General features: G+C 41.3%; 1 protein-coding gene across 1 annotated transcript; it reads left to right on the forward strand.

The window, feature by feature from the left end:
• The first annotated feature begins 9,788 nt into the window (after positions 1-9,788).
• On the forward strand, positions 9,789-159,370 carry LOC124974141 (nucleoporin Nup43-like). The gene is given in 3 exon segments (XM_047537638.1): positions 9,789-9,922; positions 158,344-158,491; positions 158,549-159,370. Coding segments are annotated over 3 exon segments (1,104 nt in total).
• Positions 159,371-288,358: the final 128,988 nt, after the last annotated feature.

A 288,358-nucleotide genomic window follows, 5' to 3' on the forward strand; every position in this document is an offset into this window, starting at 1 on the left:
ATCTCAGTGTAGTTTTGATTTGCATTTACCTAATTGGTAATAATGTTGGAAAATTTTTCATGTTTGTTGGCCATTTGTATTTCTTCTTTTAAGAAGTGTGTGAATAGTTCACATGTACATTTATTAATTAGGTTATTTGATTTTTGGAGAGATTTAATCTGTTGTTCCTTGTTACCATTCTCTTGTCCCTTCACAGCTGCAAAAGAAAGGGGATTGAGAAAAACAGTAGGTCAATCACCATTCTTTGCTTCAAGTGACAGAAAATCAACACCAACTCAAACTAACATAGGCATAGGGATGTGTGGGGGGCGGTTATTTTACAAGTAAAAACCCTGTGGAGAGTTTCAAATGCAGTCACAACTGTTTTCTGTGATCCACTCTTTTCATCTCAGTTCCCATTCCTTCTTCTGGCCTCCCCTGGAGCCTCAAGATGGCAGTAAGCTTTTCATTCTCATTTCTTAACAGTCATTTGTGGGCCTCTGGAACAGTATGGATGAGCTCAAGTCAACAGGGAAATTCTTCCTTGTTCAGAGGGCTTCCATGCTCTGACTTCTTAGGCCTGATCACCTGCCCTACTCATCCCACCTGGGGTGAAATGCAGAGGGAGGGAGTTTTCCAGAAAAATATGAGGGGTTACTTATGGAGGAAGAGAAAACAGATACTGGAGAGAGAAAACCCTCTAGACAGACACCCCTCTGATTTGCAGGGAAACAATTGTTTCCACCACAGAGATAGGAAGTCTCCATTTTGGTAGCTTATGGCAGTGTCCAAGAACCCAGGAACTGGGACATCACCTTTTCACAAATGAGGAGACCAGGGCCCAGAGGGACATAGACCTCCTGCCCAAAACCATTGGTCTTGAAAGTGGTATAGCCAGAATATGAAGTCAAATGCACTCTCCAAAGTGATGTTTGAATTAATCATGGCTTCCCAGTTATCCCTAGTCTCCCTTAGGTACAAGAAGATTATATAGGCCTAGAGGAGGAAGAGGGAAAACAGAAGGATGAAGACAACCTGTTAGCACCTCACAGAGACTATGCATCAGTCAGTTTATTACTGAGATTGGGAGAATTCCTACCACTTATATCTTGTAGATGTTTGCAGACATATTTATTTATATGTAACTTTTGCAATTTTGTAACTTTTATTTTCTTTGTTTATTTTTCTTAGTTGAGTTTGCCTGTTATACTTACAAAAACTTATTTAAAATCTCAACTGTTTATGACAATTACCAATCAAAATGAGTACTACTTGCCTCAAATAAAAATATTGTCCATCTGTGCACTTTCAAAATCACCCTGCATCTGAGGCAGGGTCTTCAGGCACAGGTTGAAGAATTAGAGCTACCAGATCATTCCAGAACACAAATGAACCCTGTGATTCTCTGCCAAAAGCAATTTTCCAAGCATGCCTTCCATCTCCCTTGCACTCTGAGAGCAAGGTGAGGAATGTACTAGCTCCTCTCAATGAGGAGTCCAGGATGTTCTACCCCAAATATGGCCTTATCACCAGTTTTATGGTTCTGGCCATTGCATCCTTAGTTTCTGACCTCATACACTTGCAGACATAATATTCAGCAGATGTGATACCTTCCAGCAGCTTTGTGCATGAAAGTTTAGTTATATCATCACTCCCAATTTACCTCTTTTATGATTATTACTGGTTAAGGGCTCTGGGAATTAGAAACTATGTTTTCATAGTGTCTGCTGGAAGCCAGACAGTACATGGCTTAGCACAATCACATTTTTACCTACTGTCCTTCTGTCAGCTCCTGCTCAAATGTCTACTAAAGACTAAACTCTATCGGAAGACAAAGAAATCAACAACTCCAAAATAAGGCCTTTGAGAGCATGAGAGAAAGTGGCTCATTTTACAGAGAAGGAAGTCAGTCCTGAGGACCCGTGTTTTACTATCTTGCACAATCACCAGGGACAGACTTGAATTGGATCAATATCCCCTGACTCCTGATACAAGTTTATCATCCATTCAACTGACAATATATCCAACCCAAATCACATTGAGCTTATAGCTCCAAGTGTAGAGAGTGTAAATCCTTCTCCCTAGAATAATCTAGTCTCTGTGGTATGCTTTGTTGTCAAAATAACATTCTCTCATCTGGGAGATGAACCATATGACTGGATAGACCCTAATGATCTTATAGAACTAGAAATAAGAGACTTGGGACACCTAAAAAAATGGAAAGAGCTCTACCTCATCCTGCTCTCATCCAGAAGACTCCAAGAATTCCCATCTTGTGCAATAGGAAGCTGAAAGCTGATGGTGTATATACATTAAATTTCATCTTTTCCAAAAGCAATATGGAGTCACTGTGTCTTACAGGAGATACACTGTGGCCTGAACCCTTTTCTCTCATAGGTGGCCTCTCTGTTCACTACTACTCAGCCTTGTTCCTCAAATGTGCTTTAATCTGTTCACCTCTGGCTCCTCTCCCAGGGCTGGTGAGAGATGGCCAGAAATGGGTCTTCTTCATACCTGCCAGATTCAGCACAACTACAACAGGAGAAGAGGTGAGTAGGCATGAGAGACACAACACAGGAGGCTGAAGAGACAGAGGTCCAAACAATTCAAGGGCACAGTTTGTGCCAAGGAAATAGGATTCCAAGGAAGACTGTCTTTATGAGATAATGGTGGGAAAGAAGAGAAATACTCCCCCAACCAAAAATCATTTCTCTACTCTCACTGTTTGGTTTTATTTTTTTGGGTAACAATTTTATATTTTACATAGTATATTTGTGATTGCTAAAAACTAGGAGGAACTCAAATATTAAATAGGAAAAATAAGACTGGGCCAACCATGGTACAACTGTTCTGCGACCTCTTATGCAGATTTAAGAATAATGGTTTAAAAATATGGATGATTTATTAACTCAAGTAATGCTCAAATGTAAAAAACAGTAAATTGTGTGTATGATAAGATGACTGTTGCACTATCTGTTGCTGTATATCTTGAGCACATTATCTGAAGCACATACAACTATAGTGGCACTATTTAGCTTGTGGGTCAGTGTGTAGAAATATAGAAAGATATTACCTGCTTACAGTCCCTGCTCCCTCTCAGAGCCTGTGGGACACCCAACTTGGCCTTGCATGCACTACAGATCTGTCATTGGAAACTCAGGCTAGGAAGTCATGCAGATGTGTCTAGCTGCCATGCGCCAGGGAAAGTGCCATGCAAAAGAATGGCACAAAATTTTGAAGAATCCAAGTCATATTGATGTTTCTTTCCCCTTAAATTTGACATTTGTATGGAACTAAATGTGTTAATGCTGCTTAGGCATTGAGCCCTGACTCTGGCCTCAGGGAGTTTACAACCCAGTGTGAATATTCACAAGTGAATCCTTTGTTGCTCCTCTAGCATTGTAATAAAATTCAAAGTCAGCAGACTGTGCTGCCAGTCATTACCACAGTTCTCTGTGTCTTCTTTTTCTGCTCTCCCCTTCTGCCCACATCCCCCATAGGACTACACCAGGGAGTTTCTTCATCAGCACTCTTTAAGGCTGATGTTGACCTGCTGCTTGTTAACACTAGGATAAAATTACAGTCCTGGTTTTCTTACTGTCATTGCTTCTTGTTGGGACTGCTACTTGAACTGGTCAGAAAATCCTAGGAGAGAGTGGGCCCTGTCTTCCATGGCCAAGAGTCTCTGCTAGCTTTCACACAACACCTGATCTGATGTATCTGATAGGCTTCATTAAAGGAACCTCAATAAGTCAATAGTGTACTGATGTCAAGTTGTGACTCCCAGAGGCACATGGTATGCCATGGCTGGGAGGATCTTGAGTTCATTTCTTACCAGTCTAATCTTGACTTCTCTAGGGAAGCGGTCTTTAGGAAAATGGCCTAGATTTTCTCACCAAAACCTGAAGAGTAGACCTGAATCCTTTTAGCCTACACTTCATCAGGGAAATTGTGACACCTGGCCCCACCATGTTACATTTTCTCTTCTGCTCCTGGCTCCCATCCTGCTTCTAATCCCACCGCATTTTTATACAACAGTGTACTGGGCATAAATGGAATCCTGGGGATGTGCCTTAAGTTTCCCAGTGAATCCTTTAAGAGAATCATTGTTCTCATCTCATAAGTGGATCACATTTTGTCACTAAATTAACTTGGATGCTCTTACTGAAAAGCAAAACTAAAAATTACTGATAAGGAACATAGAGTCACATTGATGTCATCATAGACTGATGATAAAATCTCTTTAGGTACATTACTGTATATCTGAATCTCTACCCCAGTGGAGGCTACCAAAATTGTCAGAGACTGAGAGGAAAGTAGATATTCTGGCTGCTGCACAGGGGAGCAGAGAACTACATCCACCATCCCCATTCATCAAAGTTTTAGAGATCCCTAGGAGCAGGGAGTCTCAAGGTCTCCCACATTTAACTATGGCAAAGAGAAGAAGGATGCATTCTAGTGGATCAGTGAGAGTCTTTATATATTTATTGGTACATCTATGGAGTTATTTACACAGTTATGAAAATCTGGAATTAGCTTTCCAAAGTTGTTGGGGGCTGTGCCATGTGGGCTGCGCCGGGATGGCGCCTGGCGGCCAGGCAGAGGTTGCTTTGATCACATCGGCAGTGAGGAGGTTAATTAACATAAGCATACTCAGGTGATTTATCATTGGATGTATTCAATTAAGTCCCTGCACACAACACGTGCACAGCTGTTCCCCAGTGCTCCTGCTCATGCCTGCTCATGCCTGCTCATTTTGACCTTTGCCATGAGAGGGCAGCTGGCTCCTCACCTGATCTCAACTGGTGTGGCCCCGCCCTTCACCTCCTGGAGGGAATATAAGTGGGCAGTAAGCGGAAGGCAAAGAGCAGCAGTAAGCAGCAGAAGCTAGCAGAGAGAAGAAACAGCAATAAGCAGAAGCAGCAGTAAGAAGAAGCAGTAGAACTCTAGGAAGAAACAGATCTCTGATAAGCGTAGCAAGCCTGTCTTTCTCTAAAACTTCCTTTAAGCAAAGTTTCTCTTCCTCTAAGCAAGTTTCTCTTCCTCTAAGCAAAGCCTATCTTTCTCTCAAAGTCTCTCTTCCTCTATAAATTAGTGAATATAGGAAAACTGGTTTATTTTCAGTCCACCTCCGATAAATACCCGCGCAATTGTTGCCGCAGGAGGCAACAGAAAGTCAAATTTTTTTTACATAAAGAGAGAGACCCTTGAGCCCCCTTTACAAGTGAATATTCTCTGTATCATGTGACTTTTAGCATCATAGAAATTTGGGGAGCAAGATAGCACAAAGAGTTCCTGTTTGAAACAAGTCAGTTCTGTTTGCATCAAGACAAGCAGGCTAGGGTGAATAGTTCAAGATGCTTTTTTTTCCCTTGAAAAGTACAGTGTTCAACTGCAATTAAGGATGCATGTGTGGGCAGAGCCTTTGTGGGTTTTGTAGAGGCAGTTGAGTGACCACTGACTGATATCCAGGTGACTGGCCTGGAACTTGGGTGGGAAATCAGATTGACCTGAGTTTGTGCAAGGCTGCCATCATGTAATCACTGGAGATATTTCTCATCAGTAGACTAGTGAACCCAGAAATACAACTTGGTTTTACACCATTCTGAGCTCTCTAACAGGTATATTCTGAAATGATTGTGATTTTCTACCTTCAGCCAGAATGCAGGATCAAGATTTAGATTAAACTCACTTGGAGGAAAATAAAGTTCTAATGTTGCCATTCAGATTCAAATCTTCTCCAGTGTACCTGCCGGACCTCCTATGAGCCTCCACAAAAGTGGGCAATAGTGCATTGACAAATTTCCAAGGGGCTGAAAGGTCATCTCTGTTTGTATAATTTTGTATTGTTAAGGAGATGACAAATCAGCACTCCAAAGGAAACTTTTGAGAGATTTTATTATGGAAAGAGGCCCAGGTAATTAAACTTTGAAGAAGGGATGGTTTATTAACACTAGAACCCAACAAAATGTAGAACTCTGGCAACAAGGCACCCACATTCTAGAGAAATTCCCTTGTGTAGTTCATGTTAAGGAAAATGTGCAAGATAGTAAAACTTGTTTTTGGATGTGTCCAAACATTCAAAAATTTAAGGCACATAAATGTCCAGAGAAGGAACATTTTTAGATATTGACTCAGCCCTCACACCATATCCATATGGCCACTTATCCCACAGGTGAAACAGAGAAGCTCAGAAAAGACAAATCCAGGCAAGTCCTCATCTGGAATCACATCTGAGAAGTCTTTTTACATTCCCCTTCTGTCTGTGTAGCAGGTAGGAATGGCAGGGGATCTGCAATGACAGGAACAGGAGAGTCCATGTAGATTCTGTGGCAGAAATTTCTTGTTTGTATTGCTGGACATGACTGGTAGTGTGGATATTTAAGTACTAGATACCAGCTTTTTCTGCTCAAATATTTATCCAAGGACTTTATGCTGTAATGTAGTGTCACCAAAGTATGGAGGCCTATGCTTATATTTATAAATAACTAATCTGGGTATAAAAATGTTCATTGGGGAGTGTCCCTGTGGAATTAGCTAGGACAGTCAGAGTTTATTATTGTCCTACTTGTAAGAAAATCCCTTCATAGTGTTTCATGCAGATATTCATAGGGTTACTTATAAAGTCTCCTTGAGGAAAGAGCAAGTGCACCAAAAATCCAACACTGATATCTCTGGTCTAAGGTTAGATGAGACTTCTGGATAATGTTCTCAACAGGTGGGTATTGGAGATTGTCAAGATAGATCCAGGACAAATACCCAAGTATGGGGATTCCCCAAATCCTTTTCCAGGAATTTACCACTTGAATGACCTATATTCCCATTTCCAAAGAAATATAGACTGTATTACTCTCTCTGGCAAATTAATAGTTGTAAATCTACATAAATGGAGAAATAGAAGAACATATTTTCCCATTATTTTCAATGTTTACTGAATATTTATTTTCTGTTGCTACTGTTTTTGTTTTAGCTACCTGCCCAGGAAACCCATTTACCTGTCATCTCCACTGTACATCTAATTCTTTTAGAAGATGTAAAAACTAACCTTTCCCAGTAAAGTATTAACACAATCAGGAGAAAAGTTTGCATAAATGAATGAGGTAAAAGTAGTACACAGGCTTTTCATGACTGTACCATACCATAAAACAAATATCTGTAGCCCCATCTGGTAAGGAATGTATCCTCAATGTCTTTATAATATTCCAGTAATAGATTTTATTTCTTGAAGTAGTTCAGTCTTTCAATGTTGGTGGATGTGATGTGATTCATTTGTAACTTCATTTACCCATGCTGCAGGGACAGTGTATGTGTCCTAGTGGGCTCCATCAATATCATTGAACTGTCATAAAAATGCCACAAATAGAGTTAAACAGAAATTTATTTGTGTTGATTCCAGAGTCTCTATATCATGGTGTTTCCTGCAATGGTTTCCTTTGAAACCCACTCTTTGATAAGTATATTGCCATCTTCTGACTCTGTTTGTGTGTCATTTTTTCTATGCTTCTCTGTCCTTATTGATGTTTTTATAAGACAATTAAACTTTACACCAATTAACTGGATTAACATTAATAAAGTACTTAGGGTCCATATATTTCAATGGAGTCACCAGGTATTTGGAATATCAACATATGAGATTTCAGCTGGTAATATAAACTAGTTGACTGTTGAAGACAGACTCCCAGAAAAGGGAATGCTGAGTGAAGGGATATGCACATGCAAAATTTTCCTAGCTACATGCAGATTGCTTCACATATGAGCTTCTGAAGTTTCATTGGCACAAGAAATCTCTGAACGTAGCAGCTTCTTCAGCCAGAATTCTCTGGGTTTTGGCATTTAAAGAGTTATTTTTCTTGTTAATCTCTTCTCCACAATCTAAGTATGGATAGTTCTTAACCATTTTCTGACATATCATTTTATTTCAAAAACTTATTACCTTTACATCATAGGCACTCATGTCATCTACATGCCCAAACACAATATGTCAGTGCTTTCTGTTGGAAATCCAGATTCCAATTATCTGATGTTCCATGGTACTGCCAATAATTATATGTTCCTCCTTGGCCTCCTTTTGCTCTATGCCCTCAATAAAAATATTACTGTTCCTTAACTCTATAACCCATGTTCCACTTTGGTTTGAAAACATAGGGCTTCATGATCTTTTACATCCCTCTAGGTCAACCTGTTCTATAATTAATAAACCCTGATTTAACTTCCCACATTATTGACATCAACCTATATTTTGATATGTAAATGGTTGTTCAGATAAATTCCATCTGGCATTTGCTCTTGATGTAAACTGAATCAGGATTCCCTGGGTTCTGGAATGGGAGCCCCAAGATGATACAGGTATATGAAAATGTTCTGTTATGCTATGTAATACACAGGACTAGATTTCGTTTACATATATCACAAATCCTGTTGATTTTAATAATTGTCACTTTCCAATAAGAAATATTTCAAGAGTCCTATAATTGGGTGGAATTTTTTTGACTTTGGAATCACACAGCTCATCCTGAGTCCCAGCCCGCCTGTTTATTAATTGTGAAAGTAGGTACACAGAAGGAAACAGATATTACAACTTGGTCATTATGTCTAACCCCAAATTGCCAAATAAGTTTGCATTTCATGTATGCAAACAATAGTCAGGGTCATGGAAAAGTTTTGACTATGTGTCCCTAAGAAACCCATGTTGTTTTTTCTGCTGTATGATATCTACAAAGTGAAAAGCATGTGGCCAGTATAAAGTGAGAAAGAATGATCTGCTTTTGGACACTTCCTGGTTAGAGCTTTCTCCTCCCAATCAGGGTATTGCTTCTTCTAAATTTAGGCCTGAAGTGAAATATTATTGGGGAAATCTATCCCTCAACACTAGCATATAAATAGATAGATCAGGCTCTTTAAGTCTCTGAGAACAGAGGACCCATAGCCCTCAAACCTGCAATGTGGCTACTGTGAAATGAGGAATGATGGAGAGAGTCAAACTTGAGGGTGTAGTTCCAAAAGCACATATACTTCATTGGTGTATTTTATAAATCACATGACAGTAATATTCTTGAAAGGCTGTGTTATGTTATTAATATCAATTTCACCTCTTTCTTTTTATGCTATCAATGTGAACACTATAAATATTTAAATTACCCCTGCACCTTAGGTGTTGTTTTCATTGAACAATGTTGCTTTAAGCTGTTGTTCCCATTCAAAGTTTAGTTGTCTCCTAACAAGTACAGAAAGCAGAAAAGCTAAATAACATTTTATAGTAATTGTCATATTATTTTCATTCTTGAATAATATACTGGCACATATAATCCATAAACTGAAATGACTTGTGCGTTATGTTAAATGGAAATGTTCTGCTGGTTGGACTAGATCCCAACTTTGGAAGGAAATATTGCCTTAATACAGCAGCAGTCTGAGGCTCTGGGGAGCAATTTCCAAACCTCAAAAGAAAAAAAAAAAATAAGCTGCAACCAAGAACCTGTCATTCTGCTCTTATTCATGCCTGGATTGAATATTATGCACTGTCACTCACAGAGAAGGCTCCTTGACTCCAGGGCAGGTCTGAGGCCTGGTTCAATCAGAAGCATTTAGATCTGTCCAATGCTGTGTGCTGCCAAGGAGGTCGGGGCGTACTTCTGTCACCTTCCCTGTTTCCCCTGAGTTTGCTGTATCAGGCATTTGGCTCTAGGCATTCACTTCTACTTTGTAGTCCCATGTTGCTCTTTTGTGCAGAGGCTGAAGATCCCTAAGGACAAGGACTGGCTTCTGAGTACCAGGAAATGGTGGGTGGGCAGTGGCATGATGAGTCCAGAATGGAGGCGGTTGGAATGGCGGGACTGACTATGCGGGAACTGGAGCTGGGAGACCAGGACTCTCCACAGTCTCTGGAGTCTGCAGGCCTGAGTCCTCCTGTGGGGCAGTGCACCCCAATGCTGGTGATTGACAGGTGGGTCCATTATTGTGATGAAATCTCCACATGCCATTTTCCTGCAGGAGGGCAGCTGTGATCTAAAGGGACCTTGCTTCTCCTGAGCTAGCTAATTTTTTGTTTTACTTATTTCTTTTTTTGTATGTGTTGCTAGAAGTTGAACCTTGAGATACTTTACTACTGAGATTTATCCCTAGTACTTTTATTTATTTATTTATTTATTTTGAGACACAGTCTAGTTTGGTTGGTGAGATTGGCCTTATTATGGTTTGATTTATCTAGACTTTTCTATTGCAATTAAGTGTATAATTTTTACATACATATGGATTCATTTGTGGATTTAGTTTATTATGATTCCTTGATGATCATTGAAATAGTATAGTTTCATAATATACATGAATATCAGGTAATGATAAGCACTCCTTTTGATCTTATAATTGAAAAATTTCTTGGCTAATATATATAATTTTGTGGATAAATTTCATAACTTTGATTTGGCTTCTTATTTTGTTAAAATTAAAGTATGTTGCTTTTATTATTGCATTATAGTTATACATAATATTTGGCTTCATTTTGACATAATCATACAAGCAAAGAATATAATTTGCTCCATGTCAGTACCCAGTAGTTCCACTTTCCCTCTTTAATTTTCCCCTCTCTTCCATTTATTGTTTTATAAATTACTGCTTTATAGATACACATAAAAGTAGAAATTACTATGATATATTCATTTAGATGCATCACAATTTTACTGGGAGATATTGTAGGTTAATTTTGGGGAAAATTGTCTTTGTAATTATTAGTTTTATCATCTGCACATGGGATGTGTGTTTTTTATGTGCTTCTGATGATATTTATTTTCTCATAACTTGTACATATTTTCTTTCTAAACATATATACATATGAACTATTACATGCATATTGTACATATATAAAATTTAATCATGGTGTTTTATATTTTATTAAACTGGATAAACTCTAGCTAAAAATATGACTGACTCCTAGTAATCATTTTCCCCACAGATTATTATTTATTTCTTGCAAGATGTAATTCTCTTTAACCATGCCCCTGGAATTGTATGGTTGGTGTTCAGGTGAGTAATGTTGTGTTCCTGCATATTATCATGGTCACAAATGCTTTAATTTCTGTTATTCTCTGTGACAGTGAGCATCATATATATTTAATAGCAAGAATTTCCATGAATAATAATAAACTCTTAAGTTTATGAATATTCACTTGTTTTGTATCATCATCAATTTTATTTAGCTGTGTCTATGAAGGATTTTTGTATTTCTCTAAATATTTTTAATATTTCTTTAGAGTTTTAATTTATGTGATTACTGAAATCTTAGATATAGATACCCCTTGTGTTAATTTGCAGTTCAAGGCATTTGCCTGCATTTCTTTTGTGGTTTCTGGCTTCAAAGATAAGAAAATATATCCAAAATGGCAGATAGATTATGATTTCAAGAAAAAATGTTTTGCTTTTAATTAAAAAAAATTATATTTTTATTCCCCTGGGTTTGTGTTGTAGTCATCTTGTGTGTTTTGTATTTGGAGGATTCTTCAAATAAAATTCTAGGGGTTATTTTTGGAAATTCTAACAGGAAATATAAATAAGAAAAATCTCACTTCCCTACTGCTGTAAAAAAATAAATATATTTACTCAAAATCATTGGTTAAGTAAATTCTTGAATGACACATTCACTAAAACATCCACTCCTCTTCCTTAAGGATTTTTTTTTTAATGTTTTTGACAGTGAATCATGCATTCACTTTTCTGAATTTTGGACATTAATACAAAATCATATTGAATAAGATATGGCAAATCTTAGAAATATGCAACATAATTTGTAGTTTTCTGAATGATGTGCGGTAGAGATAGCAACAAAAAATACATATTTTTAGAATAATTAACGTATTTTTTCTTCAAAATTTCTCATGTGTCTTTTAAATTTATTTTTTTTTTTTTCTGAGTCATACTCAGACTCTGGGACTGTGATGTGCTTTCTTGTACCCTGTAATCTGCAAGCACTTACCTCATAAGGAATCCTGGTTGATAGCTCAATTTTTAAAAGTTACTTAATGTAAAAGAGAAAAAGAATAGAAAACAAAAAACATTTGTTTTGATTCTGGGATGTCTTCTCTAGGTACTCTCTTCAAAATGGAGAAAAAATAATATTTCTTCAGACACATCCTCTGCATCAGGCACAAATCAGTCTTTGGGGAGCTTTGAAGGGATTTCTGCCTCTGGGTAGTTCTCTCTGTGTAGCTGAGTTGCCATTTAATATCCAGAAACCTGTGTTTTCTCATCCCTAAAATGGAAATAATTTTAGAGGACACAGATAAATCATGCTCGACATGGAGGCTAGTAATATGTGTATGTGCTCTAGCCACAGCTGACAAAACACCTGAAAAACGCTATGCAGTTACTGATTTTTTTGACCATTATCTGCCACTCACATAAATTTTCTTTCAAAAACTTGTAATAACCTTTTTACTGTAGGCACCAATGTCATCCACATTCCCAAAATGAAAGGTTGAATCTTTCTTATCTAAATTCCAAATTCCAGTTCTTGGTGCTTCAAGGTGGTACAACTAATTGCTTCCTTGTACTGCTATTACTTTGTGTCCCCAGTAAAAGAGTTGTCTACTCCATGCCTCTATTACCTGTGTTTAGCTATGTTTAGAAAATGACATAAAAACCAGTAATTTTTGCTGGTTTGTAAAGAAGGGATGATTACTTCTGGCTGGTGTCAATGCTTGTTATAAACTGAACCAGGATTTCCCCAGGTTTGAGAAAATGTGCCCCATTAACAAGCATGTATATAAAAAGGTTTTGTTTGTATGTAATATGTGTGCATATTATATATGTACACATAGGCTCAGGCCAGTCTCTTACCTACTTTTTTCTTTTTTCTTTCTTTTTACTTCTTAGTTGTAAATGGCCACAGTGCCTTTATTTTATTTATTTTAATGTGGTGCTGAGGATTGAACCTAGTGTCTCACACATGTGAGGGAAGCTCTCCACCCCTCAGCTACAACCTCAGACCTATATGAATGGTCATAGTCACAGAAAAAAAGGAAGTCATATATCAATGCATTTCCTAATGACATTGATAGGGACATCAAGTAGGCAGCTAGGGCAGAGTAGGGGAATATCTTCTGCAGCTTTTGGGTGTTAATGCAATCTTAGCTTCAGAGATGGAGGTTGGAGGTCTGCTAAGCTTAATGATATTTTTCGAGAACTTTATCCATTTGTTACTAGACTGCTAGGTCAGATAGAAAAGTTAAAGTAAATGGCTTCTTAAAGGGCCTAAAAGACCAAGCAAGGTAATGTTGGCTCTCAACCTACAATATTCTGTCTCTACAGTCTTGATGTTCTGAACAGCAAAGGTTAAGCAGGCTACAGGATCTTTAATATAGATGCAGATTCTTTAGAGAACTTCAGTTTACGTACATAAAAATTTTTAAAAAATATGACCCACACCTATAGTCCCAGCACTTGGGAGGCAAAGGTAGGAGTAGCTGAGGAGTTTAAGACCAATCTGGGCAACATAGCAAGTCACTTTCTCAAAATAAAAGACCAAAAACCAAAATGTATTTACTCTCTTCATTTTTATAAAAATTCATTTAAAAAATTCTTTTCTTTTGCTTTTCATAATTCTTTTTTCTATTTGTAGATGACACCATACTTTTATTTAATTAATTAATTAATTTCTATGCAGTGCTGAGAGTCAAACCCAGTGCCTCACATGTGCTAGGCAAGTGCTCTACCACTGAGTCACAACCCCAACCCTATTTCATTCTTCTAAAATTTTTATTTTATGGTACTAGGGAGTTTTTTATTTATTTTTATTAAATTTTTAAAGTTTTATACACTGCATTTTGATTCATTGTACACGAGTGGGGTACAACTTTTTATTTCTGTGGTGGTACACAATGTATATTCACATCATTCATGTAATCATACATATACATAGGGTAATACTGTCTGTTTCATTCTACTATCTTTCTATCACCACCCTCTCCCACTCCATTTTTCTCCAAAGTTACTTCATTCTTCTCTTCCCCCCCTCCTCATTTTATATCATCATTCACTTCTCAGAGAAAACATTTGACTGTTGGTTGTTTGAGTTTGGCCTATTTCACTTAGCATGATATTTTCCAACTTCATCCATTTACTAGCAAATGCCATACATTTATTCTTCTTTATGGCTGAGTAATATTCCATTGTGTATATATACCACAGTTTATTTATCCATTCATCAATTGAAGGGCATCTCAGTTGGTTCCAAAATCTACCTATTGTGAATTGAACAGCTATGAACATTGATTTGGCTGCATCACAAATGGGGTACAAATTTTTATTTCTGTGGTGGTACACAATGTATATTCACATCATTTATGTAATCATACATATACATAGGGTAATACTTAAAATGCTGATTTTAAGTCCTTTGGGTGTAAACCAAAGAGTGGGATAGCTGAGTCAAATGGTTGGTCCATTCCAAGTTTTCTGAGGAATCTCCATACTGCTTTCCAGATTGGCTGCACCAATTTGCAACTCCACCAACAATGTATGAGTGTGCCTTTTTCCTCACATCCATGCTGACATTTATTAATGCTTGTGTTCTTGATATTTTCCATTCTAATTGGAGTTTGATAAACTCTTTGGGTGGTTTTAAGTTGCATTTCTCTAATTACTAGGGATGATGAGCACTTTTTTATAGATTTGTTGATCACCTGTATATCTTCTTCTGTGAAGTGTCTTCCCAGTTCCTTAACCCATTTACTGTTTGGGTTCTTTGTATTTTTGATGTCAATTTTTAAGTTCTTTATAAACTTTGGAGATAAGTGCTCTATCGGAGGTGTGTATGAAAAAGATTTTCTCCCACTTTGTAGGCTTTCTTTTTACCTTTTATTTCCTTTGCTGTGAAAAAGCTTTTTAGTTGAAATCTATCCCATTTATTGATTATTGCTTTTATTTCTTGTGCTATGGGAGTCTTGTTAAGGAAGTCTGGTCCTAAGCCAATGTGATGAAGATTCAGGCCTACTTTTTCTTCTATTTGGTGAAGAATCTCAGGTCTAATTCCTAGATCCTTGATCCATTTTGAGTTGAGTTTTGTACAGGGTGAGAGATAGGGGTTTAATTTCATGTACCTGCTTTTCTTTTTAGGTGAGAAATACAATTCATTACCTGCATTTCTTCTCAGGTCCAAAAAACAGGAGAGACACTACCCTGAGTGAAAGCAAGGGGCTTTAAGCAGAAAGTTTTCAGAGGTAGGTTTTCTCCCTCCAAATGCTGGCCATGGTCCATTCCATTTCAGTTACCAGAAAGCAAGCAAAATATCTTAATAATTATATATATGCACACACACACCACACACACACACACACACACACACACACACACACACACACAGAAATCCTGCTTTTTTGAATAAGTGTCACTAACCAAATTCTAAAATAATAAGAAAAATTGTATAAGTTATGTGGTGTAGTGGAGGTGTTTGGACTTTTAAATTAGACACAATTTTTTTTTTATTGTACCTAGGGCCACTTAACCAATGAACCACATCCCCAGCACTTTATTTCATTTTATTTTGTGACAGGTTCTTGCTAAGATGCTGAGGCTGATTTTGAACTTGCAATTTGCCAAACTCAACTTTATGAGTTCCTGGGATTACATGTGTGTGCCACCATGCATGGCAATAAATTTCATCTTGATTCTAAGCCCACTTGCATTTTTATGGGCTTTCATCATAGGAAGAAAAATATCATGGACTGGAAATTATGTCTAAGGCCAAATTGCAAAATAAGGTGTTGTTCTTTAATCCTGAATCCTCACTGGCCTGTCAAGTGGGGCATATGTCAGAAGTAGACTCCAGATGTCCTGTCCTGTTTCTGCAGAATATCTTCAACCACTACCTGAAATCCTATCTGAGCACATATATGCCAGCATTCCAGCACATTCCCAGATTGTGTGGTGGATTGTGGAAAGGGATGATCATCAGAATCACAACTCCATGTATTGTTTTCTTGCATGAGGAACACTGTGGTCTGTAGCCTGTAGGGGTCTCAGATCTTTCTTCCTGAGCTTGTTTTTCATTTTTGGTGGGATGGTGGTACTGTGCTTTGAACCCAGAGGTCCTTTACCACTAAGCTACATCCCTGGTACTTTTTATTTTTTATATGAAACAGATGCCAAGTCTGGCCTTCAACTTGTGCCCTGTCTCATGAGTTACTAGGATTATAGGTGTGTGCCACCCTGTCTGAATCCTCCTGAGTGTTCTAAATGTATGGGAAGCAAAATGTGAAATCCAGAACCCTGTCTCCCAGCCTGTCTTTATATATATGTCAATGAAATCCTAAAATTCCAGCTCTTGTCTATATTCCCAATTACAACTTCTCCTCTTCCCTATTATATTTCAAATGTGCACAGTATTTTTGTTATTTATTTATTTTTATCAAGAACTGGATAGAACTTTGTAAAGGATTTGTTTTCTGGTTGAGTACAATGGTTCATGCCTATAATCTGAGAGACTCAGTTCACTAAGGCATGAAGATTGCAATTTCAAGGTCAACATCAGAAATTTAGGTTGAGCATAGGCAACTTAGAAAGACCTGTCTCAAAATTTTAAAACATGAGTTGGGTATGCAGCTCAGATTTAATATGCCCCTGTGACAAATATCCAGTACCATAGAAAAATGAAAAGCAAAGACTTTTGTTGTTTTTGTTAATTATGAGCATTTCACATGATAGAAATTAGAGAAAAATCACATGGTCATTGAAAAAATATGCGCTTGTACTCTCCTTTTGTCTCTCCAAGACCAGAAACCTTGTCTCAATGTCTTTGTGTTGAGAAGCTCCCTGGTTCTCCTTCCCCACTGTGGTATTTTCCTAATGCTGTGTTTCAGAACTGATACAAAGATCCCACAGCTGGCACTTCTAATGTCTCTTTGGTGTTTAGTGAATATCAAGTCTAGTGAATGTCAGTACTTCCACAGCTGGCACTTGTAATGTCTCTTCAGTGTTTAGTGAATATCAAGTCTAGTGAAGGTCAGTACTTGGGGTTTATCTTGTTAGAGAGCAGATTAAATTTAGGGACTTTAGTTTTTCGGGAAGGTAGTAAAGTGCCCTAAAGCAGGGAGAAATCTCCTGGTGTGCCTTTCATCCAAAAGTCACTTCAGTTGTTCCCTGACCTTGGCTACTGTGAATACTGCTACAATGAAGATGAGAATGCAACCATTTATTTAACACACTGATTTCAGATATTTTGAAAATGCACCCTGAATTATTATTGTGTTAATTTTTACAAAACTTTCAACTTTCAAGGCCTTTTACAAATGATCTCTACTGAAGTCATATTCTAGTACACTTTGGAAGTGTTTATTTCATCCATATTCATATAATTGAGGTACTAACTATTCTTCCATTTTTTTATAGTAACCATTCTAACAGCTGCACTCAGGCTGCAGAAGTTCCCATAGTTGAGTGCTGCTCTAAATTTATGATGAAAGTTTGTTAGAATCCAGGCTGCCTTATGCTCATTGAAAGGTGATGTGAATCTATTTTAGAAATAAACAGGAATCTGTATGTTTTGTCCTTTTTCTTCACCCCTGGTGGGGATTGCAGCCCATGGAAATTCTTACATACCAATGTGGAGCCACATCTTTGTGATATAGAGAGATATGCACATGTGCATTTGTCATTGCTCCCAAATCCTCGTAGATTAGCATCTCATCCATTGAAAGAAAAGGTTGGATTTTGGACAACTTCCTTACAGAAAGAATTAGTTAGTCCTGGAGTTATCACTGAGGTGAGCTGAGGAAGAGGGCTAATGGAGTACTTCACTACTACTTGGTCTGCAGTCATGGACTGTATTTCCCTTGTTAATCCTTTGGTGCTGGATAGATTGAAGCTCAACTGTTAGCAAGAGAATTTTGCAGATATCGCTGAAAAATATCTTTTAGGGAAAATTGGGACCCTTGAGATTTAACACCTCTTCTTCCCTGGTCCCATGGAATAAAGCCCATGAATCTTGCATTTTAGAAAAACACTCCTTTTCTCTGATACTTGATACTCATGTATATCTAGTCTCTTTCTCTGTGTGCACCAGTTAAATTAAAATTCAAATTACAGACAATTTAGAGTTAAATATGCTATATTTATGACTGAAACGGTCTTCCTCTACTCAGGGAGACAGTGAATCTAAGTATCCTGTTCCAGTTATATAAGAATCATTGCTCAAGGAATGCTAATGCCCTAGAATATCTCAACTTTTCCTACTTTTCTGATGGCATATTTCTTGTTTTATATACACCTAATCAATCTGTAAATTTAAGAGGTATTCAGAACAGGAGTATGTATTTATTTGGTGTATCCATGAGTGGATCAAGAGTTAGGAGGTTCATATTCTGCTATATTTTTATAATCATCCCTCTTAATATCTGCTTTCTGGTGGGTGGTGCTGGAGTATAATCCCAGTGTCACGCACATCCTACATATAATCCCATCCAGTGGTCTGTGGTTCCAGTTCTAATATCTACCTTTAAGCTGGGTTGTTATTCATTCACATTAATTTTCTTGACATGATTGGATTTATATAGGCCTTTTTATTGCACTTAATAAAAACAATATTTACATACATATGTATTTACCTATGTAATTTTCTCTATTGTAATTTCTTCATCTTTATATTACCACAATATTATAATTTTATAACATATAATATTGTCAGGTAATGATACCTGGTACTTTTGTTTTTATATTTCAGAGATTTCTTGGCTAATTATATATATGTATAATCATGCAGGAGAATTTTAGATGTTTCTGCTTTGTTCCCTTCTTTAATTTTGTTGAGATATTATTATGGATTGACAGGTAAAATAGTCATCCTTATAATGATAGTCTTATCATCTATACCTAGGGTGTGCAATTGGTTCTTTGATGTACTTGTGTGTATTTTTATTTTCTCAAATTCTGCACATTTTAAAATATGCTTACATATGAAATACCACATTCATGTGGCATCTTTATAAAATATGTTTTTTAATATTTGTCAAACTGGATATAAGATAAAATTTCCTGGTTTCTATAACCTTTATTTTCCACAGTTTATTTATTTATTTATTTTTTTACTTCCTAAAAGTACATCCCCTTTAATCATGCCCCTGGGCTTCAACTCTGGAGGAATATGGTTATGTCCTCATATGTCCAGGAGTTGTAATTTCAGTCTCTGTGTCTGATGGTGGTGTATCATGTATGTTTGATTTTTAAAAAAGTTTCTGCACATGGATGATAACAGCTTAAAATATATCTTCCCTTTATGAGAATGCCTTTATTCCACATGTTCATCCAATATTTAATTTTGTGTCTACAATGTGATTTTATTTTACATTACCTAATCTCTAAAGATGTTTAGTTTTTCATGATTATGGAACACTTAGATATCTCCTATTTAAAGTTACTTTTCAAGTCTTTTGCCTGCTTTTCTTTTGCAGTATGTATTTTTCTTTCTTTTTATAAGTGTTTGATTATATATAGAGCAATTAGGTCATTTGTCCTTGTACCATTTCTGGAATCACTTGATGAATAGAATTTTTGTTTTAATATTATATAGATTATAAATTTAAAAATATTATTTTGTGTAATTTTTAAATTTTAAAATTTTTTGTTGTTCATTTTCCCTTTTGTGATATTGGGAATTGAAACTTGTGTACTATTACTAAGCTATATCTTCTGCTCCTTTTTCAACTTTATTTTCAGACACACTTTGCTCAGTTTTTTGGGTTGGCCATAGACTTGTGATCCTCATGCCTCAGGCTCTAAAGTACTGGATATTTCAGATGTGCACCACCATATGCATCCTGTCTCACTCTTTCTTATGTCAACTATAGGATGCTTTATCTTATCTTTTATGTTTCACTATTACTTATTCATAATTCTTATATTTATATTTAGTATGTGAAAATGGGTTATGTGATATGAATGAAGGATACAAAACATTTTTATTATCAAGCAAGTACACCAATATCCTAGCATCTTTCTTTGGAAAGAATGCCATTTTTCCTCTTCTTTGCACTACAATATGTGATTTAAAACTGTCTAAATAGTAAGAGACTTATTAAGAGTTTTATCTTGAGATCCACAGTGTATTCATTTTATTATGAGTACTGCACTGATTGTTTTCAATTTGTAACATCAGTCTTTTGTGGCATCATGGTTTTTGTCAGTGGTAGACTTCATGTACAACAATGGAATGGACATATCAAATAGCCTCACCATGTAGTAGTCTGTACCATCAAGATTCTTGTCATTACACTCAGATTTTGGAAAATAGCATTATCAACTTTGAATAAATTTTCAAGAATATATTCACTTCAAGTGAGACATCATTATATATGTACATACATGTGCAATTACATAGTATATAATTGACATAGTTTTTGCTTGTTTAATTTTTTAATTTACCAGAGTTTTTAAAATTTAATTTTCTTTTTTTTTTTTTCTTTTTAGTACTGGCAATTGAACCCAGGACACTTAACCACTGAACCCCATCCCAAGTCTTGTTTTACATTTTAGCTACAGACAGGGTCTCACTGAGTTGCTAACTGACTCACTAAGTTGCTGAAGCTGGCTTTGAACTCTTGATTCTCCTGCTAAATCCTCCGGAGTCACGTGGATTACACATGTGCAACACCATATCTGGCTGATTTGCTTTTTAAAAGCACCATCATTGACAATAGTATTTCTTTCTGTATTATGCTTATTTTCAATATCTTCTATTTTACTCTTTTGCTTAGAATTCTTTTCTCTACTCTTGTTTTTATAAAATTGAGTTTTTCAGACTATTGAAATGGAGGATTCACTAATAAATTCCTAGTCATTTTATGATTTACTAATTTATGTCTGTATATTTCATTTTTTTATTGTATACAAATGGGATACATGTTGTTTCTCTATTTCTACATGGAGTATGGAGTCAAGGCATAACATTTGTGTAATCATAAATTTACATAGGGCAAAGATGTTTGATTCATAATTTTTTCCCTTCTCCCCCACCCTTCCCACCCCTCTTTTCCCTCTATACAGTCATTCTTTCCTCCATTCTTACTACCCTCCTTATCCCAAACCCTAAACCTAACCCTAATCCTAACACTAACCCCTCCCACCCCCCATTATATGTCCTCATCCACTTATCAGCGAGATCATTTGTCCTTTAGTTTTTTGAGATTGGCTTATCTCACTTAGCATGATATTCTCCAATTTCATCCATTTGCCTGCAAATGCCATAATTTTATCATTCTTCATTGTGGAGTAATATTCCATTGTACATATATGCCACAGTTTCTTTATCCATTCATCAACTGAAGGGCATCAAGGTTGGTTCCACAATCTGGCTATGGTGAATTGAGCAGCAATGAACATTGATGTGGCTGTATCTCTGTAGTATGCTGATTTTAAGTCCTTTGGGTATAGGCCAAGGAGTGGGATAGCTGGGTCAAATGGTGGTTCCATTCCTAGCTTTGTGAGGAATCTCCATACTGCTACCCAGAATGGCTGCACTAATTTGGAACCCCACCAGCAATGTATGACTGTACCTTTTCCCCCATATCTTCGCCAACACCTATTGTTGCTTGTGTTCTTGATAATCACCATTCTAATTGGGGTGAGATGAAATCTTAGGGTAGTTTTGATTTGCATTTCTCTTATTACTAGTGATGTTGAACATTTTTTCATATATGTGTTAATTTCTTGTACATCTTCTTCTCTGAAGTGTCTGTTCATTTCCTTAGCCCATTTGTTGATTGGATTATTTGTATTCTTCGTATAGAGTTTTTTGAGTTCTTTATGGATTCTGCAAATTAGTGCTCTATCTGAAGTATAAATGGCAAAGATATTATCCCATTCTGTAGGCTCTCTCTTCACATTACTGATAGTTTCCTTTGCAGAGAGAAAGCTTTTTAGTTTGAATCTATCCCAGTTATTGATTCTTGCTTTTATTTCTTGTGCTATGGGAGTCCTGTTAAAGAAGTTTGATCCTAAGCCAACAAGTTGAAGGTTTCGACCTACATTTTGTTCTATAAGATGCAGGGTCTCTGGTCTGATTCTGAGGTCCTTGATCCATTTTGAGTTGAGTTTTGTGCAGGGTGAGAGATAGGGGTTTAATTTCATTCTGTTGCATATGGTTTTCCAGTTTTCGCAGCACCATTTGTTGAAGAGGTATCTTTTCTCCATTGCATATTTTTGGACCCTTTGTCTAGTATGAGAAACTTGTATTTATTTGGGTTTGTGTCCATGTCCTCTATTCTGTACCATTGATCTACCTGTCTATTTTGTTACCAATACCATGTCGCTTTTGTTACCATTGCTTTGTAATAGAGTTGAAGATCTGTTATTGTGATACTCCCTGCTTCGCTCTTTCTACTGAAGATTGCTTTAGCTATTCTGGGTTTTATATTCTTCCGAATGAATTTCACAATTGTTTGCTCTATTTCTGCAAGGTACATCATTGGGATTTTAATTGGAATTGCATTGAATCAGTATAGCACTTTAGGTAGTATGGCCATTTTGACAATATTAATTCTGCCTATCCAAGAACATGGGAGATCTTTCCATCTTCTAAGGTTTTCTTCAATTTCTTTCTTTAGTGTTCTGTAGTTCTCATTGTAGAGGTCATTCACCTCTTTTGTGAGATTGATTCCCAAGTATTTTATTTTTTTCAATGCTATTGTGAATGGGGTAGTTTTCCTAATTTCTCTTTCTGAAGATTCATCACTTATGTATAAAAATGCATTGGATTTATGAGCATTGATCTTGAAACCTGCTACTTTACTGAATTCACTTATAAGTTCTAAAAGTTTTCTGTTGGAATTTCCAGGTTCTTCTAAATATATAATCATGTCATCAGCGAACAGGGATAGTTTGAGTTCTTCTTTACCTATTCGTATCCCTTTAATTTCTTTGGTTTGTCTAATTGCCTGGCTAGAGTCTCAAGGACGATGTTGAGTAGAAGTGGTGAAAGAGGGCATCCCTGCCTTGTTCCAGTTTTTAGGGGGAATGCTTTCAGTTTTTTACCATTTAGAATGATATTGGCCATGGGCTTAGTGTAGATGGCCTTTACAATGTGAAGGAATGTTCCCACTACCCCAATTTTTTCTAGTTTTTTCAGCATGAAGGGATTCTGTATTTTATCGAATGCTTTTTCTGCATCTATTGAAATAATCATGTTATTCCTAACTTTAAGTCTGTTGATATGGTGAATGACATTTATTGATTTCCGGAGGTTGAACCAACCTTGCATCCCTGGGATAAAACCCACTTGATCATGGTGCACTATCTTTTTAATATTTTTTGTTTGTGATTTGCTAAAATTTTTTTGAGAATTTTCACGTCGTTGTTCATTAAGGATATTGGTCTGAAATTTTTTTTCCTCGATGTGTCTCTATCTGGTTTGGGTATCATGGTGATATTGGCTTCATAGAACAAGTTTGGGAGGGTTCCCTCCTCTTCTATTTCATGGAATGCTTTGAGGAGTATTGGAATGAGCTCTTCTTTAAAGGTTTTGTAGAACTCAGCTGAGAACCCATCTGGTCCCAGACTTTTCTTTGTTGGTAGGCTTTTGATGACCTCTTCTATTTCATTGCTTGAAATTGATTTATTTAAATTGTGTATGTCCTCCTGGTTCAGTTTAGGTAATTCATATGTCTCTAGAAACTTGTTGATATCTTCGAGGTTTTCTGTTTTGTTGGAGTATAGATTTTCAAAATAGCTTCTAATTATGTTTTGTATTTCACCCATGTCTGTTGTGATATTTCCTTGTTCATTCCGAATTTTAGTAATTTGAGTTTTATCCCTCTTTCTCTTTGTTAGTGTGGCTAAGGGTTTATCAATTTTGTTTATTTTTTCAAAGAACCAACTATTTTGTTAATTTTTCTGATTGTTTCTTTTGTTTCAATTTCGTTGATTTCGGCTCTGATTTTAACTATTTCCTGTCTTCTACTACTTTTGGTGTTCGTCTGCTCTTCTTTTTCTAGGTCTTTGAGCTGTAGTGTTAAGTCATTTATTTGTTGATTTCTACTTCTTTTGTTGAATGCACCCCATGAAATAAATCTTCCTCTAAGTACTGCTTTCATAGTGTCCCAGAGATTTTGATATGATGTGCCTTTGTTCTCGTTTACTTCTAAGAACTTTTTTATTTCCCTCCTGATGTCTTCTGTTATCCATTCATCATATAATAGTGTATTATTTAATCTCCAGGTATTGGAGAAGTTTCTGTTTTTTATTCTGTCATTTATTTCTAATTTCAATCCATTATGATCTGATAGAGTATGAGGTAGTATCTCTATCTTCTTGTATTTGCTAACAATAGCTTTGTGGCATAAAATATGGTCTATTTTAGAGAAGGATCCATGTGCTGCTGAGAAGAAAGTGTATTTCTTCTTTGTTGGATGGTATATTCTATATATGTCCATTAAATCTAAATTGTTGATTGTGTTATTGAGATCTATCGTTTCTTTTTTTTTTTATTTGCAAACAATGTATCTGACAAGGGGTTAATATTCAGAATATATAAGGAACTCAAGGAACCATAGAAAGCCCCAAATAGTCTAAATAATCTTTTTTTTTATTGTAAACAAATGGGATACATGTTGTTTCTCTGTCTGTACATGGCGTAAAGGCATACCATTTGTGTAATCATAAATTTACATAGGGTAATGTTGTTTGATTCATTCTGCCATTTTTCCCTTCCCCCCTCCCCTCCCAACCCTTCCCTCCATCTATACAGTCCTTCCTTCCTCCATTCCTGCCCCCCTCCCTAAACCCAACTCCAACCCCAACACTAACCCTTCCCACCCCCCATTATGTGTCATCATCCACTTATTAGCGATATCATTCTTCCTTTGGTTTTTTGAGATTGGCTTATCTCACTTAGCATGATATTCTCCTATTTCATCCATTTGCCTGCAAATGCCATAATTTTATCATTCTTTATGGCTGAGTAATATTCCATTGTATATATATATACCACAGTTTCTTTATCCATTCATCAATTGAAGGACATCTAGGTTGGTTCCACAATCTGGCTATTGTGAACTGAGCAGCTATGAACATTGATGTGGCTGTATCTCTGTAATATGCTGATTTTAAGTCCTTTGGGTATAGGCCAAGGAGTGGGATAGCTGGCTCAAATGGTGGTTCCATTCCAAGTTTTCTAAGGAATCTCCACACTGCTTTCCAGAGTGGCTGCACTAATTTGCAGCCCCACCAGCAATGTAAGAGTGTACCTTTCTCCCCACATCCTCGCCAACACCTGTTGTTGCTTGTATTCTTGATAATCGCCATTCTAATTGGGGTGAGATACAATCTTAGGGTGGTTTTGATTTGCATTTCTCTTATTACTAGAGATGTTGAACATTTTTCCATATGTTTGTTGATTGCTTGTATATCTTCTTCTGTGAAGTGTCTATTCATTTCTTTAGCCCATTTGTCAATTGGATTATTTGTATTCTTGGTGTAGAGTTTTTTGAGTTCTTTATAGATTCTGGAGATTAGCGCTGTATCTGAAGTATGATTGGCAAAGATTTTCTCCCACTCTGTAGGCTCTTTCTTCGCATTGCTGATAGTTTCCTTTGCTGAGAGAAAGCTTTGTAGTTTGAATCTATCCCAGTTATTAATTCTTGCTTTTATTTCTTGTGCTATGGGAGTCCTGTTGAGGAAGTCTGGTCCTAAGCCGACATGTTGAAGCTCTTTATTCAATTTTTATTTGGAAGATCTATCCAGTGGTGAGAGAGGTGTGTTAAAATCGCCTAGTATTATTGTGTTGTGGTCTATTTGATTTCTGGAATTGAGAAGAATTTGTTTGATGTACATGGATGAGTCAATGTTTGGGGCATAGATATTTATGATTGTTATGTCTTGCTGATTTATGCTTCCCTTAAGCAGCATTTAATGTCCTTCTTTATCCCTTCTGAGTAGTTTTGGCTTGATGTCCACATTTTCTGAAATGAGGATGGATACTCCAGCTTTTTTGCTGTGTCCGTGTGCATGGTATATTTTTTCCATCCTTTCACCTTTCATCTATGGTTATCTCTTTCTATGAGATGAGTGTCTTGCAGGCAGCATATTGTTGGATTTTTCTTTTTAATCCAATCTGCCAATCTATGTCTTTTGATTGATGAATTCAGGCCATTAACATTCAGGGTTATTATTGGGATATGATTTTCATTCCCAGTCATTTGACTCATTTTTCTTTTGACATGATTTGGTTTGTCCTTTATTTGGCTATTCCTTTAGGCTAGTTCCTCTTGTTGCTGATTTGCATCGTTGTTTTTCATCTTTTCCTCATGGAATATTTTGCTGAGAATGTTCTGTAATGCCAGCTTTCTTTTTGTAAATTCCTTTAGCTTTTGTTTATCATTGAAGGATCTTATTTCGTCGTCAAATCTGAAAGTAAGTTTTGCTGGGTATAAGATTCTTGGTTGGCATCCGTTTTCTTTCAGGTCTTGGTAAATGTTGTTTCAGGCCCTTCTACCTTTTAGGGTCTGGTTTGAAAAATCTGCTGATATTCTTATTGGTTTCCCCCTGAATGTAATTTGATTCTTTTCTCTTGCATCCTTTAAAATTCTGTCTTTATTTTGTATGTTAGGTATTTTCATATTATTATGAAAATAATATGGTGTGGGTCTGTTGTAATTTTTTATATTTGGAGTCCTATAAGCCTCTTGTACTTGGTTTTCCATTTTGTTCTTCATATTTGGGAAATTTTCTGATATTATTTCATTGAATAGCTTGTTCATTCCTTTGGTTTGTTTCTCTAAGCCTTCCTCAATCCCAATAATTCTTAAATTTGGCCTTTTCATGATATCTCATAATTCTTGTAGATTCTGTTCATGATTTCTTACCATCTTTTCTGTGTGGCCAACTTTGTTTTCAAGATTAAATGCTTTTCTTCAGTGTCTGAGTTTCTGTCTTCCAGGTGTTCTATTTTATTGGTTATGCTTTCTATGGAGTTTTTAACTAGGTTTATTGTTTCCTTCATTTCAAGGATTTCTGTTTGTTTGTTTTTTTTCAGTATCTCTAATTCTTTATTGAAATGATCTCTTGCTTCCCATATTTGCTCTTTTAACTGTTGATTGGTGCGATCATTTAATGCCTGCATTTGCTCTTTCGTCTCCTTGTTTGCTTCTCTGATTGTTTTAATTATGTACATTCTGAACTCCCTTTCTGACATGTCTTCTGCTGTGCTGTCATTGGGTTTTATTGATATAGTGTCTAGGTTTGTTTGGGACATTTTATTCCCTTGTTTTCTCGTATTGGTCAGATGTCAGTGGGACTCTGAGATTTTGCAGATTTCCTCTATTGGCTTATAGTGTCCCTGTAGATTTCCAGTGTATCACCTCCCAGCCTTCAGTAGCCTGAAGTCTTGGAGAAACTTGATAATGCAGTGCTTCCGAAGAAAGCTGCCCCTAGCCCGCTACTGGTTCCAGGGCTTAGAGCTGGCTCTGTGCGGAAAGGCTCTCATTGGGGGGCCTGCACCACGCAGCTGGCTGTGTGAGAGGAGCCCACCGCCAGAGTGTGCAAGGCTACCTGGGGAAGACTCTAGCTGCCCTGCCCTGCTCTGATAAGCCACCCCTATCCATGCCTGCCACCCAGGCCAAGCTTCACCCATTGGGGGAGACTCACCCCGTGGCTGTATTTTAGTCTGAGTCTCTCAATGCCTCCCTTTCTTGAATCCTGGGTTCTGGAGTGACTGGAGATGAAGTCACCCTCTAGTCCACCATCTTGGATCGCCCTGTGGAAAGAGCCTGCGGCCGGAGGGGGCAGGATCACCTGGAGAAGTCTCTGGCTGCCCTGCCCTGATCCCAGAGGCTGCCTGGGGGTCGGAGCTCTCTGTTGACTCAGGGACTTGTGGTTGGCTCTGTGTAGAAAGGTTCTCACTGGGCGGTCTGCTCCGATAAGCTAGCCTTGAAAGGCGCCTCCAACCGGAGGGGGCCGGGCTGCTTGGGAAAGTCCCTGGCTGCCCTGTCCTGGTCCCTGAAGCCACTTGCGGGCCGGAGCTCGCCGACTGGCTCTGGGATTTGGAGCTGGTTCTGTTCAGAAAGGCTCTCACTGGGGGGCCTGCTCCGAGAAGCTGGAGAAGCTGGCCATGTGGGAGGGACCCACCACCGGAGTGCATAGTGCTGCCTGGGGAAGACTCTAGCTGCCCTGCCCTACTCTGATAAGCCACCTCTATCCAGGCCTGCTGCCCAGGCCGAGCTTTACCCAGTGGGGGAGACTCACCTGTGGCTCTATTTAGTCCGAGTCTCTCAATGCCTCCCCTTCTTGAATCCTGGGTTCTGAAGCAACTGGAGATGCAGTCAACCTCTAGTCCGCCATCTTGGATCATCCCCTGTTTATTTCATTTTTAACATAAGTTTTAGATGCATCCCACATTTTTACAGTCTTATAGAGGTTTAATTAGCATATATTAACCTGTATATCTTAATTGTATACTTTTATCTTTTAGCTATGTACATATCCATGAAAGTACCACAATCAACAAAATTGTCATGTTCATTGTTAAAATGTTCCCAGAGATTATATTCCATTTCTGTATCATCTATCAAAATGTATAAATGCATTCTACTGTCATGTACAACTAATTAGAACAAATAAAATAAAAATAAATTAAAAATAGAATGTTCCCAAATGTCCTCTTGAATCCCTTCATTCACTCTTCCTCACCGCCATTTGATTTTATTGAGCATAGCAAGAACAGGCAAATATTGAAATTATAGAGGTCCTTGAGTTACCACAAAGTAAACATATCATGTACTATTGCTTACACCAAGAAACAGAACATTAATGATGCTCTGATGATCCATTTGTGCCCTCTTCCTCTTAATAGCCCTTCATAATCCCCAATGGTAAGTCCTCTTTTTCTTTTCTATATACCGATATTTATCCTTTAAAAAAAAAGCAAAAAATAAAACAGAGGCATTACTCCCTCTTCACTTATTAATGCAAAAAGTGGAGGAGAAAGTGGAAGCTGTGAGCTTGTTTCCAACCCTGACCCCACCCCAACCTCCTGCTCTCTATAGGAGAAGTTGTTTGGTAAATGTAGAGATAAAGAAGGAAAGGGCTGGAGCAGATTGCAATGTTGGGGACTGCTAAGAGAGGCTACCAGAGTTATAAGTGGTATGAGGGAGCAAGAGACCAAAGAAGGGGAGAAGTGCAACTGTTGACTAGTGAAGCTCAAATGGAGCAGGCCAGATGGTGTAACAATGGCAGAGTGAGTGGAGAGTGTTGCATCTAGACAGGTGAAAATGAGAAGGCTGGAGTTAATCGTGGCATTTCTTGTGCAGGTAAAATGTCCACAACCTAGTTTTTTTACACTCTCACTTTCCAGGGGACATCCTATTCCAAACCCATTGGAAGCGTTCTCCTGCTTTCACCCCAATTTCTGATTTATGCCAATTGGGATTCACTTTATCTTCTTTCTCTTGTTCCTTCTTGTCTTCTGCATATCGTTTATTTCCCTTTTCATCCTGAACAGGTTCTTTTCCTCCTCAACCCCCTTCTTGGCCTCCTTTACCACTTCTTTATTTTGATCTTTCCATTTTGCTTTATCCTTCACTTTCTTCTTATCCTTCAGGTCCTTGCTGGTAAATAGACAACTGTATTATTCTTTCCTCTGAGGTGGTGCTGGAGTTCTGTTTGAACTTACATGAAAACTGGATTTCATCATCCAGATTGAAGGGCCCTAACCTGCACAGTGCAGTGGCAGCTGGAGAAAACTTTCCCCATGGTAAAGGCTGCAAGGTTGGAGGCCAGGTAGAGCATTCTCATAGAATCATTTTTCCTCTTCCATTCTGTCTAGGGGTAGAATTAATGGTTCGTAGTGTATGCCTGAGTAGATAGCACCACACCATTTTCCAAAGTGGCTTTACTTTTTTATCTTGCCACAGCAGGCCTAACAATTCCAATCACTTAATATTTCTGTGACCATTAGACTTTTTGTATGTGTGTGATTGCTTTTTTCTTTCCTGATGAGTATAGTGTTTTAGCTTGAATTTTAGCTTCCTTAAATAGTATTGCTTTATACTCATATTCATATATTTTTTGTCATTTTAATATTTCCTCCTTTAAGACATCTTCTGAAATTTCTCATCTCTGCTGTACTCTGTTGAGATATATCTTTCCCCAAAGAAATGGTTGAGAGTGGGTTTCTCAGCCTTTTGTGGTATGTCACAAGTGGCAAACACACCCCAAAGGAAGGAGAAACCTCCTTTCACTCTATGGTCAAGCTGAGAACTTCAAGGACTGTACCTTGATTCTCATCCCTATATAGTCTTATCACCTTTTATGTGTCAAACAAGTGTACGGCAGTGAGTGTCATGAAGCTATTTTAACTTCTCAAAGGCAGTTTGGAATTCTGGTGTACAAGTCAAATATTTTATTTGTTCCTTTTAAGGCCTCATACAGAAGTTTACATATTAATCCAAAATTAAGGACCAGTATCTGACTCTGTTAGTTAGATTTTTTATGGCTGTGACCAAAATTATGTACAAGAGCAATTTCAGAGACGGAAAATTTTATTATGGAGCTCACTGTTTCAGAAGTCTCAGTCCAGAGATGTTTGATTCCATTCCTTAGACTGAGATGAGACAAAACACCATGGTAAGAGAGTGTGGTGGAGAAAAGCATCTGGGAAGATGGTGCCAGGGACTCTTCTCCTCTTTCCATACTCTCCTTGTCTAAAGTTAGGATTCCATCCCTATCAGAGGCTTAATGCACTAAATAGGCAAGACTCTCATAACCTAATCATTTAATATTTGAACCTTCTTACCTTGTCTCATGCATGAGATTTTGGGGGACAACTAATATCTAAATCATAACACTGACATTTACAGGAACCCATGTAACTGTCTCTGGTTTCTGATTTCTATAAGGCTTAAGATAGACTTATAGAAGTCAGGATAAGACTTCTTTAAATCTGACATCAAAATTCAGGTCCATTGGGTAATCTGTAATCCCAGATAAGTGACTTCTTTACAAAACTCAACCATTTTAGTGTACATTTTATATCTACATCAGGCAAGGTGTTTCACTGAAGCAATATAGTATCTAAAAATGTGGTTCATAGTTGGACTTGGCTATAAGCAAATCATCCTCGCATTGTGAAAGAATTTCTTGATACAGTCATGAACCTCAGCTAGCAATTTTGATAGACTTCTACTAAAAAAAATTCCAAAAAATATTGCTGTGTAAGAAAACACAGTAGTACTGGATTGTTACTCATCTCTTAAAATTGGTACTTTTAACCAGCCATTGTTACCTGGCATTACTATTACTAAAAGATATGGATTTGGTATTATTGGATGATTATCTGAAACTGTTACTTTAAACTCACAGATCTTGCACAAATTAGTATGCATCAGTGGGTTTCTTTTTTAAGAGTATTTAAACAGAAAGATTTGGGTTATTTCAGGGTGTTTGGCAAATACAACCAAATCTATCTTTTAAGAATTTGATCACAAGAGACTTTATCCCTATTAATACTTCACTCTTAAGGGGTTATTGTTTCTTCTTGGGTGATTGCCACCTCCTTAAACAAAATATTGTTTGAGATAATATTGATCATCCTTCTCATGATCCCTTTGGCCATTATAGACTTATTTATTTATTTATTTTGACCATGAATAGTACCTACAGATACATATCCTTGGCACTTTTTATTCTTCTTTCTTATTTTGAGTCAGGGTCTTACTAAGTTGCTTAAGGCTTTGCTATGTTGCCTAGGGTGGCATTGAAATTACAATCCTCTTGCCTCCTCCTCCCAAACAACTGGAGTTAGCGGTATGTGCCACTGTGCCTGACTCTGTCATTTTTTTAAAAAACATCTCTATCACAAATTGATTTACGTTTTAAAAAATTGAATACTTTTATTTTTTCATACATAAAAACTATTTTTAATGTATAAAAAGTTTATATTATTATATATGTACACATAAAATACAAGTATCACTTGATTCAAATGATTTGCTGTGTTCTTAACATATTTGCATTGCTCTTCTCATTTATTATAATTGCCCTGCTCTGATAATTGTTTTAATATTCAAACTTTTTTTTGATCTTAATGTTTCTTTAAATCTGTATTCCAGATCAAATAAACTTTGGTAAAAATGGAGCTCTACTATTTAATGGACACTTAATAAAATATTTTAAAATGAATATTATTACTGCTATCACATTTTTGGTTTAATGACTTAAGATATGAAAAACTCATAGAGTGATATGTACACATTTTAAATAATCAAAAAAGATTATTTTCAAGCCAGGCAAAATGGTGTATTAGAGTGAGGCAGCATGTCTCCTAGGTCAGTTACTCAGAACTCAAATAGTGGAAATAGTATTTTTTTCTGAGTCTCCAAGGGAAAACTCCTGAGAATGGAGGCTCAATGTGCTGTTGCTGAAACAGAGATTGTTCAATTCATTAAATTGATCTAAAAAAAGTTACCCCAAGTTTACCAATCATCAGTGGAGAGCTCAACTAGGAGTCATCCTGATAGTACACTACAGCTGGACAAATGAGTAGTGGAAACGCAGATCTGAGAGATGATGGCTAAGTCTGCACAAACCTCTCTGAGCCTAGCAAAGACTTAACTGAGCTTCACAAACCCAGGGAAAATTAAAAAAAAGAAAACAAGAGCATTTTTGCCTTGGGAAATGCCAGTTGGAGAGGCTAGGGAGAACCCAACTCTCTCCAATTCTGTGAGACCTGTGGCTCAAAGGAGCTCATAAGACCAGCTACAATGGATCAGAAATTTGATAGGGTAAATTTCAGGACACTTAGCTCTCTGATTGCCTGCCTGACTGGTCCTTGGCACTTCCAAGATCAGAGCAACCACATTTTCCTTGCATCTACCTAGTTTGACACATGCTGAGTCACTGACACACCCCCATTGTAGGGTCCTCCCTATTCCTGGTACTACCAAATTTTTGATATAAAAATGGTCCTGGCCTTCTCTACCTGACTGGACCCTGGAATCACAATCTGTCTGGACCCATGGATCCTGAAAAACAGTCTACCAACCCCTTCAACCTCACACCCTGCCACTGCTTGATCTACTAGGCCTGCACTTTCACTACTTGACTCAGAGTCCAGCCTGCCAGGCTGCAATATCTCTGCCAGGTCAACCTGACCCAGGCACCCACATTACTATCTGGCTCACAGGCTGTCCCAACCAGCCCACCATTTCACCACCTGCCCTGCCCTGTCCATCACAGATTGATATTTGCCAGGCTTTAGAAGAATATTGATTCAACAATGCCAGCAACTCACCACAAAATAAAGCATCAAGAACCTGAATAAAACTAAGTCCCTGCAACCAGGAATTCCACCTATGGGAACTTCTCTCACAGAACCCAATGGGGAATATACACCGGTAATGGTTGGACAGCCCCTCCCATTCCACCCCTTACCAATCTCACAAGAAGGGAAGTTTAGAAATCTTTGAACCAAGCTGGCAACTTCTTGAGCAACACACTAAAAAGGAAGGACTGAACAGCCCACACCCATATGCCCACACTCAGTTCACACCACAAGAAGAAACAAAATCAGTTGGGGACAGACAGCAAACACGTATGTTCACTATTTGTCCAACATAGTCAAAACAACTCCACAATTTCTTAACTTTTCATCCAGATTGTTCATATTTTTTTTGGTTATGTTTTGTTTTGATTTGGTGTTTCATTTTATTTGAATTTGTACTGATTGTTTCAAGAACACCTATACATATTAAGATTTGTTTCTCTTTCCTAATTACTAGCCCTTTGGTTGAAGATATTTATTTTTCTTGGGAACTTTTTTGAGAGTCAAGGTTTTTGATTAGCATAGTTTTATTTTGTTTTGTATTATTTTTTCCACCACTGTATTCTCTATTTCTATCTCTTCCCCTCCCTTTTCTATTGTGACAACCAAAGTCTATCCTCACTCTTCCTTTTTATTCTTTCTTCTATTTTTCACCCTCTTTTTCATTAACAACACATCCTGTTACCATACATCTGTCCTATTTACCCTTTAAAATTGCAAACACTTTCTACCTTTCTATCTCTTCTTTTCTTATACTGAATTCTATCCTTAACATCTCTTAATGCCACTTGATATATAATGTCTTCCCCTACCACCAATGACAGAGCAGTAATTAATATAGGAGAAGTCATAGACAACGCCTATTGTTTGACTTTGTGACAGATGTAATTTATGATTACTTACTTTTTTACTGATGGAAATTGCTGATATTTCTATTTCTGCATATTATGCCAAGTAACACTGTAGATGTCAAAATAGGAACTAAGTACCTAATCTATCGCTATATATTTTTTGCATAGATTTTTGTGTATTATTGGTCTCTGTCCCCAAATTCGGAGGTGTTTACAACTGAAGGGGACCCTATAAACTCATAAGTTAGAAACTCTACTTCTTCTGATCCATCCAGATACATGGGTGGACACACAAACAATTTGAGAAATGAATGGAACAAACCATACCAAACAACATAGATTGCCTCAACAACAGACTCCATTGACATAACAATAGAGGAAATGTCAAAGATAAAATTTTGAAAGTTCATTGTTCAACTGATCTATAAGGTAAAAGGTGACAAAATAAATGAAAGCAGAGAGAAAATACAAGAAGTGGAAGGTAACTTCAATAAGGAGATATATATCCTGAAGAAGAATCAATTGGAAATTCTCAAAATGAAGGTATTAATAAACCAAATTAAAAATCCAATGAAAATCCTCATTAACAGACTAGACCACATGGAAGATAGATTTTTCAGGACTTCAAGACAAAGGATATAATCATAAAAATAAAAAGATGACTACAGATAAAAGATGTTAAAAGACTATGAACAGAAATTTTAAGATAAAGGTTCTGAAATATAGACTAAGTAATGCACAATCTTAACAATGAAATAACATCATAATGTTTTCCAAATCCTAAAAACAAAATGGAAAATTAAATACAGAAAGCATACAGGACTCCAGATATACAAAATTACCAGAGAATCATTTAAAGAAACACCAATTTCAAAATGCCCAATATACAGAAAAAAAGAAAATTAAAAGCATAAAGAGAAAAAGATTGGTGACATTTTGAGGAAAAAACAATGCAAACCTCAGCTGATTTTTTAACTCAGACCCTAAAAGGTGGGAGGTTTTAGAATAATATATACCAAACTCTAAAGAAAATGGATGCCACCCAAATATATTATAAAAGCAAAATTAAAGTTTTGATTTGAAGATGAAATAAAACTTTCTATGATAAACAAAGGTTAAAAGAATTCACAACTTATAACTGACACTACAAAATATAGTCAAAAATATTTCAGGAATACATGTTATTTCAGAAATAACAAAAAGCAGCAAAGGCAGAAGCAACACTAGAAGAATATTCAAAGTAGAATTAGTTCAAGTTAAAAACTAGAAACAAACCAAAATGACAGGAAATAAAAACACTGAATGTAAGTTGTATCAAATCATCAAAAAGACATAGACTTACTTGAAAAAGAAGACCCAATTATATGCTGTCTTCAAAAGACTTACACATAGAAAAGACATACATAGACTGAAGTTGAGATTTGGGGAAAATATATTATTCATGTTGTCTTCAAAATCATTCAGGGGTTTCTATTCTTGTATCAGATAAATTGAACTTCAAAGTAAAGTTAATCAGAAGAGACCTATAAAGAAGGCCATTTTTTCTGCTTAAGGGAATCATACAAGAAGTAATAGTAGTAATAGCATAAATAGCATTTATATTTATGCCCTAAAAGGAGCAGCTATGTATACTAAGCAAACTCTCCTCAACATCAAGAATCAAATAGGCCAAAACACTTTAATACTGGGTAACCTTAACATACCCCTGTCAATGTTACATAGATAATTCAAACAAAAAGTAAATAAAGATTCATTTATTTTAATAGATGGAATGTTCCTATTTATGACAAACCCAAGGCCAACATTATTCTAAATAGAGAAACAAATCATTCCCACTAAAAGCAGGAAGAAGACAAGGATGCTCTCATTTAACAATTTTATTCAACATACTACTTAAAATCCTGACTAAAGCAATTAATCAAAAGATAGAATTTAAAGTTATATGAGTAGGAAAAAAGAGCTCAAAGTATTTCTTTTTGCTGACAACATGACTCTATATGTGGAAGTCCCAAAAATTCAACTGGTACTATTCTAGAACTCATGAAGATATTCAGAAAATTAGTGGGATACAAAATTAATACCCATAACTCAATTGAATTTCTATACATTAATAATGAATCAGCTAAAATAGAAATTAGGAAAACTATCCTAGTCACAATAGCCTCCAAAAGAAACTACTTAGGAATCAATCTAATTAAAGAAGTGAAGTATCTCTAAAATGAAAACCAGTGAACAGAGCTATAGTTTAAAAAATTATATATCTTGGCAACAAAATAGACACAAAAGCAAATGGAACAGAATAGAAGACAGAGAGATAAACTCCATATAAAAATACTTACCTCCTATTAGACCAAGGTGTTAAAAGTGCACACTGGAGAAAAGATAGCCTTTTCAACAAACTATGCTGAGAAAACTGGAAATCCATATGTAATAGAATGAAAGTTAATCCTTATTTCTCATCCTGCACAACAGTCAACACTAAGTAGATTAAAGACCTAGAAATTTTACCAGAAACACAGCATCTACTAGAAGAGCAGTGAAACCCAGATCTCCAACACATTTGTACAGAAACTGATTTCCTGAACAAGACTCTAAAATTAAAAAATAATAATAATAAAATAGATGGGATCAAACTAAATACTTTCCCAGCAAAAGAAGCATGAAAACAGAACCTACAGAATGGGAGAAGAAGTTTGCTACCTGAATATGTTGTCAATTTCTAGGATATACAAAGAATTCAGAAAATTTAACACACACACACACACACACACACACACACACACACCACCAAAACAAAAAAGGGGCAAAGGAACTGAACAGACTCTTCTCAGAGAATAAATAGAAATGATCAACAAATATTTGGAAAATGTTCAACATTTCTAGATATTAAAGAAATACAAATTAAAACTGCCCTGAGATTCCATCTCAGTCCAGTCAATATGACAAGTATCAACAATATAAGTAATTCATGTCGTAAAGATGTGGGGAAAACAGAATGCTCACACATTACTGGTGGGACTGCAGATTGTTGCAACCCCTCTGAAAAGCAATGTGGATATTCTTCAAGGGATGAATCCACCATTTAATCCAGTGAAGCCACCCTTCAATATTGACCCAAAGGACATTAAAATCAGCATACTGCAGTGACACACCACATTAATATTTATAACAGCATAATTTAAAATAGCTAACTTATGAAACCAACCTAGGTACTCTTCAATAAATGTATGGATAAAGAAATTGGAACATATATACACAATGCATTGTTATTCAACTATAAAAAAGAATGACTCCATGACATTTGCAGTAAATGGATGGATTTGAAGAATATTATACTAAGTAAATTAAACCAATTCCTGAATCAATAGGTTGAATTTGTTGCTGATATGTGAAATCTAAACCACATAAAGTGAGGGAGGATAAGAAAAGTTCATAAGATTAGACAATGGTGAAAAAGAGAAGGAAGGGATAGGAATAGGAAACAGCAGAATAAGTCTAACATTATTTTCCTATGTATACATGTAAAAATACATGAGTTCCACCATCATGCCCACCCATAAGACAATTGTCATTCTAATTAGAATTAGTATATCCAATGCTTGTATAAGTTAATAAAAATGGATTCTACTGTCATGTAGAACTGAAAAGAACCAATAAAATTAAATAAAAATGACAACTGTTTGAAGAGCTTGATGGTTATCCTCTTATAAATGTGATATAATGTATACATGAATCAAAGTTTTATTGCATAAATATAATTTTTATTTTATATATTAAAATAAGTTTAAATTTGAGAAACAAAGCACAAACAGATTATCCAAATGATATTGTTCTCATACATATCATAAAATATTTGAACTCATTTTCACTAGTAAATATTTCCTTTAAGTGGTCAACCTCATTACCTTTTAAGTTTTTCTAATCCCACTTATCCTGGAATAAGTAGAGAAATTCCTACATTTTCAGAAAACAGCTTGATTCCAGGACTACTGAATCAGATTCTTCATTTCAGTAAATCTCTGATTCATGGTTATGCAAAAATATCTGAGAATTTCCTTTATTAATTACCATAACTTTCTCATGTGAGAGATATGTACAATTTAGGTCATGATATATAAAATTACAAAATCTATATTCTTGTATTGATGCCTGAGTTTTATATTTCATTTCATAAAAGTGGAATTATTAGACTCTTTTTGGATTTATGTCTTTTTCTTCAGAGGCATATAATAGTATCACTGTATAAAATATATTAATAAGTAATTAAAGTCATCACATGAGAGTCTACTAACTCTCATTATAACTTCTGTTAAATTAAAACTCTGTGAATGATCAAGTAGTCAATATAATATTTTTTTACCTATTCTTATTTCAGGAACTGTTAACTTTCAGGGATGTGACCATTGATTTCACTGAAGAAGAGTGGGAATGCCTTCAGCCAGTTCAACAACACTTATATAGAGATGTGATGTTAGAGAAATACAGAAACTTGATCTTCCTGGGTAAGCATAACTTTCCTTCACAATTTTTAATTAGTTATGATTAATTTCTTTCCTTGCAGAATATCTTCTGGGAACTTCTTTATAAGAATGTGTTTCTTATAGAGAGGCATTTTATGGTACAGATAAAATGTTAATGACATTTATTTTAATCTTTAATCTCTTCCTTTCTTGGTAGGTTATATATCCTTAACTTTAGAAAAGTGGTACTGAGACTAATTCAGTGATATAAAATATTGTGGCCTGACAAAGCAGAAGACACATTTGAGAGGCCCAAAAGTCAAGGAGGAAGTCAAACTTCAAAATGTTGATGGAGAAGTTACCTAGCAGAAAAGATTTTTCAGAAGCTTAGGTTTATTTCTTCTTTTACCATTGAACATGTACTGTCCTATGTTATCATGTTTTCAAATTCTTAAAATCCTCTGCTTGTCTCCAGAGATGTCTGAATTCATTTAAATTAACCACCAAAACTCCCTTTTGCTGCTGAGTGGCATCTAAAATGTATTGAGCTACATTTCCAACCACTTTCTATTTATACTTGCAGAGAGGTTGTCATAAAGTTATTGAGGATGACCTTGAAAATATAATCTTCCTGCCTCAGAATGACACTAGTAATTTTGGAACATATGCATGCCTTTTATCAATATATTCATGAATTTTTTCTTATTTATAGGATAAAGACCAAAGCATTTTAAAGGTAGTTTTCAAATATTTTATAATTCTTTTTTATTTTTATGTGTTGTTTGAAATTTTGTGATCAAAACCACAAAATGATACTTGCTCTCCTCACCATATCATGTATACTGTTCAACAATGTTAATTCAAATGATCATCTAATTTATCTGTAGAATGTTCACATCTCAAAAATCAATAAATCAATTCCCAAGTAAACAAGTGCTCATTTCTGTCCTCTTCTATCACTGATGTCATTCTCATTTCTTTTCAGAAAGATTTTTTGCTTGTTTTTTTTTTTTTTTGATGTCATATATGTAGAGTTCTGCCATATTTTTCTTTGTGGTAGTGACATATTTCAGTTATCATAATGTACTGAAGATTTATCCTGATTAGAGATTTTGCAAAAATGTATTACTTTTTTAACTTGAAAAATATTCTGTAGTTTCTATATTCCAAATTGCTCCATTCACTAATTTCAAGGGATATTTGTTTTGCTTTCCTACGGTAGATCTCTTGAATAATACTGTAACAAACATTGGTCTTCAAATGTCTGTCTCTGCAAAAAATAACATTGGGAGTTTGAGAGAGATTTACATGGAGTCTCCAGACGTCTTGTGGAGTACCAAGGTCTTTTAATTTAATCTTTCAATTGTGGAAAAAGATCATGTTCAAGACTGTTCAATCAATTGCCACATATGTGTGAATTTTGACCATTCTTTCCATTTTTTCATTTATAATTTTATTCTCTTATGATCACAAAATAATTTTAATATTTACATTCTTATTAACCTTTGGTTTGTTCCTTTCCTGTTGGTTGATCCACTTTAATATTTCATATGCTATTGAGAACAATTATTATATAAGTTAAATTTGTTTAAATTGTTTTCAATGTATTCTGGTTTTTTTTTTGATTACCATTTTGTTTGACTTCCTTTACAACAAGTATGGATTGGTGTCTCCTAGTAGTAAAGAGTTGCTTTCTATTTCTTTATTTCATTCAATCAGTCTTAACTATTTATATCTTGGCGGTATGATGTGAGTTGAAACTATAACTTTTCTTATTGCAGTATTCTAGGTAAAGCTCTTTTTTCATATAATATTCTACTTTGCCTCTTTTCAGTTTTTTTAATTTAAAATGTATTTTATCTCATGTAACTTCTTGCTTTAAACTCTTTTCTATATCATAATTGGGCAACCCCAGCTTTTTTTTTTTTTTGGTTAACTTTTTTATGGACACTTTTCTATTCTTTTGCTTGCATTCTACATGTTTTTTTAGATATAGAGTTCCCAGTAGATTGCATATATTTGTATTCATTTTAGATTTATTATTTTTCTTTTTAAAATTTTTTATTTATTCTTTTTAGATATACATGACAGTAGTATATATTTAGACATATATACATGCATGGAGTATAACTTCCTATGTTTGGGGTTGTATGCAATGTGGAGTTACACTGCTTGTGTATTCATATATGAGCATAGAAAATTATGTCTAATTAATTTTATTGCCTTTCTTATACCCATATTCACTTCCTTCCCTTAATTTCACTTTTTCTAATCCAATAAAATTTTATTCTACACTCCCCTGCTTTATTGTGTGTTAGCCTCCACATATCAGAGAGAACATTCAGACTTATGAAATGATATTTTACTACCTCTACATTTAACATTCACCAGGCACTTGTAAACATCTAGACACACTAGATGATTCAATTAAAAACTCAATTTTTTCATTATGCACATTCAGTCTTGAGGAAACTGCACACATTTCACAAGAGTTCTAATTTTAAAATGTCTTCAAAATATGAGCATTATGGTCCTTCACCAACCAAGTGTGATATAATGCTCTAATTTTAAGAAGAAAATTCTTTCTAGGAATTTTTAAAAAACATACAAAAATTGTTTACTAATTCTACTTTTGTCATACACTGGCAACTTATTTAACATCTAGAAAAGCTAAATGTAGATTATGACTCATTTGTCCTTTATATACACCATGTAGAGAGCAAAGTAAAACAAAACCCATAGACACAGGAACAATGGTTACTTTTGCCTCATTGTAAGCACTCTGGCATGGTGCTCTACAGAATCAGCATACAATACTTATTACTCAACAGGAATTTTGTCTATTGTGCTCCACAAAACATTTCATAGAAATTTTTTTTTAAAAGTAATTTACAAAATGTGTTATATTTTACCACTTCTACGTTTACTATTAGCATTTCTAAAAAGTTGACATTTCTAGAAAATATATACTTAGCATTGTCAGATATATATACAGGAATGAGGAGTAAAATTCACATACCAAGCAATGGTTATAATATAAAAGATGTCTTTTATACATAAACAATCTGGCCCAGGATCCTCCCTTCTTATGCTCAGTCTTTCTCATGTCCTCTAACCCCCTGAATAAACTTGGACAATGTCACTCCTAGAGCTGATCTAGCAATTTCATTTCAAAGTCACTTTAAGAAGACATTTCTGACTGTTTAAAACAAATGGGTATTTATATAACTTTATATTCTAACTGTAACATATATCAGCAACCACTTTTACAGATGTAGCAGAAGTTTTACAGGGTTGGGGGGCAAGTTGGGAGCAGAGTTTAAGGAGTTCTTTAGAAAACTACAGTTACAGGAACTACTTGCTCCTATGCTGACCACATCTGTCTCAGTTAATGTTTTACTGGCAAATTAGCCTGACAAACAAAACAGGAGACTTGTTGTCCCCACAGATCAAGGACCAGGACCACCCTACTTAGCTTACAAGATTGGGGGACATTTGTGGTATCCATCTAGAGGGAAACAAGCAAATAAGTATAAGGACCCACCTCCCACAGATCCATCTCTTCCCTATACAGGAGTGTACAATGAAAATAGTGAATGAATAATTAATATTAATGGCAAATGGACAAATGTCCAATGTTTGCCCTTCCTTCAAAGGTTTGGTCTCCAAGGGCCACCCTGGAAATGTAGGACTAAAGAACAAAGAAACAGCATACACAAACATCTAGAAAAATATTATATTAAGATCAAGTGTCCTCATTGCATATTAACTGGTTATGAGTCATTTTTGCTGGCTTAGGTTTCCCATATGTATTACAATAGGTAGAGGATAAATCAATGACATAAAGAATAATAGGATAAAATTAGGTATTCACACTGATTGGCAATAAAATAACCTAACTTAATCTTAACTGAGCTTGTTTAGGTAGTAGAGTAGACCTTTAACGTTAAATAAAAACAATAATATGAGCTAAAGATTAAGTGCATGCTTTGCTTAGCAGTTCGGTAAATTTAACTTAAAATAAAAGACATCAAAGGGTAAATAAAGGCTAGTTGGATGAAAACAGAAACATATCTTTCACTGGAATAAGCTTATGTGAATAACTTTAAGTAAATATAGAAAGTTGACCTTAATGTACCCACTGTGTCTCAGACACCTGCTGGAAAGTGTGGTCAATGGCAAATTTTGTGGTATTTTCTCTATAACTTGTATCTTGTTTAACCCTGCTTTACTTAATACTATAAAAGAAGAGCTGAAATCAATATGAGCAGCACTTGCTTCAAGTTGCTCCAGGGATTGGTGACTTCCTCTGTGCCAACTCCATCCATCCTTCAGGGAACCTGTGAGTTGCTGGTGCTGTCTCCTGTCACCACCTGTCATGCTCGACAGCTTCCCTCATCTTCTGGGATGGATAAGACATTTGTTTGCCTTCTCAGGACAAGGTGTCCTCAAATGGAGCCTATACAGAGTGAACACAGAGGGCCCTAGTCTGTGCTGATTGGCCAAACTTCCTGTCATCCATTGGCCCCCTGCTGGACTCAGCACTTTTGGTTGGCCATCATTATTATATGGTGGGGGCCACGATGCCCCCACCACACATTGGTACCATTTTCTCAGTGCAAGTTTTGGATAGGGTGGACAAGATTAGGCCAGGAGATTGATACCAAAGGATTCCTGCATTTGAGGTCAGAAAGATCAATGTCACTATGAGGTCATGCAGGCAGAGCTTCCAAACATTCACAGCCTAGGCCAACCAGTGGGTACAGTGGAAATTTTGGGGGTCTGCAGGGCAGATTTTGACCTTTCCCTGCAGTCTTGGGCTGGAGGATCAGAGAATGTACCTAGGAGCAGGTCATGCTCCATTTCTTGCCTCTGTCTGCCAGAACTGAATGGCAATTTCTTCTTTTATGTTTAATTTTATTAGTAAAGTTGTTTTGATTTGTCTTATAATAATGTATTAATAATCAAATACAACTACTCCTACTTTGTAAGTTGTTTTCTATATTATAGTTTTTTCCATAATTTGCTTAATGGTATAATATATATGATCCATTGCTATTCATAGTGGCATGCTTTGATTTCTCTCACACTTCCTTTCATATATTTTTATTCTCTCTTCCCTTTATATGTTCTATAGGTTTATAATTTTTCAAAGGATCTCACTAAGTTGGTAAGACTGGCTTTGAACTGATAGTCCTCCTTACACAATATCCCCCATGTTGCTAGGATTATAGATTTGCACATCATTTCTGCCTCTCTCAGACAATTTTTTGTAAGGACATCTTCACATACAGAATTTGTGCTTATTTACATTAACAAATTTTCCCTGAATTTAGCTCACCAAAATTTCCTTGGAATGATTATTTAGCATTCTTTGGGTAATTCATAACTCTCATTTATCTAATGTTTGATCACTAATATTTTTGTTTGTTACTTTAATTAAGACCTGATTTCATTTATCTTTATGTTCTGTACCATTTTTAATTGATTTGTCCATTTAAAAAGTTAACAGTAGATTATAGAGTCATTTGGGAAAACAGTATGGAAGATTTTAAATACATAAAAAAGTAGTCAAGTACAGTTTGAAGCTACATGCTTGAAATCTCAGCTAATTTGGAGGCAATGCAAAAGAATTTCAAATTTGAGGAAAGTCACAGAAACTTAGAAACATATGTCTCAAACAATTTTAAAATGGCTTGTGTTGTAGTTCAGTGGTACGGCACCTTGGGTTTAATCCCAAGCACCACATATTAAAAAAAAAAAAAAAAAAAAAAAGAAAGAAAAAGTAGAATGACCTCATGATCCAGAAATGCCAGTACAAAATATGTATCCATAGGAGATTAAATCAGCATGTTGAAGATATAAATCAGTATTGTGTTCAGAGCAAGCATGGTTCTCAATATTCAAGTTATAGAATAAACCAATGTGCCCATTAATGATCGAATGAGTAAAAATATGGTACTTAAATGCTATTACTATTTAGGTATAAAATAAAATATACTGTCATTTAAAGTGATATGGGTTTAATATGCAGAACTTTGCATTATGTGAAATTCAGCAGTCAGTTGCAAGAGCATCTGATTCACATGTGAAAGTTAGATATTCAGAGTTGTGGTCACCAGGTATTGTGTTTTGTGGAGTGCTGGCATATTGTTATTCAGAGTACAAATTTTAATTTCAATGGGCAAAATGTGGTCAAGAGTTTTGTTGTTCCACATGGTGACTGCTATGTAATATGTTTTTGATAAATACTAGTAGAAAAAGTGCAACATTTGTAAGCACAAAACTGATAATTATACAAAATAATGCTCATGTTATTAACATTACATTTGTCATTTCACCATGTATAAATACATTAAAATACAGTAATATAATTAGTAAATTCACAAAGTTGAATTTGTCAATGAAACAAATAAACAAATAACACAAACATTAAAAAAGCAATTTATTAGCCTTGATTTCCATGTGTTGGCTTAATCCATGTAATATTGGCATAGGTTCTGCAAGGGTTTTATTGCCACTCAAACTTGTTTGGATTCATTCTATACTTATGTGTATATTTTTTTCACAAAAATTTTGTTCATATTTGTTATTAAGATTCCTACCCTTTTTAAACTTCTTGCATATCCATTGTATTAGCATTCAAAACCCACATGTTAGTTCCAGATCTCTGTGTCTTGGGAAACAGAAACCAGTTTTCACACAATCTTCAAAAAGCCAGAAATGTTTATGTATGTTTAATATTTCCTTTATTCTACTGAGAGTGAAGGTAGTTTGTAGATTTTTTTCCTAATTCCACAATGCTGCATTAGGGAGAAGGAAATACTGTGGTTGATAAAAGTAACATATATTCTTTTCCTCTACTAAATTTCTCTCCCTAGTAATGTACTTATCTTGGATACTTTGCTCTCTACAATAATTTTGGAAATTTTTACAACATAATTGTGTCTACATTTTTATATAAGTTTCTGTAGTAATGATGGCCTTGAATTTACTAATCTACCACATGGATGAGGTCCTGAGATTGTTAACATTGCTATAATTTCCTATTCTATGCATGGAAAATATATTTATCCCAGTCTACCAAGTAATATTTTTTTATTTTCATTCATTTCAGCAATGACTTCTCATAATACCTAAGAATTTTCACCACATCAGGGCATAAGACATATATTTCAAAATGTGATTAATGGAAAACATGGAAATGGTGACCTTGGTTATTTACAACATAGGACAATATGAAAACGTTAAGTGAGAGTGAATATCACAAATCATATTATCAAAAATCAGGCCTTTTTCACCAATAGAGAATTTATACTGGAGAGAAGGCCTACAAAAGTAGCATATGACAAAATTTTAATGAAAAAAATTACACCTTATTTGCCATCAGAGAATTCATACTGGAAAGAAGCCATACCAATGTAAAGCTTTCAGTGCAAACTCAGGCCTTATTTGCCATCAGAGAATTCATACTGGAAAGAAGACAGATTATTTTTGAATTACCAAATTTCACACCTGTGAAATCATTTCTCATGAAGGCTTATGCTTTGCTGTAATCAGAATGACCAAAGCCTAGCTAGGTCTATTGACTTGAGTATTTGCTTCAAAGATCATGCCTAGTATCCAGTAGTCTTCTTCAGTCTGTAAGTCCCACCTCTGTACTAGGCTCTAAAGATCAATAAAAAGGCATCACTCTTTAGGGCTTGTGGTCTAGTGAGTGGGCTATAGCTGCCTCAGAGCAGTTCATGTACTCTTTTATTAAAAAAAAAAAAACACTTTATTGAGGTGTAATCTATACACCATGAAATTCATTTGTGAAGTGTCCAGTTTCAGTTTAGGGCATTAACACATCTGCAGTTTGTGCACCTACACCACTGTCAATCAGAAATTTTCCTTTACTCTGAAAGAAAACCATGTGCACATTTGTGTTCATTCCCATTTATAACTCTTTTCTACCTCCAGAAATCATGAAGCTTTGTCTTAATAATTTGTCCATTCTTAACATTTAATACAGAAGTAATATACAGTGCATGGCATTTTGACAACATTCATGATCTTAAGTCAGTTCTCTTTTTCTTTCCTCTTGTCTTTTGCTGAGCATCATTATACTTCAGAGTCATTTTATTGGTCCATTTTCTGGCCTGAGTTATTTGGAGTAATGAAAGAACACTCTTTCCTTCAACAGGCATTTGTCAGATGCCTCCTTTTTGTCACATTCCACTGGTTTCTATCCTCATAACAGGATCAGAGAAGCCCTGTCCAAGGATAAAACATTTAAACCAAAAATTGAAAGAGGACCCAGTGACAAAAAGAGATGGGCTAAATATTGGGCACAGCATTTGGAGCTAAGGTCAGCAGAAATCTGGTGAGCTCCAAGGCCTGAAAGAAAGCCAGAGTGGTTGCACTGCTAATAGGAGGGTGGTACATGTGAGATGAGCAGAGTCATAGTCACCTAGGGCTTTTTTGTGGGAAACATGTTTGGATTTTTCCAGGTGCAGTGCTATGATCTAATTAGGTTTAAAAAGATCTGGCTGCTCTTTGACTAATGGAAAGCAAGGGTCAAATTGGAACAGAATACTTGATAAGCTTCTGCAAATGCTCTGTCCATTGGCAATGGAAGCCTTGGTTAAGACAGGGCTGAAGAAATGAAGTAGAGTGGACAAATAAAAACAATGTCAAGAGGAGAATGTCAGGTCTTGAAGATGGCTTGAGTTTAAAGTGGAGTCAGGGCCTGATTTGAGCTTTTTGGTAATTTTTTTTTTATAGTTAAGAAAGCAGGATACCAATGACTTTGAAACACATAGAAAACCCTAGGCAGAAAATTGGACATTTGCATACACACAGGTCTGGAGCTTACAGGAAAGCTGGAACTGGATAAGCAGAAGTGGGATTCATCAGTGTGGAGGGAGTATTTGAAACCATGTTAGTGGACAAGCTCTTCCAGGGGAAGATTCTAGTGAGAAGAGATGCAAGCTCCAATAATCTACAATATTTATAGAAAAACAGAGATAAGATGCCACAAGAGTGCAACTGGGGAGAAGGAATCAGGGGAGCCTGGTGGCATGCAGCGACCAGGAAGCAGACTTTTCAGCCAATTTTAGCTTGTTGAGGAGACTTGAGTCAAAAGGAAGTGAATTCAGTATAAAATAAATAAATAAGAGATCAGCAAAGCAGAGGCAGAGTTTGGGAGGCATGAGAAAGAAAAGTGAGAAGAGAGCAGCATCCTGGGGAGGCTAGCTTTAGCACATTCATCATCTTTGGGTAAAACTGAACATAACAGATTTATCTCCAGAGCCTGGTTGGGAAAATGTCCAGTTTTACCCTCAATAAAGTTATAAATTGGAAAGCTCCCTGGGGAAATATATGTTGTGGAAAGATTAGAAAGATTAAGATCAGTCAACCGTTGAAACACTGGTTCATATTTCACCCAGAATTAATTTTCTTCATGTTTTAATGCTTGGTTTTAGTGCTCACTGATGGTTTTGCACTGTTTTACCTTGGAAGGTTATAAATGAGGAGGCATCCTTAGAACTTCCTTAGCTTTTGAGAGCATGGATCTTTCTTTCTTCAGTCTAGACTTGTTCATTATTATCTGAGAGATAACTTATCCTCTGGTGATATAGGCAATATGTATATTTTTATAGTTGAGGTTTACAACTTACTGCATGAACCCTTTTTGAGAATGGCCTATGCTGAGTTATTTTTGTATTTAGAAAATCACCTTTATGAAGGCTGTGCTCATGCTCAAGTTCTTTTTAACACCTATCTTTCATTCTATAAAATCACTGAGCAACCATTATTGCTTAATTTAGTCATTTAAATTATAATTTCTCTGTGCTTTGTAGAATTGGACATTCTATCTGAAAATCTAGCATGCTAAGTACTTTGAATAATTAAGTCATTCTCAATACTTTTGTTATCTTTTTCTTAATTTTAAAATGGACAAATAAATGATTTGAAACTGCTGTATATGGGTTAAACTTACTGAGTTAATTTTCAGATAAATTTAATAATTTTATGTGTATAAATAAATGTGAAACAATACTCATGTTAATTAAATTTGAAGAGAAAGAAAGCATTGGCAACCTGCCTTTGCCTTCTCTCTGATCCTTTCTTGTGAGCAGACTGTCTAGTTATTTAGTGCTTGATCTTCATCCATCACACTTTTTATGAATTTGAATAAATTGTAAACACCCCAAGTATAATTTGATTCTTTCGATAAAATAAATAATTGTGGTAAAACAATACTGATTTTTAGTGTATTTTTTTTTCTTTTGCATGCTGGGGATTTGAACCCTGGGCCTTGTGCTTGTGAGGCAAGCACTCTACCAACTCCTCATGAAGAAGGTCATGAAATTTTTAAATAGCATCTAGTGATTAAATTTAACAAAAATACTATTTCTGAATTGTTCATGGAAAATGTCCCTGATTTTGCACAATTTTGTTATCTCACTATTCTTCTTAATATCTTTAGGATTATAAAACTAGCAAATATTGCAAAGAGGCAATGATCACAAAGGTAATTAAGAAAGGAAATCAGACTCTCTGAGTTCAAATTCTGGTTCTCACACATCACAGCATGTAGCATTGGGAACACTACTCAGCCTCTCAGAAGGAAGTCTTCTTCCATCCTTCTGAGGACATAAACCATACCTTTGTCCAGGGTCTCCAGACTGTTTATACTACATGCTTGTTTTCAGATTGTTGCAGTATCACATGATTGTGATCAGATAATCCTATTTACTTAATAATGGCCCCAAATATATGGAATAGTGATGCAAAAAAGGCACCAGGGCATAAAACATGAAGAATGGATTAACTTCAGTACTCTGTGGCAACACTGCACCTACCTCAGAAAAATCACTGTGGGGGGATTTGGTAGAGTTCATGTTTTCAGAAATACATTGAGGGTCTTGGAACATATTGCCTGGGGATCAGGGGGAGAGGCTTCTATATTATTACTTTTTTGAGTGTTTCCAACAAAGGTAGGGACTGTGGTGGAATTATTCTGTTGTTAGTTCAAGCAACTCTAAGAAAGCAAAATTACATTTTGTATATTTGAATACCCTCATGCCATCTGGAGGTGTAAAAATTATTGCCTTAATCCTTTTGTGAACAAGAGTTCAAATTTTAATAACAGTATGTAGCAAGAAACTGATGAATTAGTACTGAAATTAATTTTGTGAGATAAGTTGTAATTTATGCAGGTTTTAAAGGTAGTATCTGAGCCAGACAGGGTGGCACACACCTGAAATTCCAGTGGCTCAGGAGGCTGAGGCAGGAGGATCACAAGTTCATATAAAATTCCTGGTATGTTTCTTGCTATGGAACTGGGAGTGAGAAGCACACCTCCCTGCTTCCTTTCCTTGCCTTACACAGTAACCTTGAAAGTAAAATCTATTTTTGTGGATAAGTCTCCTAGATGTTGTTTGTCCATTTCAAGGCCCTGTTTTAGGAGACATAGAAAGTACTGGTGATCTAGACCATCTTTCTTGTGATTTTGAGAAAGAATGGTGGTGATAATGACTGATGAAGGAAGGGTCCCACCCTCACAGTATGGGTCAGAGAAGGAGTTACACAGCAGCAACAACAAATGTTTTGCCCTCTGTATCCTCCCCAAGTGTCTCTTACTAACATATTATAGCTATATAATCTACCTGTAAGTGTGTCTGCACATATGCCCATGTATTCATCAGATAACTACTATACACATTTCATTTTACTTTTGACTTTGATAGTTACATGTGATAGTTTTAATTTGATAATTAAATAGATTATGTGGTTCCCATATTTTGAAACTTATAAGATTGGTAAAATTCTTTGACTCTTGTCTATGTCTCAAGTAAAACAATACTGATTTTTAGTGTATTTTTTTTCTTTTGCGTGCTGGGGATTTGAACCCTGGGCCTTGTGCTTGTGAGGCAAGCACTCTACCAACTGAGCTATATTCCCAGCCCATAGTGTATGTTTTATAAAGAAAACAAATGATCTCACATCAGAGGAAAAAATCCACATTTTTGTATCCAAGTGGGTTAGTTTCAGGTGGAGAATAAGAGCTGAAATTTGTATCATACATATTTTTCTCCCTTTTAACATATTTGACTAAAGAAAAAGTTTAAAAAATAAGATTTATGATTGGGATCTATCTCCTTGGTCTCATGATTTTGACTGGCCAATGAGCATTCGGGTTTAAAGATCAACTCCTTATTTTGCAATTTGGCTTTAGACCTAATTGCCAGTTCTTGATATTTTTCCTTCCTACAATGAAAGTCACTAAATAAACAAGTGGGCTTGTAATCAAGATAAACTTTTTTGCCAGGCATGGTGGCACACAACTCTAATCCCAGCAGTTTGTGAAGCTGAGGTAGATGGATTGCAAGTGAAAAGCCAGCCTCAGCAACTTAGCAAAAACCTGTTACTAAATAAAATATAAAAAAGTGATAAAGATGTGTCTTAGTCATTAAGTGCCCTGGTTCAACCTCCAGTACAAAAAAAATGTGTCTAATTGAAAAGTCCAAATACCTCTACTACACCACGTAACTCATACAACTTTTCTTATTGTTTTAGAACTTGGTTAGTGGCACTTATTCAAAAAACAGAATTTCTATGAGTGTGTGTGTGTGTGCATATATATATAATTATCAATATATTTTGCTTGCTTTCTGGTATCTGAAATGGAATAGACCATGACCAGAATTTGGAGGAAGAAAACCTACCTCTGGAAGCTTTCTGTTTAATGCTCCCTGTTTCACTCAAGGTAGTGTCTCTCCTGTTCTTTGGACTTGAGAAGAAATACAAGTAAGGAATTGTATCCTTGCCTAAAAGAAAAGCAGGTAAGAGGCTTGCCTGAACCTATGTGTATACATAAAATATGCATATATATTACATATGAACAAAACCTTTTATATACCTGGTTGTTTATGGGGTTCCATTTCTAGAATCTGGGAAAATCCTGGTTCAGTTTATAACAAGGAATGACACCAGACAGAAGTAATCTCAACTCTCCTTTATAAACCAGCATAAAATACAGGTTTTTAGGTCATTTTCTAAACATAGTTCAACATGGGTGATAGAGGCATGGAACAGACAACTCTTATTGGGGACACAGAGTAAAAGCACTCTAAGAAACACAATTAGTTTTACCACCTTTAACCACCAGAGAATTTGAATTTGGAATTTAGACAAGGAAGATTCAACATTTTATGTTGGGAATGTGGATGGCATTCATGTCTACAGTGAATAGGTCATTATAAGCTTTTGAAATAAAATTCATGTGAGTGGCAGATAATGGTTAAACAATCAGTATCTACACAGTGTTTTCCCGGTGCTTTGTCAGCTGTGGCCACAGCACATACACATATTACTAGCTTCCATGATGAGCACAATTCATCTGTGTCCTCTAAAATTATTCCCATTTTAGAGATGAGAAAACACAAGTTTCTGGATATTAAATGGCAACACTCAGCTGCACAGAAAGAACTACCCAGAGGCAGAACTATATGAAATCCCTTCAAAGCTCCTCAAAGGTTGATTTGCTCCTGATATAGAGGAACTGTCTGGAGAAATATTATTTTCTCTCCATTTTGACTGGAGTACCTAGGGAAGACATCCCAGAAGCAAAACAAATGTATTTTTTTCCCCATTTTTCATGTTAAGTAACTCCAGCAACTGAGCTATCAACCTAGATTTCTTCAAGTTAATGCTAGGAGATTACAGGGTGAAGAAAAGTACATCACAGACACAGAGTCTGAATATGACCCAGAAAAGAAATAAATCTAAAATGCTCATGAGAAATTTTGAAGAAAAAATATTTAATTATTTCTAAAAATATATGTCCTTTGGTTGCTATCTCTACTGTATATCATTTAGAAAATGATAAATTATGATGCATATATCTAGGATTGGATTTGCCAAATCTTATCCTATATGATATTGTTTCCAAAATCCAGAAAAGAGAATGCATGATTCACTGTCAAAAACATTATAAAAAATATTTAAGGAAGAAGAGTAGATGTTTTGGTGCATGTGTCATTCAAGAATTTACTTAACAAAGATTTTTATTGAGAAAAATATATTCATTTTTCTCAATTCAAAGAAAAGTGAGATTTTCCTTATTTATATTTCCTGTTAGAATTTCCTAAGATAACACCTAGAATTTTATTTGAAATAACCTCCAAATACAAAACATACAAGATACCTACAATACAAACTCAACTGTATAAAAATATGTTTTTTATTAATTAGAAGCAAAACCTTTTTTTTTTTGAAATCCAACTTTATCTGTCTTTTTGAATACATTTTCTTATCTTTCAAGACAGAAACCACAAAAGAAATGCAGGCAAATGCCTTGAGCTGCCAATTAATACAGGGAATATCTATATATAAGTGTTCAATAATCATAAATATTTCAAAATCTAAAGAAATATTAGAAATATTTAGAGAAATAAAAAGTAAAATTCCACCATAGACAAACAATATAAAGCAAATGAATATTCATAAACTCAGAAGGAGTTTATTATCATTTGTGGAAACTCTTGCAATTGAAGATATATGATGCTCACTGTCCCAGAGACTTATACAAATTACAGCATATGTGACCATGATAACATGTAAGAACACAATAGTACTCATCCAAACACCAACCATACAAACCCAGAGGCATGGTTCAAGTGAGTATGCATCTTGAAAGAATAAAAAATAATCTATAGGAAAAATGATTACTAGGAGCCAGTCACATCTTTAGCTATATTATGTCCAGTTTAAGAAATATACAATACCATGTTTAAGTTTTATATATGTGCAATGTTCATGTTTTATTTCACATGTAAATATGTTTAGAAAGAAAAAAAGTTTAACTTATGAGAAAATAAATATTGGAAGCACATAACACACTCACTTACACATCACATGTGCAGATGATAAAACTCATCATTACAAAGAAGACAATTTTCTCCTAAATTAACCTACAATATATCTCAGTAAAATTGCTATGTACCTATATAAATATATCAGAGTAAATTCTACTTTTATGTATCTAAAAAGCAATAACTTATAAAACTAAAAATAAAAGGAAAAGAGGAAATGGTAGGAGGAGAAGGAAAGAAGAACTACTGGGTAATAAAATGGAGCAAACCATATTCTGTGTTTCTATGATTATGTCAAAATGAACCCAAATATTATGTATAAGTAAAATGCAATTATAAAACATTCACATGCTTTACTTTTAATGAAATAAGAACCCAAATTATAAAGTTCTAAAATTCATTCACAAAATTACATATAATTTTAGTCAAGAAATTTTTCAATTTTAAGAGCAAAAGGAGTACTTATCATTACCTGACATTCATGCAATATTGTGAAACTATACTACTATAATAATCATCAAGGAATCACAATATAAACTAAATCCACATGTAGGAAATATTATACACCTAATTGCAAAAGAAAAGTCTAGATAAATCAAACCATAACAAGTCAAATCTCACCAATTAACCGAGACCCTGTCTCAAAATAAAAAATAAAAAGTACTAAGGATATATCTCAGTAATAAAGTACCCCGAAGTTCAACTTCTAGTGACAAAATAAAAATAAAAGTAAAGAAGAAAGTAAAATTGAAAATTAACTATCTCAGGAGGAAGCAAGGTTTCTATAGACCACAGTTGCTCTCCTGCAGGAAAATGGCATGTGGAGATTTGATCATGATAATGGGCCCACCTGTTAATCACCAGCATCTGTGAAGATACTGGGCCACAGGCACACACCTGCCAGAGAGTATTTGAGGTAGGGGTCGAGGATGCCCTGAGAGGATAAGAAAGGCAGTAAGTGGTCTCTGCCACTGATGTGCTCCCCATCTGGATGGTCAGCAGGACTGAGGGTACACCACCCCACAGGAGGGCTCAGGCCTGCAGAGTCCAGAGACTGCACAGAGTCCCAGTTTGCTAGCTCCTGTTCCTGCATCAGCCAGTCCCACCATTTCAACAGCCTCCCTCCCAGGACTCATCATGCCACTGCCCACTCACCATTTCCAGGGTCTCAGGAGTCATTACTTGTCACCAGAGATCTTCAACCCCTGCACAGTGGAGCAACCTGGGCCTCCAAAGCAGGAGAGTGAAGCCTAGAGCCAAATGACAGATATGGTGGACTCAGCAGAAACAGAGAAGCCAGCGGAAACCCGTCCCCAACTCCCTGGCAGTTCACAGCATTGGACAGATCTAAGTCCTCCTGATTGGATGGGAATTCAGACTGTGCCTCTTAAGTCTGAGACCAGGGAGCCTTCTGTGTGATGGACAGTGGATAATATCCAATCCAGACATAAATAAGGCGAGAACGACAGGTGATTGTTTGAAGCTTAATTTTATTTTTTCTTTGTGGTCTGGGACTTGCACCACTGAGTCTCAGGCTGCTGCAATTTTAAGGCAATATTTCCTTCTAGAAGTGAGATCTAGTCCTACCAGTAGAACATTTGCATTTAACCTGCTGTAAAATGTCATTCTCTTTATATACACTAGTAGATTATTCATGAATAAAAATAATATAATGGCAATTACTGTAAAACGTTATTTAACTTTTCTGCTCTCTGTTCTTGTTAGGAGACAGACTAAACTATGAATGGGAAACAACCATATAAAGCATTAATATCCAATGAAAACAACACCTAAGGCACAAGAGTATTTTAAATATTTCTAGTATTCACACTGATAGCATAAATAGAATTGAAATTGATATTAATAACGTAACAGCCTTTTGAGAATATTACCTTTATGTGACTTATAAAATACTACCAATGAAGTACATGTGCTTTTGGAACTACACCCTCAATTTTGACTCTCTCCATCATACCTCAGTTTACAGTAGCCACATTCCAGATTTAAGGGCTATGAGTTCCCTGATATTAGTGACTTAAAGGGCCTGGTCTATTTCTTTACATGCTAGTGTTGAGGGATAGAATTCCCTAATAATATTTCTCCTCAGTCCCAAAATTATATGAAATAATATGCTGAGTGAAAGCAGAAATCTCCAACCAGAAAGTGTCCAAAAGTAGATTATTCTGTCTCACTTCATACTGGCCACAAGTTTTTCACATTGCAGATATCATACAGCAGAAAAAAGAAGGGATTTCAGGTCAGTCACTGTACACAGGAACTAGAGTCCTTCAATTTCAGCAAACTCCTCAGGACAAAAGGTGCTCAGTTTGAATGGCTTTGGAATGCTCTGCAATTCCTCTGTCCTTGAGGCTTGGAGACATTTTCTTATTTTAATAAACTTTGGTACTAGTGGACTCCAAGAAGCAAGCAAGTTATATGATCTGCACATGTGCAAAGCTAACTGTACTATGTAACCTTGGTAACTTGATATGACCCTGGAATAGATAATAAACTAGACTGGCTTTTCCACAGAAACCACTTCTTGCTCTTCACCATCCTGTGAGCTTGCCTCTTTATTAGCACTTTCCTTAATCCTTACAGCAGAACCTCAATTAACATTTACAGCTGGGGTGCTGAACAAGGATCATTCTGGATGTGCTGATGGGAGAAGGGGATAGCTTACTGCCTGAAACAGGCTTTGATGTGCATCACTCATTGGCTGGTACTGATCCCACTGGTAAGTTATGGGGAATTCACTGTCTGACACTCAATGTCATCATTGGGCTAAACTTTATTTTCTTTGTAATGCTAAACATACTGTAAATAATGCTGATCTTGCTGTTTTGCTATCTGAAATAGATTTTTACTGTTCATGGAATCACAGGAGTGGGTCCTTGAGACCCAAAAAATTGGGAATATATAGGTAAAATATTGCACGAGGAGCCAAGGGCTCCTGTACCTGTGTTACATGTTTGGTATTTTTGTCAAGATCCTATCTCAAAAATATCCTTGACAGAGCTACAAGCTTCTCCAGTAGTCTGTAATACTGAAGATTTTTCTCAGCCATCTCCTTGCATTTCTACATTTCTCCCTCCTTCTTTTTCTCCCCCAGTCCAGTCTCATTTATCTGAATGTCTCAGGCAGGCAACTGCAGAGGGAGAAACTCACATTTTGGCTGTGTGTCCCATTAGATTAAATAATGCTAATCAGAATGTGAACAATTGCCTTTTGCTGTGTTTAAAAAAATTAAAAAGATGGTGTTGGAGAGTGGAAAATATAGTAATTTTCACTCTTAATATGATAGTGGTGAGGCTCTCTTCACGGGGCGATCCAAGATGGCGGCCTAGAGGGAGACTGCACCCCCAGTCGCTCCAGAACCCTGGAGTTAAGAAGGGGAGGCATTGAGAGACTCGGACTGAAATAGAGCCACAGGTGAGTCTGCCCACTGGGTAAAGCTCGGCCCGGGTGGCAGGCCCAGATAGAGATGGCTTATCGGAGCCGGGCAGGGCAGCTAGAGTCATTCACAGGCAGCCCTGCGCACTCCGGCGGTGGGCCCCGCCCACACAGCCAGCTTCTCCAGGTTCTCGGAACGGAACTGGCCCGCTAGTGAGAGCCTTTCTGACCAGAACAAGCTCCAAGTCCCAGAGCCACTGCAGCGCAGCGTACTCCAGCAACGAACCAGCGGAGAGCCGCGATCAGCAAGCAGCCTCTGGGATTAGGGCAGGGTAGCCAGAGACCTCTTCAGGCGGCTCTGCCCACTCTGGCTGCAGGCTCTCTTCACGGGGCGATCCAAGATGGCGGCCTAGAGGGAGACTGCACCCCTAGTCACTCCAGAACCCAGGAGTTAAGAAGGGGAGGCATTGAGACACTCGGACTGAAATAGAGCCACAGGTGAGTCTGCCCACTGGGTAAAGCTCGGCCTGGGTGGCAGGCCCAGATAGAGGTGGCTTATTGGAGCCGGGCAGGGCAGCTAGAGTCTTCCCAAGGTAGCCTTCCACACTCCGGCAGTGGGCTCCTCCCACACAGCCAGCTGCATGGCGCAGGCCCACAGTGAGAGCATTTCCGCACAGAGCCAGTTCCAAACCGTGGAACCAGTAGGGGGCTAGGGGCAGTTTTCTTCAGATGAGCTGCTTTATCAGATTCCTCCAAGACATCAGGCTACTGAAGGCTGGGAGGTGATACACTGGAAATCGACCGGGACACTATAAGCCAGTAGCGGAAAACTGCAATATCTCAGGGTCCCACTGACAGCTGACCAATATGAGAAAACAAGGGAAGAAAATGTCCCAAACAAACCTAGATACTACATCAATAAAACCCAATGACAGCACAGCAGAAGAAATGTCAGAAAGGGAGTTCAGAATGTACGTAATTAAAACGATCAGGGAAGCTAATGAGGAGATGAAAGAGCAAATGCAGGCATTGAAGGAGGAGATGAAAGAGCAAATGCAGGCATTAAATGATCACACCAATCAACAGTTAAAAGAGCAAATACGGGAAGCAAGAGATCATTTCAATAAAGAGTTAGAGATACTGAAAAAAAAACTGAAATACTTGAAATGAAGGAAACAATAAACCAAGTTAAAAACTCCATAGAAAGCATAACCAATAGGATAGAACACCTGGAAGACAGAACCTCAGACATTGAAGACAAATTATTTAATCTTGAGAGCAAAGTTGGCCAAACAGAAAAGATGGTAAGAAATCATGAACAGAATCTACAAGAATTATGGGATATCATGAAAAGGCCAAATTTAAGAATTATTGGGATTGAGGAAGGCTTAGAGACACAAACCAAAGGAATGAACAATCTATTCAATGAAATAATAACAGAAAATTTCCCAAATCTGAAGAATGAAATAGAAAACCAAGTACAAGAGGCTTATAGAACTCCAAACATACAAAATTACAACAGACCCACACCAAGGCACATTATTATGAAAATACCTAACATACAAAATAAAGACAGAATTTTAAAGGCTGCAAGAGAAAAGAATCAAATTACATTCAGAGGGAAGCCAATAAGAATATCAGCAGATTTTTCAATCCAGACCCTAAAAGCTAGAAGGGCCTAGAACAACATATACCAAGCCCTGAAAGAAAACAGATGCCAACCAAGAATCTTATACACAGCAAAACTTACCTTCAAATTTGATGATGAAATAAGATCCTTCCATGATAAACAAAAGCTAAAGGAATTTACAAAAAGAAAGCCAGCATTACAGAACATTCTCAGCAAAATATTCCATGAGGAAGAGATGAAAAACAATGATGCAAATCAGCAACAGGAGGCGCTAGCCTAAAGGAATAGCCAAATAAAGGAGAAACCAAATCATGTCAAAAACAAATATGAGTCAATTGACTGGGAATACAAATCATATCACAATAATAACCCTGAATGTTAATGGCCTGAATTCATCAATCAAAAGACACAGACTGGCAGATTGGATTAAAAAGAAAAATCCAACAACATGCTGCCTGCAAGAGACTCACCTCATAGAAAGAGACACACATAGACTAAAGGTGAAAGGATGGGGAAAAACATACCATGCACACGGACACAGCAAAAAAGCTGGAGTATCCATCCTCATCTCAGATAATGTGGACTTCAAACCAAAACTAATCAGAAGGGATAAAGAAGGACATTACAAGCTGCTTAAGGGAAGCATAAATCAGCAAGACATAGCAATCATAAATATCTATGCCCCGAACATTGGCTCATCCACGTACGTCAAACAAATCCTTTTCAATTACAGAATTCAAATAGACCACAACACAATAATACTAGGCGATTTTAACACACCTCTCTCACCACTGGATAGATCGTCCAAACAAAAATTGAATAAAGAAACTATAGATCTCAACAACACAATCAGCAATTTAGACTTAACGGACATATATAGAATATACCATCCAACAAAGAACGAATACACTTTCTTCTCAGCAGCACATGGATCCTTCTCTAAAATAGACCATATTTTATGCCACAAAGCTACTGTTAGCAAATACAAGAAGATAGAGATACTACCTTGTACTCTATCAGATCATAATGGATTGAAATTAGAAATAAATGACAGAATAAAAAACAGAAACTTCTCCAATACCTGGAGACTAAATAATACACTATTATATGATGAATGGATAACAGAAGACATCAGGAGGGAAATAAAAAAATTCTTAGAAGTAAACGAGAACAAAGACACATCATATCAAAATCTCTGGGACACTATGAAAGCAGTACTTAGGGGAAGATTTATTTCATGGGGTGCATTCAAAAAAAGAAGTAGAAATCAACAAATAAACGACTTAACACTACAGCTCAAAGCACTAGAAAAAGAAGAGCAGACCAATACCAAAAGTAGTAGAAGACAGGAAATAGTTAAAATCAGAGCCGAAATCAACGAAATTGAAACAAAAGAAACAATTGGAAAAATTAACAAAATAAATAGTTGGTTCTTTGAAAAAATAAATAAAATTGATAAACCCTTAGCCACACTAACAAAGAGAAAGAGGGAGAAAACTCAAATTACTAAAATTCGGAATGAACAAGGAAACATCACAACAGACACGAGTGAAATACAAAACATAATTAGAAGCTATTTCGAAAATCTATACTCCAACAAAACAGAAAACCTCGAAGACATCAACAAATTTCTAGAGACATATGAACTACCTAAACTGAACGAGGAGGACATACACAACTTAAATAAACCAATTTCAAGCAATGAAATAGAAGAGGTCATCAAAAGCCTACCAACAAAGAAAAGTCCAGGACCAGATGGGTTCTCAGCCGAGTTCTACAAAACCTTTAAAGAAGAGCTCATTCCAATACTTCTCAAACTATTCCATGAAATAGAAGAGGAGGGAACCCTCCCAAACTCGTTCTATGAAGCCAATATCACCCTGATGCCTAAACCAGACAGAGACACATCGAGGAAAGAAAATTTCAGACCAATATCCTTAATGAATATCGATGCAAAAATTCTCAACAAAATTTTAGCAAATCGCATACAAATATATATTAAAAAGATAGTGCACCACGATCAAGTGGGTTTTATCCCAGGGATGCACGGTTGGTTCAACATTCGGAAATCAATAAATATCATTCACCATATCAACAGACTTAAAGTTAAGAATCACATGATTATTTCAATAGATGCAGAAAAAGCATTCGATAAAATACAGCATCCCTTCATGCTCAAAACACTAGAAAAAATTGGGGTAGTGGGAACATTCCTAAACATTATAAAGGCAATCAACGCTAAGCCCATGGCTAATATCATTCTAAATGGTGAAAAACTGAAAGCGTTCCCCCTAAAAACTGGAACAAGGCAGGGATGCCCTCTTTCACCGCTTCTATTCAACATCGTCCTTGAGACTCTAGCCAGAGCAATCAGACAAACCAAAGAAATTAAAGGGATACGAATAGGAAAAGAAGAACTCAAACTATCCCTGTTCGCTGATGACATGATTATATATTTAGAGGAACCTGGAAATTCCACCAGAAAACTTTTAGAACTCATAAGTGAATTCAGTAAAGTAGCAGGTTACAAGATCAATGCTCATAAATCCAATGCATTTTTATACATAAGTGATGAATCTTCAGAAAGAGAAATTAGGAAAACTACCCCATTCACAATAGCATCAAAAAAAATAAAATACTTGGGAATCAATCTCACAAAAGAGGTGAAAGACCTCTACAATGAGAACTACAGAACACTAAAGAAAGAAATTCAAGAAAACCTTAGAAGATGGAAAGATCTCCCATGTTCCTGGATAGGCAGAATTAATATCGTCAAAATGGCTATACTACCAAAAGTGCTATACAGATTCAATGCAATCCCAATTAAAATCCCAATGATGTACCTTGCAGAAATAGAGCAAGCAATTATGAAAGTCATCTGGAAGAATAAAAAACCTAGAATAGCTAAAGCAATCCTCAGTAGCAAGAGCGAAGCAGGGGGTATTGCAATACCAGATCTTCAACTCTACTACAAAGCAATAGTAACAAAAACGGCATGGTATTGGTACCAAAATAGACAGGTAGATCAATGGTACAGAATAGAGGACATGGACACAAACCCAAATAAATACAATTTTCTCATACTAGACAAAGGTTCCAACAATATGCAATGGAGAAAGATAGCCTCTTCAACAAATGGTGCTGGGAAAACTGGAAAACCATATGCAATAGAATGAAATTAAACCCCTATCTCTCACCCTACACAAAACTCAACTCAAAATGGATCAAGGACCTCGGAATCAGACCAGAGACCCTGCATCTTATAGAAGAAAAAGTAGGTCCAAATCTTCAACTTGTTGGCTTAGGATCAGACTTCCTTAACAGGACTCCCATAGCACAAGAAATAAAAGCAAGAATCAACAACTGGGATAGATTCAAACTGAAAAGCTTTCTCTCAGCAAAGGAAACTATCAGAAATGTGAAGAGAGAGCCTACAGAGTGGGAGAATATCTTTGCCAACCATACCTCAGATAGAGTGCTAATTTCCAGAATCTATAAAGAACTCAAAAAACTCTACACCAAGAATACAAATAATCCAATCAACAAATGGGCTAAGGAAATGAACAGACACTTCACAGAAGAAGATGTACAAGTAATCAAGAGATATATGAAAAAATGTTCAACATCCCTAGTAATAAGGGAAATGCAAATCAAAACTACCCTAAGATTTCATCTCACCCCAATTAGAATGGCGATTATCAAGAATACAAGCAACAATAGGTGTTGTCGAGGATGTGGTGAAAAAGGAACACTCATACATTGGTGGTGGGGTTGCAAATTAGTGCAGCCACTCTGGAAAGCAGTGTGGAGATTCCTCAGAAAGCTTGGAATGGAAACACCATTTGACCCAGCTATCCCACTCCTTGGCCTATACCCAAAGGACTTAAAATCAGCATACTACAGAGATACAGCCACATCAATGTTCATTGCTGCTCAATTCACCATAGCCAGATTGTGGAACCAACCGAGATGCCCTTCAGTTGATGAATGGATAAAGAAACTGTGGCATATTTATACAATGGAATATTACTCCGCAATGAAGAATGATAAAATTATGGCATTTGTAGGCAAATGGTCGAAATTGGAGAATATCATGCTAAGTGAGATAAGCCAATCTCAAAAAACTAAAGGATGAATGATCTCGCTGATAAGCGGATGAGGACATATAATGGGGGCTGGGAGGGGCTAGCATTAGGTTTAGGGTTAGGTTTAGAGTTAGGCTAAGGAGAGCGGCAAGAATGAAGGAAAGAAGGACTGTGTAGAGGGAAAAGAGGGGTGGGAGGGGTGGGAGGGGTGGGGGGAGGGGAAAAATAAAATAAACATCATTACCCTATGTAAATGTAAAAAATAATAAATAAATAAATAAATAAATAAATAAATAAATAAAATAAAATATGATAGTGGTGCTGGGTAAGGGTTATGCCTTGGTTCCCAATGAATGGAAAGCATTGGTAAAAATGGTTACTCCTCCTGCCCAAAATACAGTTTTTATAAGAATACTCTGATTTAGCCTGTGTTGAAACTGAGGATAATGCTCAAGGCAATGTTAATATTGATTCTAATGATTTGATTGGCATGGGGCTAAGAAGGACACTACAACAATAAACTCAGTTGCGCTCAGCTGTGATTGCCAGATTAGAACCTTAGTTTGTAAATCATGGAGGAGGATCCCAGACATGTGGAATCCTTCTGAGTACTTTGCTATTATTGGACAAGTCTCAGAGACTTTCATTAATTTTGTTAACCAATTGAGTAAAGTTATTGAAAGACAAGTAGACAATTCGGAGGCTGCCAATATTCTGACTAAACAACTGGCTTATGAAAATGCTAACCAAGATTGTAAGTAATAAAATCTATTTGCCATAAAGTTGATGCTACATTTTCTGATTTAATAAAGGAATGTCAAAATATTGAAACTGAAACTCATAAAGCAGTTTTACTGGCCACTGCTTTAAACTCCCCTATAAACTTTGTTACAATTGCAAAAATCCTGGCCATCTTCAAAAGTACTGTATGATTAAAAAAAGGGTCACAAAAGCAGTCCAACCAGAAATATCCAATATTTCATAAAGGATTTCATTGGGTTAATCAATAGAGCAAGAAGGCTCCTAGCTCTGCCACACTGCTGGCCATGTCCTCCTCCCTACCCAGTCCTGCCACTCCTTCTCATGGCTCTCCAAGTTCCCAACACCCCCACCTCTGCTGCCTACCCTACCCCCCTCACTCCTCCTTTAACAGACAGTGGCCCCACCAGAGCTGTCAACTGGGGTGCCTCAAACTGCCTGCAGACACCATCCTCCACCAGCTGGGGGTGGAGGATGAGTGTCAATGGAGCTCCCATGCTCCCCAACTGAAAGAAAGGGATCCTTTCCTTTCTTTGCAGCCACTTCTCCACTCCTTTTACTTTCTCTGAGTCCTTTATTTTTACCTCTTCTAGCATGCCCTGCTCCTACCACTATAGAGGTAAGAAGTGGGCTCCATAAATAAATCTTTATATGTGTACATAGGAAAAACCAAATATACATACTTGTTTTCCATGGGCCAACCAGATTAATTTAAATGACATGGGGGTGGGGGAACTCCCTCTGTGTTGTTCATTTTTAGGGTGTCTTGAGTAACTTGCTCTGCATTTTGGGGTTTACCTGGAAGTGAACTCAAGGGGCCACTTGGAGACGGGGTAAAGCCTTACCCCATTCCTCCATGTGATTTTCAAGACAGATGTGGTGTTGCAGAACCCCACCAGGTCCCAAAGCTTTAGACATAGTTCTACTTGGCTGTGTATAGGGCCCACCATTTTTCTCCACCCATCTTAATTGTTGTCGTGCCCCTACCCAGCCCCCATTGTGAATGTTCAGAGAATTTCAAAAACACTGCCTTTCACAAGAGCAGTTTGTCCCCTGGATCTGAGGAGCAAGTGGACATCACAGAAGGCATCTCCCTCACCTCCTCATGCTGTGCAAAAGTCTAGATAGTTCTGCTGCTTTTTTCCTGTATGTGTGACATTTGCCTCATTTATATTGTGGAGAAGAAGATTCAGGCACAGGGGATCCCAGCCCTGGAAAGTCCATATGTGCCTTTAGCAACATGAGGTTATTCACCCACCCCTGCCTCTACACTGTTCCAGGACCTTTACTAGCAAGAAGGGTGGTGGGTGTAGCTTTACTAGAGACCCAGAGGGGAGGGGCAGGGATGAGGTTACCCTTAGACAAACAGACCCCAGGTTCTGCAAAGGCAAACAGTCTCCCAGCTCCCCTCTCCACCTCCAGCTGAAGTCAAGTCAGGACAGTGTCAGAGGCATCTAGAAGCACAAGAATCCCACCTCCACCTGAGAGGTCAATAGACCAACTCTCAGGGGCAGGCCCGAGCAGATCCTTGCCTACTTGCTTTTCCTCAAATGTACATAGATGAGGGAGGAGGCCAAACTCTCACAACTAGGTGCATAGTGTTGGGAACACTCATGGCTTTGTCTGTATGTGCCTTGTCCTGTTTGAGGTCCTCTGTCTATACCCTCTGCCTGCACTGGGATATCTGCATCTCTTGATTTGTCACAAATGCTCCATCCTCAAAAGAATTGATAGTGAATACATTAAAGACATTCATACATATATTTTAAAATGTTAAATTTTATGTTATGTGAATCATCTCAATGAAAACATAAAGTATGATTCTATAAAAATTTAGGGCATGAACTCAATTCCTGGATTGTGCATTCTTAGATTTTGAGCATCAGCAAAAAATCTTCTTTGACACTTTTCTAAGCATCTCATGGTGTATGGAACAGTAGTTTTCAGACTGTGCCTCAACTTCAATTACTCCATCTTGCAGAAAAATAATTTGCCACAGCTACTCCATTTTGAGTAAAAGTGTCAAGATAGAATGGCTCCACACCTTGCTTGTACCATTAAATCACCATCATCTGCCTGAAACCACCATCAAGTACAACTGATAAATAATTTATGTGCATTCACTTACAAAAATAAACCAACTAGTACCTGGACATATGTGGACATTCCAAATCATATCAGGAACACCAGACCCAGACTCCTATCAACCTTACCACATGCAACCTCCTCACCTAACACCCATAAAAGGAAACCCCTGAGAATGGACATGGCAGCACCCTGAACTAATTACCCAGTCACTCACCATGAGACCTGACCAGAATTACCACAGTGTTTGAATTCTGAATCTCAATCCTCAAATTTCACCTTGCCCGCAATGACCACATACAGTACACTCCAAGTTGACTCTCAAGCTGTCATTGACACAGAAACTACCACACATTTGGATTCTCTGCTTTTAAATCTCTGAAAAACTGTTAAAATACTCAACTGACCAACTGGTCAACTGGTGCTATAAATAGTCAACTGGTGCTGAGGATTGAACCCAGGGCCTCAGACATGCTAGGCAAGCACTCTACCACTGAGCCACAACCGAAGTCCCTACTTATTTTTTAATGTGGGAATGGATATTGTTTAGCAAATGGCTTACAATTTGAGTCATTTTATAAGTTGTTGGGCAGTTAAGTTTCAGAGACTTTTTTGTTGGCTAGTATTTAAATCTCAGAGGGGAAATAATTATGGCATTCAAATAATTTAATAAATTTCTGAAGCCTGAAAAAGACAGGCGAGGGCATTAACTGGGTTGGGATAACTACTTCATGTTTTAAAAATACTCATACCTATAAAAGATTATGAGTCTCCAAGTTATTGGGGTTTTACTCCCCAAATTGGTTAAAAATTGTGACATTTTTGAAAGACTGTCCTGACTTTGAATGTACTTAAGTCTATCTTAGTAAGAAAAAAAATTAAAGTTTGTGTATGTGAAGGGAAGAAAAATTCATGTTTTAGAAATTGCCCTTAACCTTAGTGATAAAGCCTAAAATATGCACACTAATATTTTTTATAGGAATCAAAGTTCCTGCTGCTCTAACTGGTATATAAAATATCAATAATTTTGCACTTATGATAATAAGATATCATTTCTTAATCTATCTAGCACCGTCATGGTTTCTTATAAATATTTGGACTGTACTTAATTCTTTAATCAAGAAAAAGGACCAGAACTTGAAGAAGGGAGAACCTAGCTCTATAGTCCTGGCTGTGTCACTGATGAGCAGTTTAACAGGTGACCTTTAGGGAGATACTGCTCCCTGTGCATCACCTTTGCTTCTTCATCAATGATATGGAAAAAGAAGAGACGACTTTCAAGGTCTCTTCCAACTTTAAAACTGTGTATTAGGTGATTATTTTTGGCAGATGTTAAATGTTACATATAAACCATTCTCACTTAGAGTGTGTTTTATATTTTTGTCATCACCATTCCTTGACAATATGTCTGTATTATGGCAAAGGACCACATTTAATCTGTAGTGAATAAATTAGTTCATAAATCTAGGAGTCTGGGTTTTGTCTTATTTCTATGTTGAAAAAGGGAGCTTGTCCTGGAAACCTCTGGCTTTAATTCACTGATTACAGTATAAACATGTAAGTATTGGTTGAGTCAGAGGTCTCTGCTATAAAATGAAACAAGTCTGGAAATTCAAAAAAACATTAAACTTAATCATGTATTTGTCACTGACAGTAGCCCAGATGATGAATTTCCTCCTGCTCTCCCCTACTGCAGGACACTTTCCCTAGCAGTCATTTGGCAGTGATTTTTTTTTAGGTAGAAATTCTTGACCACGGAGGATATTTCCAGTGTAAAATGATTAATACAAGTCAAGTCAGAACACTGCTGCTTCAGATACTATGGTGGCATATATAAATCTATGCTATCAATATAAATTATATAATTACTTTAGGTACAGACTGAAGAGGAAATAAATTAACTCATTGTTACTATAATTGATAGTAGAAAATACATTCATTAATTATTTTATGTGTAACTTAGAAATTTATAGGTTCCTTAGGAGAGTTTTGGTATAAATATATGCTTATTTTTGTGAGAAGCTGCAGGTAAAAGAAAATGTTTTTTCTGGTAAAAAATGGAAGAAATCTTTTTTTAATTATTAAATTTAAAAAAAAATTTACAGACTGCATTTTAATTCATCGTATACAAATGGGGTACAACTTTCATTTCTATGGTTGTATACAATGTAGATTCACACAATTCATGTAATCATACATATACCTAGGGTAATATTGTCTGTTTCATTCTACTCTCTTTCAATCCTCCATGTCCTACCACATAAAATGAAGAAATCGTAAGTTAATAGTGACTTTTAATTTTAGCTACATTATCAAATATGAAATGTATCTGTTCCTTTTAAAATTTTCATGTTCTTATATATTTTACTTCTGATTCTTTTTATAGTTACATGATTATGTGGAAAATCTATCTAGTGTACTCTTGAGTATATAATAGCATTACTTCTAGTATATTTGTTTCCTGTCATGCCTAAGGTTTTGTACTGGCACCAATTTTCTTACATCAGGTGATATTGCATTTTTGGAGTTTGCATTTTGTAATTCATGGTATCGTGGAGAATGAGTACTGAAGTGACTATGTGTTGTTTAATGTTTTTGGGAGCATTATGATGATGCTGAGTTTCTGATGTGTGTCTGACAGTGATCATATAACATCTGCTAAAATTGCCTTTTCCCCCTATGTAATGGATAGGCAGTGTTCTGTTTGGTGCACTGTAAACTTAAGGAAAGGTTGTGTTTCATAAGATTGGTGACAAGGCAATATTTCCACTTGACATTTAATGATAGATTATGTTGACTCTTGACATGTACTTCAACTTTTTCTCCACACATACATATAAGTAGTTCCCAAATTGTAAAGACAAAGGAATTTATTGATTCTTCCTTCAGAGAGTAGAGATGAGACATTTGGATAGAAGTTGTAGGGAGATGAATTCTAGATTAATTATGGTAAAGAAAGATATTTAAAAATTTATTTTTATTGTAAATAAATAGGATACATGTTGTTTCTGTTTGTACATGGAATAACAGCATACCATTTGTGTAATCATACATTTACATAGGGCAATGATGTTTGATTTATTCTGTTGTTTTATCCTTCCCCCACCCCTCCCACCCATCTTTTCCCACTATACAGTCCCTCCTTCCTACATTCTTGCCCCCCTCATACCCCCCATTATGTGTCATCATCCGCTCATCACTGAGATCATTTGTCCTTTGGTTTTTTAAGATTGGCTTACCTCACTTAGCATGATATTCTCCAATTTCATTCATTTGCCTGAAAATGCCATAATTTTATTATTCTTTGTGACTGAGTAATATTCCATTGTGTGTGTGTGTGTGTGTGTGTGTGTGTGTGTGTGTGTGTATATATATATATATATATATATATATATATATATATATATATCACAGTTTCTTTATCCATTCAACAATTGAAGGACATCTAGGTTGATTCCACAATCTGGCTATTGTGAATTGAAGAGCTATGAATATTGATGTGGCTCTATCTCTGTAGTATGCTGATTTTAAGTCCTTTGGGTATAGGCCAAGGAGTGGGATAGCTGGGCCAAATGGTAGGTCCATTCCAAGTTTTCTAAGGAATCTCCACACTGCTTTCCAGAGTGGCTGCACTAATTTGCAGCCCCACCAGCAATGTATGAGTGTACCTTTTTCCCCAAATCCTCTCCAACACCTATTGTTGCTTGTATTCTTGATAATCGCCATTCTAATTGAGGTGAAATGCAATCTTAGTGTAGTTTTGATTTGCATTTCTCTTATTACTAAAGATGGTGAACATATTTTTATATGTTTGTTGATTGCTTGTAGATCTTCTTCTGTGAAGTGTCTGTTCATATCCTTAGCCCATTTGTTGATTGGGTTATTTGTATTCTTGGTGTAGAATTTTTTGAGTTCTTTACATATTCTGGAAATTAGTGCTCTATCTGAAGTATGAGTGGCAAAGATATTCTCCCACTCTGTATGCTCTTTCTTCGCATTGCTGATAGTTTCCTTTGCTGAGAGAAAGCTATTTAGTTTGAATCTATCCCAGTTATTGATTCCTGCTTTTATTTCTTGTGCTATGGGAGTCCTGTTAAGGAAGTCTGATCCTAAGCCAAAAAGGTGAAGATTTGGACCTAATTTTTATTCTATAAGATGCAGGGTCTCTGGTCTGATTTCAAGGTCCTTGATCCATTATGAGTTGATTTTTGTGCAGGGTGAGAGATAGGGGTTTAGTTTCATTCTGTTGCATATGGATTTCCAATTTTTCCAGCACCATTTGTTGAAGAGTCTATCTTTTCTCCATTGCATATTTTTGGCCCCTTTGTCTAGTATGAGAATATTGTATTTATTTGGGTTTGTGTCCATGTCCTCTATTCTACACCACTGATCTACCTGTCCATTTTGGTGCCAATACCATGCTATTTTTGTTACTATTGCTTTGTAGTATAGTTGAAGTTCTGGTATAGTGATACCTTCTGCTTCATTCTTCCTGCTAAGGATTGCTTTAGTTATTCTGGGTTTTTATTCTTCCAGATTAATTTCATGATTGCTTGCTCTATTTCTGTAAGGTACATCATTGGGATTTTAATTTGCATTGCATTGAATCTGTATAGCACTTTTGGTAGTATGGCCATTTTGACAATATTAATTCTGCCTATCCAAGAACATGGGAGATCTTTCCATCTTCTAAGTTCTTCCTCAATTTCTTTCTTCAATGTTTTGTAGTATTCATTGTAGAGATCTTTTACCTCTTTGGTTAGATTGATTTCCAAGTATTCTATTTTTTTTTTTTTGAAGCTATTGCAAATGGAGTTGTTTTCCTCATTAACCTTTCAGATGTTTCATCACTTGTGTATAAAAATGCTTTAGATTTGTACGTGTTGATTTTATAGCCTGCTATTTTGCTGAATACATTGATGAGGTCTAGAAGATTTCTGGAGGAGTTTTTTGTATCCTCTAAATATAGAAACATGTCATCAGCAAATAGTGACAGCTTAAGTTCCTCTTTTCCTATTCGTATCCCTTTAATTTCTTTAGTCTGTCTAATTGCTCTGGCTAGAGTTTCGAGGACAATGTTGAATAGAAGTGGTGAAAGAGGACATCCCTGACTTGTTCCTGTTTTTAAAGGGAATGGTTTCAGTTTTTCTCCATTAAGAATGATGTTGGCCATGGGCTTAAAATAAATAGCCTTTACAATGTTCAGGTATGTTCCTACCATCCCTATTTTTTCTAGTGTTTTGAGCATGAAGGGTGTTGTATTTTGTCAAATGCTTTTTCTGCATCAATCGAAATAACCATATGATTCTTATCCTTAAGTCTATTGACATGATGGATTATGTTTATTGATTTACGGATGTTAAACCATCCTTGCATTCCAGGGATGAACCCCACTTGATCGTGGTGCACAATTTTCTTAATATGTTTTTGGATATGGTTTACCAATATTTTGTTAAGGATCTTAGCATCTATATTCATTAAGGATAGTGGTCTAAAATTTTCTTTCCTTGATGTGTCTTTTTCTGGTTTGTGTATGAGGGTGATATTAGCTTCATAGAATGAGTTTGGTAGGGTACCCTCCTTTTCTATTTCCTGGAATACTTTGAGAAGTATTAGAATGAGTTCTTCTTTGAAGGTCTTGTAGAACTCGGCTGAGAATCCATCTGGTCCTGGGCTTTTCTTGGATGGTAGGTTTTTAATGTCTTCTTCTATTGCATTGCTTGATATTGATCTGTTTAAATTGTGTATGTCCTCCTGTTCTGTTTGGGAGGAGCATATGTCTCTAGAAATTTGCTAATGTCTTCGGTAGTTTCTATTTTCTTGGAATACAAATTTGTAAAGAAAGTTTTTTAATTAGAATATTCAAAACAATCTAAAACAGTCTAACTAGTTCTTTGACATTGAGCTGAGTTTAGTAGTGCTATGTTACTACCATTCCTACCAGCCTCAGTTCTTGGAAAAGTTGAATTTCAGGTCTGATTTCCTTGATCAGGGTTTCAAGGAAGAGGGGATTTGGTGTGAAGAAGAAAATGCACCCCCTTCAAATAAAAGTGAACATTTCAGGGCTGGGTTGTGGCTCAGTGGTAAAGAACTTGCCTAGCATGTGTAAGGCACTGGGTTCAATTCTCAGCACCAGATAAATAAAGGTATTGTGTCCATCTACATCTAAAATAACACATTAAATTTGAAAAGCTTTGAAAAGAAGTGATTTTTTTTCTTTCAAAAGTCCTTATATCATGATAGGCACTAACAGTATTTACTATTGATACTCATTATGATTCCACATCTGTGCCCAAGAAGTATACCTATTAAAGCTTTGTGAATAGTGGCATCTTCCCCATTGAATGATAAAAACAATAATTAAAACATGGTCTTTTGTGACCAACTGGAAAGAAAAAGCTTATAATACATGGAGGTAAAACAAGGCCCTTCTGCCAGAGGCTATTGTATGTGGGTAAGATTCTGCCTTCCTCTCTGGCCTTCATCTTGCCCCTTACCCCCTCATGTGGTGTCCCTGTAAATGCTAGTGGACACTATCCACCAGACTTCAGTTCACAATACGCTTTGTAGAGGTGGTCACTGGCCATATTGCTCCATCTTTTCACATGCCAAACCCTTCATAAACCCAAGGTCTATGACCTGTTCCCACCAATGCTGGAATGTTGGGTTCTCAAAAAACAATAGTGGTGTTAGCTGTCATGGTTACAGCAGAAAGCATTGTTGTCATGGTTCCACACACACTGCACATTCCCACACTGTAGGCTGCCAACTCATCACCTCCACAAGGCAGGTCCCATCATCACCTATTTCCTCTGACTGATAAAAACACAGCAAGGAAAATAAATGAGCTTATAAAACTTCCAAGTGGTGGGGCTCAGGGTAGAGCTTAGGGACCCCTGAACTCACAGCCCAAACACTATGGCCAGTATCATCCAAAATAAAAGGTTCCCAAAGATGAAAGTGACTAGAGGTGACAGTGGAATGCAGATGATAGGGTAGAATGAAGAGGGAGGGTCTGGGACCAGAACTAACAGACTTATGAGAAAAATCAATGAGGACCCCATGACAGATCTGGACAGGCAAAGACAACTTAGAAGAATGTAGGCTCAAGAGAGCTGCATGCTCCTCAGGGATGACAGGTTGGCTAGACGGGCAGAGAGGGAATCAAAGGAGAAAGGTTCTCAAAAGAAAGGTGGGCTGACCTGCCACCAAATGTTTACCCAGAACACAAAATATTCTGCCTTTTATGGTGTCTATGACTGTGCCCTCATATTAAGGCTGAACTCCACTCTCCTTATTTCCCCTGAAATCAACAAAGTCAAATACGCAAATTAGTTTCAAGTAGTTCATCTTCAACATGGAAGACTTTTGTGACAATCTTAATCTGATTTTGCAAAACACATAATTCAAAGCCACATTACTTAAGTCTCATGTCTTAATATTTGGGTATACTGAAATGTTGGTTTGCTTCTGTCTCTCAGACTCAGATGCACACACACACACACACAAAAAAAAAAAAAAAACTGTCGAATGCTAAATGTATCTTCAGGTTTTCTTGAAATAACTCCTTCAAAGTCTTGTTCAACTTCAGTGTTGTGATATTTTTTCTTTCACCAAGTGGTCAGTCACAACCTCATTCTTTGTAAAGAGAGTAAATATACTTTACAAGTCTCTGTTCCCAATACAGAACTGAGAAAAGACAGCACAAATCTTTGAAGACACTCTCAGCTCCATTGGTTACCACCAAGTTTGAACACCTCATCAAACTTCACACCAGACAAAAAAGTCATTGACTTCTCAGTGACCAAGCTGCATGAATTAAAAAGTCCACATTTCACAAAGATTTTTTAAAATACATGTAGTCAGGAATAGAGTAGTGGGTGGAAAAATTTCCCAGTGGAACTACTGATTCAGGATCTGCTACCAAAAAAGAGATTCTTCCAGAAGGAAGTAATATACATCAAATGTCCATATGTGTCCAAGATTTTACATGTCACACTTGATTACTAGGACACAATTGTACTTTGTGACATGTATGTCCATGTAAATGGTACATGCCTAATCATGTTTATTTCACGAAAGTCAATGTATTTAAAGTACAAGTTAAAATAAATTCATATTAACATGGAATATATAACTTTAAAAATGTTTAGGCTAGACACAGTGGCGCATGCCTGTAATCCCAGGTATTTAGGAAGTTGAGGCCAGAGGATTGCAATCTTAAGGCCAGACTCAGTAATTTACCAAGCTCCTGAGAAACTAAGTAAAGTACTTTCTCAAAATGAAAAGAGCTGGGGATGAGGCTCAGTGAGTAAGCATCCAAATGCACTTACTGCCTGCTTCTCCTTCACCTGGGATGCTCTTCCCCAACAACATGAAAGAACAATGTCTGAATCTGGCCACCACCACCTAGCTTCTATCAACAACATATTAGGACTCATTCAGACCAGCATCCTGAGGATGTCCTTATGGGCTGCCCACCCTGCCATGGCCCTGAAACACTGCATTGGCTCTGCTATATACAGCACAGCTGGTTGCTCGGGCCCAGCTCCAGATTGCCCTCATTTGTTCCATGGGGCCCTTACATTAAAAAAAAATATGTTGCCAACAGTGCAGAATGGTTTCGGGCTGGAGGTGCATCACAGTGGTAGAACACATGGTTGACATATGCCTGGTTCCAGGTTCTATCCCCAGCACCTAAGTAAATAAACAAAATAGCCAGGTGTGGTGACACATGCCTATAATCCCAGCCAATTGGGAGGTCCATATTAGAGGATCCCAAGTTTGAGGCCATCCTCAGCAATGTATCAAAGTGTCAAGCAACTTAATAAGACACTGTCTCTCAAAATTAAAAAGGGCTGGGAATGTTGCTCAGTGGTTATGCATTCCTGATTTCAGTCTCTGCAACCAAAAAGAAACACAACCAACAAACCAAAAACCAAAAGCAAACTACATTCCCCACTATCCTTTGCAGACAGGAGTAACTATGATCATATGCTGGCCAATAAAATGTCAGTGGAGGCCACTGGGCCACTAGCTCTTTGTTCCTCATTTCTTTTCCTTCCACTTATAGCTGTATTGAAAAGCATTGCAGAATGGAAACTAGGAATGGGTCCTGGTAGCATGGTTATCTAGCCACAGCAGCATAACTACTCACATCTGTGATCTTTTTTTCAAGTAAAAGAAAAAAATTTTAGTATTTTGTGGAATGTATTAGATTTTCTTCTTCCAGTATTTTTTTTTTTGTAGTCCTCAGGTTCAGGAAAAATCTAGTCCTCGAGGAGCAGCAATTTTTGTCACCAATTCCTCTCTCAGGTCTCTTGTGTTGAAATGAAGGCACCACAGGAAACCTGTCCTGTTCCTAATCTGAGTCTTTAGGGCAGAGTTAACCCTGAGTGCTGTCCAGAGTCCCTCACACTCCCCAGAAGGTTTGCAGAGAATGAGTCTCTTTACTCTTGATGCCAGCACTCAAGTTCAAGATCTCAGGCCCCCAATGGTTTCTCTGAACACTCTCTGTACAACAGGTAAACACTGTTCTGAATCTCAATTCCTGCAGTCATTGACCATGGGGAAAGTGACTGTGAGCAAGGCTTATTTTTCCCACTTATAAAGTGGGGCTCTGCCAACCAAAGGCTTTAGTCTAAATGAATACAGAAAAGAAAAAACCAGAGTACCAGGACTGGAGATTATTGATTCCCCACCCCAATAAACCTAGAATTTGACAAAATGTCAGCGGGAAGGGAGATGGCAAGTAAGCTACAGACCTTGGCATAAAACAGTAGCCTGACCTCAAAATGTTGGGGGTGGGCATGGAAGAATGTGTGAGGTACTTACTTTTCTCATCCTCCACAACAGAAAAATAAATACTTGTCGTGTCCCTCGCCCGCAAGAAAGCACGACACAGGAATCTTCCTTCAGCAGTTTAATAAGGACCTTAATATTATAAAACCATGGTTTTTCTTCTTCTTCCTCTTGAGCTGAATTCATACACTTTTATACTCTTGCAATAGCCAATCTACTCCTGCCACTTGGCCTATGTTCATAGGTGCTCCCATTTGCAACAGTTAGCTCAACCAAATATGGGCTTGTTTACCTAGAAAGCACTTCAGGAAACCAGCGCCATCTTATCATGGTGGCAAGGTGGCTCGCCACAGCTCCCCCTTCTTTATTTTATGAACACAGGTGAAGGTAGAGGCCCTATCCTACTGTGCAAAAGTGGCAAATAGTGAACGTCAGTCCCAGAGTGGCGCCTTCTCCGGGCCTAATATCACCTAAGCCGATGCCTTTTTTCGTAGGGTGGGATGTGGACATCAAACCCACATGCAATAGGGCATGCCTTCCTTGAGGTTTAAAAATAAAACTCTCAAGTGCAGTGCTTTGCCTCGCATCCTGTGTCCATGAAGACATAGCGGTATGGAAAACCATACTAGGGGGAGCTTATCCAGCTTACGCAACTGCAAAGGCCTGAGGTAGGAAAACACATTACTCTTCTTGCCAATGCTGCACAATACAGGGGCACCATAATGAACACAAGGCATATAGTAACAGTTCTCTCCTCCAACATTATTGTTATAGCTCAAGATCAAAGGTGGAAGTTACAAGACAATTGAAGCCTTAATTAGTACAAGAAATCCCCAGAATGCAAATTCACAGTCCTCAAAGAAAAGTACATAGTAATTACAGCAATACCCCGCAGACACCTAGCGTAAATGATAATTCTAACTCTAACAGAGATATACTAAAAATGTCACTTATTTTCGTTCCAGATTAGCCAACCACTCAGAAGGTGACACCCCTTGTTCAATGGCTAACACAGCTTGAATTAACACCGCCTTTTCACGTGCTTGACGCACTCTTAGCTTGCAAATAAATCAAAGGCAAAGGCAAATACCTGCAGAACAAATACATTCAAAGATCCCCACATTAACCCATTCTTTAAAATAACTAAAGGCAGAGGTGAGCCAGCTAGAGAACTGACTCAAAGTAACAGGCTCAACACGAGTGTCATTTAAAATCGCAATCTGCAATAATTGTTGAGTCATCATCTTCTCAGCTTCTAGGGACCAGTTGCCTGCAAGAAAGGTGGAAATCAAGTGGCTTTGATTTTTTGCTTCTTCATATCTTACTGGAGTTATACACATGTGTTTATGATTCCCGATGCATCCAACTTGTGCAATGTTGAAAAGTTCATCCAACTGTACTTGTAGTAAATCTATCCTTTGATTCGCCGCCAAGATCCCTGATAGGATATGTCTGTTGACGCGGTCCTGGGATTCTAGCACCTGTGCAGTTTGCTGTATGACTTGATTAATGGTTTGTGCTGTTTGAACTTGATTGGTCATGGCTAGAGCAGCGGTAGTGGCTGCAGCAGCAGAGACAGCAATAGCAGTTATTATGGCTGCGGTAATGCCAAAGTCTCTCTTTTCTCTGAAGAGGTTCACCAACAGAAAATTATCTGGATTGACCTCCACTGGGACAGGTACAAAGGTGGGTACCTTTACAATCACAGCAACAGATTCACTACCGTTCCAACACTCTGAAAGCAGGCAGGTAATATTGTCATTAGAACAATTTAAAATCACTTTTGAACTGTTTGATAATAGAAATAGAAAAGGGGGGGCAGGCGGCGGACAATGTCTGTCAGCCGCAGAATTATCATGTGCATCCAAAGTTAAAAAATTAATGGTAAAAAGAACCAAAGACAAACGCTCTTTAGGAGTACGGCTTGCTCCTATTCCCCCTTTTTGTCTTTGTAAAAGTTCTTTAATCGTTCTATGAGCTCTCTCCACAAGTCCCTGACCTTGGGGGTTGTAAGGTAAGCCATGAGTCAGTTGCACTCCCATAGTGGAGCAGAAAGAGGTGAATTGTTGACCAGTGTACGCCGGCCCATTATCTGTCTTTAAGGAGCATGGAAGGCCCCAGGCGGCCCAAGCCTCTAGGCAATGGGAGATGACATGATGGCCTTTTTCTCATGCTAAAGCAGAGGCATGCATAACTCCAGAAAAAGTATCTACTGAGACATGAACATTTTTTAGGAAACCAAACTCTGCAATATGAGTTACATCCATTTGCCAAATCGTAAGAGGTCGCAAGCCTCGGGGGTTAACACCAAAAGAAGGGAGATGGTGAAATGGAACACAATGGGAACAATCTAAGACAATCTGTCTCGCTTCTGCTCAAGGAATAGAGAAGCGCTTACGAAGTGTTTGGGAGTTAACATGAAACTTATTATGAAAGTCTCGAGCCCTGTCAAGAGAAGAAAGAAAACAAATTGCGCATCTGCCCTTGCGTTTCCTTTAACAATAGGTCCAGGGAGAGACGTTTGAGCTCTTATATGTACAGGATAAAAGGGTGCAGAACGGCCCAAAATCAAATTTTGTATCTGAGTAAAAAAGGATGAAACTTTGTTGTTAGGATTGATGGCACCTACAGTTTCCAACACCTTAAGTGCTCCTTAGAGAAGTCCTCTTATTCCCTGGGTTCAGGCTGAGGGCAAAAGATCCAAATACTGGTGTATCTTGCCTTCTGTACTCCAATCTCTAAGTTTGATCTTAATCATCCAGCAAGCCAGTCTCACTAGTCATAAAGTAAGAGTACTGGGCTTTAACTTTAATGTCCATAACTTTACAGTTATTTACCCTTTTATTTAACTGGAGTCTGTATTAGTTCTGGAAGTTACCACTATTTGTTAGGTGATGGCTTATTATCACAAGTTACCTAGGTTGTGTGTTCTTGAAGCAGCTACTTCTGCAAAACATTAATAGGTAACAGTTTTACAAAATGAAATAAGTAAGAGTAAAAATATATTCTGCTTGTATAATAGCTATTTTGAATTTTGACTGAGAACCACATTATATTCCCTATTTGAGATCATAGTAATTTTACAACAAAAAAAAAACAATCTTTTGATTATAACTTTAAATAAGCTGAAGTCTGACTTATTTTGGAGTCACTCTAACATGCAGTAAGGTGGGAGGCAGAGCCTTATCTCAGGTAAGGCGTGACTCTTTACAGATCTTAAGTGTTCTGATCGTACAACTAATTTTTTGTCCCTTTTGTCATGACCAGCATGACCAAATTTTTAAGTTCAGTGAGGGTCAAAGGAGTATTAGAAAATAAAGGTTTATAAACACAGATTTTGAAGATTAAGCTGAGATCAGATGGAGCTCTGTTGTCTGATGGAAATGTAGATCTAAAGAGTTATGTTAGCAACATTTATACATGTCTTATTATTAAGTTAAAGACTATGTAAGCATTATTCTTTGTTTTCAGGAGAGTTACAGAGACTAGACCATCTACATAACTTTTTCTCACAACTGCAAAGTGCAATGTTAGGAACTCTGTGTAGCTCTCAAAGAAGTCCACTGTCCAAAGTTACTGTAAGGTGGGCAGGAACTAGAGAAGGGAACTGATGAAACACTGGTTATCTAGCGAAACAATTTCTTTCTGCCCAAGAGCTGTGTGCTTGATATCAATGTAAGAGCTGATAGGACTCCGGTACAGAGCCTCCCCAGGGAGGTTACTGCCACAGCAGTTAGGCATCTTGTGCTCCTACATAGGAACACTTCCAGGCACCAGGCATGCTACAGTCATGAAGTCAGGGACCCCAATCTTAGTCATTGTTGTCCCATTTTTGTTATAATGTATTATACTCTTTCTTAAATGTCATTTTAAGAAGCTTATATATATTGATTTTTGAGTTCATATAAACATTAGTTAACACAGTCTAACATTATATCCAAAACAGGAATCAATCAAAGAAAGGCTGAGAGAGCTTTTAACTTCCCTTTTGTGTGATAAAGTGGCAAAATACCTTTATGTTTCACAAAATTAACCTTTAAACAAGTCAGGCTCTAACTTTTATAAATACATTTATATTTGAAGTTCTTTATCTCAATGTAAAAAGTAACAAATTTTACACGTACCCCAATGATAGCAGGTCCTATAATAGAACATTAAATGATAGAAATAAATCCCTAATTAAAGTTTACTCTTTATAAGTTTAAGATTACCATTACAGACAAGTTAATCTGGAGAATAGCACAGCTTGATAAATTTCCTGCTTTAAAAACTTGTATACCTGAAAAATATGAACACATTTCATATACAACTAGAAACCATTTTACAATTACCTTGACACTTTTTTCTTACCAAATTTAGTTTCTTAATAAAAATGTAGACTTTGTAACACAGTACAATACTTTAACAGTTGTTTAACCATAATTGTATACACCCCAATTTTTAAGACTAATTGTTCTAAAGAATAAAACTTAATAGACACAAAGTTAAGAGTAAATTAGTGTTTCTAAGAAATCCTTGCCATTTTACCATGTCATTTTACCATGTAGATTAAACTTTGGTGTATATCAGAACATTAGTATTTTACCTTAGGAAAAACCTTTAATAGCTTTAGCTGTCTCACATACACACAACCAACTCAGTTTCACACAAACATGTTGAAACTTGCCCTTTACTTACATAGACTTTCTTAGCACTTACTTAGACCCTCATGTATTTCATCACACAAGCACTTTCTTACCCAGAAACATTTCCTTTTCCCTTTTACTAAATATATTTTTATATCCAGACCCTTTTATTTTCTCTTTCCTATCTGTTGACCCCTTTTTGTTTACATTCTGAAACAACTCTTATGAAATTTCTGAATTTAGATAAATTGCTCTATTTTAATAAGATTAAATATTGTGTTGTTTATAGTACTCTAATTGAAACACAGTTGAAACCTTTAGAACCCTTTGTATATAGAATTGTACTTGTTAAGACATAACTTTTAGTAACCTTGTTTTTAGTTTAGTGATGACACAAAGCAAGTTTAAACCTTTTTTATTTACCAACCTATGAAAGCACCAATAAAGTTTAAGTATGATACTCCATGGAATTTAAGGAGTTAAGAGTACTTGATGTTATTTAACAATTAGCATTTTAACTTTGTAAATTAATCAGATGTCTCTACAAACACATTTAAGTAATCCCATATATGTTAACTCTAATTTACTTATTCTGTAAAAACCAAGAAAGCAGGCAGGTGTCCTGAACAGTATATGCTGTCTCTTTCCTGTTGAAGAAAAGTCCTAGAAACAATTGATATTAGACATTGTTTAACATCAACATTTCATTAGTTTGACCACCTAGAGACCTGCAAGTTATTTTTAAAGACATTTCACTTTTATTAGTTTACTCAATTTAAATTGAACCCTTTTAAATCACGTGAATAAAAGTATTTGGATCCATTTTTAAATTTTAATTTTAGGAGCGCTCAGTTTTGATGCAGACAAGACATGACACCAGACAGCACGACATACAAATAACACAAAATCAAAGGCCTTGTAACTTTATAGGTGAATCTCCATTGCAATGTAACAGATGTTCAAAAACTTTAGTTGAATAAAAAATAGAACTCATCAAAAAGAGAAAAAAAAATCATTAACCTAGGTATGCAAGATCAAAATTATGAGCTCAAAAATACAGCATTAAAGAAAAACAAAACAAAACAAGAATCCTGGAAAATGAGTTAATTCTGTGTAGCAGTCCAGAAGTTTAAAACAGATACCCTTTTGTTTTCTTTTTCTTATCTTCAGGTTACCCCCCTTTCCCGCTGAGACTGTTGCAGTTTACATTCCAATGCAGGCTTCAGCAAGGCCAGGCAGCGGGGAGGGAGGATCACCCAGGACTTTTTAACCCTTTTTCTTCCTGGTTGAGAAAGCAGGTTAGGTTTGAATGCAGAAAATCACAAAACATTATTTCTTACTACTTTTGAGGAATGGAGCTGCTGAGCTCTCTGCCTAGGGGGAGGACTGTTTTAAGGACATGGGTGTTCCCTCCCTAGGTGGCCATGGAGCTGCGTGGAAGGGATCAGGAGGGGGGCCTTTTTCTGTCTCTTGTGATAGTTTCTCTTGATCCAACAAGCCCTTATCTAAAAACCAAGGGACTTTGTCTTCTACAGTTTTTAAAAACTTCCTAGCTGAGGAAACCTTTAAAGGTGCTCCATTAGCCTTTAATAAAGCCTTTAATAGTCCTTCCATGCGAAGGAAGGCAGCAGCTAAGCCTGCATTTGTTAATGGGCCACCTATTTCTCTACAAGCTTTCATCCATGCCTCTATGTCTTTGCTTTTAAATGGATTAATAGCATTTCTGCATTCTCTTGTACATTGTTCATATACTAATTGTTTAATTAAAGGCATAGCTACATCAGCATCCCTGAAGATCTTCCCTGCTGCATCTACCATTCTAGCCACGAAATCTGAAAAAGCTTCTGTGGGGCCTTGGACAATTTTTGTTAAGTTACCTTGCACCTCTCCTTTATTAGGAAGTGCTTTCCAGGCAGCAATGCAGATCTTATTAATTTGTTCATAAACCTCTAATGGAAAGCCTGTTTGCTGATTGGCAAATCTACCCTGCCCCAGAAGCATATCCACATCCCAGACAGGTTTGCCCATAGCTTGGTTACATGCAGCCTGTTCATTGGCCCCCTCTAACACGAAGGCTCTCAAGTCTAAATATTTACCTGGGGAAACACAAGCTTTCACTAAACTGGCCCAGTCCGAGGGGGTCATGCAGAATCTATTGAGCCCCTCTATTTGGGCGATAGTAAAAGCAGCATCCACACCATAAGTGCGGACAGATTCTGCTATATTCTTTATCGTTTTAAATTCTATGGGTTCCTGATGTCTTCCCCCATCATTGTCCTGGAATACAGGACAGGCAAACCTCAACTCTACATGGGCAGCCCTCCAAGCTGCATAGTTAAAAGTTCTACCCATGCTCGGAACCCCTCCCACATACGGGGGAGGATCATAGGCTAGAGCTGGCTTCTGTTCTTCCTCATAGTCCTTTTGTCTAAAATCTTTTTGCCTCTTAGTTCCCCCTTCTTTTATCTTTACCTTCCATAAGTGCTGCGTTAGCTCTTTCACTTTCTCATCACCGTCTGATTCTGACTCCCCTGTTTCTTCTGGTGTTCTAAGGGCTTTTAAATCTGGGTATAGTCTCCTCTTTGGAATAGCTCCATAGACCTGCTCTCCTGCACTATGTTTACTGGAAGTACTCATAGAATCCTCGGACTTCTCCTCATGTAGTTGTTCAAGAACTTCCTGTCCTTTATGAATAGCTTCCTGACATCTACCATCAAGAATACATCCTTTTATTAATTTCCATAGCGGTATCACCCTTTCTCCAATTGTCCCTGCTCCTGAAGGAAATCCAAATCTTTTCCCAACTTATCCCAGCTAGCAGGAGTCAAGCTTCTGGAGACAGCAAACCATGGGGCTGCTTTATCAATTCTTACAAGGAATGTTTCTAAAGTACTGCGTTTAACCTTGAGCTCTTTAGAGCGTAACAAAAAATCTAAAGCACTTTCTTAGCATGACATGTTTGGTACAGCCCTGAGTAGGGCTTGGAAGGGGGTTAGCTGCCTCCCTGCTGCCCAGACTCCTTTGTAGCCCTCCACACCTGCCTGGACACTGTGCCCCAGGTCCCCATCTGCCAGACTCCATAATGAAAGCAGCATTCAGAGTAAGCAGAATGAAAGCAAAAACAAAATATTTTTCTTTGTTGATCGACCATGCAAGGTCGATTAAATCTTTGCTGATCGACTATACAAAGTTGATTAAATCCTAGTCCACAGACTAACCTTTGCTGATCGACTATACAAAGTCGATTAAATCCTAGTCCACAGACTAACCTTTGCTGATTGATTATACAAAGTCGATTAAATCCTAGTCCACAGACCCCATTTACCTGTGGTACTTACCGGTGCACCCCCTGACCACTGAAAGTTCTGATTCCCGGGTTTCGGCACCACTTGTCGTGTCCCTCGCCCGCAAGAAAGCAGGACACAGGAATCTTCCTTCAGCAGTTTAATAAGGACCTTAATATTATAAAACCATGGTTTTTCTTCTTCTTCCTCTTGAGCTGAATTCATACACTTTTATACTCTTGCAATAGCCAATCTACTCCTGCCACTTGGCCTATGTTCATAGGTGCTCCCATTTGCAACAGTTAGCTCAACCAAATATGGGCTTGTTTACCTAGAAAGCACTTCAGGAAACCAGCGCCATCTTATCATGGTGGCAAGGCGGCTCACCACAAATACTAAAAATGAAATATGTAATTTAAGAAGAAAGACTCACAGTTAATTTGTTTGCTGTTGTTGAGGTAGTTACCAGGAATTGAACCCATGGGAAATTAACCACTGAGTCACATCTCCAGCTTTATTTTAAAGAATATTTATTTTTAATTTTAAGACAAATTTTTAATCACATTATGGTGTTCTTATATCAAATAGGCATTTTTGTCCAAAATAAATATGTATAGTTAGTAACTGATTCTCTGTCTCCTGAATTGTTTTTTTCTTAATTTTGACCGAAAATGGTTTACTTTAAAAATTACACGGGCTGGGGAGATAGCTCAGTCGGTAGAGTGCTTGCATTGCAAGCACAAATCCCTGGGTTCGATCCCCAGCACTGCAAAAAAAAAAAAAAAAAAAAAAAAAAAAAAAAAAAAAAAAAAAATTACTGTACACATTCAATCTCATTTTAATCAAATTATTTTCCTTTCTACACATCCTTCCTCTCCCATTCTCTCTCCCTTCCCTCTCATCTGTGTGACTAGAAAGGCATTTAAGATATGTGGCCTATTGCTAATTGTGGTATTTGGGGCTGTAGGTTTTCTCATGATTCTGGTTTCCTGCCTGGTATTGCAGTATTCTGCTCTATATGTTGAAATCTTTATATGAGCCATTAGCATAGTTATAAAGGATTGCACTCAGTTTTCCAAAAAATTAGCACTCTTTTGAAGGATTTGGGGGCATATAATGACATGAGGAAAGCAGCTGGCATAGTGTGACTTTGTGATTCTGAGAGGCCTCCAATTCCTTTGTAGGGATGTACATGATTTTCTGAAATAGAATGTCCTTCCCTTTGCTTTTTAGCAAATTTCTACTTATCCTTCATTACCTAGCTGAATGTGAAAAATTCCCAGATACTTATACCCAGTTAATCAGACCCTTTCTCTGGAGACTTAGAATCTGAGCAGGGATAAAGGGAGAGCAGAAAGACTTACAGTGTGCTCTTATATTAGCAGCATAGAGGGAGTAGTGTGTGGGGTTAGGGCTCTGAGATCACTAGGCACAGCACAACTGATGTTTTTTTGAACTTTTCAATGTTATCTTGTGTCCTATGACATATTGTTTTTACTTAAAGAAGCTAGTTCAGTTTCTGCAGCTTGCATCCCAAGTTCCCAAATGCTGTCCTGTCTCCCTAGCATTGTCGGGTTGTCAGAATGATAGTTACACCATGGTTGTTATAAAGAGGCTTTCCCCCAGAGACCCAATTTTGGGGAAAATGGGGCATGGTCAGACACATGTGTTCCCACATTCTCTGGCTAGGAGAATACAAATGACTCTTGTTTGCCAATTGTAATGGTTTGACATATTTGACTCCATGGAAATGTTATAGGCCAGATTATATGGGCAATGAGTACTCAGACTCCATTTTACATTGAGACTCCATGTTATGTGAGAAATGCTTCTCCCATGGAAACACCCTGCCTCTGTACCCATCAGCACTTTCTTAGCATGACATGTTTGATACAGCCCTGAGTAGGGCTTGGAAGGGGGTTAGCTGCCTCCCTGCTGCCCAGACTCCTTCGTAGCCCTCCACACCTGCCTGGACACTGTGCCCCAGGTCCCCATCTGCCAGACTCCTTCAGAGCCCTCCACAACTGCCTGGACTGTGTGCACCCCATCTTCACAGGTCATACCTGCATTCTCTTTCCATATGACCCTCTTCAACTGAGCCTGGATCCCTGCCATGGGAACTCTGCCATGTCTGGGGAATTCTTGCCAGGTCCCACCTGCATCCTTCTGGAGACTCTGAGGTCCTGGGGCAGGGAAGGGAAGGGAAGAAAGGGGCAGTGTAGAGGGTCTGTGGGTGCAACCTGGGCTGAGCTAAATATTGTTTCCAGAAACCTCTTCCTCCTTCCCACAGAGATTGCTTCTCCTTTTCCTAGGAAGCCACTCCCTGCAGCCTGTTCTAGGGGCTCCCATGGAAAGGGAGGGAGTGTGCTGCCAGGGCCTCTGATCTGGTAAGGCTGGAGACAGTGATCCCACACACACTGCCTGGCTTGGCAACTCAGAAAAGGTTTTTAGACTGCCAGCCTCCCCTCCTGTCCCCATCAACCCTCGGCCTTTGGCCAGATACTGACTGGAAACCTGCCTTTCCTTCCCCTGACAGGCCTGGCTTCCAGGCCCAGGTTGGGAAGGGAGGCAGTAAGGGGCTGGGGGTGAGCGAGTTTCAGAGGCCCAAAAATCCAACAGAGCAATTCTGGGACAAACAATAGTGGAGGGTGGCCAGGGATGCACACTGCAACACCAGGCTGCAGGCACCCAGGCCCCTTCTTCCCACCATGGACACACAAGCTCGCTCACTGCTCATGCACACCCACACACACTCACTTCTCATACACACTGTGCATGTACACTCCTAATACATTCTCACACACACTCACTCCTCTTGCACACTCCACATACACATTCACCCCTCATGAACTGTCCACATGGATAATCAATCCTCATGCACACTCACTCAGGCACACCACACATGCACACACACTGATACACACATCACACACACACTCAATCCTCATGTACACCTCCATACACACTCCTCATGCAAAATCCACGTGCACTCACTACTCATGTACACCCCACATGCACACTTACTCCTCATACACATTCCACATGCACACTCACTCATCATGCAAATTCTACAAGCACAGTCTCTCCCAATGGAAAATTTATGTATACATTACTCAAACACATTCCACATGCACACTCATGACTCATTTACACTCCAAATGCAGTATGTGATCTCCACATGGACACTCAACTTCTCACACACTCTCTGCATACACACTCACTCCTTATGCACTATACACTTGGACACTCAATTCTCATGCACACGCCACATGGACACATTCCTTACACACTCTCCACAGGCACACTGCTCATGAACCTCTCACCCACATACCCATTCCACATGTGCACAAACCATCTACACAGATTCACCACAACAGTTTTGCATGCAGCACACCCACAGTGCCCCAACATCAGTGTCCTGGGTGGCCTCCAAGCCATGTGTGACACACTGCTGGGCCCAGAAGCAAGCCAGGTCACCTCCTGCCCTACCAAATGGGACTGGGTGTGGACTAGGCAGCACTGGTACTTTGTTGTGCATAGGACTGGAATCCAGAGAGAATGGAGTTTATTTCAACTCAAGTCTACCCACATTTCTGATTAGGCAGCTGAATGGTAGGTGACCCAGGAACCTTCAGATGAGTGTGCCAGAGCACACCACATGTCCCTTGGGTAGGGCAATTCAAGATGGTGGGAGGATTTGAGGAGGGTTTGGATTTCTGAATGCCAGAGCAAGCATAGCAGTACAGACCCATTGTTGCTGGGCAGGGACCCAGACAGGTAGGGTTATTTAGACCCCTCAGACAGAACCACAGATAGACTATGGCCTCTGCCCACCCTCAGGGTTCCTGGAGGAGTGACCCCACTAAGCTGCAGATACAGTCCATGATGAGACCTCTTGCCCCTGGCAGGCCCACTGGCCACCTGGCTCACCCACCAAGCCTGGAACACAACAGAGACACCATCAGGGGAGTCAAACCTCCCTCATGGCTGCAGGGCCTGAACAGGGTAGTGACTCCACAGGCTCCTGACTGGCAGGCAGCCCAGTCCCAAGCCAACAAAAACAACAAAACAAACATGTGTTACCATTTTGAGGACATCATCATTTTCTCTAATAATTCTATATTAACCCATTTGTCAAAAATCCTTTTATGTTAGAATCTGAGCCATGAGACACAGCAACATAACATGTGCCAATTCTGTGAAGGGACAGTCATATCCCTGTCATGGTGTGAAAAGCAGAAACAAGCTGTGGCCACTTGGTCACAAGTCTCAACTTTAGAATCCTGTGTTTATGCTTTTATAGAAGGCTTCAGTACCCAGTCAGAGTGAACTTTCTTTCTTTCTCTCTTTTTAGAAAGTTGACTTATTTAGGAAAGCAGATTCCCATTCAAGGGTGAAGGTGAGTTAACTTGCTGACTAGTGATCAGTCCCTGAAGTAACTTGAATAACCAGAGAGTACACTAAGGGACCAGGAGGTCTGAGAGTCAAAAGCCTCCAATAAGACAAATCAGAGGCATCATTTAAGTGTGCAAAACCAAAAAGTGAATGTACCAGTCAAACCCCCCAAGCCCATAAGCACAAGAGGATAAATGTGTGCAGCCATGGACATCCTGGCTGACGTTGCTCTGAAGTTTCAGGCAGTGAACTCTGGACAGCTCTGGGCAGCTGTGGTTCCTGGCAGAGGCTGGTCTGGTGAGGGAGTCAGGGTCCTAACTCTAGCAGAGCTTGGAGAAGTGAGTGTGATGCCTAGTGGGTTTCTTCCCAGGCTGGCATATGTCTCAGGAAGAACACCAGGGATGTAGGTGCCTCCAGTTCCAGGGCCACCACACAGTACTCAGCCCTAGGAACAGGCTATGTGCCTCTGAAATGGAATGCTTTCCAAATCAGATGAGGTCCTAAGAGGTCCCCAGGAGGGAGAGGGGAATTCAACCCAGTCCCACAGGTTCTTGATGTGCTGCAGAGAGAGATTTCAGGACCTGTCAGCAGAAACACAGGCAAAGATTTATTCAGAAAGGCAAGGCAAAGAGCAGGGTCCATGCCTGGCATGATGAATTCTCCATGAAAGGAAACCTATAGATGGTGAAGATGAGGAGCAGTCATGGTTGGTCATTCTGGTGGCTCCATTCCAGGAGTTGTAGAGTGCAGGGTGGGGTGTATTTTGGTTTCTCCTCAGGACTTAGGGTTGATGCTCTGTAGTGGATTGGTAGCTGCTGGACTGTACCCACATCTGGAGTCTTGGACTTTCTCTTTCTCCAGGATTTGTGTAATCATTCTGCAAACACTTTCTATAAACTTACCAGGTTTTTCTGCCTCTCTCCTCTCATCCTGCAGATGGTGACACAGTCACAAACATCCAAATTTCTCTTTCAGAAAAACAGTTTAATAATAATCCCCCCTGGTGAGGAAAGAGAGGCCCCAAACAGGCACAAGAAGAGACCCAAAGGCAAGTACACATAGGAGGGGGGCCCATGTGCCTGCTGGGATGGACTTCCTAGGGTGAACATTGGGACCAAAATCATAAAAGTCATCTTTACATCTTTTAAGGAGTGGTGATGCAATCAACACTGGCTCTGAGGGTCAGAAAGTCAAGCCACAAGACTGAGCTTTGTAGCTGCAGGGACCATCTTTACCTGTCCCTAATCCCAGAGTTAGACCCTGGGAGCTGCATCCAGTGACTCCAGCAGAGGCCTCCAGTCCCACCAGTCTGACCAAATTCTGTCCTGGACCCATGCCAGAACCTAAACCTGAGGTCCCCACTAACTTAACTCTGCAGCTTACCTGCATCAGGAAAGAGAGAAAAAGAACATTAAAAGGGAAACCAAATTGAAGTGCAGCTCGATCTTCCTGGGAAGAGCAAATCTGCCCCCAAACTCATATGAGGGGCATTTAAGTTGGAGGCTGCTGTCTGGTGGGGCAGAGCATAGCTGAGTTTTCAGTCCCCTGATTTCTGTGGCACCCTCCTGGCCTCAGGTCCAGGGCTCCAATTGTTGGCATGTGGGCATTGCCTATGAGAATCCCTGGCAGAGAGAAGAAGAAGCAGGTCATTGAGACAATGGTTAGGGCTGGAGAAAGCTATTTGAGGATTCTTGAAAATTCTCAGTTTTAAGGAAGCCTAGACAAAATGTGTTCAAGGACAGAGTCCTTGTCAGATGTGACCTGAAAAACCAGTAGTCTGTGGGAAAGTAGCACAGAAACACAGGAGTCCCTGTGACCTGTCAGTGTTAAAAAGAGGAGAGCTGTCACAGAGCAGGAACATGGAAGCTGACCCCTGCCAGCAGAGCCCTGAGCTCTGTCCTGCAGAGCTTTGTTTGGAGAGTTCTATAGAGCAAAAATGCAGTAAGCCCTCTGTCTCTCTTAGGAGATGTTACAGGGGTCTTTTGTGCCAGGGGAGCCTGTGTGTTTAAGTTTCAGACTGCAGAAGATAGGTCACCCTGGGGTCTGGCTCTGGGAGGGAAAATTCCATGCCACAGACATATCACCCACCTACCAATCCTATCTAGACTGGGTGGCCTCCACATACCAGTCCCATCTGGGGGACCTAACATGAAGTGTTCCATGGAGAATCCTGTGTGGATTCCTGGAGGAAATCGTGGGAGGAAACAGTCCTGTCAGTGTTCGCAAGGACATCAGGAAGTCCCTCAAACAGACAGAGATGGGCAGAGTCCTGGATACTGGGCCTGTGGTTCTCCTGAGAGGGTCCAACTGGGGCACCTGATTCCAGAAGACTAGTTGGTGGTGTATGTTAGGACAGAGAGATAAGTGATGCTGTAGAACCCAGGCAGGAAAGCATTTCTGTTCTACCAACAATGTTCCGCAGCTGCAGAGAATGCCTTCCAGTGGAAGACACGAGGGAACCCACCTCAGGGGACCTTCACAGCATACTCTGGGCTTTTCTTCTTACTAGAGTCCACACAAATATGGGGAGTTTTGTGTGACCAGGCTGACCAAATATTCCCACCTTGAAGCTGTCTGTGGTGGAGATTGAAAGATGGGGTGGTTGCAACATGACCCCTGGAGACGTGCTAGGCATGGGCAGCTCTTCAGGCCTCTGGACTTGGTCCTTCTCAAAATGAGACCCAGCTTTCTTCAGTCTCAGAGCACAAGTGAATTTGATTGTGCATGACCTTAGACCCACTGTGCTTCCTGGCTGGCTTCAGTGTGGTTCTGATTCTGATTGCTTCCCCGACATCAGGCTCTTGTGAAGGACAGTCTCCTGTTAAACAAGAAGGGGGCTAAGTCTGACAGGATGCCCACTTTTGATGCCAGCACCAAGGAGGCTGAGGCAGGAGGATCAAGTTTGAAGCCACCCTGAGCATCCTAGAGAGACCCTGTCTCAATATAAAACAAAAAGAAGGCTAGGGGATAGCTCAGGAGAAGAGCACCCTGGGTCTCAGCCCCAGGGTCCTTCCCACCCTGACAAGGAAGAGCTGAAGGGGAGAGAGACTCAGGACAGGATCCAGGATCAGCCTGCCCCTGGAACCTGAGCACACCATGAGCTTTCTGCTTGAGAACTTGGTGTTTGGGAACACTGCACAACTAATAATCACTAGGATCCCTGCTGTTCTTAGTAAATTCCACAAACTCTGAGGGAGGAAGAACAGGAAGTGAGAATGAGCGAGCACCTGGGCCCCTCTGTTCCAGACACTCCCAACTGTGGTTTTCCCCTGAGTTCATATATGGTCCCTTTCCCTCCCCAGAAGCCTAGGCATCTCAGCCTCCTCTAAAACCCCAGCCCCAGGGGAACTCTGGGGGAAACAGGGGTATAATAACCACATGCCCCACTCTGTTGCACTGGTGAACCTTTGTGGGTCTGTGGTAGAGGGGTAGGCTCTGCCTTGTCAGGGGTGATCTTGCTTGAGGAGCCCTAGTGGCAAAGACAGATAGACGTCCTGTGGTGGACTTTCTTCCTGAGTACATCACAGGAACCTATGGGACTCCCAATAACAGGGCCAAAAATCTGGTACAACATGTCTGGGTTGAGTTCCAACAGGACAGTCATCAAGCAGTGTGCACCTGCCATGTAAGGGCTGGAGTGAGGGAGGGGAGAAGGAGAGAACCAGGGTTCCAAGGGCTAAGCATAAGAAAACAAGGGTTAGAGACAAGACCTGGGGTCCCTATATACAACATTGGACAAAGAGACCCCTGTCTTCAGCAGGGACTGTATGGGAAACTGAGGTTCTGTTTCCCAGTCTCCACAGTCAGATTTTGATCCAACTCTGATGCTAGACAACATCCCCAAACCAGTAATTCCTAGAGCTCAGAGACAATAGGGTCAGAAACAACTGTAGCCAGGTTCTTCAGACCTCTAACTGCAGCCAGTGGAGGCAGAGGTCATTAGGCTCAAATAAAGGTTACACTGGGGGACACAGCCAGTCCTGAGTGCCCCACACCCTCTCCAAGGCATTGGTAACCAAAACAGCTGTACCTGCCCTTCCCCCTAGGACATTATGACATCACAAACTGTATGGGAGTTAAGGAGGAAGACTGGGCTGGACACCACACACTGTTGAACACTTTTTCCAGACCACCATGGGGAGAGGACACTGGAGAGCAGAGGAGGCATGGGAGATTCCATGAGGGTACAGATTCACACAAAGGTCACATCAGGAGAGGAGACAAAAGTAGAAGAGTGAGTGTTACATTCATATGAGTACTAAGTACATAAACTGGCATGTGACCCAGGTCCCCAGGCCAGCATACACAATCTTCTGTGCCCTGTGGTTGAGTACTCCTCACCTAGCAGTTCTCAGTCTTCTCTGGGTCCTTTTTTTAAGCTCCTCTAATACACCATTGCTCAGGGTCTTCTGTGTCCCATGGGTGAATGCCCCTCTCCCACCAGTTCATTCCCCTCTCCATGTTGTGGGTGGGCAAATTTCACCCCCAAGCCCTCACTCTCCACTGAGCACTAGGCAACTTGGTTCTCTTTGAAAACTCTCTGGGTTAGCCCCATTCCAACTAATGTCAGTACAACATCTCAGGACTTACATGCATTTCCAGGCCAACATTATTGAGGAAACTTGGAGAATATGGATATTTTCTAAATTCAACAACCTCAATAGACCTTTGGTGCTGCCATACAGACATCCTCCTCACCATGCCTGAAAACACAAAATAATTTTAATGGTTGAAAATTCCAACTCATTAAACCAGTTGTAGTCCACATTTCTATACCTTTGCTCCAGTTGCTCAGCTCTTATGAGAGATGTAGCATATCCAAGATTTCTGCCTTCCCTCTGATGATTGGATGAAAAACATATGTTTAATAATTTTGAAGATCTTCTCTTACATGTCTCTGGCTGCTCTCTTCACCAGAGAGCAAACCTCCTAGCACATCTGGATCAGGTTCAATTCACACTTTCAAGGGAGAGCATGAAATGTGGCTAAGGACAACACCCCATTATCATGGGGGACTTATTTAGACCTTTTAAATAACACCATTCCCACCACCCCTGAGGTCGCTGATACATTGACCCAAAGGACACTCAAAAAAGTTCCAAAAGCTCTGAGGACTGTAGGTGAGAAATCCTCCCCCAAAATAACTCCATTTCCTCTGGATCCTGTGGTCAAACACCCCTCATCTAACTTGGTTCAGTCTTCTCTAGGTCCTGTCCTTAATCTCCCTTCCCCTATCATTGCTCAGGGTCTTCTGAATTCTGTAGGTGAGCACCCCTTTACCACCAGTGCTCAGTCCCCTCTGGTTATTGTGGATGGATACTCGTCAACTACCAGTCCCCACTCTCAAAAGAGCCATCGGCAACCTGTTTCCTTAGTGAACTCTCTGGGTGAGCCCCTTCCTGCTAATGTCACTGAAATACCTCTTGCTTTTTCTGTGTATACAGACCAAGATGACTGTAGAAACTTGGAAAGATCCTCAATAGGTCTTTGGTGCTGCCATGCAGACAGGTTCCTTACCAATACCTAAAAATGCAAGACAATTTTAATGGATATCAATTCTAACAGCACTGAGGATGTAGTGAGCCCCTTTCCTGCTATTGTCAGTATACCATCTCTGGTTTTATATTGTGTCGAGGCCAGCATGACTGTGGAAAGTGGAGAGATGTGGATACTTCCTGTATTCAAAAACCTCAATAGGTCTTTGGAACTGCCAAGCAGAGTGGCTCCTCACCAATGCCTAAAAATTCAAGACAATTTTAATAAATGTCAGTTCCCACAGCACTGAAGACCTCATTCCACCAATCATAATCCAACATTTCCACACATAGTCCACCATTTCCACATATTTGTTCAAGTGGCTCAGTTTTCATAGGTGAGGTAGCATGCTCAGTATTACTAACACGTCTTTGAGCATTTGATGGAAAGTACATATTGAAGTATTTTCAGGATCTTCTCTGATATACCTGGCTGCTGTCTTTGGACAAGACAGAAAACATCCTAAGATTTCTGGGTCAGGCACAATGCACACCTTCAAAGAACAGTGTAAAATGTGACCATGTACAATTTCCCATCATCATGGAGTTCTTCAGAACTTTGATAAAGAACAACTTTCCCATACCCCTGAAGTAACTGAGAAATTTTCTCTTGAAAAGGGTCCAAGTGCTGTGAGTCATCTTGATGAGCACCATTCCCACAACATAGAAGAGTATCCTCTGGCTCCCCTGTCAAGAACCCCTCATCTAAATTTTCTCAGGCTTCTCTGGGTTCTGCCTTGAATCTTACCTCAACCATCATTGCTCAGGGTGCTTTGAAAACTGACCCTCTTCTAACATTGATCAGCCTTCTTTGATTTAGCTGCTAAGTTTGCCTAACCTAACCTTACTCAGTATCCTCTGGGTCCTGTGGGTGAGCCCCCTTCAACAAACAGTGCTCATTCTCCTCTGTTTCTTTTTTTTCTGTGCTACCTAACCATTCCTTGCTCATTGTACTGTGGATTCCTTGGTTGAGTGCCCCTCACCTAAGAGTGCACAGTATTCTCTCTGTCTTGTTTCAGGTTCCCCAAAGCAATCCTTGCTCACACTCCTCTGGGTCCTGTGGGTGAGCGCCACTCAAATTACAGTGCTCAATTTTCTCTGGGTCCTGTCCTTAATCTCCCTTTACACACCATTTCTCAGGGTCATCTGGACCCTGAGGTGAGTGCCCCTAGTACCCAAGTGCTCCATTTTCCCTGAATATTATTTTGGGAATGCCCCCTGTCCTCCAGTACTCTGTCTCTGCTGTGTCCTCTGGGTGAGAGCCCCTCATCCAGCAGTGTTCAATATGCTCTGGGACTTCTGGGTGAATGACCCTCAACCAGCAGTACTCAGTCTCCTCTTTTCCATGTGTTGAGTCCCTGTAGCCAATCTATTATTACCCTCTTTGGCTCATATGTGTGATCACATGTATCTTAACATTCCTCAGCTTTTCCTGGGTTCTGTCTTAACCTCACATACCCCATCATTACTCATGGTCTTCTGAGTCCTGTGGTGAGCACTCCTCTCCCACAAGTGCTCAGACTTTTCTGGGTCCTCTCTTAATCTACCCTCCTACACCATTTTTTAGGATTGCCTGAGTCCTGTGAGATAGCACCCCTCTCATGACAATGCTGAGTTCCCTGTGGGTATTTTGGGTGGGTGGGTACACTTATACTATTAGTGCTCCCTCTACACTGAGAATTAGTCAATCCAGTTCTATTAGTGAATTCTGTGGGTAAGTCCCCTTCTGGTTAATGTCAGTGCACCATCTCTGCCCTTATCTGAATGTCCAGGCCAAAACTCCTGTGCAAACTTAGAGAGATGTTTATACTTCCTTTTTCCAACAACTTCAATAGGCCTTTGGTGTTATATGCAGACAGGCTCCTCACCTATGCCTGAAGTTCCAAGACAATTTATAGGCTGTCAATTCCCAGAGCACTGAGGACCTCTTTCCACCACACATCATTCACCATTTCCACAACCTTGCTCAAGTGGCTAGGGGCTGAGGTCTAATGGGTGATATATCCTGACCCATATTTCTGACATCTTTCTGAACAGCAGATGGAAATCATATATTTAAGTATTTTCAGGATCTTTTCTGATATGTCACTGGCTGCTCTCTTTTGAAAAGAGAGAAAGCCTCATTGGACCTATGAGACAAGAACAATGCACAACTTCAAGCAACAGTTTGAAATGTGAAAAAGGACAATTTCACATCATTATGGGACCTTCAAAATGAGATCTTTCCCACCATATCTGAGGTCACTGAAACTTTGGCACAAGGGATACTCTAAAATGCTCCAAAAACTCGGATCCCTATAGGTTAGAACCCCACTTCCAAAAGACCTTGGTGTCCTCTGGTTCTTAGAGTCAAGCACACCTCATTTATCTTTGTTCTCTCTTCTCTGGGTTCTGCCCTAACCTCTCAACCACCACTACTCAGGATCTTTCCTGTCCTCTGGGTAAGAGCCCCTCTCCCATGAGTGCTCAGTCCCCTGTGGGTGTTTTGGGAAGGCAAAATTCTGCCACCAGGGCTGACTCTCCACTAAGCCCTAGGCAACTTGATTCTCTTAGTGAAATCTCTGGGTGAATCCCATTCCAGCTAATATCAGTGCACCATCTCAGGCCTTATCTGCATATCAAGCCAAAACTACTGTGGAAACTTAGAGAGATGTGGGTATTTCCTCCTATTAACAACCTCAGTAGGCCTTTGCTGCTGCCTTGCATCAGGCTCCTCACCAATGCCTGAAAACCATAGACAGTTTTAATAGATTTCTATTCCTATAGCACTCATGAACCTGTTCCACCACTCATCGTCCACCATTGCCACATCACTGCTTAAGTGACTGAGTTCTAATGAGTGATGTAGCATCCCCAGGATATCTCACATTTTTCTGAACAGTGGAAGAAAATCATGTACTTCAGTATTTTCACCATCTTCTGATATACTGCTGACTGCTCTGTTTTGACAAGAGAGGAAGCATCCTAGGACTTCTCAGTAAGGCATACCTTTGAGGGACAGTGTGAAATGTAGCTAGGGACAATTTCCCATCATTTTTAAAATTTATATTTATTGTAAACAAATGGGATACATCTTGTTTCTCTGTGCATGAAGTAGAGGCGTACCAATTGTGTAATCATACATTTACCTAGGGCAATAATTTTTTATTCATTCTGTTATTTTTTCCTTCCCCCACCCCTCCCACCCCTCTTTTCCCTCTAGTCTCTCCTTCTGCCATCCTTGCCTCCCTCCCAATCCCCATTATGTATCATCATTCGCTTATCGGCAAAATCATTCGTCCTCTGGTTTTTTGAGATTGGCTTATCTCACTTAGCATGATATTCTCCATTTTCATCCATTTGCCTGCAAATGCCATAATTTTATTATTCTTTATGACTGAGTAATAAAACCTACCTCAGATTCCATCCCACTCCAATTAGAATGGCGATTATCAAGAATACAAGCAACAATAGGTGTTGTGGATGACATGAGGAAAAAGGTACACTCATACATTGCTGGTGGGGTTGCAAATCAGTGCAGTGGATTTCCACACTGGAAATCCTCATCAGTTTCCTTATCAATTCATCAATTGAAGGGCGTCTAGGTTGGTTCCACAATCTGGCTATTGTGAATTGAACAGCTATGAACATCAATGTAGCTGTATCTCTGTAGTATGCTGATTTTAAGTTCTCTGGGTATAGGCTAAGGAGTGGGATAGCTGGGTCCAATGGTGGTTCCATTCCAAGTTTCTAAGGAATATCCACACTGCTTTCCAGTGTGGAAATCCACTGCACTGATTTGCAACCCCACCAGCAATGTGTGAGTGTACCTTTTTCCCCACGTCATCCCCAACACCTATTGTTGCTTGTATTCTTGATAATCGCCATTCTAATTGGAGTGAGATAGAATCTGAGGGTAGTTTTGATTGGTATTTCTCTTATTACTAGAGATGTTGAACATTTTTTCATATATCTGTTGATTGCTTGTAGATCTTCTTCTATGAAGAGTCTGTTCATTTCCTTAGACCATTTGTTGATTAGGTTATTTGTATTCTTGGTGTAGAGTTTTTGAGTTCTTTATATATTCCGGAAATTAGTGCTCTATCTGAAGTATGAGTGGCAAAGATTTCTCCCACTCTGTAAACTCTCTTCACATTGCTGATAGTTTTCTTTGCTGAGAGAAAGCTTTTTAGTTTGAATCTATCCCAGTTATTGATTCTTGCTTTTATTTCTTGTACTATGGGAGTCCTGTTAAGGAAGCCTGATCCTAAGCTGACATGTTGAAGATTTGGACCTACTTTTTCTGCTATAAGATGCAAGGTCTCTGTTCTGATTCCAAGGTCCTTGATCCACTGTGAGTTGAGTTTTGTGCAGGGTGAAGAGATAGGGGTTTAATTTCATTCTGTTGCATATGGATTTCCAGTTTTCCCAGCACCATTTGTTGAAGAGGCTTTCTTTTCTCCATTGCATATTTTTGCCCCTTTGTCTAGTATAAGAAAATTGTATTTATTTGGGCAGTGTCCATGTCCTCTATTCTGTACCAGTAATCAACCCATCTGTTTTGGTACCAATACCATGCCATTTTTGTTACTACTGCTTTGTAGTATAATTGAAGTTCTGTAATTGCAATACCCCCTGCTTCACTCTTCCTGCTAAGGATTGCTTTAGCTATTCTGGGTTTCTTATTCTTCCAGATGAATTTCATAATTACTTGTTCTATTTCTGTAAGGTATGTCATTAGGATTTTAATTGGAGTTGCATTGAATCTGCATAGCACTTTTGATAGTATGGCCATTTTGACAATATTAATTCTGCCTATCCAAGAACATGGGAGATCATTCCATCTTCTAATGTTTTCTTTAATTTCTTTCTGTAGTGTTGTAGTTCTCATTGTAGAGGTCTTCCACCTCTTTTGTTAGATTGATTCCCAAATATTTTATTTTTTTCGAGGCTATTGTGAATGGGGTAGCTTTCCTAACTTCTCTTTCTGAAGATTCATCACTTATCTTAAAAATGCATTAGATTTATGAGCATTGATTTTATATCCTACTACTTTGCTGAATTCCTACGAGTTCTAAAAGATTTCTGGTGGAATTTCCTGGTTCCTCTAAATATATAATCATGTCATCAGTGAACAGGTATAGTTTGAGTTCTTTTCCTATTCATATCCCTTTAATTTCTTTGGCTTGTCTAATTGCTCTGGCTAGAGTTTCAAGGATGATATTGAATAGAAGTGGCAAAAGAGGGCATCCCTGCCTTGTTCCAGGTTTTAGGGGGAATGCTTTCAGTTTTTCTCCGTTTAGAATGATATTGACTATGGGCTTAGCATAGGTTGCTTTTACAATGTTAAGGAATGTTCCCACTATCTCTATTTTTTCTATTGTTTTGAGCATAAAGGGATGCTGTATTTTATCAAAGTGCTTTTTCTGCATCTATCCAAATAATCATGTAATTCTTGACTTTAAGTCTGTTGATATGGTGAATTACCTTTTTTACTTTTCTGATGTTGAACCAACCTTACATCCCTGGGATAAAACCCACTTGATCATGGTTCACTATCTTTTTAATATATTTTTGTATGTGATTTGCTAAAATTTTGTTGAGAATTTTTGCATCAATGTTCATTAAGGATATTGGTCTGAAATTTTCTTTCTTCAATGTGTCTCTGTCTGGTTTAGGTATCAGGGTGATATTGGCTTCCTAGAATCAGTTTGGGAGGATTCCCTCCTCTTCTATTTCATGGAATACTTTGAGAAGTATTGGAATGAGCTCTTCTTTAAAGGTTTTGTAGAACTTGATGAAGAACTCATCTGGTCCCGGACTTTTCTTTGTTGTTAGGCTTTTGATGACTACTTCTATTTCATTACTTGAAATTAATCTATTTAAATTGTTTGTGTCCTCCTGGTTCAGTTTATATAATTCATATGTCTCTAGAAACCTGTTGATGTCTTCAAGATGTTCTATTTTGTTGGAGTATAGATTTTCAAAATAACTTCTGATTATATTTTGTATTTCACTAGTGTCTATAGTGATATTTCCTTGTTCATTCTGAATTTTAGTAATTTGGGTTTTCTCTCTCCTTTTCTTTGTTACTGTGGCTAAGTGTTTATCAATTTTGTTTATTTTTTCAAAGAACCAACTATTTATTTTGTCAATTTTTAGGTTGTTTCTTTTGTTTCAATTTCATCGATTTCAGTTCTGATTTTAACTATTTCCTGTCTTCTACTACTTTTGGTGTTTCTCTGTTCTTCTTTTTCTAGGGCTTTAAGGTCATTTATTTGTTGATTTTTTCTTGTTTTTTTGAATGCACTTCATGAAATAAATTTTCCTCTAAGTACTGCTTTCATAGTGTCCCAGAGATTTTGATATGATGTATCTTTGTTCTTGTTTGCCTCTAAGAATTTTTTTATTTCCCCCTCATGTCTTCTGTTTTCCATTTATCATTGAATAGCATATTATTTAATTTCCAGGTGTTGGAGTAGTTTCTGTTTTTTATTCTGTCATTTATTTCTAATTTCAATCCATTATGATCTGATAGAATACAAGGTAGTATCTCTATCTTGTATTTACTAACAGTACCTTTGTGGCATAATATATGGTCTATTTTAGAGAAGGATCCATGTGCTGCTGAGAAGAAAGTGTATTCACTCTTTGTTGGATGGTATATTCTATATATGTCCATTAAGTCTAAATTATTAATTGTGTTATTGAGATCTATGGTTTCTTTGTTCAATTTTTGTTTGGAAGATCTGTTCAGTGGTGAGAGAAGTGTGTTAAAGTCACCTAGTACTATTGTGTTGTGGTCTATTTGATTTCTGGAATTGAGAAGGACTTATTTGACATACATGGATGAGCCACTGTTTGGGGCACAGATATTTATGATGGTTATGTCTTGCTGATTTATGCTTCCCTTAAACAGTATGAAATATCCATCTTCATCCCATCTGTCTAACTTTGGCTTGAAGTCCACATTATCTGATATGAAGATGAATACTCTGGCTTTTCTGCTGAGTCTATGTTCATGGTATGTTTTTTCCCATCCTTTCACCTTTAGTCTGTGGGTATCTCTTTCTATGAGATTTGTCTCTGGAAGGCAGCACATTGTTGGATCTTTCTTCTTAATCCGATCTGCCAGTCTATGTCTTTTGTTTGATGAGTTCCGGCCAATAACATTTAGGGTTATTATTGAGATATGATTTGTATTCCCGGTCATTTGACTCATATTTGTTTTTTGACATGACTTGGTTTCACCTTTATTTGGCTATTCCTTTAGGGTAGTTCCTCCCTTTGCTGATTTACATCATTGTTTTTCATCTCTTCCTCATGGAATATTTTGCTGAGAATGTTCTGTAGTGCCAGCTTTCTTTATGTAAATTCTTTTAGCTTTTGTTTATCATGGAAGGATTTTATTTCATCGTCAAATCTGAAGGTAAGTTTTGTTGGGTATAGGATTCACAGTTGGCATCCATTTTCTTTCAGAGCTTGAAAAATGTTGTTCCAGGCCCTTCTAGCTTTAGGGTCTGGGTTGAAAAATCTGCTTCTTATTGGTTTCCCCCTGAATGTAATTTTATTCTTTTCTCTCACAGTCTTTAAACTTCTGTCTTTATTTTGTATGTTAGGTATTTTCATTATAATTTGCCTTGGTGTGGGTCTGTTGTAATTTTGTGTATTTGGAGTCCTATAAGCCTCTTGTACTTGATTTTCCACTTCATTCTTCAGATGTGGGAAAATTTCTGATATTATTTTATTGAATAGATTGTTCATTCCTTTGATTTGTTTTCTCTGTGCCTTCCCTCAATCCCATAATTCTTAAATTGGCCTTTTCATGATATCCCTAATTCTTGTAGATTCTGTTCATTGATTCTTACCATCTTCTAGATGGCAGGGAAGGTAAAGTAAAACAGTTGAATTCCACCAGGCTAACAGGGGACCAATGTTGGAGAAGGATACTTGCAAGCTGACTGATGAACCAATAGCTAGCTAGGATGTTCACAGATTGACAAGTGGTTGGGAGGTGGGCAAAATGACTGTAACTGATGGGCGGGGGAGCAGCTTTATACATTACAGCCTGGATTGGTCTTCTCTGGGCTGCTCTATTTTACCTGTGGGTGCCTCCTGATAAGTTGCCATATGGGACTGGTGTGAGGACCAAGTCAATATCTAAAAATGTTGCCACTCTGGACATTTTTGTGCCTTAAACCTTTGAAGATCTGGACACATCCAAAAATAATATTGGTCTCTTGCACATGTTCCTTAACATGGGCTAAACAAGGGAATTTCTTTAGAATATGGGTGCCTGATTACCAGAGTTCTACATTCTTTTGGGTTCTAGTGCTAATAAACCATCATTTCTTCAAAGTTTAATTACCTGGGCCTCGTTCCATAATAAAACCTCTCAAAGTTTCCTTTGGAGTACTGATTTGTCATATCCTCAACAATCCAAATTATACAAACAGGGATGGCCTTTCAGTCCCTTGGGAATTTGTCAATGCACTATTGCCCACTTTGGTGGAGGCTCATAGGAAGTCCTGCAGGTACCCTGGAGATTTGAATCTGGATGGCAACTTTAGAACTTTATTTTCCTCTAAGTGAGTTTAATCTATATCTTGATCCTGCATTCTGGCTGAATGTAGAAAATCACAATCATTTCAGAGTATAACTTTTAGAGAGCTAAACTCCTGGGCTCACTGCTTCACTGGTGAGAAATATCTCCAGTGGTCACATTATGGCAGCCTTGCACAAACCTAGGTCAAACTGGTTGCCCAACCAAGTTCCAGGCCAATCACCTGGATATCAATCAGTGGTCACTCAACTGCCTCTACAAAACCTACAAAGGCACTGCCCACATGTGCATCCTTAATTGCAGTTGAACACTCTATGCTTTTCAAGGGAAAAAAAGAGCATCTTGAACTACTCACCCTGGCCTGCTTGCCTTGATGCAAACAGAACTGACTTGCTTCAAACAGGAACTCTGTGTGCTATCTTGCTCCCCAAGTTTCTATGATGCTAAAAGTCACATGAGAAGAGGTTTCAAGTTGGCGGACTAGAGGGCGGCTGCATTTCATGTTGCTCCAGGACGCAGGATTCAAAAGAAGAGATAGTGAGAGACTTGGTACAACTCAAAGCCGCCGGGTGAGTCTCTCCCGTTGGGGAGGTGTCCCGGATGGGGCGGTAGCCCTGGAACGCAAGGAACTTTGTGAAGTAGAGTTGCTCGGCGAGACGCCCCTCCCCCCACTGGAGCAGTAAACACGGACAACTGGGATCATCGTAGAGGAGGCGGCTCAGCACAGTGCTTGGACACGGAGCAACCACTGGGGCTCCGGGCAGCTGCCTGAGGAGGAGGAGCACGGCAACCTGTTTAGACTCAGAGCGATCGCTTCTGAACACCGGGGGGTTTCCCGGAGGAAAAGAAGCACAGCGGGTCGCTTGGTCTAGGAGTGACTGCATCAGAGCCACAGGCGGTTGCCAGAGGAGGAGCTGCGTGGCAAGCTGTTTGGACCCAGAATGACCGCTTCTGAACACTAGGGGGTTGCCCGGAGGAAGAGGAGAAGCGCAGCGGGTCGCTTGGTCTAGGAGTGACTGCATCAGAGCCACAGGTGGTTGCCAGAGGAGGAGGCGAGTGGTGAGTTGTCTGGACACAAAGTGACCACTCCTGAACACCCGGGGGGCTACCCCGAGGAGGAGGAGGAACAGGGTGGGTCACTTGGACTCGGAGTGACTGCCTAGGGCTACGGGCGGTTGGCGGGAAGAGGAGACGCGAAGTGAGTTGCTTGAACTCCTAGTGACTGTGTCTGAAACTGGGTGGCTGTCCAGAGGAGGAGGTGTGTGGCGGGTCTCTGGGTCTCAGAGCTATTGTACGGGGCTCCAGGTGGCGGCTCAGAGGAGGGGCTGCATAGCCAGGCGATTAGGTGCAGAGTAGGGTCCCAGGAGCTAGGTGGCTTCTTGCTGGAAGAGCCACACAGAGACACGCCTAGGGGCGGAGCGAAGTTTCCAGGACTGCGGGCAGATTCCCTGAGGAGGGGCAGCCTAAGGAGACTCGTGTGTGAAGGGTGAGGCTCCCAGGCCCAGGAGGTAGGTCCGGGCACCTGGGAATATTGCAGAGGAAGGCAGTCCAGCCCAGGCGGTAATTGTAGATTGAGGGGAACCTCCAGAAGGGGAACTGACCAGCGAGACCTCCCACTGGGTGAGTCTTCCCTACGGGTGAGGTTTTCCCACAAGGTCGGGAAAACCAGAGACAAAGGAACAAACAGGCCATGCCTCAGCCTGCAGCCTAGTTCCCCTTTGGATGACCATTGGTCAACAAGTGGAGGCACCTCTGCTCACTATCAGAGAATATACCCCACCTGAGGGTCACCACCCCTAGAAAAGCAGCTTCCTTGTGGAGCACCGCATTATCAACTTCCTCCAAGACTGCAGGCTACTGAAGGATAAGAGGGGATATACTAGCAATCTTCAGGGATATTATAAGTCAATAGAGGAAATCTGCAATATCTTAATGACCCACTGATTTCTGAACAGTATGAGAAAACAAGGGAAGAAAATGCCCCAAACAAATCTAGATGTTACATCAATAAATCCAACGACAGCATGGCAGAAGAAATGACAGAAAGGGAGTTCAGAATGTACATAATTAAAATGATCAGGGAAGCAAACGATGAGATGAAAGAGCAAATGCAGGCATTGAATGATGAGATGAAAGAGCAAATGCAGGCATTGAATGATAGCACCAATCGACAGTTAAAAGAGCAAATACAGGAAGCAAAAGATCATTTCAATAAAGAGTTAGAGATATTGAAAAAAAACCAAACAGAAATCCTTGAAATGAAGGAAACAATAAACCAAATTAAGAACTCCATAGAAAGCACAACCAATAGGATAGAACATCTGGAAGACAGAACCTCAGATATTGAAGACAAAATATTTAACCTTGAAAACAAAGTTGAACAAACAGAGAAGATGGTAAGAAATCATGAACAGAATCTCCAAGAACTATAGGATATCATGAAAAGGCCAAATTTGAGAATTATTGGGATTGAGGAAGGCTTAGAGAAAAAAACCAAAGGAATGAACAATCTATTCAATGAAATAATATCAGAAAATTTCCCAAATCTGAAGAATGAAATGGAAAATCAAGTTCAAGAGGCTTATAGGACTCCAAATACACAAAATTACAACAGACTCACACCAAGACACATTATAATGAAAATACCTAACATACAAAATAAAGACAGAATTTTAAAGGCTGTGAGAGAGAAGAACCAAATTACATTCAGGGGGAATCAATACAGATATCCTCAGATTTTTTAATCCAGACCCTAAAAGCTAGAAGGGCCTGGAACAACATTTTTCAAGCTCTGAAAGAAAATGGATGCAACCAAGAATCTTATACCCAGCAATACTTACCTTCAAATTTGATGATGAAATAAAACAATTCCATGATAAACAAAAGGTAAAAGAATTTACAGAAAGAAAGCCAGCATTACAGAACATTCTCAGCAAAATATTCCATGAGGAAGAGATAAAACACAAAGAAGCAAATCAGCAAAGGGAGGAATTATCCTAAAGGAACTGTCAAATAAAGGAGGAACCAAGATGTGTCAAAAAATAAATAAATAAATAAATAAATAAAATTTTAAATATGAACCAAATGACCGGGAAAATTTATTTCATGGAGCGCATTTAATAAAAGAAGTAAAACTCAACCAATAAACAACCTAACACTACAGCTCAAAGCCCTAGAAAAAGAAGAACAGACCAATACCAAAAGTAGTAGAAGACAGGAAATAGTTAAACTGAGAGCTGAAATCAATGAAATTGAAACAAAAGAAACAATACAAAAAATTGACAAAATAAATAGTTGGTTCTTCGAAAAAATTAACAAAATTGATAAACCTTTAGCCACACTAACAAAGAGAAGATGAGAGAAAACCCAAATTACTAAAATTCGGAATGAACAAGGAAATATCACAACAGACACGACTGAAATACAAAACATAATTAGAAGCTATTTTGAAAATCTATACTCCAACAAAATAGAAATTTTGAAGACATCAACAGGTTTCTAGAGACATATGAATTGCCTAAACTGAACAAGGAGGACATACACAATTTAAATAGACCAATTTCAAGTAATGAAATAGATGAAGTCATCAAAAGCTTACCAACAAAAAAAGTCCAGGACCAGATGGGTTTTCAGCAGAGTTCTACAAAACCTTTAAAGAAGAGCTCATTCCAATACTTCTCAAAGTATTCCATAAAATAGAAGAGGAGGGAACCCTCCCAAACTCATTCTATGAAGACAATATCACCCTAATACCTAAACCAGACAGAGACACATCGAGGAAAGAAAATTTCAGACCAATATCCTTAATGAACATCGACGCAAAAATTCTCAACAAAATTTTAGCAAATCGCATACAAAAACATATTAAAAAGATAGTGCGCCATGATCAAGGGGGTTTCATCCCAGGGATGCAAGGTTGGTTCAACATCAGGAAATCAATAAATGTAATTCACCATATCAATAGACTTAAAGTCAAGAATCACATGATTATTTTGATAGATGCAGAAGAAAAAGCATTTGATAAAATACAGCACCCCTTCATGCTCAAAACACTAGAAAAAATAGGGATAGTGGGAACATTCCTTAACATTGTAAAGGTCATCTATGCTAAGCCCATGGCTAATATCATTCTAAATTGTGAAATACTGAAAGCATTCCCCCTTAAAACTGGAACAAGGCAGGGATGCCCTCTTTCATCACTTCTTTTCAATATCATCCTTGAAATTCTAGCCAGAGCAATTAGACAGACCAAAGAAATTAAAGGGATACGAATAGGAAAAGAAGAACTCAAACTATCCCTGTTTGCTGATGATATGATTAAATGCTTAGAGGAACCAGGAAATTCCACCAGAAAACTTTCAGATCTCATAAGTGAATTCAGTAAAGTAGCAGGATATAAGATCAATGCACATAAATCTAAGGCATTTTTATACATAAGTGATGAATCTTCAGAAAGAGAAATTAGGAAATCTACCCCATTCACAATAGCATCGAAAAAAATAAAATACTTGGGAATCAATCTCACAAAAGAGGTGAAAGACCTCTACAGTGAGAACTACAGAACACTGAAGAAAGAAATTAAAGAAAACCTCAGAAGATGGAAAGATCTCCCATGTACTTGGATAGGAAGAATTAATATTGTCAAAATGGCCATACTACCAAAAGTGCTATACAGATTCAATGCAATTCCAATTAAAATCCCAATGAAGTACCTTACAGAAATAGAGCAAGAAATTATGAAATTCACCTGGAAGAATAAAAAACCCAGAATATCTAAAGCAATCCTCAGTAGAAAGAGTGAAGCAGGGGGTATCGCAATACCAGATCTTCAACTCTACTACAAAGAATAGTAACAAAAACAGCATGGTATTGGTACCAAAATAGAAAGGTGGATCAATGGTACAGAATAGAGGACATGGACACAAACCCAAATAAATATAATTTTATCATACTAGACAAAGGGGCCAAAAATATGCAATGAAGAAAAGATAGCCTCTTCAACAAATGGTGCTGGGAGAATTAGAAATCCATATGCAACAGAATGAAACTAAACCCATATCTCTCACCCTACACAAAACTCAACTCAAAATGGATTAAGGACCTCGGAATCAGACCAGAGACCCTGCATCTTATAGAAGAAAAAGTAGGTCCAGAGCTTCAACATGTCGGCTTAGGACCAGACTTCCTCAACAGGACTCCCATAGCACAAGAAATAAAAGCAAGAATCAATAACTGGGATAGATTCAAACTAAAAAGCTTTCTCCCAGCAAAGTATCAGCAATGCAAAGAAAGAGCCTACAGAGTGGGAGAAAATCTTTGCAAATCATACTTCAGATAGAGCACTAATCTCCAGAATCTATAAAGAACTCAAAAAAATCTACACCAAGAATGCAAATAATCCAATCAACAAATGGCTAAGGTAATGAAGACACTTCACAGAAGATCTACAAGCAATCAACAAACATATGGAAAAATGTTCAACATCTCTAGTAATAAGAGAAATGCAAATCAAAACCACCCTAAGATTCCATCTCACCCCAATTAGAATGGCGATTATCAAGAATACAAGCAACAACAGGTGTTGGCGAGGACGTGGGGTGAAAGGTACAGTCATACATTGCTGGTGGGGATGCAAATTAGTGCAGCCACTCTGGAAAGCAGTGTGGATACTCCTTAGAAAACTTGGAATGGAACCACCATTTGACCCAGCTATCCCACTCCTTGGCCTATACCCAAAGGACTTAAAATCAGCATATTACAGAGATACAGCCACATCAATGTTCATAGCTGCTCAGTTCACAATAGCCAGATTGTGGAACCAACCTAGATGTCCTTCAATTGATGAATGGATAAAGAAACTCTGGTATATATATACAATGGAATATTACTCAGCCATAAAGAATGATAAAATTATGGCATTTGCAGGCAAATGGATGAAACTGGAGAATATCATGCTAAGTGAGATAAGCCAATCTCAAAAAACCAAAGGATGAATGATATCGCTAATAAGTGGATGATGACACATAATGGGGGGTGGGAGGTGTTAGTGTTAGGGTTAGAGTTAGGGTTAGGGAGGGGGAAAGAATGGAGGAAGGAAGGACTGTATAGAGGGAAAAGAGGGGTGGGAGGGGTGGGGGTAGGGAAAAAATAACAAAATGAATCAAACAGCATTACCCTATGTAAATTTATGATTACACAAATGGTATGCCTTTACGCCATGTACAAACAGAGAAACAACATGTATCCCATTTGTTTACAATAAAATAAAAAAAAGTCACATGATACAGAGAATATTCATTGTTAAAAGATTTTTATAACTGTGTAAATAACTCCATAGATGTGCCAATAAATATATAAATACTGTCCCTGAACCACTAAAATGCATCCTTCTTCTCCTTGTCATAGTTAAATGTGGGAGACTTTGAGACTCCCTGCTCCCAGGGATCTCTACGACTTTGATGAATGGGAATGGTGGATGTAGTTCTCTCTGCTCCTCTGTGCAGCACATAGAATATCTACCTTCCTCTCAGTCTCTGACAATTTTGGTAGCCTCCACTGAGTTAGAGATTCAGATATATTGTAATGCACCTAAAGAGATTTTATCATCAGGCTATGATGACATTGATTTGATTCTACATTCCTTATCAGTAACTTTTATTTTTGCTTTTCGGTAATAGCATCCAAGGTAATTTAGTGACAAGATGTGCTCCACTTATGAAAAGGGAAAAATGATTCTTTTAAAGGATTCACTGGGAAACTTAAGGCACATTCCCAGGATTCCATTAATGCCCAGTACACAATTGTATAAAATGCAGTGGAATGAGAAGATGGAAGGGAGCCAGGAGCAGAAGAGAAAATGCAACATGGTGGGGCTAGGAGTCACAATTTCCCCCATGAAGTGTAGGCTAAAAGGATCCAGGCCTAGTTTTCAGGTTTTGGTGAGAAGAGTTAGGCCATTTTCTTAGCTAAGGCCATTTTCCTAAAGGCCATTTTCCTAGTGAAACCAAGCTTAGACTGTTAAGAAGTGGACCCAAGATCCTCCAAGCCATGGCATGCCATGTGCTTCTGGGAGTCACAACTTGACATCAGTACAGTCTTGGCTTATTGAGCTTCCTTTAATGTAACCATCCCTATCATGTACATCAGATCAGGTGTTGTGCTGACCGCTAGTACAGACATTTGACCATGGCAGACAGGACCTGCTCTCTCCTAGGATTTTCTCACCAGTTCAAGTATCAGTATCAACAAGAAGCAATGACAGTAAGAAAACCATGACTATAATTTTATCCAGTGTTAACAAGCAGCATGTCTATCTTCCTATATTTGTACACACTGACCCACAAGCTCAATAGTGCCACAATAGTTGCATGACCTTCAAATAATGTGCTTAAGATATACAGCAACAGATAACACAATAGTAATCTTTTCATACACACAATTTTCTGTTTTTTTACATTTGAGTATTATTTGAGTTAATAAACCATCCATATTTTTAAACCATTATTATTAAATTTGCATAAGAGCTTGCAGAACAGTTGTACCATGGTTGACCCAGCCCTATTTTTCCTTTTTAATATTTGGGTTCCTCCTAGTTTTTAGCAATCACAAATATACTATGTAAAATATAAAATTGTTACCCAAAAGAATAAAATCAAACAGTAAGAGAAGAGAAAGAATTTTTTGTTAGGGGAGTATTTCTCTTCTCTCCCATCATTATCTCACAAGAACAGTCTTCCTTGGACTCCTATTTCTTTGGCACAAACTCTGCCCTTAAATTGTTTGGACCTTTGTCTCTTCAGCCTCCTTGTGTCTCTCATGCCTACTCACCTCTCCTCCTGTTATAGTTGTGTTGAATCTGGGCAGGTATGAAGGAGACCCGCTTCTGGTCAACACTCACCAGCACTGGGAGAGCAGCCAGAAGTGGACAGACTGAAGCACATTTAAGAAACAAGATTGAGCAGTAGTGAGCAGAGAGGCCACCTATGAGAGAAAAGGGCTCAGGCCACAGCGTACCTTCTCTAAGACACAGTAACTCCATATTGCTTTTTGAGAAAGATGAAATTTAATCTCTGTGCACCATCTGCTTTGAGCTTCCCCATGCACAGGATGGGAAGTCTTGGAGTCTTCAGGATGAGAGTAGGGTGGGGTAAGGCTGTTTACATCTTTTTAGGTGTCCCAAGTCTCTTATTTCTAGTTCTATAAGAGCATTACTATGTATCAGGTCATATGGTTCATCTCCCAGGTGAGAGAATGCTATTTTGTCAACAAGATCATACCACAGAGACTAGATTATTCTAGGGAGAAGGATTTGCAACTCTCTATACTTGGAGATATAAGCTCAATGTAATTTGGGTTGGAAATATTCTCAGTTGAATAAATGATAAACTTGTGTCAGGAATCAGGGAATATTGATTCAATACAGTTTTGTTTCTGATACTTGCACAAGATAGGAAGACAAGGGCCCTCAGGACTGACTTTCTTCTCTGTACCGTGAACCACTTTCTCCCATGCTCTCAAAGACCTTTTTATTTTGGAGTTGTTGATTTCTTGTCTTCCCACAGAGTTTAGTCTTTGGTAGACATTTGAGCAGCTGTTGACAGAAGGACAGTAGGCGAAGATGTGACTGTGCTAAACCAGGTACACTCTGGCTTCCTGCAGACACTATGAAAACATGGTTTCTACTTGCCAGAGCCCTTAACTGTAATAATCGTGAAAGAGGTAAATTGGGAGCCATGATATAACTAAAATGTCAGGCACAAAGGTGCTGGAAGGCACCACATCCACTGAATATTATATGTCTGCAAGTGTATGTGGTCAGAAACTAAGGAAGCAATGGCCAGAACCATGAACCTGGTGATAGGCTACATTTGGGATAGAATATTCTGGACTCCTCATTGAGAAGAGCTAGGACATTCCTCAACTTGCTCTCAGAGTGCAAGGGAGATGGAAGGCATGCCTGGAAAATTGCTTGTGGCAGAGGATCATAGGGTTCATTTGTGTTCTGGTGTGACTTGGTTGCTCTAATTCTTCACACTATGCCTGAAGACCCTACCTCAGATGCAGGGTGATTTTGAAAGTGCACAAATGGATATTTTTATTTGAGGCAAGTAGTACTCATTTTGATTGGCAATTGCCATAAACGGTTGAGATTTTAAATATGTTTTTGTAAGTGTAACAGGCAAACTGAACTAAGAAAAATAAATAAACAAAAAGTATTACAAGTTCCAAAATTGCAAAGATTACATAAAAATAAATATGTCTGGAAACGTCTACAAGATATGAGTGGTAGGAATCCTCCCAATCTCAGTAACAAACTGACTAGTGCAGAATCTCTGTGAGGTGGGCCTAGGTTGTCTTCATCCTTCTGCTTCTCCTCTTCCTTCTCTAGGCCTATACAATCTTCTTGTACATAAGGGACACTAGCAATGAACTGGGAAGCCATGATTAATTCAAAACATCACTTTGGAGAGTACATTTGACTTCATATTCTGGCTATACCACTTTCAAGACCAATGGCTTTGGGCAGGAGGTTTGTCTCCCCCTAGGCCCTGGTCTTTTCATTTGTGAAATGGAGATGTCCTGGTTCCTGGGTTTTTGGACAGTGCCATGAACTGAAAAAGATGGAGACTTCCTAACTCTGTGGTGGAAACAACTGTTTCCCTGCAAATCAGAGGGGTGTCTGTCCACAGAGTTTTATCTCTGCCCAGTATCCATTTTCTCTTTCTCCATAAGTAACTCCTCTTTTTTTCTGGAATACCCTCTTCCCCTCTGCATTTCATCCCAGGTGGGTGAGTAGGGGAGTTGATCAGGCCTAAGAAGTCAGAGTATAGAAGCCCTCGGAACAAGGAAGCACTTCCCTGTTGATTTGAGCTCATCCAGATTGTTCCAGAGGCCCACAAATGACTGTTAAGAAATGAGTATGAAAAGCTTACTGCCATCTTGGGTCTCCAGGGGAGGCCAGAAAAAGGAAGGGGAACTGAGAGATAAAAAGAGAGTGGATCACAGAAAACAGCTTGTGGCTACATTCAGAACTCCCCACAGGGTTTTTACTTGTAAAACAAATCCCACACACACAAACCTATGCCTATGTTAGTTTGAGTTGGTGTTGATTTTCTGTCATTTGAAGCAAAAAGTGATGACTGACCTACTGCTTGTCACAATTCCCTTTCTTTTGCAGCAGTGAAGGGACAAAAGAATGGTAACAAGGAACAACAGAACATTAAATCTCTCCAAAAGTCAAATAACCTAATTAATAAATGGGCAAATAAACTAAACAGACACTTCTTAAAAGAAGAAATACAAATGACCAAGAAACACGAAAAATTGTCCAACAGTACTACCAATTAGGGAAATGCAAATCAAAACTCCACTGAGATTTCATCTCACACCAGTCAGAACTATAGTCAGCATAATAAATGCTTCAGAGGACATGGAGAAAAAGGAGCATTTTGATACTATTGGGGGACTGTAAATTAATACAACCACTTGGAGATGATATGGAGGCTTCTCAAAATCTAGGCTTAAAAGCACCATATGATCCAGCTATATAATTCTGCACTATTTATCCTGAGGAAATGAAGTCATCATGCTACATACACTCCTATAAACCTTGATTATAGCAGTACAATTCACAATAGCCAACAATAAAACCAGCCTAGGTGCACATCAATACATCAATGAATGAATGTATGAAGAAAATGTTATATATATATATATATATATATATATATATATATATATATATATATAATGTAGTTTTATTCATCCATGAAGAAAATGTTATTTACACACACACACATACAAAATGATTTTTATTCATCCAAAAAGAAAACTGAAATTATGTCTTTGAGGGAAGATGGATGGAACTAGAGACCATAATGTTAAGTGGAATAAGTCACTCAGAAGTTTAAGGGTCATATTTCATATATGGAAGCTAGAGAGGAAAAGGAAAAGAAAGTAGGGGGTATATCTTCTAAAAATTAAAGGAAGATTAGTAGAGGAATGAGACCAAGGTTTGGGAAGTAGGGAGAGAGGGGTGAAGTGCTGTGGAATGATTTTGACCAAATTATATTGTCATCCAATATATATATATGTTCACATATAAATATGTAATAACAAATCCCACTATTATATACAACTGAGTTCACATGCATGAATACACACACACACACACATACACACACATGCTCATGCAATAAACAGTCAAGGAAGTCATGCCCTTCAGAGTCAGGAAAGACCCGATGTCAAAGAAACAGAGGACCAGCAGTAAATGGCATAGTTAACAAAGCACTTTTCGATCCCCAGAAAGGAAGAAATTGTAACTCTGCAGGTGCTCCTAGCAAGTCTGCTCTCTCATCCCTCCAGGCCAGGACCTGTGTTTATGGTGTTCCAGATCACTTGGTTCACAGACACCAAACAGACTCTTGGGTGACTGCCCAGAATCAGTACTCTTTGTTTTAACGCATTTCAATTTGAAATAGAACTTTCCAGTTTGAAATAAAGCTGGGTAATCAGAGCATAGAATGCAAATTACCTGCAACAGACCTTAATCTGTCTTAATCCTTAATCTGTCTTAATCCTTAATCTGTCTCCCAGAGATGTCTGCCTGGAGCAAGCTCAGGATGCTTGGAACAAGGACAGACTTCTCAGAGAAAAGAGAGTTTTAGGCAGACTTTGAAAGATATTTTTTTCTCACTGGAGCTAATATTTTCTCTGATGGCAATTTGGAAGGGAAAAATGAAGCACTGCACAGACCTCTGTGGAATATGCAAGTTCAGAAGTCAACAGGATTTCCTTTCAGCTCGCAAAAGGCCTTCTCAGGTCATCAGTTCCAGCATGGGCCAGTGGATTCAAGTGACCTTGCATGTTAATGTGTGTGTGTATTTACATGCACATGCTGGTCAAGTGCTCTTTGACTCACTGTGCATGTTTGGGATAGAGGAGTAGGAAAGACTACATTCTCAATTGGAGGTTACTGCTTAGAAGGAACCTTGCCTGATATTCAAGAAGAAACATCTGGCTTGACATCAACAACAGGATTTGGACAGGAAAACTTTTGGAAGAATGGTCAAACTCTTTGACAGGTAAGCTGTAGTGTGAGGATCAGGTCCAATTTAGTATTTCTCCTGCCCCCAAGCTTTAAGTTTGAGAATAGGCTGTCTCCCTCTTCCCCTTGCATTTTTTTCCTTTTCTTCCTTCCTCACCTACTATGAGACACTCACTGTGCCTGAAGCATTGGGACAAAATGATGAACTAGAAAAGAACCAGTGCCTTCCTGGGTAGTATTTATGTTCTAGACCAGGATTTCTGAACCTCAGCATGATTAACATGAAATACCAGATGCTTCTTTGTGTTGAGGAGTTTCCCTGTTCATAATGATATGTTTAATAACACACCTGAACAATGCTTAGCATTGTCCCCTGCAAGTTTTGAAAATCAAAAATGCCCATAGACAGGCCCAATGTGCTGTGGGTAACCATTAACCCTGGTTGTAACCATTGCCCTGGTTGACAACTAACCACTGAGGCAAACAGCTATGCTCACACCTGCAGTACAATTACCACAACTGCCTCTGTGCCTACATGGATTCTATTCAGGAATCTGCTACTGCTCACAGAGTCTGCTTTAGTGGGACTTGCACTGGGTGTTTGTACATGCCTGTTGTGGAACAGTAATTAATCAGAGACTTCCAAATAAATCTCTGGTCAAGAGAGGCTCAAACTTAATATCCCATGATATTACCATGAAGGTTACCATGGAGGCATTACAGTGACCTTAAAAGTGAGTGGAGGTATTTGCAAATAAATCAGATTAAAATGGCCTCCCCTGTTATTCCTTTTCAGCTTTTCCTTTACCCCGAAATAAATGCAGGATGAAAGAATGAATCTGTGGCAGAGCAGGCCTGCATTCTGAATTTTTTTTTTTTTTGCATAAAATTCCAAGTCCTTCTGTATCTCTATAGCTCCTTAAGTAGAAAGCAGAGTGTAAATGTTTTTCTTTGTGCCTAATAAAGGGGTGAGCCTCAGCTTTTACCAAATGTTTGACCCTATCTGACACTTGTTGAAGGCATATATGTCTGTTTCCCATGGCATCTCACAGAAGGGTACCATCTGATTCCAGAATCGAGTACAGAAGTTCCTGTCAACACCCTTGCTTGTTCATCCCTGTGCTCCACTCTACAGTGTTGACAGGTAAATTAATAAATCTGTTATGATTCAGATATGAATTGTCTTCCAAAATCTCATGTGTGAGACAATGCAAGAAAATTAAGTGGTGAAATTATTGGGATATGAGTTTTAACCTTGTCAGTGGATTGCTCACTTGAATGAAATAACTGTTCTTTTTAATGAACAATCCTTTCCTATTCTCCTGAAGTAGGGAGTGTTATTAAGTGTGGGATAGGGAGTTCTTCCAGCAGTCTCCCTGTGCATGAGTATAGATATTGCATTCTTTCTTATCAGACTGAGGTTTTGTGGCTTCCTTTCTTCCATGGCAATTCTCAAGGAGGTAACTGCTTCTCTGGTGTTCTCTCATGGCTCCTTGCAGATTAATGGTGCAGCGCTAATTATACTGTTCCGTAGGTGGCACCCTCATTTTTCTTATATATTCTGTAAAACTGTGACTTCCTAGATAAGACAGAATAAGTCTTTATGTATGAGTTTATTGCTGAGTGAAAAATAAAGGGCTGTCTGTTTAGCTAAGTATTTCCCAAGAATCAGATCAAAAATGTTAGATTGGGGCTATGGTGTTGGGTAGTGGAATAGTGAGTTTCAGATACTATCAAATTCAAATGTACCAAAAGTGTAAAATCTTCAAGAATTCCATGTAAATAAGAGGAGGGAGAAAAATAGTAATTACAGAAACAACAAAACCTGTCTTTCAACTAGTCCACATGGACATAACTTTGATAGTTTCCATTATTTTATTTTTAGATGAAATAATTTTATTTTAGACATGCAAGAAAAGCTACTTCAGGATCTGATAATTTAAAGCAAGTAGCTGTATACAGATAAGAAAAGCAACAACATGTTATAGGTCAGCACACTGCAACCAAAGCAAAGAGACATGAGAGAATACATATTTATGCAGCACTAAAACAAAATGAAAAAGTTAGTGCAGGGTAGGGGGAGGGATGGAGAGAAAAGTCAAAATGAAACATCAGAGTTTCCCAATGCTTCAAATGTAGTGCACTACAGTAAGAATGGTAAGAATAGAAATAACAGATCTGTATACCTGCCTAATACAAAGTTTTCTGATAGAACTTCTTCCAATGGTAAACCAGTTTGAGTATCTTCTGTAGTGACTGAACTCAGGCTTTAAACTCTCTAGATACAAAAATAATAATAATATTGTACATTCCCTTTTAAAATAATTTACATTAAAAGTTTTACTAAAATCATATACTGTAGTGACTAATGTTAAAATTTTATGTATTCTGAAACATAAAACTATATTTAACAAAGTGCTAAATATTTAAATGAAGACTTCACATATTGGAAAAACTTTAGGAAAATGTAAACATTTACGGGGCTGCATATTGGAACATAATCTTTTGGGGACTGATAACTCCTGCATCCCATAAAACTGGCTAGTTGTGGGTGGGGTGGAGCAGTGTAGCTAGATAACTCATTTATTGCCAGCATTGTCCAGATATGACTCAGGTAGCTGTCACCATGAAACTCTGAAACTTTGAGAATGTTTTTGAACACCCCTAGGACACTGTTATAATAACTGCAATGCAGAAATCCTGAAGCCCTAAGAATGTGGTTGGAATTGATGTGCTGGGCAAGCATATACATCCCTCTGGAAAACTGTGCAGTCACAGATTTCTTGGATTTGAACTTTATGATTTAGGATGCTGTACTGTGGGTTAGTTATGTTAATTAAAAAAAAAATAAAGTCATTACCTGAGTTTTTCTGCAGTCTTAAAAAGAATACTTAGACTTAAACAGAACAACAGTTCACATATTTAGCATTTCACATTTGTATAACTTATGAATTAACATTTGTACAAACCCTGGTTTTGTAATTGCTAAGGCATGACATGTCAGGTTATTTGAATATAATTACATTTTAAGGTAACCGTGATCACAAAATATCTGTTTTAAATAAAGGATTATATATTATTTGAAAGTACTCAAATGATGCCTTAATCTGAACCATACATTGCAGGTACTTGAAGTTTTTAATTATAAGGTGTGGGGATATTTGGGGGAAAAAAATGAATGGAGGGGTTGGAGTGGCCCTAACTAATCACTGAGTGATATTCACAGCAGGTTTCATTTATGAGATATCCTTATTTTTAATATTCCAGAGTGGCTGCAAAGTGAAAAACAATCCAATAAACATATCTTGTTTAAAAAAATATATGAATATTTAAGTATTGAGACTGTATTAGAAATTTTGAACTATGTAAATAAGCTCAGTATTGATAAGTGGAAAGGAGTATCACTGAGCAATGTATAGTGCAGGAAAGACATTTCTGACACAGCTTTCTGAGAGTTCTTAAAGATATTGATCAATATCCTTATATAGCAAAAATGTGATTCAATAAATATGGCAGCACAAAATTTTCTTTTTAAAAAATTTTAGTTGTTAATAGACTTTTATTTTATTTATGTATATGTGATACAGAGAATAAACTCAGTGCCTCACACATGCTAGACAGGTACACTACCACTGAGCCACAACCTCAGTTCCAAAATTTAATAACAAAAGAAAAGAGAGAAATCTCAAATTACTAAAATTCATAATGAAAATTAAATAACACAACAGGCAACACTGAAATACAGATGATAGAAAAAATTTTGAAAGTCTATACTGTAATAAAATAGGAAAACATGAAGACATCAACAAATTTCCAGAGAAATATGACTGACCTATGCAAATTAATGCAGGAGGACACAAAAAAATTAAACACATCAATTTCAGGTAATGAAATAGAGTATGCCACCAAAAGTCTACCACCCAAAAATCCTAGGACCAGATGGATTCTCAGCCAACTCCTTCTCGACCCTCCTTCTCAAAACAAGATTTTACACCAATATTTCTCAAATTATTGCATGAAACAGAGAAGGAGGGAACACTTCCAAACTCATTCTATAATCCTAGTTTCACCATGATAACAAAACTATACAAAGATATATAAAGTAAAGAAAACTTCATTGTATATATATGCCACAGTTTCTTTATCCATTCATCAATTGAATGACATCTGGTTGGAGGGAAAAGAGGGGTGGGTGGGATGGGGGGGAAGGGGGAAAAAATGGCAGAATGAATCAAACAACATTGCCCTGTGTAAATTTATGATTACACGAATGGTATGTCTTTACTCCATGTAAAGAGAATCAAAATGTATCCCATTTGTTTACAATAAATAAAAAAAAAGAAAACTTCAGACAAATATTTCTGATGAACATAGAGACAAAAATTCTAAATAGAATACGGGCAAAATGCATACAAAAGCATATTAAAAAGATAGAGCATCACGATCAAGTCAGGTTGATGCCAGGAATATAAGGGGATTCAACATACAGAAATCAAAAATGTAATTCATCACATCAATAAACTTACACACACTAACCTCATGATTATCACAATAGGTGAAAGAAAAGCAGTTGAGAAAATTCAGTATGCATTTATGCTCAAAATATAAAATAAAGTAGGGAGAGTAAGAACATTCCTCAACGTTGTAAATGCTATATATGCTAAAACCAAGACCACTATAATTCTAAATGGAGAAAATTTTAAATTATTTCTGCTAGGAACTGGAACAAGACAGGGATGCAGTTTTTTACCTCTTCATTTCAACATTGCACTTGAAACACTAGCTGCAGTAATTGAAAAATGGAAAGAAATTAAAGAAGTATTAATAGGAAAAGAAGAACTTAAACTATCTCTATTTGCCAATGACATGATTCTATATTTAGAAGACCCAAAAACTCCACCAGAAAGCTTCTAGAATTCATTAAGAAATTCAGCAAATTAGAAGGATATAAAATTAATACCAATAAACCAATTTTGTTCCTATACATCGGTTGATGAATCATCTGAAAAAAAATTAGGAAACTATTCAATTCATGATAGCCTCATAAAATACTTTGGTATCAATCCAACAAACAGGGTGAAAGACTTCTACAATGAAAGCTACAGAATACTAAAGAAAGTAGTCGAGGAAGACATTAGAAGGTTGAAAGACTGCCTATGTTCTTGAATAGGTAGAATAAATATGCCAAAATGACCCTACTACCAAAAGTAATATAGAGATTTAATTCAAATCCTATAAAAATTCCAATAATTTTCTTCATAGAAATAGAAAAGTCAATCATAAAATTTATTTGGAAAAACAAGTGACTCTGAATAACTAAAGCAATCCTTAGTTAGAAAAATGAAGGAGGATGCATAACAATATCACACCTTAAGTTATACTACAGAGATATAGTAACAAAACCAACTTGGTATTGGCACCAAAGCAGACATAAAGGCAAACAGAACAGAATAGAAGTCAAAGAAACAAACCTAAATATATGCAGGTACCTCATACTTTAAAAAAGTGATAGACACACACACACACTGAAGAAAGATAGACTTTTTATCACATGATGCTGGTAAACTGGAAATTCCTATATAGTAGAGTAAAATTTAACCCATATCCCTCAACCTACTGAAAGCTCATATCATTGTAGGTCAAGGACCTAGATATTAGACCAGAGATTCTTTGCCTAGTAGAATAAATTTTAGCCTAAATTGTCCACCATTTCAGCTTAGAAATGGACTTCCTCGAGAAGATTTCTAAAACACAAGAAGTAAAATCAAGAATCAATAAATGGGGGCTGGGGAGATAGCTCAGCTTGTAGAGTGCTTGCCTCACAAGCTCAAGGCCGTGAGTTCAATCCCCAGTACCACAAAAAAATAAATAAATAAATCAACAAACGGGATGGCATCAAAGTAAAAATGTTCAACAGCAAAGAAAATAAGAATGTGCACAGAATGCCTACAGAATGGGAGAAATCTTTGCCACCTGCACTTCACATAGAGCATTAATATCTAGGATATAATAAGAACTCAAAAAACAACACACACACGCGCACACACACGCGCCCACACACACACACACACACACGCGCGCGCCCACACACACACACACACACACACACAATAACCCAACCATTAAATGAGCAAAGGAACTTAGGAGGCACTTCAAGGAAGAAATACAAATTGTCAACAAATAGGAAAACATGTTCAATAGCTCCAAAATTTAAGGAAATGCAAATTAAAACTACAATGAGATTCCATCCAACTTCAGTCAGAAAGGCAATTATCAAGAATACAAGTAATAATAAATGTTAGTGAAAATGTGGGGGGAAATTTTCACTCATACTTTGCTGGTGGTACTGCAAATTGGTGCAACCAGTCTAGAAAGCACCATGGAGTTTCCTCAGAAAACCTGGAATGGAATGATCATTTGACCTACTTATCCCACTCATCAGTATATATCCAAAGAATTTAAGATCAGTATACTACAGTGATTCAGTCACATCAATTCTTATAGGAGCTCACTTCTCAAGAGTTTAGCTAAGAGACCATGCTAGGTGCCCCTGAACAGATGAATGGATAAAGAAAATGTAGTATATATGCACAATAGAATATTATTCTGCCATAAAGAAGAATGAAATTATGGCATTTGGCAGTAAATGGAAAGAACTACAGATTATCATGCTAAATAAAAAAAATCCAGGTTCAAAAAAACCTAAGGTCAAATATTCTTTATCATATGTGGATGCTAACACACAATAAGGGATCAGGAGAAAATAACAAGTTTACTGGATTAGACAAAGGGGAATATTACTGTGTGTGTGTGTGTGTGTGTGTGTGTGTGTGTGTGTGTGTGATTCACTGCATAAAAAGATTTAAGTACAAATTTACCTGATTATCTCAACAGATGCAGAAAATCCTTTTGAAAATATCCAGCACCAATCAATGTTTAAAATTCTAGAGAAACTAGTGATAGAAAGAAATTTTTTCAGTATTGTAAAAACTGTGTATGAGAAAGCCAATACCAACCTCAAACTGAATACAGAAAAAATAAAGCATTTCCTCTAAAAACAAGAATAAAACAAGGATATAAACTGTCACCACCCATGTTCAACTTGAAATTCAAGTCAGAGCAATCAGACAAGAGAAGAAAACTAAGGGCATGCACATAAAAAAAAAGATGTCCACTTGTCTCTGCTGATGACATACGTCTTTATGTAGAAGATTTAAAATGCTATATTAGCACATTTCTAGCTGATAAACAAATTTACTAAAGAAGTTGTATACAAGAACAACATACATAAATTAATGGTATTCCTATATTGCAAGAATAAACCTACTGCAAAAGAAATTGGGAAAAATATCTCAATCACAATACCCTAAAAAAATACTTAAGAAAAAAAAAATCTAACCTGGGAGGTGAAAGACATGAACAATGAAAACTACAGAACACTGAAGGAAAAAATGGAAGAAGACCTTAGCAGTTGGAAATAGTTCCCATGTTTTTAAATAAGCAGAATTAATATTATCAAAAGTTTTATACTACTGAGAGCAGTAAACAGATTCAATACAGTAGCAATGAAACTATCAATAGCATTCTCCACAACACACAGTGACAAAAAAGCAGTTCTAAAATTTATTTCAATAAATAAGAGACAGAGAAGAGCCAAAGCAATTCTGAATTTAAAAAAGTGATGCTAAAAGCATCACAATAACAGATATCCATTTATGTTGTAGAGTTTTATTATAAAAACAGCATTCTTTTGGCACCAGAACAGACCTTAAGATCAATGGTATATAAAACAGAAAAATCCACATAGATAGAATGACCTGATATGTGATAAAAGTGCCAAAATTATAGGGTGGAGAAAATGAAACTTTTTAACAAATGGTGCTCTGAAAACTGGATATCCATACGTACAAAGAAATAAAACTTGATCCCTATTTCTCACCCTGCACCAATGCCAACTCCATTGAATCAAGGACTTAGAAATTAAAGTAAAAGTTGTATGCTTAAAGATAATGAAGGCCCAATACTCCAACATATTGACATGAGCATCAACTTTCTTAACAAGGCTTCAAAAGCACAAGAAATAAAACCAAGAATCAATAAGTGGAATGAAATCAAATTTGAAAACTTCTGTACAGTAAAGGAAATAACAATGTGAAGAGAGAGCCTACCAGTGATAAAATCTTTTCCACCTACTCCTCAGACATGAAATTAATATACAGATTTAAAAAAGAACTTAAAAAAAGAACCTCCCCAATTAATAAATGGGCAAAAATCTAATCAGACATTTCTTCAAAATAAGAAATACAGATGCCCAACATATATATGAAAGCATATTCAATAGGTCTATCAATCAGTGAAATGCAAATCAAAACTACATGGAGGAAAACATCTATTATTGTGCCCTTGCTCTTTTTCTATACTTCAATGAAATTATTAAATTCAAAAAGAACTAAATGAAGATTTTTATCTCACTCCACTTACAATAGCATTTATCAAGAACAATGTGGGAATCCACATAATAGACAGAATATTTGGTTGTAGAAGGGAAGAATAAAAGTTTATTAGATTAGAGAAAGGAGGATTAAGGGAAAGGAGGTGGATGGGAATAAGACAGACAGTAGAATTAAACAGATATTACTTTCTTATGTTTCTATATGAATAAATGACCTGTGTAACTCCAATCATATACAGCACAAGAATGGGAAATCATATTCCATGTGTTATGTCAAACACACTCTACTGTCATGTATATCTAAAAAGAATTTTAAAACATAAGAAAAGGAATAAAGTGGAGTAAATGTCCACTTATGCAGTGTTGTTTGGACATCAAACTAGTATAACCATTCTGGAAAACTGTATGGCTATCCATTTCAAAACTTGGAATGGGAGCAACATCCAACCCAGTTGTCTCACTCTTCAATATATATCCAAGGATTAAAAATTAGCCTACTATAGAGACACAGCCATACCAGCATTTATAGCAACACAATCCACAATAACCAAATTACAGAACCAGCCCACATACCCATCAACAGACTAAGGGATAAAGATAATATGGTGTACATACATGATGGAGTTTTACTAAGTCACACAGAACAATGAAACAATGGTATTTGGTGGAAAATTGATGAAACTGAAGAACATGATTCTTTGTGAAATAAGTCAGACTCAGGAAGCCAAGGGTCAAATATTTCCCCTCATATGTGAATGGTAGATGAAATAATGAAAAAAGGGAGAATCCAATGAAAATAGTACAGTCATCTGTGGAGTAGAGAAAGGGAAGGAGGAAGAAAGAAAAAGTGGGATGAACAGTAGAATAAACAAACCAAACTCTCTTATATGCACATATGAATAAAGTACAGTGAAGTTAAATTTTATGTATATCTATAATATGCAGATTTAAAAAATCTATAAATAAAATTTTCCCGGGGTAGAGGATGCAAATGCCCCTGAGGCCCCTGCCACAGATGACCAGAGGTGTATTCTATGGGTGCCTCTGCTGCTCACGCCTACGCCAACCACCCGAGGTCTTTTACCCAGGTGCTCCTGCCGTAGGCACCACTACCACAGAACAGAGGTCTTCTCTTGGGGCAGGCTTGCCCCTGACACAACTGCCACAGGTGTTGTTGCTGCTGTTGTCGCTGTCACAGTCGCCATCACTTGGAGGTCTGCTGCTTTTGATGCCGACTGGTATCCTGGCCTACATGTTCACTGCTGACTCAACTACTGCTACCACTGACACCACTACCATCAAAGCCACTGCAACTCCCTGGAGGTCACCTGAAGGTTTCCACTCTGTATGCTGTTGCAGTTGCAGCTACAGCTGATGTCACTGCTACTGCTGCCTCAGTGCCCCACCTGCTACCATCACCACTGACATCTGCAGTTGCTGCTGACCCCCTGCTTGCTGCCATAGACTCCTGCTACTATCACTTCTACAATTGCCCAGAGGTCCATTGCCAAGGAGACACCAGGGTTGTTTGCACATGGCCACAACCATTTTGAGACACTGGCCAGAGCCTGAGGTTTCTTTGAGGCACCAGAATGTTTTGCTGCCACAGTCATATTGAATCGCATCTGTCTGGGGACTCTGGCCAGGACCTAGAGATTCAATGTCATGGTGCCTAGAGGTTTGGATGCAACTGGGGTCTTCCTCCAGGAAATGCAGGTTACTGCCATCTAGTTATTCTCTCTCTCAGGATTGCTCATCCCTGGTGGTTTCTTTCCAAATTCCAGTGGTATTGAGATCTTGTGATTGAAATGTGGCCAAATGCAGGACATCTGAGGCCCATATCGGTGAGATAGTGACTGGTTCATTCAGGGCCTGTCTGGGCCAGGCAGTCCTGTTGGAAGTCAGAGACAGGGCTGAGAAATGTTTGGATACTGGCAGAGACAGTTGTTCAATTTTCCACTGAGATTTATCTTATTTTTATTTCTTTCTTCTCTGGCATCTCTCTACACCACATTTGGAGCAAGATTTATATTTTTTTTGTGTGCATTAGTTTGTTGAAGACAGTGATATATGCATGGTGTTTTACAATTCTGTTGTATATTCTGTACATTCTTATAACACTGGAAAAACTAGGGATGGTAGGAACATACCTCAACATCATAAAAGTCATATTGCTAAAACAAAGAGCAACATGATTCTAAATGGAGAAAAATTGAAAGCATTCCCTCTTAAAACTGGAAAAAGAGAAGGATGCCCTCTTTCACCACTTTTATTCAACATTGTCCTTGAAACTCTAGCCAGAGCAATTACACAGAAAGAAATTAAAGGGATATATATACATAAATATATGTATATATATATGTAAAAAAGAATTCAAAGTATGACTCTGATGATGATATGATTCTATATTGGGAAGATTCAAAAAATTCCACCAATATCTTATGAAAGGAGTAAATGAATTCAGCAAAGTAGCAGAATATAAAATAAATATCCAGAAATCAAACACAGTTCTATACATCAGTAATAAATCCACTGAAGATGAAATAAAGAACACTACCTCGTTCACAATCACCTAAAAAAAAAAAAAAAAAAAACTATCCATTGGGAAAAAATCTTTGCTACCTGCTCCTCAGATAAGGTGTTAATTTCCAGAATAAGCAATAATTGTAAAAACTTAATGCCAAAAAGAAACCCAATCAGTAAATGGGCAAAGGAATTGAGGAGACACTTTATAGAAGAGGAAATACAAATGAGAAACAAATAAATAAAAAAATTTTTCAACATGTCTAGCAATCAGAATAATGCAAATTAAAACTGCACTGAGACTTCACATCACTTATAATGGCAACTTTCAAGAATACAAGTAACAATCAAGTTTGTGACCACACAGGAAAAAAAGTTCACTCATACATTGCTGGTAGGACTGCAAACTGGTGCAAGTGCCCTGAAAATAAGTATGGATATCCTAAAAAACTAAGAATGGATCCACCATTCTGTTATCCTAATCCTTGGTATATACCCAAAGGGTTCACATATGTGTATGTGTGTGTGTGTGTGTGTGTGTGTGTGTGTATCACAGTGAACTGCTTCATCAGTTACAACCACAAAGTGGGGTTCTAATTAAAGTAGAATATATTCCATGCTTGTACAATTATATCAAAGTGAATTTTACTGCCATAGCCAAAAAAAAAATTAATAAATAAGTAAATAAATAAATGATAAAATAATAAATGACATGGACCAATAAATACAAGAAAGACCAAGAGAATAGAGAAAAGCCAACAAGGGAATGAGGAGAAAATTTAATCGGGGAAAACCAGGGATAGAATTGGAGAAAATTATATTCTGTGCTTCTATAATTATGTCAAAATGAACCCTATTTTTATTTGTATTTGTAATTTTAATGTGCTAATCAAAATTTTTAAAAAGTAACCAGAATTCAACTGTAGTGGAAGCTTATCTTGATAAACATAAAATTCGAGTTGAATGTGGAGAAGAGAAAAGAGACTGGAGGAAATTAGAGAATGTAAAGAATGTGAGAGCTCAGTATTTTATACTTAAAGGAATCTGGATTCTACAAAGAAGAACTTAATGAAAAAAGGTCCATGATTTTCAGTGAATTTTCTAATACAATATGGCTGGAGATAGAGGGGAGAGGGCAATTACAACCCTTTTCCCAATAAAATTAGAAGACTATATCAATGGGGTGAATACTTTTGTAAATTGCCCACCAATATTGCATTTATTTCAGAAAAAAATGATGTTTGCTGTGAAAATAAAGATATGAATATCACAATTATGTATGCATGGTGGAAGGTTTATTTAAAGGAAGATTTTCTTAATACTAAGACTTAAAATCATGAAAAACATTAATGAAAATCAGTGTCATAAATTTGAAGCCAGAATTAAGGACAGGTAGTTAGTGTAGAAATAGGAAATCAGGTCAATTTGAGGAAATGAAGCCATGAAGCCATCTGCCTTTGGAAGTTGGAGACTGCCCCTGGAAGAATGGAATGTCAAGGATCTCCGGAGCCCATTGATTACCAAATTTACCTGCCTTTATCAAGGACTGCAAGTAAGGAGATGCTAATTAATGCCCCCTGGGCCCTTGCCTCCCTGAATCACCTTGGCCCTCCCCCTGCCCATGGCTTCTCACTTATGCAAAACCAGGCCTAGTCACGTAGGCAGGAAGGAGAGAGAGATAAGGGGGGAGAAAACTGGAGAACAAAAGAGACTTTAACCTATGAAAGATGTAGGGTGCACTCGCTTCTTGGGACTTTAGAACATCAGCCATGGCCCCCTTCTTCCTGCCGGGAGAAGTCTGTATTATTACCTTTAAATAAAACCTGCTTAATATGCTTGCCTTGGCGTGCTTCTCTAGTGTTCAATCTTCAACATTAGAAGGAGCAGAACTCGTCACCGGTAAACGGCGGTATCAATTTGACAGCTTTTTCCCTTTGATAAGTACATAAAATTTTACCATAAAGAAGATTACTATGCAGTGAATTTAAATAGAGTATGATACATTTTCATTTATGCTACAAGAATTATTTTGCAGAGACTAGGGGTATAGCTCAGTTGGTAGAGCGCTTGCCTTGCAAGCGCAAAAGAATTATTTTGCACACACATGAAGAATTTTTGAATTTCCTTTGGCATTCAGATGATGTCAGTCATTGATATATGTAAGGGAAGTGTCCTCCATCATCTCTGAAAGCTTATGCATTTTTTTTCTTCTTCAGTGCTTAGGCCCAAGTTTACTCATTTGTAAAAGGCAATGCCATTCTTCACAGGATCCCGCAGTTGGTTCAGACTGAGAAAGACAGATACAGAAATTCAGCTTTAACACTCATGCTTTTGCATTTTTTTTTCTTATATCATCTTCCTTTTGCACTTAAAGATTAGTTCGCTAAGGAGAGACATCTGTAGAGATTATGTTAGTTCTCACATTCTAATCAGCATCAGTACCCAGGAAGGCAATCACAACCTTCTGAAACACAGAGCTGACCACCTTTATCCAATGGGTATGTGAGGGAATATGCAGTGGAGTGTATTAGGAACCAGGACAGCACTACTTGGTTCTTTGACCTACAGTATTGCCTGTGTCTTTGACCTAGGGGATAGGAACCGAAGCAAGAAGGAACAATACTCCTACTGTATTGCTAATTGTTGCTGGTTATAGAGAAGTCATGCCTTTTGCTGATTTGTAAAACATTCTACTAAAACTCTATACTTAAAAAAAAAAAAAAAACACTGAAAACTTTGAAAGAAAAAAATGCTTCATCTGCCTGGAACTTTGGATCTTTGTGTTTGTGTGAAAATGTGTGCTCATGAAATGAAAATTCTTGCTGAATGAAGGTTCCCTGAAAAAGGAAAAGAAAACTAACCATTTTGTTCTGGGACACAGCAAGGTGGTTTGGTTTTAGCATGAACTTGTGCTGCATATTTTGAGGTACATGTTCCATGAGAAAAGGGCCTAGCAGGTTGGAAGTCATTGCACAGTCCTTTCATCACTGTGTGAAGAGTGCAGTGCCTTGAAGGTAGATCATTTCCCTTCCCTGGGGATATCCATGCCCTAAAAAAAGAAAAAACTATACATAGACTTGGGGCTGCAAATTGCCATGACTATTTTTATTACAAGATGAAATGGACTGCAGTTTTCTCCTTGGACTTTTGCTATAAAGAATATTTTGATGCCTGAATTACCTCCAAGTTTACTCTTAGAGACAATTGCATAAAGTGTATTTTTGTGGGGAGTGGGGAAAGTGGAAAAGATAAAGAAATATTTAAGAATCTGTTTTTTTTTAATTATTTTGCACATCAATTTGCATTATAGTTGAATCTAGTTTTCATCTGAAACATTTAAAGGTATTCTAATTTTACACGATGCCAAAGATATTCATTTAACTTTTTGAAATCTTTGTTCTCTGCTGGACTCAACTTATGATTTAAAGAATTTACCCTAACTATACAAAGGAATTGTAAGGATAAAATACATAAAATTTAGCAGTTAATATCATTTACACATTAGGAGGAAGCACTATATATATGCAGCATCACTCTTACTATTATCTAGCATGTCCATATGAAAAAGATATCTCATGGTTTTACTAATTATGTCAAAAGAGTGACTCAAGAGCATTGGGACTGGTATGCTTGATTTATACCTCCCTCTCTGAAGTTTATGTCCACAGGCAATAATCAGAAGGAAGAATGAGGAGGATTGGAAACACAGAAATAGGTGCAAAAATTAATTTACAAACTAGAAATGCTAAGCCCTGGAGATCTGCCCATGGTGTGACTTTTGTTCTCTTATTCTTCAATCAATTGCATCCTCCTTTACAGTACTTTTATATTTTGATCCTGGCAATTTTTTAGGTATATAGATTCAATTATTTTCTATTTATCTTCAAGTCTTAAACCTGAATGTTACTTTGTTAACACTTACTCTTCCATTCCACATGGTGCAGGCATGTAATAAAATTGTTCTAAATATTTACACATTATAGTACTTTTTAGGGTTGAAAAATGGCTTGTAGAATGGCAGTACACAAAATTTATTTGCAAGGTAGCTAAGACAAGTCCCAGGGTATTCAATAAGAGCTTATAATGAAGTTTGAAACTTCTGTAAGTAATTACTATGTACCTACTTTTACATGTATACTTCATATTAATGTTTTATTAGTATATTTATTTTTATTTTTTGACATACTTCATAGTCACTTATTCATTTTTAAAAAAATGATCAAAAGAAAAACATGAAATTCCATCAATGTTGCATTATGCTGTATATGTGATAGCTTTCTATATTCTAAGACTTAGCATTAGAATATATTGTAATACTTCATAGAAACATTTGGCTTTAAATTACACAGATCACTATAAACATTCTGGATTATTCAAGAGCGACACTGCCAGAAAGAGATGATAATATGGGATTATGCATATAATATGCATTACACAATGCCCAGCAGATAGTAAGCATTTTAAATTGATAACACATTGTAATCATTATTTTGTCATCATTTCAAGAGAACTAATAGTCAAAATTTTAAGTGAAATGTATCTGTTCAGTACACTGAATAAAATTATTTATCAAGAATTTTGTTATGTAAATATAAGCAAGATTTATCTCATTCACATGTGAACACAGCGTAATTTGTTAGGTTTCATTCCCCAGTACTGCCTCACTTCAACCCATACTCTGTTCCTTATCGGGTCCCCTCTGGCCGCAGAGAGAGACACGACAAATGTCTGAAGCTTTGGAAGTTTATTGTGCACAGTTTCTTTCCTACGCTTCTCTTACCCCTAGCTTCTGCGCACTCTCAGCTTCCCTTTTCCCAGCTCCTTCCACTCCCGCGTACTCCCTCCTTCCAGCTCCGCTCCCGCTGCTGCCGCGGCTGCCGTCGCCGCCGTCGCCACCGCCGTCGCCGCAGCTTCTTCCGCTCCGTTCGTTCCGTTTTTCCCCTCGCTCTCCCACCCACCAGGCTTATATACACTTCAATCAATCAGGGGAGAGTACACGAGATAAACGCGGACAGCTGCAGGCGCAGGATGGGTACACGAGGGGGCATGCTCTAGTCACATCGTTAACCAGCCAATTATTGGAATTCGCTGGTTGTTTACTGTATAGCTGGCCGCTTTTGGCTCAGCGTCAGGCGCCATCTTGACCATGTCTAAGGCCGGGGGCTCTAGAAACCCCAACAGTTCCTCTCTACATCTTTTCTCTACTCTATTGATCTCCCTAATATTTTCATGAGGGTCACCACCATTATTTCTTTCCTTTCCAACATCAGCATATGAGAGAACATTTAACCTCTATCTTGAACCAGGCTTATTTAACTTATCATGTTGTTCTACACCTCCACTCATTTGACAAACAAAAAATGAAATTCCATGCTTCTTTATGACTGTGCAGAACTCCATCATGCACTGTGTCATAAACTTGAGAAGACTGTCCTGTGTGTATACTATGAAGACCCAGCTAGAATGAAAATGTGTTTTTCCTGACTAGTCTATCCTTACATTAACTTCCATTATACTTCAATAACTGGAAGTACTTTTGGGTCATGAAAAGTGTTTATTAGGAAGATTTGCCTGCATGAGATATACTGGTAACTTCTGTTTCTGTTGACTTAGAATGTGAGGCCAAGGGACATGAGAAACATTGCACACAAAGGGAATTATATTCTTAACCCCTTATTTACAGGTGCTGTGGGGGTGTGCATTTAAGTAATAACTATATCATTTCCACCTCCAATTTTTAGATGCAAAAACTGTACATCTGGATAGAGGTCAAAGTAGATCTGGGAATTCAACTTTGACTTATCTGACTCCAAATTTCATAGGGCTTATTTTAAACAATTATTTTATATCACTTCTTGGTTTGAGGCAGTCACACTCGTTATTGTCTTCAAAGAAAAAATGTTTTGAAACAACTAATGACACTTTTCTGTTTCACATTCTTTTCACATATTCTACCAAATAGGATAGAACACATCGTATTTAGTAAACTCAAAGTTATAACTCAGATTTAAGTACAATATTACACTACAGTGATAAAGACATTGTCTTCCAGAATACCATGATTTGCAGTGTCAAAATAAATATTCCACTTCTCAAGTTATGAAAATGAAAAACATTGTTACTTTTTCTGTAAATTGAACTTTCATTTCTGAACTGAAGGATGTATTAGGACAAAATGTGTTTGGTGCAACACACATGGCAAAATTATAAGGTGCAAATTTATTGATGGAGGAATGTTTTGTGATGTTTTTAGAACTCCAAAGAGATGACTTCAACAATGACATTGGTTCTTGACAGCTTTTCTCATATCCTCAGAAAAGAAAGGTGTGCTCCTTTGTCGGGGTTTCCAGGACCCCCAGCCTTGGGCACAGTCAAGATGGCGCCTGACGCTGAGCCAAAAGCGGCCAGCTATACAGTAAACAACCAGCGAATTCCAATGATTGGCTAGTTAACGATGTGATTAGAGCATGCCCCCCTCGTGTACCTATTCTATGCCTGCAGCTGTCCGCGGTTTACCTCGTGTACCCCTCCCCTGATTGGTTAAAGTGTATATAAGCCTGGTGGGTGGGAGAGTAAGGGGGCGGAAGAAGCTGAGGGCGGAAGAAGCTGGGGGCGGAAGAAGCTGAGGGAGCGGAAGAAGCTGAGGGCGGAAGAAGCTGGGAGTGCGCAGAAGCTGAGAGAAGAAGCTGAGAGAAGAAGCTGAGAGAAGAGAAGCTGGGAGTGCGCGGAAGCTGGGAGTAAGAGAAGTGTAGGAGAGGGACTGTGCATAATAAACTTCCAAAGCTTCAGACGTTTGTCGTGTCTCTCTCTGCGGCCAGAGGGAACGCGATACTCCTTAAGCAAGACATTTCATTACAAAATTTGCAAATACAGGCAAGCCTCACTGTGCATAGGAAACTATGCAAAAAAGGGGTTAAAACAAGAATACAGATCACATAGGCTAGAATTTCAGTCCACACACCACCTTGCAGAGTGAAGACTCAGAAACAGGTAAAAATTAACATAGAATATTATTATTTTTCATTCATTGTCTCCATCACTCAATGAAAATCTAAAAATAAAAAAAATCTAAAAATAAAAGAAATACAGAAAATATAATTTGTCTGAAATTCTTCCCTGAAACAATTACAATGTATTTTTCATAGACAAATCATGCAGCATTTCACAGTACTCTAAACCAGGCCCCATAAGAATCTTTCTGATAAAATTAAAGTGCATCTTTTTTTTCCAGTAGAAAGACAGGAATACTGTCACTTGGAGAACCCAACCTTAGCAGTTGAGACTTCCAGATCTGTTCTGGGAATGTGTGCTGTGCTGCCCACCACATTCTCAGGTCAATTCCATTCCAAATGTGTTTCATTGGTACTCCTTTAATGTATATGACAAGCTGGTGGTTTTATATTATCCACTGTTCCCACTTTATAATTGATAAACAACTGTAAAGTGATCATCCATCAAAAACCATTTTAATAGAATCCAGAAATTTTCAAATATACAGATATGTGTAAAGTGTGTATTTGTGCATGTACAGATATCCATGACTATTGATTTTACTCTTTAAGAAATACTATGCTTGCAGAAATAAGGTATTCCAATTCTTCTTTAACAAAGAGCAGAGGCCTTTCTTCAGTACAGTGGGGTCACAGTGAGCATAATTGATAAGGATAAGTCACAAAAGACTGAAAAATATCAAAAGATTATTGGGTGGTCTCAGTGGGAAAATGTGGGAAGCCATCTTTATTTAGCAGAATCAGACTAGGTTGAGCCATGGGGCACAGATGCCCAGATTCTAGGAACTGCCAGGAAGCATGTGGTTCTGCATGGGAGTGGTTCCCTGACTCCTTCTGGTATATTCCCCCTCAAAAGAATGGCACCCCTAACTCTACCCTATCCTGTCTATTATAGAAGAAGCTCCTCCCAGTTCTTGTCTCCTTTACCTGTATATTATGAATAAATGAGAGTTGGGTGAGTTGTTGTAAGAGCCAAGAGCTGGTATGGTCAGACCCGTCAAGACCCTTCTCATTTAAAAAGAATGTTGGCTCTTGTGTGTTTATTGAGAAGATAAGTTTTTGGGGTAATTGAGTAATGTACATCCAACATCCTCCTCTGGCAGTTCATTCTTTTATTATTCACATGGGATGTGGCAGAGAGGACCCACACATTTGAAACCTGAACTGGGGCTGTTCAAGAGAATTTTAGAAGAAAGGAAAAAGGTAAGGTGTTGACCCCTTTCCATGGGAAGCACATGCATGTGAATAAGTTTAGTAGTAAGAAAGGAAAGGGAAATTAATTGTGTGATGTTAAGACTGGGGAATTCTTTCTACACAGATAGAAATAAAAATAGATCTATTCAGCTATATTCAATACTTAGCCAAAGTGAAAATTCAGTGGAAAGAATGCAACTCCTACAGTCCTTGAAATGTAAATAGAGACCTGGTTCCTTTAAATAATGCAGTCTTGATCAGGCAGGTCTGCCTGCATCTCTCTGACTTTATGAGACTGAGAACTAACTTGGCTTAGATAGGTGTAAAGGTTTAGAATCCTGATGAAGCCAGAATTAAGGACAGGTAGTTAGTGTAGAAATAGGGGATCAGGTCAAATCTAGGAAATGAAGCCTTGAAGCCATCTGCCTCTGGAAGTTGGAGGCTGCCCCTGGGAGAATGGAATGTCAAGGATCTCCAGAGCCTATTCATTATCAAATTTACCTGCCTTTATCAAAGACTGCAAGCATGGAGCTGCTAATTAATGCCCCCTGGGCCCTTATCTGCCTGAATCACCTTGGCCCTCCCCCTGCCCATGACTTTTCACTTAATGCAAAACCAGGCCTAGTCAAGTAGGCTGGAAGGATAGATAAGGGGGGAGAGAACTGGAGAACAAAAGAGACTTTAACCTATAAAAGTTGTAGGGTGTGCTCACTTCTGGGGACTTTAGAACATCAGCCATGGCCCCCTTCTCCCTCCCAGGAGAAGTCTGTATTATTACCTTTAAATAAAACCTGCTTAATATGCTTGCCTTGGGGTGCTTCTCTAGCATTCAAACTCCAACATTAGAAAGAGCAGAACTCATCACCGTTAAACGGTGATATGACTGAGAAGCAAAAGTCCTAATCAGAAATTCAAGGAAAAATCTCTAATTTAAAAAGGAGAAATTACTCTGTGACTTCCTAGTTTAAATATGTGTGTTCCTGCCATGGCTTCCAGTCCTCCAGAAACAGCATGGTTTCTGCTCCCTGGGGGAAGGATGGAAGCCTACAGAACATGGTTGCTCCCCTACTCAGGCAGAGCCCCTCAGGCAGGGCCAAGTCTCTTGATGAGAGGAGAAATAGCATGTGCATTGGAAGCACAATGACAGACTATGGAAATTTAGTTTGGACTGTAATAGAAAGTTACTTTTATTTGGACCAAGATGTTGATTTATGGACTTTGGGAGATTTAATCACTGGTCTTAGAAAGGATAATAATAACTTTAAATCTAAAATTCAGAAATATTCATCCTACAGGATGTCTTTGTGTTCTGGGGAATTGTTGGTTGATAAAAAAGAAGAAGTTTCAGAAACTAGCCCCACACATGTTTCTGTGAATAGAGGAACACCTGATAGTGGGGGCAAAGTTTCTATTCAGAGAACTGGAAGGCATTCAGATATAGAGGAAGATGAGTTAGCATGGGACCTCTGTAATTTAAAATTGAGAAGTCGGGTTCCAGTATGTCCTTTTGCTCTTAGGGAAGATAAATTGAATGGAGTTCAGACTACCTTGGATATGCTTACCGTATCAGGACAATTTGCTGATTTGGGACAATTGACTTATTTACAAACTTATGCACAAATAAGTGAATATGCACAAACAACATAGAGAGAATTACCTGCCAGAGAGGGAAAGCTCGAGACCCCAGCCAAATTCGGCAGGGGCCAGAGAAAAATTTTTCAAACTTTGTAACAACTAACTTAGAAAGTGGTGCCACAAGAATTTGGAGGTAGTCCTCACCTGTAGGAAAGCCCCTAGCTAAGGACTTAACAAAATTCATAGATAAAACACTTGTAATTGTTCTTCAATATGAAAATGACATTCTTTATGTGCTACCACACAAGAAATATATCAAGGTCATTACAAAGGCTTCTAGGGATAACTGGATACTGCAGGCCTTGGATTGGTGGTGAAAGACCCTAAGCCCCCCTGTCCAAGGAAGAACTCACGTAATCACTGGCTGCAAAAGCAAGAGGCAGTTTATTGGTTACACAGGCGCCTGCGGGTGCGCAGCAAAACCTCAGCCGGAGCTTCGGTTATGTGGCACACCGGGCTTTTTGGGGTACAGGTTTTTATAGGGTAAAGGGGCAGGTTTCGCGCGCGCGGTAAGCAACAGGTTTCCTATTGGTTATTTTGAATCCAGCACGTACACAGCACATAGGTTACTTGAAGGGTAAGGTTATTATATCCCAAAAAAATCCACAATTATCACTTGGTATTCTTGGTATTTTTATGGTTCCTGGTTCCCGCTTATCAGTTCCTGATTGTTCAGGCACTCCCTGGGACCCGATGATCTATGCTTTCCCAACCGCCCTATTCTTTCTTAACCTAGTTATCAGTTTAACGACCTCCAGGTAGGCCGTGCAACCTTACCAGGGGGGGGTTTGGTAGAGTGTCCTAGGTCATGGGTTTAAGACAAAGAGCTGGGGCCTTTCAGTGGGAATAGGAAATTAGCTAAGCCTCTTTACAGCCTCCTTAAAAAACTCTACACCAAGGAACAACTGCCCTGATGTGAGAACCAATACATACTGAAGGTTTTTAAAATATCAAAAAGGGGCTTTACTTCAAGCCCCTGTTCTCAGCTTACCTAAGGAACAAGATATAACCGGTTTTTCACTGAGAGAAAAATACCCTAAACATATCCATCCAAAAGTGCTGAATAGACAGCCATGGACAAATCAGGCCAATAGTCAATGGCTTATCTCAGTAAGGAGATTAGTATAGTAACTTCATTCTCAAAAGTAATAGAAAATAAGGTGTCATAATTTTCTTTGTCATCCAAACCTGTCCTAAAAATAAAAATGGTTAAAATGCCTGTCTCATCAAATTTTTGCTGGAACCAATAATCTTTCTTTTAGTTCCTTACTGGTCTCAATGAAGGCTTACATTGAAATGTGAATGGAAGAATCTGCAGGCTCACTAGGACACAACTCAGACCCAAGAAAAAAATTTTAAAAAGGGAAACAAAAGATTTTCAAAAGTTGATAAAAGATCTTCTGATTGAGCTTTTTGGCGGATTTATCTTTTGCTTTTTAGGGATGATTTTAAAGGTGAATAACAATTATCAGGACAAAAGTCAGTGACCCAAATTATTTTGAATTTTTTCTTTTTATATCTTAAATTCTTAGACAAATTAAATCTATGTTTAATGTATGTTCATTGCTGTGTAGCTTCACTTACAATTAATTATAAAAATTTCCTTTTTTCACTGATCTATAAATGTATACACACTATGAGTACATTTACATGATTTCAAATTTTATTTACAGTTCAAGGAGGATGCTCACATTTAAAATTAAAATAACAATGGATTTATATAACCTTAATTCATGTGAATTAATGAAATTTGATTCATATAGGGCATAACAACTAAAAATTTTAAAAAGGCTTCTTTATACTTATTTACTCACATTTCCTGGTAAAAAACCTTTTAATTCACAATTTTTCCAGGTGGTCAAATAAATAATAAATTGTTATATTCTATAATATTTAAGATGTTTATTCCTTGTTTCTAACATTTTATTTAAACAGAAAAGAAATTATTAATATTATTATTTACATTTTTTGATATCTTGATTTTTGCAATTAAGATTAAATAAATTTAATTTGAGGTGAATAAAATTATCTATGCTTTTATTACAGGAGATACTTAATTGATTTACAAGAATGAGATGCTAAAAGATCTACTAAGTGTAAAAACATCAAATACTCCTAACTAAAATATATATGAATATTACACATATTTTAATTTGGTTAATAAAAGGTCTAAAATTCCTTTATTCTCTTTTTTTCTCATTAAGAACCAAGATACTAGCTCTTAAACTATCAGGTATAATATGCACGTGCCTAAAACCTTTTTTTAACCTTATAAAATAGAAAGATATAGCATGTTGAATAAATTAAAACAAAATTTGCACAAAACAATTTTCTAAATATTTACATGTAATTAAATTGGCTATATAAAATTTGATATATACATTTAAATTGGCTATATATAATTAACACAATCAGCTAAGGTAATTAAGAGATTTTATTCTTACTAAAAGATAGAAGAAAAAGAAAATACTTAAAACATTAATTTCTCATCCTAATAAAAATAATTTCTTATACCTGTTGATTTCAAAGACATTATGATTTATACAATTTGGCTTAACAATAACTTATTTTAAAATACCACCTCCCAGTCCAAATTTTAAATTCCTCTTTAAAAGCCAAATTTAATTAATATAAAAATATCAATGACTACATTTTAATTAACCATGGTAAATAGTACTGACTTATTATGTTAATTATATTCTTGTTTTCCAGATAAAAAAGTGGGGGCTGGGGAGATAGCTCAGTTGGTAGAGTGCTCGCCTTGCAAGCACAAGGCCCTGGGTTCAATCCCCAGCACCACAAAAAAAAAAAAAAAAGAAAGAATTGTCAGATAAAAAAGTGTTTAAAATATTAGATTTACAGTGATATGTTATTAAGTTGATGTTCCCCAAACTAAAGACTTCTCAATAATGGTCTCTTACAAACTTATATAATAATAGCAATTTAATTTAAAAATTAATTATATCATTTAATATTTTAAAATTAAATAAATATAAGTTTACAGTTTTTATATTACTCTCTACACTAAAAAGTAAAATTAACTATATTTTTTTAGAACATTCAGAACATACTGGCTTATTTGTAGTCTAACAATATGAGTAGTATTTTGACACCTTCCCCCAAGAGGGGATGGAAGCTCTTGGCATGTCTGTTTCATGTTTCAGATGTGATATTAGATTATGCTACTTAATTTATATTAATCCAAAGAAATATATACAGAGTTTTTATAAAGTAATAATCAGATAAAGTGTCTAAAGATGGCCTCAAGATTATGGTATCTTCCCTACATTTTGTCAAGAGACCCACATAGCAAAAATTAAGTACACATAAAAATTAATTTTTGAGTTTCCAGCAATTATTATTAACATTTATTAAATCTTCTACACTGCTTTCTATAAATAAGTTCAGAGATATACATATTTTGTACATACACAATTATATCGTTCATTTTAAAGCTTATAACTGTTCGTACACTTGTCCGATATCTTGGTTTTTTTACAATAAGATGAGTGAATTAGAGTCGACATGTATAGGATTACACAAATGTGTTTGTTAGAGACACCTAATTAATTTACAAAGTTATCCCATGGAGTAACATACTTAAAAACATTATTCTTTGTATATTAAATGTGTTCATATTTTCCGGGTATATAAGCCTTTAAAGCAGAAAATTTATCAAGCTGCTCTTCTTCAAATTAAACTTGTCTGTAATGGTAAACCTCTCATTTAATGGTCTATATAGGACCTATCATCAATAGGGTATATGTAAAATTTGTTAAATGTATTTCTAAAAGTAATTGAGAGCCTGATTTGTTTAAAGGTTAAGTACAAAAGCATTTTATCACTTTGCCACACAAAAGGAAACTTAAAAGCTCTCTCAGCCTTTCTTTAATTCATGTTTTAGATATAATGTTTAATTGTGTTAACTATGTTCATATAGACTCAGTAGTCAATATATGTAAACTTCTTAAAATGACATTTAAGAAATTATGTAATGCACAGTAGCAAAAATGGCACAACAGTGACTGAGATTAGAGTCTCTGACCTCATGGCTGTGGCATGCCTGGTGCCTGGGAGTGCTTCTGTGCAGGGGCACAAGATGCCTAACTGCTGTGGCAGTACATTGATCTCAGGCACACAGCTCTTGGGCAGGAAGGATTTCTTTTGCTAGATAACCAGTGTTTCATCAGCTCCCTTCTCTGGTTCTTGCCCACCTTACAGTAACTTTGGAACTTAACATTGCACACCTATAAATATTACTGACATAACTCTTTAGATCTGCATTTCCATCAGAGAACAGAGCTAAAAGCCTCACCTTACCTGAGATAAGGCTCTGCCTCACAACCCTACTGCACATTAGAATGGCTCCAAAGTAAGCCAGACTTTAACTCATTTAAAGTTGTGTTCAAAAGTTTGATGTTTGTTGCAAAGATTACTGTGATCTCAAACAGGGGATATAATGAATAACTCAGCCAAAATTTAAGATAGCTATTGAACAAACTGAATGTTTTACTGTTGGTGATTCCATTTTGTATTTTCCTTGTAAACTCTAATTGTTATCTGATCAATAGTTTGCAGAAGTCCTGTTTCAAATTAACTTGGAATAGTAAGCCATCACCTATAGGACAGATAATATAAACCCCAATTAGATAAAAGGGGGTAAATAACTGTAAAGTCATAGACATTGAAGTTAAATCCCAGTACTTTTACTTTATGACTGGTGAGACTGACTTGCTTGATGGTTAAGATCAAACTTAGAGATTGAGATTAAATACAGAGGTCAAGAAAAGTTCATATTTGGGTCTTGCCCTCAAAGTCAGCCTGAGCCCAGGGAATAAGAGGACTTTCTCTAAGGAGTTTTGCAACTCTGGGTCACACAACCTCCTGATCAAGGAAATTGATGAGGCCACTAGAGGATAAGCCACTAGTGCACCTGTTGCAGAGGAGGGTCAAGGAAAAAGGGAGACATCCCTGGTGCTTTCAAGGGAAGCCACCTCATCGAGGAGACCCTGCCTAACCAATGGCACTAACGGAGCTAAGAAGCTGCTCTTAAGTTCTCTATGAGTGACCCCTGTGGGAACTCAGCTGACTCTGACAGGAACAGGTCACTTTGACCAGACTGATCTTAAACACCTAGCAAAACAGTTAAAACCAAAATATAGCCATTCTTGGGCATTTAAAAGAAATAATACTTAAATGTAACTTAAGATGTACACTTGTGTTAGCCCTCTAGAATAAAGACTAAAAACTACAAAAGAGAGATTTGTAGGCAAATGTGCCTGATAACTATCAAGAGAAACTGCCAGAGTCAGAAGTTTTAGTCAGTTTAAGGCCTACAGACATAAATAGGCTTAATCTATGTTTGCTAGTAACAGAAGTATAGAGATCTCTACTAAATGTGTTTACATTCCTGATAATCTGGACAATATTAAAGTTCCCAAATAAAGGCCTTGTCCTCTCCAGTCTTTGCTAGGCCTTGTTATGAGAACAACTCAGTTCTTCCATCCCCTGGTGAGGAATTATTGACTTCTGTCATCTTTATGATATTCACTGGCATGTTTCAGATTCTGCAACATTTATATTGTATCAATCTCATTTCACTACTCATGTCTTTTTGTTCTTCTCTCATAGAAGCACCCATCCCCAGATGCCTTTACAACCTACTCTTTCCCAACCGGACTTGTACCATGAACCTCTCAATTGACACGATTTCTAAAAAGGTAACTCCAAACTTCTTGCCCCATGCTGCCTCCTTCCAGCTCGAAGAAGCCAGAGTGGTCATCGTCCCCTTTCCCTAAAGCAGTAAAGGAGTTAAGCTAGAATTGGGGACAGGCAGTTAGTGTAGAAATCGGGGATTAGTTAAATCGAGGAAATGAAGTCCATGAAAGCCATCTGCCTCTGGAAGTCTGGAAAATGAACACTGCCCCTGGGAGAATGGATTTTTTACATCTCACCTGCAAAACCAGCCCTAGTCACTTACACAGGAAGGAGAGATAAGGCAGGAAAGAACTGGAGAACAAAAGATTTTCTTATAAAAACAGAAACAGGGGAATGTAATACAAAGCTGCTCCCCTGCCCTTTTCGTTGCATCACAACCTACCTTGTCAGTCTGAAAGATGCTCTCCCTGCCCTTTCCAGAGCAGCCATTTTCCCCACCTCCCAACTACTGTCAGTCTGAACATCCTAGCTAGCTATTGGTTCATGAGTCAGCTTGCAAGTATCTTCCTCCATTATTGGTCCCCTGTTAACCCAGTGGGATTCTTAAAGATAGGTTCACCGCCATCTTTTCTCTCTTGCTTTTTTCTCCCCCTGACTTGCTTTTCTTTCTCCTCCTCACTTTCCACTCTCTCTAGTATGCACCCTTTTTCTTTCCTTTCTCTTTTCCTCTCATTTTCTTTCTTACCCTGCAGGGAGACACTCTGTTTGCTTAATAAACTCCCTTATGTGATTTCCCGTGTCCAGCGTGGTTTTTGTGGGATTCCTTAAAACAATTTTATCTTTTTTTTATTGTAAACAAATGGAATACATGTTATTTCTCTGTTTGTACATGGAGTAAAGGCGTACCATTTGTGTAATCATAAATTTACATAGGGTAATGTTGGTTGATTCATTCTGTTATTTTTTACCTTCCCCCCACCCGTCCCACCCCTCTTTTCCGTCTATACAGTCTTTCCTTCCTCCATTCTTGCCCCCATCCCCAACCCTAAATCTAACCCTAACACTAACCCCTCCCACCCCCCATTATGTGTCATCATCCACTTATTAGTAATATCATTCGTCCTTTGGTTTTTTGAGATTGGCTTATCTCACTTAGCATGATATTCTCCAATTTCATCCATTTGCCTGCAAATGCCATAATTTTATCATTTTTTATGGCAGAGTAATATTCCACTGTGTATATATATATATATATATATATATATATATATATATATATATCACAATTTCTTTATCCATTCATCAATTGAAAGACATCTAGGTTGGTTCCACAATCTGGCTATTGTGAATTGAGCAGCTATGAACATTGATGTGACTGTATCTCTGTAGTATGCAGATTTTAAGTCCTTTGGGTATAGGCCAAGGAGTGGGATAGCTGGGTCAAATGGTGGGTCCATTCCAAGTTTTCTAAGGAATCTCCACACTGCTTTCCAGAGTGGCTGCACTAATTTGCAGCCCCACCAGCAATGTATGAGTGTACCTTTCTCCTCACATCCTCGCCAACACCTGTTGTTGCTTGTATGCTTGATAATCACCATTCTAATTGGGGTGAGATGGAATCTTAGTGTAGTTTTGATTTGCATTTCTCTTATTACTAAAAAAGTTGAACATTTTTTCAAATGTCTGTTGATTGCTTGCAGATCTTCTTCTGTGAAGTGTCTGTTCATTTCCTTAGCCCATTTGTTTATTGGATTATTTGTATTCTTGGTGTAGAGTTTTTTGAGTTCTTTATAGATTCTGGAGATTGGTGCTCTATCTGAAGTATGAGTGGCAAAGATTTTCTCCCACTCCGTAGGCTCTTTCTTCACATTGCTGATAGTTTCCTTTGCTGAGAGAAAGCTTTTTAGTTTGAATCTATCCCAGTTATTGATTCTTGCTTTCATTTCTTGTGCTATGGGAGTCCTGTTGAGGAAGTCTGGTCCTAAACCAACATGTTGAAGATCTGGACCTACTTTTTCTTCTATAATCTGCAGTGTCTCTGGTCTGATTCCGAGGTCCTTAATCCATTGTGAGTTGATTTTCATGCAGGGTGAGAGATAGGGGTTTAGTTTCATTCTGTTGCATATGGATTTCCAATTTTCCCAGCACCATTTGTTGAAGAGGCTATCTTTTCTTCATTGCATATTTTTGGCCCCTTTGTCTAGTATGATAAAATTGTATTTATTTGGGTTTGTGTCCATGTCCTCTATTCTGTACCATTGATCTACCTGTTTATTTTGGTACCAATACCATGCTGTTTTTGTTACTATTGCTTTGTAGTAGAGTTGAAATTCTGGTATTGCGATACCCCCTGCTTCATTCTTCCTGCTAAAGATTGCTTTAGCTATTCTAGGTTTCTTATTCTTCCAGATGAATTTCATAATTGCTTGCTCTATTTCTGTAAGGTACGTCACTGGGATTTTAATTGGAATTGCATTGAATCTCTGTAGTACTTTTGGTAGTATGGCCATTTTGACAATATTAATTCTGCCTATCGAAGAACATGGGAGATCTTTCCATGTTCTAAGGTTTTCTTTAAATTTTTCCTTTAGTGTTCTGTAGTTCTCATTGTATAGGTCTCTCACCTCTTTTGTTAGATTGATTCCCAAGTATTTTATTTTTTTCGATGCTATTGTGAATGGGGTAGTTTTCCTAATTTTTCTTTCCAAAGATTCAACACTTATGTATAAAAATGCATTAGATATATGAGCATTGATCTTATATCCTGCTACTTTACTGAATTCACTTATGAGTTCTCAAAGTTTGATGGTGGAATTTCCAGGTTCCTCTAAACTATGTAATCATATCATCAGCAAATAGGGATAGTTTGAATTCTTCTTTTCCTATTCATATCCCTTTAATTTCTTTCATCTGTCTAATTGCTCTGGCTAGAGTTTGAAGGACAATATTGAATAGAAGTGGTGAAAGGAGGCATCCCTGCCTTGTTCCATTTTTTAGGGGGAATGCTTTCAGTTTTTCACCATTTAGAATGATATTAGCCATGGGCTTAGCGTAGATGACCTTTACAATGTTAAGGAATGTTCCCACTATCCCTATTTTTTCTAGTGTTTTGAGGATGAAGGGGTGCTGTATTTTATCAAATTGTTTTAAAATCCATTTTAACTGCCTAAATTATACAAAATGTTGATTAATGAACCACAATGTATAGAATTTAATGCTTGCTCCCTCTGAATGATTTACAGCATTTAAAAAGGGAATGTAGTATATTGCTGCATGACTTTGGTTTCTGGTGTCCTCAGTAACTGTACAATATTATGCTGATAAACATGTGTCCCAAGAGCACTGAGTAGTAGAAAAGTTGCTATAGAATAAAACTAAGTAATCAGTCAAGGAAATGATGTTGTGATTAATGGACTTTCAAAGAACTGGAGTGCTGCTTTTGAATTAATGTACCTGTCTTTCCTACTTTCTTATAAAGGAGATAGTGATTTGGAATGTGTAATAGGGAGTTCTATTAGCAATCTTTTGTGTATGAGGATAGGAAATGCATTCCTTGTGATCAAACTGTGACTTTTCAACTCCCTTTCTTCCTTCACACTTCTTAATAGTTAACTGCTTCTGTGCTCCCTAGTACTGCCCCAATACCTGATGGAGTACTAATTATACTGTATTGAAGGTGTTATTCTCAGTTTACTTATATATTCAACAAGACTTTGACTTTTGGCCCAGTGCTTCATGTTAAGCTGCTGGGAACAGGGCAGGGATGTGTGAGGGGCTGAGAATTCCTCTATCTCACCCTCCTCCTCAGTCTTGGCCAGTTGACACCACCATGACCCCAGGCTGCCTCCAGAGTCAGTCACAGACTTCCAGTATTAGTCATACATTATCATTCTGCCATTATATGGAGCCATGTAAATATAAATCTGATCCCGTCCAGCGGAGTCAATTTGGCACGGGGGACAAAAGAGTAGCGAGGCTCTTGAATTCAGAACGGTTTATTGATGAATCAGGAAACCCGGGAACCTCCAACCTCGAACCTGGGGCCTCGAACCTCAAACCCCGGTGCTCAAGGAGAACCGGCTTATATCTACTCCAGGAGGTGAAGGGTAGGGCTGACACCAATTATGCAAAGATTAGGCGAGGAGCTAGCTGCCCAATCATGGTAAAGTTCAAAATGAGCAGGCATGATCAGGAGCACTCGGGAACACCTGTGCATGCGTTGTGTGCGTGGACTTAATTGGATAAGGCCGATGACAAATCACCTGGGTGTGCTTATCAACCTCCTCACTGCTGATGTGATCAAAGCAACCTATGGCTGGCTGCCAGGCGCCATCCCAGCGCAGTTCGCACAGCATAGCCCCCAACATAAATCATTGAATTCAAAGTTACATGAGGGTTCAATGAAGTCCTGTGGACTTCTCCCAGAACTCAAGCTGGAGAGGAGGGAGACTGTTAGGATACCTTTTGCTGAACTTTGTCCAACTCTTACTTTTCTTTCACACAGACAAGTATTTCTCATGAAAGCAGGGTGAGCAAGCATTCTAGTGAGCCATGAAACTCCAGAGCAGGGCTGGTAAAACTTTCAACCCAAAGAGATAGGGCCAAAGTGCCAAGAGCAGTGAACAACCATCTGAGATGGGGCTTGGGAACAACAGCAGTTCCCATTAGTTGAGCACATGGTTGAACCCTGTGCTGTGCATCAGGGTCCTGATGGGCCCATCAAGCACCCTACACAGCAGAAACCATTTCATTGTAAGCCAAGGCTAAGGACTGTTAAGTCCGACAACGTTGCAGGATGAGCTGAGATCCGAGCAGAGTACATGGACTCAGGGCCTGGCTCTCTCACACTAGATTGCTACTCAGAATTCTCCCTTCTTTTCTCCAAGTGTCTTCCTCTCCAGGAACGTGACACCTAACATTCCAGCTTAGAGATTCATTCCTTTGACTTACTTTTCACCTCTTTATAATGCAAATTGTTCTGAAAGAGGCTTCACATAAATCCTGACCATGCATAATTCAAATCAAAAAAATGTTTTCATAATATTTTCCCCTTAGAGTAAGAATTGACCAAAGAACACACGAAAAAATACAATATAATTCTACACTCTATAAGAAAAGAAATGTCCTTGATTGGAGAAAGTGGGGAAAGGGAAGGAATGGGAAACAGGGAAGACTGACAACCTGGCCTGGGAACACACCTCTCACCGACAGTTCAGATTAGTATGCAGAGAGCTTTTTAAAATACATTGGTTGTACCTCAATAAAGCTGTAGAAGAAAGAGGAAAGGGAGAAGGAGGAGATGGGGAGGAGGAGGAGGAGGAAGAGGAGGAGAAAAAGAAGACGCAACATGCACTGCAGATAATCTGGGAATGTGGAGGTTTCTCAAAACCCATACGTAGTATCAGCAATGACCCAGCAACTCCACTCCTACATTCAAAGAAAACATGCCCACACACAAAAGTCTGTATGCAAACATGCACAGCATCATTCCCAAGAGCCCTGAGGTAGAGATGGCTTGTGCACCCTCAGTTGGTGAACAGAGGAATCAGTGAGGTTCACCCGCACAGTGGCATATTATCTGGCTATGAAAAAGGCATGAGGTGCAGCCATGGGCTGCCACACATGGACAGACCCGAACACAGGCCAGGCAGAAGAGTCAGAGTGCACGTGAGGTGCAGTGGTCCAACGTGAAAGGTTCAGAATAGGCAGAATCCACAGACAGAATGCTGAAGGCCCTGCTCAGGAGCTAGGCAAAGGAGAAATGGGGACTGGCTGGTAATGTGTGGATGGGTGGGGACTAAGATGTCCTGACATTAGATTGTGGTGATGAGCACACCACTTTGTGAATAGCCTAAAAACCACTGAACTGTTCTTTTTTTTTTTTAATGGATGAATTTCATGGGGTAAAAAACAAACCTCAAGAAACCTGTAAAAACACAGAATAGGCCTGTTAAGTGTTATGGCTCTCCTTATGACAAAGATACTACTTTCTTAAGTAAGGAACGTCTCAGGAAGACAGGAAAAGGTCAAGTTGCCCTAGATTCACTTTATGCTACTTCTCCTACCTTGAGCCCCAGCAGGTCAGATGCAAGGCACTCTGTGACTTAGGAGAGAAAGTATTCATAACTGTGACCACACGGCCTCTCCAGCTCCCAGGGCTCAGGCAACGCTGTCACTAATGCATGTGATTCTAGCTGTTGAGGTGGTTCCTGTCCCATCAGTAGGTAATTAAAAAGCTTTGTCTCTGCAATTCCCTGCTCTCTTTCACCCTCTTCTTCCACTCTAGTCCCATCCTTCTGCCCAGATACAGCTAATTTTCACTTTAACAGAATGGCAAGAGAAACAAAAGGAAGCAAATCTTAAATTCAGCAATTTTTGTCCCTTTTCAGCATAGAATCAGAGTCTTGGAACTGGCTCAGTCTTTAGGGACCATCTGGTGTAAGACTCTTTCATGTAAGGAAACAAGGACAGAAATAATAAAAACCAACAGTCACAGACTGTGCCAGGCACTGTAATTTACATACATGACCTCATCTAGTCCTCCAGCAACCCTTTGAGATGCTTATCATTATGATCTCTGTTTCATAGATAAGGAAAAGGAGGCACAGAGAGGTTTAGGAACATGAATAATGACATAGAGATGTGAAGTCACAGATCTGGGATACAAACCCAAGGAGCCTGGTTTACAGGCCAAATTCCTAACACCACTATGGTAGTTTCTCCTAAAATAAGTAATTTGCCTGTGGTCTCAGAACTACCTAGCGGTAAGTACAGAATGAGCATAAAGTAAGCCACCCACCCCAAGGCCCATTCAATGACAGAGAGGAGCACACAGGTGAAACTATAGCACGAACCCAGGAGGATGGACTTCCCACCTGTTGTGGTCTTGATTTCATGCATAACTGAGGGACTGAAAGAGTGTCAGAAGCATGAACCCTTCTAGTAGGCAAGGCTGGCCTTCTTTTGCCATAACAGGACATGGGTCCTATAATCTTATGACAATCTATACCTACATTTTCTTTTTTCTTCTGGGAATCACCCTGCCAAGTTCTGATAAGTGACATCCCTGAGAGGTAGATGGGGCCAAGCTGCAGACAGAACTGCCCACCCCACTATTTAGTTGTGGACTGCTAGATCATGTTTCTTTGTCCAGGAAGGGTTAATGCAAGGACAAACTGTGAAATGGGGTAGAATATGAGTTTTGAGATAATTTATTCTATGAAACACAACATCTTTTATTTATATAAACTGGGGAGCTCCAAGGGCTTTGCAAACGACTCATCCACCCCTCCATTCATCCTGTCCATCAATGACTGCATTCCCTGACTCTCACACAGTTTCAGGTGAGAAGCAGACATGGGACCAGGGTCATGTAGTCCTCTAGCCCAGGTCAAAAGGGCAACACACGGTAGCACTTCTCCAGGTCATATCAAAATGACGGAGCTGGATCTCACTTACTGCTTCTATCTCATGGTGCTTTCGTTGAGCTTTTTTTTTTCTAAAGAAAAATCAATAAATATATATTGACATCTACTTCACTAAGTTCAAACATAGAAGCTTCCATCTAAAAGATGCCTGAAATAAAAAATCAGGATAAGCTTTCCTAAGGCATGCAAGGAAACTGTTTCACAATAAGCCAGGCTATGCTTTAAAAAAATGCCTTCCTATTTATGTGTGTTCAATACCTAGGTTTTGATTTGTCTATTTGGAGATATTTTTGCAATTTTGCCAAAAACGTGAAAAAGTTCATGATGCCAAGAGAACACTGTGAGCAAACGCCAGCAGAGAGGCAGCAGAACAGGTGGCAGGTAATAATTATTGGGCAGGTTGCCCAATTATTTCAGAAAGGAAGATGAAATTAGCAAAACAAATCAGGAAGGTGACAGCAGAATGGAAAGGAGAGGAGAATTACAAGAACATTTTCCAGGTTAGCGGATAGAATTGGATGTTGATCTTAGGTGAGTGGGAAGGACAAAGGGGCCAGTTTTGAGCTTGAGGGAGAGGAGTGTCGTAGCATCAGTGCACTGACATTGTGGGACAGTGGGACAGTTCACCAGGTGCTAACCACATCTCAGCCCCTGTCACATGCTGTCACTCACTTTCAATACTTTAGCACCACGGGCAATACTGCCTGCAGGTGGGGAACCTGACGCTCTGAGCTGAACAACCAGGTGGGGCACTGCTGTGCATTGCTCCGTGACTGGACATGCTGGGTGGCTGCTTTGCTGGGTGAACAGGGTGTACCTAACACACTAACACAGAAGTGACGTTGTCACAGTTCCGAGTGCAGCGTTCACCCTTGGCTGAGGCTTTGTCCTGCATGCCAACTGTGTGCTGTAGAGACTCTTTCTTAAATGCATTACAGAGAATGAAGGAGGTCAAAATGAGCAACTATCTTCAGTGAAATGGAACTAAAAATTAGGATCTTCTTTTATCTTCAATAAGAAACTTATTAAAGTGGCCTCTGAGGATAAACCTACTACGCATGGAAGTTCTCCATTGTTCGAATGGTCACAAGAGATGGATAGTGCTTTCTGTGCCTTCCATATCTCAGCAATATTTCCAAGGTCACAGGTGTTTTACACTGTGCATTGAAAGAATCAGTGATGCTAGTGATCATGCTGCATTTCCTCAGAATAACAACTGAAGCCCCTGAATTATACTTTAAGGATGTGTGTTATTATCAAAATTTGGCCACCCAGCAAAGTAATTCTCTGTCTGATCTCATTCCAACACATCTACAAAGTCATCTCACCATATTACCTCCATGACAAGACTTGGTCACCTGGAGGATTTTCTCTCAACTGTCACTGAAAGTCCAGTAACAGTATTCTTGTCTTCACTATGGGACAGAGGGGATGTGTGTGAGGACCCATTTCATCCCCTGGCAAACAGAATGGTTGCAAAGAGATGGGGCCCTTGCCATGGTCTTGAAAATAAATCTGTTGCCACATACATGGTGTTATACCATCTAAGCAGACACCACTGTATTGTGATCTATTTGGATAAGCTCCTTGATCTTTGTGGGTCTCATGTAAAGGGACAAGCAGGGTGAAGATGGTGCCTGAGACAGTTGCTAGGAACTCTCCCTCTTTTCAGGCATTCTTGTCCTTCTTGGTCAGCTGTATTCTCACCCCTTACTCCTCAATTTTGACTTTCCCTCTCACTTTTCCACCTGCCCCCCTTTTCTTGCTTGCCACTCTCCACTCCTCTAACCTGCTAGTTCAGTCCTGTCTGCTTGCTTACCTCACTGGGTAAGCCTTGTGGCAGTGCTGGGACCACCTGCCTACATGTGCAGCAGAGTCACCTATTTAAAGCAAGGAAATCTGAAGACAAAGGTTCTTTTCCAGGGTCTGTATGAGTTTCAGGTCTGTAAATGCCTGGAAACAGTATCCAGACTGTGGTGAGATCTGCTGCTTCATGTCACTTACAATAGTCACTTCATGTCACTTACAATACATTATCAGTTTCAAAAGATTTCAAGACCCAAGAAAGGTAACATCTTCCAGCCTGAGATTACCAAGCTGCAAATGCCCCAACATCGGTCATCCTGCAGGACTGGGGAAAGGTCCCTCCAAAAGCATAGCAGCCCTGGCTGCCAGACTCCAGGCTTGTTATTATGTAAGGGAAGTATCCCCAGCTGCTGGAGTCCCTGTAATTGCTTTATTGACATGTGAGTTGAACACTATCTTCATCAACATGGAAACCAGAGTTGCCCACAAAGGCACAACTGTGTTTTGCCATGCAAGTGACTTGGAAAAGCCCAGAGTGAATTTCCTCTCAAGAACAGGCTGCCCTCAAGAGTGTGCTGCTTCTCCCTGATGACCAGTTCTGGCTGGACCTGCAGAATGGCCAGGGCATGGGACTGTAGCAGCTCGGTGGACAGGGTGAAGAGGGCTTGGGAAAGGAAGTACTAGTGAACCTTCTAAAGATGTCCTCCACTTCAAATGTTTCTGTCACCCGAAAGTCCACCAGAAGCTGACCAGTACACCTGTTTCACATGGACCCCTGTGTGTGAATAGCAAGACAGATGTAGACATACAGTCGCAAGTCACAGCTCAACACATATTTATTGCTCTTTTTGACAATTGTTAGTGTGTCCATCTTCATGTCTTCAATCTAAAATACAGGCACAGTTGTATTCCTAGAACCAATATACCTCGTTGCTTTCTTGCTTTAGGATGTTGGAAGCTTTGTGTTTGGACAATACTCAAATTCCTCTGTATGGCAAATTAGGACTTTCAAAATCTATCCCAGTTGGTCTCCAGTTTTATATCTTATTATTGCCTGTACCCTAAACTTTGCTTCCCACTTCTACTGAAGTCTCTGTCTCCATTTACTGGTTAACTCCAGCTCAAATTCCTTTCTGAGTTCCCCAGGCAAAATTAATGATTCCTTTGGTACCACTGCTTGCCAGTCACATGACTCTTCTTCGTTGGTGGTGTCTGTGAGCACCTGGAGGGGCACTTCCATGCCTGGCTGGTAGGTGGGAGCATCTCATCTAGCTAAGAGAGAGGACTGGGAGAGTCCAGATCACATAGCTAAGAAAGTAGAGGAGGTGAGAATTCACATTGCATATTTCTTTCTCCTTATTTTTTCTACTAAGAAGAATTTTTTTATTTCTAAGATTTGTGTTTTCATATACAAAGTAAACAATTTCCAAATATTTTGGAGGTTAGAGAATCACGCTTCAGAAAAATGTTGGAACTACAGACACAGCTAATATTCTTTCTAACTCTAAAACTCTGTGCATCTTATTAAAATTGCTGCATCAAAATATTTTGAAATAAAAAATTAGCAGAATTCCACTATACAACTAACTTCTGAAACCTTCACTTTACTTCAAATTTATATGTAAATAAATGTAAAGAGAAATCAATGAACTTTACATTCCTGTATTAGCACTTTAGATCTCAACATTTTTCAAGGCAGCATAAAAGAGTTTAATAGACTAAGTAATGATGACAAAATTATGGAAAACTTTTATGTTTCTCTTCACTGCATCACATTTCATAAAGTCAATATCAAATATATAAGTTAATAGCAACTATCTTTTGTGAATCTATATTAAGTGCCCACAGTAGTTGGGATTAAAAGATTATATTATCTGACACATTCCCAAATTATGATAGAGCTGACAGCAAGAAACCACTGATCAAATAGGACAGAGATGGCGAGAGGTACTCTCTCCTGGGCTCTCCTAGATCCTGCTCTGCCTGTCTGGACAAGCCAGGGCAGCATGTGCACCAGAGTTCCAGCACACATGCATGCCCCACTGGCCACACCCCGTGAAGATGGCCCTTCTGTCCTCCTGGGCCAACAATTGGCTATGCCCCAATCATGGAGGCTCCTTTATGAGCAGAATAAATGAAGCTTGTTCCCCTTTTCACTCTAGAGTGAGACCTGCCAAGCTCCATTCTCCTGGGCCACAGTAAGTGTCAGCTCTGGATCTCCACTCACTCACCACCATGGCAGGAGAGCTCTTACCATGAGGTGCTCCTGACACAGTGACTAGAAAGTGTTAAAGTAAAACACAAAATGAAAGGAAAAGCCTGTTTGAAGGCATCTGAGAATGACTGAGCCAGTGAAGTCCTGAGGCTTCAGATCCAGGAGACTAGGGAAGTTCAGAGAGGTACCCTTGCCCTCCGCTCTGCTTTCCCTTTGAGTCATTTGCTGATTTTTAATTGACTGTCAAGAGGCTGAGAAACTGCATAAATAGTCTCACAATGTTAGGGAGATATAAAGATTATATTTCAGGGCCATCAAGAAGGAGATTTTCTTGTGTGTACTTCAGTGTTGCATTGGGAATGGAGGTAAACTAAGAAATAGAACAGCACCCACAGAGCCACATATCCGGATTCTATTTAGCACAAGTCTAGAGTGGATTAAATCAGCCTGATCCTATCTATTTACCTCTCAGCAGAGAAAGTACATCCTCTCTAAAACAAAATAAAATCAACCTGATAAAGATAACGGTGCTCTTTTTCTAAACCAACCCCAAAAGGTATATCATCCTCTTTTTAAATTTTTTTTTTTTTTTTTTTTTTTTTTTTTTTTTTTTTTGCGGTGCTGGGGATCGAATCAGGGCCTTGTGCTTGTGAGGCAAGCACTCTACTGACTGAGCTATCTCCCCAGTCCTAATTTTCTTTTTTTATTTTAACAGACTGCATTTTGATTCATTGTACGCAAATGGGGTACATCATTTTGTTTCTATGACTGTGCACAATGTAGATTCATACCATTCGTGTAATCATACATGTACATAGGGTACTGATGTCTGTCTCAGTCCACCATCTTTCATACCCCCTCCCTCTCATATCAAAAGTTCTTCCATTCTTCTCTCACCCCCATCCCCCACATCCCCATTATTTATCATCATCCACTTATCAGGGAAAACATTCAACCTTTGATTTTTGGGATTGTCTTATTTCACTGAGCATGATATTCTCCAATTCCATCCATTTGCCTGCAAATGCCATAATATTATTCTTCTTTATGGCTGAATAATATTCCATTATGTATATATACCACAGTTTCTTTATCCATTCATCTGTTGAAGGGCATGTAGGTTGGTTCCATAGTTTAGCTAATGTGAATTGAGCTGCTATAAACATTGATGTGGCTGCATTACTGTGGTATGTAGTATGCTAATTTTAAGTCCTTTGGGTATTATCCTCTTTTTAAAGACAAACCAACCAATAAACAAACCTCTTACAATGTTGTTCGTCACATTGTTTTTTTGTACCCGATCTGTTTTTCTCTCCGTATACTTGTTGAGTTTCTTCCTTCCATGGAATGACTTCCGTAGAGTCACTGTAAGGTGTGCTGGTTATAGTTCCAAGCAGCTATCTGGCCCACATCCTGCATGAGTGAGTTCACATCTGAGCTCTGCGAAGTCCACCCAAGTCTCTCTGTTTGCTGTAGCAGCCCTTCTGCTCCTGGCCTCTAGTGGCTGTGGTGCAGGTGTCCTTCTACCTGCCACAGGCCACACTTCCTCTCCTCATGTCCTCCCAGCTCAGGGGTTTGCAGTGAATCGACTTTAATTCATTTACATACTTTTAACTTCAATTGTTATAGCTTTTATTTCCAATAAATTAATTTAACTCATTCAAAAGTACCCAAAAATGTTTAATTATTTTGTTCTCTTTATTTCCTTTTCTTTCATTTTACTAATATGTACGGATACACACATGTACATGCATATGTGTACATATGTAGATATAGTCTTATCTCCTTTAAGGATGGGGTACATTCTGGGAATTGCATTGTGCAAACACAGCATTTACTTACATAAAACTAAGAGTTTTGATGTCACCGAGTGAGGTAATCTACAGGACCACTGTTGTGTGTGATGTCACTGATTGAAGTAATCTATGGGACCACTGTCATGTGTGATATCACTGAGTGAGGTAATCTATGGGACCACTGTATTTTATGTTTTCTATCACCAGTCAAAATGTCCATATGCAGGTCATGACTCTGTGTGTGTGTGTGTGTGGGTGTGTGTGTGTGTGTGTGTATGTGTATACAGATTCTTTTACAATACAGCTGTCCTCATAGACCCAGAGTAAGTTGAAAATATGGCAACCTGAAAATGCATCAATGCACTTAACCTACTGAGCATGACAGCTGAGCCCCACGGTGCCCGAGTCGTGGCTCACCATCATGAATGCAGGACTGACTGGGAGCTGCAGCTCTCTGTCACTGCCCTGTACCAGGGAAGAGGAACCTACCATGAAGCATTAGTCCTAAAAAAGATCAGAATTCAAAATGGTAGGACAGTTTCTATGGAATAATACTGGTTTTGCACCATTGTAATGTCAAAAAATTATGAGTCAAACCTGCCTAAATAGTTACCACCTGTATAATAGATATAGTTTGTGTGTGTGCACGTGTGTGCATGCCCACACATGCATGTTGTGAACCTCAGTCCTGGTGATTGGTGTTCTTACCTGCCTGGTATTCTTTTTGGTGGTGAAAGGCCTTAATGCCTGGAGAGACCAGAGACCTAAATAGAGATTTTTTTTCTTTCAAGAGAATTCAGAAAGGACCCAGGGACTCCCCACTGGGAGCCCCTGGTGCTTCCAGGCTCCTGGCTCACTCTGGCTTTTGGCAGGTGCCCCGTCCTCATCACTGGCCTAAGAGCAGGCATCCTGACCACAATGCCCAGGCAGACACTGCTCCTCTGGGTGGTCCCCTCCTGCATGCTTCTCACTTGGCTGAACCCTGTTTGCTTGTGATTCTGTCTGCTCAAACCTTCCTTTCTCTTCTCTTCCCCTCTTATTTTCTTGGTTTCCAGCAAGGCCACTGAGGCAATAAAGTTGCTGTGTATTAGATGTACAATTGTTCTGCAGTGCTATGTCTGGTCTGGCAATCACAGCACATGGTCCTGTGCTTCCAAGCTCACTGTGCAGCTCACCAGAACCCTGGTGCTCACAGGCCCTTCCAAACTCACCTCTCATGTCTTTCAGTTCTGCTGCTTTCCGGTGTTGCTTCTCTGTCTTCTTCCATCTCTGGAACCTCTCCCATTAAGTCCTCTTCATGGATTGTCTATTCGGTGGGTTTTACTCCCCGAGAAGGGAGCCTCTCTGCTTCTGCTCTCCATGGCCCCTCTGTATTGCTGTGGTTTAAGTGTTTCACTTTTTCTGGTGCCAGGGATTGGACACCCTGAGTGCTTACCCACGGAGCCACATCCCCAGCACTTTTTATTTTTTATTTTGAGACAGGGTCTTGCTGACTTGCTTAGGGCCTCGCTAAGTTGCTGAGGCTGGCTTTCAACTTGGAATCTTCTTGCCTCAGGCTTCTGAGTTGCTGGAATTACAGGCATGCTCCACTGTGCCTGGCTTTGTTGTTATTTTTTTCTTGTTTGAATTTTGGGACACGTTCCTTGATTTTTCAAACCTTCTATTTGGTTCGCTGTTTCTATTACATTCTTACTTCCCCAGAGTCTTCTTCATTCTCTATTCCATTTTAGAAGTATGAATCCCCTCCCCTATTTCTGCTTATGGTTTTGAAGATATCATGGGTAACATTTGCTTTTAAGTTTCTTGAGACTTGAGGATGCCTCCGTCTCCTGGTTCCCTCCTGCTGTCTTTGCTGTGGCCTCACTGGGCTGGTGGATCTTGTGGAGTGAGGCCTTCAATATTGGAGGCCAGTGTCCTCACCTGTGAACCTCTGAGGAGGAAAGCATGTCATTGAAATTTCAGGAATGTGTGTGTGGTCCTTGCACAGGGCCATGCAGCCCCTGCACTGCTCCTGCTTTGGGGCCTGCCACTGAGCACGCTCTGGATGCCTTTTGTACTCTTCGTGCTGCAGATGTATTTACATATTTCATACATTTCTAAATTTGGAATTTATGGATCAAAAAATAATTCTAACTTATGTAGTTGTTGACACACTGTCCCCATGGAGAGTCCACCCGTTTTTAACCCAACTATGCATGCTCAAGATCCCTATTTTCCTCCTTCCTCAACAAATCAACCATGTAGCAATCTTTGGAATCTCTGTCAAACCGATGAGTGAGAAACATGTTCAGGTAACCTGACTTGTGCTGCTCATATTAGTAAGGGCTGAGTGTGGTATCAGTCAGACCTTTTGCATTTCCTTTCTTTTGAACTGCTTATTACTATCCTTTGCTCATTTTCTTTTATGTTGCTATTGATTTCTAGGATTGATTTTTATGTTTTGGAGAAACAAGTTCTTTGTGATCTGATTTGTCTTTTTTTCTTAGTTTGTTTTTTATCTGCAATTTTACTTACAGTAGTTTTGCTAGGTAGGAAAGTTTTATTTCATATAGTCAAATTCATCAGCATTTTACTTTAGGAACTCTAGTTTTTTGGAATCATATAAAGGGCTTTCATAAGATTATAAAACAATGCTCCAATTATTTCTTACAGCATTTTCTTTGATTTATTATCTTGATATATAAGTAAGATATGGATTCAACATATTCTCTTCAAAGTAGATATTCAGTTGTTCCAAATTTGTATGGAAATGCATATAGTCACAAAATATTAAAAGCGCAAAGAGAAACAAACACAATCTTGGGCAGAGATTTTAAACCCATTTTCCTCAACGATTGATGGGTCGGGCATTTTAAAGTGTAATAAAATGGACACATTGTTGGCAAGTCTGATCAAGAGAAAAGGAAGAAGTTACAAAGAACCAATGGTCAAAATTTTTAAATGGTCTATAAATGTAGATGAAATGGCTACAAAAGATAATAAGAATATTGTGAATCAATTAGCCAACCAAGTGAGGCATTCAATATGTTGAATTTACTAAAATTGCCACCAAAAGAAATAGAGAGTGTGCATAGTCCTATAACTGTTTAAGGACTTGGATCTGCAAGGAAAGATTTTCCACAGGCGCTCTGAGCAGATTACTTCACTTTTAAATTCTGCATCACACTTGAAGAACAAAGAATACCAATCTTACACATCCTGTTCCATAGTATTAGAAAAAATAAACACTTCATAACACCACACCCTTGATAGCAACAGAATAGAGGCAAAAAAAGAGGGGAAATGATACCACTCACTTCATGAAGATGATGCAGAAATTTCCCACAAAATGCACCTTCACAGAGCAAGTCCCACAAGAAGTAAGGAAGGCACCCTGGTGACTGGGCGAGTTTGTTTCATTAGTATGAGGTTGTTGTCATTCAGTAGCATCATTTCTGTGATGGGATGAAACCTGCAAAGCAATTCAATGCCACCCAACCAGAAGCTGAGGGAAACTCTCCACTTGCACCTCTCTGCACCAACCCGGTGCCTACAGTGGCTCTGCTCACATGTGAAATCTCCTTCCAAGATGCGACAAGAACATCAGTGCAGACATCCCCCACCCCTGGAGGTCCTCCCGGGGCATGAGAAAAGAAAAATGAGCAAAACAGTGTAGCAGGAGGTAAGACATATGCTTTTCATTATTTGTTAATTATATACACATACATACCCATGAATTCCAAAAAAGTTCACAGATAAATTAAAATTGACAGGTGAATATAGTGGATACAAACTTAATGAATAAAAATCAAATACACTTCTATAATCAACCAAAACAAATTAAAATTTGAAAAAATTATCTTTTATAATATCATAAAAAAAGTCTGTGACTAGATCTAACCAAATGTATCTGAGATCCTTTTGCAGAAAACTTTAAATTATATTGAACAGGAATTTAGATCCCAATAAAGATATACACTATGTTTCAGCATTAAGAGAGTTACTATTTAAAAATGTTTTTCTTTCTTTCTTTTTTTTTTCCTGTATGAATCTGTATAATCATCATAATCCCAATCAAAATCTCAACTCCTTGAGAAACATTGGAGTTGATTTTCAAGACAACAAAAGGTACAAAGGATCAATGAGTCCAGCCCTGTGGCGGAAAGTCAAGGCAGAGGCCTCACTCCCCTTACTTGGGATGGGACCAGTGTATACACATGGGAGGGGGCTCAGGAAAATCAAGTGGAAAGATGAACAGAGCCGTGGATCTGGTCAGGAACAGGTCTCTCCCTCCCTCATACATACACAGGCCAATCTCAGCCTGTTGCAGAGGAGCCTGGAGCAGTGTGGAAGAATGAAGCCAGGCACCAGGACACTCATGTGGGAGACTCAAGAAGCTCTGCTTCTACTCCATTCAGTTACTAGGGGTCCATGGGCCTGAGTGGGACAAGCAGCAATGTAGCTGCTGGAGGGTGACCCTGAAGTACATCCCAATACAGCTGGGATAGGGAAGACACTTTTTTTTTTTTTAACTTTTTAAATTTATTCTATTTAGTTGTACAAGACAGAAGATTGCCTTTTGATTCATTGTACACAGATGGAGCACAACTTTTCATTTCTCTGGTTGTGCATGATGTGGAACTACACCATTTGTGCATGTACATGTACATAGGGTGATGATGTCCATCTCAGTCCGCCATCTTCCCACCCCCCTGGGGAAGACACTTTAAATAGGATACAGCCAATGTGGGGTTGTTCGGAAATGCTAAGTTAGCCTGTTAAAGTCAGGAGTCTATTCATCAGAACACAGTTAAGGGGATAAAAGGTAAGTTCTTGCTTTTCTGGTTTGGTGTCCAGGGCCGTGAGTGCATGGACTCTCACTTTCTAGCTCCTTTCACTCTTCTCTGTCCCCCCAGCCCGCATCACGGGTCAGATGCCTTGTAGTTTAGAGCCATCGTTGGTCGAACCTTGTATTTCCTTGTGTTGTAAATTCTTACCATACCATTTGTGTGGGGTATTTTTAAAGCAAGGAAAATTATGTTTCATTGTGGTCTATTGGAGATTTTGGGAACTTGGATTCTGATGGAGGATTCAAAGGAGACCATCAATTATTGTGTGATATCAAACACCATGGTGATGTCATGGATTTACAGTTTTTTGACCAGGAAAGAATTGTAGTTGCTTCATCAACAGGATGTGTAACAGTTTTTCTCCTTCATCCAATTAACCAGACTCTGTCAGTCAACCAACAGTGGACAGCAGCCCACTACCACATAGGACCTGGCAGTCCTTCCTATAGCAGTGCCCCATGTACAGGCATTGTGTGTGACAACCCAGAAATTGTCACAGTTGGAGAGGATGGTCGAATAAATCTCTTTAAAGTGGATCACAAGGAAGCTGTAAGAACAATAGACAATGCAGATAGCAGTACACTCCATGCTGTAACCTTCCTTCGAACTCCTGAGATACTTACAGTAAATTCAATTGGACAGTTAAAAATATGGGACTTCAGACAAAAAGGAAATGAACCTTCTCAGATATTATCATTGACTGGTGATCGAGTGCCACTTCACTGTGTTGACAGACATCCCAACAAGCAGCATGTTGTAGCTACTGGTGGCCAGGATAGAATGCTAAGTATTTGGGATGTTAGACAAGGTACTATGCGCGTATCTCTGCTAAACGCTCACGAAACTGAAATGTGGGAAGTTCATTTTCACCCATCCAACCCAGATCATCTGTTTACTTGCTCTGAAGATGGGTCCTTATGGCCCTGGGATGCCTCCACAGATGTGCCTGAAAAGTCCTCACTCTTTCATCAAGGAAGAAGAACCAGTACTTTTCTGTCTCATACCATTGGTAACTAGGCTAATGTTCACCAATCTCTTATAAGTTCCTGGCTCAGCACTGATCCTGCAAAGGATCGTATTGAAATCACAAGCTTGCTTCCCAACAGGACTCTGTCTGTGAACAGTCTGGATGTTTTAGGTCCTTGTCTTGTTTGTGGAACTGATGCAGAAGCAATATGTTTTACCAGACAACTGTTTTCATGAAAATACTGCAATTATAATATTTTAAGTTAAACGTATAGTTAGCCTTTTGAATTCCAACTTCTGTGCAAAACTTTATTATTAGAAAATGTGATATTTTGAGGAGACACGTCAGTAAACTATTGTTAACATCAATGCCCAGTTTGGGCTTTTGTTACTTCAGTATTCCCATAACAGTTACAAGTACAGGCTCTGAGCAAGGCATCCCCAGAACATGGCAGGCTATGAGGACCACCCGAGCAAAAGCCACATGGCATAGGCCAAGCCCCATCTAAAGAAGTCATCAGAACTGTCGTCCTTATTAGAATTAGTGTTATTGCTTTTATATCCAAAGTGGCTGGCAATGATGTGGTAGGTTGGATTCTAGCAGGTTCTGGAGAGAAACAAGCAGTCAGAGAGGTATCACCCCATGAGCACACAGTGCCAGGCAGCCAGGCCTTTGAGCAACCGGGGACTCCTTCCAGAACCTCTCCAGATTTCACCCGTCTAAGTTGTTCAGAACTGCTGGGTGATGTTCCACTTTGAGTTGGCTTTCCAAGAGTCTCGCGGGAGTAGTGTGTAGTATTTCCTGATCTTTGGAAGCGGGCCAGGTTGTGTGGCCTCATCACTGGTTCTGTTACAACTGTAACATGCTCTTGCCCCAAGAGTCAGTGAGGTGTCTGACTCTGGGATCGTCTAACCCATTTGGCCCTGCTTTTGTGGGTACAGGCATGGTTATGGTGTCTACCTCTCCAGCTCAGACTGTTTTTATTTTGGATGCAGAAACATGGACTCCAAAGCCATCCCTGTGGCCTCTGCTCACCTTGAAGTCAGGTGGAGGGAACTCATTGGACTGTCCTCTGCAGTGGTGAGAAGGTCAGGCTGAAGGCCTTTACTCCCTGGATGTGACTGCTCTCCTTGGGGTGGATTGAGCACTGCTGTGTGCACCCCGCTCTGCCTGCTGCTGAGAACACAGAGCTGAACACAAGGGACCCAGTTTCCACTCCCACAGGCAACTTCGATGTTTTTGGGTTTTGTCACTGTGGACAGCATGGTGGAGATATGGCCAGGCCGTGAGTGTGAGGCTAAGATGCTGGGCCTACTCTGCAGGGCTCAAAGAAGTTCCTTGAAGAAGCGACCGGAGATGAGCTCTGTGGGTGAATGGGAACCCATCACAGGAGGGAGCAAAGGTGGCAGCAGGCAGCAGGAGCCACACCCATGACTGAAGCTAGACAGGGTGCTGAGGGGGAGACAGAGAAGGCCGTGGGGTGCAGAGGAAGCAGGGCTGTGGGAGAGGAGTGGGTAAGGCAGGCCAGGCAGAGCCCTAAGGCAGGGGAAGGAGAGCAATCCCTATCAGGAAACAGAAACTCCATGGGACAGGGAGGCTCCATCAGACCACAGTTTTCTTACCTTGGGGAAAAGCACCAGAGGACAGAGGTGAGTTAGGGAGGTCTCTTATTAGGCTACTGGTTTTGGCGAATTTAGAAGTGATAGCAGGGTGGAGATGGATAGAAACGGAAAGAATAGATAGAAATGCATGCGCTGAGAACTGAAATACTGAGGAATACTGGGTGGTGTGAGGCTTCCTGGGCTGCATTCACAGGCAGGGCTCATAGGAGATTTGAGTTGGGAGCAGGGGGGACAGAGTGCATTCAGTTCTGGGTTTGCAGAGCTTAATAGCAGTGTTTTGTAAATGATTGATGATAGTCTCAGAAAAGGAAGGAGGAAGGAAGAAAGAGAGCTGAATTGGGAGGAGTCTGCCAGCTTCCCAGCCATTTGTCCCCAGTCAACCCCTGCACGATGGCACCAATGGGTGGGGAGATGCCTGCTGTGCTGGACTCTGATGAGCCCTCTGCTCCTCTAGTACACATCCCTGCCAGGGCAGGGGGTCAAGATCAGCTGGGGCCTGGGTCATGACTTGGGGGGCTGAGGCAGGAAGAATTGCAGACTTAAGGTCAGCCCAGGCAACTCAGTGAGACCCTGTCTCAGAATCCGAGGGCTGTGGTTCCATGAAGAGCACAGCTGAGCACACCCAGGCCTGGATTCTGCACTGTGGGTTGCATATGAAGCACTCGGCTCAAAGCGGGGATCTGGGATGGAGTGTGGGTCCTCAGCTATGAAGACCAGCATGTGGCTGGACTGCTCAGAGAACAAAGAGGCAAGGACTGAGACTGAGCTGCAGAAACCAGGGTTTTGGGGCTCATTAGAGGGAGGCTAGAAAGAAAGTAGTTCTCAGAAGTTGTCCTGTCCCATTAGCCATGGAAAGAGTTTTGAGAAAGAGGATTTATTCAGCAGGAAATTAAATGCTGCTTATAGGTCAAATAAGACAAACACTGAAAATGTTCCATTAGCTTCAGTGACAGAAATTGTTAGTGCCCTAATGAGAGCACATCCTGTGGAGTGCTCAGGACAGAAGTGAGACTAGCAGTACCTACAACAGCAAGTGCAGCGGCTGGGACAGGAAAGAGGGAGCCAAGGACACTGGGGAGAGGAGGGAGGAAGCCCAGGACACTGCTAGAAGAGAAAGCGGAGAAGTGGGGAGTCATGGCCAGAGGGCTGGGGTGAAGTGGATTCTGTATGTTCTCTTTCTGAACAAGAGGAATCTGAGCACATGGAACTAGAGCCAGCAGATGGGTGCAACAGGTGGAAAGGCCGCTTGTGCAAAATCTCCATCCTTCCCTCCACGGTCTCTTGGGAATCCCCCACCGTGAGACACACAGTCCTTCTCTTTCAGTATTTTTGTCTCTACAAAGTCTGCTCAGTGAGACATTTTGTGGCTTCTCCCACATACCCCTGTCCCTCCCATCTCAACCCCAAGGTGTAAACAGCAACTGGCCTCCAGGTCAGCAGGGCAGAGGGGTGGCGAGCACTGATGGTCAGTAGTCAGAGCTGCATCTTTCCTTAAAAGGGACTTCTTACCAGAAGTGTGGGCCACTGGGCTTCTGTTTAGCTTTGAACCTGGTTGTTGCTCACACTGAGCACTGGAGCAGACAGGTGAACCAAGTCAAGGGCATCAGGTTCTGCCTGTGGGCCCTTGAAGTGAGAGATGAAAGAAGGTGGTCTGTAGCTGCAGGGTCTCCAGGCTGGGTGCCTCTGCTGCTGCTTGTGGTGAGGGGTTTGACCTAGCAGAGAACCCTGGTCCATGGAGAAAGCAGGGGAAGGGCCACAGCTACAACCAGGGGTGCTGCACTCAGGGAGAGGGGTCAGGTGCCGGCTGCCTGCACCCAGTTCTTCTGGAGCTACTGCTTTTTCTGACCTCCTTAATCAAAGGCTTTTCTTTTTATTTGCACATTTTAGAGGGTTGCTGCTCCATGCAATTAGATGATCCTTGACAGGTGACACCAAGAATTGGGACTGTATGACTCATTCTGAGCAGAGGAGTCTCATGGGTTGCAGCTGAGGGACAGCACAAGGCCACAGAAAGCTGACCCCAAAGGTTAGGGGGAGATTGGGATTCACAGATCAGACCCCAAGTCAGGACCTTAGGATTTAGCAAATGCAAGAAACGTCTGGAGAACAGCCGGTTCCAGCTGCCGATGCTCGTGTGCCAGACCAGCCTTCTGTGCTTTGTTGCTGGAAGGTCAAGGCAAGAGCCACACGCAGAATGATCGGCAGGTCGCACTTCTGCAGGGCAGCGTGACCTGGTTCCTCCTGGGCTTCCCTGCTCCTGCTGCAGGCCCTCTCCAGAGCACTCCCGTGCCACCTGCACCTCTCCTCCTCTCCTTCCTCTGGTACTCTGCCTTCCCATGGCTGCAGCATGGCCTGCATCTGTTCCTTCAGCTTCACCCTCCATACCACCACACCAACTCCAGGGATGTCTGCAGGACTGTGTGGTGGCCCTGAGGGTCAGTCCAGTGCAAGACAAGGCGGGGATGCACTCTGGGGTCCAGGCCAAGGTGTGACTGAGACCAGCTAGGTGCCAGCACCTGAGCTCTGGAAGCTCAGTGTACTCCTCTTGAAATGAAGTGACAGCCGTGCCTTCATCACAGGTGGCCGGCATGCTGCGTGGTTCCCCAGGAGCACACACTAAAGGACTCTCCTGTTGCTGTGACAGGGATCTTCATCTTTGTTTTTCTATTCACCGTGAGGGCCCCTTAGGTTACTTCCCTTAATTACTTCTCCAACCTTGGGTAAGCTCTGCAGAATTGAAGCCACAAGTTTTACTTCAGCCCTCTCACTCAAGGCTGTGTGCACTGGACTCAGTTATCTGGATTCTGAACCTAAGTTTTACCTTGGCAGTGCTGGACTGTTCGAGATGGACTCTGAGGATGTTCCTGGGTCCTAAGCAACACACGATGTGGCCTTTCTTGAATTCAGGGGTCTGGTTCTTTCCCTTCTCTTATCTCTGAAGTCTCTTTAGGTCCTGCTCTCAGCAGTTGACCCCTTAGCCCCACCTCCACTGACTTGTCTCCACCCCACCAGTTCCAGACTTCCTCTGCTCTGCATGTTGCCTGGCTGCAGTGGCTTCCTAGAGCTCCCTAGAGCTCTGTCCACATCTCTGCTTCCTTTAGTGCATTTCATACATCACCAACTGAGCTCCACGTTTGCCCTTGGACTTTACTCTCATACCTGTCAAACCCTACTCTTCTTTCAGGGCAACTTCAAACAAGTGTGTGTTCTCTGACATTTTCCTTGGCCAGTCCACTCTTGTAGAGAGTGTGCTTGTGCTCAGAAACACCATCCCCTCACCACTTCTCCTAGACACTAAGACTATGAAAGTTCCAGTTCTTCTATCAGGAAGACTGGCATACATGGAAATTAAGTCACTGGTAAGTTAGTTTTCTGCTTTTTGAAAGACTATTTTCCATATATACAAACAAAAGCTGAGCAGATGTGGTGGCCAATTTTTATTCGGGGGCAGTTGGCCCAAAGTTTGCCATCTGGAGCTCAGGCACCTTCTCTCCAATTGACACAGTCCTTGTCTTCTTTCATGTCCGTGTTCACCAGAGGGTTTCAATGCACCTCACAGGTGTGTTGCATTTGTTCCTGAGGCCAATAAACCCAATCAGCAAATCAGGGAATAAATATCACTGTGTTTTCTTCAAATAATTCACTGCCTTGGTGTTGTGATGTGAGCCAGATATCCTAGTTGTGGTTCCAGAGCCCACGATTTCTGCTCAGACCAAGAGATTGGATTCCTAGAAGTCATTTAAGTAGAGTCAAAATGAGTTCATGGCAGCTGGGAAGGAGAGAGAGAGAGAGAGAGAGAGAGAGAGACAGAGAAAGACAGAGACAGAGAGAGAGAGAGAGAGAGAGAGAGAGAGAGAGAGAGAGAGAGAGAGAGAGAGAGAGAGAAGAGAGAAAAGAGGAGTGAAAAGAGGGAAGAGAGAGGAGCCAGGGACAAGATATGGTCTCCAAGGGCATCCCAGTGGCAGCCTTCCAGTCACTCCTTACTTGCCTAGTCACCACCCAGTAGCCAATCACATCATGGATCCACAAGTGGATTAACCCCCTGATGAGGTCGCAGTGCTTATAATCTGATCCTATCCTAAATGTCCCACCTCTGAACCTTGCTGCATTGGGACAATGTCTTCAACATGAGCTTTTAGGGGTAGGGGGCATCCCAGATACAAAACTAAACAAACAGAGAGATTAAAAAAGAAGAAGAAAGAAAGAAAAGAAGCAAGAGGGAAGAAAGCACATCCCAGCATCTTCTCTTCCAGGTAGAGACTGACAGTCTTTGAGATGTCACATGACTTCCATGCATATGATTCCCTGTCTCTACAAGGGGAGAAGAGTAATGGGCAACAGGCCCATGTATTGCTGGTGAATTTTAGTTAATCTGTATTCTGCAAAGTAAGGACAACATCCACTTTTTATTAAGTTGCTGTCAAATATTGTATTATATTACTAGGATAAAATATATTTTCTATCATTCTATTTACTAGCATAATTACAGCAATCATATCTTAAAACAGTAATCCATATAACAATATGTCTTGAGCTGGGCACAGTGATCCAAGGGACTCTGGAGGCTGAGTCAGGAGGATTGGGAGTTCAAACTCAGCCTCAGCAATTTAGCAAGACCCTGAGCAACTCAGTGAGACTGGGTCTCTAATAAAATATTAAAAAGGACTGGGGATGTGGCTCGGTGGTTAAGAGGCCCTGGGTTCTATCCTTGGTACAAAAGAAAAAAAATATGTCTTGAAACAGTCAAATCCAGGTTCTTGTTCATACTTTTGTTTTGTGTGTGCGCGTGTGTGTGTGTGTGTGTGTGTGTGTGTGTGTGTGTGTGTATGATGTCAAAATGAAGGCCCACAGTGTTCTCAGAGGGTTGCATTCACCAGGTGTTTATAAAGAGTGTGTTTCTTGTACCAGGTGCAACGTGAAGAGCATAGATGAGCTCAGCCACTGTGGAAGTCCCTGGACAGAATCCTGGATGGGTTTCAGGTGCTGGGAAGGTGGCACACCGGATGAGCCTGGAAGCACCAGGTGCTCTGGCAGCGCCCACCTGTGCATCCTACCCACCAGGCTATGCACATGTATCCTTTAAATACACAGGTAAATGTGAGGAGGTCGCCTGAGGTCCTTGAGCAACTCTGCCAGTCCCTGAAGCTGCAGGAGGGGCAGGAGCCTGGACCTGCAGCCAGCCTGCCAGAAGCACAGGTGGCCACAATGAGCTTCAGCTGGCCTCTGACAGGTCGTTTCCTGGGACTGCGACAGTAACCTGCAGGGTCTGACTTTATCTCCAGCAGACGGGTTTAAACTGGGTTGAGTCTGGAGCCCTGGCTGTTTACTGAGTGCTGCCGTTGCATGGAGAACCCCCTGCAGTTGACTCAGCAGTGAGTGGCAAGAGGAAGGAAGCAACTCGGTGGTTCTCTCACAGTTCCCAGTGTCCTCAGTGTCCTGCCAGCACACTCAGAGGATTACTGAGTTCCTGATGGTATCACCCTCCACCCAGTCATCCAAGCTAGCACATTAACATTTTCCTTGACCACCTTCTCTTCATAGCTGTAACAGTTTCTAGGATAAATGCATTTATTCTCTGAAGTGTTTCAAATCAATCTATAGAAATAACCCTGGACCCCAATCCCACCTTCCCTGCTCTCAAATCCACCCCCTAACAGTGAGACCAGGTAATCTTTCTCCAGTAGCTCTGACTGTTGTTCTCTTAGTTAGAACTCCTCCATGTTGTAGAGTAGAATAAGGTTCAACGCAGCCTCAGGGGCTCAGGTCACAGCTGGCTGCATGGTCTGTGGCTTCCTGTTGTGCACTCTTGGCATGTGCTGGGGAGCACCCAACCTGACTCCAGGCTCAGCTCCCAGGAGCCTCCTGGGCCCTGCTTTCTCCCTGCAGGACACAATGAGCTATGCTTCTCTGCCTCCTTGGTAGGCTTCTTCCCACGAGCTTCTTGGATTGGTGGTGCTTTGCCATGATGAGATACGTGGGTCTTGCATCCCAACATGACCTGGCAGCCCCTTGTGCTCTGGGCCTGTGCTTTATAGATTCTGCATCACCTGACACAGGCCTGTAGCTGGTGGTTTGACATGGGAGTGACCAGCTAAGCCACTCAGGAGTGATTTTATACTGTCTTGCAGCCAGGCTGAGGTGATGAGGATGACAGGCCAGGTGTCTGTCAAACCCACTCCCGGTGCCAAGGATGTGGAAGCACTACTGCAGAGCATGGCCACGACACTCTTTTCATTCACACTGAGCAGATACACACTTAGTTATTCTCATTATTCTCCTCCAGTGGTTAAATATTTATTTTATTTAAGGATGGGGCACAGGTTTATTTATCAGTTTTCCTCCTGCATTTCTCAAATCAAATATGATTTCCTTTTTAAGGTCAAAGAAAGTACTTGAGAACTCCTTCCATGACACAGAGGCATCTGTGGTGTATGAGCACAGAGCATTGAGGAGCCACGAGGTTTTAGAGGGAGCTAGGAGTGGGAGAGAGACACGGATCAAAGTGAGGGTACAGGTACCATGCACTTGAAGAACCTCAGAAATAAGACAGACCCACTCTGAGTTGTGCCGCCACTCAATGGGAAAAAGGATTCTTCTGGAAACCACATGCCAGGGATTCTATTCTGAAAAACCAGCTATGCCTGCACATGCTTCTGCACCATCACTTCAACTTCCCTGTCTTTACAGAAATGTAGATCTGAAGAACCAGCTCTTGACTCTGTGTTGCCAGTAGTTTCTGCAGAGTGCAATGCTGTGTCCTCCACAAAGATTCCCCACTTACCGGCTTTTAAAGGAGGTTTCTATGTCTCAGCTTGTCTGAGGAAAGCATCCTGACTTTAAAAAGTTTTTAATCCCCTGTGCTGCTTCTGTCAACTCTTCTGTTTCTACAGATGGGCAGGAGCCTGTGCCCCAGGAGGCCTGACCCCACCATGCCCTCATGAGTGAATGCATGAGTGCACTGGAATTCATGAGTGCACTGGGGCTTCAGCAGCCGGTCTGCTTAGACAGGAGGTGATGGTCATGGGGACAGGGAGAGGCGAAGGCCACAGGTCAGGACTGAGTCAGGAGGTTGGCGAGGGTTATGTCTTTTATGCAGATGGGAAGGAGAGTCAGGATCTTCCTTCCTCTGCTTCCCTCCTCCTAGAGTGCCACTCTGTGGTTCATGGCCATGACAGCCTCTCCTTCCAGATGTTCTTCTTTCTCTGCAGAGAAGATTCAAAGCCTCATTAGCATTGCCTTTAAAATGCACTAGATTTTCCTGAAGAGGACTCGCTTCACCTCGATGGTTCAATTCTTCTACCTTGCTGGGCTATAGCTGTGGTCTCAGCACAACACAGGGCAGGGGGACCTCAAGGAGGTCAGAGACCTCCAGCTTCTTGATTGTGAAAAGAAAAGTAGGCATTAGCTTTGGATGAAAGAGTGGTGCATGTGTATGATGGAAAGACAGTGCAAGGCCATGGTGGCCAGCAGGGAAGAGTGGCTGCCGCTGAGAGGCAGGCCAGGGATGCTAACCTCTCGGTGCCCCTGAAGGTGCCCAGCGAAGCCATACAAAATGCAAACCTGGAATTCAGGAAGGAAAATGAAGTCATGAAGCCAAAGTACAGGAAAAGGAAGGAGAAAGGAAGGGAGAAGATGTTTGCAGTGGATAAAAGAAGAGCAACAGACAAAGCGAGCAGATGGAGACAATTTGGCCTGAGCACACTGCAAGGTGGTAGGAGGGAAAGGAGCTCTGCGGAGACGGGGACGGAGTCGCTCCTGCATCTGTCTGAAGGTTCACAAGGGAACCTGGAAGATGCTACCTAGGTAACTCCAAGCAGTTGTGGGGAGGAGCAGCATCTCACTCATAGGGGGACAGCAAACCTGGCTCCCGCTGGGAGAATGGGAGCAATTTCATAAGAACAGAGCAGTTTCAACACGTGAGCTCAAGTTCAGCTCCTTGCCGCCTGTGGCACACGGCTCTGCACCCACAGCAGCAAAGACAAGGCTCAGGCCTTGGAGGGGCTCCAGCAAGTCAGTGAGCTGTGCATTTTAGGGCAGAATCACACTGTGCTGCTTCAGGAATGAATTTGGGAAGGCTTAGATTAAGCTTAGTGTGGGTTCACGCAGGTGAGAGTCCCATAGGACTATATGGCAAGCATGAGCTGATCACGTTCGTGGAGCTGTTGTTAACCAATCCCTGATGGTGGTCTGATTTATCGTCACTAACCCTTGAAACCACCTTTGAGGCCCTGATCCTGCTCACCCACCAGGAAGTAAGGAGTCAACCTGAGTTAGTTAACATGTCATTAATCCCAACGTTGGTACCTTAATTTTACTCCAAGAAGATGCAAACTAGACTTTTGACCCAGAGACTGGGAAGATGAATTTGCATTTTTTAAACACCACTGAGTTTATGATACCCTTTTAGGGCAGCAATAGAGAACTAATAACTGCATCTCTGACTAGCACACCAGGCTTCCCATTCAGCTTTCAGGTTCTCTTTCCTCTACAGACTCCAGCAACATGGGCTGTGCTTAAACACTTACCAGAGGCTGGGGGAAACCAGAGTGCAGAGGAGATGTCCTGCCTGTCCTTGAAAGGGCAGCACATCTTCCATGGCGCCTGTTTGGGGTTCTCTGGGCTCCCATTTGGCTTAGATGGGGGAGCAAGACACAAAGCCCAGGTTTTCATTTGTCCTATTTAGTGTGTCTTGGCAAATGTCTCCAGAGCTATGTCCTGTGCAAAGTGGAATCACCTATATGCTGTGTCTTTAAAAGCTGTGGAAGTGTGCAGAGCAGCCACCGCAGTCAATACCAATTTCCACATCTGGATCGATACCATCAGATGACTCTGTAGGTGGAAAGATCATTTCACACACACTCAGGACAAGGGAGGGCTGGAGAGAGAAAGGGAATTGGTTTTAATGATTTCATGACTCTGAGTATTCCCTCTCTCCCTCTTTTCTTTAACAGAAATAAATACATAAAATTAGAAGCCAAATTTATGAAGCTGTCAGTCTGCATCGAACCCAGCTGCCTACCTGAACTGTCACCAAAAGTGGCATCCAATCTAGCCTGTCCTGTGGGAGCTGAACACACTGCAGGGAGGAGGTAGGGCCTGTGCATCTGCAGAGAGGCAGCAATGAAAGGCTAGGTCTGTGGCAGGTTCCTCTCCAAGGGCCACCAGGCAGCTGCCCAGGTCCACAGAGAGAACTTTACCCTTTACCTTTACCCTATGCCTTTACCCTTCCAGAGAGCTGACACAGGGCTCCCACGCACATGCATTTGGATAGCATGGGCTCAGATCTTCTTAGGTTTTCTCTGTGCAGTCTGACTTTGTAGTTGAGTCAGGAAGTCTTCCTCTAAGTGGGACAGAGACTGATTCTTCACAGGGTGGAATTGTCGAAGTCACTGAGGGGACGTAACTGCAATCACAATGCAGGCCAGGGCGTGGCTTGAGGCCCTCCATTAACTTGACTGAAGTGTCCCCAGTATGTCAGCGTCTTCAACAGGTCTCCCCTATGAGTGTGCACAGTGCCAGTGTCCAGCAGTGCCCCAACGAAGCCTGGGGCACACTCTGCTTCCACACAGCCACTCAGCTCACCTCCAAAGCTGACCTCATGCTGTGTAGGAAAACCCAGTGTCAGGATGAACCAGACAAAGACATAAGTGTGTCCCCTCTGGCCCTGCTGTAGGGGGGAAGCTACAGCCTCAGTCTGGTAAGTGCCACAGTCACAGGTATGAACAGCTCAGTCTTAAGGCATTTCAAGTGACTTCAGGGATTGTTATGCATGACCTAGGCAGGAGGGCTGAGGAGCCCGGGAAAAGCTGACTCTGTGCAGCAAGTGTGAGAATGCTCTTCCCTGGCAGCATCTTGACTTTTCCTGCCTTCATGGTTTCCCCAAGTATGGCCACCTGCATGCTCTGGGGACTCCTCGGGCTGCCCTGTGTGTCTGATGACTTCTCCAGAATTGGACAGGGGAGAGTATCTCCTGATGCAGGAAGGGAGTCACTATAAACACTGAAGAGACTCAGTGGGCAGTGCAGGTGGGGACAAGGAGGCCAGCTGGCCCTGGAGGACCAGGGGTGGGAGAGGACCATGTCAGCAAAGCAGGCTCTCTCACTCTGCCACAGACCATTTCCAGAAATAGAGTTGGAATCACAGTCCTCAGACTCTAGTTGCCAGATTGAAAATAGGCCTGTCTACCTGGACTTGGGCCAGGAGGGCCTGGGCTAACTGGCCTTCCATGGGGCTCCTGAAGGACAGGCCCGAAGGCGGCAGGCTTGTGAAATCATTATGGCTTCCCTCAAAGCCAGTGAATCCTCACTGAATTAATCTCCACTGAACAAGATGTGAGCAGAGCACAAAGTGCTGGCCAACCCCTATTACTCTGCATGACACTCCGTTCCCCTTAGATTCTCCCATGGCCTGCTCTCTATCTGTCCTTCCATCTTCCCTCCTTCCCTCCCTCCCTCCTCCTTCCCTTCTTTCCTCCTTCCTTGTCTCCTTCCTCCCTTTCCCTCCTTCCTTCCTTCTTCCCTCCCTCCCTCCTTCCTCCTGTCTTCCTTCCTTTCCTTTCTCCCTCCCTCCCTCCTCTGCTTTCTCCCTCCTTCTTCTCTTCCCCCACTCTTTTATCCCTCCCCCTCTCCTCCATCCCTCTACCCCTCCATCCCTCCCTCCCTTACTTATGTTTCTATTAGTGCATAATAATAGCACACCATGGTAAGATAAGTTGTGATATTAGCACATGCACAAACCATAATTTGGACAGTTTTATTCCACAGCATCTCTCCTTTCCCTCTGGTCCTGGACAGTTCTTCTGAAGAGCTTTGTCGTAAAGGGAGGGCAGAGCATTAGGAGAAGGGTAATGTGTGATCCAAGGAGATTTTCTTTTTCTTATTAGAAGGCATTTACATGTTGATGAGTCATTCAGTCAAGGAGGAGACGTTGAAGCCAGGAGAGAGGATGTGAGGTGAGGATCAGGGGACCCCTGCTAGGAGGGGCGCCTGCCCGTGCAGGAGGGCTGCCCAGCCACATGCCTGTAAAGATGGTGGGACATGAGCATAGCCTGGGGACAGATCAACTGTGGAACACAGTGCTCAGATTCAGCTTTGAAATGCTTTTAGCAATGGACATCTTTTTGAAATACAGTCCTTATAATTCATGTCTAACAGCCAACACCTGGCAGCAGGGGATGGAGGGATGACCAGGACCCACCGTGACACCACCATGCTCCTCCTGGGCAGTCCATCGAGTTGCTATAATCAAGCACCACAGACTGAGCAGCTTATAAGCAACAGGTCTTGGTTCCTCCCAGTTCTGGAGTTGAAGTCTGTCCTGTTATCAAGTTCTGAGGAGAGCCCTCTTTTGGACTGCAGTCTGCTGAGGTCTCACTGTGTCCTGTCCTGGTCAGGAGAGTGAGCCCACTCCTGGGCTCTTCCCAGGGGGCCACCCATCCACCCTCCAAGGCTCTGTCTTCATGACTTAAGCACTCCCAATGTCCCCCTACAAATACCACACTCAGGGATCAGCTTCACCCTAAGAATCTGGAGGGGAGATGCACATTCACTCCCTAGCACCCTTCAAGCCTCCAGAGCCCTTTGAGCAGCACCTCAGAACTCTAGGGCCCCAGGGAATTAGTCTGAAGATCTGTGGTCTAGGTATTCTGCCCTGAGCAGCAAGCATCCAGGGGTGGCTGGGTGATCTGCAAGTGGGCTCCCTGTTCAGGACACCAGCTCTGTCCATGTCCTCCACTCTGCAGAGACAGCAGCACTAGGTGGAGGAAATGAGCGAACACATGTGCCCACAGGACAGAGGTGCCTCTCCCTCACCCTTCAAACACCAAACCTCCAAACAGGATGGAAAGCCATTTACAAAGCAAGCTGTCCCCAGGGAGAGGGCAATCTTGTTAGCAAAGTAGGCTTGTCTGCAGAACATCTGTTTCACCCACACATCTATAGGGCACAGCACTTTGTAGGGTGACCTGGGTTTGTCTTAGAGAATGTATTAGATTTTTCTCCCTTTCTTGCTCTGAAGTCCTCTCCCTGCACCATTAGTCCACAGAAAGTGAAATTGTTCTGCTTGGTCCTGCAACAGGAGATCAATAACCACTGGGTGAGGCTATGTAGCAGGTAGCAACCACAGCTCATGAAGCCCCGGCATCTGGGCTCTGACACCAGGAAGTGAAGCAATGTGCCCAGAGGGCTGCTTGGCCAGGAGCAGTAAGGAGGGTGAGGAGAGATGGCCGGAGCAGACCAGGCCTGACTGACCCACTGCCACTCGCATCCTGGGTCAGGTGGGGCCAGGCTCCCATCAGCCTGGCGTCTGGGACCTGATCGGGGGACAAAGGCCAACCAAGTCTCCGTGGAGGAATGCCACGTGGCCTTCAGAAGCTGGCAGAGAACTTCCTGTGTGCTGGGCCAAGGTGCACACAAGGGCTTTGTCCTCCAGGCAAACACCATGTGCCAGACAGAGATGAGCCTGAACCCAGTGGTCATAGAATCTTGGGGCACATTCAGCAATGAGGGACCCAGGTTCTAGCTCTTTCTGTCCTGTGACATTTGAATCTCCACTTTCTTACTTGAATTCTCTGAAGGGAGCTCATGACGAGTCTCTCCATGTCCCAGGCCCCTGGAGGACCCCAGGAGAGGTGGTGCCGAATCTGAGAGCACTTCCTATTCAGTAGTTTTCACAGGCAGTGGTTCACATGTTCCTCAGGGTGACCCTTCAAGTCCACAGACACTGGCTACGTTCATTTACTGGACACCATCATCCTTGGTTTCTACACTGCAGCAGTACCACACCAGAAACGACACCTGCCAGGAGCTCACATCAGGGGCGGCGACTAACAGGTGCACCATGCACAGTCCCCCAGGAAGTCCAGGCACTGGGACGTGGTCAGCATCCTGATTCAGGGAGTGGGCCCAGATCCGTGTCAGGTCAAGTTCACAATGGAGGGTGGAGGGTGACTGGGCCCCTATTCATGCCACAAAGCTTAGCAGCCATGGATGGTAGTGTGTGGGCTCAGTGAGATCTCCTGGGGGTCTCAGGAATATGTGAGCCCCTCCTCACCTTGAGGACGCTCAGCAAGTTTTACCTGTGGCGACTGCCTTAAACCATCTCCAAGACTGGATCTAAGCAGCAGCTGAGTTGGAACCTGACACTAGAGGTCAGGCTCTGAGGTCCCTGCTGTCTCCCTGGACTGGGCCAAAGTGAAGATCACCTCTGGATTCAGATGGCGTGGAGATTTGGGGCCTGTCCACCTTCCATGGCTCCAGACTGAGGTGGGAACATCTGAGTGGGAAGCAACTGCTCCTGGAGATGCTGGGGCTGCAAGCTCTGGATCGGGGTGTGGCCGAGAGCTGCCAGCACCTCCTCAGAGCCGGGAGGCTGAAGAGCAAGCCATCGGCTCCTACTGGTTGCCAGCCACGGGAGAGAACTTTTCCTTTGTGTGTCATAAGTACACATAAGAGGCATGTGCTCGCCTTGCACAAGATCACTAGAAGGTTACATGATCTAAGGCACCACAGGCCTTGGTTTGCCTTCGCCCAGAGCCGCATGACTTCTGAACTTCCTCGACTAGCATTCAGCACATCCTTCTCAGATATTGCTCAGGTCAAGTGTCTTACAGATGTCTGTAGGTCACAGATACAAATCCAGACGCTGAGCTGACCTCCCTCCCTGAGTCTCAACGGCCAGTTAACCCTGGCAGAAAGTGCAGGAGGTAAACCCACTGGGCTCCTCTGCAGATGCCCCTTCCTTCCTTCCTAATGAGCAGAGCAGAGCAGCCACACTGTGAGGTCCCTCAAGCCAGCCTCCAGAAGACCTGGCCTCCTTCTTCATGAGTGTGGCCCTCCAGGGGTTCTGTAGCCACATCAAGCAGCTCAGTTTGTGGTGGGCTCTGCCCCATGGAGTGCCCAATTCCTGAGACACAGGGTGTTCACCTGTGCCTATTGCTTCTCCATGCAGTCGTTGGTGGCTCAGCCTCTCTCCAGAGGAAGGAAGGACACTCATGGAAGGCTGTGTATGGGTGAGGCAGTGATGGACCTCATGTGTGTGCCTCATGGCAATGCTGTCACCCCTGCCTCACCGCAGGGGAACTGACATGTCACACAGGTCTCCTCTCACTAATGCAGACACTGAACTAGGATCTGAAATTACCAGAACCTTCCCTCAAGGATCAAGCTCTCTACTTTCGTGGGCAAATTTTTACTTTAGTATACAGTTAGAGCTAAACTGAAAATGCAGATGTCCCTGATCCATGTTCCTGTGGGGGCAAGACTGTCAGACCTTCCTAAAAGCAGACTCTGATCAGGGCAAGCTGTGTGGCCATCGCTGGTGTGATGGAGGTGAGCAGGGTGGGGAGCAGTGTCATAGTCCCTATGTTGCTGCAACCAACTTCCACAAGCCTGGGGGCTGAGCCAGCCCCATCCATCATCCTGCAGCTCCATTGGTCAGAAGTCTGAACTGGGCCCTCGCCAGGCTGAACCAAGGTGTTGGGAAAGCTGTGTTCCTTTCTGTAGGTTCCAGAGCAGAATCCACCTTCTCCGTCATCTGGGAGGCAGAACTGAGCTGCACAGTGCTTCTCCTCCCTGGCCGTTGCTGGCCACACTCTTACCTCCCAGGGGCCTCCCTCTGATCTTCGCACATGGTGCCTGTTTCTTAAAACCAGCCATCTTCAGACTCATTCTTGTGCCTTGGGTGGTCATCTCTCGCTAACCCAATAGGAGGGTGAGTAGAGCGGACCTACAAAGAACCAAGGTAGCCTCTCCTCTCGAGGCCTCACTCCAATCACACCTGCAGGTTCCCTCCTGGAACAGAAGTTAATGCACTACAGGCCCTGGGCTCTAGGGCATGGGCATCTTTGTGGCAGGTCCGCCTAGAGGGGACCCCTGTGGTCATCCCAGACCCTGCCTGCCGACAGCTTTGTCCTGGCTTCCTAATCTTGGCCAGAAATTTTGCCGATTCCTCCACATGGTTCTCTTGAACAGATCTGAAAGGTCAGGATGAGGGTGGGCGAGAGGGGATGTCTGAGCTGCCCATAGATCCTAATCCACCTCCAAAGGGTTTGACCGACCAGCCTTCCCAGTGTCCCTTTAAAGCAATTTGTATTCTGTTATCCTGTATCATTAACCCAATTAGCATAATTGCGCCCAGTTACATAATCAGTGCAAATACATGAAGAATCCCATAATTAGATGGTGTAATTAGGTAATTAATAGATGACGTGGTAAAAATTCATAGGATACATTCTGAAATGGACATGATACCACCACAGAGAAGGTGGGTGGCTAGCTAAGCATCTTGACCAACTCCTTCTGTGCTGTGAGCAAGGTCCACAAGTTGATTAGACTCCAACCATCAAATTCTTGTTCTGAAAACTCCTACTATCTTCTGTTCTGTTCTTCACTCCCAGTTTTTTAAGGTATGCATACCTCTACTCCTGGTGCTCGCCATACCTGCAACCTGCTGTCACTCATTCCCCACCTTTGCCAACACTCTACTGCAAGTTTCAGGAAGGCAGCAGTCTGTGATTTCACTGAGTCCCCAGAATCCAGCCCCCAGTATGTTCTCAGTGTTCATCTGTGGAAAGTCCAAGAACCAGCGAGCCATGACCTCAGTGCCAATCCAGGCCGGTGGGGTGGCTCTTCAGACCCACACCCAACAGCAACTGCATGGGGACCCTCCACCAGGCTAGCCCACCATCTTCTCCTTGGGAACACAACCACAAAGACCTGCAGTTTGCATCATTCCTTGAAGGAGAACAGCACCTGGGGAGAGACAGCAAGTCCTCCCTCCTCCTTTCAGTTTGGTGACAAAGCAGAAGACTTGACCAGGACTAAGATTAAACGTTGGCCCAGATCAGTCATTAATGTGCCTTAACTTACTAAATCTGCTACACTATGCCATCCCTGAAGGAGTTGATTTACAGTTGGACACCAGCTGATCAACAGCACCTGTGTCTAGGCTAGGGCTTTTTAGAAAGCCTGCTGTAGCCAGTCAGAGAGCTGTCAGACTGAGTCCTAAGACGGGGCTAGTCCCATCAGGTGGACCTCTCCTGCCAGCAGTGGAGGCTAAACCAATGGCTGGCAGTCATACAATTCTAGTCCTGTGAAGGGTGAGAGGCCAGGGAAGCTACAGGCACAGCAGCACCTTTCAGGGCAGTCTTGCCCAGGCCGGGGCTTCAGGATGCAGAAACTAATATTTAAGCAAGCTTTCTGAGCAGAGTGGACTGGTAAGGTGAGGAACTGCCTGGTCTCACGGTGGTCTTACCTACTGTTTCGAGGGGGAGGGTATGTTCATGCAATGGTGCTGTGGGCGCTAGAGACATTCAGAGATGTTGAGTGAGTGGGATTCTGCAAAACCCATTGAACTGATGGGAAGAAGAGAGATATGTCTGGACTGTAAATTTCTAGCTTTCTCTTGCCCTAAACAGGAGGGAGCTCCTTGAGGATAAGTGTCTATTTTACATTTTATAGAAATGAAATATTTCACATTTTATTATCTAAATTTACCTTCCCATATCACGTGGCATAATCACTTGGAATAAACTGTCAGTGGACTAACAGCAATCCAGAATAGTGGCTTACCTTTATTGGCATTCCACTGGTGTCCACGTTAGGAGAAATGTGTTGAGGAAGTTGTATAGTAAATGTGCAAATAACCCAACGACTGTTTAAAGGTGAATTACAGAAACATGCTGGTGTAGGAAGTTCCAAATGGGAATTGTGTAGGAAGGTTGTTATGGTCTTATTCCTGCCAACCTGCCTTTCCCTGCAAATCCCCCTCTCTGGGTCAGCCCCAAGGCCTGGAGTGACTGGCACCATTTCCAGGGAGTGGATGGCTGCCTCTGGGTCTGTTGCCTGCCCAACAGGGTGCAGATCGCACGTCTGTCGACTGGACTGACCAACTGCCATGTGTGAGGCAGCACCAATGGCTCCTGGGGATGCCAGTAGGCACACACATTGATCATAAATGTCTCAATGTCCTGTAGGAGGTCATAAATCAAAGACAGTTCAAAATGTCCCTCTCTTCTGTTTGTTCTGATGGGCTGTGCTCTGGCTTTGAACCTTTCTTTTTGGGGTTAGTGCACAGTCTGGGCCTCTTGCCCATTGCAGGTCAAGTTCTGTTCTTAACCTCTGGTTCCATGGGCTCTGGAGTGCTTGTCATGGCCTCCGATCTCTGCACACATCCTGGGGGAGTCCGTCCAGAGCCCTGGCACTGCCCTGTCAGTGCTCAGTGAGCACTCTGTCCACTATGTGATGGCTACGCTCTTGTCTGCTGGTGAACACTTTCTCTTGGTCATAGCATTGAACATCACACAGATTCACAGGTTTAGCAAGGGCTGCATCCACACTCTCTTTGAATGACAGAGGCAGGAGGAAGAAAAGGGTTGTTGAGCCTCTTCAACCTCAGGAAGGAGTGACCCACCTGGCTGGAGTGGGCAGAGAGCAGGGGAGCTAGGCTCAGACCTTGCTGGTGGGGTGTTCTGATGGCTCGCTTGGCGTGGTGGCTCCTGGGACTGCTTTGTGGGGGCAGGCAGACGCTCTCCATCCACCTGTGATTCTGTGGGTTGGTTTAGTTCTTTAATATAACACAACCCATTGTTCCTGTAGACCAACCCACATCTCCGGACCCAGTTCTTTGACAGTGTCTCTGCCTCTATCAGACTCCTGAATCTCTCTCTTGCTGACTCCAAACTCAGAAAGGAAAAGGACATTATGGCTGCTCTGAAAGCTCCCTGAGAAGTGACTCCCTGACCGTGCTGATCTCTGTGAGCACGTGTCCAGCACCACCCTTCCAGAGACAGTGGTGCTCGAGGCAGCTCTGCCCCAGACCTGCTGCATTCCCTGCTCCAGAGTGCTGGTGCGACGTGTCGTGCTGGTGTTCAGTCTCTCCTGACGTCTTCACGTGGAGTACTTGCTGGTGTGGACCTGTGGCCCCTGAAGTTCTGGGTGCTGAAGGCTCTGCTGCCAGCCAGTGGCACTGGTGCCTGGAGAGGTGGGGCTGAGTAGGAGGAGGTAGGTCACCAGGGGCATGCCTGCAAAGGTGCTGTTGGGGCCTGGCCCCCTATTCCTCTCTGCCTCCTGGCCACCATCAGGTGAACAGGCCTCTTTGGCCACCTGCTCCTGCCATGACCTCCTGGGTTGCCACATGCCCAGGACAGCAGAGCTGGGCTGACACCTTGAAACCATGAGTCCAAACAAACCTTTCCTTGTTTCCAGTTGATTCTCCCAGGTATTTGTTATAGTGATGGAAAACTGATGACAGTGTATAGAGGGAGAAGCACGGGTTTGGATTCAGACAGGAATGATTTCAAACGTGAGTCTCAGAATCCTTATCTGATGTCACAGCCAGCATCAATCAGTCTTTGCTGCACCAGAAGCCACTCTAGATCTCCATGGCCTAACACAGAAAAGGTTCATTTCTAATTCACACCATGTCTGCAGTTACCTGGCGACCTTGGGTGTTGCGTCATGCTGTGGGAATCACATCTTGAAGAAGTGGCCCATAATGGTCATGCAGATGAAGGCAGAGCTCCAGAACCAAGCACTGGTGCCTGCACTGGAGAGGAGGCATGCCCCTCTGCTCCCCTTTCCTTGTTCACAGCTACCAACATGGCTCTGCTAACTTGTAGGGGATGGGGGCTTAAGGCTTGGTGACCAGGAGTTAAAGGAGAACATATGTGGGTGGAAATGGAGAGCAGCACAGGAGGGAGGAGAATTTTCCCTGGAGGCCATGAGAGTCAAGCAGTGTAATTTATGTTCAATTGATGACACCTGGTGGGTACCCCATAAATGCAACCCAAAGTTTGGGTAGAACAGAAGCCATGTTGAAATCTCTGAAAATCCAGAAATGGTGGCACAAGTGTCCCGGAAACCCAAGCCTTGCAGAGGGTGGACACGATGGTGGGCAATCTGTGCTGGGTTTCGCTCCCTGCCTCCACCACCCCACAGGCCACAGAGCCCTCATGCCAGTCAGGCTGTTGCTTTCACCACTGCATTCACCAACCCACTGGATGGCACGGGCAGAGGCAGACAGCACAGCCTGTGGCTTTGTCTTTGCGTCCAGCACATTCTCCCCCCACCATGGAGAGCCCATCTAGTCCTCCTCACTGTGTGGCCAGGGTCACGCCCAGCTTCACCTTGCAGCTGGCTCCTAGGGAAGGCAAGAGCTCCTGTCCTCCATGGGGCGGTGGCAAGGGCTGCAGCTGGGTTCCCCCAAGTGTGTCTGGCTCCCAAGCCTTTACTCCTTTTCCACCCCAGCTGCCTTTGCCCACCGGGCCTGTAAAGGAAAGCACACAGCAAACCTGGTCATCTGAGTTCTGAATGGAGCAGACCCCTCCCTTCCTCTGGGTCATCTGGCAGAAGGCCATGACGGACTCTTGTGGATAAGGAGACCTCTGCAGCTACCTGGAGAGGCACTGAGGCTTCACATGAGCTTTTTGGCTGCTGTGCCCTCTGGATGCTGTCACCACCCTTCCCGTTCCACAGCTGCCTCCTCCCTCCAGGCCTCAGTTTCAATACTGTCTCTGCAGAAGTCATTCACTGACAGTGACTAACGGCCCGCTGGCCTGAGTGTGGCCCAGTCGGAGCCACCAGCCCCAAGGTTCCTGACCTCACTGAATGTCTTCTGGTCCTGGTGTCTCCTTTGTGAGCGGATGGTGTTGGCACACACGCCAGGGGAAGGATTGGTGAGCACCCCATGGGGGTTGCGTATGATGTTCTCAAGACACTTGGTGGTCTACAGACCCCTCTGTCCACATAACTGCACCACCAGCTGGACGCCTACATGGGCAGCCTCCCACTCTGAGTCCCTGCAACTGGTTGATGCATGTCCCTGACAGAAATCAAGGCCTGCGAAGCCGACTGTGCCACCGTCTCAACCTTGCATCCTCAGCATCAGATGACGTGGGCATCCTGGGCAACCAGTGAGTCATAAACAGATGGCACAAGCAGGAGGCCATCGGGGAGGGCCACCAGGCTGTGGTGAGGCTGCCCCTGCCCTTGAGGGACTTGCAGTCTAGGAAGCAGAGAGCACTGGTAACGAAACCAAAAATGAACCCCGAGGCCTGGATCCCTAGTGGAGTGCCGCTGGCATGGTGCCAGTGTACACAGCCTGACAGTGGGAGCACGGGGTCTGCATGGCCCTTAGCGTTGACCAGAAAAAATAACTAATAACACATTTTAATGGCATTTCCAGCCAATGCGTCTAGACCAGATAGTTGCATTAAAAGCAAATTATCTGCTTTTGACATATAATTTATTGCAAAGTTTTCCTTGTCTTTTTCCCACATTGAAAGATTTTAAAAAATGGGGTGAATTTGTGGCCCTCATGATCACCCAGGAGAGCCCAGGGCTCCACTCCCTGGGTTGCAGTGAACCCCTCCCACCCCAGGTTGGCTGTGCAGGGACTTACTGCAGTTTGAACACAGCCAGTCCTCTGTGAACGTGGGTCCTGCTTTTGCAGATTTCACCCATTGTAGACTGAAAATATTAGAAAAAATAATTGTATTTACACTGAACATTTACAGTTCTTGCTATTACTCCTTAAAGAGCAGTGTGACAACAATTTACACAGCATTTTCCCTGCGTCAGATGGGGAGGTGATCTAGCCATGCCTGTGCAGGATTGCAGAGGTCACGTGTGAATGCTGCGCCATTTTCCACAGGGGACTTGGGTGCCCATGGACTTTCAGCTGCATCAGGGCCCTGCACTGCCGCAGGCTGGTCCCCACAAGGGCAATGGTACTTTCCTCCTGTTCACAGTCTGATGTCCTTGAGGCTGTGCTCTTTATGACTTGGATCTATGCTGTTGGGCCCATTTCAATTAGAATGTTCACAATGTCCAAAATTGCGGCTCAGGAAGTACAGGTTGGTTTGGAAGCAAATAAACAAGCAAACAAGACTCTTTGTTTTCTGAAGTTCCTTGGCTGATTGCTTTTCATAATGTCGGGCTGACTTCATGTGATGCCTGACCCCAAATTAAAGGAATGGTTAAAAATAACGGTTGCCTTTAAAGGTTGCTCTGCTTGAGAAGTCCTCAGGGTACAGATCCCCGTGGGTCTGTGAGAGGCCCCATGCAGGCTGTCAGTGCCTGGACCTTCCTCGGCTCCTGAGGCCTGTGCCCCAGGCGAGAGTAGTGCTCCCACCTGCAGTTGGCAGGTAAAGGCGAGACTCAGTGAGGCCCACACTCCTTGTCCACAGGTTCCCTCGGTGCCTGGTTGCCTTGACAACTGCAGTGAAGGTGAAACTTCCAGAACATGCGCAGCCTGGAACAGTACTGGTGACTGTGCATGGATGGTCCTCAGGCCATGTCCCCACTTTGGAAAGCACGACTACATCCTCTCCACACTGGTGTGGGATGTCCCAGGTCCCTGCACGAAACCTCCTCTGCAGTGGGTAGGACAGAGCTCCCTGCTGCTGGGGGCTCTCCAGAGGTAGTGGCACCCCAGGGAGTCTCTGCAATCACAAGCATTTAGAGGAAAGTTGAAGCTCTGTGGAATTTCAATCTGCCTTCCCTAAAAAGGTTTATAGTTTTAAATCGTTGCTCCATTAAGCCTTTTGTATCCCCAGTTGGTACTCTCTGCGTTCCCTTTCCTTTTATTTCCCCTTTAGCTTCTCTGCTTTTCTACCACAACTCTCTGCTCACGTCTCCAGTGACTCTGGAGAAGCCAACACTTTCTTACTTTGACTCCATGGAGATTAACTTCTGTCCCAGCAGGTGTGGCCTTGTTCTCTCATAGAAAGGCACCAACGGGACTGAAGAAACCACTGCCACCCACGAACATGCTTCCTTCCCAGAGCAGGCCTCTAATGTCACAGGGAAGCCACATGAGCATTCCAAGCCCCTGACTTCCATGTTGAAGTGGCTGGAAATAACTCAGACCATGGATGAAAGGAGCCCTGGAGTTCTGGAGGAGGAAGGAGGAGTCCTGTCCCCATGGTCATGTCCTCGGATTCCAGCAGAGACCACCGAGAAGAGGTGGACGCCTGGCCTTTGCCAGCAGTGTAGCTGGCATACAGAGGGCACCCTGAGGGATATTTTGTACATCTAATATATTTTACATAGGAGGGAACTAAGTCACAGAGCATTGACAACCTTATCCAAAGTTGTGTATCAACATAGCATCACCAAGACTAGACGATAGGTCTTCTAAGTTTCTAAGTGCTTGTTATGAATGTTAATGTGTTTCTCTGGAAAAGAGATGATTCTTTTTTTTATTATTGTAAACAAATGGGATACATGTTGTTTCTCTATTTGTACATGGAGTCAAGGCATACCATTTGTGTAATCATAAATTTACATAGGGCAATGTTGTTTCATTCATTCTGTTATTTTTTTCCCTCCCCCTCACCCCTCCTCCCCCTCTTTTCCCTCTATACAGTCCTTCCTTCCTCCATTCTTACCACCCTCCTTATCCCTAACCCTAAACCTAACCCTAACCCTAACGCTAACACCTCCCACCCAGAGATGATTCTTTATGAAACAGTTCATAGGATGGTTTACAGCTGTTTTGTTAGTTTGTACCATAAGAAATTCTTGATTAAAGAACAGGACTTACAGAGTCTCTAGAAGTGGTCGGTGTACCACATTGCCTGTGAATGTCTCTCCACAAAGTAACGTCGAGTCACTCAGCATCTCCACCAAAGCAATACGGAGCCCCTTAGAGTGTGCAAGGACTGCAAGACAGAGGAATGAGTGCTGGCCTGCGTGGCAGAAGCTTGCGAAAGCTGGACACCGAAGATAGCGTGGAACCTGGATCCTGAGAGGGATGCCAAGTGGAGTTAGTCCCAGCACATGCTCGGGAGCAGAGAAAACACAGCAAGCCCCAGCGTGCCTGGAAGACACACTTCCCGTGGGAAGCAAGGGTGTGAGGCTGGATGGCAAGGTCTTTATTCTTCATTTAACACGTTCCAGGCATGGTTGGTCTCACAGGCAGGATGGATGTAACCTATTTGACTTTTGCAGGCTTTCCAACTTGCCCTTCGTAAACTTTTCATCAATAAATAAATTGTAAACCAAACAATTAGGCGGGTCAGGAGGAAACCATGAGATGAGGTTGATGGTTGTCTGTGTAAGTTTAATAAACATTAATTTCCCAAGAAAAGGAGGAAAAGCAGCCAGCAAACTGCAGCCCGAGGTCAAATGCTTCCTGTCACCTATTCTGAAGATAGCCTTTTAGGGGAACACTGCCAGCACATCTGTTCACATGTTGTCTGACCCCATAATGCCATGTTGAATAATTTCGACACAGATCTTAAGACCTGTGGAGCCTGCAATGTTTACTACCAGGCCCTTTCCAGAAAAGGTGGGCAAGTCCTGGCACAGAACTAGAGGGCTATGCTCACGGTGCGGACCAGTGTGTGGGAGAGGGTTTGTGGGCTTACTGTCCCAAAAAAGAGGCCAGTCCGTTAGATGGACATCCCCAGCAGATGAATGAAATTCACTAAAGACAAGGAAAGAATATTAATTCTAGGAGAAAAAATGTATCTGCATGAATGGGAATCAAAAGGACCAGTTTGCATACATGATGCAGAGAAAAGACGTAGCAGTCACCAAGGTGCACCAGGTGATCAAGGTCAGCATGGTAAAGCAAAACAGTAGTGGATGAGTCAGGGCTAACACTGAGAAGAGATTTGGGTGCAGTGGAGGCTTTGCTGCAAATCCAGCCATACCTGGCTGTCTGTGGGGTCCTTTCCATGTGTTATCTGTCAGTCCTGGCAACAAGTTGTTGCCAGGTCCATTTTAACACGAGGATACAGAGACCAGGTTGAGCAACTTCTTAGGCCACACAGTAACCAGTGGTGACTGAGATCTGGATTTGGTCAGTACAGTTCCAGGACCATGCCTTCAAGGTGTGTGCAGCACTGCCCTGTAAGTCCCTGCTGACCAGCAGGCAGGGAGTGTGCAGGATGGGCCAGTAGGGCATAGGTCCATCAAGCTGCATCCTCTTTAGGAAGCATCCACAGCTTGCTCAGCTCCCCAAAATGAGAACCTGAAATTCTGAATTTCAGGATCGGTGGATGAGAACAGAACATCTTATCAGTAAGGGAATTCCAAGATTTTTGAACAGGTGACAGGCTGACTGTGAGCTGGTGCCACCAATCTGTGTTCTCCACATGGGGACAGGCATGGCCATGGTGCCCACCACACAGCCCACCCTTCCCCAGCAGGAGGCAGCTGGACCACTCAGGAGACCTCTCAGGAGGGGGATGGGGCCTCTCCCATCTTGGGTCCAGTTCCCTGGGTAGCTGCCTGAGTCAGACACTTGTGTGCAGCAGGTTGCCTGGGAAGAGCTGTCAAGCACAGCGTCTGCAGTGGGGTGAGGAGAAGGAGAAACTGAAGTGGGCAGTTGAACACCCCAGGCTGCAGCCTGTCTCACAGGGCACCCTGCGGACGACCCTGTGCTCAAGAGCCAGGGACGACTACTGGGCTCACTCCACGCTGACCACAGTAGATACTGCTGTCTGGGGGTGGGTGTCACTTTGAACAGGTGGCTTACTCCAGCCAAGGACAGTTCCCAGGGTGCTCAGTGGTCACTACTAAGTGGCTGTCTCTCCCTGAATCTAAAGGACCCTCCCATGGTCCTAAGAAGGATCTTCAGGGTGGTCATGGTGCCCACCACAGAATCTTACCCTTTTTATTTTCAACATACCCTGAGTTGAAAACTTCAGGTCTTTTGACATTAATGAGGAGAGTTTTAATTCCTCATTGACACTCTATTCCAAAGATCCAGATACCTCATTCTGTGGCCACATGTGTGATGCCTACAGACTCCATGGTTTCCTGCCTTGGAGTTCATTCTGTCCTTCGCCCTGGAGTGTGGCATCCCATGTCAAGACAGCTGCTGAGGACCTCGTCAGGGCGAGAGGCTTTAAAGCTGGTGCATGTTCAGGAAGGTCTGTGTTGGGCACAAAGTTGGAGTCAGTTTCCTGGTCCACCACCCTCCATAGACTCAGATTCAAGGTTTTCCCAGAAACATGTTACACTGAATGCACTAGCTGCCTCCTCGGCCTGGGAGGCTCAGCTTGACTGTGTAAGAGCCTGCAGGGCTGGGTTGGAAAAATGAGCACTTTCCAACTTTTCTTGGCTTTTATGTTTACCAGAATCCAGCTTGAGATTAAACTTTGAACACGGTTTTGAAAACTTAATTTTCTTGAACTTTTCCCTCTGTAATCTCCTCAGTTTATTCTCTCCTAAGTCGGACACACTGGAACACATGGTGGTTTTTTTTTATTATAAACAAATGGGATACATGTTGTTTCTCTGTTTGTACATGGAGTAAAGGCATACCATTTGTGTGATCATAAATTTACATAGGGTAATGTTGTTTGATTCATTCTGTTATTTTTCCCTTCCCCCCACCCCCCTCTTTTCCCTCTATACAGTCCTTCCTTCCTCCATTCTTGCCACCCTCTCTAACCCTCACCCTAAACCTAACCCTAACCCTAACACTAACCCCTCCCACCCCCCATTATGTGTCATCATCCGCTTATCAGCGAGATCATTCGTCCTTTGGTTTTTTGAGATTGGCTTATCTCACTTAGCATGATATTCTCCAATTTCATCCATTTGCCTGCAAATGCCCATATGGTGTGTTTTAACTGGGTATGTCATTGGATCTGCAAAGTCAACGTACCAAAGCCATGCCGCGTGTCCTGGAATGGGAGGAGGGCTGTCAGGCAGCTTGACCTCACTGTGATGAGAAGATCCCACAAGATCATCAGAGGGAAAGTTTATTATGACTCACAATTTCAGAGATTTGGTCCATTGATGGCTGAGTCCATTGCTCTGTGCCCAAGGAGAGGCAGAACATCATGGCACATGGGCATGGTGGGGGGGTGATGCCACACCCCCTTGACCCACCTCCTCCAGCTACACCCTAGCTGCCTACAGTTACCTCCCAGTTAATCATCATCGGTGAATTAATCCACTGACTGTGTTAAAGTTCTCATGAGCTCATCACTTCACCTCTGAAGCTTCTGTAGTGTCTCACACATGAGTTTTTGGGGAACCCCTCATGTCTAAACCATCACTAGTGTCTACACACACAGATTCACTATGGGGAACACAGTCTCTTACTGATTTGGACAAGGAAAGTGCAGACTGTGTGGATTCTCAGACCCCTGCAAGGGAAGGTGGAGGAGCTAATTAAAAGGGCTCACAGACCACACAAAGGCAGATTCGGGATGGGGAAGAAAATGTTGTACTCGATAGTGGTGCAGCTAGAAAACAGTGGGAAGCAGATGGAATTGCTTATCATTTTAGAGCCAACTTTCAATTTTCCCAGAAAGAAACCTAAAGATTAGTTATGTAACATTGTATTTATGAGCAACATTTTTTTCTTGGTTACTAAATAATTCCACAAAAAGTAGCTCAGTTAATTTTCTGCAAAAAAAAAAAAAAAAAAATTTCTGCAAATTTCCAAGTCAGGTGCTTGCCACTGACTTACCTAAGAAGAAGCTACATGTTCCCATGACTTGTCTGGGTGAAGTCTGCTTGGTCTGTGTGAGTCTCTGTACATTAACAGATCTGGTCAGTCTGTACCAGGCTGTTCATCAACTGAATGAAGGATTGACCTCAGCTCCAGGAGACCACACTAGCATCCAGAGGCTATAAAAAGCAAACACACACTTTGGACACTTATTCACCATCAACATGATGTTAGGTCCCTGTTGATATCTCGATCATTTAGTGTTTTACTGGATCAAATTATAAATTTCACTCATAAAGTTTATTTTATTTTATGGGTCATTTTAAATTCACATGGAGGTCCTGGGGACAGACAGAGGAGGTCAGATGTGGTAGAACGGCCCAGAGGATCTAGGATCAGTTAAAACAGGCCATGACTGTTGGACATGAACAATGCTGAGAGGAGATGCCTTTCTAGGTTACTGCAATGGAATGAATTGAACTGGGCAGCCAGTTCAGGTTTCAGGACCGTTTCAGTGGTCACCTGTGGAAAAGAGGGTGGCAGTCCAAATCTGTACCGATCTCACAACTCTCTCTCCTTTAAGGCCCAGGTTCCTTTGTTTTAGCCTAACTGTTTTCTTTCATGGCAGAATGGTCACTGTATCTGGAGTCAGGAGTGATGGCTTCTGGCCCAGTTCAGAATGGTCACTGTATCTGGAGTCAGGAGTGATGGCTTCTGGTCCAGTTCAGAATGGTCACTGTATCAGGAATCAGGAGTGATGGCCTCTGGCCCAGTTCAGAATGGTCATTGTATCAGGAGTGATGGGTTCTGGCCCAACGCAGAATGGTCACTGCATCTGAAGTCAGGAGTGATGGTTTCTGGCCCAGTTCAGAATGGTCACTGCATCTGGAGTTAGGAATGATGGTTTCTGACTCAGTTCAGAATGGTCAGTGTGTCTAGAGTCAGGAATGATGGTTTCTGGCTCAGTTCAGAATGGTCACTGCATCTGGAGTCAGGAGTGATGGCTTCTGGCCCAGTTCTCTACCTGCTCATCATAGTGAATGTGGCAAGCAACAGAACTTCCAGAAGTTTTAGTTTTTCATCTTGCACTGTTGATCTTTCTTACATCTCAGGTTATTGTAAGTTCCAAATAACAAAGTAGATACAAATTTGTTGAAAGCTTGTACAGCTAGGCAGATATGTACAAGAAATGTCTCCTTCAAGTGACTACAACCTAGTGGAGCCTGCTATACTGCTTCATGCACACCGAGATCTAAGAATGCCATCTTCTCGTGCCTTTGGTACTTAACTGAACTCTTGGCATGTTCGATGAGCTGAAATCCATAAAGTCGCCAGAGTCCAGACACTGAGTTCTCCTGGAAGAGGCTCCCTTCCTCACATGGAAGAGGTTTTGCATCTTGTGAGGCCATGAACCATCCTCAGTGGCCTCTCCGTGAACAGGCCAGAGGGACTGAGCTGGGCACAGTGCCAACCACAGATGCTTCTGGAATGGCAGCAGGCTTACCTCGTTTTCTGGAGTGGCTTCATCCCAGCCCCAACAGGAGACTGCCCAGGAGGCCCTCCGGATGTTGTGTGTGCTCCCTGAAGTTCCTCGCTGGAGTCCCTTGCTGTCTTCCATTGGCCTAGTTCTTCTGTACCACTCTGCTTCCCCTTAAAGCCACCATGTTGCTCCTTTGGCTCACAAGTGGCCCCTCCAACATCTGCTCCTGCTGGAGAGGCAGTCACACTCTCATGGTCCTCACTTGCTGGAAGAAGAAAGACTTTTTCCTGCTACACTACTTTCCTTGTGAATAGTTCTCAAGGAACATTTCAAGAGAACAAAACTTCTCCCCTGTTCCATATGGAACTGAAGTTCCCTGGCCAGATGGACGTCAGGACAACCTGTGGATTCATGGGGGTCAGGGGCACTCCATGACAGGGCCCCTCCCCTCTTCCTCCTCAGGGGACACTTCAGTCCCCAGAGAAGGACAGACTTCAATAGTCTTCTTAATTTGAAACCTAGGATAAGTTTAACTGAAGTTAGCATTGAGCCATTGGCTTCTGGCATAATTAGGTGGCCAACCCTAAATACCAAGGCAGAGACACTTTTAGAACAGGATCCACATGCAAGCTGAAGTCACAGCAAATCAGACTTCAGTCTCATGCTTTCTTCTGAGGAGGCAGGCAGCAACGTTGCTGTGCACCCCTCTCCCTACACCCTGCACCCCACAGCAGCCGGCTTCTGCATTCCACCTCAGGTCCCTCCACAGGCTGCTCCTGTTGCTCCAGCTCGCAACTGCACATCAGAATGAAAATTGGGGACAGTGATATTATTATTGGACTGATTTTTCATCTACTCTATTTTTAGGTAAGTTATTTGCACGTGTCTGTACTTTATTTTTAGTAATAAACTACTTTGAATAAACTTCATAATCAATCATGATTTACCCGAGTTCTGTGACATTATGTTGAGAACTGCCAGTTTGGGATGTAAGTGTAAATTTATCATGTTTTCCTGAACTTCTTTCCTTCCTCCCCACAGACACGCAGGCTATCGATGGAGAGCAATTACAAGCTTCCTGGTGTTCCTGTGAATCTGTCATTTCTTTTTCTCTGCAAAGCTTGTTTGGGATAGAGCCTGCCTGGCAGAGGCAGTTAAGTGAGCCAGAGATAGCATGTGAAGGCAGATAACGATGTGGCCTGGGGCTGAACATGGCTGAAGCCACTCCTTCCTGACAAGACCAGTGGCTCTTCTGCCCTCAGGGCCTCAGTTCCACAGAGCTGGGGCTGCCGCCCTCCTCTCCGAGGAACACATCGGGTCATTAGGGGAAGTGCCGATGCCATGCTGGAGACTGTGATCTTCCCCACCACCTGACTGCAGCTGACACGTGGAGAGGATGACATTTCTTTGGTGTCAAATCCAGACACAGCATTGTCCTACCTGTCCCAGTATCTGTTAGAAATCAGCTCTTGGAACAAATTTAATTAGTTCTACCTCAATTCAGATAAGACTGAGAGGCAAGGATGAAATTGCCATTATTAACAACCTGGAAGATGGTGTATGCTGAGAGTCTTGCTGGGCGGTGTGTACAAGCCAGGAGCTAATGTCAGATCATGAGAAGGAGTGTGTGGGACTCATCCACCCCGATGTGTGCACCCATGCCTCTGAGAACTGCAATGGCAGCCTTTCTGGTAGTGCAAATATCATCACACTTGACTTTAGCAATCTTCCAAAGTTAGAAAAAGGGGCGCAATATATTATTCCAGGGCATAGAGGTTTTTCCTTCTGTGCTCCTGAGATGCCTGTGTTCCTTCCCTCTGTTCTCCCTTACAAGGTGGCTAATGACTCATTTGGGGCACTGAATGGTGCCTTCAAATGGTTCTTCTGGGAATGGACATGAAGACCAGGGAGAGGGTCACTCTTACTGCCTCCACAATGAGATCCTTTTCTCACTTAGAGCAGGCTTTCAAAATTAGCATGAGCCTGTACCAAAATCAGTGTCACTGTTACATTGTCACTACCACTACCACCACCACTACTCCCACCACTTTGAATATCACCATTATCACACCAATACTATTGCCATCACTGCTATCACCACCATCACCACCACCACCAATACCACCCAAACAAACACCACCACCAAACCATCACCAATACTACCACATCATCTTCAATACTAATACCACCACCATCACCATCACCACCACCATCCCCATCACCACATCACCACCACCATCACCACCATCACCATGATTACCACCATCATCACCACCTCCATCACCATCACCACCACCAATACCACCAAAACAAACCACCAATAAACCATCACTAATACTACCACTCCATCACCACCAGCATCACCACATTACCACCACCATCACCATCAACACCACCACCACCATCACCATCACCATCACCACATCATCACCACCATCACCACCATCACCATGATTACCACCATCATCACCACCACTAATCACCATCACCATCACCACCACCACCACCATCACCATCACCATCACCACCACCACCACCATCACCATCACCACCACCACCAATACCACCAAAACCAACACCACCACCAAACCATCATCAACACTACCACACCATCATCAGAACTACCACCACCACCGTCAACATCACCATCACCATCACCATCACCATCATATCACCACCACCATCACCGCCACCACCATGATCACCAGCACCACTACCATTCCACTGGGAGCAACCCTCAAGTTCTCACAGAATGAATTTTTTGGAGGCACTTTTCTCTTAGAGAATCAAGGTGGAAGTAATATTATTTAAGGTTTCAAGAAACAGACATACTGCTACCTCTGCTGACAGCAACTTATTATAAAGATACACAGGGAAATACAAAACTGTGCATGGTCTCCTGACCATCAAATAAAACTTCACTGAGTTGGAATGTGGCTCATCCATTGCAGAATAAACAGGATCCAGGAGTATCTCTAGTATTTGTCCCTTCAAATTCAGGACTTTGTTGGTACTGGCACTTGACATTCTGTCATTCCAAGGACTCAGTTCTGTCTGTCTCTGCCTAAATTTATACTTTCACCTCGAACTGACTGCATCCCTGTCTCTCCTCTGTCACCGGGATTTTGCTTTCTCATATCTTCTTTGGCTCCATTACTTCAGTCTGCTGGCTCTCATGTTGTTTCTACTTCCCTGATTGCTGTGAAGTTCTGTGTTCATTTAACATTTCTTAGGAGAGGTCAAGATTCTGCTGATTCACTACAGCATAAGGGTTGCTGGTAGTTTCCATACTAGGCCACCTCACTCTGAATGATCAGTAGAGATGGTCTTGTGCACCCACCAGTCCCTGGTCCAAGGACTTGGACCAGTGTGATGGCAGCACTGTGCCAAGCTTGTGCTCTGAAGATGGAGATTGTTTCGTCTACTTTATTCAGAAAGTGGTGTAGGAATGCAAGACTTTTCTATAGATGGGCCCTCACTGCACCTCTGGGTATGTGCACGGTGTCACCCAACTAAATTTGAATTTCAAATGAGCACAAATAACTTCTTGTGTGTAAGTATGTCACAAACATTGCCTGGGGACCACAGACCACCTCTGCGACCACTCCAGATTAAATCCTGGGTCCTTCCTCGTATCTCACCAGGCAGGCAAGAGAAGCAAAGGGTGAATCTCTGGTGCTTCTATTCTTTGCTCCAGGGTCCCGAAGTCAGACCTTCCTTCCTGCTGCACCTGCATCAGCTGTTCACCACAAGTGCCACCAGAGGAGGCAACATTGCCAAGCCTACACCAGCAGGAAGCCTGGCCCAGGTGGAGAACACATGAGTCATGGAGCCTCTGCTTTGGCCACCTGCAAACGGCCTGGGTGAGGAGTCCTCAGGCATGCAGCTGCCCGACTCAGGGCAGGGATGGAGCAGCACCTCAGGGGCCACCCATCACGTGAGCAGCCACAGCCTCAAGTTGGGTTCGCACACCTGCGCGGCATGCTGACCTCTCATGTGTGTGTCCTGTGGAAGTCCCTGAAGCCTTGTCTTGGATTTTGTTTTAGGTAGTGTTTCACAAAAACAAGCATATTTTTTTACATTGATATAATTTCAACTTTACAGATGAACTGAAAGGAAGCTCAGAGTAGTTAAATGGTCCAAGTTAAACCATGAGGAAAGTCAACATCAGGACATGTTATCAAACCCTTCTAACTCAAATCCACCCCTTGCCCCACCCCAGAGGTCACTACAGTTACTTCATACAACAATCATAATCAGCACTACATGCTGAGTGCTTTCCATGTGTTACTGGTATTATCTAATTTTTATGAAATTCCTCTGGGTTAAGTGCAGCTTCTTATCTCCACTTTACATATGTGAATGAGGCTCAGAAAGTGAAAGGGCATTGGTTGAGAAGTGGAGTCCCTAACCAGCCTCCCTAGGGGTGAGGCCCAGCCCTCTCTGTGGTCAGCCCTGAGACGTTTGCTGCTATCTAACCACCAATATGCTGTTTTCCTCATTTGTAAAATACAGTCAATAAGAGCACCTGCCTCTCAGAACAGCTGTGAATGTTTTATGAGTAAATATGTGTAAATAGTGAATTACTATTTGGGACCAGGCAAACATTTGATAAAAGTCAACCATTTCTACTATTGTTATTGTTGCTGAACGATATACTCATGTTCAAAGAGGAAGATTCTAGAAAAATCAGGACTTTATGACTGAAAAGTGTGTCTTCAACAGCTGGACACGCTGCCCTTCAGGAAGTCCTTCTGAACAGGTTTGCACCCGACTTCTTTAGGCACATCTCCCAGTCTCCTCCACCCTAAGGGGGGATCCACCCAAACCCAAGCCTCTGCACAAAACTGCTCTAAGCCCTCCAACCTTCACCAGCTAAAGTGCACACTTAGCTTTGAGAATACACCACGTCCCATCCTGCTCGAAGTTCCACTGTGCTGTGTGAGAAGTCTGTCTCCTCAATGGACTGTGGCCCCTGAGCAAGGGGAAGATTGCTGCCCTCACGTGGTGGTTACTTCAGAGATGAGGAGCAAGCCCAGCTGCAACAGACAACATGTGGTGGAGCCTGTTCTTCTTGCTCATCCTCCCTCTGGGGAAATTACCTCCACTCACTCTTAGTCTGTGTGGCCATCCCCGGAAACTCCATCTCCTACCCACCATCTCCATCAGGGGATGAGCATGTGACCCAGCCAGGCTTCCTAAGTACCAAGCTCTCCCCCTTCTTAGCACCATGACTGGCCCAGGAACAGGCATGTGACCCAACCCAGCCTACAGATGCTTTCCAGAGACTGCTGGAACTCCCCCACCCTGTGTGCATGTGTGTGTGTGTAATCTTCAATATCTATGTTTCTAATTTGCCTTTTCTAGAATGACCACATGGCAAGAATGGACTTCAATATTAAACCCATGCAGAAGAAGGGGTCGAGAGGAGGGAAAGAGAGGAGAGGAAAAGGAGAGGGGGAGGGAGAGGGGAGGAAAGACAGGAAAGAGGAAGAGAGAGAGATTGCTGAGTTCTGTAATTCAACTATGCATGAAGCCAGCTATATCTCTGGATTTCTCTTTCTTAAAGTATGGTTAATCAAATATGGTTTTTATCACTATGATAGCTCACTTTCACATGGGCTGTCTGTGGAGTCTGTGACCTTGCAGGAGTCTGCTAAGAGAGGGGGTTGCCATCTCCTGCTCCACTGGGTCAGCTGACTCTGGGTGTGCCCTTTGAGAGTTCTTCATATTAAGAACTTGGAAGACAATCATGAGTCACTTTAAATCAAGCTTACTGGAACAGGTTTTCATTTCATGAGGTCATTAACACATGGTGACCCATCAGGTCTGCCTGACACCATAGTGGAAGGAAGGATGATGTCCTTCTGTGTGAACAGGTGCCTGCTGCATGCAGGCTGATGCAAACCTGGGATGTCGGACAGTGATGAAACGGACATGGGTCTTCAGTCGAGGCAGAAGAGGTGCACAGTACAGCTCTGGGTGTGTCTGTGGTGGATGTCTATTGGTGACACCAGGGAGTCCTGCGCTGAGGGGAAAGTTTGGGACTGTGGATCTGCACTGACATTTGAGTGAGGATTGTGCAGAAGACATTGGTGTTACTGCTAATTGACCGGGTGCTGCTCCCGGTGTGGTGCTAATGAACTTCGTCACTCAAGGGGTGCATTCCTGTTGCATGACCCCATGATCCCCTGGCGCCCAAGGGCCTGTACTGGTGAGACGGCCGTCTGATGTGCTCCATCAGGGCTCATCTCTCTCGTCCTGGCAGCTGTACTTGGCACATGCTCCATGCAGCTTGGCTAAACAGCCCAAAGCTCTGAGAAATGCTCAGAGGCGCTTGGATAGACTCTGTCATTTTATTTTTTCATATAAACCCAGCACTGACTTTCCAAATGCTGTGTGAGATGACTTTGGTGTGCCACTGCCAGGCACATAATGTTTTATAAAATGATCCTTAAAGTGAAAACAACCGGTAGCATTTCCATGGGCATTTTAATGGGACTGCAGTGTCTGACAAAGAAGAAAGGTACCACCTGGTGGTGGCTTGGAAAGGCCCTACCCAGATCTCCTTAAAAGTGCCTGCCTCAGCGAGTACCGACAATCCTTCTCCTCCAGCCCCTGGGTCTCTGGATCCATGGTGTGTTCTCTCTGAAGCTATGGTTCCCAGAGTCTGTCCTCAGCCAGCAACCAAGTAAGGCAGCTGTTCCCTGGGGACACCGGGTTTTGGTCAGTGCCTCCCCATCATGCTTTCTGTGAACTGTATGCCTGAAGACCTTATGACCCTTTCTTCCTTCCCCCTCTCCATCCAGGGTCTTGGTCCTACATCATGCCTGCATGTTCCCTCCACCTTCATCTCCCATATAATTCCTCCAGGCAACACTGCAACCATCTGGTCCCATTGTGGCCTCTGCTTCTGGTGGGGCCATGTTGGTAGAAGCAGAACCAGGAATGCTGAGCCTCGAGGTGGTATGCTTGGCTTCTGGACAGCCACAGCAATGGTCAGTGCAGTGACCACAGAGTGGGGAGGCCAACTCAGGGCCTGGCTCTGAGGGGAGCACTGTAGACAGTCAGTGGAGGCACCATGCACAAGCCACCAGTAACATGACTGCTGGACCACATCACTACGAGAAGAGAGCAGGGTGGAGGAATAAAGACCCCGATCTCCTGGGCAGCATCCGGGCTGAAGCCAATGTTCAGATCTGAAACCCACTGAAAGAAAAGTGCTCACTGGGTTCTTAGGGTGAAGGTCTCTGCATCTCCTTGCAAGTGTGTACAGGACTGATGGTCCTGTCCTCAGGGAGGGACCAGTGGCCACCTATTCAGAGGACTATACCCATGGAAAGAGAAATACCTGGACAGCTCAAGGACAGCTGAACATAGGATCTGCATTTACACTGGTTCCCAGGGACCCAAAGTGTCTTCATAACCTTCTACTAGAGTGCAGATTTATGGAGGCCAGGTCATGAATGGAGTCCTGGAAAAAGTCCTTTACAGAGGGGAACTCCATGCCTTTGTGTCCACCCAGTGGACATCACCCCAGTCTCTGACTTTGTGATTGGGACTGGCGTGCTTGATAGTTGGAGTAATTCTCACACAGGCCTGAAGGGGAACGTTGTCATACTGGGAAAACTAAGTAGAGACTCCAGGCGCTGCTGCTTTCCCAACCCCAAACTGAGTCAGTAATGAGCAACATCACAAGCATGGGTGGGGCTAGGACTGCTTTAGAGGATGTACAAGTGCTGGCTGCCCAGGCGTGCTGTCTCTGTGTCTGTTTGTCCCCTGCAGAGGCTGGACAGATGCCAGAGAGTCATGATAGACCACCACAAGTTCAGCGAAGTAGTGTCCCTGACATAGCTGCTGTCCTACAGGTGGCACCTTCAGAGAGGCAGACATGAAAACCTCAGGACCTGTATACAGACATGGATTTGGGAATGCAGTATTTCCTATTCCAACTAGAAGAAAGGATGACATACAGTTTGCAGTCATGTGGAATGGGCGAAAAATACTCACTTTCTGCCCTCCTTCAGGCTATGTGAACTCCTCTGCTCCCACCCTCATCCAGCCTCAGAAGCTCTGAACTGTCTGGAGAGCCCACAAAGCATCACCTGATTCATGTCATCAATGTGCCATCTGCTCCAACAAGACCACGGAGGCGTTGGTATGTTGGGGAATTGGTAAAACAAACACTGCAGACCTTGGGGGAGAAGCCATACAGAGGAGAAGACTTGCCACTGCATACAGTGTTTAAGGGTCAACTCAGAGGAGCATGGGATCTCCAGGGGCACATTGCATCTTGACCTCAAAGTGGAAAGAACAGCTCTGCAAAGGTGTGGTGGATTATACAGGGACATACTCCAGGTCTGTGCATGCTGTTCAGGCCCATGCATCTGGGGATGGACAAGATCCACGTTGGAGGACTTGGAGTAGGACAGGGCTCTGTGACAGGTCTCTCCTGTGTCAGAAACAGGGTGCATAAAGCAAGCACAAAGACTGGTGTTCCAGGTGCCGAGGTGGGAATAGCTGCAGGAGAGTCTATAGCAAGCCCCAGGGGAAGTATCAGGTCCTGGAGCTCTGGAGCAAGACTGTGCCAAAGCACTGGAGAATGTTACATCTCTGAGAAGCAGCTCCCAGTGGGTTGCTGCATCCTGGCAAGAATGTAAGATTTATGGTCAATTTGATATTGAAGTGTGAGTTCTCTAGATTTGTTTTTCTTTAACTCTTTTGGATATTCAGAGTCTCTTATAATTGTACATGAGTTGTAGAATCAGCTTGTCCATTTCTCCGAAGAAACCAGTTGGGATTTTATAGGGATTCTATTGAATCTGTAGATCAGTTGAGAATATTGCCATCTTCTCAACACCCATGAATATAAAATGTTTGTTTCATTTATTTATTGACTTTTAAATTTCTTTCAACTGTTGTCTTATTTTCTAAGTAGAAAAGTTTTCACTTCTTTTGTTAAATTTATTCCAAATCTTTTCATTCTTTTCTGATTCTTTTGTAGATGGAATTATTTTCCTAGCTTAATTTTTGTGTTATTCATTGTGAATGTACAAGGATACAATTAACTTATATATATCAATTTCATATATTTCGACCTTGCTGAATTCTTTTATTTGCAATTGTATGTGTGTGTGTATGTGTGTGTGCGCATGTGCATGTGTATCTTAGGATCTTCTACATATAAAGTCATGTATCATTTGCCAGTAGTGATGATTTTGCTTCTTCATTTTCAATATGAATGCCTTTTATTTCTCATTCTTGTCAATTTCCATGGCTAGCACCTTCAGTACAACACAGATTTGAGTGGGAGCTGCGATTATCCTGGTCTCCATCTGTATGTGGAAATCTTCTTGTCTTGCACCACTCCGGAGGTGTCACCTGTGGGTTTGTGGACTCCCTTTACTGTTGAGGGAGGCCTCTTCTCTTGCTAATTTGTTGAGCATTTTTATCATGAAAGGATGTAGGGGTTTTGTCAAATGTCTCTTCTGTATCTATTGAGATGAATATATGGTTTTTGTTTTCATATTCTATGGATGTGGTGCATTACATCAATTAATTTGTAGATGTTAAACCTGTGTTCCTGTGATAAAGCCCACTTGATTATGGTGCATAATTCTTTGTGCATGTTCCTGAACTTAGTTTGCTAATATATTGGTTTGAAGTTTTTTTGTAATGTTTTGCCTAGTTTTGGTTTCAACATACTGCTATTACAGAACACGATGTTTAGTATTTTCTCTACTATATTTTGAAATAACTGAAGAACTGATATTAACTCTTCTGTTTGGTAAAAATCACCTGTGTGTTCATTTGAATCTGAGTTTCCTTTTGTAGACAGTTTATTATTAGTAGTAATTCAATTTCTCTACTGTTATAGGTCAATTTAAATAAAGTACTTCTTCTTGAGTCAGTTTTGGCAGTCTCTGTCTTTCTAAGGATTTGTGCATTTTGTCTACACAGTGCATGTGTTATTCCTTATATTTGTTCTTATTTCTGTGAGGTTGGTAATAATGTCTCTGCTTCCATTCTGATTCTGGTAATTTGACTCTACTCTGTCTCCACCTCCCCCTTGGTCAATCAAACTAAATGCTTGCAATTTCTTTGATTTTTTCCCCCCCAAAAATCCGTTTTTATTTAGATTTTTTCCCTCTGTTATTTTTCTATCATCTCTTTCATTAGTTTCTGGTCAAATATTTATTATTTCTTCTGTTAGCTTTTTCTTTAAGTTTAGTTTGCTTTTAATTTTCTTGTGAATTAAGGTGAAAGTTTAGCTCACTTATTTGAAATCTTTCTTCTTTTTAATATAAACACTTACAACTGTAAATTTACTTTTAAGATCTTCTTTAGCTACATCGCATATTTTGATATATTGGATCTTCATTTTCATCCATCACAAAGCATTTTCTAATTTCCACTTTGAGAAGAACATATGTCCTACTGATGTGGCAGAATGTTGCATAGATCTCCATCAGGTCCAGTTCTTTCAAGCTTCCTATTTCTGAGTTGACCTTATGCTAGTTGTTATACTAGTTGCCGAAAGAGGAGTATTAAGGTGTCCACCATCATTATTGAATTCTTCCTTAATTTCTGTCAGTTTTTGCTTTGTATGTTTTGATACACATATCTTATAATATACATTTATTTAATTATTGTTATGTCTTTCTGATGGACTGAACATCTTATCACTTAGGGATACCTTTTTAATCTCTAGTAACTTTTACAATTTTTATTTTGTCTGATATTATTATCATCACTCCATCATCCTGTGGTTTCTATTGCATAATATGTATTTTCTATCTTCTTTACTCTGTTTGCATGTGAATCTAAAGTGAGTCAACTATAGACAACACCTAGGTTCTATTTTTATTTTTTAATCTGATAGTCTCTGCCTATTGGTTGAATTGTTTAATCCACTTATATTTAATGCTAGTATTGATAAAACCTGGTTTACATCTGTCACTTGTTTAACAAGTGTTGACTCAACAAAATATTGTTATAATTACTTTAAATCATTTTCTGGTTTTAAATGAGAGAAGACACAAAAAGCAGGTTACATTATGCTCTTTATTTTCCATAGTTATAATTTCCAGTTATCTTCATTTGTTCCTGTGGATTCAAGTTAGTATCTGTGATCATTTCCTTAATCCAGGACAAATTAGTGGCCACCCACCTGATGTATGGTTATTGGTATATATTACATTTATATATTTTGTAACCACAACATAATATTTCCTATGTATTGTACAATAGTTTTTGTAATAAGAGAATAAAAGGTAAAGAAACAGGTGTTTATGCTGTCTTTTATAATTATGTAATTACCTTTATCTTCTTGTACACCTTATCTATGATCACCCATAGCTTGAGAAACTTCCTGCAGGATTTCTTATAAAATGTTTCTTAGCAACACTTTCTCAGTTTCTGTTTATAGAAAAACCAAAACTTTATTTTACTTCCCCAACAATTTTGAAAGATAGATGTTTCTGGATATAGAATTCTTAATGTTTCTCTTTGAGTACTGCCTTCTGGCTTCCATTGTTTTGGACAGGAAGTCAGCTGTTAATCTTATCCCGGTTCCCATGTAAGTGTTGGATCATTTTTCTTTTCTGTTTTCAAGATATTCTACTTTGAATGTCAGTATTTTGACTATGAAGTGATTGAATTTCTGCTTGGAGTTTGTTGAGCTTCTTGAATGTCCCTGTTAAAGTTTTTCAACAAATTTTGGTAGATTTCTGGCATTATTTTGTCAAATAATTTCCAGTTCCTTCTTTCTTCCTCCTCCTGCTAGTACATTTATGCATATATTGGTTTGTTTAATAATGTTCTTCATTTCTCTGACATTCTATTCATTTTTCTTCCTGCTTTTGTCTCTGTTCTTCAGATTGTAAAATTTTTATCAATCTATTATCAAGTTCTTCTTTTTGCCAGTTTGAATATATTGTTGAGTCCTTTTAATGGATCTTTAATTTCAGTTATTCTAATTTTCAACTCCAGAATTTCCTTTGAATTCCTTTTAAAAAATACCTCTTCATCAATACCATCTATTCTAGATGACTTTATCATGCCATCATTTATTTATTCCATCTTGTTTACTTGCATTCTTTGAACATATGTATCTTGACCTTGAGACCATATTTATCATGAAATATGGTCTTTGCATGTTAAATTCAGCATCTGGTTGATCTCTCTTAGTTTCTGTTGCTTGCTATATTTTTGATATACAGATCACATTTTCTTTTCATGTCTCATGTTTTTGTGGGAAGCTGGACGTTTTAGGTAATGTGTGGAAACTGACTCCTGGTAGCACTCTCTGGAGCTTGCTATTTTCATTTGATTTTTATTTGTTTTGAGACTAGCTGAATTATTTGGGCTCCACAGGGTGAGTATTTCCACAGTCACTCATGGATAGCCTTGGCTTTGCAGGGCTCTCTTTTCCTGCCTACACTAAGATGTTAAGACAGTAATTGCTGGTTGATTCTATTGTTTTCTCCATGCTCTTCTGTCTCACATTCAAACCTCTTTGAAAGATAATTGTTGAGTTCAGTGTTTGAAGTTTGTTCTCATCCTAGGAAGGCTCCTCCTTACTGTCTCTTCCCAGTTCTGTTGGGTAACTTAGCTGGCCTGCAGGTTAGCTTATATCTCCAATGTTCTGCCCATATTCTGCCAGTTGCCTTTTATTACATTCCCCACTGGTTTGGAAGTGTCCTTAGCCTTGAACTTCTCCACAATCTGCTGCAAATGAAGTGAGTTCCTTTAGGAGGACATTGGGACCTGTCTGTTTTATGGTCTGCTTCTTCCCTCAAGCAGATTCCTGAATTAGGCTTTGGAGTTGGGGATGGGGATTAGGATACTCTTCCTTTTATTGACATCCTTGCTTCAGGAGCTGAGTGTTGGCTCTGTTAATAGGGCAGTGGATAGGCTTGCCTCCCCCCATGTGAGATGCTCACCAATGCTCTCAGCAGTGCCTCCCAGCTAGGGTCTCCATCATGTGATGGAGTGGAGTGGCTGGGAAGAAGAGATTCCCTGCCTTTTGGCTGCACTCACTTGGAACTCAGTCTTAGCAACAGCCAGCTGAGGCCTGATGGAAAATGCTGACATCTGCCTTGCAGGGAAGACAGTCCCCAACTGTGGCTGAGTGAGCAGGAGCCAGGGCCTTCACCCTCTCAGTTTGGATTGGAATACAATATTGAGTTTCCAGGGGAAGGGAGGAGGCAGGTCTTTATTCAAACATCTAACTTGATTTTATTGAATAAATATTTCTTTATTTCCCATATACTGTTAGAAGAGTTTCCAGATAGGTAAAATCTGTGTTCTTTAAAAAAATGATTTTCACCACTTTCACAGTCATGGAACTCATGTTATATACACAGAAGTGAAATATTTGTTTTTATTGACAATTTTTATGTAACTAACAGTTGATTTAACCACATACCTATCTAAATTCTAAGTAAATTCAGAGAAGCTATTACTTTATTTACCTTTCTATTCCTGGGGCCTATGGTAATATAGTGTATTAGGTGTTTAATTAATATTTATTAAATGTTTTGCCAAAAACTATCATCTCTATATCAGTATTTATGTATGGAATATATAAAATTGTATACAAACATAAAAATTACAAACATAAAATTTGATAAACAGAAATTCATACTCTAGACAACTTCTTAGCAACCCAACTGTGGCAGAGGTTGTGAATCATATATTCACTCTCTTGCCTTCTCTTGTCCTTAGTAGAAGGATCCAAATTCCTTGGGTTATAATTCATCTATATGAAAATGACACATTCTGGCTTCTTTTTCAACTGGGTGTGACCTGAGCACATGACTCAGTTCTAACCACTGGGCGTGAGTGGGAGACACTGAATTGCTCCTCTAAGAAGCTTTCTTAGAGACAGAATCTCCTACCAGACCAAGCTGTCCTGTGTTTTCCATCCTTTCTGTACTCCTTGCTCTGATGATGGGGACGGTGGCTCCAGCACCAGCAACTCTTCCTCCCAGGAGTGGTCCTGGGGAGCAGACATGGCCTGCCAAAGGTGGTGGAATGCAGAGACGTATGGAGCCTGGGCTTCTGAAGGTGACATTGCAGCCTGTAGGCCATGTGTGGACTGAACAGACAGGTGCAGAAAATGCTCTTGCCTTACTTAAGCTGCACTTATTTCCAATCACTTTTTAAATTTTTTAATTAGTTGCACATGACAGTAGAATGCCTTTACACACCTTGATTTGTCACACATAAATGGAGTGTAAACTCTCATTTTTCTTATTCTACATATTATAGGATCACATTGGTCATGCAGTCATGCGTGCACAGGAGGTAATGATGTCTGTTTCACTCTACACCAATGTCTTTCAAAAGTAGGTAAAAACATTCCAGCCAATACACCATCTACTTCACATTTTGAGCTGAAATTCTGTTACATGCCATGTATGTGTATATATAGAGAGAGCACATATATTGTGAGTATCATACTGTATTTCTTTTATTTGGTCTGAAAATTGCAAATTTTATGGCACCTTTCTCCTTACAGTGCATAAACTATGTCTAGAAATGGTACTAAATTAGTTAACAAACTATGAACACAGAGAACGCCTCACTTCAATTTCTCTTCAACCGGACAATTACACTTATCCATAGAGTTCTTTGATTATTACATGTGGAATGTGTTCAAGAAAGAAGAAAGTGATCCAGCTTCCATGCTTTGGAGTCCGTTGAAGAAGCCACCATCCACAGGCATTGTACCTCCTGGAGTAGAACCAGGGTGCCTGACGCCCTTGCAGGGTCTCCAGTTCTCACTGCTGGAAGGAGACCTGGTGACCGCCCAGTCCTGCTTCCCCATGGGCCGACTGTGGAGGGGTCCTTCATGAGCCAATCCCTGCCTGCAGTTAATCCCACTCGCCTTTTTGTTCTCCTGGTAAAACCCTCATGGAAGATGGCGGGGGAGAAGGGATTAGTGAGTCTTGCTGACGCTGAGCTAACAGGCCACCAGTTCACGTGTAACCAGCAGTTTCCAGCAAGGTGTTTTGTAAGGGGTGTGTTGTGCGGTGTACTGGACCCCCTTAGGGAAAAGCGCAGGAAGGACAGAGGGATGACAGAAGCGATTCCGCAGTTGGCTGATCTGCAGGTGGACTTCCCGGGGAGGGCTGTGTGGGTACTTCTGGGGTGAGCAGAGTGTGCACATCTTGCACCCGGGCAGATCCTAGAGTACAAACTTAAAGGGCACATTCTGTGATGACTATTTAAGAAAGTTTGTGAAAAACCAAGTGTTAGAGAGGGAGGAGAGCAGGGTGATGATGGCTAGTCAGAAACACACCTAGGAGCCGACCAGAGCTGGAAGTGGGCATGGGAGCATGTCCTTCACTGTGTCCTGGTGAAGCAATGAGGTGTCCACTGCGACATCAGCAGTGAGCTTTGAAATGCAGGGTTCTGAGCCAGCTGTCTCCACGCCAGGTGGCAGGGCCTCTGGTGGCTGCTGGAGACTGCCTTGCTCCTACTCTTGCTACTGAGTCTGGCGGCCAATAAGGTTGAGTGGGGGATTGGGCTGGCAGGCGTTTGCACAAGTCCTTGAGGACCAGAGTGGGCAACACAATGCCACAGTGACCTTGAGCTCCAGGTGAGGAGCACATACCCTCGGCCTCTGCCTCTTTTGCTGTTGTTTACACCCTGATGCCTCATCTCCACAGTGTCCTGTGAACTCCTCCTCGCTGCCAGCTGTCTTCCTTCCGCTTGACGTACCCTTTATGCAGTGAGAGGCTAAAATGCTACTTATTCTTTCCAGAAAATGCATCTACAGGACTTCATCCATAACTGAGCCTTAATGAGTCTTTTCCAGTTATTCAGGGAGCCTCCCAACACCCCTGAAATCAGACCGCTGAGGCACACACAAGCCCTGCTGCCACAGCAGGCTGTTCTGAAGATCCCCACACGTGTGGATTCGATGGACTGAACTATGCAGTGACAAGAAGCAGGTAGGAAACACCTCTTTCATGCCTTTTGAGTGCTCCACCATCTGAGGCCCAGGCAGCCAGAACCTGCACTCTGCAGCCTGCCCCTCATGGTCCTCCTGGTAGAGCCTGCACTCTGCAGCTTGTCTGCCTGCTCCTCCTGGTAGAACCTGCACACTGCGCCTGCCCTGCCCGCTCCTCCTGGCAGAGCCTGTACTCTGCAGCCTGCCCTTCATGGTCCTCCTGGTAGAGCCTGCAAAGTGCAGCCTGCCCTGCCCGCTCCTCCTAGTATTCTGCAGGAAGGTGCACTTCATCGTGCACTTTGCATTTTCCAGACCAACATGCTCAGCAAGCTCTCCTGCATACACAGGCTCCCATTCAACATAGTAAGTCATCATAAGTATTGTCTTCCACCAAGGTGGTGCCACCAGCAGTGCTGTCAACCATCTGTCCAGGGAGTGTGCTTCGAGCAGGGGTGGCCTCCTGAACCTGACAATGCTCCTCGCGGTTTGATGCTTCACAGCCATTGGTCCTTTTCTGTAACCCCAGCCAACCATTTCCCTCCTCGCCCTGCATGAGCTGGACTCTTCACCTCTGTACCCCACTGCTGATTTTGTCTGGGTCCCCATCTTGCTCTGCTCTCTGCACTCTGGCCACATCACTCCCTCCAGAGCTGAGCTGCTTCACATCTTCTCCTTTCAGATCTGCAAAGGTCACTGAGAGCATCCTTCTCTCCAGTCTCTTTACCAAGGCTCTTAGCGCCTTGGACTGATCCAGTCAGTGTCCTTATCTGCTTTCTCTGCTCCTGTACCTCCAGCACTAGGCCATACTTAAAGAATATAGCATCTACAAATTAAGGATTCATTTCTTTTGCAAACATCAAACCAACACCTACTATGTGCTGGACACCTACTGTGTGTGCAACATAAACTGCATGGACTTCTGTGTTCTGTGACCTGCATGAATCATAGGAAGAGAGGAGGAAGCTGAGAGAGCCTGCCCAGGGCAGAGGACTCCTTCTGAGGTGAGCTCTCCCCTGGGCAGGACAGCAGGCTGAAGGTCAGGAAGCAGCACTGGGCATGGAGGAACTGGAGCTTGAAGGCAGCAGGCAGGACCTGGACCCTGGAGATGGGCGCATGTGAGGGCAGGCAGGAAGTTGCTGAGGAACTGGCAGCAAGGAGGACATGACGGAGTCACATGGAAAGACACTGGAGGAGTCTCTGGCTGCCTCACTGAAGCTAATTTAAGATGAATGGTGCAGCAAAGGTAAGCAGTGGCAGCTTTTGTGCCTTTTGGAAATGCATTGTTTACAAGGTGGACCATTTTCAGATGAAAGCACGATTCTTTAAAAATCTGCAGGACGACGGCTCGGAAAATCAAAGAGACTGGGAAAGTCCAAAGCCTCTGGCCTTTCAGAAGATGGAGCAGTCCACCACCATGTGGTAGACATGTAGGCCAAGCTGTACTTTCGTGCTTTTACTCACAGAAACCACACATAACCTTCTTTAAATGTGTCTGGTCTGGCAGAAACCTGGGACAGCAGCAAAACCTCCTGTAGCCAGGTAGTGGAGCTGTGGGCAGTGGGAGCACACTGCTGTTCAGAGTGGCCAGTTAGGGACCAGGTGCAGCTCTGTGCAGGGCAACCCAGTGCTGGCTCCCCTTGCACGCTGCCTGCCCCTCACTCAGGATGCCCCCCACCACCCAGGAAAACACCTTGGGGGAGGGGCACAAGGCCAGTCGAAGTTGGACAGTCACCTTGCATGCTCCAAGGGGTGAGGGTGGGACACATGATGACTTGTGGGTGTGTGCACTTGTGCACACATGTGCAAATGCAAGAACACAACCACGGGGCAAGCATTTGCTTTTGTTAATGTCTGGCTTGGAGACTCCATGACCCATCCCCTTTCTCAGGCTTGGACTAAGACCTCCTTCCTTCCCCCTTCCTTCCCTTTCTTTGTGGATCTATCCATCTTTAACTGATGAAATGAGATACTTCAGAAGCAAACATTGACTGGGCCAGAACTTCTAGGCAGAGAGGTTTTCAGGTAGGCTACAATCAATCAAACAAAAGGAGTCAAACACCAGCACATATTTTATACATACAGATATACAGATTAAACTACTGGAAAGGTAAAGGAGAAATAGAAGGGTTCTGCCTTCAAGAACAGAAGTCAGGAGATGACTACAGATGGGAGAATCTGTGCATAGATGGGAGAAGGAAGCACAGGGACAACGTGCATGTCCTTAGCAGATGGTAGGGTATAAGTCCAGCAGTGGACACGGACAGGGAGCCAACCACCTCCCTGCAAAACCTGAACATCAGCATCCCAGGGCCCCATGGAAGGCAGGACCTGGCCCTGGACTGGAAGCAGGAAGTGAACACCTTCACTCAGGGTGGCTGGGGTCACGGGTCCACACACTGCCCTGCCCAGGAAGCTGGGGCAGGGGAGCCCCTTGCTCTGCTGCAAAAACGAGGGTTTACTCTCTGGGGAAATCACACAGCCAGACACCAGTTTTTGAGACAAAGGTGAGTTCACTGAAATGTAGGGCTGAGAGGGGCTCAAGACAAGGGAGGGGAGAACAGCTGTGCCGTCCACTGTGGCCTCCTCCACCCACCATGCTCAGCTTCCTTTCCCACCTTGATGCACAGCAGAAGGGAGGCTGTCCCTCTGGAGGAGTGACCTCCAGACCGGCACCTTTCTCCCACTCCACATCAGCTGCACCTTCCTGTCCTCTTCAGTGAGACCTGCCAGGGAAGCTCAGCCTCTGCACAAAACTCTGCTCGTTCTTAAATGTGGAGCCAAGCACCATTGGCAGCAGGCAAGCCACTGAATAAAGGGAGTGACTGGAGCACAACACAGAAGGGAGTCCAGAGGAGAGGGGTGCTGAGGGAGAGGAGACCTTAAACACACAGCCACAATCCCCAAAGAAGCAAGAGGAAACAGACAGCATGTTGCTGCAGTGCGTGTCAATTAACAAACTTCAGAAAAACAGAAAAATATGAATTTTAATATTCTAAGGGCCAAAAATTTTTCAGAGATCTACTAGAAAGAAGAATATGTCAAAGTGGTGGAAAACCAGGTGGGAAAGTAAGAAAATGAGAGGGCTGTCCCAACAACCAGGGAAGATATTTTTAGGAAATGGAACGTTGGTGGGGCCACAGAAGGAATGCAGGGTAAATTCCAGAAGCTGCTGGGAAGATGCTTCTAAAGTGAAAAGCAAGGCTCATAAGGTGTTCAGCACACTGTAAAAAAGCTCTCTGAAACATGAAACTTGAAAACTAAAAATAAAGAGAGGATTCCAAAGGGGGAGAGTGTGTGGGTTGCGTGGGGCAAAGTTTGAATGACGGGGAATGTCTCCAGCAACCTTAGGTGTACAAGGACACTGTGCTAAAAATTTGGAGAAAGTGATTTCCAAAGTGGAATCATATGCCAATCATATCTCCGTAGCTGACTGCATGTGTCAACTGGACTGAGCCACAGGTGGCCAATATCTGGTCCGACCTTACTTGTGGGTGTCTGTGAGAGCGATTCTGGTTGAGACTGACACTGTAACTAGTCGGCTGAGTAAGGCCGTGGTTCTGCTCAATGATCTGTCAAGGCCTGAGCAGTGGAAGAAAGTGGAGGAAGAGACACTGCTCTCCCTTTGCTTGACCACTTGAACTGGGGCATCTGCTCTCTGTCTTGTGACCTGGATTCCCATTGCTGGCTTCTGGTTCTCAGGCATTTGGACTCAGACTGCAAGGACACCACTGGCTCCCTGGGACCTTCAGCTTGCTCACTGCAGGTTGTGAGGCTCCTAGGTCTCTGTAATTGCCAAAGTCAATTCCTTATTATGTGTAGGTACGAGTCAGGGGTCACCTAAAGGAGGGGGTGACCAGAGGTGTTGCTAAGCAATTTCACTGCTGTATAGACACCATAGAATGTGCTCTCACAAACCCTGATGGTGCAGCTGCAGCACACCTAGATTATACAGCAGGTACACATACACACACCTAGGTTATACCACAGGTGTACACACCTAGGTTATACAGCAGGTGCACACATCTAGGTTACACTGCAGGTGCACACATACCTGCTTATACTGCAGGTGCACACACACCTCGCTTATATGGCATATGCACACACCTAGGTTATAAGGCATGTGCACACACCTAGGATATACTGCAGGTGCACATACACACACCTACATTATACTGCAGGTGCACACACCTAGGTTATAGAGCATGTGCATACACCTAGGTTATACTGCATGTGCACACACACATGGGCTATACTACAGGTGCACACACACCTAAGTTATATGGCATGTGCACACACCTAGGTTATATGGCATGTGCACACACCTAGGTTATATGGCAGGTGCACACACACTTAGGTTATATGGCAGATGCACACATACCTAAGTTATACTGCAGGTGCACACACTTAGATTACATGACCAGTGCACACACCACTCAGTGCTGTGCTAAACAAAGCAATAGGAGAGATGATTTAACTAGACACAGCTAATCACAGGTGGGGAAGCTGCTGCTAGCATAGAGCAGCATGTGCTTCACAGCGAGTCATCTCTCAATGATAGGAAGACACTGAAAAATAATGCTTGTTATGATTTAGATCCAAAATGTCTCCCACAGTGTTCAGAGGTGGGCTTTGGGGGAGGGCATAGATCCTGAAGGCTCTGACCTCATTAGCACATTAATCCACTGCCGGGCTCATAACTGGAGGACAATTAGGAGGTAGCAGAAACCTCAGGAGAGGGCCTAGTTGGAGGAATCAGGTCCCTGGTGACTCCTGGAAGGGGGAATCTTGTCCCCAGTCCCTTCTGGTCTTCTTCTGCTCACTGGTGGCCACAAGAGGAGCACCTCTGCTTGACCATGATGTTCTGCCTCACCACAGGCCCAGAAACAATGGAGCCCACTGACCACAACTCTGACTTCTGAAGCCAGGATCCAAATCAGTCTTTCCTTCTGTAAGTAGACGTTTTCAAGTGTTTGGTCACAGAAACGAAAAGCTGACCAACACGATTATAAACAGCACATAAGTAAACAGACCAGTGGCAGGTCCTGTCCCAATCGAGTCCCATGCACCATGCATAGTCACACCTTACACCTCACACAGGTGGTGGGACACAGCGTCTCAACACACGTGGGCAGTAGCTGTGCTAGGACATCCTGGCAGGGGGAAGTCAGCAGGGCATGCGGGTTTTCAACCCCTGTTATCATCTTGTGGTACCATGGTGGGGTATGTGGCTCCTTGTCGGCCACAATGCTACTACATGGGACACAGCTCTCCCAGCCCCTTAACCCCTTGACCTTTGAACCTATGAGTGCTCATAGCATGCCAAGCCCTATAATTGTTTTTCTAAACAAGATTTTTAAATTTGCAAACCAGGTCAATTATCCTTTAATCGTTTAAATCAATGCAGATCTGTGTTGCTTAGAGAAAGCATGTAATGGAGTTATCATGAAAGGAGGCAAAGGTATGAGTAACTTAGTCATCATCTCTTGGGTTTTAATCAAAATTCCAAGGGTTCTATATCATGGTCAGCAATGTGAACTACGGTACAGACGAAGGCGAGCTGAGTGAGACCAGAACTTGGCACTGCCGCCGGTCAGCGCATCTGTCGGGGCGGGCACGTTTCCAAGTAATCTGTGAGTGGGCACTTGTGGCTGGACATGCTGCATCTCACGGGACATTTAGGGTGGGGAGCAGGTGTGGGCTTAGGAACACCCTGCCAGGGACTCAGGCAGTTCTGTGATGGTGGAGCTGTTCTTACTGAAGGCACATGCATGGCTTTGGAGCCTAATTGTTTTATAAAGTGTGAGTTAGATGAAGCATAATTTCTGAAATAACATTTTAACTTATTTAGTCTGAGACTTTAAATATGTATGTGTAACTAAATTAAGAAATGTTATTAAATATTATATGGGACTCTAATGGCAGGGAATTGTTCATAATCATAGTGTGTACTGAATCCTTTCAGGCTGTCCTTCACGGTTATCTCCTTCCCCACCCTTCCTCTAGATCTGCTCTAATTGCTCAGTCTCTTTGGGGGAGGTAGCCACTTGAAAAGGGACTTTTAGAGGGGCCACGCAGTGAGTGCTTGCTCTGTGTTGTACGATATCTGACACTTACCACCTCTCGACCCTTGAAGCCACAGCACACGGCTGATATTCTCAAAAATCAACAATGGGGCTGGGGTGATAGCTCAGCAAACACAAGGCCCTGAGTTCGATCCCCAGTATCGCAAAAAAATAAATACATAAATAAACAATGGATTCTTAGCTCCATTCTCGGACCACAGCTGGAAGTCACAGCCCCTCTGTGCTGGTGTGGCTGGGAGAATTGTACTTCTTCTCCTTGTCCTTGGCTGCAGTGAAGCTCACCTATGTTTTCTGTGTCAGCCCACACAGGGCCTGACACACATCTGATCCAATCCCTTTGGTTTATGTGCAAAAATACAGACAGTAATGACTGATTCAAAGTCCTGGGGCCTGGTGGAAGCCAGGGTGCTCTGTTCCTTCCCCCTGCTCTCAGAAGGTTGAGCACCTGACCCCACACTGCATTGTTGGCCTCAGGTCCAGGATGGGACTGTCCACTGAGGTGACAGGAACTCCCTTCAGTAGGGTTCCAAGAAGGGCAGAGCAGAGAGAGTTGAACTCCCCTTGGAGGCTGGCATGCTGGTGATTCCTCAGCTGCTTAAGGTGTTTCCTAATAAACTTCCCAACACTGCATCTGCAAGTAGGGAAAGCAAGGGATTCCTACGAGACTCTCCATCCAGAGTCTTGCTTAGCAACCCATGGACATGAACATGGCTCTTATATGTCCCCAATAGCCACTCAGAGACCCTTGCCACCTCAGGGAAACAAGGCAGGAGAGCCCCTCAGTGATCGCCACAATGCTGGCAGGCATGTACCCATGTGACTGACTCCTGGGCGGGATGCCAGTCACCCTGGGGCTACATGTCTTCCTGCATACTGTGCCTCCGGAGCAGTGTGGTTCAATAACTCACTAGAGCAGCAGAATTAGCTTTAAAGCTGGGCTCTGGGTTCTCTCTCTTCGACAGCTCTTATCTTGGGCAGGCGACGATGCTCCATGTCTGTGGTTTCTGCCTCTGTGAAACGGAGATAGAAATAGACCCACTTTATGGAGTGGTTATAAGGGTTAAATGGGTAACGTTTGCAAAATCCTTAGAGTCACGCTGAGCACTTTGTCTGCTGCAGACGTTTGAAGGAGTGAGTGAGGCAGAGTAGGACCAGAGACATGGCTGACGAGGGAAGCCAAGGCAGAGAGACAGAGCAGGGGCCTCTCTTGCCCGCCCCTCCTCACCTGGCTGCTCCTCCTTCCCTGTGAGCAACTCCCCACACGGGAAGTCTCTCCTGTTTTCTTTTTTCTTGAGAGCATTACAGTCTCACAGAGTAGTTGGGTTCATCGGAACAGAATCAGACATGCAAAGAATTTGATTCTGATCCCCACCCCCTGTGTGCCTCCCTCCTGCTCTCCTGCCTCTATGTAAGGTCTTACTCTCCTTTCTTTCTTCATGTTTGATGGGTCCCTTCTATCTATGTATAAGGGTGGCAAGTTTACACAAGACAGGTTCTGTTGATTTCACCCCGTCCTCCCTCCCCTGCCTTCCCTCCCTCTCCGCCTCGGCTCCACTGATCTGGCCCTCCGTATTCATGTGATCAGACCCCTCCACCTCTGCCTTCTTTCCCCTACTTTGCTATAGTTTCCACATATGAGAGAAGACATTCGACCGACCTTCTTCACTCAGCATGATGTTCTGTGGTTTACTGGCAGATGCCATGATTCCACTCTTCTTCTCTATGTATACAGACCCCATTCTCTTAATCTGTGCATCTACTGATGGGCAGCTGGGCTGATTCCATAACTCGACTACTGTGAACCATGCTGCTCTGAACTTTGGTGTGGTGGTCTCCCTGCTGTACGCTGATTTTAGGCCTGGTGGACAGACGCCGAACAGTGGACGGCTGGTACAATGGGGTATCCATTTCTAGTTTTGAGGCATCTCCACACTGCTTTCTGGAGTGGTTGTGCTAATTTGCAGTCCCAACAGCAGTGTATGAGTGCACCTTTTCCCTCACATCCTCGCAAAACCATATTATTATTTGTGTCCTTGGTAATTGTCATTCTGACTGGAGTGAGATGAAATCTCAATGTGGTCTTGGTTTGCATCTCCCTATTTGCTAGAGACATGAAAGACTTTTTTCATACATGTGCTGGCCATTTGTATTTCTTCTTTTCAGGAACGTCTGTTTCGTTTTTTTGTCTGCTTATTACTTGGGTTGTTTATTTGTTTATTTTGGTGTTAAGTTTTTTCAATTCTTCATAAAGTGTCTCTATCCATGCCCTGAGATGGTGGCCAAGATCTTCTACCATTCTGTAGACTCTCTCTTCATAATTTTCAATCGATTCCATTGCAGTGCAGAAGCTTTTAAATTCGATGCCATCCAGTTATTAATTTTTGGTTTCACTTCTTGTGTTTTTGGAGTCTTATTAAGGAAGTCGGTTCCCATGACAACATGCTGGAGTGTGGAGTCTATACTTTCTTCTAGCAGTTGAAAAGCTTCTGGCCTAATTCTTAGGTCTTTAATCCACTTTGAGTTGAATGTTGTGCAGGGTGGTTTCATTCTTCTACATGTGGATTTCCAATCTTCCTGTATCATTTGTTAAAAAGGCTAGCTTTCCTACAACACAGGTTTTTGGCACCTTGGTCTAGTACCAGCTGATTGTTCATGTAGGCTTGTCTCTGTGTCTCCCACTCTGTGCCATGGCTCCCGTGCCTGCTTTGGTGCCACCACCATGCCCTTTTTGGTACAACAGCTCTGTATTATTTTAGCTCCAAAATTGTGATGCCTCCAGCATCCTTCTTCTCACTCAGAATTGCTTCAGCCATTCTGGGTCTAATTCATCCAAATGAATTTTAGAATAGCTCTGTGAGGATTATGATTGCTGTTTTGAAGGGGACTGCATTGAGTCTGTGTAATACATTTGGTATTATGACCAATTTGACAATATTAATTCTGCTTATTCAAGAACATGTGCAGTCTTTCCGTCTCCTGAGGTCCTCTTCAGTTTCTTTCTTCAGTGTTCTGTATTTTTCATTGAAGAGGTCCTCCACATCCTTCATTACATTAATTCCCAAATATTTTTGGGACTATTTTTGTGAATGGGATAGTTTCCTTAATTTCTTTTTCAGCAGATTCATTATTGGATTATAGGAAAGCAATTTATTTACGTATGTTGATCTTGTCTCCTGCTACTTTACTAAATTTGTGTATTACCTCTAGAAGCCTTCTGGTACAGAGTTTTAGGTCCTCAAAATACAGGATCATGTCATTAGCAAACAGAGATAATTTGATTTCTTCTTTTTCTACTTGTATCCCTTTAATTTCCTTCTCTTGCCTGATGACTCTGACTAGAGTTTCAAGGACTATGTTGAATAGGAGTGGTACCCTTGTCTAGTTCCTGGTTTTAGAGGAAATGTTTCCAGTTTTTCTCCATTCAGTATGATGTTGGCCTTGGGTTTGCCATATATAGCCATTATAATGTTGAGGTAAATTACTCTTATTCCTAGTCTCTCTAGTGTTTTAAACATGAATGGATGCTGGACTTTGTCAAATACTTTTTCTGCATCTATTGAGATGTTTGTGTATTTCTTGTCTTGAACTCTATTTGGTGAATAACAAGTTTTGATTTCTGTACATTGCACCATCCCTGGGATGAAGCACTCTTGATCTTGGTGAATTGTCTTCTTGATATGTTTTGAAAGCAGTTTGCTAATATTTTATTAAGGATTTTGCATTTATGTACATCTGACATACTGGTTTGTAGTTTTTTCCATGTTGGGTCTTTGTCTGATTTTGGTATCATGGTTATACTGGCTTCGTAGGATGATTTGGGATGTATTTCAATTTCATGGAATAATTTCAGAAAGACGTGTTAGTTTTTCTGTAAAGGTCTAGTACAACTCAGTTGAGAATTCAACTGATTCTGGACGTTTCTTTGTTGGAAGACTTTAAATTTCTGTTTCAATTTCATTGCTTGATATTGGTATGTTCAGGTTTCTATATTGTCCTAAATTCAATTTCAGCAGGTCACACGTGTCTGGAAATTTGTCAGTGTCTTCTATATTTTCCAGTATATTGGAGTATAAATTTCTAAAATAGTTTCTAATGATCCTCTGGATTTCAGAAGTATCTATAGTGATGTTTCTTTTTCATATAATATTGTGTTTTTGTGTCTTCTCTATCTCACTTTCTTTGGATAGAAGTTTGGCTAAGAGTTTATCAATATTATTTATCTTTTAGAAGAACCAACTATTGGTTGCATTGATCAATTATTTTGCAGTTACTAAGAGTTACATCATGACCTGGAATATGCTGTATTTTGGAAATGGTTCCATGAGCTAATGAGAAGAAGGTTAATTCAACTATTTTGGTGCATTTGATTTGTAGTTTTATTTCAGTCAGAAATACCTTTATTGATTTTATGCTTTGATAACTTGGTGATAAAGCTGCTTTAAAATCACCCAGCTTTATTGTACTGAAATCTATCTGACATTTACTATCAAGGATTTTTAAAAATGTAATTGTGTGTGCTGCTACTCGGGGCACATATATTTACTCATATATTTTCTTATTGAATTGTTCCCTTCACCAGAATGTAATGACCTTCATTGTCTCTTCTGATTTATTTTTGCTTGATATCTGCTTTGTCATATATGAGAATAATGACTCGTTTTCAGACTCCATTTGTGTGGAGTATTTTTTCAATACTTTTACCCTCAACCTGTGGGTGTCTTTGTCTATGAGAAAAGATGTGCGAACAGCATATAGTTGGATCCTGTTTTTTTTTTAATCTATTTTTTAATCTATTCTGCTAATCTATTCATCTATTAATCTATTAATTAATCTATTAATTAATTAATAGATATTAATCTATTTTAATCTACTCTGCTAATCTATTCTGCTAATCTAAGTGAGGAGTTGTGCCATTTATACTTATTGTTGTTATGGATATGAGTTTGCAGTTCCCTCCCACCTTGATTTTTATGTTATATTTAATTCTGTCTTGATTTTCTTTTAATTGATTAGTCTTCTATTAATTTTTATTGATTTGGGAGATTTGAGATTTGTTTTGGGGCAGTATATCTTTGAGTTTTCTTTGTAGTGTTGACTTCTTGGTGATGAATTATTTTAGTTTACCCTGGTTATGGAAAGTTGCTAAACATCAAATTTGAAAGAGCACTTTGCTGGGTATAGCAATCTTGGCTGGCAGTTGTTTTCATTTAGAACTTGAAATATCTCATCCCAGTCCCTCTTGATTTTAGGGTTTGAGTTGAGAAGTCCAAAGTGAGGCTTATTTGTTTGCCTCTAAATGTGACCTAACAATGTGCAACTTTTAATATTTGTTCCTTATTTTCTAGTTAGGCAACTTTATAAGATATGTCTTGGAGATATTCTTTTCTGACCTTGTCTGTTTGCATTCTTGTAAGGCCCCCGAATGTGGATGTTGATCTCATTTCTAACACAGGGAAAATTTTGTGTTCCTATCTCATTGAAGATTACCTTAATGCCATTAACATTTATCTTCATGTTCTCTTCTGTCTCAATGGGTGAGTGTTTGAGATTTATCCATATCCCCTACTGATGAGAGATGCATGTCTGAATCTTTACAGTGCTATTGAAATCCCCTTTTAGGACACAGGGACTAAACCCCCACAAGTTTCACCTTCACTGCTATGAATATGGAATAGTGGGTACCTGTCCTGTAGTGCAGATGCTCCTATGTGGCCACTAAAGCCATCTTCCCAATGGTTCTTCTGTGGTGCCAGCAGTAAAGGGAGATTTTTCCTCTGGTATTGGGATCCTATATGGTCCAGGTATAATTATTTTGTGTGTCTATTTCAGCCTTTCTGGTTCAGGCACTCTCTGGGAATGTTTTTAGTTGTATAGTTGTTACTTTCCTTATAAATTCCTGATCACCTGTTTCTGTTCCCAGCTGTGCAGTGCTTATAGATGCTTCCTGCCCAGCACAGTGACTGGGAGCATTTTCTAGGTTAAGGAATACTTTCTGCCCATGGGTCAAGCTTTTTGGGGTTTACTTTTACTGAACCACTTCCCCTACCAATTCCATATCCATTAAAATAGACCTTTCTCTCTAATTCATAGGTTTCCCTAAGTTGTTCTTATTTTTCAAAATATCTTTATCCATGGGCCATACTGTATCCTTTATCTAGCTGCCCTCCCCTCCCCACTGGTCCTCAGGGACCAATGTCAGTCAGGCTGGTGCATCCCTAACACATTACACCTTATGTCCACATTTCTCAGCTTTTGTGCCTCTATGGTTCCTTTTGCAGTCCACTCTTTTCAATGAGTTCTCTGAGTTGCCAACCTGGCTGAAGAGCAATCTTGCTTTGTGCGTCTGGTGATGAGAAACTACCAGGATGTGCACACTTCCTCTGTGACATCTTCTCTTCTCCTCAGAGATGTCTTTTCATGTAGATTTCTCCCTAGGAGAGGAATTGATATTAGCAAGTTTGAAATTGGTATCTTGCTGCTCTACTTGAATGCAAGGCAGGAGGAATGTGTAGAATCATACTTAGACTTGTGTGCATGGAGTTCAGTGACAGAAAAGGAGCAAGTGCAGGAACACAATGAGATTTCCAGGTACAAACAAAGTGGACTGTGGAGAAATGTGAGGGAAGAGTAAGAGGAGCAACTTTGCATTTTTTGGACAACAAGAGGTTCTGTGATCAGTTCACTACAGAGCACCAGACTGTGCTGGGAACTCTGCACCCTGATGGACTCTGCAGGAACCATGCTCCCTACAGACTGTGCTGGGAACCCTGCTCTCCTAGGGGCTGTGCAAATATCCCTGCTCCTGATGCACTGGTGCTATGGTTTGTATACAAGGTGTGAGATCATGCAAGAAGGCTCAGAGGTGAAGTGATGAGTATGAAGAGGTGAGTATGAGAGCTTTAACCTTATCAGTGAGTCAACCCACTCGTATGGCTTAACTGGGTGGTAACTGTGGGCAGGTATGATATTCCTGGAGGAGGTGGGTTGCAGGGGACCTGCCATTGGTGTTCGCATTGGTGAGCAGAGCTCTCTGCTTCCTGGCTGCCATGTCCTGACATTTTCCTCCACTATGCCCTTCTGCTGTGACGCTCTGCCTCACTGAGTGCAGAGTTGGTCAATCAAAACTAAATTTCTGAAACTGTTAGCCAAAATTAACTTTTCTTCCTCTTTAAGTTGTTCTTGTCATGTTTTTTGGTCACAGTGAGAAAAGGCCAACTAAACCTACAGGGCTTGGACCCGTGCTCCCAGATCTACACACGTGGCAGCCTCCGGGCAGGCACTTCACTCCTAGAGAACAAAGATCTCGCTGCAGGTGGACTCAGCTCAGATGCCTTTTAATCACAGGGTAGGCTGTGATTAAAAGGGTAGGGAGGGTCATAGCAGGAGAAACCACACAAAATGCTGTAGGTATGCTGCCAGGAAAAGAGACTGGCTTGGTCTGATAGACTGGAAAAGTTTTCACCTGGGGTAGCAGCTCAGCTCCCACCTTAGATTCAGCTTCCAGGAGACCCATCTATGCATCAAGCACTGCCAGGAAGCGAGGGACCATGGGCATGTCATGGAATCTTATTTCTGAATAGAGCTATTTTTCTATAACAAAGAGAGTCTGTAATAAAGGGTTAGGGGCAGAACAAGTCACAGGAAAGAGGCGTTCCATCAGTTCTGTGTAAATTAAACACCAAGGCCAAACTAGGTAACAGGAAAGCACTCTTCTCAGAGTAGAGAAAAGCTTTCAAACACCCAGAAGGTCTTTGCAAATGGAATGACTGTCCTATGGTTGGAGTCAGTCCTTCTTCCTGGGTTTAACTGGAGACATGGAACTTTGAGGATTTTTGTTAGAATAAAACTAATGATAGAAGCAGGCAGATCTCTAATGTCAGTGTGCCACAGCTGAGGATTATTTCTGGTGCATGCAGTGAGCGAGGGAGTATTCCCCTACTGCAGCCTCAGTTCACACTGGACTGTGTCACTAACTGCGTGCAGAGAAACTTACTTCCTGGGGGCAACAGGTGCCAGACCCCCTCCTACAGTGGCTCCGCTCTCTCCTTGGTGTTCTTCGAGTCAGGGAAGCCAGGTTGATAAAGAGTAAGGGAACTTATCCTGGCCCAGAAGTGACCCAAACAACTTCTGGCAGTTGGCAAGAGGACCCCACCAAGGTACAAGAGACTGAGAAGTGTGGACCCTGGCTGGAAACCACACCCCAGTTCTCCATCTACACCATAGAACAAGCTCCAGGTTTGGCTGGGCCCTGGGCATGGCAGGACTGTGGCCTCAGGTGGGAGCTGATGATCCTTCAGATCCCTGCAAAGGTGGGCTTCCTTGACTCCATCGGGTGCTGGTTCCTCCCTGCTTCTGTGCTTTGGGCTATTTGCTTATCCTGCTGTTGATTCATCTGTGAAATGGGAGTAGTGGGTCTACTTCAGATCATAGCAACTCAGGGCCACTGAGACTCAGATGAGGTGACCTGTGGGAGAGAGCAGCCACTGGCTTAGAAGCAGGGTGTGCTCCCAGCCACTCCCCAGCACCGGACTTAGAATGGGAGGACTGCTCCCCAGCGAGGTGGGCCACCAAGGGAACTCAATTCAATACTGGACAGTAAAAAAATCCTGAGACCCAGGAAGTCAGAGACTTGGAGCATAATATCAGAAACAATGCATTAAGGATGTGCCTGTGTGTCTGCCCACTGGTAGGGCACAGATAGAAGAGAGGAAAGCAGAGTGGACAAGGGAACAGGGAGGAAGCTGTGGAACAGAGAGGGAGGCTGATCCTAATGGACCCCGAGTCAGTGGGGGAAGTTGAGTGAAAAGTCACCCAAACTCCACGGCCCACTGGTGGGTAATCTGGCAGGAACAAGGGTTGCCAGCGTGGGAACCATCTTAAGTGCTGCACGGCCATAAGTGGAAGCAGGAGGCCAGGATCTCATAAACGAAGTTGCCACCCAACCCAGCAGTTTCCTAGTATGAGCCCCAGAGGGTCCCTGATCCAGAGTGACTGAAATAGGCCCAAGGAGATTTGTACTTAGAGCATACAGCCCCTGGACACCAAGGGAGAAAGCTCCCTTTGGGGCTGGAGCCCATAAGAGCTCTTGGGAAGATGCCAATACTGGCCACACAGGAGTGTGGGCACTGGAAGACTGATCCCGGGTGGCTCCTGTTCATAGCAGTGAATGTGAAACCCATGGAGCTTTAGACCTGGTGCCCTAAAGTGGAACACAGAAGAGGCCCTGACACCCCAATGTGCAGCAGAGAGAGATCAGAATCATCCCAGAAAAGGGCATGTGTGTGGACGGAACCTCAAATGCCCACTGACACAGTTCCAAGCATCAGCAAGACAGAACCCAATGACTTGAACAGCTAGGTTAGCACTCTGCACAGCCCTCCTATAGGAAGACACCACTGGTCAGCACCCACCAGCCTCTGCCAGCCTGCCCTGGGAGACAGGAAGCCCAGTGCTCCTACAGCCAGCCCTGGCTTCTGGCCACAGCAGCTGACAGCAGGTACAGAACACAGAGACTCCAGACTTACAATGCTCAGTCTTGGTCCTAGGGTTACAGAGCACAAAAAAGTGAAAACCCACCCTTGCCCCTCAGTTTGGAAGAAAGTCTTTTATTTCTCATTCGATTTTTGATATTTTGTCCATATCCCCCCCAATATTTTTTTACTTTTTAGAATTTAAATCTTAATATTTTTTCAACTTTTATTTCATTATAATTTATAATTTTATACTTTTTTCCATTTGGTGAGATTGAGAGGTTGTGTGTATGTGTTCTCATGGCATGGGTAGGTTCAATTTTATATATAATTTTACTTTTATTTTAATGGCTTCTTCAACCATTCATTATGAAGACTTGGTTTGACATAGGTGGATATAAATTGTGTGTGGGTTCACGCTGATCCTAGATTTGTTTGTTTGTTCATACCTTGGTTTACATCCTTCTTACTGTCCCTTCTTTACTCTCTTCCCTACTAATAGCAAAATTTTCCTGTTCTCTCTTCCTCTTTTGTTTTAATTATTCTTAGTTATTTTTTACTACTCCTTATTTACAGCTATTATCTGCTACCTATCTATTCTCCCCACACTGTTTACTTTTTAAATATTTCAAACACTCTCTTGCCTTCCTACCCTATTTTCTCTTTTTAAGAAACTGTAATTCCACTATCTGATGGAATCATGTGATTTATGTGATTCCTACCCCATTCATATTGTGATTATTAATACTGTGAATGACCTAATACATACCTCCTGTGTAATGCCTGATCTTGTTCACAGTTTTTTATGGTTGATTCTGATACTAAATACTGACTCATCATTCCAATGCAGTCAGTACTGTAGATGTCAAGTAGACACTGGACGTTTATCTTAAGGCTGTACATCTGTGGCTGACATTAGTGCTATTCCTGGCTCCCCTTTCCTCTGAGAGGGGCCAGAAAAAGATTGGGGCACTTCAAGTTCACAGAGAAGAGATCCTGCTGTTAAATAATACTCCCAACTCAGTCAAGAAAGAGTGAATCTCACTCCACATGTAATCTAGCTCCTCTCAAGCCTCCACAGGACTTCAACACATAAAATAGGGGAGACCGACACTACAAACCAACAATTAGGTCCCAGTGAGGAACAACAAGAGGCAGCGCATCTACCTATATATTAAAAGCAGAGAGAAAGAAAGAAAGACAACTACAAAAAAGGACATGCATACAAGGGAGGATGGGAAATCTATGCCAATTTTTATGAAAGTCCAAGACCTCTGAAAACATGAGGAAGAGGCAAACAAATCTCCCACGTAACACACAATTCCCACAAGTGGAAGTAGATAAAATTACAAAGGAAGAATGAAAGAGTGATTAAAATGGTCAACAAACTAAAAGATCTAAAAATCAAATTAAGACAGCAAATACAGGAGATGAAAGACTATTTAAATAAAGAAATAGAGATTATGAAAAGAAATAAATCAGAACTGGAAATGAAAGAAACAATGAATCAAACTAAAAATTCACTTAAAAATATCGCCAATAGATTATATTGCCTAGAAAACAGAACTCAGACCTTGAAGACGGGATAAATATACTTGAATTCTCAGTTGTGCAATAAAGGAAAAACATAAAAGACCATGGTTAAAATATGCAAGAACTCTGGGAAAAAAATTAAAGAAGCAAAATCTTGGAATCTGTGTAACAAAAGAAGCATGAAAATACAGGCTATAGGTATTAAGGTCATCTTCAATGAGACAGTAACACAAAATTTTCCCTTTATTAAAAATGAGATCAACATCCACATATAGGAGCCTAACAGGATCACAAACAGACAAGATCAGAGAAGAATCTTTCCAAGATATATCATACAATTGCCTAAATAGAAAATAAGGAACAAATATTAAAATGTGCAAGAAAGAAACATCAGGTCACATTTAGAGGCAAACAAATAAAGCTCACTTTGAACTTCTCAACCTAGATTCTAAAATCAAGGAGGAACTGGGATGAGATATTTCAAGCCCTAAAAACCCCAAAAAAACTGCCAGTCAAGATTGCTATACACAACAAAGTACTCTTTCGAATTTGCTGAGAGATATAACAACTTTCCATGACAAGGATAAACTAAAAGAATCCATCACCAGCACATCAGCACTACAAAGAATATGTAAAAGTGAACTACAGGGGATGGGGAGGTAGCTTAGTTGGTAGAGTGCTTGTCTTGCAAGCACAAGGCCATGGGTTCAATCCCCAGCACCACACACACACACACAAAAGTGAACTACATGCATAAGAACCCATGGAGGATCCTCAATCCTTTCAAATAGAAGAGGATCACTGAAAGGGTAACCAAATAAATGAAAATAAAGACAGATTTAAATATAACAAACAAAGTAAAATGGCAGAAAACCACAAACACATATCCATATGTAGTTTTCTGCCATTTTACTTTGCCCCACCCTTCCCTCCCCTCTACCTGATCTGAAGTAACTCTGTTCTTCCTAGTGCCACCTCCCCTCCTTTATTGTGAATTAGCATGTGCATATCAGAGAAAACATTTCGACCTTTGGTTGTTTGGGTTTGGCTTATTTCACTTAGCATATTCTCCAACTCCATTCATTTACTGGCAAATGCCATAATTTCATTCTTCTTTAAAGCTGAGTAATATTCCACCATATATATGTACCACATTTTCTTTATCCATTCATTTGTTGAAGGACACCAGACCTCAAACTATACTACAGAGGTATAGTAACAAAAACAGCATGGTATTGGTAACAAGACAGATATGTAGACCAATGGTACAGAATAGAAGACACATACCCACATTAATATGGTTACCTCATACTAGACAAAGGAGTCAAAAACATTCACTGGAGAAAAGATAGCCTGTTCAACAAATGGTGCTGGGGAAAATGGAAAGCCACGAGTAACAAAATGAAATTAAACCTTTTACCTCTCACCCTGCATAAAATTTAACTCAAAGTGGATGAAAGACTTAGGCACTAGAACAGAGACCCTGTGCCTATTAGAAGAAAAAGCAGCCCAAATCTTCATCATGTCAGCCTTAATAATACCCCTAAAGCACAAGAAGTAAAATCAAGAATCAATAAATGGGATGGACTCAAACTAAAAAGCTTCTTCTCAGCAAAGAAACAATCAATAATGTGAAGAGAGAACCTACAGACTGGGAGAAAATCTTTACCACATGCACCTCAGATAATGTATACAGGATATACAAAGAACTCAAAAAGCTTAACACCAGAAAAACCCAAATAAGTCAATCAATAAATGGGGTAAATAAGCTTTTGACCCTGCTACTATCAACTGTGTTACACCTCTGCCAAATTTTAAAAACCTAGACTTTGATATTAGAACACACAAGTTTTAAATCTAAATCACCTGATTTTTAGCATAGTTGAAATTGTCATTTTTTAGTGCAATTGTGGTGAAGGTAATTATACTTTTTGTTATGGTAACAGTATTTCTGTAACTATAACAAAGGACTGGAGACTGAGAAACTCATAAAGAAAAGAGGTTCCCATCTAAGGCCAAGGGCCTGCATCTGGCAATGGCCTCCATGCTGCTTGCTGGCAGATTCCCACCACTGGCAGGGCTTCACTGGGGAAAGACAGGTAGTGTGAGGTGTGAGGGTTCTTGGCCCTGTTCCTGTAAAGCCACCAGTATTCAAGCATGGGCTTCACGTTGATGGGTTAATCTAGACTCCTCCCAAAGCCCACTTAGAATACTGCACCCTATTTGCAGCCTACTTGCACCAGATAGTGGGGGTTACACTTGCACACATCCCAGGGCACAGGCTCAGCCCACAGCCACCCATAGCACTGTCCAGGCTCGGTTTCCTTATCTGTAAGAGGGGACAGTAATGTCTGCCTGTAGGCTTCTGGTGGCCAGTAAATGAGGCTCATGTGCAGAACTTCCAGCAGAGACTGGGGACCCACTGTCCAGCACTGTGACTGCTGCCACCTGTGGTTATTTAAAAGTAAGTTGATTAATATCAGACACTGCCAATTCCAGGCTCTCCAGTCACAGGTGGCTGCGGTCACCAGGTGTGGCTGTAGAAATTCTGTAGGACATGCTGCCCTGGAGAGTGGGGGTGGGGGGGCAGTGCTGGATGAATAGTAGCTGTCACCGCCACACTGTTAAGAGAAATCTGACCGCTCTGTTGAGAGTATCCCTGGACAGTCAGGCAACAGTGCAGACTGGGACGCCGCAGGGGCAGGAGCAGCCCAGCGGGAAGGGTGGGTGCAGGTGGGGGTGTGGCAGGCTGGGGGGCCGAGCTGCGTACATCCTTGCCCGTGGGAGTCAGGGGCTGGTGCAGGGCACAGTAGTGGGGAGGCACGGAGGCTACCCCAGGTAGAGACAACTGAGCAGGAAAGTGACGGGATTCACCAGAGACCGTCCCTGGACCAGTGGGCTTTGAAGGTGAGGGGCAGAAGGGACAAGAAGTGAGGCCGGAGGGGCTGCAGGGCATCGTGGAGAAGGGTCCTCCATGCCATGGTGACGCCCACCTTAAAACACTCTCGGCCAGATGTGTGGACATGCGACACGTTCCCGGGGTCCAGCAGCTAAAATGCGCTAAAAGAATCAGTGCAAAGCACAGACACATTGTCACAGACAACTGCTCACTTCCGAGGTGGCCTTCCAGAGTTTATTTTTCCACACATAGACAACCACGTGCGCCTGTGTGCGAGGTGTTCCTGCTGCCTATGTGCATGCACACGTCCCCCAGATGAGTAAAATGGGCTTGGCCCTGCTGTGCATCTTCCCTTTGTCACTCATGATAGTACCTGGGATATCTTTCCTTAAGGAGCATGCAAATCTATTTTTTTAACCCTTTTCTTTCTTCTTCTAATAGCTACATAGAATTCAATTATGCAGATATATGGTGGTTTATTTATTCAGTCTCCAAATGAAAAATATTTATCTTGAAAATATTATCCTGGCGATCCAAGATGGCGGCCTAGAGGGAGACTGCACCCCCAGTTGCGCCAGAACCCAGGAGTTAAGAAGGGGAGGCACTGAGAGACTCGGACTGAAATAGAGCCACAGGTGAGTCTGCCCACTGGGTAAAGCTCGGCCCGGGTGGCAGGCCCAGATAGAGGTGGCTTATCGGAGCCGGGCAGGGCAGCGAGAGTCATCCACAGGCAGCCCTGCGCACTCCGGCGGTGGGCCCCGCCCACACAGCCAGCTTCTCCAGGTTCTCGGAACGGAACTGGCCCGCTAGTGAGAGCCTTTCTGACCAGAACAAGCTTCGAGTCCCGGAGCCACTGCAGCGCAACATACTCCGGCACACAAGCAGCTTCAGGGACCAGGATAGGGCAGCCAGAGACCTCCCCAAGTAGCCTGGACCTCGGCGGTGGGAGGTGCCTTTCAAGTCTAGCTTCTCAGACCAGACAGCCCAGTGAGAGGTTTTCTACATAGAACCAGCCACAAGTCCCCGAACCAACGGAGAGCTTCGATCTGCAAGCAGCCTCTGGGATCAGGGCAGGGCAGCCAGAGACCTCTTCAGGCGGCTCTTCCCACTCCGGCTGCAGGCTCTCTTCACGGGGCGATCCAAGATGGCGGCCTAGAGGGAGACTGCACCCCCAGTCGCTCCAGAACCCAGGAGTTAAGAAGGGGAGGCATTGAGAGACTCGGACTGAAATAGAACCACAGGTGAGTCTGCCCACTGGGTAAAGCTCGGCCTGGGTGGCAGGCCCAGATAGAGGGGGCTTATCGGAGCCAGGCAGGGCAGCTAGAGTCTTCCCAAGGTAGCCTTCCACACTCCGGCAGTGGGCTCCTCCCACACGGCCAGCTGCACGGTGCAGGCCCACAGTGAGAGCATTTCCGCACAGATCCAGTTCCAAACTGTGGAACCAGTAGGGGGCTAGGGGCAGTTTTCTTCGGATGCGCTGCTTTATCAGATTCCTCCAAGACATCAGGCTACTGAAGGCTGGGAGGTGATACACTGGAAATCTACCAGGACACTATAAGCCAATAGCGGAAAACTGCAATATCTCAGGGTCCCACTGACAGCTGACCAATATGAGAAAACAAGGGAAGAAAATGTCCCAAGCAAACCTAGATACTACATCAATAAAACCCAATGACAGCACAGCAGAAGAAATGTCAGAAGGGAGTTCAGAATGTACGTAATTAAAACGATCAGGGAAGCAAATGAGGAGATGAAAGAGCAAATGCAGGCATTGAAGGAGGAGATTAAAGAGCAAATGCAGGCATTAAATGATGGCACCAATCAAAAGTTAAAAGACCAAATACGGGAAGCAAGAGATCATTTCAATAAAGAGTTAGAGATACTGAAAAAAAAAACAAACTGAAATACTTGAAATGAAGGAAACAATAAACCAAGTTAAAAACTCCATAGAAAGCATAACCAATAGGATAGAACACCTGGAAGACAGAACCTCAGACATTGAAGACAAATTATTTAACCTTGAAAGTAAAGTTGGCCAAACAGAAAAGATGGTAAGAAATCATGAACAGAACCAACAAGAATTATGGGATATCATGAAAAGGCCAAATTTAAGAATTATTGGGATTGAGGAAGGCTTAGAGAAACAAACCAAAGGAATGAACAATCTATTCAATGAAATAATAACAGAAAATTTCCCAAATCTGCAGAATGAAATGGAAAACCAAGTACAAGAGGCTTATAGAACTCCAAACATACAAAATTACAACAGACCCACACCAAGGCACATTATTATGAAAATACCTAACATACAAAATAAAGACAGAATTTTAAAGGCCGCGAGAGAAAAGAATCAAATTACATTCAGAGGGAAACCAATAAGAATATCAGCAGATTTTTCAATCCAGACCCTAAAAGCTAGAAGGGCCTGGAACAACATATACCAAGCCCTGAAAGAAAACGGATGCCAACCAAGAATCTTATACCCAGCAAAACTTACCTTCAAATTTGACGATGAAATAAGATCCTTCCATGATAAACAAAAGCTAAAGGAATTTACAAAAAGAAAGCCAGCATTACAGAACATTCTCAGCAAAATATTCCATGAGGAAGAGATGAAAAACAACGATGCAAATCAGCAACAGGAGGCGCTAGCCTAAAGGAATAGCCAAATAAAGGAGAAACCAAATCATGTCAAAAACAAATATGAGTCAATTGACTGGGAATACAAATCATATCACAATAATAACCCTGAATGTCAATGGCCTGAATTCATCAATCAAAAGACACAGACTGGCAGATTGGATTAAAAAGAAAAATCCAACAATATGCTGCCTGCAAGAGACTCACCTCATAGAAAGAGACACCCATAGACTAAAGGTGAAAGGATGGGGAAAAACATACCATGCACACGGACACAGCAAAAAAGCTGGAGTATCCATCCTCATTTCAGATAATGTGGACTTCAAACCAAAACTAGTCAGAAGGGATAAAGAAGGACATTACATGCTGCTTAAGGGAAGCATAAATCAGCAAGACTTAACAATCATAAATATCTATGCCCCAAACATTGGCTCATCCACGTACGTCAAACAAATCCTTCTCAATTCCAGAAATCAAATAGACCACAACACAATAATACTAGGCGATTTTAACACACCTCTCTCACCACTGGATAGATCGTCCGAACAAAAATTGAATAAAGAAACTATAGATCTCAACAACACAATCAACAATTTAGACTTAACAGACATATATAGAATATACCATCCAACAAAGAACAAATACACTTTCTTCTCAGCAGCACATGGATCCTTCTCTAAAATAGACCATATTTTATGCCACAAAGCTACTGTTAGCAAATACAAGAAGATAGAGATACTACCTTGTACTCTATCAGATCATAATGGATTGATATTAGAAATAAATGACAGAATAAAAAACAGAAACTTCTCCAATACCTGGAGACTAAATAATACACTATTATATGATGAATGGATAACAGAAGACATCAGGAGGGAAATAAAAAAATTCTTAGAAGTAAACGAGAACAAAGACACATCATATCAAAATCTCTGGGACACTATGAAAGCAGTACTTAGAGGAAGATTTATTTCATGGGCTGCATTCAAAAAAAGAAGTAGAAATCAACAAATAAACGACTTAACACTACAGCTCAAAGCGCTAGAAAAAGAAGAGCAGACCAATACCAAAAGTAGTAGAAGACAGGAAATAGTTAAAATCAGAGCCGAAATCAATGAAATCGAAACAAAAGAAACAATTGGAAAAATTAACAAAATAAATAGTTGGTTCTTTGAAAAAATAAATAAAATTGATAAACCCTTAGCCACACTAACAAAGAGAAAGAGGGAGAAAACTCAAATTACTAAAATTCGGAATGAACAAGGAAACATCACAACAGACACGAGTGAAATACAAAACATAATTAGAAGCTATTTCGAAAATCTATACTCCAACAAAACAGAAAACCTCGAAGACATCAACAAATTTCTCGAGACATATGAACTACCTAAACTGAACTAGGAGGACATACACAACTTAAATAAACCAATTTCAAGCAATGAAATAGAAGAGGTCATCAAAAGCCTACCAACAAAGAAAAGTCCAGGACCAGATGGGTTCTCAGCCGAGTTCTACAAAACCTTTAAAGAAGAGCTCATTCCAATACTCCTCAAACTATTCCATGAAATAGAAGAGGAGGGAACCCTCCCAAACTCATTCTATGAAGCCAATATCACCCTGATACCTAAACCAGACAGAGACACATCAAGAAAAGAAAATTTCAGACCAATATCCTTAGTGAATATCGATGCAAAAATTCTCAACAAAATTTTAGCAAATCGCATACAAATATATATTAAAAGATAGTGCACCACGATCAAGTGGGTTTTATCCCAGGGATGCAAGGTTGGTTCAACATTCGGAAATCAATAAATGTCATTCACCATATCAACAGACTTAAAGTTAAGAATCACATGATTATTTCAATAGATGCAGAAAAAGCATTCGATAAAATACAGCATCCCTTCATGCTCAAAACACTAGAAAAAATTGGGGTAGTGGGAACATTCCTTAACATTATAAAGGCAATCTACGCTAAGCCCATGGCTAATATCATTCTAAATGGTGAAAAACTGAAAGCGTTCCCCCTAAAAACTGGAACAAGGCAGGGATGCCCTCTTTCACCGCTTCTATTCAACATCGTCCTTGAGACTCTAGCCAGAGCAATCAGACAAACCAAAGAAATTAAAGGGATACGAATAGGAAAAGAAGAACTCAAACTATCCCTGTTCGCTGATGACATGATTATATATTTAGAGGAACCTGGAAATTCCACCAGAAAACTTTTAGAACTCATAAGTGAATTCAGTAAAGTAGCAGGTTACAAGATCAATGCTCATAAATCCAATGCATTTTTATACATAAGTGATGAATCTTCAGAAAGAGAAATTAGGAAAACTACCCCATTCACAATAGCATCAAAAAAAATAAAATACTTGGGAATCAATCTCACAAAAGAGGTGAAAGACCTCTACAATGAGAACTACAGAACACTAAAGAAAGAAATTCAAGAAAACCTTAGAAGATGGAAAGATCTCCCATGTTCCTGGATAGGCAGAATTAATATCGTCAAAATGGCTATACTACCTAAAGTGCTATACAGATTCAATGCAATCCCAATTAAAATCCCAATGATGTACCTTGCAGAAATAGAGCAAGCAATTATGAAATTCATCTGGAAGAATAAAAAACCTAGAATAGCTAAAGCAATCCTCAGTAGCAAGAGCGAAGCAGGGGGTATTGCAATACCAGATCTTCAACTCTACTACAAAGCAATAGTAACAAAAACGGCATGGTATTGGTACCAAAATAGACAGGTAGATCAATGGTACAGAATAGAGGACATGGACACAAACCCAAATAAATACAATTTTCTCATACTGGACAAAGGTTCCAAAAATATGCAATGGAGGAAAGATAGCCTCTTCAACAAATGGTGCTGGGAAAACTGGAAAACCATATGCAATAGAATGAAATTAAACCCCTATCTCTCACCCTACACAAAACTCAACTCAAAATGGATCAAGGACCTCGGAATCAGACGAGAGACCCTGCATCTTATAGAAGAAGAAGTAGGTCCAAATCTTCAACTTGTTGGCTCAGGATCACACTTCCTTAACAGGACTCCCATAGCACAAGAAATAAAAGCAAGAATCAACAACTGGGATAGATTCAAACTTAAAAGCTTTCTCTCAGCAAAGGAAACTATCAGAAATGTGAAGAGAGAGCCTACGGAGTGGGAGAATATCTTTGCCAACCATACCTCAGAGCGCTAATTTCCAGAATCTATAAAGAACTCAAAAAACTCTACACGAAGAATACAAATAATCCAATCAACAAATGGTCTAAGGAAATGAACAGACACTTCACAGAAGAAGATGTACAAGTAATCAACAGATATATGAAGAAATGTTCAACATCCCTAGTAATAAGGGAAATGCAAATCAAAACTACCCTAAGATTTCATCTCACCCCAATTAGAATGGTGATTATCAAGAATACAAGCAACAATAGGTGTTGGCGAGGATGTGGTGAAAAAGGAACACTCATACATTGCTGGTGGGGTTCAAATTAGTGCAGCCACTCTGGAAAGCAGTGTGGAGATTCCTCAGAAAGCTTGGAATGGAAACACCATTTGACCCAGCTATCCCACTCCTTGGCCTATACCCAAAGGACTTAAAATCAGCATACTACAGAGATACAGCCATGTCAATGTTCATAGCTGCTCAATTCACCATAGCCAGATTGTGGAACCAACCTAGATGCCCTTCAGTTGATGAATGGATAAAGAAACTGTGGCACATTTATACAATGGAATATTACTCCGCAATGAAGAATGATAAAATTATGGCATTTGTAGGCAAATGGACGAAATTGGAGAATATCATGCTAAGTGAGATAAGCCAATCTCAAAAAACTAAAGGACGAATGATCTCGCTGATAAGCGGATGAGGACATATAATGGGGGGTGGGAGGGGCTAGCATTAGGTTTAGGGTTAGGTTTAGGGTTAGGGATAAGGAGAGCGGTAAGAATGAAGGAAAGAAGGACTGTATAGAGGGAAAAGAGGGGTGGGAGGGGTGAGGGGGAAGGGAAAAAAAAATAAACATCATTGCCCTATGTAAACGTATGATTACACAAATGGTATGCCTTGATTCTATGTACAAATAGAGAATCAACATGTATCCCATTTGTATACAATTAAAAATAAATAAATAAATATATATATAAAAATATTATCCTTCTTGCTCACCAAAAAAAAAAATATTTATCTTCCTAATTTTTTAGTATTACAAAAATGCCTGTATTTAATAAACCTGTGCATGAGTGATACCTCAAGTGTTGAGTCTGTATCTACAGGATAAGGTTGGAGGGGTGGCTTTGCTGCTGTATTTGTGGTTTCCAGGGGAAGTGCCCTTGCTCTCCCTCCACATGTGAATGAGCCTATCTCAGCTTCCCCAGGAGTCATTGCTTGGATACTGGCTGTGCTTTTAGAATATCTGGCAGGGGATCTTTGCAGCTTTAATATACATTCTTTCTGTAGATTGTAAGGAGCATTTATTTCCATTCCTGAGAAGCATTTTGCATCCTTTTTGCCCATTTTTTGTTCTTTAGCATTTTTATTTGAACTTGAATCTTCTCCTGGAGCAGAAGATCTTTGAAGGGGTGATGATGTGATCAGATTTGACTTCTAGAAAGTTCTCTGTTTGCAGAGGCTTTGAGGGTGGGTTGAATGAACACCAAGGAGAGGAGTACAGTTCATTTTTTAAGTTCCAGGGAGGTGGTAAGGGCAGAAACCAAGGCCTTGGAATGGAGGGGATACTACATGTAGGGCCAGCTCAGAGGTGGCAGAGAGGCCTAGGCTGGTGGCCTGCCTTGTTGAGGTGCAAGGGAAGAGTCTGGGAAGATCCCAGACTGTGATTCAGGGGACTGGGAAGACAGGAGAGGGACAGATTAGAGAAAAGGTTTAAAGTCCTTGAAGAATATCTAGTTTGTAAGACCCAGAATTTCAGCTGTGCCAAGGCTGGAGCAGATCTAAAACGTACCTGAAGTTATCAGTTCAAAGTGCTTATGGTAGTACTGTCTGGTAACAGGGAACAGAGAACAGGAGCTGCTTTGTGGGTAAGTCTGATAACTGCTTTAGCAAGGGGATACAATTAAGTTGCAATTAGCACATTCTTTGTTTAAATGCAAATGCTCCTTCTGAAGCTCCTGGTTCTTCACCAAGCTAACCCTTCCCTCTCTCCCCCAGCAGCTTGCTTGCCAAATCCTTTCTGTGCTACATAGGCAAAATGCTGTTACAAGTGTTCTACAGGGCACTATTGCCAAGCTGATTCTTCCAGAGCAGTGGTGTTCCTGACTGCAGGGAAGGCCTCCAGACTCCATGAGCTCATTAGGCCAGGTGTTTTCCATCTAACAACCACCCTTCTGTTTAACACACCTGAAGAGTGTCTACTGGGTTGTAGAAGGTCTTCCTTGGCTCTGCACTGCCAGGACCCAGCATGGGGCCTGGTGCACAGTAGACTCTCAAGAACTGGTTGCAGAGGAATGTACAAATGCCAGCCACTAGGAACGAGATCTTTCTTCCATTCCTCACCCTCCCACTGTCCCTCACTAGGGTACCTCTAGCCCATTGGTGCAGAACAATCATGTGCCATTTGCTCATGGATGAGGAGTAAGAGAGAATTGCTAAGCCAGGGCAAACTGTATGAAGGCTAAGCTGTCACAAAGTAGGAAGTCACCTGAGCATTGCCAAACCCTCCCAATCTTGTCCAGAAGTCCTTCTCCTGAAACACAGAAGCTGTAGAAAAGCCCTCTAAATCACTGGGAGTTAGGGTGGGCTCGTGCTGGAGAAGAGGGCACAGAATGCACACCGGCCCACCCCATCTGCTCACCATTATACAGCCATGACACTACCATCTTCACCACAACCAGCCCTGCTTTAACCATGACCTCTGATCCACAGACTCTGCCAGTCTCTGTGCTCACAGGAGACCCCCACTTCTGAAGCATGCCTTCTGTTTTGCCCCGATTCAGCACAACAGTGTGCAGGAGTGGGCAGCCCACGGGTGCTCGGTCTACTGAATTTCCACAGGACAAACACACCAAGACTGATAAGAAAGGGAACAAGGGGCCAGTGCCTGGGAGCCAACCCCCACTGCACTCCTCACCCTTGCTTCTGCCAAGGAGACCTCAGCGCAGGTTCTGCCTCGTGGGAGCTTCTGGATGTATATATCTGACATGCTCTTCTGCATCTGGCTGTTTCTGTTCACATCTAAGCTCAGGGATTCATTCTGGTGCTCCTGAAGTTCACTGCTAAATGGTGTTGCGCTCAGACCTGGCGTTCTACTGGTGGGCATTTGGGTTACTCTGGGGTTTGGTGATGGGGATGGGGCTGCTGTGACACTGTGCCTGGCTGTGCGTGGGGCATCCTCTTCCTGACCTCCGTCCTCACAGCTCCTTGGTTCCTAACTCCTGCTCTGGCTTCAGTGGTCTCCCATCCTTGAAGGATCCCCTTCCTACCTGCTCAGGTACCTTCACAGGTCTCCACGCATCCCTTGTACATGTGACTCTTCTTCCACTAGACTGTGACCTCCTAAGGGCAGAAGATGGGCTCATGATTGTGTTTTCCGAATACACTATCTTGCTTATATTAGAAATTAAGTAAATTTCCAGTTAGAGAATGAATGGGCAACTTGAAGAATGTCCCCTGTGTGTGGGGATGGTGTCAATTTGGTTGAAGAGGTTCCATTTGGAAGTGGGGCTGATCAGCAACAAGATCTCTTGTCAGAGTTAACACAGATTTTTTGTTTCAAAGTGGTGGGAGGTTTTCTGTCATGTGGAAGCCAGATTGTTTTTTTTTTTTTTTTAATTCAGCTGTAAGATTCATATAGTTCTTGCTTAACAATGTCTAAAAATTAATTTTTAAAAATCAGGAAGTATGGTACTCTTGGGTGGAAAATCCATAAATAACCTCAGAGACCACTCTGCAGATCTGTCAATATATTGTAATTGGTATTATTTCAAGAAATAATTATACTTGCTCTGTTCCAAGCATATGCTAGACCGACAATATGCTCTTTATTTATTTCATGTATTAACAAAAAAAAGGTCAGAACATTCTTACTGGGGAACTATTTTGAATTCTTCTGTATGACCATTATTTATCTTCAAGTAGCTTCTTCATACAAAGTGGGTTAGGACATATTATTCTGTGCAGAATTAATTAAGATCAAGAGGCAAAGAGATGGAGAAATAGTAGAAGGGAAATGTTGGTACTTGGGGATGCTAATTGCTCACCAGCCTCATTTCGCTCTGAGTAATTAAGAGTGAACAGGGCCAAGTGGCAGCTTCTGTTAGCTTTCTGATCCACATGGCTGGGTGGGGAGCAGGCCAGAGCCCTGCCTGCTATAGAGCCAGAGAGGCTGAGATGAGGCGCTGCCCTCAGGCATTAGACCCTGCCAGGTAGCTGCCACCTGGGGTTGGAGGCAGAGATGGGTCACCTGCTTTCGAGGGACCCAGAAAGGTGGGTAGAGCTGCTTTCATATTTTCATGCTGTTACTTTTTTTTTTTGCAGGGTTGAGGGCATGCTGGAGGGTGGAGCATGTGTTCTCCAGCCTCTGGAGAGGAGGATGAGGGAGAAGGCAGGAAGGGATGTGGGAAATGAGATTGAGAATGAGCAAAGGAGGTGCAGAGAATGGCGAGAGCACTGCTCCCTACCACGTAAAGGTCAAGAGAGCTGAGAAGTGCAGCAAGGTATGGGCGGAACTGGAGCAGAGAGCCATGGACACAAGTTTAGACAGAGGGGGCTAATTCGTCATTAAGTGGAACAGAAAGAAAAAAAGTAGGGGATCCATACCTTGCACGGCAGTGGTGGATATCTACAGCCTGTAGGATGTGAACAGGGAGGGAGTGTTCACTGGAACGACCAGAGAGGCAGAGCACCCTGCCCAGCATTGGACAGAATTCCCAGGGAATAGGGGAGGGGAGAGTCCCTGCCATCTGGCTGTCCATTTCATTTCTGCTGCTGCTCCCAAGTGTGCCGGCTCTGTAATCTGCACGCAGCAGAACTGGTTCTCAGTCTTAAAGACTGAGAAGTTGAAGAAAGACCAGCAGACCCAGCGGCTGGTGAGAGCCTGCTCTCACTCTTACAGGACGCCCTGCTGCCTCCTGGCCTGGAAGAAGGGCAGTCCCTTCTCCGTGAGATGAGGGGGAGCTGGGAGACTCCATCACCCACAGTCCCATCCCTCATCCTGTCACACGGGGGACTGAATTCTAACCTGTAGTCTTGGGTGGATGCCAACATTGCATGCTGTTCCTGGTCCTCCTTCCTAATTTCGCGTCCTTCTGGCAGGTAAAGTACTTCCATTTTATCCCAGCTCATTCTAGCACCAACTGAAAGGCTGAAGTACAGCCTCTCATGAACACCACCCACTCAGATCTGGGCAAGACTCAAGGTGACGTTCATGTGGAGGTACGTTTGTGTTCATCCATGAACTGCTCAAGTCAACAGGTTGTGTGTGTCCCGTGTACACAGTGGTGAAGAGGGGGTGCTGACACTCCCATAACCGGGAGGGAAACGGGAAGAGGGAAGGAGCTAGAGGGCGAGCACATCCAAAGCCCAGCAGGTAAGGAATGCTGGCTCTTAGGTTTGGGCAATAAGCCTGGCCGCAGCTCCCTCCTTCTGGACACACTGGGGTGGAGCTTTGGCACTTGAGGTCCAGGGATCCCCTGTGGCTTTGCTGCCACCCACACTGCCACTCTCCTGGAGGAAACCTTAGGACCCTGGCTCTTGGGTGCTGGGCTTGCAGTCAGGAGTCCACTGCTCTGAAGCATCAGGCAGCTCCACCTCCAGGCCCCCTGGGGTCTGCCTGGTGGGGTCTGCTCCAGTCGGGACTCTGGTCACCCTACCCTGGGGCTCTGAGGTCATCGTTCTGCTGGGGCTCTGGGTGGTCCTACCCCTGGGGCAGCTTTCTGCCTGGACCCTTTGGCATTTCACCCTCCCCTGTCCTTTTCTAACAAACAGAAATAATGCTGCACCTTCTCTTGGCCTCTGAGTTCTGAGGAGTGAGCAAGGTGGGTAGGAAGTGCCTGCGTCGTAAGGAGATATGGAAACATGTTTCCACTCAGCACAACAAAATTCTTGCTCTTGGAGGGTCTAGAATGTGTCATGACTTCCTAATGTTTTTGCAACTAATGGCAAGCTGGGTGTGGAGGGAAAGGGCATGAACCTGGCCACAGACCTAGTGACCCTGGTTCATCACTTCCCACCCCTATTGACCTTGGGAGAGAGTCACCTCTTCCCCAGTCTCTTCACCAGTGGCATCAGAATGATGCTTCTTAATATGGCAGCCAGGAAGTCCCCGCTTGAGCCTGGTTCTCTTGGCACCAGTGCCCAGCTTGCTGCTGTGGACCTCAAGAGAATTCCTGGGAGAAAAGTTGTGCATGATATGCACTTCTGGGTCCAGGCCTTGTCCTTCCTCTCTGTGCCCCAATCCTGACATCTCCCACCTGCTCCCCCTCGGTACAGGAGGACAGCACCTGGAGCGGAAGGATGTAAGGGAGGCAAGACCCCAGGCCCCTGTGACTGTAAGAACCGCAAACCCCCCCTGCAATCTAGTTGTATGTATCTGCTTGTTACAGAAAACAGCTGGATGCTAAGTAGAACTCAGGAAGTTTCTTCCCATTTTGAAATTAGTGTAAGGAAGATATGATTATCTAGATAAAAAAAATTTTTTTAATTAATTAATTAATTTATTTTTTTACATTTACATAGGGTAATGATGTTTATTTTATTTTTCCCCTCCCCCCACCCCTCCCACCCCTCTTTTCCCTCTACACAGTCCTTCTTTCCTTCATTCTTGCCGCTGTCCTTAGCCTAACTCTAAACCTAACCCTAAACCTAATGCTAGCCCCTCCCACCCCCCATTATATGTCCTCATCCGCTTATCAGCGAGATCATTCGTCCTTTAGTTTTTTGAGATTGGCTTATCTCACTTAGCATGATATTCTCCAATTTCGTCCATTTGCCTACAAATGCCATAATTTTATCATTCTTCATTGCGGAGTAATATTCCATTGTATAAATATGCCACAGTTTCTTTATCCATTCATCAACTGAAGGGCATCTAGGTTGGTTCCACAATCTGGCTATGGTGAATCGAGCAGCAATGAACATTGATGTGGCTGTATCTCTGTAGTATGCTGATTTTAAGTCCTTTGGGTATAGGCCAAGGAGTGGGATAGCTGGGTCAAATGGTGTTTCCATTCCAAGCTTTCTGAGGAATCTCCACACTGCTTTCCAGAGTGGCTGCACTAATTTGCAACCCCACCAGCAATGTATGAGTGTTCCTTTTTCACCACATCCTCGCCAACACCTATTGTTGCTTGTATTCTTGATAATCACCATTCTAATTGGGGTGAGATGAAATCTTAGGGTAGTTTTGATTTGCATTTCCCTTATTACTAGGGATGTTGAACATTTCTTCATATATCTGTTGATTACTTGTACATCTTCTTCTGTGAAGTGTCTGTTCATTTCCTTAGACCATTTGTTGATTGGATTATTTGTATTCTTGTTGTAGAGTTTTTTGAGTTCTTTATAGATTCTGGAAATTAGTGCTCTATCTGAGGTATGGTTGGCAAAGATATTCTCCCACTCCGTAGGCTCTCTCTTCACATTTCTGATAGTTTCCTTTGCTGAGAGAAAGCTTTTAAGTTTGAATCTATCCCAGTTGTTGATTCTTGCTTTTATTTCTTGTGCTATGGGAGTCCTGTTAAGGAAATCTGATCCTGAGCCAACAAGTTGAAGATTTGGACCTACTTTTTCTTCTATAAGATGCAGGGTCTCTGGACTGATTCCGAGGTCCTTGATCCATTTTGAGTTGAGTTTTGTGTAGGGTGAGAGATAGGGGTTTAATTTCATTCTATTGCATATGGTTTTCCAGTTTTCCCAGCACCATTTGTTGAAGAAGCTATCTTTTCTCCATTGCATATTGTTGGAACCTTTGTCTAGTATGAGAAAATTGTATTTATTTGGGTTTGTGTCCATGTCCTCTATTCTGTACCATTGATCTACCTGTCTATTTTGGTACCAATACCATGCCGTTTTTGTTACTATTGCTTTGTAGTAGAGTTGAAGATCTGGTATTGCAATACCCCCTGCTTCGCTCTTGCTACTGAGGATTGCTTTAGCTATTCTAGGTTTTTTATTCTTCCAGATGAATTTCATAATTGCTTGCTCTATTTCTGCAAGGTACATCATTGGGATTTTAATTGGAATTGCATTGAATCTGTATAGCACTTTAGGTAGTATAGCCATTTTGACGATATTAATTCTGCCTATCCAGGAACATGGGAGATCTTTCCATCTTCTAAGGTTTTCTTGAATTTCTTTCTTTAGTGTTCTGTAGTTCTCATTGTAGAGGTCTTTCACCTCTTTTGTGAGATTGATTCCCAAGTATTTTTTTTTTTGATGCTATTGCGAATGGGGTAGTTTTCCTAATTTCTCTTTCTGAAGATTCATCACTTATGTATAAAAATGCATTGGATTTATGAGCATTGATCTTGTAACCTGCTACTTTACTGAATTCACTTATGAGTTCTAAAAGTTTTCTGGTGGAATTTCCAGGTTCCTCTAAATATATAATCATGTCATCAGCGAACAGGGATAGTTTGAGTTCTTCTTTTCCTATTCGTATCCCTTTAATTTCTTTGGTTTGTCTGATTGCTCTGGCTAGAGTCTCAAGGACGATGTTGAATAGAAGCGGTGAAAGAGGGCATCCCTGCCTTGTTCCAGTTTTTAGGGGGAACGCTTTCAGTTTTTCACCATTTAGAATGATATTAGCCATGGGCTTAGCGTAGATTGCCTTTATAATGTTTAGGAATGTTCCCACTACCCCAATTTTTTCTAGTGTTTTGAGCATGAAGGGATGCTGTATTTTATCGAATGCTTTTTCTGCATCTATTGAAATAATCATGTGATTCTTAACTTTAAGTCTGTTGATATGGTGAATGACATTTATTGATTTCCGAATGTTGAACCAACCTTGCATCCCTGGGATAAAACCCACTTGATCGTGGTGCACTATCTTTTTAATATATATTTGTATGCGATTTGCTAAAATTTTGTTGAGAATTTTTGCATCGATATTCACTAAGGATATTGGTCTGAAATTTTCTTTTCTTGATGTGTCTCTGTCTGGTTTAGGTATCAGGGTGATATTGGCTTCATAGAACGAGTTTGGGCGGGTTCCCTCCTCTTCTATTTCATGGAATAGTTTGAGGAGTATTGGAATGAGCTCTTCTTTAAAGGTTTTGTAGAACTCGGCTGAGAACCCATCTGGTCCTGGACTTTTCTTTGTTGGTAGGCTTTTGATGACCTCTTCTATTTCATTGCTTGAAATTGGTTTATTTAAGTTGTGTATGTCCTCCTAGTTCAGTTTAGGTAGTTCATATGTCTCGAGAAATTTGTTGATGTCTTCGAGGTTTTCTGTTTTGTTGGAGTATAGATTTTCGAAATAGCTTCTAATTATGTTTTGTATTTCACTCGTGTCTGTTGTGATGTTTCCTTGTTCATTCCGAATTTTAGTAATTTGAGTTTTCTCCCTCTTTCTCTTTGTTAGTGTGGCTAAGGGTTTATCAATTTTATTTATTTTTTCAAAGAACCAACTATTTATTTTGTTAATTTTTCCAATTGTTTCTTTTGTTTCGATTTCATTGATTTCGGCTCTGATTTTAACTATTTCCTGTCTTCTACTACTTTTGGTATTGGTCTGCTCTTCTTTTTCTAGCGCTTTGAGCTGTAGTGTTAAGTCGTTTATTTGTTGATTTCTACTTCTTTTTTGAATGCAGCCCATGAAATAAATCTTCCTCTAAGTACTGCTTTCATAGTGTCCCAGAGATTTTGATATGATGTGTCTTTGTTCTCGTTTACTTCTAAGAATTTTTTTATTTCCCTCCTGATGTCTTCTGTTATCCATTCATCATATAATAGTGTATTATTTAGTCTCCAGGTATTGGAGAAGTTTCTGTTTTTTATTCTGTCATTTATTTCTAATTTCAATCCATTATGATCTGATAGAGTACAAGGTAGTATCTCTATCTTCTTGTGTTTGCTAACAGTAGCTTTGTGGCATAAAATACGGTCTATTTTAGAGAAGGATCCATGTGCTGCTGAGAAGAAAGTGTATTCATTCTTTGTTGGATGGTATATTCTATATATGTCTGTTAAGTCTAAATTGTTGATTGTGTTATTGAGATCTATGGTTTCTTCATTCAATTTGTTTGGAGGATCTATCCAGTGGTGAGAAAGGTATGTTAAAATCGCCTAGTATTATTGTGTTGTGGTCTATTTGATTTCTGGAATTGAGAAGGATTTGTTTGACGTACGTGGATGAGCCAATGTTCGGGGCATAGATATTTATGGTTGTTTTGTCTTGCTGATTTATGCTTCCCTTAAGCAGCATGTAATGTCCTTCTTTATCCCTTCTGATTATTTTTGGTTTGAAGTCCACATTATCTGAAATGAGGATGGATACTCCAGCTTTTTTGCTGTGTCCGTGTGCATGGTATGTTTTTCCCCATCCTTTCACCTTTAGTCTATGGGTGTCTCTTTCTATGAGGTGAGTCTCTTGCAGGCAGCATATTGTTGGATTTTTCTTTTTAATCCAATCTGCCAGTCTGTGTCTTTTGATTGATGAATTCAGGCCATTGACATTCAGGGTTATTATTGTGATATGATTTGTATTCCCAGTCAATTGACTCATATTTGTTTTTGACATGATTTGGTTTCTCCTTTATTTGGCTATTCCTTTAGGCTAGCGCCTCCTGTTGCTGATTTGCATCGTTGTTTTTCATCTCTTCCTCATGGAATATTTTGCTGAGAATGTTCTGTAATGCTGGCTTTCTTTTTGTAAATTCCTTTAGCTTTTGTTTATCATGGAAGGATCTTATTTCATCGTCAAATTTGAAGGTAAGTTTTGCTGGGTATAAGATTCTTGGTTGGCATCCGTTTTCTTTCAGGGCTTGGTATATGTTGTTCCAGGCCCTTCTAGCTTTTAGGGTCTGGATTGAAAAATCTGCTGATATTCTTATTGGTTTCCCTCTGAATGTAATTTGATTCTTTTCTCTCGCGGCCTTTAAAATTCTGTCTTTATTTTGTATGTTAGGTATTTTCATAATAATGTGCCTTGGTGTGGGTCTGTTGTAATTTTGTATGTTTGGAGTTCTATAAGCCTCTTGTACTTGGTTTTCCATTTCATTCTGCAGATTTGGGAAATTTTCTGTTATTATTTCATTGAATAGATTGTTCATTCCTTTGGTTTGTTTCTCTAAGCCTTCCTCAATCCCAATAATTCTTAAATTTGGCCTTTTCATGATATCCCATAATTCTTGTAGGTTCTGTTCATGATTTCTTACCATCTTTTCTGTTTGGCCAATTTTGCTTTCAAGATTAAATAATTTGTCTTCAATGTCTGAGGTTCTGTCTTCCAGGTGTTCTGTCCTATTGGTTATGCTTTCTATGGAGTTTTTAACTTGGTTTATTGTTTCCTTCATTTCAAGTATTTCAGTTTGTTTTTTTTTTCAGTATCTCTAACTCTTTATTGAAAAGATCTCTTGCTTCCCGTATTTGGTCTTTTAACTGTTGATTGGTGCGATCATTTAATGCCTGCATTTGCTCTTTCATCTCCTCCTTCAATGCCTGCATTTGCTCTTTCATCTCCTCATTAGCTTCCCTGATCGTTTTAATTACGTACATTCTGAACTCCCTTTCTGACATTTCTTCTGCTGTGTTGTCATTGGGTTTTATTGATGTAGTATCTAGGTTTGTTTGGGACATTTTCTTCCCTTGTTTTCTCATATTGGTCAGTTGTCAGTGGGACCCTGAGATATTGCAGTTTTCCGCTACTGGCTTATAGTGTTCCGGTAGATTTCCAGTGTATCACCTCCCAGCCTTCAGTAGCCTGATGTCTTGGAGGAATCTGATAAAGCAGCGCATCCGAAGAAAACTGCCCCTAGCCCCCTACTGGTTCCACAGTTTGGAACTGGATCTGTGCGGAAATGCTCTCACTGTGGGCCTGCACCGTGCAGCTGGCCGTGTGGGAGGAGCCCACTGCCGGAGTGTGGAAGGCTACCTTGGGAAGACTCTAGCTGCCCTGCCTGGCTCCAATAAGCCACCTCTATCTGGGCCTGCCACCTGGGCCGAGCTTTACCCAGTGGACAGACTCACCCGTGGCTCTATTTCAGTCCAAGTCTCTCAATGCCTCCCCTTCTTAACTCCAGGGTTCTGGAGCAACTGGGGGTGCAGTCTCCCTCTAGGCCGCCATCATGGATCGCCCCGTGAAGAGAGCCTGCAGCCGGAGTGGGAAGAGCCGCCTGAAGAGGTCTCTGGCTGCCCTGCCCTAATCCCAGAGGCTGTTTGCGGATCGCGGCTCTCCGCTGGTTCGTTGCCGGAGTACGCTGCGCTGCAGGGGCTCCGGGACTCGGAGCTTGTTCTGGTCAGAAAGGCTCTCACTAGCAGGCCAGTTCCGTTCCAAGAACCTGGAGAAGCTGGCTGTGTGGGCGGGGCCCACTGCCACAGTGCGCAGGGCTGCCTGTGGATGACTCTAGCTGCCCTGCCCGGCTCCGATAAGCCACCTCTATCTGGGCCTGCCACCCGGACCGAGCTTTACCCAGTGGGCAGACTCACCCGTGGCTCTATTTCAGTCCGAGTCTCTCAATGCCTCCCCTTCTTAACTCCAGGGTTCTGGAGCGACTGGGGGTGCAGTCTCCCTCTAGGCCGCCATCTTGGATCGCCAAAAAATTTTTATATGTAATTAACTGTTTTGAAAAGCTCTTTTGTATAATTTTGAGTAATTATTAAATATTTGTGTTTATTGGTTCACTTTGGCTTTCATTAATGTACATATGTATTCATGGTGCTAGAGCTGTCCAGGGCTATGCCCAGGACTTTCCTGTTGTAGATGAATTGTTCTGGATAACTGTGGTAAAGGTGAACAGATCATAAAAATAAAATAATGATAGTAACTGGACTCCACAGTTGCAAGAAACTACATGTCTAAGATACTCAACATACTTTTGGGGTCACCTGCCAGCTTCCTGGAGCATGTATGACTGCCCTCCTGCTCAGAAGGTGGCAGGCAGAGGTTATGGATTTGTCCGGCTCTGCACAGCTTGGAAAGGAGAGAACCCAGCTCCCACTTTGCTCCCCAGCCTCGCCCTCCCTCCACCAGCTGCACAGGAACCACCTTGCTTGGTCAGCTCCTGCACAGTGACTGGAATTTCAGGGCCCCTCATCTCTTGTTATTACCCAAGAGTCATGGGGTTGGAACCCAAGTCTGTGGACAGTCAAGGCAGTGCTGCATAGGAAGAGGAGGCACTCAAGGTTCACAGTGAAGGGGAGTTGGCAACTTGTAAGGCTCAGCTTATTCACTTCCCAGCTCCATTGGCACCAGGAAGTCTGCTGGACACTGAGGGTCAAGAGAGGTAGCCTGTGTTCCCTCTCCAGTGTCGCTTCACCAAAGGGAAGGTGTGTCCTTGAATCCCACCCAGGACATCCCCTGTCTTGGGATCTTCTGTAGCTCATTAGTGCCTTCTGTACAGTTGGTGTTCTGTAAATAAGTGTGGGAGAAACCAGTAGGTAAAGAGAGGGCCAGAGTGGTCCTGAGTAGGTACAGAGAGGGCCAGAGTAGTCCTGGATAGATACAGAGAGGGCCAGAGTGGTCCTGGGAAGATGGTGGGTGAAAATCCCATCTATGATCTCATTTAATTTACAAAAGCATTTCTTGAAATGGATCCTGCTATTAGCATTCCACAAATGAAAAAAATGGAGTTTCAAAAAGGGTTGCTTGTCGCTGCTTGTCCTGAGCTCCATGGCTAATTAGCAGTAGCAGATTCGAGCCTGGACCTGCCACCAGAGCTGGCTCCACCCCACCCCACCCTGCCTCTGTGGTCTTCCTGGGCCTAGGAGGAAGGAGCTGGAAAGCCCCTGGCTTCACAGGGCAGAGCCGGCCATTCTTGCCTCCAGTCACTGTTCTGTAATTTATCTTCCTGGACCACCCAAAACGTCCAGATGAACCTCCCGTAGGGCGTCTGTGTTTCTGGCCAGGCTGACTGATCAGAGGTGCTCTTGGAAGATGACTGGGCACTCCCACTTGCAGGTCCTTCCTGTGGTGCAGCAACCTCTCCATGCTCATTTCCAGGGCTGGATTTCTTCAGCACCTGTGTCACACGGGACTGGCTATATGAACAGGGAACACACATAACAATCAGGCTAGAGCACAGCGTAGAGCTCAGAGGCCCTCCCAGTTGTACAGTGTCCCCTGAGCTCCCTCTTCTCATTCAGTTACATCTGCTGGATGCTCTCAGTTTCCACTGGCTAAAGGCCAGGAAAACATTTTCCATAAGTTTTGTTAATGTCTAATTCACGTACCTTAAAACTCACCCTTAGAATGGGAATATTCAGTGGCTTTAGTGTATTAACAGAATTGTGAGACCTCATGATTACCTAAAAGAAGCCCCAGTAGCCACAGGCAGTGACCAGCCACTCGGCCCCCCTAGCCTGCCAGGAAGGGGACAGGTCACCACACGTGGTCCTGGGGTTGTCCATCCCGGCCTTTCCTTATGAAAGGAGGATGTCACACATGGTCTTCATTGCTTTGCTGATGGTCCCTGACCCTGGGCACAGTGGCTTCATGGTCCACCTGTGGCACCATGAGTGGGAACTCCCTCCTAAATGATTTCTATCCCTCCTTCGTGTGGCTATAGGATGCTCGGTTGTTCATCTGATGGGCAAGGCACAGTCTTGCCATCTCCCTTGGGGTATCGTGAATAATGCTGGGATGGACATACATGGACAAATTCTTGCTTGTCTATGTTTTCACTTCTCCTGTCTGATACACAGGTATTGCTTACCACCTATACTATATTAGGGTGCAGTGAACAGGACAGTGAACAGGTCATGAGGCAGCTCACTTAACAGTCTGGGGAACTGTCAAATTGTTTTTCACCTGCTAATAGCATTTCAGGTTATCAGGGCTCCATGAAGTTTCTCTGTGGTTTAGGGAACCCTCATTGCTGCATGCCTTTTTAACAGAGGCATTCCAGTGGTGCCAAGGAGCACCTCAGGGTGGTTTCATTTGACTCTCTTACTGGCAGTGCTGTAAACATCTTTGAATGCACTATTGGGTGTTTCTTCATCTTTGGAGAAATGTCCACTCAGGTCAGTTGCTCCTATCTTAATCAGGCTGTCTGTTTATATTGCTGGGTCATATGAATTACTTCATATTCTGGGTGTAAATCCCTTATTTAATACACAATTTGCAAGGATTGACTCCCATTCTATGGGCTGTGCTTTCACTTCCTTGATGGTACTTTTTGAAACACAAAAGTTTTTCATTTTGAAATATAATTTACCCATTTCTCCTCTAGTCCCTGGACCTATAGTGGGTCCTATCTTTTGATCCCTTTCTTAACAGACAAAAGATGTCAGTTCTTTGTGTTTCATTCAGGTCAAGACCTAAAGGACTCAGATGCAGTCCATGAGCTTACTTGAAATGTACTATCATTCTCGAGGTTCATTTCTTCATTAGGTAAGAGTAAAGGAATGAGTCTGGGTCACAGAGAAGAATGTTCTTTAAGAAAATATAAGCTCTACCTTGGTAGTGATTATACTTTTTGATGCTCCTAGAAACAGACTCAAAGAATCTGTAATTCATGCATTTATAATTCTAAATGAAAGCATAACTAAGTTAGGTCTTTCTGAGGCCTGGGAAAATTGGATTCCATGTCACATGGGTGGGCAGCCCTCCAAAGGCAGGAAGGTCTGGGAGCAGCCAAGACAGCAGCCTATGCTCACCCCAGAGGGAAGCAAGGGCACAGGAGGCAGGTGTGGGCAGAGGCACAGGGGCAGGTGGCCTATCCTGAGCCCAGTACTTCTCAGGTTCTCCCTGACTTCACCCCTTGGTTGTGTAGTACTAGGAGCTGGGTCTCCATCCTGCTGCACAGAAAAACAGACAGTGAGCAAATATGCTTCAGGTGAAATTGCTAGACAGTGGGGAGGCAGTGGGGTGGGGTCGGGGATGTCTGAAGACAAGACTCTAGTTTTCCTACACCACGGGTGCCTGATGTGATTTCATGAGCAGACACTTGCTTATGAACAGGAGCAACTTTCTCCTAGATAGCCAACTGACTTAGCTGAACCCTAGTTCGGGAAACCTGAGTAGTGGGAGCTGAGAATCCAATGATGGAAAGGCAGAGAGAGGCAGCCATGCAGCCCTGGAAGCCCTCTCCACAATTGTGGCATCGTGGGAGGGCCTGCACACGCACACTTCCTCTGTAAGTGTGGTGAAGAATGACTTGCACGTAATGGACTGCCTTTAGATGTGCACGTGATTCACTGAGATTTTAACACATTTACATACCCATAAAACCACCATCTTCACCCAAATACAGAACGTTCCCACTAGCAAAGCCTCCTTGGTGCAGTTTAGCAATTCACAGATCTTCGTCCACAAACAATTGCTGATCTTCTGCACTAAAGATCTTCTGCTTTTCCTGCACTAAAACTTCATAGAAATTGGAACCGTACCATAGCTACTGCTTTCTGTCTGGTTTTTGCTCAGTAAGTGCTTTGGAGATTCATTCATGTGGTTGCATGTTTCAGTAATTCATTCCTTCAGGCTGCCAAGTGGCACTCTGTGAAGAGAATGCCCAGCAGCCAGCTGCTCATTCACCAACTTCCCCACTTAACCTGATGTTGCACACTGGGATTTTTGAGTTTTGGTTCTTAGGAAGGCCACAGCTTGCACATTCTCGAGTCACGTGCAGACTTGCATTTCATTGCTCTTGAGTGAGTTCCTACAGTGGCTGCAGGGTCCTGGGGCAGACTGTCTGTGTCAACAGGCACCTGCCTTCCACAAGGACTGTACCTTTGCACAGACCATCAGGGCATGCAGCTCCAGTCACCTCACATCCTCATCTGCATTTAGAACTAGGGTTTGTAACGTAACCCTTCTGCCAGGGACATGACGGTATTCCTTCAGGGCTTTATTTCCCATTTTCTTCAACCTTTACAATGCCAAGTGTCCTTTCTTGTGCCTATACACCATTAATGCATCTTTTTTATAATTTTTTTTGTTTCTTGACAACTTATATTTCAAGTAGTCTTCTAATGATTGACATATAAGAATCTTTTATGAATTTTGTGAACAACTCTTTCCTCAAATTTGTGTATTGCAAGATATTTTCTTGCAGCCGTGGGCTTACATTTCCTTTTTAAGGATTCTCTTGATTGCAGATCAGAATAAAGATGACAATCTACATGATTGTCTCAATAGGTGAGAAAATTTATTTTCCAAAATTAAGCATTCAGTTATGATAGAAACTCAAGCTAGTTCAGGGTTTACCAGTTTTATTGATTCTTTCATTTTGTTCTATTATTGCTTGTCTATTGCCTGTTTCATTGTTTTTTTTTTTAAGTCATTATATGATTTTATTTTATTTTTTTTAGTGTTTTAGCAAGTTGTTTTCTGGGTTTTTTTATTGTAAACAAAAGGGATACATGTTGTTTCTCTGTTTGTACATGGAGTCAAGGCATACCATTTGTGTTATCATAAATTTACATAGGGTAATGTTGTTTAATTCATTCTGTTATTTTTTTTTCCTTCCCCACACCCCTCCAACCCCTCTTTTCCCTCTATACAGCCTTCCTTCCTCCATTCTTACCACCCTCCTTATCCCTAAAGATAAACCTAAACCCTAACACTAACACTAACCCCTCCCACCCCTCATTATATGTCCTCATCCGCTTATCAGCGAGATCATTCATCCTTTAGTTTTTTGAAATTGGCTTATCTCACTTAGCATGATATTCTCCAATTTCATCCATTTGCCTGCAAATGCCATAATTTTATCATTCTTCATGGCAGAGTAACATTCCATTGTGTATATATATACCACAGCTTCTTTATCCATTCATCAATTGAAGGGCATCTAGGTTGGTTCCACAATCTGGCTATGGTGAATTGAGCAGCTATGAACATTGACATGGCTGTATCTCTGTAATATGCTGATTAAGTCCTTTGGGTATAGGCCAAGGAGTGATATAGCTGGGTCAAATGCTGGTTCCATTCCAAGCTTTCTGAGGAATCTCCATACTGCTTTCCAGACTGGTTGCACTAATTTGCAACCCCACCAGCAATGTATGAGTATAACTTTTTCCCCACACCCTCGCCAACACCTATTGTTGTTTGTGTTCTTGATAATCACCATTCTAATTGGTGTGAGATGGAATCTTAGTGTAGTTTTGATTTGCATTTCTCTTATTACTAGAGATGTTGAACATTTTTTCATATATCTGTTGATTGCTTGTACATCTTCTTCTGTGAAGTGTCTGTTCATTTCCTTAGCCCATTTGTTGATTGGATTATTTGTATTCTTGTTGTAGAGTTTTTCGAGTTCTTTATAGATTCTGGAAATTAGCACTCTATCTGAAGTATGAGTGGCAAAGATATTCTCCCACTCTGTAGGCTCTCTCTTCACATTGCTGATAGTTTCCTTTGCTGAGAGAAAGTTATTTAGTTTGAATCTATCCCAGTTGTTGATTCTTGCTTTTATTTCTTGTGCTATGGGAGTCCTATTAAGGAAGTGTGATCCTAAGCCAACAAGTTGAAGATTTGGACCTACTTTTTCTTCTATAAGATGCAGGGTCTCTGGTCTGATTCTGAGGTCCTTTGATCCATTTTGAGTTGATTTTTGTGCAGGGTGAGAGACAGGGGTTTAATTTCATTCTGTTGCATATGGTTTTCCAGTTTTCCCAGCACCATTTGTTGAAGAGGCTATCTTTCCTCCATTGCATATTTTTGGCCCCTTTGTCTAGTATGGGAAAATTGTATTTATTTGGGTTTGTGTCCATGTCCTCTATTCTGTACCATTGATCTACCTGTCTATTTTGGTACCAATACCATGCCATTTTTGTTACTATTGCTTTGTAGTAGAGTTGAAGATCTGGTATTGCGATACCCCCTGCTTCGCTCTTTCTACTGAGGATTGCTTTAGCTATTCTGGGTTTCTTATTCTTCCAGATGAATTTCATAATTGCTTGCTCTATTTCTGCAAGGTACATCATTGGGATTTTAATTGGAATTGCATTGAATCTGTATAGCACTTTTGGTAGTATGGCCATTTTGACAATATTAATTCTGCCTATCCAGGAACATGGGAGATCTTTCCATCTTCTAAGGTTTTCTTGAATTTCTTTCTTTAGTGTTCTGTAGTTCTCATTGTAGAGGTTTTTCACCTCTTTTCTGAGATTGATTCCCAAGTATTTTATTTTTTTGAGGCTATTGTGAATGGGGTAGTTTTCCTAATTTCTCTTTCTGAAGATTCATCACTTATGTATAAAAATGCATTGGATTTATGAGCATTGATCCTGTAACCTGCTACTTTACCAAATTCACTCATGAGTTCTAAAAGTTTTCTGGTGGAATTTCCAGGTTCCTCTAAATATATAATCATATCATCAGCGAACAGGGATAGTTTGAGTTCTTCTTTTCCAATTTGTATCCCTTTAATTTCTTTGGTTTGTCTAATTGGTCTGGCTAGAGTTTCAAGGACGATGTTGAATAGAAGTGATGAAAGAGAGCATCCCTGCCTTGTTCCAGTTTTTAGGGGGAATGCTTTCAATTTTTCACCATTTAGAATGATATTGGCCATGGGCTTAGCGTAGATGGCCTTTCCAATGTTAAGGAATGTTCCCACTACCCCAATTTTTTCTAGTGTTTTGAGCATGAAGGGATGCTGTATTTTATCAAATGCTTTTTCTGAATCTATTGAAATAATCATGTGATTCTTAACTTTAAGTCTGTTGATATGGTGAATTACATTTATTGATTTCCGAATGTTGAACCAACCTTGCATCCCTGGGATAAAATTCAATTGATCGTGGTGCACTATCTTTTTAATATATTTTTGTACACGATTTGACAAAATTTTGTTGAGAATTTTTGTGTCTATGTTCATTAAGGATATTGGTCTGAAATTTTCTTTCCTTGATGTGTCTCTGTCTGGTTTAGGTATCCGGGTGATATTGGCTTCATAGAATGAGCTTGGGAGGGTTCCCTCCTCTTCTATTTCATGGAATAGTTTGAGGAGTATTGGAATGAGCTCTTCTTTAAAGGTTTTGTAGAACTCGGCTGAGAACCCATCTGGTCCTGGACTTTTCTTTGTTGGTAGGCTTTTGATGACCTCTTCTATTTCATTGATTGAAATTGATATATTTAAGTTGTGTATATCCTCCTCATTCAGTTTAGGTAATTCATATGTCTTGAGAAACTTGTTGATGTCTTCGAGGTTTTCTGTTTTGTTGTAATATAGATTTTCAAAATAGCTTCTAATTATGTTTTGTATTTCAGTCGTGTCTGTTGTGATATTTCCTTTTTCATTCTGAATTTTAGTAATTTGAGTTTTCTCCATCTTTCTCTTTGTTAGTGTGGCTAAGAGTTTATCAATTTTGTTTATTTTTTCAAAGAACCAACTATTTATTTTGTTAATTTTTCCAATTGTTACTTTTGTTTCAATTTCATTGATTTCGGCTCTGATTTTAATTATTTGCTGTCTTCTACTACTTTTGGTGTTGGTCTTGGCCTTTTCTAGGGCTTTGAGCTGAAGTGTTAAGTCGTTTATTTGTTGATTTCTACTTCTTTTATTGAATGCGCCCCATGAAATAAAATTTCCTCTAAGTACTGCTTTCATAGTGTCCCAGAGATTTTGATATGATATGTCTTTGTTCTCGTTTACTTCTAAGAATTTTTTTATTTCCCTCCTGATGTCTTCTGTTATCCATTCATCATATAATAGTGTATTATTTAATCTCTAGGTATTGGAGAAGTTTCTGCTTTTTATTCTGTCATTTATTTCTAATTTCAATCCATTATGATCTGATAGAGTACAAGGTAGTATCTCTATCTTCTTGTGTTTGCTAACAGTAGCTTTGTGGCATAAAATACGGTCTATTTTAGAGAAGGATCCATGTGCTGCTGAGAAGAAAGTGTATTCATTCTTTGTTGGATGGTATATTCTATATATGTCTGTTAAGTCTAAATTGTTGATTGTGTTGTTGAGATCTATAGTTTCTTCATTCAATTTTTGTTTGGAGGATCTATCCAGTGGTGAGAAAGGTATGTTAAAATTGCCTAGTATTATTGTGTTGTGGTCTATTTGAATTCTGGAATTAAGAAGGATTTGTTTGACGTACATGGATGAGCCAATGTTCGGGGCATAGATATTTATGATTGTTAAGTCTTGCTGATTTATGCTTCCCTTAAGCAGTATGTAACGTCCTTCTTTATCCCTTCTGACTAGTTTTGGCTGGAAGTCCACATTATCTGAAATGAGGATGGATACTTCAGTTTCTTTACTGTGTCAGTGTGCATGGTATGTTTTTTCCCATCCTTTCACCTTTAGTCTATGGGTATCTCTTTCTATGAGATGAGTCTCTTGCAGGTAGCATATTGTTGGATTTTTCTTTTTAATCCAATCTGCCAGTCTGTGTCTTTTGATTGAGGAGTTCAGGTCATTAACATTCACGGTTATTATCGTGATATGATTTGTATTCCCAGTCATTTGACTCATTTTTGTTTTTGACATGATTTGATTTCTCCTTTATTTGGCTATTCCTTTAGGCTAGTTCCTCCCATTGCTGATTTGCATTGTTGTTTTTCATCTCTTCCTCATGGAATATTTTGCTGAGAATGTTCTGTAATGCTGGCTTTCTTTTTGTAAATTCCTTTAGCTTTTGTTAATCATGGAAGGATCTTATTTCATCGTCAAATCTGAAAGTAAGTTTTGCTGGGTATAAGATTCTTGGTTGACATCCATTTTCTTTCAGGGCTTGGTAAAAGTTGTTCCAGGCCCTTCTAGCTTTTAGGGTCTGGATTGAAAAATCTGCTGATATTCTTATTGGTTTCCTCTGAATGTAATTTGATTCTTTTCTCTTGCGGCCTTTAAAATTCTGTCTTTATTTTGTATGTTAGGTATTTTCATAATAATATGCCTTGGTGTGGGTCTGTTGTAATTTTGTATATTTGGAATCCTATAAGTCTCTTATACTTGGTTTTCCATTTCATTCTTCAGATTTGGGAAATTTTCTGTTATTATTTCATTGAATAGATTGTTCATTCCTTTGGTTTGTTTCTCTAAGCCTTCCTCAATCCCAATAATTCTTAAATTTGGCCTTTTCATGATATCCCATAATTCTTGTAGATTCCATTCATGATTTCTTACCATCTTCTCTGTTTGGTCACCTTTGTTTTCAAGGTTAAATATTTTTTCTTCAATGTCTGAAGTTTTGTGTTCCAGGTGTTCTATCCTATTGGTTATGCTTCCTATGGATTTTTAAACTTGGTTTATAAATCCTTCATTTTAAGAATTTCTGTTTTTTTTTTTCAGTATCTCTAACTCTTTATTGAAATGATCTCTTGCTTCCTGTATTTGCTCTTTTAACTGTTGATTGTTGTGATCATTTAATGCCTGCATTTGCTCTTTCATCTCCTCCTTCAATGCCTGCGTTTGTTCTTTCATCTCCTCGTTTGCTTCCCTGATTGTTTTAATTACATACACTCTGAACTCCCTTTCTGACATTTCTTCTGCTGTGCTGTCATTGGGTTTTATTGATACAGCATCTAGGTTTGTTTGGGACATTTTCTTCCCTTGTTTTCTCATATTGGTCAGACTCTGAGATATTGCAGATTTACTCTATTATATTATTGGGACACTATAAGCCAATAGAGGAAATCTGCAATATCTCAGTGGGACTCTGAGATATTGCAGTGGGACTCTGAGATATTGCAGATTTCCTCTATTGGTTTGTAGTGTCCCTGTAGATTTCCAGTATATCACCTCCCAGCCTTCAGTAGCCTGAAGTCTTGGAGGTGCTTGATAATGCAGTGCTTCCAAAGAAAGCTGCCCCTAGCCTGCTACTGGTTCCAGGTCTTGGAGCTGGCTCTGTGTGGAAAGGCTCTCACTAGGCTGTCTGCTCCGAGAAGCTGGCCATGGAAGGAGCCTGCCGCCGGAGGGAGAAGGGCTGCTTGGAGAAGTCTCTGGCTGCTCTGCCCTGGTCCCAGAGGCTGCCTGCGGGCCGGAGCTTGCCGCTGGCTCCAGGACTTGGAGCTGGTTCTGTGTAGAAAGGCTCTCACTGGGCAGTCTGTTCTGAGAAGCTGGCCATGGAAGGAGCCTGCCGTCGGAGGGAGCAGGGCTACCTTGGGAAGACTCTAGATGCCCTGCCCTGCTCTGAGAAGCCACCCCTGTCTGGGCCTGTCACCTGGGCTGAGCTTTACCTGGTCGGGGAGACTCACCCTGTGGCTCTATTTTAGTCCAAGTCTCTCAATGCCTCCCCTTCTTGAATCCTGGGTTCTGGAGCAACAGAAGATGCAGTCACCCTCTAGTCCGCCATCTTGGATCACCCTGTGGAAAGAGCCTGTCGCTGGAGGGAGCAGGGCTGCTTGGAGAAGTCTCTGGCTGCCCTGCCCTGGTCCCAGAGGCTGCCTGAGGGCCCTCATTGGGTTTTAAATTTGTTCTAATTGGTTATACCAAACAGTGGATTGCATTCTGCCTTTTCATATGTAAATGAGGTCTGACTTCTCATTCTTCTGGTCATACATGATATAGGATCACCCTGGTTGTGTAGTCATACAGGCACGTAGGGTAATAATGTCCAATTTAATGCATGCTTATTCTATTGGTCTTTTGAACTGCCATAACAGAAGACCCTAGACTTAGTCTGGTGGCCCATAAACTACAGAAACTTCTTCCTCACAGTTCCAGAGGCTGGGAACGCCAAGAGAAAGATGCTGGTGGATGTGCTGTCTGGTGAGGGCCTTCTTCCTGGCTCTAGGAGGCTGGCTTTCTGCTGTGCTCTCTCATGGTGGAAAGAAGACCAGGCTTTATCCACATGGCTAATTGCTCCTGGGGTCTCACCTTTCATTGCCATCACTGGGATGCTGGGACTTCAGCATGTGAATCTGGGAGACTCAGGAACTGCATTTATCATATCCTTCTTTCCAACCACTTTGGATTTACTTTGTCCTTTTTCTGGTTTCTTATGCTGAAAACTCAGATCATTGGTACAGATCTTTCTTTTCTAATAAGTTTTTAAAACCATAATTTTCCCTGTGGGAAATTTTTTATGTATTTCTCTCAAATTTTGATATGTTATGTTTTCACCTTTATATATTTCCAAATATTTTAAAATTTTTCTTGTGATTTATTTTTAGAACCACTGGTTATTTCAACATCTGTTATTTAATTCCAAATACTTAGAGATTTTCTAGATAAAAATTTGCTGGGAATTTCTTATTTAATTCTACTCACACCTCTGAATTTCAGACATTTTATACTTGTGACCAGGACTTCCTTGATAGGTGCTTCACACAGTTGAAGATGTGCGTTTTTTGCTGCTGTTAAGTGAGATGTTTCACATGGTGGATCCTCTAAGCTGCTAAGTTTCCTGTGGGCTAAGCCAGATCTCTGCAAATTCTCCTCTGCTTTGCTGCTCATGGTTGGGAGAAGAGTGTGGACAACCACCATCTCTCTTGGTGCTGAGACTGAACCAGGGTGCTCCATGCTGAGTTCTGCCTCCGGCCCTCATACTTTTTAAAATTTTGACACAAGCTCTTTCTAACTTGTCCAGGCTGGCCTTGAACCTGTGATCTTCCTACCTCAGTCTGAAGTCACTGCAGCTGCCTTGCTTTCTCATGATAGCTGTTTTTTTATTTTCTTTAAAGAACAGTTTTACCCAGATGTAATCCATATGCTGTAAGATCTAGTGTACAGTGCAGTGGTATTTAGTAAATGTGCAGGTAAGTGAAAACCTCATTGACTTCAGAACATTCTGTCACCTCCAGGGAGCACCTTGTGCTTTAGCTTTCAGAGGCACCCGCCCCTTCAGCCTTGTGAGGGGGAGCCCACCTCTGTCTCCAAGTGTCTGCCTCATCTGGACATATAACACAGGTGCTGTGCTTTTTGCCTGCTTCTCTGACTTCACATACTGTGTCATCAGCATACGTCATACTCGGTGCCTCCTGCAGGATGAAGATTCCACCCCGTGAGCACAGAGCGGTCATCATTTGATAGGCTGGTACATGGTCTTTGCTTTCTGGTTGTCCTGAATAATTCTGCTGTGGACATTCAGGGGCAGTTTTTTGTGGACATCTATTTCTGCTTCTCCCAGGTGTGTGTGGAACATGGCATTGCCTTGTGCCTGCGTCATAGGTGTGATGCTGAGCTGTGCAGCAGCCTGGTTCAACATCGTGAAGAATCGCCCGTCTGTTTCCTGGGGCAGCACGTTGCTATCCTACCCTCCAGGAGTGTGTGTTCCAAACTTGTCTCTACATTCTGGGAGGCAATTATTATGATTCTATGTCCTTTTGAATGTTGTAGTGCTGGTTGGTGAGACATACTATGTTGCTGTCTCTTGGATGTGATTTTCCTGTGACTAATGTTGGACAGGAATTTTTCATGCGCTTCTTGGTCACTTATTCATCTGCAATCATTCTCTTTCATACTGGCATGTCTTCACTTTTGTAATGGTGTCCTTCAAAGCACAAAACCCCCTTTTTTTTTAATGAGGTTTGAATTGTCTGACCTTCTGTGGCTTATGTTTTTGGTGTTAAATCTAAGAATCCATTCCAAAATCCAAGGTTGTGAAGATTTATCCCTAAAATTTCGAGTAAGGATTTCATCCTTTTAGATGTTACACATAGGTCTTTATCTATTTTGGTAATTTTTGCATATATTTCATTCTTTTGCCTGTTACTGGTCAACTGTTCCCACATCCTTCATTGAAAAGACTGTTAATTCATCAATGTTGGTGTCCTTGCTGAAAGTAAGACCATAGAAATGTGGCTTTATTTCTGAATTCCCAATTTAATTTCATTGACGTATATGTCTAGCTTTACCAATACCACACTTGATTACTGTTGCTTTGACATAAGTCTTGATACCAAGGACTGTGAATTCTGCAACTTGTTTTTTTCAAGGTTTTCTACACTATTTTGTGTCACTTGGAATTTCATAGGGATTTTAGAACCTACCTGTCCATTTCTCCAAAGAAGTGGCCTGAGATTCTGAGTTCTGTTGAATCTGCTGCATAGTGTCTCAGCATCATTAAACCTTCCATTCCATGAAAATGGGATGCATTTCCATTTATTTAGTTATTCTTTAATTTCTTGAAAAATCTTTTGCGATTTTCAGAATATGAGTTTTGTACTAACTTTATTAAATATACTTTGAATTATTTTCATTTTATTGCAAATGGAACTCTTAACTTCATCATTAGAGTGTTAATTGCAAGTGCCTAGAAATATACTTGATTTTTGTGTAATGACCTTGTGTACTGTTATCTTCTTTATTAGTTCTAAAAATTTTTAGTGGGTTCCTTAGGATTTTTTGTGCCCAAGATCATGTTGTCTTCAAATAGAGATAGTTTAATTCTTCCTTTCCAGTACATGTGCCATTGATTGATTGCTTTTCTAATTGCCTCAGCTAGAACTCCTAGTACAGTGTTGCATGGAAACATTGAGAGTGGGCATTGGTCTTCTTCCTGATTCTGGAGGGAATTTTGTCTTTCAACATTTAGTGTGATGCTAAGTTTTATTTTTTCTTAGATGCTTTTTGCAAGATTGAGAAATTCCATTCTAGTTTGTTGAGTTTTTAATCAAAAAAGTATGTTAAATTTTGTAAATTCTGTCGAGATGACTGACCATGTGGTGTGTTTGTGGAGAGTGGTGATTTTAATCATGGTCTCTGATTGCCTCGTGGCTGCACTGGGTTGGGAACACCTGTGAGAAAGTGCAGAACAAGATGACTAGTTGCTATGGTGACACTAGCCCAAGGAAGCTATGAGCAAAGGCATGCAGTTGTATCATTGGGACCCTGAGCTCAGGCACCAGCTCCCAGGGATTGGAACTTCTGAGCATAACCAGATAAACCTGATGTCCCATCAGTGCTGTGTCCTTCAGATTGCCTGCTTTGCTAAAACTTTCCCATAAATGACCTTTTGATGATGAAACCTATATAATAAACGTGCTGAGCTAACTCTGGGTTCCTGCTTCTCCATCAGAGAGCAGTGTCCCACCTGGTCCCAAGTTTTTCTCTGTGTGTGTGTCTGTTTGTCTTTTCTTCATACCCCTTTGTCCCTCAATGGGTATCTCCTTAATTAACAGCCACAACTGAGAGATGAGGCCATGGCAGTTGGTGACTGAGCAGGGACTGGATATAGGGAAACTCAGTGGTCAGATGAGGGACACTCCTGAGGCCACTGCAGTCAAAGGAAGGTGAGGAGCATGTTGATAACTGGGTGTAAAGTACAGAACAGTTAGGATTCAAAGAAAGGGATCTCTATGTTGCAATGCTTCAGATGACATTTTTTTGTAGATTCTGTGAGATTTCTATCTCTCCTAGGAGTGCATTTAAAATGTAATTTGCAGAGGCAATTATTCAAAACTGGTTTGAGACCAAAGAAAAAAGAAAAAAAAAAGTGTCACTTTAAATTCAAGCTGCTCATCTCCCTTTCACACTCTGCCACCCTGCTTTCTTAACTAGTTCCTCCATAATTTGACCTAAAAGTAATCTCTGATCTGATAAAGACTGTTAATTATGTTTGTCTGATATCCTGGTTTTTACAGTGAAAAATGAGCAAATTAGATTTAACATAAATGGGATCAATTTTCATAAATGTGTTTGTTAAAGGAGACATCTCATTAATTTGCAAAGTTGAGATGCTAAACATCAACTGCTAAGGTAATATATTTAAATATTAAATGAGTTTTTATAAACTGGTAAATGGAAAAAAAATTGAGATTACTTTGTGTCTGCATCTTCACTATAATAAGGTTAGAAGGAGATATAAGGTTTGTGAAGGGAAAGAGGTATAAGAAGGATCTAGGTGTGGAAATACCAAAAGTAGAAGGAAAAAAGGAAATGTTTCTGGATAAAAAATGTCTTTGTGTGGTAAAGTAAAAAAGTTGTAGAATATCTAAGTAAGTGACAGAAGGTTTGTGTAAGTTACAGACAGTCTGTGTAATTTATAGAAGGTTTGTAACAAGTAAAATTCAAAAAATTTGTGTGTAGATAAATTGGTTATATATAATGAACATAATCAGTCAAAACTATTCAAGGCTTTTTCCTAAGATCAAATATTAATGTATTGTTATAACCAAAGTTTAATCTTCTATGTGTTAAAGTTAAGGATTTCTTAAAACATGAATCTGCTGTTATTTATCAAGATAATTTCTTAGTTCTTATACCTTCTGGTAAAAAAAATAAATAAAATTAAAAATTACTGGTCTCTATTGTCATTATTCATTTATTTTGTATTAATCTCATCCAAGTACTCATGTCTTCTTGTTTCTCTCATAGAAGCACCTACCTACCAGATGACTTTACAATTCGTTCTTTCCAACCAGAGTTTTGCCACAGACCCCTCGACTGACCAAAGCATTCCTGAGGGGGAAACCCAAACTGTTGCCTTACACCACCCTCTCAACTGGAAGCAACTAGGTGGTCATTGCCCACTTCCCCCTACAGCTGTGAGCATTCTCTTACTCAGAAGGAAAATAAAGGTCAAGTATGAGCTTGTCTGATCCTAGTTCCAATTGGTTACATTTAAAAATAAAAAAGGAGGAGATGTTGAGACTCTCATTGGGTACTCCTTAATTTATGGCCACGGTGGAAACATGGGCTGTATCAGTGTTCATTAGTTTTCCATCACTATAACAAGATGCCTGAGATAAGTAACTCATACCAAGAAAATAGTTATTTTGGCTCACAACTTTGGAGATTTGGTCCATACTGGATTGGCCCATTGTTTTGGACCTGGATCAAGGCAGCTCCTCATAGCAGAAGCACATGGCAGAGCAACATTGCTTGCAGCATGAGCAGTGAACAAAAAGGGGAGAAGAGGAAGGGCTGGGCTCCCACAACCCCATTGAAAGGCGATATCCCAATGATCTAAGAACCTCCCACTGGACTCCACCTATGGAAGTCTGCATTCCCTCCCAATATGCCATTGTGGAAACTTGTATTTACACACAGATCTTGAGGGACATTTGGCATTCAAACTATATGTGTGGTTTTTGCTTTTATTCTCTTGATAGAGTCTATTAAATGTATTGGTATTGGTATGATAAGCCCACCTGCATATCTGGAATAAATTCCCTTTGGGCATGGTTTACATTTTTCCATATGTTGCTGCAGTCAGTTTAAGAGTGTTTTGTTGAGAATTTTGGCATCCATATGGCATGAGAGATAGAAGTCTATAGTTTTATGATGTCTTTGGTTTTGGTATCAGAACAATATGGGCCTCTTAACATGAGTGGGGAAGTCCTCTCTCATTTTATCTTTTGGGAAGTTTGTAAAGAAGTGGTATTCTCTAAATTTTTGAAAGAATGCACCATGCAAATCAATGTCAGCCTATTGTTTTGGGGGGAAGGAGGGTAGTTTTATGAATACTAACTACATCTCTTACTTATTAAAGATCTATTCAAGTTGCTGTATTTCTTCTTGAGCCAGTTTGGTAGTTTGTTTCTTTCTAGTAATTTTTCTATTTCATCCAAGTTACATAATTGGATTGTCATGCTATTGCTCATTCTGGTTCTAGTAATTTGAGTCTTCTTTGTTTTCATGGGTCAATTTAGCTAAATGTACACTGGTTTTGTCAGTCCTTCCAAAGCATCAGACATGGTTCATTGATTTTCACTATACCATATCTATTTTTTATTCATTAATTTCTGCTCTAATTGTTAGTGTTTTCATCTGTGGGTTTTGCTTTTCTCTAATTTTCAGTGTCTTAAGGTGGAAGGTAGGGTGTTGATCTGAGATGTTTTCTTCTTTTTTAGTATACAGACTTAGATCTATAAATTTTCTTTTAAGGCCAGTTTTAGTCGTATTGTAGAAATTTGATATTTATGTTTTCATGTATCATTAAACTCAACTCATTTTACTTCTCTGACCCATTGTTCTTACTATTAAATCTTAATGATATAGTTTTTCCATGCTCTTCTTTAACTTACTTTTTTCTTATCTAAACTTCATTTCTTATATGAAGTTTATGATTTGATCTGCTTTGATCTGGCAAAATACTTCTATGATTGCAGTATTAACAGTTTAAATGTAATGTAATTATGATATTGGTAGGCTTCTGTCATGTGATATTTCCTGGCTCTTTATCCTGTGTGTTGTTTTTTACATTTTACCTCATTTCCCACTCTGGATAAATTCTGTATTATGTAATTTCATTTTACCCCCATTATTCCTGCCTGATTCATTCTTTTAGTTACTGCTGTATTCACAGTATGGTCTTTACCTATGGCCTCTGTATTCAGACATTATTGAATCAGGTAATGAAGAACATAACTCACTCATTTCCCCATCGTGGTTCTGCCTGATCCTTTCCAGGTGTTCTCCTCTGCCTAGGTCTTTGGCTCTGCAGCACATTATGGTCCTGTTTTGCACACTCAGTGATTCTTTCTACCTGATCCCAGGTGTGAAGTGTTGACCCACCTTCGTGTAACATGTGTTGGGCCAGGCCAGCCGTGTGGGTGGGTAGTGCATGAATCTCACCACTTTCAGTTCTGTGTTATTATAGCTTCCAAACAGGACCAGAACAGAAGAGAACTCAGAAAACGGTTGATGGATAATTAGAGAACAGGCAGAAAGGGTGGTGCACAGCTCACGGAAACAGAACCTCTCAGGCAGTGTTCACACAACACAAAAGGCTGGCAGGAAAGGAAGCCATCATCCATGGGTTGGAGGCAGACACTCAAGGTTTCAGGGGTGAAAAAATGCTTCCAGGTTTTAGATATGCATTTTGAGAAAGGAACAGTATGGTGAACTGCAGTGTTCTCTCAGTTACATGGAGTCCTCCCGTACCTCTGCTGTGTACTACTTCCCTGTGTGTGCCCGGGACATACTTCCTGCCCCCAGGAGTCAGGCCTGGGCATGCAACTTTCTTTGGTCAAATGTGAACAGAGGTGATCCGGCCACTGTGAAGCAGCAGTTCTGAAGCCTCACATGGCTCTGCCTTTGCTGTCATCTCCCTGCCCTGTTGCTCTGTGCACCAAGTCCACTGAGCTTCTTGCAGGCAGAGGACCTTCTTCAGGCTGAGTCCTATGCTTCTATGCCACAGAGAAGTAGGTCCCCAGGTGTGCACGTCACCTTGCAGGTCATGTGAGAAAACAAAGGTGTTTGCTCTTGCAAGACCCTGAAAGGTAGCTGCTGGTACATGTGCAATGGCAATCTGCAGAGTTAGATGGCAGGCATGTCTGTGGAGACCACCCAGGAGACCAAGGTTCTGAGAAGCCAGGGTCATCACTGGCACATGCCATGGACTGGAGATGGAATGGAAAAGAACACCATCTGCCGGGAGGTCTAGACTCCAGTAATGAGGACATCGACAGGGTAGAAGGGGAACATGAAGTGGGTGACTCCTCAGGGGTGGAGGGGCTTTTTAGTGAGGAACAGAAGTGCAGTGAGTCACAAAGGGGCCGGAGGAATGGTCCTGCCTCCTGTTCTGCCTCCTGTTCTGCTGGTGCAGGTGCAGAGCTGATGTCAGGGTAGAGGGCAGCTGGGACATGGATGAAGTGGTCTTGTAGTGGCTGCGATTTCAGGAAGATAAGGGGAGCAGCACTGGGTCCCATGAGATAGTTGGTCTGTCACACACTGGGAGTCCCAGAAGGCAGTGACAAAGGGTATAGGAGAGCCAGAATGAGGAACTGGGCCAGATCTGCAGATACACAGTCAGGGTGATGAGTAACTGGCAGGGTTCTGGTGCTGTGCTCCCAAGTGCTCCTAACACTACAGTGGCCCTAGGGCAGATGCTCCCTCACATCTGGCCTCTTGCAGATGGCCACATGATTCCATGAAGAAGGTTGTAAGGGCCCCTTTTTTGTTGGTCTCTCCCCATTCTCCAACCCACAGACATAATGGTTTAATGCTCACCTGGGCACCTCATGCCAAGTGGTTTAGGAGTGCCTCTTCCTTTTAACAATAGACATCAAAACCAATACTAGGGTCTCCGAAAGAAACCCATGTGATCCTAACACCTGCAAGGCCCCTTAAGTTATCCTAAACTGCTTGTATACATTTGGCTTTCCAGTTTTGGTCTTCTTTGTGGAGAAAGACTGAGAATTTCAGTACCTCCTGAGATGATATTAGCTGAAAATTACTAGCTATTCATAATAGTAACAAAATTATCATGATACATCATCATATCTGTAATATTTTGTACTTTCCTTTTTGTTACAAAAGATTTTTGCTAAAGTTGGGAACATGACAAAACTCACATTAATAATTAACCAAAATGGGGTAATTGCCCTTGCATGAACAATTGCTGTTTATTAAATCACTCACATCTGAGTGTTGTTTAGGGGTTGGAACACATAAGTGGCAGTCATTAAGACTGCCTATTGACAGCTCCTGTTATTTAGTGCCTTCTACAAATTACCTCTACAAGTCAATCAGACGTTAGATGTTACTGAAATAGGCATTGACCTTGAGGTCCCTGAGGGCAGGTCTGCCGTGATGCTGTTCTCTTAATATATTTGAGAAGGTCACATTTATACTGACCAAACGTTAGGAATTTTTGTGGCTTCCATTTTTAAGACAAAGAAATTAAATCTACAGACTCAGGAGGGTTTCAGTATTGATCAAGACACTGACCAATCCTCACTATTCCAATGTTGGGATTCCTCTGTCAGCAGTTTTTGGGAAGTCAGAGCCTCCACCACACACTGCCAGGTGTCAGCAGGCCTCCTCTTGACACCACCCTGGCTTATAGCTTCAGAAGGGAAATCAGGAAGTGCTGATGGTGTTGGGTGTGTGAATATAGTAGGCATGACAGTACCCGACCAGGTGGAATGACCCTGTGTCGCCACTTTTCCATTGGGCACCTGTCCTGGGAAGGCCTCTGTAGACAGCTGCGCTATGCTTACTTTGCAGATGAAGGACCTGCTGCTCCAAGAGACACATAGCCCCAATCAGTGGCTGGATCAGGATCCCGGGTGAGAGGGCTCCACACCATGTGAGCTTCTCTGCCACATGAATGAATCACTCTGCCCACCACACCCAGCACTGCCCGGTGTCATCATGTCCTGGCTCTCTCCCTCTGTCAGGGGAGCTCAAAAGTGTCCTTCTCCACCAAATCTTCATTGACATGGCTGTTGGTCAATGGCAAGGGGGCCTTCTATTGTATTCCTTCTATTGCTGTCACAAAACACCAGGAGGGAGGTATTATGTCAGCCCTCAGGCTGCAGCCCAGAGTTGGTGTACCTACTGAAGGCCACAGAGTCAGCAGGTGGTGCCGGCAGTAACTTTGCTTGAATTTTAATGCTGCTGCACTTCCACCAGGCTGTTGTGACTCTCAAATGGCTTTAATTGCAAGAGAGAGTTACAAAGTACTTTCAGCATATAAATTAATTCTGGTTTCATGGTGCCATATATAGAATTTTATTCTACACTTGGGCACTTTATAAAACCTTTTTAGGATTTATCTAGAAGTTGCTTATTTTTATGTCACGATGTTTGATCATTTTAGAATTCTGGTCTGCTTTCCATCGCCAGATAAAATGTAGTCCCCCAATGGTGGTCAGAGTTTTTAGAAAATCACTTTAGACAACGAACATGGATAAAAAAGCAAAACCTGTTTTCACTCTTCATAGTTTGTCCAGAAGCACGAAATGGATGACCTAGACCCCTTACTTCTGAATCTGCCTTCTTCGCAGGATGTTATGATGCTTCAGCAGGTTTCTCCCCTCCCTTCTGAATCCTAGTTAAGATGATCGGCTGTTGAGCAGCAGAGCTGGTACATGAACCAGGTTTGACTCCAGAATCAGTGCTCCCACCAGGAAGCCAGGCAGTTACCTGAGCTCCGAGAAGGGCTGGTTCTTGAAAGCTTCTGGCCTGCAGGGTTGCCTTGGGTGGAATGGTGTTACCCTGTGCTCCTCTCCAAGTCACTCCATGAGTTATTTACCCGTGGGTAGACAGACAATTAAACCACAGCACTGTGACAAATGGAAAAGAGGGGAGTCAAGATACAGAAGGGCCATCAGCAGCCCTGCCGCTCTGTCTGCCTGCCCGAAGGCCCGTGGTGTGGCAAAAGGGCATACTCACGGCCAGCCAGGTTCTGCACTGTCCTCTGAAATTCCACAGTGGTCTGGCCCGGGCCTCCTTGCTTGCTGGGAACTGTGCAGGACTGCCAGCATGGGTGGGTGGAGGTTCACGGGCCATGCCCCCCACAGTGGGTGGCTCTGAGCGGTGTCATGGCCACGCACCCCACGGTGGGTGGTGCTGCAGGGTGTCCATGACTCTGCAGCTGCCCAGGCTGTCCGCACCGAGTCTGCGGCAGTCATGTGCTATCTGCTTTTTTAATGACAGAAGGGCCACCCAGAGCTCTTGATGGCCTCGCCACTCACCTGGATGCCCCCTCGAGGACCCACCTCACACTCCAGTGGTTGTCACCCTGGCAACCCAGCGTCTTCTCAGCTCAACCGTGAGTCTCCAGGTGTCAGGCTCACAGCCAACGTCCTTCTCTTTCCTTTTGCTTGAAGGCGCTGTCACTGCTGAGCCAACCCTCCTAGTCACAGGATATCAGGTGAGTCACTGGAACCCTTGACCCTGCCTCTTGGTGTGCGAGTCATGTGAAGGTGAGCTGGAGTAAGCTGGAGTGCTTTGTGATCTTACACCGAGGATTTGCTCTGCTTCTGTGCCGTTCACCGTGTACCACCTGTGGAAAGGTCATTTGGTGAACGTTTCCTGCCTCTTTGGACTCCAACCCCACAAAGGTGTACTTCTGATTTATATTTCCCCAAATCCTTGAAATAGTATGTGATAAACAGTAAAAGATTGCAATTTTTTAGTGAAGAACATACTTTTGTGTCCTTGAACCGTCCTTGGTACTCCATTTCAGTACTCCTTTCCCTCTTGAGATGATTTGGATGGGGGTTCTCTTGCATGTCTCTGACAGCCATCAATTATTGTCCTCCCCAGTGGGGACCCGGCTTAGCCACCACAGCTGAGTTGAGGTGGGGGTTGCAGCTATCTCACAGCCAGGCCTGGACAGGCTTTGCATGTGTTCATATATCTGCACATGCCCTGGCCCCCACAACACCCCCCCTCCTTGTTCAGGGACAGGAGGCCCTGGTCTGGCAGAAGCCTGTCAGGAGTGTGAAATTCCAACAATTTCTCTAGGTGCCATGGCTCATTAATCTGGCCAGCCTATTAACACTCAAAAACAATGACTACGCATGTTACTTGTGAAGCTCAGGGCCCACAGAAAAAAGAGAAGCTGGTAGTTCTGGAGATGTATGTATTTGTAAAAAACATTAGACTTGCTACTAAGAATTCATAATCCAGTGATAACATGCCCACATCTTACATAACTTAGGATTCATGACTATAACATGAAGGTGCTGGACTTATAATGTCTAAAGCCTTTTCAGTTTCTAAAGGCCAGCTAACCTGCTGTTTGAATTAAGGGTCAGTCATGAACTCGAAGACCCGTCCTAAGAGAGACCAGCTTCAGGACAGTCACCTGAAATTACTGTTGTGTTCAGACTCAGAGTTGAGTATACTTGCAGTTGATTGTTATGAAGAATGATAACCGAACATTATCATGTCCATACGGTGGTCAGTGATTCAAATCAAATTGTGATTTTAGTCATGCTTGATTTTCTTGGCATCCCACTAGGTGATGACTGATTTATGGGGCAAATGAGTGGTTTTGTGAGTAGTGGCACCATGTATTCCTAGCCAAACTGGTGGCTGCATATGCCACTGGTTTGATGGCAGGAAGCTATGTCTGGTACCTGGCTAGGTGACTTGGCCGCCACCTGGCCCCAGAGCCAATTATTTCCCAAAAGAGCACACCAGATCTACCCTCCAGTCCAGTTGCAAGCACCTGAGAAAACTCGTGCTCTTCTTTACATTCTCTGTTCTCTAGCTGTGTTATTTTGAAAACAGAATTATTCAATCTCTCTCAGGCTCCGGTTCTTCACACGTCGCATATGCAGAACATGTAAATCACAGGCTGTTGTGGGATCACAGGGAATTTAAAGCTCTGAAAACACAGGGTAAGGCTCCAGTAAGTGCTATTTTCTGTTGCCACATCATCCTTTCCTTTCCCATAGCTGTCATATCCTGTGGCATAGCTGAGATCTGAAAGTTTAATTGCAATAATTATTCACTGGGGCAAAAACACATCCCTGGTTAAATCCAACCTCCACCCACTCGCAGTACCCACACAGCTGAACCTCTGCAGAAAAACTCCTGATGTGGGTGTGACTTCAGACTCTACCCCTCTGGCACCATGGGCTGCAGGCTCCTGGAAACCCCAGTCCGCTTACTCCTTGCTCTTGCTATGACGATGTCACATCCCTTCTCTTTCTCAAACACCCTCTCCCTGTACCGCATTCTAGCTGATGTCCATATTCTTACTGCACTAGTAAATTGGAGTGCTCTGAGTGGGACCCACATGCCAGCACCTGTCTCCACCTCTTCTGTGCTGTGCTCACTGGGGCTTCCTCTTTTCTTCCCAGCAGGAACCCCGGGGTGCTGTCCCTCCGGCATAAACTCCCACCCAGTAGCTGACTGTTTCTCTCTTTGGATCTTTCTCAGCAAACTATGTGTTTGTTTGTGCAACAAACAATTGTACCTCTCTCTACTTTCTGCCCAGTGAGAGTCTAACTCCTTGTGTTAAAAAAATCAGTAAAATATTGATTTTGTCCTCACTGTACTAGGTCATCTCCTTCTCTCATTCCTTCTCAAATTCCTGCAGTAAGGACTCCCCTGTGACTCTAAAATAGCCCTCATCGTGGTCACCTGTGGTCTCTGTTATATCTAGTGGCCATCTGACTGTGACTCTGGTGGGGCTTTGTCTGTGTCCTCTCTCATGAGGGCTGGACTTACCATGCAGCCGCATTTTGGCTGATCTCTCTGCACTTTGTCACGGTGGTGGTTTCCTCCTCCCAGAGACACTTTCTTCCTTTTGTCCCTGTCTCCTGCATTTTCTTCCTTCTCCTGTCACTGATCAGTTACCTCATTTTCCTCCATACTTCATCAAAGCTTAGAAGTGCCCTTGAGTGTGGTCCCTTGAGTGTGGTGGGTGTGTTAGCTGCCTCAGTGCCCCAGCTTCTTCCTCCCTGTTGTGGAACCCTGTGAACTCTTTGTTTCATTCCCCATATCTAGTCCTCTGTAATCCTATTGCTTCTATCCTCATATATCCAAACGTAGCTTCTCACCACCTTATCTACTACCTCCCTGGTCTAAGCCACCAGGTTCTTGTTCGTCCAGTGGAACCGGCACGGAGAAAGGAGACACCACCAGTCTTGTAGTTGATGATTTATTTCAACCTCCCTGTTTTTCTGCCTCCTTGTTTTGCCACTATCTCCCTTCTCCTACCCTCTCCCTCTCTCCTCCCGAGACTCCTAGCTTATCAGCCAATTATAGCAAAGCTTTCTCTCACACAGGAAGCATGCAGAGAATGCCAGCATAACTAAATAATCATGAGCAGTCCACGTGCAGCATGATATTAGATAGCCAATCCTAGAGCATGGCGTTAACACATCATAAGTCTCCAAGGACTAGTGAGCAAGCAGCCTTTTTGGGTACTTCCTTATTTTGGTAGCCAGTGCCCTTTGGCTCACCGCCAGGTGCCATTTTGTCCAAGACGGCCCTCAACAGGCTCCCCTTTTTATTATAAAAAGAAAAGGACAGTGACTGTGTCTGTCTAGTGCCAGAGTCAGACTTATCCTTTCCGTCATTGGGAGTCAAAGAGCTGTTGGCATGCTTTGATTCCTGTTTTAAGTTGTATAAAGTCCACCCCGTGCTTACCTATCTTTGACTACCAGTCCTGTAATTGGGAAAGCCAAATCTGCAGATCAGAGCCTTGGTCCATGGCCATAAGGGCTTGCTGTACCACTAAGTCTTGCTGTCTTTGATGACTCCTTAGAGACAACAGATATCTGAGCAGCATAATACAGCAGAACACAATCCCATCATAGCAAAATTTCCCATCCATTGTTTACCAAGTTGTAATGCTGACTGTAAGAAACTGATTGCTTCTGGCATACCCGGGACCTTGACCTGAGTATTATTTACCACAATATAGAATTTCTTAATAGGGTAGTCAAATTAGTAAGCTCTTTAGTCCATGTCCCATTAAGCATGTTTCCAAGCTGTTTGGACAGATTTGTAGCAGCAGTAATATTAGAATAGGGTATAGGGTAACACATAGTGCTTGGGCATGCACTAGACAGCCTGTCTGTGCGGTAACAGTCAACATGTCCACTTGTTCTTGTAGTAAGTCCACTCTTTGGTTTAGAATAAGGATTCCCGTGGCGAGATGCGCATTGATGTTTTCCTGGGCTGTCAATGCTTTGGCAGTGGCTCGTGACAGGTTGTTGAGTGTGTGAGCAGTAGGAATAGCAGTTCCTGGGGCAAGTCCAGCAGCAGTGGCAGCAGCCGTAGCAGCGCCGTGGCAACAGCGATGTCTATAATAGCTGAGATACCAAAATCTCTTTTTGCTCTCACGGGTAGAAAATTCCACTCACTGTGATTTAAGGTCCTGGGACTGGAATAAATTTAGGAATCCTTGGCAATCACAGCCAGAGGAAATAATGAAGCATCCCAACAACTAGACACAGAACACTCTTGGTTAGCGCAGTTAAGGACCTCAGTATCATTATCATTGTTATTAGTAATGTTAATATTAAACTTAGAGCTGTTAGACAGACTGAAACAAACAGAGATGTGACCACATATGGGAATAGGGGGGAACAATTGATTAAAGGAAATGAAATTGGCCTCACACCCTGTATAACTATAAACAGGTGTATTACTTCCCTCTATATAGGCTTGCTTTTGACCACACCTTTATTGAATGAGAGAGAGATTGCCTCCCTGTATCATGGCAGTTCTGAGGTGGCTAACCAGAGGAAGGCAAAGACTTACCTCTTAACTTGAAGTTTAGTCTAGTAATAAGTGGCTTTACAGTGGAACCAGCTGTAGGTAAGGGATACCTAGAAGTTCTGTACTAGGAGAATAATTGAGGGAAAACATGTGTGTCATGAGTGATATATCCCCAAAAGTTTTAGGAAGAGCTAACAACAGCAGGCTTACCACCATCACCATCATTTGTGTTTTGGTGCCATTTCTTTCTATGGATAGTTCTTACCAATTGTTCTGGGACCCAGATAGGTTGTTGTTGGTCCTGAGGAAAAACACAAACAGATCCTCGCCCCAAATTAATACTGGGTCAGGTCCTTTTCAGGACCCAGTCAGATGTCTTTCCATATTGCTTGTGGATGACCACCAGACTTTCCACTAAATGTCTATCAGCCGCAGTATACCCCATAGCATCCAAATTTAAGAAATTGAGGGTGAATAAAGCAAGGTTAAGTCTGTTCTTGGGAGGGGCTAATGCCCCTATTCCCCCTTTTTGTTTAGTTAAGCAGACTTTATGTTTGATTAGCCCTTTCCATGATAGCATGTCCTTGTGGATTGTAGGGCACTCCTGAGAATGATAGATATTAAACTTTGAGCAAAACTGTTGAAATGAAGAAGAAGTATATGCAGGCCCATTATCTGTTTTAATCTGATTTGGACTTTCCATAGTAGCAAAGGCTTGAAGGCAATGACTGATTACATCTTTTAGTCTTTTCCCCTGTATGGGTGGTAGCAAATATATATCCTGAGTAGGTATCTACAGTTACATGTACAAATCTTAAAGTACCAAATTCAGGGATATGGGTGACATCCATCTGCCATAGATGATTTGGAAGGAGTTCTCTAGGATTGACTCCAAAATGAGAAACAGATAGATGAGGCACACAAGTAGAACACTGTTTTACTATATTTCCTGGCTTGTTCTTTTGTAATGTTATATTTTATTTGAGAGTAGTAGCATTGACATGAAAATCTTTGAAATGAAATTAATTGCTTCTTTTACAATATTAAATACATGAGGATCTCAAGTAGCTGAGTCTGCAGTAGAATTTCCTTGAGCTAAATGCCCAGGTAAGCCTGAATATGCTCTGATATGGCCTATATATAAGGTTCTTTGCGAGCCCATCAGAAGAGTTTGTACTTGATAAAAGCATTGTTGTAAGGTAGATTGAGGACTAATGGGTCCAACTGTCTCAAGCATGGCACAAGCTGGGCAATATAGAGACTGTCAGTATAAATATTTAAAGGTTCCTCAGGAAATGTTGTAAGGCAGTTATTATTGCTTCTAGTTCAGTTTTCTGAGCAGACTTATGAGAAGTAATAATAGTCTGTACTTATCAGAAACTACTGTAGCTGTACCGGAGGAGGAGCCATCTGTAAAGATTGTTTTTGCTGCTGGGATAGGTTGAGCCTTACAACCTGAGGGAAAATAAACAGGATGTCTTTTGAAGAAGCTGACAATAGGTGAACTTGGCAAGTGATTTTCAAATGTGGCCATGGTGGAACAATAGACAATTGCCCAATCTTCATTATTGTTAACGATTATATCAATCTGTTTTTGCCATGTAAGGGACAATAACTGTCTAAGGATGAACTCCAAAAACTTGAAGGGCTGTCTTAAGTCCTATTGTAACTAGATTTGCTGCCATCACAGGATATGGGAAACAACATTTTGGGGGGGACACTGGCAAATATGGATCCATATCAGGGTCCAGTTTGCCACAATAGACCTGTAGGAGTATATTCAGAATCTAACACTATGAGGCTAAAAGGCAAGGATAGATCAACTCTATCACTATGAGCATTTTCTAAAGCTTGTTCTACTACCACTTTAAGGCTTTTCTACCTTCAGGAGTTAAATTTCTGGGGGATGTGGGTCTGAATCTCCTTGGAGAATATCAAACAGAGGCTTAGTTGACCAGTGGTGATTCCCAAATTTGGTCTTATCCAATTTATATCACCTAATAATTTTGGAAATCATTAGAGTCTTAAGTTTTTCCGTGGCTAATTGATCTTTTGTGGCCTAACACAGTATCTAATATTTGATGCCCCTAGAAAGGTAATAGGGCCTGTGGGTTTGCACCTTTTCTGGGGCCACATGTAATCCCCATTTTCCTAGGGTATCAATAATATTGTTAAATACCCTAAAATAAAGTCTCCTTTACCTATGAGCCAAAAGAATATCAGTCATATAATGAGACAATAAAGTTCTTTATAATTCTGTCTAATCTGTTATATAGCCTTGCCAACATATATTTGACACATAGAGGGACTATTTGCCATTCCTGGGTTTAGTCCTGTGGGTCCTTCAGGACAGTCTTTTCTGAAGTGCCCTTCTTGTCCACACTTAAAGCATGTTTTTCCTTTAGCTCCTAATGGCCCTGATTTGGCCCATGAAGAGCAGCAGCTATTACTTACCCCTGTTATGACTGCATCATTGATATCCCTAAAGACCTTTATATAGGTACTATAAATCTTTATTTTTCCATGATCTTATAGCTTCTTTACAACCATTTATTTGCTTGCTCATAACGAATTGTTTTATTAAGGGCATTGCTTGTTCTGAATCCCCAAATACTCTAGCAGCAGTTTGGATTAATCTATCAAAAAAATCTGCAATGGTTTGTTACTTCCCTAAATCATCTTGGACAACTGTCCCTGCTAAATCTCCTGTCCCTTGAATTAACTTCAAACTTTAATGGCAGCAGCAGCAATTTGTGCATGCACACCAGATTGTAAATAACCTGCTGTTGAATACCTGCATAGTTGCCTTCGCCTGTTAGCACTTTCTACATTGTTGGGGGAAAGCCTGCGGCAGCGTTACAGTGTGCCATTTCTAATGAGGCTTCCTGCATGCATTTTCCACACTAGGTACTGCCCCTCTGATAGTACAGCTTTACATAGCCTTTTCCAATCTTCCAGCACTAGATTCAGCCCCACTACTGATTCCAACGTACTAACTGTAAATGGGGCCTGTGGACCATACATAGCCCTGCTTCCTTAAATTGTTTACTGTTTTGAAATCTAGAAGTTGGTGGAATCTTTGTCTATTTTGGGTCCTCTAGCACAGGGAAAAATTGGTGGGACTGCTGAGGTTTCCTTAATGGGGGTTTCCTCTCCCCAGGGTGAGAAACCACTGATTATAGCATGAGCTAACTCCTCCCAAGGGTACTTTGGGGACATACGGGGCAGGCTGCTTGGTGGGGAGCTGCTGCCTCCAGGAAGGGATTGGTATTCCTTCTGACATAACTGATGGGGGCGACCGTGTCCCTGATGCTCTTTCTAATTCCTCCCCGGTAAGCCCCTCCTCCTCCTCTTCCTTTTATGAGAAGTTACACTTAGTTGTTCCTTTATCTCTTCCAGACACATATTTCCTTCTTCTACTAAAGTTTTTATTCCGCCTTTCTCAGATGTTAGACATTCCTTAATGAGCTGCCACATGGGAAAAGTACCTCTAGTACTGGATATTGCTTTTCTGCTTTGATAAGATCCTCTTTATATGTTCCATTGTGGAATATAGGACTCCCTCTTCCAAAACCAAGGACTAACCTTGGCCAGCGTGGTTACATATCTGTTACAGTAGATCGTTTAACGGGCAGCCCATTAACCTTAAGGACATCTTGTATGATTCTTTTTTTTTTTTGTCTTTTTTTCTTTTTATTGTAAACAAATGGGATACATGTTGTTTCTCTGGTTTGTACATGGCGTAAAGGCATACCATTTGTGTAATCATAAATTTACATAAGGTAATGTTGTTTGATTCATTCTGTTATTTTTTTCCCTTCCCCCACCCCTCCCCCCCCTCTTTTCCCTCTATACAGTCCTTCCTTCCTCCATTCTTGCCCCCCTCCATAACCCTAACTCTAGCCCTAACACTAACCCCTCCCACCCCCCATTATTGTCATCATCCACTTATTAGCGATATCATTCAGCCTTTGGTTTTTTGAGATTGGCTTATCTCACTTAGCATGATATTCTCCAGTTTCATCCATTTGCCTGCAAATGCCATAATTTTATCATTCTTTAATCTGGCTATTGTGACTGAGCAGCTATGAACATTGATGTTGCTGTATCTCTGTAATATGCTGGTATTTAGTCCTTTGGGTATAGGCCAAGGAGTGGATAGCTGGGTCAATGGTGGTTCCATTCCAAGTTTTCTAAGGAGTCTCCACACTGCTTTCCAGAGTGGCTGCACTAATTTGCAGCCCCACCAGCAATGTATGAGTGTACCTTTCTCCCCACATCCTCGCCAACACCTGTTGTTGCTTGTATTCTTGATAATCGCCATTCTAATTGGGGTGAGATGGAATCTTAGGGTGGTTTTGATTTGCATTTCTCTTATTACTAGAGATGTTGAACATTTTCCATATGTTTGTTGATTGCTTGTAGATCTTCTTCTGTGAAGTATCTATTCATTTCCTTAGCCCATTTGTCAATTGGATTATTTGCATTCTTGGTGTAGAGTTTTTTGAGTTCTTTATAGATTCTGGAAATTAGTGCTCTATCTGAAGTATGATTTGCAAAGATTTTCTCCCACTCTGTAGGCTCTTTCTTCGCATTGCTGATACTTTCCTTTTGCTGAGAGAAAGTTTTTTACTTTGAATCTATCCCAGTTATTAATTCTTGCTTTTATTTCTTGTGCTATGGGAGTCCTGTTGAGGAAGTCTGGTCCTAAGCCGACATGTTGAAGCTCTGGACCTACTTTTCTTCTATAAGATGCAAGGTCTCTGGTCTGATTCCGAGATCCTTAATCCATTTTGAGTTTAGTTTCGTGCATGGTGAGAGATATGGGTTTAGTTTCATTCTGTTGCATATGGATTTCCAATTCTCCCAGCACCATTTGTTGAAGAGGCTATCTTTTCTCCATTGCATATTTTGGCCCTTTTGTCTAGTATGAGAAATTGTATTTATTTGGGTTTGTATCCATGTCCTCTATTCTGTACCATTGATCACCTTTCTATTTTGGTACCAATACCATGCCGTTTTGTTACTATTGCTTTGTAGTAGAGTTGAAGATTGTATGATTCTTATCATTTGATTTTTTGACACTTGTGACTCCATTCTGGAGTTATGCGGTCTCCTTTACCAGAGTAATGTAGACTCCCTTTACCGAGGTATGTGGTCCCCTTCACTGGGACTGTGGGGTCCCTTCACTGGGACTGTGGGGTCCCTTTCACCGGGACTGTGGGGTCCCTTTACTGGGACTGTGTGACCTCCCCCCTTATACACTCTGGCCGAAGATTTCCGGGAGGTTATCCTACAGTTTTCCTATAGCGTACTTTAAGTTACTTAGTTTCCTATAGCTTACCTTAAGTTACTTACCTGGGAGGACGCAGAAGGAGAAAGAATCCCTGTACAGGCCAGCACTTGTTCTGTCCAGCGGAACTGGCGTGGAAAAAGGAGACACCACCAATCTTTAGTTGACGAGATTTATTGTGTTCTCCCTGTTTTTCTGCCTCCTTTTCTGCCACTATCTCCCTTCTCCTACCCTCTCCCTCTCTCCTCCCCGAGGCTCCTAGCTTATCAACCAATTAAAGCAAAGCTTTCTCCTCATGCAGGAGAGCATGCAGAGGAATGCCAGCATAACACTATATAAATCATGAACTGTCCCCACGCGGCATATTAGATAGCCAATCCTAGAGCCTGGCATTAACACGTCATAAGTCTCCAAGGAACTAGTGAGCAAGCAGCCTTTTTGGGTACTTCCTTAGTTTGGTAGCCAGTGCCCTTTGGCTCACTGCCAGGTGCCATCTTGTCCAAGATGGCCTTCAACAGGTTCTGGTTTCTGAATTATTAGTTACTCCCTGACCAACTACCGGCTCCTTCTTTTTTTTTTTTTTTTTTTTTTTTTTTTTTTTTTTTTTTTTTTGTCCCTGCACTGTCTGATGTCACTGAAATGGGTAGAGTGACCTTTCACCATCTATGCCAGATCATTTTGGCATTTCCTTGAGCCATCCAGTGGTGCCCACCAAGTCCCAGAGTCCTTGCAGTGGTCTTCAGGTGCTGACTGACCTGGATCTCGAGGTCCAGCCATTAACCCTTCTGGTATGTCCTATTTCTTGGCTTGTCCTTGACCCGGTCCTTAACTCCATGTGCTGGCCACCTTGGCCTCAGCTGATGATTTCCACACCTGCCTTTTGGAACACCTGTTTCCCCTGGTTTGCTGTCTGCATTGCTGGCTCCTCAAGTCAGTTTCATTGCTGCATCCTCGTCCCACTGGCTAAGTGGTGCCCCAGGGCTGTGTGGGTTTTCCCTCTTCTTATTCTCCGTCCATGTGCTCTGCACATCACCTGGGTGATCATGTCTTTACAGTGGGCCCCATTCTGTCTGTCCCTTGCTTCTCCACTGGGCACTGAAAGGCATCTTGGACTTTAGATGTGCCAGTGAGAGCTCTCCAACTTTCAACCCTGATCCTATGCTCCCATTCCAGGTTTTCCACCTTGGTAAGGTGCCATTTCCTGCCAGTTGCCTGTCCTTATGAGTAGAGGAGATTCTCATTTCTTCTTTTTTCTTTCATCACAACCTTCAGTCCACTAGCAAATGCTGCAGAGTATGTATCTGAAATGTGTCCAGAACCTGGCATGCTAAAATTAAAGAAAGAAAAGATAAAGGGATATATGCGTGGGTGGATAGATATATATGGGCCTAATTTTAATCTCCTCCTATTCTTTTGGACTTGCTCTAAAGAAGTCCTTTAGCATATACAAGGAGAGGACCACATTCTGAAGTGTCCTTCAGTAGATTCTACTACATGCAGTAGGTGCCCCAACTAATATTCATGAAATTCAGAAAAGGATTATATCATTAAGCCTCAAGTGTTCTAGAAAATGCTAAGACGTATTTGATCTAATCAATTTACAGAAATATCCAACTGTACCCATTTTATGGGCCAGGAAAATGGAACATTGGAAAGTCCCTTGTACGAAGTGTTCTGTGACTGCTTATCGTGTGGGGATGAACTCCAGGAAGCAGGCCTGTGGGAGGCAACTTCAGGAGGCCAAAAGGTAAAGGTTCTTCTTGTGCAGTGTGGGCCATAGGTAGAGATGCCGAGAAACCAGGTATCTGCAATGAGTACCATATTGTATCTTTGAGTTGTATTATTTAGTGAGAATGTGTTATTGAAGATTAATTATCTCAGAATCACTTCACAGTCACGTCTGGAATGCATTCCTTTTATTATGACAAGCTCCTGGGGAATTAAGATTTGGATGGGATTTAAATAATGGTTAAACCTACTACTTGTTGAAAATTATATTGGGATACTTTTGGGAAAATTCAATTTAAATAAAATCAACTGTTTGCCTTGTTATTGTTTTCAGAGTTTTAAAATGGAAATATATACTGTGAATGTTGGAAAAGGATATGATGTATAGCATTTCTAGTATAATTGGATAAGGTAATCCTGCTTTCATTTAACTCAGATGAAGTTTTGAGGAACTATTTTTTTTTTTTCATGGAATACAGTTGGGAACCTCTTCATCATTAACAGTTTCACAAATGTCTACTTTCAGTCCCACACAACTGTTTTCTTCCTTCTTCAACAGGGTTGTTTGTATTTCAACCTGTGTGACCATGCATTGTAGGCTTTACATGAAGTACCATCCAGTCCATTACACAAGCCGCTTCCTGAACATACTAACTGCAACCCTCAGTGGCTCCTGTTGTCCCAGGTGTTCTTGGATGTTACTGCATATAGACTTTTCACCTGGCCCTCCTCCTCCACAAGGGGTCACACACACACACACACACACACACCCCAAATGTACATATATTCTACATGCTTTTATCCTTCGTGTGAACGGAACTGTCTGCAGTACCTTGGGAAGGCTTGGTCTCCAGTGTGGCAGTGTCAGGGTGCAGCTGTTGGAAAATGGTTGGAACATGAGGGCTCTCACCTCCGTGGATTAATCCTGGGAGAACTGATGGACTGCTGGGAGGGAAGGAAACCGTAGGCATGGCTGGAGAAAACAGGTCACTTGGGGTGTGCCGTGGCGACTCTGCCTTGCCCTTGCCCCTTCTTCTCCTTCCCCTCTCTGCTTCCCACCTGCTAGGAGGTGGGCTGCTTTCCTATGTGAAGATGTTCTGCCTCACCTCATGCCCAAAGTGATGGAGCAGGCCAGCCATGAACTGAAGCTTCTGAGATCCTGGGTCAGATCAGTTCTCCCTCCTGTGAGTTGGGTTTCCCACTACTCAAAACTGACTAGCACAGTGACTAAGGATCACCATAGACATCGTGAACAAGGCTTGTATTGGCCATTTTCATGGTAAATGTCCAAGAGTGAAATTGCAAATTTAGAGTTTATGTATATTTAAGTTTATAAGATATTGCCAAATCATTTTCCAAAATAGTTTTATCATTTTACACTTCATCAATGTAAGAGTCTTAATGTGTCTGCATATTACTAACATTTCTATTGTCATTCTTTTGAATTTCCGATATTTTAGTGAATGTGAAGTGGTATCACATTCTCAATCTGATTGGACTTTCCTGATATTGACACTGCACAGCTCTCGTGTGCTTGTTTTTGTTCCTGGTTGTCAATCTGGTTGGACTTTTCTGATATTGACACCACACAGCTCTCTTGTGCTTGTTTGTTATTCCTGGATTTTCTTTTGTGACAGGTCCAGTCACATCATTTGCTCAATCTTTTTTCGTTGTTGATTTTTGACTGCTATTTAAAGGTTCCCTTCTGTGTTATGGGGAAAAAGTATTTGACAGAATATACTTCAAGTATTTCTTCCCAGGTTGTAGTTTGTTTACTCTTATAATGGAATATTTTGATGAACTGAAATTTCAATACTCATAAATTCTAGTTTATCAATGTTTCCTCTTCTGGTATTATTTATTTATTTATTTTTTATGGACCTTTTTAATTTATTTATGTGTGGTGCTGAGAATTGAATCCAGGCAAGTGTTCCACCACTGTGTCACTACCCTGGCCGCTGGTATTGTTTTTATGATCAAAGAAATGATGGCTTATTAAAATATTTTGTTCATTTTAACTTAAATTATTGTTCTACTTTCTCCACATATGCTTGTTTACCATCACAGATCAGTTTTGCTTACCCAGAGGGTGGGGGTTGGAGTCATTTTCCCTTGATAGATGTCCAGGGTTACAGGGCTGTTTGTTAGGTAGCTTTCCTTTCTCCATTACCATACCTGGTATCCCTGGAGTCCTGTTCCTATCACAGGTCTTTTCTCTGTGGCTTCATACAACAGAGCAATCTATATTTTGCCACTGATCCCTCAACAGTCATTCTGAACCAGACACTCATCCCTGGAACACAGGACCCTGCACCACTCTAGGGAACTGGACTTCAGTCTCTGAGCAGTGTAGACCTAAGGGTACTGCAGACTCACCATTGGGAGCATGGTAGAGTCAATTCATTCCCTTGTCCAAGGGTGTTGGCGAGGTCTGGGATTTCTGTTTCATCTCTGTTCTCTGCCGCCTCCTCTTGGATTGGCAGCACTCTCAGGCTGAGGCAGCTGCAGTTCCTAGCATTACAATAGGACAGAGCTACACTCCAGGTCCAAGATAACTTGGATTGCTAGCTCTGCCTTCGGGCTGAAGGCTCTTTGCCCAGATCTGAGAAGAGCAGTCACATCCTATGCTAGAGTCAGTGTTGGCAGGGGTGGGAAGAGCCCTGTGCTCGTCAGCTTTCTGTTGTTATGACAAGATGCCCGAGGTACAGACTCATCGTTTCAGAGGTCTGCATCCACAGTTGCTTGGCATCTGGCTCTGGGTCTGTGGTGAGCAGGGTGTCGTGACAGGGGTTGTGTGGTGGAGCACACTGCTCACTTCATGGCGCTGGAGGCAGAGGAGGGCGGGGGTAGCTGGTGGGCACTGCTGGTGTCTGAGCTCCCTAGAGTCTCCCTGCATGGTGGACCTTCGAGACAGTCAGGGAATGGTGTCAGAGGGGGCCACCTGTGCCCACATCTGCAGGAAGCACGTTCCCTTCAAGGGGACGTTGAGTGCAGGGTCCCTGAGTGAGGAAAGATCTCTCCCCTATCCAAGAGCCCAGAGACCAGTGCACTGGGCGCAGTGGCACAGCACCAAGATGGAAGACCAGGAAGGGCCCCTTGGTGGAACCGTGGTCATGTTGGAGCTGGGCTGACAGGAGCACCCTGACTTTCTCCTCTGGGAATCTGGGATGGGGAACAGCCAAGAGAATCTCAGGATCAGTAATGATGAAATCTGACATTTTTATTCATAGGCAGTATAGATTCAATAATAGTGAAAAAATGCACTAATGATCCTATTAAAAATAATGACTTTGTGCTTGTTAAGTGCTCATTGGTTACTTAAAAAACTTACACTCATTTAAGCTGGAAAAATAATTAATAGAAGAATCATTTCAGAGTTCAATTTCTCAATTACAAAGTTTATTTTTATATTGACTGCAGAAGAGACAATATTGTCAAAAAGCACAAAGCTGTGATTTTTAACCACTTCTGGGCTTTGGATGCTTCCTGGGGACCCCGCCTCCCTGTCTCCCTGCAGAAGTGTTTGGGGTCAGCTGTAGATGCCTGTACCCCGTGAGCCCACTGAAGGCCTGAGTGCCTCCCGGAGCACACCTGTGAAGCTTACTGCCAGAGCTGGACTTGGTTCTGCAGGGCTGGGCTTAACTCTGCTCCAGTGTGGTCTGCTCAGTTTGAAACTGGGGAGCCGTGGACCATGCCTCACTGACTCAGTCAGGGACATCAGTAGTCTCAAAGAAGGCATAAAAATGGAGGGGGAGGGAGCCCCAAACACTTTGCTTACAGTTGGTTCCTGTTCAAAGGCCCAGCAGCTGCATCTGTTGGGGCTTTTTCTTCTTGGGTGACATCTATGCTTATTGCCCTAGAGATGCCAGTTTGCTGCTAGGTACCATGCTGCTGACTTGAGAAAGAGGGAATCAAAATACCTTCAATAATGAAGTATCACTGCACTGGATTTGCTAGTTCAGATTCCAGACCCCTAACCGTGTCCAGGACTGCACAAGGGAGCGTGTCCTTTTGGAAGCCTCAGAAGGGAACCCTGGACTGTTCACATGGCAGTTTTCAGTTTTTCCAAGGATATTGACAGTGCCTGTGGCCCCTGTGAGCACCCCTCCCACCAAGAATCTGCAAATGAGGCTCAGGGTTACACTTCAGAGACCAGGACAAGTGGCAGCCAGACAGACTGTGATTGCCATTGGTGACATTAGACCAAGGAGTGTCAGGAGATTGTGGGAGTCACATTCAGGATGCCCAGGACTCCACTCAGGCACCCGGGGATCACCTCAGGGCAGTGGAACTAAGGGTTAACTGGGATTTGGTCAGGGAATAACTCATCCTTCTATTGTATGCAATCTTGAAAACTAGAGAAAGCAGTGATGCTCTGAGCCTAAGACACAGAATCTCAAAGATCCAGAAATTGGCAGCACCTGCCTCTGACAGTCTGTAGAACAGAGAGACACTGGCTTTCTCCTCACTGCAGGCCCTTCTCTTTGGAAGCCCAGGAGTGGTTTGCTGGGTCTGTGGCCAGCTCCAGACTTAGAATTTGGCAGCTGTTTGGTATGAAACAAAAGGAAAACTATAGGCATATTTACATATGAAAAATTGTTTATAAAGATATTGTCATTTGATACATAACTATCTTGCACATCAATATAGTAAGGAACAATTATAAAAATAAACCTGCTTTATGAATAGATACATCCAAAATTAAGTTGCCCCAAATTCTATTGGGAATATTGTAAAAATGACTTAGGCTTATATTATTGGCCACTAAAATCAAATATTTAGTCATCTGTAAAAGATGTGGCATCTTTTATAATGGTCCTTTATTCAAGAGACACTGATGAACACATCTGTGTTGGACTCCCAGCATGGGAGGAGAAGCTTGGATCATGGGAGATGGAGGTGGTGGACACACATCCACAAGGCTGCTGTGCAGGGAGATAGGCCCCAGAGCTTCAGGAAGAACCAGACGGGCCTGGAGTTGTGGCTCAGTGGTAGGACGCTTGCTAGCATGTGTGAGGCCCTGGGTTCAATCCTTAGCACCACATAAAAATAAATATATAAAGGTATTGTGTCCATCTACAACAAAATATTAAAAAAGTAAAAGAAGAACCAGACACGGTCCAGACACATGCCACAGCATCCAGGAAGGCACCTCCAAGCTCGTCCACAAAGCTTGTCACCTTGGAGGCTGCTGGAAGCAGAACCGCCCAGGCTCCCACAGGAGCATGGTGAGGAGGAATCTCCCCTGCCTGAGATGTTCATCCACCTCTCACAGACTCACTCAAAGTGAAGGGGAGATGCATGCCGATTCTGTCCTTTAGTCTGAGGAGAGGGTGTGTGTTGCCACCCGCAGCAACAATCCCACGCAAATTTATCGGAGGTGGGAATGAACTACTTTTATTATCTTTCTTTAGTAGGCTGCTTTCTTGCTTTTAGAGGAAGTTTTAGAGGAAGAGAGGCTTTGCTTAGAGGAAGAGAGGCTTTGAGAGGAAGAGAGGCTTTGCTTATCAGGAAGAGAGACTTTGCTTGGAGGAAGAGAGACTTTGCTTAGAGGAAGAGAGACTTTGCTTAATTTTAGAGGTGCTACGCTTTCAGAGAGGCTACGTTTATCAAAGGTCTACTGCTTCTTAAAGGTGGGTCGCTTCTTGGAGGTTCAGGGTGCGGTGTACCACCTACAGCCTGCGTTCTGCAACCGTGACCCGCGACAACCCAGAGGTGTGTCTTCTTAGTCCTGTGATCTGTGATCTGCAACCTAGAGGTGCGTGCTAGAGGTGTGTGCTAGAGGTGCTGTCTATATACACTAAGGCAGCCAATCAGCTTAGGATTAAGTAGCACAGTTGGAGCATGCGCCTTGGTACCAATCAAGAATGAGGAACATCTGTTGACCACTAGCCAGAGGAGACATTAACTAATCAGGCAAAAGTAGATCACACTCTATTAACACTAATTATGCGCCACCTCTTGGCCCAACGCCAGCCGCCATCCTAGGGCTATAAAACATGTCTCTGCAGGTGTGAATCTAGGCAGTGTATCAGGAGGATGAGGACATTTTTTGAGGCTCCTGCTTTTGGGTTCCCCTCATCACCTCTGAACTTGCTTGCCTCCTGTGAGGCTGTTCAGCACCATGCCTTGGAAATCTCTCATCTTCCCCTGGCCTGGTCATGCGGTCAGCTTGGCCTCCATCCTCAGGAAGGCTGGCTCTCCATGCTTGTTCTAGCTCATTCCCTGCACCCACAGCATCTGTGGTGAAGTGTGCTCAGCTGAGCCAAGTGCTGAACCCCAGCGACAAAGGGCAACTGAGCTCAGGGCCTAGGGCTAGCCTGACTGCCCGAAGAAACAGCACTCAGGGTAGGGCTTGGACAAGTGTCATCCTAAGGACAGAGACCGTGGGGTGCCCATGGGCAAAGGGAGAGAACGCAGGGATGGAGGAAACAACCATGGAATGGAAAGCATGGCACATGGAAAAGCCAAGGGGAGTCCTGGAGCATGAGATGAAGCTGGGGGTCAGGTGCAGGGACTCTGGGGACAGTGCCATCACCTGATCGTGTCTAGAGAGGTCAGTTTGGACACAGAGAACCAAAGCAGGTAGGACCATTTCCAGGTAAGAAGCTACAGTTACCTGCTCTCCAGTGTGGCAGCAAGGAGTGCTGTCTTGGAGATGCAGAGCTCAGGTGTGGAGCCCAGGAGCCGCTCCCCACAGCAGAGCCAGAGCAGGGTGGGTCCAGGAGCAGGCTCCCCACAGCAGAGCCAGAGCAGGGTGGGTCCAGGAGTGGCTCCCCACAGCATAGCTCAGGTACGTAGCAGTTTCTCACAGCAGAGCCAGAGCAGGGTGGGTGGGCAGATGGTCCTTCCTCTCCACGTGGAGGATTAGAACTCCTGGGGACACTCAAGACCCCAATATTGCTTGTGATCTGCAAACCAGGCTCTTAACATTTGTCTTGAGTGCTGGCCGGGCAGCTCTGTGCCCTTCTGACTGTGTGCTTTGCAGAAAAGCCCTGGGGCCCTGCATCTTTTCCCTTCATGGTTCTGGGTTGAATTTTCCCATTAAAAACTCAGGTGGAATTTGGGAGGTGAAAAAGAAGTCTTTTCACTGGCACAGGGGAGGTTCATGTGCCTGCTATGAGCTCTCAGAATCCATTCCAGCCCTGCCACAGGCTAGTGTGGGTGGGACAGATTCCTGTCCATTACTGACAAGCTCTGGAGACACACTCAGGTTCTCCAGTCCCACATTGGCACTGTTAGCATCTTCCCTCTGCCTCTCTGGCACTTCCAAAGACTGCACAAACCCCAACGTCCCATGTTAAGTTTTTTTTTTTTTTTTTTTTTTTTTTTTAATCCTTGATACGTTGAATGGCTTGTTTTCTGAGGGAAGTCTGGCTGAACAGGTTTCTTTTTTTTTTTTTTTTTTTTTTTTTGAACAGGTTTCTGAACCAGAAGTATTTCCAAGGAAGCAGCAAGTTAAGGCTGGGAATCTGTGATCAGTTCTTGGAACTGGTGGCTTTAGCAAAAGCAAAATCTTCATTGCCAGGGAAATGGTTGGTGCTTGCCTGTGTCATGAAATGGCAAAGCAGTTGCTGAAATCATCGTCTCAACACTGATCTCACAGGCCTACCAGGCCAGAATTGAAGTCCCAGGTTGTGCCAATGGATTCCACGGTGTACTGTGGATGGGACAGGGTAATCACCCTGAACTAGAGAATTTAGAGAAAGAAAGTCAGAGCTTAAAGTTTTATTTACTTATTCCTTCTCCAGCTTTTTTGGGGTGAAGTTGCCAAGAATTATATGTTCCTAGGTATATAATAGTCTATTTTGAAATACCCCTACATGGTGAGATGACTACCAGAATAAAGCTCAGCAAGGCATCCCTCACATGGCTGTTGGTGAGATGTTTAGAATCCGCTGTTGGGAACCATTGCCATGTGCTGCTCCTGAGGTCTCCAGACCCGAGTCCTCCTGCCTGGAACTCTGTGCCTTGCCAACAGCTCCTTGTGCTCCCACCTCCCCCTCCTCAGTTCTATTCTTTCCTCGGTGAGTCTGACTTCTCCAGACCTCAGGTCTAAGTGAGCTCACGTAACATTGATCTCTCAGTGCTGACTGGCCTCATGTCTTCCAGGTCCATCTGTGTTGTCATGAATGACAGGTGTCAGTCAGATTTCCATTACTGAAACAAAATAGCCAAGAAAGACAACTTAGGAGGACAGGTTTGTTTTGGCTCACAGTTCCAAAGGAATCAGTTCGTCTTGGCTGTCTCCAAGGTAGAAGGGTGAGACAGAGGAAAACTGCTCACTTCATGATAGCCACAGGCAGGGAGAAAGGGGAAGGGCCAGGGATGAGATATCGTCCACAAGGGCATGCTCCCAGGGACCCACTTCCTCCAATGAGGACTCACCCCTGCAGCTTCTACCAGCAGCAATGCTGTCATCTAAGTATGACTCTATTAAGGGAGGAATCCACTGGTGTGGTCAGAGTCCTCACTTCCCTAAGCCCCACCTCTGGACACTGCTGCACCAGGGACTAGGCCTTCAGCACATCAGCCTTAGGGGCCCTGCAGATCCAAATGGCAGCATGATGGATTTCCTCCTTTCAAAGGCTGAATAATGCTCTGTTGTACATACTTACCCATTTCCTGCACCACTCACTGGCTGACAGGCTCGGGCTGGTTCTGCATCTTGTCCATCATGAATAATGCTGCAGGAGAGGAGGGAGAGCACATGCCTCTGCCAGGTGTGGATGCACTCCCTCTGGAAGGAAGCCTGTGGTGAGTTCGTGGAACCAGGGAGTGCTATCCTCCATGTCTGGAGGCCTGCACAGCCTCCATAACAGCCACTGCAGTTACCTCCTGTCACCATGTTCAGGATTCCCTTTTCTCCGTACCTATAGCCAAAATGTATCTTTTACTTTATTTTCTTGACAGTAGCCATCCTAACATCATGAGTGTTATCTTATTGTGCTTTGGACTTGAACTTCCTGATGATTAGTAATGCTCAGCATTTTTCAAACACCTATAAATGGCCATTTTATTTATTCTTTTAAAAATTATTCAGATCTTCTTTAGGTTCTGAGAGTAATATGTTATCTTGGTCTTGAGTTGAGTTTCTTATATGTTGGGATATTAAACCCTATATTACTCAGTGTTGTTCATGGTGACCAAGAGATCTGACAACAACGTAGAGGAGGCAAAGTTTATTTTAGGCTCACAGTTTCAGAGGTCAGTATGTGGGGCCCAAGGTGAGGCAGAACATCATGGTGGAGAGTGAGGCAGAGGAAGCAGCTCAGGACATGATAGTCAGGAAGCAGAGAGAGCTCTGCCTGCCAGAGACAAGATAAACTCCAGAGGCACACAGCAGTGACCTGCTTCTCAGGGAGTGAGGAAGGAAGGAAGACCATCCACAGGTGGACAGGATAAGGGCTTTGGAGATGGGAAGAGAAGATCCTACCGTCCTGGAAGGACAGCCCTTGAAAGCCTCAGTCCTGTACCCTTCCTTTAGTTACCACTACCCCATCCCGAGTAATGGCCATCCATAGAATCTTCTCTAAGGCCAGCAGACCCTCTCCCCACCATTATGTCAATAAGGTTTGAAACTGCTCTCCCAGGTTTGTTGAAGAGGACAAAATAGAGTCGATTGGTCTCTTCCTGAATCCTATGGCGTCCATTACCTATAGGGACAGATGGACCCATAAGACCCCTAGGCAGGAGATGTCCACTGGCACCCCTGTCTTAGGACCCCTCTCTCTACAGGAGCTCTAGTAAATCCTGGTGCTTTGCTCTCACCCTGTGTCTCTGGATCTCATTCTCCCAATTCATGCGACCAAGAATGCACCTTCAACACTCAGTGTTATGCCTCCTCCAGCCACAGCCCCTGCCTTCCCTTACCACCCAGCCAATCCATTCAAGTGGACAGACGTGCTAACCAGTTTCAGGTTCTCACAGCCCAGTCCTTCCACCTTGGAATGTTCTTGCATTTGCTCACACGTGAGCTTTTGGGGACAGCCCATGTCTGACTCCCTAACAGCCCCTTATCAGCTATGTGGATTGCAAGTGTCTTCTCCAGTCCACAGGTGTCTCTTCAGCCCGTTTCCTGGTGTCTCTTCAGCCTACTTCCTGGTTCCTCTGCTGTGCAGAACCCTTTATGGCAAAGCCTTCTAGTTTAACATGATGCCCTTTGACCAGGTTTGCTTTTGTCACCCTGCTTTTAGGGTCTTACATGGAATACTCGTTCTTCAGACTCAGGTCAGGACGCTTTTCCCCTGTGTTCCCCTAGGTGTTTAGTTTCAGGTCTTGTTTTGAAGTCTTCAGACTGTTCTGAGTTTACTTTTTGCAGCAATGAGCTGTGTGCAGCTCGTCTTCTGTATGAACCTTCCCGTTTCCCAGCACCACTGACTGGGGAGGTGGTCCTTTACCCACAGGTGTCCTTGGTGTCTTAGTCGGAGTCAGTGAACTGTAGACGTGTGATTGATCTTTGCTCTCTGTTTTGTTCCCTTGGTGGACAGGTGTGGTGCTGTCACTTCCAAACTGCTTTCATGACTGTAGCCTTGTACTCTATTTTGAAATGGATACTGTGATACCTCCAGTTTTGTTCTTTTTGTTCAAGATTGCTTTGGCTATAATAGTTTTTTGTGTGTGGTTTCATATGATTTTAAGATTATTTTCATCTGTTTATGTGAAAAATGCCACTGGAATTTCAAGAGGGATTGCATTGAGTCTGTAAATTTCTTGGAGTAGTAAGTAAGATGGTTAATTTTGGGTGTCAAATGGACTGGGTTAAGGAACACCTAGAGGACTGTTGAAGAATTGCATCTTGGTGTGTCCATCAGGGTGTGTTCAAAGGACTGGCATATGATTGGTGGACGAGGGGGCAACATCTGTCCCTAGCAGATCAGCCATAGGTCTATGTAGAATAAAACAACCAAAACAAACCTGAAGAGAAAGAAGAAGAGGGAAGGGAAGCACTGCTTGCCATCCCATGGAGTTGGAACACCCCCTGCTCTGCAGAACTACCTGCAGCGGAGTCCAGAACCTGCTTCTTTGGCTTCCCAGACTGGGAGGCTTCATCCTGAGGACCCTGACTTGTGCGTGGCCTGACGCACACTCAGCCACCACAGTCAGGTGGCCATTCCCTGTGAATCCTCGGTCTCTCTCTCGCTCCTGTTGGTTCTCTTTCTTTGGGGAATTCTGACTGATACAGGTAGGACATTTTTATGATATTATTCTTCCAGTTCATGAACATGGATATATTTTCATTTATTTGTGTCTTTAATTATCCCATCAGTGTTTTACAGTTTTCAGAGTACAGACCTTCACCCTTTGGACAAATTTGTACCTAAATACTTTATTTTTTTATGCTATTATACATTAATTATCATTTTAGTTTTTTTCTTTTCTTTCTTTTTTTTTTTAATTTTCCTGGTACCAGGGACTCAGGGGTACTAACCACTGAGCAACATTCCAGATGTTTTATTCTTTTATTTGGTGACAGGGTCTCACTAATTTGTTTAGGCTCTTGCTAAGTTGTTGAGGTGGCTTTGAACTCATGATCCTCCTGTCTCAGCCTCCCGAGCTGCTGGGATTACAGGTGTGTATCACACCTGACTTTGTTTCCTTTTGGGACAGTTCATGGTGAATATGTAAAATGCTACTTTTTTTTTTTTTGTAGTGCTGGAGTTTGAACCCAGGGCCTTGTACATGCTAAGCAGGTGATCTACCATTGTGCTATAATACCCAGCCCAAAACACTACTTCTTAATGCTGAGTTTGTACCCTGCAACTTTACTAAGTTTATTAGTCCCATAGGTTTTCTGGGGTGAAGATCTTTTGGGTTTTCTGTTTATAAGTTCATGTCTATGGACAGTGTTACATTTACCACTTTCTTTCTGACTTGAATGTCTTTCATTTGCTTTTCTTGACAAATGATTCAAGCTAGAATTTCCAGTACTATTCTGCATAGAAGTGGTAAGAGTAGAAGCCTTTACTTTGTTCCTGATTTTAGACAAAAAGCCTTAAGAAGCTGTATGATGTTAGTTGTGGCTGTTGCTGAGTAGTTCTGTACTCAATTTGTTCAGTTTTAGTGACGAAGTTTGGATCCTCACTTTTCCTCCATCCACCTAGGGGTTATGAACTCATGTTCTGCACTCTGCTTTGCGATGGGCACATCTGTGGACCTTGTGTTCCCCTGTCCTTGATCCTGGGAGAGACCCCACTTGATCTCGCT

This window comes from Sciurus carolinensis, unplaced genomic scaffold (genome assembly GCF_902686445.1).
Source record: "Sciurus carolinensis unplaced genomic scaffold, mSciCar1.2, whole genome shotgun sequence".
Classification (NCBI taxonomy): domain Eukaryota; kingdom Metazoa; phylum Chordata; class Mammalia; order Rodentia; family Sciuridae; genus Sciurus; species Sciurus carolinensis.